Genomic DNA, 235000 nt, shown 5'->3' with positions numbered 1-235000 from the left:
AATGGCACCCTTAACTGCGCGCACTTTGCACGCGATATCTTCTCCGTCTTTGCTAGCCATTCACTAAGGATATTGCGCGGATGATATACTAGCGCAAACACGCCCATAGGTGTGCAATTTTCTCCTGATTTTCTCCAGCACAGTTGGCCCGCGGAGCAGTTTGCACCTTGCAGCGCTGTTGGCAGATATCAGGAAGGGGGGAAAATAAACCCCAAATGAGGGAGAGGGAAGCTCTTAAATCCAGGCGATTCTTGCCAGGCGACCAATAGAATGTTATTGCTTCCATTGTTATGAATGAGAGAACCCACACAGCAGGAGGTTTTTGAGCGACAATCGTGCAGCAAGTTCACAATGAGGAAATAACATGACTTCTACTGGTGTATGATTTGAAATATACATTTATTTATCAATACATTCATTGATCAATAACCTACGTATTATTACCATGCTATTTATGTTAGTTATTAATGAACTAAGTTAGTTCATCATTTATATGTGCTGCTTAATATAGCCTATAAACAAATTTGTCTATTTATCGATACTCCCATCAATCGACAATCATGACGTTGCGTTACTGTTGATCAGCACGCCTTTCAGGTTAACTGGTGAAAAAAAAAAAAGTTTAATTGGTAACGTTAGCAAGCTATAATCTCCACACATGTTTTGCCCATTCGAGACCGTTTTCAAATGTCCAATCTAACGAATTCCATTTTAAGCTCATAAAATGCTTAAAATGTTAAATGTGATTATAATAGACGGCTGTTAATGTATTGCGGCGAGCACAGGCTGCAGTGGCGGATGGTGAAAATTATTCATGGTGGGGACGCCATATTCAATCAGTTTCAGTTTCATAAATAAGATTGCATGGGATCTCTGGGTGGCTGGCTCAATATCATCCTTGATTTAATCAAGTAGATCAAGAATTGCTTGAGCTGGCAACCTGTGTCTCCGGATGATTTCGATCTCGCTTAAATCAAAAAGTGATATTCTCCTTAGAAATATTCTTTCACAAGCATGCGTGGCATTACGATGCCTTCTGCCATGACAGCGCTTTATAATGCACTTATAGTTACCACCAAATCTCTCAAGACGTAAATAGCGTCGCTTTAACTGCGCGGTGCAATTAGCGCCGACCTTTGTCAATTGGGAGTGTTTTTGGATGAGGCTCATTTGCATAGAAAGGGCACATGTTTCGCCCATATTACCTCATTTAAATCCCTACAAATACCACTGACGCACGAGACGCAATGCTGAGGGGCAACACCTAATTTCACCCGTTGCGCTTCCTTTGTAAATAGCAAACTGTGTTTCAGAGCTATTTGCACCGGCATAGTGTCAGAAAAATCCATGCAATCCCTTTGTGAATTCACCCCATTGAGTCCACTGGTGTTGGATCTGACCGCCTCTTCCTCCTGTCTCTCACAGGTCCTTAGGTGGAATGTGATGGTGGCCAGAACTGCATCAAATAGTATTTGTAATTATTAATTCTTAAGTATTTGTTTTAGCCTGCTTGGTGTGCCAGGCGGGTGGAGTGCACCGCGTTAGGATAAAATCAGATGGCATCAATCTTAGGCCTTATATAGACCTTATTGACTTTCAAATAGTCAGACAAATAGTCAGATGGACTATCGCGATCACACACACAAACACGAGAACAGTCAAACACACACACACACACACACGCGCACACACACACACACACACACACACACACACACACACACACACACACACACACACACACACACACACACACACACACACACACACACACACATCCACTGCACTTTACATACACTACACACACTATACCCACACCATATATTTTTGTATTATATTTATATAGTATTATACTGTATTGTATTTTCAATACTACTTTAATGTTGTTTTTATGCTGCTATTTTGTGTTGCTTCTAATTGTTTTATTCTATTAAACAAATAAAACAATATCATTCACTCACCTGTACTCTGTATATGATGATGTGACAATAAATATTCTATTCTATTCTATTTCTGGCACTCAGGGTATTGAGGCCTTGCATGGAATGTCTGTGTAGTGGTCTTTCTTCCAGCATGGCTGCCTGTAACCACTAGTAACCACTTTCAAAAAGAAATTGCTCAATTTCTGTGGTACAGTGGTAGAGTCGGTAAAACACTGGAAAAGCATGATATTATTACTGTTCCACTGAGACTTGTTTACAAGATCCAGTAATAAGACAAGAAATATATACATTTTTGTTGATGTAATTATCATATAACAACAAATAGCAACTGTTATTTGGCACATACTGTACGTAAACAAACAAATTGGCATTCTAAACATTCCATGATAGGCCTCCTCTATTGTGCTACAGGATGTGTCAGACTCCCAAGGGCCATTTATTACCAATATTTGACTCTGACCCCACCCATCTGGTACTCCAGGCAGGTTCAAATAAACACTAAAGATACACTATTTTGCACAGAAGTGGTGGTGGCAGGCCAGGAGGGCGGGCACAGAGTCAAGCAGCGGCACACACTATTTATAATGTTTTTCCTCCATACAGTTTCTTTCTTCTTTCCAGGAAAGTCCAACTTCCTCTTCCTGTTTACACATTTGCACACTTCTGAGGTGTAACTTTCAGCCAATCATTGACCTCCATTATACTTTGGCGCTGCCTTTCGAGCTGTCAATCACAACAGAGCCATGGGATCCGTTGAGCCTAATATTACGCTTGGGAGAAAAAAGTTCCTTATAAGTTCTGCATTTCAAACTCAGGTTTTAGTTTCAAGAGTTCGCTTTTAATGATACATGGAGTTTTAGCTAACGTTGACACACATTTTCAGGTACATTCTGTCATTTTAAGTTAATTGAATATGGACAAACCCCAAAAAATTAAATAGGGGAAATAGTCTAGGTTTATGTAAACTACAGTATGTGGTCAATGTTGACAATGGACAGTGACACTATAGTAACACTGGTATGGTCTTTTAATGGGATATTTCAGATTTTTGGAACCCTAGCCCTTACTTACCAGCACAAACATGTGGATAGTCCATGGGGTCAAGCTGACTGAGGCTCAGTGAGACTCCACAGAGCACACAGAGTAGATTTCAGTGAGCTCCAGTCAGCTTCTACAGAAAGGAGCATGACCCCACTGACTTTGCATTGGTTTGCTGGCTGGGTGGTCATTAAATAAATTGATTGATTGTTTGTGGCTAACTATAACTATCTGCATGAATTGTGCTGAGAAAGGACTCTACCGATCAACGTCATCATTAACCCTTTCACTACCACAGATACACTACGCGACCAAGGTACCCATGTACATGTCAAAATACTTCCCAAAGGTCAGTGAATACCACGATCACAACACCAGAGGGATCTCCACAAATCATGTTAAACCCAGATTCGGCTCAAACAAGGGACTAAACACGTTTCGCAATTATGCCATATCAATGTGGAACGCCCTACCCAAAGCTGTAAAGGAATGTGAATCACTACCCACTTTCAAAAACACTCTCAAAGAACACCTACGGAAGACTGCAATTCGAAACTGGCCCCTACAAATGTCTTAACCCAGTTGTACAATAAATTACCAAGTATGGCTTTGTCAGTATTCCAATGTACAGTGTACAGTGTCCCCCCCCCCCTACTTTTCAATCAATCAATCAATCACAATACGGAAGGTTAACCCAGTGTGGTAGTGAAAGGTTACGGTTAACCTTCTGTAGTGCGGTAGTGAACGCGTTAACCCTTTGTAGTGTGGTAGTGAAAGGGTTAAGACATATCCATTCATGTCGATGTCATGATGTTATTTTCCCAGTTTGGGAAATTTATCCGTAGCCTTCTGTCTTTCTGTTCATCTGACCACAGGGCTACTTTCTCAAAGATAGTCATGGCGATTACCCTGGTGACCACGGTGTCGTCGTTTGTCAGACCAACTGCCAACGCCTACGCTCTCAACTGCTTTGGTCTCCATCTACTCTACTCTCTGGGGGTTGAGATGAGATGGTATGGAGAGCTGTAAAATCATAGTATTGTGTCTGTACAATGCAAATTGACTAACGTTATTGTCATAACGACCTCTGTCCCTCCCTTTGTCCGTATGTCTTTCTATTCTCTCTCTCTCTCTCTCTCTCTCTCTCTCTCTCTCTCTCTCTCTCTCTCTCTCTCTCTCTCTCTCTCTTACTCTCCCTCTCTCTCTCAGCTGTACAGACCAGAGGGCTCTGAGGTTGGCCAGGTTGTCGGTTGGTCTGTGGGTTCTGGCCATAGCCTGTTGGATCAGTGACCGTTTTGGCTGCAGCTTCTGGCAGAGGCTCAACTTCTGTTATCTTCACGGTATCTGGTAAGTTCACTTGTCTGGTTTAGTTTAGTTTAGTTTAGTTTAGTTTAGCTACGTTATGTTATGTTACTTTACGTTACGTTACTTTACTATACTATACTATACTATACTATATACTATACTATACTATACTATACTATACTATTACTATACTATAACTATACTACTATACTATACTATACTATGCTATACTATACTATACTATAATTTACTATACTTTACTTTACTTTACTTTACTTTACTTTACTTTACTTTACTTTACTTTACTTTACTTTACTATACTTTACTTTACGTGTTCAAAAAGGAAGGTACTGGAGCACACAGAGCACACGAATCATCTTTCTAAAAATATTTAATAGGGTACTAAAATGTTTCAACACAAACATGTTTTCTCCAGTACCTTCCTTTTTGATGACTATATGGTCCTTATCTGAACAGGTTGAGTGCATGAACTCAAGTTTTTGTTTAGTTTAGTTTAGTTTAGTTTAGTTTAGTTTAGTTTAGTTTAGTGTAGTGTAGTGTAGTGTAGTTTAGTTTAGTTTAGTTTAGTTTAGTTTAGTTTAGTTTATTTTAGTTTAGTTTAGTTTAGTTTAGTTTTAGATACAGTGTGAAGAGAAATATTGTCTTGCTTTACTTGCATCAGTTATATTATCGTACTTGGCCATCGCGTCTTAAGCCATACCGAGATATACCTCATCTCATGTACCTACTGTACACCATCAACGAAAAACAAATACACCCATCACCTGCCGGGCCCCGCCCCTATATACTAGGCAAAATACTAGGCATGGTCACCACTCACTCTTCCTCTATTTCGTTTCCATCATAGCGGTCGCAAGACGCCCTATGTAACTAGTGCTATGAAAAGATTAGAGAAATTGCGTAATGTTGAATGCTTACCGGAGGTTTGCTTACCCCTGGAATCTTCGGGGCATGTTTCAGCGACACGTCGGGCCTATTCTGATGTTTCCTCGTCTGGTGGCAGCAGATCAAGGAGCAGCGTGCAAGGTTTGGCTATCGAGCCGGCTTGTACACAGGTAGGCCCTGTGTCATCAGGCATTGATGTTGGTGTTAGTAATGCTGTGGAGTGTGTGTCGGCGCCAGGGGCGGGATGGCTTGGTGAACGTTCCACTGCAGTGGACGATTTCCTGGCGATCCTGGAGCATGCTGCTAACACTAATGCTACTGCTAATGCTAATGCTGAAATGGGTCGTTGTTCTAATATTCCCCGCCGCGGGACGTTGCCGCTTTTCCCTCCTCTTGCCCGGTTCATTGATGAAGGTCAGTCGGTAGCTAATGTGGGGGGTTTCGCTGAGTCTTATTTACCTTTTTTACGGGTAAAAGGGCTGACAACAGGGTGCAGGCCGGGTGTACCGTGGCTAAGTAGCCAGGTAGCTTTGATCCTGTGCCCCGGCGGGGATGAACGATGTCCCACCCGGCCGATGCTTGAGAGCGAATCGGCTCGGAGGGTGGCAGTATAGACGGATGAGTGGTATACTGCTGCAGGATGGTTTTTAGCGGCGGCCAGTGTTATGGCTCAGCTGGCTATTTTCCTATCCACATTGGCGTCGGGTAGTGGGGCTATGGGTCCAGCCGACATTATAAACATGTTGCATGTTTGTGGTGTTATAGAGATCTTGACTCAGTCGCAAGCTATAACTGTGGGGAGGATTAGGATGCTATCAACGTTGTTAATAGGCATGTCTGGTTGGAGCACTCTCCTCTTGGGGAAGAGGATAGGTTTTCTCTCCTCACGACTCCTTTTTCCACGGAAGGACTTTTTGGTCGTTCTGTGGAAGCGCAGGCGGTTGTTGATCTGGGTCCCACACCGCCTCACGCTGTGCAGCCAGAGGTTGGAGCACGGCCTCGTCAACGACTGTGGCGAGGCCCTCGACAGGCGGCCATGTTTCCCCCGCCAGTGGTACTCGGCCATTTTGGGTGAATTCGGCTTGGATCAAACAAGCCGTCGTCATTCTGCCACGAGCAGCCCGCTCCCCGTTCAATCCTCTCTCCGTCACCAACGGAAGAGGGGCTCTGATCGTTTTACTTTGGCTGCGGGCCGCGAACCTTCTTTGAAGCGCATGCGGCCCCACTTTTCACTTCTCATGGGGACAGGGGCTGACACCCAGTTGATGGCTGAGCCTGGGTCTGTCCGTGAGAATGTTGTGCTGTCGCGTGGCTCCTGCACCACACGTTGTGTGATGGGTGAGCCTGGTGTTACGGCTGCCACTAGTTACAGTGGTCAGCAGGGGGACTCGAGGCCTCTTCAGTTGAATGCACAGCAAGGGTTACCCCGGCCTCGCCTTCACCAGGCGGTGTGTCACGCTGATGCCTCCCACTCCCGTGAGAGCGGCAGTGGTCTGCAAAGAAGAGGCGAGCGTGATTTGGGTGATAGCAATATCACTGCAGGGCTACGGCGTGTAGGAGCCCATGGGGTCCTCACGCCTTGCATGTCTAGCTGTAGAACAACTCCTCAGCATGCGCTAGAGGGGTGTTCAGGGGGGGGTGTGTGTCAACCAGTTTGATGGCAGCTTCTCCCGTATCAAACCGGCCCTTTCTGTCGGGGTCCCACCTTGGGTGCGTCGCACAGCGGGAGGGACTGGGCCAACTATCTACTGTTCCTTGCGGCCCAGCGTCAGTTGACAGCGGGTGCGCTGTGGGATTATTTTCACATATGGCGACAAGAATGCCGTTTGGAGGGGTGGATAGAGAGAACGTTGAGGGAGGGGCTTGTTTTGCAGTTCGCACAACCCCACCCTCCGTTCTCAGGTTTGGTGCCGACCCTATTGTCAGGGTCGGAAGCAGTGACAGCCCTGGCCGACGAGATCCAATCTCTGTTGGCGAAGCAGGCCGTAGTCGTGGTCCCGAGAGAGGACGCGATGTCAGGCGTCTACTCCCGTTATTTTCTGGTGCCCAAGAAAAAAGGGGGGGGTCAGACCTATACTGGATCTGTCCGCGTTCAATCGTATGATTGTAGCGAGACCGTTCAGGATGTTGACCGTCAAACTCCTGCTGCTTGCTGTCAGAAGGGGAGACTGGTTCACCTCCATAGACCTGAAGGATGCGTATTTTCACATCCCGATTATCCCTCCTCACAGGAAGTTCCTGCGGTTCCTGTTTCAGGGCGTAGCGTACGAGTACCAGAGGTTGCCGTTCGGCTATTCTCTGGCTCCCCGCACATTCACCAAGTGCATAGCGACTGCGCTGGAGCCTCTACGTCGTCGGGGAATATGGGTTCTATTCTATCTCGACGACATTCTACTCCTCAGCCGGTCGGAGGAGGTTGCCAGGTCTCATACCAGGCTGGTGGTGGAATTCCTCACCAGGCTGGGTTTTGCTGTGAACTGGAAGAAGAGTACACCTCTTCCCAGTCAACAGGTGGAGTACTTGGGCTTGACGCTGAGGTCAAGGCCCATGATTGTAACCCTCTCGGAGCAGCGGAGGGTGTCTATCCTACACGCGCTCGGGGGTTTCCGTCTGGGAGGGACGGTCACGGCGGATTTCCCTTGGGGAATCTTTTCCTGGAAACAGGTTTTTTACGAGGAAGAGTGAGTGGTGACCATGCCTAGTATTTTATAGAGTACGCCTCTATAGGGGCGGGGCCCGGCAGGTGATGGGTGTATTTGTTTTTCGTTGATGGTGTCGTTTGTACTAGGGGTGTAACGGTACACAAAAACCACGGTACGGTACGTGGTGTGTACCAATGTACAGTAAATGACCAAGTATGGTTTCGTCAATATTCCAATGTACAGTTTTGCTTGTACAGTGTCCCCCACCCACCCCTCCTACCCAACCCCCCCACCCCACCCACCCAACCACCTCCAATGTACAGGTTAGTTAGGGTTCGATTTTTTTTCTTTCTTTTTAATTCAGATAATGGTTGAAGAAGTGTGTCTTTAGTCGACGGCGAAAGATTGCAGTGCGTTGCAGTAGTCGAGGCGGGAGATGCCTGTTGATTGGACGAGGAGTTGGGTGGCTTCTTTTGTCAGGAAGGGGCGGATCCTTCTGACGTTGCTCAGGAGGAATCTGCAGGTTCTGGTTGTCGCTGCGATGTGAGCACACCAAGGTTATTGGCGGTCGGGGACGCGGTCACAGCTGCATTCTCGACTGTGATGAAAGGTCAGTCAGGGGGGAGGATTTGGCCGGCAGGTGGAGCAATTCTGTTTTGCTTAGGTTCAGTTTGAGGTGGTTGGTCGTCATCCAGGCGGAGATGTCGGACAGACAGGCCGAGATCCGCTCAGCGATGTGGATATCTGGATATCTGAGGGAGGGAAGGAGAGGAAGAGTTGAGTATCGTCGGCATAACAGTGATAGGAGAAGCCATGAGACGTGATAATGTTACCCAGTGATTAGTGTAGAGGGAGAAGAGAAGGGGTCCTAGAACCGAGCCCTGGGGGACACCCATCCGCAGTGGGCGGGTGGCCGACAGAGTCCCTCTCCATGACACTTGATAGGAGCGGTCATTGAGGTATGATGACAGCCATGTCAGCGCAGAGCCAGCCACTCCCATTTCTTATTGGATATCTGTAGACTAATACAGAGCGTTCATAGCCGTCTATTTCTCATGGTGAAGATATGCCTACATTTGCTCCTGGGACAAAGCTTTGTCCGTCTCGTTCAGTTCACATCTTTGCAGTGACTTTGTATGCTTTCATGCTGCCTCTAAATTTCGCCTCACGTTGTATTTGACCGCACTTTAAAAAGTAGAACTTCTTCCTAGAGCCAGAGCCCAAGAAAAGCCTGATGGGTAGGGTCAGGTTCAGGGCGACAACTTATGTTAATTGGCCAGGTAGGATAAGACTTGACAATTGTCAAGACTTTCTCAGCTTCTTAAAATGTGGCTAGTTATGCTCAATATTTTCCATTTACGTAGGGGATGGCTCAAATCACTGAGCAAGAGAGAGAGGGAGAGAAAAGCAATCATCTCCCTGGACAGAGCTGTCTCTCTCTCTCTCTCTCTCTCTCTCTCTCTCTCTCTCTCTCTCTCTCTCTCTCTCTCTCTCTCTCTCTCTCGGGTCAGGTAGGGCTCGGGTTTGAATTTCAGGCCCTTTGAGAACTACTTTTTCCACGTTGGGGCTGCATCACTTACCTCTTACCTTGCGATTATATAATGTGGCAGCTGGTCTCCACGAGAGCATGAGCACCAGGTCACACGAGAATCCATCTCGTCAGGCTTCAAGTTATGCGCTTATGGCCGAACCACAGTTTTATTCCAAAAGGTTTAAAAGGACGACTTCCCAGATGGTTCTGTGTAACCACCTGCCAGGTCAGGTTAATGCAACACATCCTCGTCATATATAGTACAGTTTAAAAAAAAAGTCTGTCTCTTTCTTTCTTTCTTTCTTTCTTTCTTTCTTTCTTTCTTTCTTTCTTTCTTTCTTTCTTTCTTTCTTTCTTTCTTTCTTTCTTTCTTTCTTTTCTTTCTTTTCTTTCTTTCTTTCTTTTCTTTTCATTGAGTCTCTATTCATGTAGCCTGAATGTGCAAACATCCTGTATGACTTAAACTCTGTTTGTATCTCCATTCTGTTCACCCTGCAGGCACATTCTGATTGTGATGGCCGTGGCCTACGGCAGCACCCTGATAGCCTACATAGACGCCATCTACGAGATCCCTTACTCCCTGCCCGGCCTGCAGTACTGGCCCTGCGACAAGTGGGCGGTGGGACTGCCTCAGATCGTCCTGAAAGGCACCACCATCAAGACACGCAAGCAATGTTAAACATGCTTAGCTGGTGCTTATTTAACCAGGCAGGTTGACTGAGAACACATTGTTATTATACACCAACAGCCTGGGGGAATAATAGGTGCAAGGGAGAGGAGAGAGGATTACGCACAGACGCTGAGCGTACAAAACATACTGTGAAGTAGACTGACCAGGTCAAAGCTGTGATCCGTTTATTGGCGATATGATAATGAGAATTCTTCACTGATGAGATCGATGCGAAAATTGAGAACCCTTCAACCTTTTCATTCAGAACATAGGCACACTGTCTGCGGTGAAACAATAAAAAAAAATTCAAATGTACCTGTTACAGTAAAGGAACACGTCAACTTTTGGGGAAATTATCTTATTTTCCGTCTTCCCCAGAATCAGGCAAGAAGAGAGGTGCTCTTCGCATCTCTGTACATTCAGTAGAGAGAGAGACCCGCTTCACACCTTCCAACAATGCCAATACTGTCTTATTTACATCCTGTGACCACGTATTTACCACTTGTAGAAATAACTGTTCCTCAGCCTCCCTTCTTGCCCGCTCCGCTTCCAGAACCTGTAGTTCCTCCTCTGTAAATTCCGGTTAAATTAGAACAGCCTGTGGTTGTTCGTCAAGAAATAGTCCGGACTATGTATCTGCTTCGAAAATGACAACGTCTCATTTTACATTGTTATTTCTACACGTGGTAAATTCAAGATTCAAGATTCAAGATTGTTTATTGTCATGTGCACAGTTAAACGGACAGTTTGCCATACAATGAAAATCTTACTTTGCTAGTCTGCCCTTCACACAAAATCACACAATACTTAACTAAAACATATTTAAATACAAGCGAGTGCTAGAAAATAAGGTAAAAATAGATAAATATAATATATACAAGAAACACACAAGTAAATACACAAGTAAATACAAAATACGTTTTGTTTGGAAAGTGTATTCCATTACTTTTGACGGTATGGCTAATGATCCGTATCGACTTCCAGTCATAACGTGTAAACTAGCGTGCTGCGGGTCTGTTTTTGATATGTTTTCATGCCGCACATATGACTGCTGCTACATTCCTCAGGTTTTACCCGCTGCTGTGCGTCAGTGAAGCGTGGAACTACATTGACTGCTATGTAAATAAATGTTCACAATAAAGAAATACATAATTATGTTAGATGATGTGATCTCTTCAATTTGGCCAACTGTGGCACGATTTCAGTTTTCCTGATTGAAGGTAATGATAGGCTAGAATGATTCATTTGAAAGAGCAGCTGTATGTATAGAACTGTGTATATTTTCCTCATAGGCTACAGGTCCTATTAGGCCTGATTCTCACTTAATTTCGAGATGCTACATAAATACATTGTTAAATCGATGTATAACCATGTATTAGACTATTTGTTCAAGTTATAATTTTTTCTGCTCCTTGTCATTTTAGTTGAGAGTAATTTTTACTGCTGTTTTAAACTACCAGGCAGCTGACAAGCCATTCTATCCATAAATGACTGCATGACTAGGCCATCTAGCTGGATTCTTCCTTATGACAATGGTTTGATTATGCTGCTATTAGACTATACATAGAAAGGAATTACATCTCCACCTAAGTAGCCTATTTCCATCCTGTCATTCAAACTCGTTTGGCCATTCCTCCTGTGTACTGCCCTGGTTTAACGCTGCTGAAAGTTGTATCGCTGCTCTATAAGCTAAGTTATTTTCATCGTGCTATATGTTGGAAAAAGCCTCCCGACTCAAAGTTACATTTCGGCATCCTGTCAGTCCTCTTCCAAGCTCTATGGGTAGGTAGGCTATGGGTCTCACTTCCCCAAGAGGTGAACATGCACTCGTTTTTGGATGCTGGTGCCATTGTGCAGACCGGGTTGCTGGGGAACATCGTGCCATGACGAAATAAGTTACATCTTTATTGGTTTTATGTCTCATCATATTTGGGAGGAGAGAAAGGCCACTGATTTAAACTGCAGGCAAGGAAAGAAAATGCTGCTTTATATCAATATGCTTCAATCCTGATGTCTACAGTAGTACCGGCCCATAGTATTCTCATGATGAGGAAGGGACGTGTTTTGTCATACAATAAGGTGCAATGCCACACATAATATATTCATAATTAATAAATATGTAAAGGCCTACTTAATGTTGGACTAAACAAAGTTGTTTTTTTATTGTGCCAAGCATCCCGATTGAAACCGGTGATAAAATGACAGAATTTGAACCACCAGTGATTATCTGCATTTATGCCCAGAGATCCCAATTTTCGGTAACACTTTATAATAACACTCAGTTATAAGACCTTTATAAGGTATTTGTAGATAATAAACGAATGAACAAATCATTTATATACATTCGTAAATTATTATTAAATCATGTATAACTATATTTCTATAACATTTACAAATTAGTTCTACATTATTTATAACTCATTATCAACATTGTTTGTACTTGATTTGTTCATCATTAGATAATGTTATTTAATGTGTAGTAACACATTTGTAGATGCTTTGAAAAATGGATATGAAAAAACAACTATACTGTACCTCCATTTATTTGTTCATGTTCAACAAATGATTTGTTAAGACATTCATAAAACATCTATAAATTATTTGCAGATGCTATTGTGTTCCCTAATCTAAAGTGAAGCCCATTGATCATTAACAAATGTCTAATACAGTTAATTATTTGTTTAAATGTTGTAGACAGCTTTCGGATACACCCTTTGTGACATCAAACTGTGACAGAATTAGGACTATATAAATGCAATTTTATTAACATAAAATACATGTGCATAACATATAGTGTAACATGGGGGCATTAGGACCCAGGAGTACCCTCACCAGGTATTGACAGAGTATGTAGAGGAAGTATCACGCGAGTGAGACTTGACTTAACATGTGTTGCCGTCTGTTGAATGGAGGCACGATACATTAGCAGAGCTAAGTTATTCGTGCTGCCCCACGCTTTTAAGGTATGTGCAGGCTAAACACCTTTTTTGTTGGTAAATCTATTCCATCATTTCCGACCTACAACTCTTATGTTGTAGACGTACTTGATGTGGTGGGCGCTAACGTTACATTTGAATTATGTGTTTGTTACTAATGTGTGCTCAGTATATTGCGGTATGTGATGATGACACAAGGGTAATAATTATTTGTATTTTCAGGCTGTATAGCCGCCGATACATGGCCAGGGTACTCCTGGGTCCTAGTGCCCCCCACGTTACACTATATCTTATGCACATGTATTTTATTTTGTTAATAAAATTGCATTTATCTATAGTCCTAATTCTGTCACTGTTTGATGTCACAAAGAAGGGTGTATCCGAAAGCTGTCTACAACATTTAAACAAATAATTAACTGTATTAGACATTTGTTAATGATGAATAGGCTTCACTTCAGATTAGGGCACACAATAGCATCTGCAAATGATTTATAGATGTTTTATGAATGTCTTAACAAATCATTTGTTGAACATGAACAAATAAATGGAGGTACAGTATAGTAGTGTTTTCATATCCATTATCCATTCAAAGCATCTGCAAATGTGTTACTACACATTAAACAACATTATTTAATGATGAACAAATCAAGTACAAACAATGTTGATAATGAGTTATAAATAATGTAGAACAAATTTTTTAAATGTTATACAAATATGGTTATAAATGATTTAATAATAATTTACAAAGGTGTATATAAAATATTTGTTCATGATTAGTTCATTATCTACAAATACCTTATAAAGGTCTTATAACTGAGTGTTATTATAAACTAAAGTGTTACCCAATTTTCCATTGCCAAATTCTGAAACTCGTCTTTGCTTTTCCTTTTTCCACATGAAACAAGACACAACACAATACAGTAATAATAATAATAATAATAATAATAATAATAATAATAATAATAATAATAATAATAATAATAATAATAATAATAATAATAATAATAATAATAATAATAATAATAATAATAATAATAATAATAATAATAATAATAATAATAATAATAATAATAATAATAATAATAATAATAATAATAATAATAATAATAATAATAATAATATAAACAGACAAAATAAGACATGACAATAAAATTTTATTATATTAAATCAATAAATTGTTAAATATATAATGGAGAATAGAAAAATAAACTATTTATATATTTACATATCTATAAAGTGAAATATCCCGAGCTCCCATCCGCCCCAGCCCCGACAGCCATGGCCCCCACCCCATGAGGCCCCCGAATCCGGCATCCCAGCGAATCAGAACATCACGCCTCAATAACATTCCAACTCCCCGAGACCCCGAACCAGGGGCCCCCACCAGCCCGAGGCTGCGACCACCAAACCCACAACATCAAGGGCCCAAATCACCCCACCCCGCATATACAAGTATATATAAATAAAAATAGAAACAAATAAAAAGTAAAATTATAAAAAATGTATTATATCGCTAAAGACATTTCTAAAAGACATTTCTTCCCCCACTCCCACCCCACCCCACCCCAGGACCTCTCAGGACCAACCATCCCGATCTTGCTCTGCTGCTAGATCATTGACTTTACTCTCTCAGCTGCCGATGCCCACAAATGAATGTTAGATTCTTTAACTCCAATTACCCAAGCTGTGGAGATCTCCAAATAAATTACATCTGAGAATGTTAAAGCCCAATTAATTATTGTAAGTTTGTCGGGTTGTTTCCATCTCATCATAGCTATAAATGTTTTGGCTTTTTTGCTGTATAGGAGCCGGCAGCTGGGAGATATCATTCAGGAGTAGTGTCATTGCGGATAGTGGTATTGTCAAAGCACATGTCCGAAAGCATAGCGGTTATGGTCTTCCAAAAATGTGTGACCGGTGGGCATTCCCAGAACATGTGCAGGAAAGTGCCAGCGGCCCCCAGGGCACATAGGGCGCATCGAGAGTCAGCCAAAATACCCATCATGCATAATTTCCTAGGGGTGACATATGTTCTATGAATATAGTTAAAGTGTATTTGTTGGTTACGGGAGGCCAGTGTAATATTAGTCCAGACATCTCCCCAATCAAACTCAGGATTGAAACTCATCTTTGCTGTAGTCGGTTGCAGGATAAACACTGCCGTGACCTTCTGAAGGTGGCGCTGTGCAGATTCCCAGTCAGGGTGGTGTTGCTAATGTTTCGTACAACTTTGAGTGTCCACCGCAAAATCCGGGAGCCGCTTAAGCACAACAACCAACCAGTCTTGTACCGCTGGTCACCACCACACAGCCTCACTGGTCACCACACAGCCTCACTGGTCACCACACAGCCTCACTGGTCACCACAGCCTCACTGGTCACCACACAGCCTCACTGGTCACCACACAGCCTCACTGGTCACCATGCAGCCTCACTGGTCACCATGCAGCCTCACTGGTCACCATGCAGCCTCACTGGTCACCACACAGCCTCACTGGTCACCACACAGCCTCACTGGTCACCACACAGCCTCACTGGTCACCATGCAGCCTCACTGGTCACCATGCAGCCTCACTGGTCACCACACAGCCTCACTGGTCACCATGCAGCCTCACTGGTCACCATGCAGCCTCACTGGTCACCATGCAGCCTCACTGGTCACCACACAGCCTCACTGGTCACCATGCAGCCTCACTGGTCACCACACAGCCTCACTGGTCACCACACAGCCTCACTGGTCACCACACAGCCTCACTGGTCACCATGCAGCCTTACTGGTCACCACACAGCCTCACTGGTCACCATGCAGCCTCACTGGTCACCATGCAGCCTCACTGGTCACCACACAGCCTCACTGGTCACCATGCAGCCTCACTGGTCACCACACAGCCTCACTGGTCAGCCTCATGGTCTCCAAGAGAATCTCCAAGTGATCTCCAAGAGAATGGATGTCTGTACTCTCAATAGTAATTGTTTGGTAATAATTAGTGCTGTCAATCGATTAAAATATTTAATCGCGATTAATCGCATGATTGTCCATAGTTAACTCGCGATTAATCGCAAATTAATCGCTTTTTTATTTTTTTATTTACCTTAAACGGATATTTTTCAAGTTCCAAGTTTTAATACTCTTATCAACATGAGAGTCAACAAATGCTTGCTTTATGCAGCCATTTAACACAAAAGGATCCTCATGCATTCAAAATTTGCATCAAATTCAAAACAGAGTGATGCACAAAATAACTTAAAAGGAACTTGTTACATTCACCGACACAAGGGCTGAGTAATCACACACCCCCCCTCTCTCACAAACTCCCAGTTCTCTTTCTCTCTTGCCCCTTCCTCATCTCTCACCCCCCTCTCTCTATATATATATCTCACACACACACACACACACACACACACACACACACACACACACTTCAGAAACAAACATAGTATCAATGAGAGCATCAATAATACACCTGAGTGAAGTCTAGTTAAAAAAATGTAAAAAGTTAAAAAAGAAATAATAATAATAATATATTTTCTTAAAAGTTAATCGCGAGTTAAAAAAAATAGTGGCGTTAATAGAATCGGGCGATAACGCGTTAATACCGCGTTAACTTTGACAGCCTTAGTAATAATATATTGTTGTAAGCAAATGAACAAGGTGCTCAACAAGAACACAATCTACAATCAAGAGACGAGTCTGTGTGCTTGGTGTCGGCTCCCACGTTGAATGTGTTTGTTGCGGAGGCAAGGGTTGAATATTCACAAAAATATGAAAAACGTGGTTGGTTGATGATTGATTGGTCTTCAATAAATAATCATGTCACACGAAGATTTGGGCCTGGGTGGGGGGTCTCCAAGAGATATACAAATAAATTATAATTTTTTTTTAATCTTTGGTACAGGTCCTTGTGAAATCAGGAATATTACTAAGTCGAAAGCCCTCTTCCCATCTTGAGAAGGAGAAATAAAGGATTGTCATTATTTTGTGTCAAAGTTCACCATTCTGTCTGCTTGACTATGTAGGGGGGGGTCAAAGTTCACCATTCTGTCTATGCTAGACTATGTATGGGGGGGGTCAAAGTTCACCATTCTGTCTATGCTAGACTATGCAGGGGGGGGGTCAAAGTTCAACATTCTGTCTATGCTTGACTATGCAGAGGGAGGTCATAAATGGGCATTCCTCTGTTTTTGGGGGTCACAATCAAAAAAGGTAGAGAACTGCTGTTTTAGATCAGCTGTTTTAGCCCAGAGGTTTTCAAACTTTTCTTCAGAGGACCCATGTTTTCAGTATCCTGTGATCAAAAACTAATTTGGCAGATTGTTGTCCAAGCTAATAGGACTAAATGTATCCTGCATTTATACTACTGGGCTACAGTGTTTTATTCAACATGTCTTTTAGACTGTTAAACTACTAGCCTACAGTGTTTTATTCAGCATGTAGTTTAGACTGTTAAACTACTAGCCTACAGTGTTTTATTCAGCATGTAGTTTAGACTGTTAAACTACTAGCCTACAGTGTTTTATTCAGCATGTAGTTTAGACTGTTAAACTACTAGCCCAGTGTTTTATTCAACATGTATTCTAGACTGTTAAACTACTAGCCTAGTGTTTTATTCAACATGTCTTTTAGACTGTTAAACTAGTGTTTTATTCAACATGTCTTTTAGACTGGCCTAGACCCGTCTTTTGTTATGTCTTTCACACTAGAACAAGAGTAAAGGCCATGTCATATCTCCTCAACCTTAGTCGTTGTTAAAGAGACAGTCAGACTGTCTCCTAGTGTAGCTGCTGTAGTCAGACTAGTTGATCATATTAAACTAGTTAAGCTGTACAGAGATTTAACACAGATGGACATAGATAACCTTTCCATTTAAACTACTAGCCTACAGTGTTTTATTCAACATGTATTTTAGACTGTTAAAGTACTAGCCTAGTGTTTTATTCAACATGTCTTTTAGACTACTAGTGTTTTATTCAACATGTATTTTAAACTGTTAAACTACTAGCCTACTAGTGTTTTGATTTTAATCAAGATGACTATTTTTCAGTCGACTTGAGAGGAGCTTAGGCTTCATGTGACGCTTCCAGAGAATCATTCTGGAACACATTTTAATCTTCCCAAGACCCACCTGTGGATTGCGACCCACACTGTGAAAAACACTGCTATAGACGACACCAGGGAGGTACACCAAACCTGTACGCTCAGCATCACAATCGTACCCCATGTGCTCAAGCCTGGAAACATGCAAACAAAAATGTGTGTGTGATGCTGAAGTAATCCCAACAGAGCAATTTGTCTTGGCTTGGTGTACTGTAGAAACACAGAAGTATGTAGAAAGAGTCAACACAGTTCTCAGTTTTATGATCCTCGTGATCCTATAAATCATTTTATTTTTCTTCCCCTATCTCTGGGATCTGTCATGTTCACTTGCGGGTGTAATTTTCATGTCTCCTAGATGGGACTTTTAAAGGAACACGCCAAAATATTATAGGAAATGTGCATACAGTTTTCTCCAGAGTCAGACAAGAAGATATATACCAATTTCCTGCACGTTCAGTAGAAAGCTATCTGGTTACAAGTTAGCCTAGCTTAGCACAAGTTAATGGAAGTGGATACGGATCAATTAGCCTAGCTGTAACAGTTCTAAGCTAGGTTAGTGGTCTGTATCTGCTTCCATTCATTTGTGCTAAACTAGGCAAATCTAGGCTAATTTGCAGCTGAATAGCTTTGCTACTGGACGCGTGAATATTTTAGGCAACCAACTTGTGTTCAGCGTTTCTCTGATTGGCCACTACGCCCATGTGACCGCGGCAGCGCGAGAGAGCTGCAGTGCGGAAATAGGCTGCATTCTATTGCCATTCTCTGCGACAAACTCTAACCTTAACCAACTCCGAGCTTAGGATGATTCCAAGGGCCCAGCACTGGCCCAGTCTTTTTACTAGACATCACTCAGGTGTATTATTGATGCTCTCATTGATACTATGTTTGTTTCTGAAGTGTGTGTGTGTGTGTGTGTGTGTGTGTGTGTGTGTGTGTGTGTGTGTGTGTGTGTGTGTGTGTGTGTGTGTGTGTGTGTGTGTGTGTGTGTGTGTGTGTGTGTGTGTGTGTGTGTGTGTGTGTGTGTGTGTGTGTGTGTGCGCGCGCGCGCGTGCGTGCGTGCGTGCGTGCGTGTGTGTGTGTGTGAGATATATAGAGAGAGAAGGGGGGCTTTGGTAGACTATTGCATTGGTCCATTCATTGAAGATGAACGCAATGCGACATCCTTTACTAGGCTCACCCACCAACAGTGCAGGTGCTGAACTGCTGATCCGAATGTATAAAAACCATATTATGCGTTTTCATCAATAAAAAAATGGCTTACGCGCGCTCGCATTCACTGGGGGCCTACAAATACATTCTTTCATGGGGCCCAGAATCTGGAGCTACACCCCTGTGTGTGTGTCTGACAGCTTGAAGTGTATCATGATGATATGATGATAACGCATAACATAATAAAGTTTTCAATCAATCAATCAATCAAACGTCTCATATCTCCCTGGCTGTCACGTGGCTGGTGACTGACAACTTTTCTGAGCCAATAGGCGCTTTGCGCGACCGTAGCAAGTCGCTTCCCAGCCGGGAGCAGCCGGCTGAGAGGTACTGTGGAGCCTCGCTCTGAAGGCATTCTAACCGTCATGCAACGCGCTTGGCGAGGCCATAGTAAAACCTGCGCAGATCTGCGTCCGCCTATCCCATCTCGAACACGCCTAATGCCTAAACTTACCAAAATGTAATGTAATCCTACAGTCCATTGTGTAAAATGATGTATGAAAATGGTGAATGGTACATTTATACAGTATAGCGCTTTTATCCAAGGTGTGTTACAATATTGTTCCTCACATTCACCCATTCATTCACACACCGACGGCGGAGGCAACCATGCAAGGTGCCAACTTGCTCAAGTACACATCAACACGCTGCCTGTGAGGAGCGGGAATCAAACCAGGAACCTTCTGATTACCAGACAACTGCTTTACCTCCTGAGCCACTGTCACTAATAATGTGCTAATCAGATGTTGATACAGATATTGTTTAATTGATATAAGGTCAGCACCTGCAAATCACTATACACTCTTAATCTCTACCAGGTATATATCTATAAAGTCATGGAGGTGGTCTGTGTCCAGGCTCTCTGTGTTTGAACAATCAAAAGACCTTTTTGTCCTCCCACTTCACATGTGTGTCTGATTAATCCGATGAAGACCCGGTTACATTGATCCATAAATAAATAAAAATAAATTATCCATCACCATCACAAACAGAGATGAAACAGACTGAAGGTAAAAAATAAAAGTTCATCCTCCGAACTTTTCTGTCTATCGAGACGGAGACAAATCTGGTGGAGATGAAAAACGTCATCAGCGCTGTCCAACAAACAGATAACTAACCATCTGTAGTGTGGTAGTGAAAGGGTTAACCTTCTGTAGTGTAGTAGTGAAAGGGTAACCTGTAATGTGGTAGTGAAAGGGTAACCATCTGTAGTGTGGTAGTGAAAGGGTTAACCATCTGTAGTGTGGTAGTGAAAGGTTAACCTTCTGTAATGTGGTAGTGAAAGGGTTAACCTTCTGTAGTGTGGTATTGAAAGGTTAACCTTCTGTAGTGTGGTAGTGAAAGGGTTAACCTTCTGTAGTGTGGTATTGAAAGGTTAACCTTCTGTAGTGTGGTAGTTAAAGGGTTAACCTTCTGTAGTGTAGTGAAAGGGTTAACCTTCTGTAGTGTGGTAGTGAAAGGTTAACCTTCTGTAGTGTGGTAGTGAAAGGTTAACCTTCTGTAGTGTGGTAGTGAAAGGGTTAACCTTATGTAGTGTGGTATTGAAAGGTTAACCTTCTGTAGTGTGGTAGTTAAAGGGTTAACCTTCTGTAGTGTAGTGAAAGGGTTAACCTTCTGTAGTGTGGTAGTGAAAGGTTAACCTTCTGTAGTGTGGTAGTGAAAGGTTAACCTTCTGTAGTGTGGTAGTGAAAGGGTTAACCTTATGTAGTGTGGTGGTAGTGAAAGGTTAACCTTCTGTAGTGTGGTAGTGAAAGGTTAACCTTCTGTAGTGTGGTAGTGAAAGGCTTTTCTTTATCATAAATCGATCAATAGAGACCGTATTAGACCGGGTATCATTGGAAAGCCACACTCATTGGCTACAACCCTGTGCAAAGATTTTCGAGATCGCCAAATGATTGATGGAGCTAGAGCCCCGGGAGTCGGGGGTGGTAATGTGTACTTTTGCGTACTTTGGGGCACGCCTCACATATCGGCATGTAACTCGAGAACCGCTGAACGGATTTTGTCACCTGAAAGGGCAATCGACAGGCAACAAATAGGGCTTTAATTATATCTATATATTGTATTAAAAGAAATGCACACCCGAGCCACTAGAGGTCGGCAAAGAATCGTCCACATGTGGGCCTTTGGATGTTAAGAGGTCAATGTTTTTAAATATTTTTTTTTGTAGCCAAGAGGAAAGACCATAAACCTATCAAAAACAGTAGTCAAAGTGTATATTTTCATTTTTACCGATGTTTTATGTGATTTATCGGAAATACAAATTTATCGGAAAATGCTAATTATCGTATAAACCGCAAGAAATGACTAAATCCAGATTCAACCCTGCCATTGGAAAGAGGAGCATTTTCCCTATTCATAGATGTATGATTTGGCCATAATAAGGTCAAGGTCAAGTTCAAGGTCAAATATGAATTTATAATTAAAGTCGATTATCATTAATTACTGTATCTACAAATCCTTCTGTTTAATCATCTTCCCACGGTTCATTTGCTTAGATTTTTTTTACACATGATCTCAATAAGGTGGTGAATGAGCTCAGTGAGCATTTTCTCCTACCCGTATCAATTTTTGATCATCATCATCAAAATCATAAATCATAATTAAGTAAGGGATAATGTATAGCTACGAGGTCATTGTCGCAAAATAATTGACCGACACAGAGTTTAAAATACCGAGCCGCCTCGGCGAGGTGTTTTAAACGTCAGTGAAGGTCAATTATTTTGCGACAATGATCGAGTATAGCTATACATTATCCCGCTTATTACATGGCTAACTTACTAACAATATACCTAATTCATTTTACATCGACTCGCAACACTGGTTCTGGCTCCGCTCGTTGCTCCGCCCTGTCATCGCTGGCAGCTTCCCCAGCAGCCGGCAGTGTCTGATTGCACTGATGTCAGTGGGCTTGATTGCGAACAGCTGCGCACAGCGGTCATTATTGTTCCACAGAGGTCCGTTATCGGGTAATATCGGACCTCTGACGCGCGCTATTGACCAATCACAAGCAAGCATTTCGGCGAATGTGAAAACGCCATGTAATAATCATAATTCATTCATTCGTTACAATTTAATAATTACTAGTAACAGACACAATATTTCTGACACTGGAAATACATACCCCCAGGTCCCCAGATGTTCCTAGATACCAAGAACATGCAAATTGACCTTGCAGAAGTGGAGCAATCTTCCATTTACTTAGGCATGTACCTTTAGGCGAAAACGGTCTACAGATGAACAGGTTAACACACCTGTACAAGAGTAATGGAGGTGCAAATGCTTCGCTATTATCATAAGATGAAACCCTGTTGTGTCATCTGTTACACTATCCATCCCGACCCTGGTTAACACCACATTGGCTACTACTAGGCTACTATGTGTGTGGGACCCTTCTCTGTCACGGTCACAGTCAAGTCTAGTAATATCTGTATTGATTATTGTGTTATTGAATCAAATTCAGTGAATTCTAAAGAACCTTTTTTTTTCTAAAGCAAAAAACATCTAGCTTCGAAATGAAGTTCTGAGAAAATGCACGTACGTTGTGACACCTTTTTAGATGCCTGCATTCACACAGTCCTTCCTGAAGGGTACAATAGGTGCCACAATGGATCCTTCACACAAAGACCTTCACATCTATTCTTTGTGGAATTGAAGCTACAATAGTGACCTCTAGTGGACATAAAGTGTAGTCAGAATTAGTGATGGGCAGTCCCCTCGCTTTGAAAACACTCAAGTTTGAATATGAACAGATGACTGACAGATAAGAATAGAATGGGATAGGAATGTGATAATGTTCTGATCTATTTTAGTTAGATTACTGAAGACAGATTCTGTGATGCTGTCGGTATAATCTGTTTTCTTTGTACTACCTCATCCAGACATGCTAAGAAACAAAAAAAGAAAATATTTTTGTGGGTCATCAGAACACACCAAGCCATTCATTCAAAAACATTTGTACGATTGCTTTTGCTCATCACTAGAAATAATGTTTATTTGGATTTATTACATCAAAGCAATGAGAGAATGAATCAAATGGATTTAGCAGGTTATTATGGAGGAAAATTTGTATTCTAGGTAGATATGATAAATATTGATGACTCATGACAATTTAACTGGCTGTTTGAAAAAGAGACATTTAGGCTTGCAAGTTATTTAGAGAAAGCATGGGACGTGAGGAAGGGAGCATTGTACCAGTAGAGGTGTAGTGTGTACTGTATACTCGGTATACTATACTGAAATTCTGATGTCTGACCAGCAATGCTGGAAGCTATTTTCATGTGATGGAAGATGTATGGTGGATTATTATTATTAATTTATTGTAAAGGTGTCCTATAATCCCACATAGGAGGGGCCACTAGGTGGCATGATACTTAAATAAAAGAAAATGCATTAATTCCTTCATCTATGTATTAATAAGCATTACAACCTGCATATAACCAGTGCACTTTAAGTTTCCCTTGAATAAAGTAGGTCCAATCACAACCCACACCCACCCTCCCACACAAGTCCCACATCTTTGCATACAGCACAGGTCCAATACATCACTACCAATAATGGAATTAAAATACATGTATTATTAATAGTGCTCTTGGTTTCCTGCGTGTAGTATCCTATAACATAGTGTTCCACTTTAGTACGCCTCCTTCCCCGGCCGTCGTGAAAAGGAGGATTTAAAGGTTGATGTCTCAATTGAGACGGGGCAGTCTTTAGGCCCGACAGCCAGGTGGGACCTCTTTAGCCTGATCCAGCTAGGGAGCAAAGGCAGGATCAGCGTGATTGACAGGGGTAGAGAGGCGGGAGGCCCCCGAAGGCAGTGAGAGAGTTGTGACCTCCTGTCCTACGGGCCGAGGCCTGATAATCTCACATCAAAGTCCCTGTATGGTTTGAGAATATAGACCGCGGAGGGCCCTCAGTCACATTATAATGGCCCCTACGTCTCGCTCGTACAATGTCTCTGTGTAAAGACTATGGATGTGTCTTATTAGGAGGCATGCTGCTTTCTCCTCAGATCGAGGCATTTGAAACGGAGCCAGTACACTATGTGTGCCACTTGAGACAGAGGCTGAGTAAGCTGATTTGTGTGTGTGTGTGTGTGTGTGTGTGTGTGTGTGTGTGTGTGTGTGTGTGTGTGTGTGTGTGTGTGTGTGTGTGTGTGTGTGCGTGCGTGTGTGCGTGTGCGTGTGTGTGTGCGTGTGTGTGTGTGTGTGTGTGTGTATGTGGGTGGGGGGGGGGGGGGGGGGGTGTTATAGGCTTTGTATTGAGCTGCAACTGAGAGAGAGAGTTTGTGTGTGTGGGTGTTGTTGTGCATGTCAATGTGTGTGTGAGTATGTAGGCCTATCTGTGTGTACGTGTGAGAGAGAGAGAGAGAGAGAGAGAGAGAGAGAGAGAGAGAGAGAGAGAGAGAGAGAGAGAGAGAGAGAGAGAGACACGCAAGGGGTGACCGTTTGGCCCTGAGAGTCTCTGCAGTGATACGATGGGAAATCAATCACACATCTGTTGTTGCGACTGCTCACAAACACAATGCGGTTGAATTAAGATAAAACAAGGCAGTGGTATATTTGATGAATTCAGGGGCTGTGAGTATTTTAGTATCACAAACAGTACTGTATTTGAAAATCTGGTATGTCATAAATGTATAGATGTAGCAGTACTGTCTATCTGTATGTCGTGTATGTCATATGATGAATTGAAAATGGGGGACCCTGATGGAAACAAGACGAAAGTCTTTCTCAGGTCTGCATCCTCTTAACAATTGTATGTATTGAGCTGTACTGTACTGTACCCATTCTGCAATCTGTTAATAAACTTTTCAATCAATCAATCAATGAGCAGTGCAGAGAGTGAGCGTGTTATTGGAGTTATCAAAGTGGGCGCCATCGCAGCAGATGTTTGTTGAGTTTCGACTCAAAAGTCTCAACGGTGAATTCCTGTGTGTCACTGCTACCAATCATACAACCCCTCCCCGCCAATAATACTACTTCAGAATTATACAAAGTCCAAACGAAGAGAATGTTGATTGATTATGAAATATGGATTTGAAATGGGATAATGGAATTAGTTAGACTACTTTACATTCTACTACTTTAGAGGTGGTTCGGGTGTATGAAATCACAAAATCATATAAGTTATAGTTGTGTGAGATAACTGTCAGAAAATGTGATCATCGCTTCCTGCTAGACAGCTACTGGTAGACTGATCAGAGCTATTTTCATTCAATGTGGTGCTCATTCAAAAGTGTTTATGAATCTGTTTACTCAATGCTTTATTAGAAATGGGCATGTAGTGATGAATCAATTTAGCATGCTTTATGTGCATTTTACAATTGGAACTAATCTTTAGCCATTGGGACAGCCTCACTGTCACTCCGAAACACTACCAGAAAACACTTGAATTTTATTTGCAGCTCGGGAATAAGCCCCGCCTCTTGAGGGTTACGGTTGGTTCTTCACAAGTGGCTTAAACTTCTCCCTACTTGATTGGGCGAGAAGGCTTTCTGTTTTGGTCGCATGCCAGCGGCCGTCTGGAAGGGGAGGGGTGCCCGTCTGGCTTCCGGTTTTAGGTTGAAATTGACACACAATGAGGAGCAGGGACAGGCAAGACGCTCGCCAAAAAACGCCGCTGTAAATAAATAGAACAACCACTGAAGCCGGAAAATCATGGAGAATCAGGTAAAGTGGGGCTTTGTGTCTCTTCCTCCTCCACTGTGAACTTTCCCCGGAGAGAACGCCAGAAGGCTGCGTCCGGGGGGACAGGAATGAATGCTGCTAGCCAGAGAAAAGCTGCTCCTGCTTCTATAATGGAACTCCGAGTCGGCTTGGCTCCGAGGCTACAGGCTAGTTGGCCCCTCAGACACTCGCATACATCGGTATGTTAGCCCGGTTGTGTTAGCCCGGGTGCACCCCTGCTAGCCCCGTTCAGCAGCAGCGCTGCATAGCTGTACAACCCGGGTCACACAAAGGGATGTTTCACCCGCTGGCTTATATTCCGACCCGTTATGTTAGCAAAGCACATGCACATCATGCATATCGCCAATCCGCTGAAGCATATTATTGACTCAAGCTTTTTTTGTTGTTGGGCTAAGCTAAGCTAACGTACCTGCTACTAGTAGGAGTGTATCGGCCCTGGTTGGCTATAAGCTAAAGCAGCGCTACAAGGCGCCGGTGGGGAGGGAGGCTCGGGGCGGAGAGAGGAGGCGGTGGGGGTCTGCTAGTAAACGGTACTCGCGGGTTATTATGGAATTGAGAATCATTTTTTTATTTTTTTTTATACAACTATTGAAACCCATACACTTATGCACAAAGTGTTAGTGCAATCTTCGCATAATCAAGTACATGTTTTAATTCCAGGCTAAGGCTTTAGAGAGGCTTTGCCAGCATGGTGGTGGGAGAGCTCCCACTTGATTTAAAAATGACATGATCCTTATTGTAGACTGTAATGGCAGCGGGTCAGAATGAGGAACTCTTGCGTTACGCATCGGGTTTTTTAAGGCTATGTTGTGTGGACGGTTAGGCCACCCACACAAAAGTCGTGCTAAGTGACTCAGGGACTTTCTTGGAACAGGTCCCTGTCCAACACCGGCGCTGCTGCCCCTCTTTGAAGTATCTGCCTGTGCGATGAGTGGAATTCCACAACGACGTCACGACGGGGAAGACTGGCGTCATCAATCGTCTTTTTGAAAAGTGGCCTTTTTGTTGTATGGGCGTGCGACATCTCTGTCAGATTGTCTTCAGACACTTCAGAGATTTTCCTGTCATTTTACCCTCTGTGATGTTTCAGTTCCATAGCATATCAAAAGAAACGACCTTCAAAGACTCTTACCAAGCAAGTTGTGTTGAAGACAGTCTGTCATTATGAGTTTAGATCATAGAAATATAATAATGATGCTATATCTAGCTCCAAATGGGGTTGGAAGAAAAGTCAGAGTTGGCTCGTACTGTGTTTTTGTGAGTTTAGCACACCAGATGAAAGCGCAATTAGCCCAATAATTGAATGTTCCAGAACCATGTCTAGAGATAAGTGAATCTCTGTTACTAAGAGATGCTAGTGTGTGAAGGGTGGGATTGAGCGCTTGTTTACCCGAACAACAATATCCTGCAAATTTGGAGTTGCTAAATAAAAAGTTCTCAATTATTCTGTTTTTAGTATCGACATGACTCCCTAATAAGCAATTTTTCTGAAAACGGCAAAACCCAAATATGACAGTCAGTGGGATACTGAGTAATTTATATCATAATTATGCTACATCTTAATACACTGTGGTCTGTGTAAATTCCGTTTCCATGGTAATATTTCGAATCCTCTCATGCAAGTGTATTTCTGAGCGAGACTGGGTGATGCTTGTGATGATAACTGCTCGTCTCCTGTAAGACCATATAACTGTTTGAGCTATTATCTGGAGTAGCCCACTACGTGCCTGTAAACGACGCACTACGGTCTGAATAATTGGTGGTCGGTCAGGCAGGCTGCTGACGACCCTCTCAACCAGCCAACGCGGTGCCGTGCCGTGGTTCACGGGTGTTTCTCTCTCACTCCCCTTTCATAGCCCACGGGAGATCCACTCCTTTACAAATGATTGATTCTCACAATGCGATACAATATTCTCTAATGTCCCAAAGGAAATTAATTTTGCACGACCGGCACGGTGAACATAGGGAACACACGGCAGTGGAAAAACAAATGCATAAGTCAAGATTCACATGTCAGACATTTCACCTTTTACACAGGGATGGGAAAATAATTGAAATGCAGTATATGGTCTGACAATGCTGCACACGCACGACACGTGGAGCAAAAAAGAAAAACAACATTTTCTCCTGTCCCTCTTTGACATAGTCTTGATCTTGATTTAGTCCATGTTGTCCTGATCGCGTCCATTCTCCACTACATCGCATAGTACCTGCAAAAAGAAAAATTTCTGTACGGTTTGATGTAGTAGTGAATTGATGCAAAATTATGAGTGACTACAATGGTGTTTCACTTTTCATACATTAATTTGTTACGCAGCCTCACCGCAAGAAGACATTACAAACGGATGTGGAGCGCGGGTTGTGTACACCGATTGTCCTGCCTGCCCAGGCTTGCTGCCACCACCACCACTAATACCCCAAGAGCCGATGGGAAACCCTGCTTACTATGAAGGATGCGCATGCAATGCACTGAATGGGTTCTAACGGCACACTGTACAATCAGTATGGTTAGAACTTCCTGTCCGGCACCGGTCCTGTTAATGGGACTATTGGACATGGGCATCGAAGCAGGGCCTAGTCTGCTAAAGCCTGCTGGTGCTCATACAGGAGAAAGGGAAATAATACGACCAGCGATCTGGAGACCAGAGAAATCCATAGTCCACTAATGGTCATAGTACTTTGTCGACTAGTAATCGATTAGTTGGTTGAATCAACAAATCTGTAAAATTGCATTGCCCACGTGGAAGTCGTGCAGAATAACCTCTAAATCCTCTACTGACCAGAGATGTTCTTATGATTTGTTTTTGAAGGAAATGACTCGTTCAGCATGGGAGAGAATAACATTAAGGCTAATCAAGTCTTGGCGGACTAGGACCAAATCGATGGATGAATTGAGTCAGCGGCTAAGAGGGGGGCAGCCCTGCCAGCTATAAAGGAGGGCCAGAGTGAAGTCCCATACACTTCATCATGGTTTGCTAGTCAAAATAGCTCAACATCGAATTGTTTTATTTGAACAATCTAATATTGATTCTTAAAAATCCAGAGATGGATCTTTTTAATCACCCTTTTTTCAGTAGGTGTGAAGATTTTCGCTAAACGTTAGCGTGCGTCTTCTGCAGGTATCTCTAGTTTGCCTTGCACCGTGTTCCTGCTGAACTAATATGGAAACTCAGTTCACCAAATATTTTTTTTGTCAACAATGGCAGGTGCCAACCCCCTCAAACCAGCGCCACTGAGTCGATATAGAATCGAGTCGGCATCAAATTGTCAATCGAAATCGAATCCACTAATCTGTGCTGATAACCAGCAACGGTACAGGACTGACCATGTACTGTAGTAGTAGTATACCAACTGTATACAGTAATGTCAGTAAGACGTACATATAACATGAAATAAGCACTAAATTTAATGGTTGAGCCAATGACCCCGCAAGGTAAATGTGGAAGTAGACATATACGGTATTTTTGGGTGCTGGTCTGAGGTCAGTTGAAGAAGGGAAAGTCCACGCCTCATATGCTTCCAATAGGGATGCCCCGATCACGTTTTTTGCCACCGATCGTCTTGAGCCATATCGGCCGATACCGATCGTTTTAGATTACATTTTTTTATTATTATTTTATATAAAAAAATTCAAATTTTTTATAAAATATATATATTATATAATTATACTTGTACTTGTATTATCTGCAAGACATCGCCACCACGCAACAAGTCAAAATGCTCGCTATCTGCAAACAGCTCCACTGTCTGTGTGTACTCGAGTAGCTTCCAGCTACGGCCAGGATTCTCCGGCGCTGCAGCTGGACCTAGTATTGGTATAAATCACATTCAGCAAGCCCTCAGCTCGAATACGCATCGAATCAATGTTATAAGACATTGATATCAGGAGCTATCTGTAGCTACTGCTAGCCGGCTAGATAACGTTAAGACAACGCCTCGGTGAACTATTTAGTTTAGAGCTAACGTGAGCTACCGAGTCAACGGAGGTAACTTATCATGCACTCGACTATTGCTGGAGCATTTGTTGATATCAGCAGCTATCAGTAGCTAGCCAGCTAGATAACGTTAGACAATGCCTCATGTAGTCACTGGGTCATTTAGTTTAAACAGTAACGTTAGGTAGGTAGCCAACGTTGGCTCACGTCGTATGCACTACTAGAGCAGACTGCGAGGCTCTTGTTTACATCAGTGCGGGAGGGGCTGGGGAGGAGGAGGCGCCGTATGCTGCGCGTGTCTGAGAGAGAAGTCAGCAGTGACTGTGAGATCTCCGCTAAGAATTGGATCATGTTTTTCGATCGGTTTTGACGATCGGCGAAAATAAAGCATTATCACCGATCACCGATCGCATATTTATACTGATTATCGGCCGATAACGATCGGTGGCCGATCGATCGGGGCATCCCTAGCTTCCAACACACCTACACTTTATTGGGGTGGTAATCGGCAGAGGCCCTACGATACAATATTGTCACAATATTGTAATATTGCGATTTATTACCCGTGTTAAATGTCCCCAATGGAAAACCTTGTTAACATACAAAAATATATACATCATCTGTTTTATCTAATAAGATAACATTAACAACATTTAGATCCTTGTGGATCTTTTATCTTGTATCTTTAGCAGATACACAGCTCCAGCCGCCATGAGAGCCAGAGACCGAATATCAACTGCATAGTAGGTTATCCATCATGGGTTCACTGATAGTAGAGCTGCCCCCTGACTAAAGACTTTCCTATGGCTGGGTATCGAAATTCAATACTTTTATGGTATCGATCGAATTGCTTCAATTACTATAGAGTATCAGAACATTTGAAATGTGGTATCGAATGACACAGTTGGACACCTAAGTAGTTAATCTCATTAGTGTCAGTGAGCCAATAAACACGTTTGTTCCAACATATAACATTTCTTCAACCACAATGTAATAAAGCCTCTGATTGGCACATAACTCGGCAAAGTAAGGTATATAAAAAAAGTAGGGATGTCCCGATCACGTCATCGGGATCGGCGCCGATCACGTGATTTTCCGAAGATTTTACTTTTTTTTTTGTATTCAACAAACATGACCATGTTCACGTCTTAAAATCATACTGAGGCCTTAGTTTTGGTTTTAAATTGCATATCATTCATTTATTTATTGTCACAAGGAGCAGAAGAATTTTGCCAAAACAAACGCATTTCCTTTGATTTAATTTAGGGATGCCCCGATCGATCGGCCAGCGATCGGTATCGGCCGATATTCAGTATAAATATGAGATCGGTGATCGGTGATAATGCTTTATTTTCGCCGATCGTCAAAACTGATCGAAAAACATGATCCAATTCTTAGATCTCACTGCTGACTTCTCTCTCAGATACACAAGCTGCCTGCAGCGTACGGCCCCTCCTTCTCCCCAGCCCCTCCCGCACTCGTGTAAACAAGAGGCTCCTATGCCTTGCAGTCTGCTATAGTCTGGTGCATGCGACGTGAGCTAACGTTGGCTACCTACCGAGCTAACGTTACTGTTTAAACTAAATGACCCAGTGACTACATGAGGCATTGTCTAACGTTATCTAGCTGGCTAGCTACTGATAGCTGCTGATATCAGCAATAGTCGAGTGCATGATAAGTTACCTCCGTTGACTTGGTAGCTCACGTTAGCTCACGTTAGCTCTAAACTAAATAGTTCACTGAGGCGTTGTCTTAACGTTATCTAGCCGGCTAGGCCTAAAAAAAATAATGGGTTGTTTCCGGTTGCCGACTGACCCTGCCGATTTAGGTGCGACCCAATATATTTTATGAGTTTACATTTTTTTATTATTATTTTTTTGGAATAAAGTTTCATAGAAATCTTAGTCAAACCTTTAGTATTATGGATATTAAACATGCTGGCAGAGTACATGCATCCATGTTGTTGTGAACATTTTAATTAAATAAAGAAATTCCCTATCCATAGTCGCCGTGGGAAAGAATAAAAAAATAAATAAAAAAAATCCCCACCTACCCATGGCCTTAACTGACAACCAACAGGAAACAAACAATATTTTTTGTTATGCCCTAGCAGTAGCTACAGATAGCTCCTGATATCAATGTCTTATAACATTGATTCGATGCGTATTCGAGCTGAGGGCATGCTGAATGTGATTTATGATGATAGAATCCTGGCCGTAGAGGCTACTCGAGTACACACAGACAGTGGAGCTGTTTGCAGATAGCGAGCATTTTGACTTGTTGCGTGGTGGCGATGTCTCGCAGATAATACAACTACAAGTATGATTATATATTTTTTTTATAAAAAAATATCGGATCGGTATCGGCCGATATGGCTCAAGACGATCGGTGATCGGTATCGGTGGCAAAAAACGTGATCGGGGCATCCCTAATTTAATTATACATCAAATGATTTATGTCAAGGATTGCAATGCCTCGCTTGAATGAAGTTAACTTTTCACCTGGATAACGTCAACATTCAGGGTGAATGTAATGTGAGAAAAAGGTGTAAAATTTTTTAATTTTTTTTGATCGAATCGGGAAAGATCGGTATCGGTAGATACTCAATCACATGATCGGGATCGGAAGCAAAAAAAACTTGATCGGGACATCCCTAAAAAAAAGTATTGTTTTGGTATCTGTATAGAATCCCAGGTACCGGTGGCAAATCTTTTTCAAACGATACCCAGCCCTAGATTTTCCTAGTCTACCAATAGTCGTTAGTTCAAGCCATTAGTCGAGTTTATAAAACAAATTAAGTTAAACCTGCAAGTAGGTACATTAGCTTCCCCAGTCACCGGGAACACTTGGATAAGCCTTATAGTGCATATGACAATATATCTAGGCTATCCAACGTTAGCAGTCATGCTAAGTGTCTAACGTTGGGTTACTTACATGTTTTATATAAGTCATGCTAAGTGGCTAACGTTGGGTTACTTACATGTTTTATATAAGTCATGCTAAGTGTCTAACGTTGGGTTACTTACATGTTTTATATAAGTCATGCTAAGTGGCTAACGTTAGGTTACTTACATGTTTTAGATGATTAGTTTCATACTTGGACTAAGTTTTAATCTGAATTTGACATGACGTAGCTCCAAAATGGAGTTTCTTCTCCCTTTGACCAATGAAAACTTGCTTGACTACCGGTAAGACCCTTCTCATCGACTTATAATAATAATTTCATTTATTTTATATAGCGTTTCTCAATGACCCGAAGTCGCTGAGGCAAAATAAAATTAATGAAACAAAGAAACAGAACCACAGGAAAACGGGGAACAATATGAATACACAAGAACATAGAGCCACGAGTAACGGACAACAAATACAGGAGCCAGTAGGGGAGGTAGTCGGGAAGTAAGGGAAACCGAGGGGGCCTAAGGTTTGGTCAACTATGGAGGGGCAAATACTAGGGTTTGGTACCTCACATTTTAACCGGTACACCTGTGAATCGATACCGGTACCCAACGGTACCTTTTTTCTGTACTTTAGTCTCTAAAAATTGTATCTACCTAACCCAGTCGTAAAAAAAAAAGAAGAAAAATCCAAACTTCAAATAATTTATTTAGAACAATTTGTTAATATGTATATAATATTGCAGCAAGCGTTGTCTGCATCTAGTTTTGTAAAGTGTAACAACACTTGCGACAGTTTCCGGCTTGCCATTGCCCCGACTGCTTTGTTGTTGAATCAAGTCAAATCCTAGGTAAGCGTGTATTGTGCGTGTGAACGTTGACGACTTGACGTGAACGTGCGGCACACTTCATAGGTTTCACTTCACGGTAAACTTAACGTTGACGTCATCGGACTTTAAAAAATTAACTCCGTAGTACCGAGTCCGACGTGATTCGGTCGGTAGGTACTAGGGCTGACCTTCGAAGCTTTTTTTGGCAATCGAAGCTTCGGGGCCGAGCTTCGATTTTAATTCGAAGCTTCAAGAGAAAAAAAATTTAAATTAATTATAATATATATATATTTTTTATATCTTATGTTGTGGGACTTGTACAGCACTTTGGTAAACTTTGTTGTTTTTAAATGTGCTCTATAAATAAAGTGGATTGGATTAATTAATTAAGTAGCCCCTTTCGTGACTGTGACGCAGCCAACAAGGTTTCACTCGGCAGCGCTGCCTGGGTGCAGTGGGGCTGCTCTCACAGCCAACGACATGACATTACATAATTATGTTGCAACCTTCGTCTATCAAGTAAACAATTATATTATATTTAATTTATAATTTATAATTATATCAGACAATGCACCTACAAAAGCAGATGATTACAATTAACAACTTGGTAACACATTAGTCATAGCAGCATAGGCATAGCCTTATCAATGTTTTGTGTGGCGGCGCCGTCGTGTACAACGATACTTACGTTTTTTAGGTGATTTGACAAAGTTGTTGTAGAGTTGTGATATGCCATTTTCTTCTGGCATATCAGGCACTCGGTTTTTTGGGCATTGTCTTTGCATATTTTAAAGTGTAACCACACGTCTGATGACTTCTTCGTCGACATGTCTGCTGCACATGTCCTTGTTGTTTTCAACACAGATAATCTCCACGTGCTTGTTGTAGAGAGGTGGAGTCGAGGCGCCGCTTACTTTCGTGACTAGCAAGGGGCTCTAGGGATGTCTGTCTGTCATTTGGTCGGTAGGGTCAACCACCTTGGTCCTGGTAGGGTGTAAGGTAGGGATGCACCGAAATTTCGGTGGCCGAAAACTTTCGGCCGAAAGAGTTTTTTCACCGAAAATATGTCACCGAAACAGAAACAACCTGTAACCTAACGTGTGTTGTTGTGATGATGCCGCGCTGTCGGGAGTCGCGCTGTTTCTATGTAAACTCTGTGCGCAACGCGTCCAATAAATGCGTCTTTAACATGCTTTTATATCCTTATTTACTATATGCCCGTTGCGGTTAATCACAGAGTGATCTAATATGCATATTATTCAGAGCGAGAGGGGGGATTGTGTTTCTCACATTGATGCTGTCTGTCTGTCGCGCGTCTACTGTGCCGAGTCAAGCGAGCACATTCAGCTGGGGACTAGAAAGGTGCGCTCAGTAGAGCACAGATGTCCGCTGCGCAGCCAGAGAAAAGATGGAATTAATGTACTGTATGCATTCAGAAGTGCTGAATAAATGTTTTATGGACCCATAATAGTGATTATTTATTATTTAAGTTAAGTTTAGCCATAATCATATATTTTTCCATAATCATAATGTTCCACAACATTGGTAAAAAAAATCTATTCTATGAATCATTTTCGGCCTTTCGGCTTTCGGTTTTCGGCCAACTGTTTTCTATTTTCGGTATCGGTTTCGGCCAAGAATTTCCCATTCGGTGCATCCCTAGTGTAAGGAGTAGCACAGCCTCTAGGGCCGCTAACATGGCTTTTAGACCCTTAGTCTTGTTACAAAAATATCATTCACACAATCACAAATCTATCATAGACTGCATAGTAGACTATACAGGGCTGTACGTTAACTTTTTTTGCACATAGCACTGGTGCTACAGAGGTTGATAGTTTTGTAGCACAGGCCAAAATCTTGTAGCACAAGTATAAAACGTGTTATATTTGTAACAGTCACAAATGTGCCTATTGTATTTGTGTTATTTAGTTGCAGTGCCATGTTTGGCTGTCATTTAGTATATCGCCATGTGTTATTATTACTATGATACTCTCATATGCTATTTTAAATTAATATCATAAACAACATAAGGAATATTAGCATAATTTTGAGTGGACTGAAGGAATGAGTCAGTGTTAATAGTTTTAAATGCAAATAATTTATTGAAACATAGAAGTGGGGTCGGTTGGGACACACACACACACACAATGGGGGACCCTGATGTAAACAAGACAAACGTCTTTCTCTGGTCTGCATCCCCTTAACAATTGTGTGTATTGAGCCGTACTGTACCCATTCTGCAATCTGTTAAATAAAGTTTTCATTCATTCACACACACTGTTTCAACTCACCACCCCCGCATCATATTGTAGTCTAGTCTGTCTTCAAACTTCCACTCCTCTCGAAACTTGTATTTGAATATCATCATTATCTGTCCATCCTCAGTTTACTATAATATACTCCTGTCCTGAGTCTTGACTAGTGACTTCATCGTCTTTCCAAACGCACGCACGCACACACACAGGGAAGGGGAGAGAGTGCCCCCCATTTCCCTTTCCACACTGTGTCTGCTGGCTCTGCGCCCTCTGAGTCTGATCAGGATTAGCTTGTTAGCTTGCTAACGTTGTAGTGATTGTAATGGTACATAAACGTTAATTTCGGGCGATGTGCGCATAAAGGAATGGCGACGGTGCAAAGCATGTAGATGCATTTGACCCGTTGCGAGAAAGAAAAAACACCACGGACTTATTTCGGGACGTGTAGGCGCACTGCTGTGTTAACGTGCACCAACCGACCAACGCGCTGCTCTTCTAGCAGAAGCACGGATAGGGCGGATACGACTCGTCGAGTTGTCACAAGAGTTTTTTCAAAATAAGAGTATCATATGCACCTGAACGTTGCTAGCTTTCGGAGCCTAGCTGGAGCTGCGCGTTGGCAGAAATGAGACCCGCTACAGGATTTTCAAAATAAGAGTATCTATATGAACCGAATCCCTATCGCACCAGTGCTACTGAAGTAAATCCATCCATCGCACAGACAGCTGTTGCTGTAGCACGTGCGAGATATATGTCGCACTGTACACCCCTGCTATATGGTGTACCGACAGACTCCTCTTCAGCTGAGCCTACAAGGTCCTTGTTGCCGGCCAGATGGAATGAGGACTGCTTAGACTCACTCCACCACTAAATGATGTGCTCATTTCAAAACATTAGGTAGCATATTAAGCCCTGAGTTAGTGTGTGAGTGAAGTTGCTGCTGGTGTACAACATTTGACCATTTGGAACTTTCTTTTAATCTGTCGTGGCCATCCTTTGAACAGAGAAGGTTGGTGTTACACTCGGTCTCCTTTTGTGTGTGTGTTAGGGGGGTAACGGTTAGGGATGGGTACCTTTCACATTTGAACCGATACCGGTACCGGTACCTGTGAATCGATACCGGTACCCAACGGTACGTTTTTTCTTTAATTTTTTTTTTTTTTTTTTTTCATGTCAACGTTCACACGCACAATATATGCTTACCTAGGATTTGACTTGATTCAACAACAAAGCAGTCGGAGCAATGACAAGCCGAAAACTGTCGAAATTTAATTTACCTACCTCAGTCGTAAAAAAAAATCAAAACTTCAAATAACTACAATTTCGACAGTTTTCGGCTTGTCATTGCTCCGACTGCTTTGTTGTTGAATCAAGTCAAATCCTAGGTAAGCATATATTGTGCGTGTGAACGTTGACATGAAAAGAAAAAAGTAAAAAAAAAAAAAAAAAAATCTTTCGGTTTCTCACTTGATTCGATACTCGGTAGTACCGACGTGTTTCGGTTCGGTACCTCAAAAGTACCGAATTCGGTACCCATCCCTAGTAACGGTACACAAAAACCACGGTATGGTACGTACCTCGGTTTTGAAGTCACGGTTCGGTACGGGTTTTCGGTACAGTGGGGGAAAGTTTGGCTTTCCATGTTCCACCCAGGGCTGATGTAGTGTGCAGTAACTAATTGTACTTGTAGGGCTGTCAACGAATATTCTATATTGAAATTAATAATCGATGTGTAAAATAAAAAATAATAATTATAATTAGATTGTGAAAAAAACAGCCCCTGGTGGGCGGTCATTAGTGGTTAACAAGGGTGTATTCGTTCGGTACACTACACAGCCGTTCGGTACGGTAACGGTACACACTGAAACAGTTCGGTTCGGTACGGATACGTGTACCTTTACACCCTTAGTGTGTGTGTGTGTGTGTCTGTCCTTCTGTTCAAAGGAGATTTGTTCCCCTCTGGCAGAGATGAACGTGGTCGTGTGGGCTGTTATTTACATGGTAGATGAACATGGTCGTGTGGGCTCTTATTTACATGGTAGCATGGTCATGTGGGCTGGTATTTACATGGTAGATGAACATGGTCATGTGGGCTGGTATTTACATTAGGGCTGAACGATTAATTGATTTTAAATTGCAATTATTATAATTTTTTTTTAACCAGGAAGTCCCATTGAGATACAAGATCTCCTTTGCAAGTTGTTGTTATTGTTGTAGGAACGGTTTTGGAGAGGGAGGTATGGGGTTTTAGATTGTGTGTTGTGAAGTTTAGACTTCAGAGAGGGAGAGTAAAGTACAGAAACAGACTCAACGCGTAGGCCAGATGCAAGCCGCATTTTACAATAAACCTCTGTGGGGCTGCTTAAAATAATTATAATTATAAACGCAAATTTAATCGCAATCGCAATATCTGTCAGAAATATCGCAATTAGATTATTTCCCAAAATCGTGCAGCCCTATGGTAGATGAACATGGTCAAGTCAAGATTTTTTTTTTTTTTTTTTTTTGGTATCTCACTTGAATCGATACTCGGTAGTACCGATTAGGGGTGGGAATCACCAGTTTCATCATGATACGATATGATATCGATTCTTTGGACAACGATACGATATTTGCCGATATCACAGTCTCTCACGATACAATACGATACGATTAGATTCAGGTGCCTGCGATCGATATGAGATGATATCATATGCCCATTTAACACAATCGGTAACATTTAGATCAACAAAAAAAAGGTAATGAAAATATCATTTGACATTTGTATTTTTGAGCTCTTCCAGACATTTAAAGGAAAATCAATCTATTGTTTTTAATACAAATAGACCTCCTGTTCACTGTAAAGTGCCACGTTTTTATATATTGAGCTTTAAACTTTAAGCTACATTTTTTGGAACTCAAAACTCACAACCTCCCTCTCCCAAACCGTTCCTACAACAATTTGTTGATGTTGCATGATCATGTATAGGCCTACATTTATTATGTATTATATTGTTTATGTTTAAATAACATTTAAACATCAAACTCCTCTGACCTCATCTTGTCTTTCCAAAGACGCGCGCACACACGCACACACACACAGAAAGGGAGAATGCTATGCTGTAACATCTACACACACGGAGCTACTGCTGTTGTTCTTGGGCAGATATGAGACTCGCCACAGGATTTTCAAAATAAGAGTATCGATATGAATCGATCTTATTACATCGCATCGATCCGATTCGATTGTTGATAATTACATCGATGTATCGATCTGGATCGATGTATCGTCCCACCCCTAGTACCGATGTGTTTCGGTTCGGTACCTCAAAAGAACCGAATTCGGTACCCATCCCTAATGGTAAGACATGCTAGGTCCTGCAATACACTGTTAGCTACGGATGAGGCACTGGGTCTTATGTACACTACTATACAATGCTATACTATACAAGGCCTAAACAAAATAATTGTTTGGTTCCGGTTGCCGACCGACCCTGCCGATTTAGCTGCGACCCAATTTATTTTATGAGTAAAAGAAAAATATAATTTTTATTTTTATTTTTTTCTTTTTTACAATAAAGTTTCATAAAAATCTTAGTCAAACCTTTAGTATTATGGATATTAAACATGCTGGCAGAGTACATTCATCCATGTTGTTGAACAGAATGGTTCTTAAACAAGACTCCAGATGCACCTTATGTACAAATGGGGATGAGGGTACATTTATCAAATCTCTTAACTCTGAATATACCTGTACACCCCTCTGTATTACTGTTGAATGATGTTTTTGAGTTTGCAGTCCCTATACAGCTAAAGAGATTGGTTTTATCTGGTATCACAGCGGCTAAAAAGCTGATGGCATCACGATGGTTTCAACCGGAAAAAATGTGCTGAAAGGTCTGGATTCTAGGGCTGACCTTCAAAGCTTTTTTTGGCAATCGAAGCTTCGGGGCCGAGCTTCGATTTTAATTCGAAGCTTCGATTTTTTTTTTTTTTTTGTATCTTATGTTGTGGGACTTGTACAGCACTTTCATAAACGTTGTTGTTTTTAAATGTGCTCTATAAATAAAGTGGGTTGGATTAATTAATTAAGTAGCCCCTTTCGTGACTGAGCCAACAAGGTTTCACTCGGCTGTGTGATTTAATTCAAGGTGGATCGCTGTTGTCGTTTGAACAACTTCAGATTTCATGGGAACTACCAATCCCCCAAATCAAGAATGTTTAAGATGAATGAAGTAAGATTTTGATTATTTGAAATATGGCCTGTGTAGACTAAACTATGCACAGAATTATGTCAGTCTACAAGGTCCGGATTCTACATGGTCCGGCAATGTAGACCTTGTAGACTCCACTACAGACCAATTATCAGTGAATGTTCATGCATTTTTAAGAAGGGCAACTTCCACAAAAAAACAAAGAACTCACCAAAACATCTCAGTAGCACCTTATCTAAATTTTATTTCCTATTTTGTTTATTCATCCCAGTATCTTTCTTTCTTATGTGTGGAATTCTACAAGGCATGTAGGTGTATATGTATTTGAGGATGATATCCTTCAAACAGGCAATAGTGATGATATAATTTGGGCAGTGCTGAGCTGGGTTACTTTCCTCCAGTGTATTTGTCCCCCGGCCCCACCCAATGGCCCCGCGCGCGCACACACACACACACGCACACGCACACGCACACACACTTACACACACTTACACACACACACACACACTTACATTTAGTCATTTACCTGACGCTTTTATCCAAAGCGACTTACAAGTTCTGTACGACAAGACAGCAAGAAGGGTACAACTCTATCAGCTGAGTAACAATGTTTATCAAAGTGTTGCGTGTTACAGTGTAGGTTAGTTTATTAGGAAAAGTGCATGACAGTAAGGTTAGTCACGGTTAGATTTTTTATTTTTTTTTTAATCATTTCAGATAATGGTTGAAGAAGTGAGTCTTTAGTCGACGGCGAAAGATTGGACGGGATTCGGCTGTCCTAACTGGGATGGGTAGTTCTCACACGCACGCACGCACACGCACACACACACACACAAATCGAAGTAAAAAAAAAAAGGAAAAAATATTTGTTGAATTTTTTTTTAATCTTCTTATCCTTTTTTTTTTTTTTACTTCGTTTTTTTTTTAATGTTCGAAGCTTGTGCCATCGAACGAAGCTTCGAAGTATTTAAGACAGCCCTACTGGATTCTTACATATCTCGATGTGATTTATCTAGAAATATCTACAGCAAGAATTTTGGGTCTCAGTGAATCCAAAATTACAATGTGGTTAGAAGTGGTAGAGAGAATAAAAGCTAGCATATGAATTGTAGTGCCTGGTTAGGAGCGAATGATAATGGATGGATTATCCAAGGGGGGGCCCGGGGGGGGGGGGGGGGAGCGAGCGAGAACATGTGTGTAGGGTATTAGATAGCAAGTATTAGGTGTATATCTTGTATAATACATTTATTTAAATGGTGATTTCATTGGATGTGCACTGTTAATTAATGCTTGTATATCTAATTTTATGTTATGTTTGTGTTTGTTTAAAAAATAAAATATAAAAAATAATAAAAAAAATGCATCCATGTTGTTGTGAACATTTTAATTAAATAAAGAAATTCCATATCCATAGTCGCTGTGGGAACGAATACAAAATTAAATAAAATAAATTCCCTACCTACCTGCCTTAACTGACAACCAACAGGAACCAAACAATATTTTCTTTTATGCCCAATCTACAGTTATACTATGTGTCCTTATGATAGCTTGCTATCCATCTATTTACTATACAAGAACCACTCCCGTTCTTGTTTTGACCTTTCATTGTGTAAAGTGACCATAGTGTGAGCGTGTGCAGCATATGTGTGTGTGTTCATGTTAAAGTGACTGCTAGTGTGTGAGTGTATACAGTGTGTGTGTTGTGTGTGTGCTCATGTGTGCTTATGTGTGGAGAGTTCAGTGTTCAAGACTCTGATGGCCTGGGGGAAGAAGCTGAGCCGAAGTCTCTCTGTCCTAGTTGCTGGTGTTCGCAGGCGTTTGCCTGACCGCAGCAGCTTGAACAGGCTGTTGTTGGGGTGGTGAGGGTCTTTCATTATTCTGCAGGATCTGGATTTGCACCTCTTGTTATATAAGACCTGCAGGGGTGGTAGTGTAATACCCGTAGTTAGAGCTGCCGCGGTTAGGTTACCACATTACCGCTGTATCGCTGTTGCATCACGCCCACCGCAGAGTTTAGCTGAATACCGCATCACCGCTGTTTTTTATAATAATATTCTCAACCAAAGCAATGCAACGGAACAATTTTGATTGACAGTCGATTCTGTCAATTACGTCACACCGCTTGCACCCGCCTCTGCTGTTACCACTAATCGGCAAGCGCGTATTCGTTTTTTACTTCCTGGATGTCAGCCATTGATCAGATCTCACAACAAGGCTAATAACGTTAGCTCCCCGCCGGAGTGGACTACCAGCGCTCCACAGGACTAAACGAGGCATAATGATTTTACTGCAATGAATGTTATAATAAAAGCCCTTCGTTCTATACACTTGTCTGATTGAAAACTTTATTAACAGACCGCAGAATGGGCACAACTCAGCACGCTCTGAGCAAAGGGAGGAACTGAGATATGAATTGAGTAATGCTTGCCTTGCTATGGTCCGGACTCCGGTAAATACGCTGATGTTATTGAACGTGTAACTATATAACGTTAATGCCACAAAACAAATGCCTTTGTTAATCATAAGTAGTAACTTTATTATAATAAGAAGAAGAAAGGGTCGGGGGGGGGGGGGGTAACCGCCGGGCGCTACCACCCCTGCCCGCGACACCGAGTGAACGGCGCACGACCAGAGGGGAGACTTCGAATCCGTGTTTCACTTTCAATAACGAATGCGTGCTTGCCCAATCCCAAACAATATTCATGCTGCAAAGTCATCCTCTAAAGATAGACATTTAGACTAGAGGCAGGCTATATGCTATAAAGAGTAGACTACAAAAAAAAAAAAAAAAAACATTAAAATTATTATTTTTTTTTGCGGTAACCGTGGTGGTAGGAAATATTTCGCAAATTTGTGCGGTAAGGAAAAAATCAATACCACGGCAGCCCTACCCGTAGTATGCTCAGCTGAGCGTACCACTCTGTAGGGCAGGGGTAGGCAACCCTAGGCACGCGGGGGCATTTTCATAGGCACAGGGTGCGGCATAAAAAAAAAAAAAATGATCATACTTTTTTTTCCTTTTTTTTTGCTGTGAAATATTTTGCACTGTTGTCGCATTTATCTTGTTGAAATCCTCCCACAGGTTATTTTTACTACCACATATTTAATTGAGACCCTTTATTTGTTTATTATTTCAATTTAGCTGGAAATACATTGCTACATCATTCAGTAACATTTGCAGAGCTTTATAACAAAAACATTATTATGTCACCATTGTGACCAGTGGGATTAATCAACACATTTTATTATTTATTTTTCTATTTCATTGAATATTGCACATGTTTGAGTATTACCAAGTCAACTTGTGTTCTTAAAACAATGACAATAAACATAGTTTTATTAGGTTGAAATAATGTGGTTGTGTACTTATTTTTCTTATTATGGAAACTGAAAACCTTAATGCACAGTAACTGAACTCAATATTTTTAAGTTCTGGTAACTTATTATTATAAAAAGATTTACAGTGTAATCAAAACTTATTTACACGATATACCTCACATTCACCCTCCATTCACATCCTGGTGTTCTCCATTAGGCCTGTAGGTGGAGCTATGACAGCACACGTACAGTACACATGATGTGTCCAAAAATTAATGGGCAAATGTGAGTGAAATGGTCGCACTGTATGCAGCTGTTTGTCTGCATTGCATCCCCCCCCCCAACTCAGATTTAGGGTTGATACAACCATCATAATAATATTGTTAATAATAACAATAATGATGTATTGTAAAAATTATCATTAAAAAGACCTGATTATGAGAAGAAAAAATTACGATGCATGCAATATTGTTGAGGCACACTAGTTACAACTATATTTCAAACAGGCACTCCATGTCAAAAAGGTTGCTGACCCCTGCTGTAGGGCCTTCTTGTCCTGTGCCGTGCTGTTTCCATACCAGGCAGTGATGTTTCCAGTCAAGATGCTCTCTACAGCTCCGGAGTAGAAGGACTGGAGTATCTTCCCAGATACTCTGAACTTCCTTAACTGTCTCAGGTGGTAGAGGCGCTGCTTCGCCTTCTTTACGACTGAGTATGTGTGTTGTCCATGTCAGGTCCTCTGAGATGTGGACCCCCAGGTACTTGAAGCTGCTCACCCTGTCCACGGTAGCCCCGTTTATCCTCAGTGGTGTGTGTCCCCTGCTGTGTTCTCCTAAAATCCACGATCAGCTCCTTGGTTTTACCAATGTTCAGGAGCAGGCTGTTGTCCTGGCACCAGCGTTCCAGTACCTCAACCGCCTCCCGGTAGGCCTTCTCGTCGTTGTCAGAGATCAGCTCCACCACCACTGTCGTCCGCAAACTTCACTATGGAGTTGGAGATGAACTTGGCCACACAATTATGTAGATTGAATACAGCAGGGGGCTCAGGACACAGCCCTGGGGGGACCCGATACTCAGGGTGATGGTGTTGGAGGTCTGACCCCCCACCCTGACCGCATGGGGCCTTTCACTCAAAGTCTAGTATCCAGGCGCTCAGAGCGGATCTCAGACCCAGCTCGATCAGCTTGTCCACCAGTCTGGTGGGGACTATGGTGTTGAACGCTGAGCTATAGTCAATGAACAACAGTCTCACATAGCCCCCCTTCTGGCAGTCTAGGTGAGAGAGGGTGCTGTTGCTGTGCAGTACTTGGGAGACCACATCGTCAGTGGACCTGTTTGGCCTGTATGCAAATTGCATAGGGTCCATATCGCTTGGGAGGGAGGCACAAATGTAATCCTTAACCAGCCTCTCAAAACATTTCATGGCCACAGAGGTGAGTGCCACCGGTCTGTAGTCATTAAGACCTGTTGGGTAGGATTTTTTTGGTACCGGGATTATAGTAGACACCTTGAAACAGGCAGGGACCACGGATTCCGCCAGGGATAGATTAAATATGGTGGTGAACACGGGGGCTAGCTGGTTAGCACAGGACTTAAGTATCCGTCCTGTTATCCAATCTGGGCCAGCTGCCTTTCTGGTGTTCACCCGCATAAATACTCTTCTCACACTGTGTTCCGTCAATGAGAGAGTGCCCCCGCCCCCCCGCAGATGCCTCCACGACGGCCGGCGCGTCAGTGATGTCGCTAGCCGGTGAGCTAGCGTCGCTACTGTCTGCGCCAAACCGAGCGTAATTTGGGCTGTTATTTTATTTACATGGTAGATGAACATGGTCATGTGGGCTGTTATTTACATGGTGGTAGATGAACATAGTCATGTGGGCAGCTGTTATTTATTTACATGGTAGATGAACATGGTCATGTGGGCAGCTGTTATTTACATGGTAGATGAACATGGTCATGTGAGCTGTTATTTACATGGTAGATGAACATGGTCATGTGGGCTGTTATTTACATGGTAGATGAACATGGTCATGTGGGCTGTTATTTACATGGTAGATGAACATGGTCATGTGGGCTGTTATTTATTTACATGGTAGATGAACATGGTCATTTGGGCTGTTATTTATTTACATGGTAGATGAACATGGTCATTTGGGCTGTTATTTATTTACATGGTAGATGAACATGGTCATGTGGGCTGTTATTTATTTACATGGTAGATGAACATGGTCATGCCGGCTGTTATTTACATGGTAGATGAACATGGTCATTTGGGCTGCTATTTACATGATGGTAGATGAATATGGTCATGTGGGCTGTTATTTATTTACATGATAGATGAACATGGTCATGTGGGCTGTTATTTATTTACATGGTAGATTAACATGGTCATTTGGGCTGTTATTTATTTACATGGTAGATGAACATGGTCATTTGGGCTGTTATTTATTTACATGGTAGATGAACATGGTCATGTGGGCTGTTATTTACATGGTAGATGAACATGGTCATTTGGGCTGTTATTTATTTACATGGTAGATGAACATGGTCATTTGGGCTGTTATTTATTTACATGGTAGATGAACATGGTCATGTGGGCTGTTATTTACATGGTAGATGAACATGGTCATTTGGGCTGTTATTTATTTACATGGTAGATGAACATGGTCATTTGGGCTGTTATTTATTTACATGGTAGATGAACATGGTCATGTGGGCTGTTATTTATTTACATGGTAGATAAACATGGTCATGTGGGCTGTTATTTATTTACATGGTAGATGAACATGGTCATGCCGACTGATGGCTGTTATTTACATGGTAGATGAACATGGTCATTTGGGCTGTTATTATTTTTTTTATACATGGTAATTTGGGCTGTTATTTACATGATGGTAGATGAACATGGTCATGCCGGCTGTTATTTACATGATGGTAGATGAACATGGTCATGCCGGCTGTTATTTACATGATGGTAGATGAACATGGTCATGCCGGCTGTTATTTACATGGTAGATGAACATGGTCATTTCGGCTGTTATTTACATGGTAGATGAACATAGTCATGCCGGCTGTTTATTTACATGGTAGATGGTCATGCCGGCTGTTATTTACATGGTAGATGAACATGTTCATGCCGGCTGTTATTTACATGGTAGATGAACATGGTCATGCTGGCTGTTATTTACATGGTAGATGAACATGGTCATGTCGGCTGTTATTTACATGGTAGATGACACTGTTATTTGACACGTGGGACTTCATTGTTTTCATGAGAGCCGGCATGTCTGCCAAAACCAGCATTTCCCTTCAGTTGAAGGATTCTGTTGTGATTGTGTGGGCCTGTGTGTGTGTGTGTGAGAGAGAGAGAGAGAGAGCGAGTGTGTGTTGATTTGTGTATGCATGTGCAGTAGGGATGCACGATAATTATCGGGTCGATAATTATCGGGCCGATATCAGCTATTATGACGTCATCCCGATAAACCCGATAAAATTATTCATAGCTCCGGAAAAAAAGATTTTTTTTACATTTTTTTTTTTTTACTTTTTTATTTTCATGTCAACGTTCACACGCACAATATATGCTTACTTATGATTTGACTTGATTCAACAACAAAGCAGTTGGGGCAATGGCAAGCCGAAAATGTGGAAAATTTGAAGTTTGGATATTTTTTTTTCACAACTGAGGTAGGTCGATTTTTTAGAGACTAAAGTACAGAAAAAAGGTACCGTTGGGTACCGGTATCGATTCACAGGTACCGGTACCAAAGCACAATACCTGTTGGTTTTTAGTTCACTCATTGTTCAGGGAAACACATTGTTAATGACATTGATGGATTGTGAATTTTGTGATTGACTCAAATTATATTTATTTGAAAATAAATAGTCACTTTATTTGAAGAGTCAAAACTGTTCTCTTGGCTTTGTTTTGTTCATAGTAGTAACGCTCATGTCATGATAAATCTGGTTAGGTCAAATCAAAACTACAGGAATATACATACAAAAAATATATTATAATACAATAAATATATATATATCGGTATCGACCTTGAGGAGCAGAAAGTTATCGATATCGGGGTAAAAAAAATCAATATCGTGCACCCCTAATCAGTGCACTTGTATGCATGTATATTATTTGTAGGGCTGACCTTCGAATTTCTTTTTGGCATTCGAAGCTTCGGGCCCGAGATTCGATTTTAATTTGAAGCTTCGAGATACATTTTCTTTTCTTTTTTTTATGTTGTGGGACTTGTACAGCACTTTGTTCAACTTTGTTGTTTTTAAATGTGCTCTATAAATAAAGTGGATTGGATTAATTAATTAAATTAATAATGAGTCGGGAGCTGCGCTGCCTGGGCGGCTGCTTTCCGTTACACAGCCAACAACATTACATTACATAATTATGTTGAAACCTTCGTCTATAAAGCAAACAATTATATGAATATTTATATGTAGTTAATAGAGACAAAGGCAGAATTCGACTTAATTTTTTATTAAGACATGTTTTTACATGGTTCGGGACACTATAAAAAATACTATAGAGAATTGTCAGTGCTGTAAAGTTTAAACCTTTTTAAATCGTAGACAAACTAAACACTTTGCTTTCATGAAATATTGTAAGCCGTCATTTGAGGCTTTATAAAAGCAGCACAATGAACACAAATCTGTCAGTGCCGAGTCCGACCTCATCTTAAATAACAAACGGCATTGCTTGTTGTAGTTAACAAAGAGAGGCAGAGTTGATTTTGCAGGTAAACAAAATATATAGATATTTTCTTTATATATTTTTTTATTCAAATTTTATTTTCCCATTCGAATCCCATGCCCATCGAACGAAGCTTCGAAGTATTTAAGACGGCCCTAATTATTTGTATATATTCGACCTCACAAGTCGATTACGATTCTTCAGGCAATCATTCGATGCATCATGAAATCTCTTCATTTGACCACGATTCGCTTCGGTTAATTCCCCAAAATTTTGTATACACAAATGTGGCTGGGGGAACTGATTCACTCAGCATGAATGGACTATATTATATAGGTCAATAAAAACAATACACACCAAAAAAAAACATAATTTTTTTTTATTTGTATTTTTTTATTTCGATTAATTTTGATTATAATCGATTCTAACATATTCAAATCGATGCATCGAATCGAACACATTAGAATCGATGCATTTTGATTAATCGATGCATCGTTACACCCCTAATATTATGTACATACTTTGTGCATGCTGCATTTGTGAGTATGTTTTGAGTGTGTGTACTACTTGCATGTGTGTGTGTGTGACTGTGGACATGCATGCATGCCTATGCGTTTGTGTGTGTGCATGATGACTGCTACTGACGGGCGACGGCCTGTTTTTATCTCCCCTGCGGTGGCCTTGATTGAGGTTGTCTGGATAAATGAGCCTGGCTAAACATCGTCATGCGACCATATTCTACCTTAGAAGAAGAAACACAGCGCCTGCTTTATCTCATCTGTTTTTATTTTTTATTTTTTTTATCTGTCCACATGATATCGCCAGATATAACCTTCAGAATACATTCTTCTCAGGGCCAGTAGGAATTCTTTTTAAGGCTTTTTGGAAACTGAAAGAGATTCTACTTCCATGTCTCTTTTCTAGGTTAATAATCGGATCACATTTCCGTGGATGGATTGTGAGTGAACGTAGCTTCCTTGTTTTTCCTGTTACCAGGACACTTGTCGGTATATGACTTTTTCTCTCTCTCTCCCCTCTCTCTCTCTCTCTCTCTCACTCTCTCTCACTCTCACTCTCACTCTCACTCTCACTCTCACTCTCACTCTCACTCTCACTCTCACTCTCAGACACACACAAGTATCATGATGAAATGCTGGTTATTTGTTATTGAAGTAGCCCCACTTTCTCTGCTGCGAAATATTGGCAATTTATCATGGACTGAGAATGGAGGGGTCGATCTCTGTCGCATACACACACACGGACAAATTTGATACAGTAGTACCAGTTTATTTCTAATTAAAGTGCCTCTTGATTTTCTCACCCATGGCTCCAGACTGTTTCCACTAGTTAGTAGCAGTCGTGCTGCCTACTAAGAAATGTAGTAGTAGTAGTAGTATAATAGTGTTGTCTAAATGGTAGCACTCTGGAGCCCCTGTCACCACTCCTGTCAGTCTAGACATCAGGCAGTCTCCCTCTCTACACCCCCCCCCCCCTCCACCCTTCTCTTTCTGTCTTTACCTCTAACTCTCTACAATATCTCTTCAAGTCTTACTGGACAAAATTAGGTTTGAGTTTTGAGCTTCCTAGTTGCCGTAGTTGATGATGTCACACTAGGATATCAACACACAGGTTTGGAAGCTAGAGGAGCTCGATGCATGAAGCAATATAAAGAAACGAATAGCCAATAAATGTGAAGTTATCTTTGAACCTCTGTTGTCAAGCCTCGTCAATATACACCCCCCCCCCCCCCCCCCCTTTCCTCACTAATGGAACTGGTGTTGTGGAGTCACTCCGCTGTCTGGGGTACGGCTAACGTCAGTTAGCTTAGCGGCGGCTGACGTTAGTTTGCTTGGTGGCTAACTTAGTTAGCGTAGCGGCTTGCGTCAATTCAATTGAAGGTCCGAGCTGGTCTGTGTCTAATGAAATGTGTTTTGATTACGTCATCACAACAACACGTTAGGTTACGAACGTAACCCTGTTCTTTGACATTCAGTGATATTTTTTTCTGTGCTATAATTGAAAGCCGAAAGGGCCTTTTTTAACCATTTTCGGCCGATATGTTTCGGTGGCCGAATATTCGGTGCATCCCTAATTGTAACAAAAAATACCCAATTTAGCAAACAATAACAAATGTATTTGTTTCCTCAATCAAAAGGTTTATTTCCACAGCAGTGGCATATTGCATTCTCACAACATTGCATGGCATATGAAACATAGAAATGTAGAGGCCTAGATATATTAAAACACATTTGTGTCGACGTGAAGCGGACAAGCTGCTATAATAATTTTTAAAACATCACTCGCCACTTAAAAAATCAATGTATTGTGTATGTATTTTAACCTCTTAACTCATTCAGCGCCAGGGGTCGCTGTCTACCTTCTGGGTAGAACCGAACGCCATCGCTGTAAGTCAATGGGGAGACTGCGAAACTTAACTTGCGAGTGCTTAAAATATATGAAATAGTATAGCTATGGATCTATTACACCCGTCGATTGTCAGTGAGTTGCCAATATTTATCCGATACCGGTGCATACATAAAAAAATTAAAATTTAAATATTATATAAATTATACTCCCTTTTTTATTTTTATTTTTTTTATTACAGATACTGTTATACTGTTTTTTAGTAATAACTAGAAAGTAATGGTATTTATTCAACAACAGGTGATTGTATAGATTTGTATTAGTATCATTAATCTATGAGTATGGGGCTGCAGCACTGCAGATATACCCTACTCCAATGATCCACACGGACATTAAACAGTGTTGCACTCGCTACCCAGTGGCTCTGCAGATATACCCTACTCAGTCTGTAAGCTAGTGGCAGATAGAACGTTCGAATGTTGTGATTTTCGATGCAAAATAAATATTCAACATTCTCTTTTGAAACTCCGCCTCAGACTCTTATCCTTTGGCACTTGGAACTTGCTGTACTTTGCTTGCAGGTCTGCAGCCATTATTGCTGGATTATGAATAGCACCAACTTTAGACACGGTAACGTTATCAAGCTAAGCTAGCTGACCTAGCTCGTGTTCCCGCATTCACATTTGATAACGTTAGTCAGCTAACGCTAGTCAGTAGCTACTTACGGTAACTTAAATACGATTCACCGTGGGTGCATTATTGTTGATAGACGGTCACGGACAGTGTCAGGTCCTGGAGAAAGGACAGGCGATCATCTGATTTGATGGAACGGGCGGATGTTGTTCCAACTAGCTAGCTTTTCAGCTAATGCTATCATAACACCAGCAAAACACATCCCGTCCGAGCTCCCCGTCACACGCTCTGTCGGGGACAATGGAATTTAAGAAAGTGTATCTGCTGTTAAAATGACACAGCATCACACTTTAAAACACGTTCATTTTATAATCCTCACTCTCCGCAGGACTCGGCAGGAGATAAATTACATCATGGGATCGGAGGCTACAATTCACGTGTATCGGCCGATACCGATACCAGCATTTTAGGCAGTATCTGCGGCATTTCCGATACTGGTATCGGTATCGGAACAACTCTATTCGTAACAGAGTCCTTACCTGGTCTTTGATGTCCTGCAGAACGATTAATCCAATTCCTGATCGTCATTCCAAATATTGATCGCGTTTATTGATCCAAAGGTTTATTGTCCGAAAGGCATAATCCACGCTGCTCTGTCTCCCCAGGGCTCTACAGTGCGGCCATTTTACTCTCATTTGCCCCTAAGAATGTGTGTGCGAACCGGAAAAATCAATTACTCGCACAGTGTGCGAGTGAAGATTACAAGCTCAGTCGTGCTTTTTTCTCTCCGCTGCGAATCGTTCAAAAACTACAAGTCCCACATTGCACTCAAGCCAGCGGTCCAATCACAGTAGAGTGACGTGACTGGTTTCAAGGGAAAGAAAGTAAATGACCAATCGGAAGCTCTCATTTGCTTTTTTACTTCCTGAAAGTCCGCCATTGCGCTATGCGAGAGTTTTCCGAGACAGTAACATTAAATTAATGTAACTTATTCTAGTCTTACCAATAGCAATAGATTTTAGAACACCTAGATTTATCGATAGCAATAGTAATATAACGTTAATGCAACAAAACGAATGCCTTGCTTTGTTAATCATAACGTTGATGCAGTAGTAGAGCTGCCGCGGTATTGATGTTTTCCTTACCGCACAAATTTGCAAAATATTTCCTACCACACAAAAAAAAACAAAAAAAAGTTTGAATGCATTTTTTTTAGTCTACTCTTCATAGCATATAGCCTGCCTCTAGTCTAAATGTCTATCTTTAGAGGATGACTTTGCAGCATGAATATTGTTTGGGATTCGGCAAGCACGTATTCGTTATTGAAAGTGAAACGCGGATTAGAAGTTTCCCCTCTGGTCGCGGGCAGGGGTGGTTACCCCCCCGACCCTTTCTTATTATTATTATTATAAAATTACTACTTTATAATAAAGGCATTTGTTTTGTGGCATTAACGTTATATAGTTACACGTTCAATAGGCATGGGCGGTATGACGGTATTAAGGTATACCGGGGTATTTAGAGATACCGAGGGTATTGAAAATCAATACCGTCAAAATCACAGATCCATTTCAGTTTATATTACAGTGAAACGTTGTTTTAACAGTGGTTGGTTGTAGTGCACTGCACACACGCGCCAGCAGAGGGCGAGACCAGTCCTCGAGTCACTAGTGGAGCGAGGCAGCTGGTTCTCTATACACAGGAGGAGTACACAGGAGGAGATGGGGAAACCCCGCTTCACTGGAAATTAAATGAGTCGAGACACGCTTACCGTTGCTGCGGGCTAACTGGCTGTTCTGAGAGCTAACTGTTGTGTATGTGTATCACAACGGTGGTCACGCTTTACGGTAATGTTGCGACAGTGCTGTGAAAATACCGTAAAACGTTGTGGTAACGAGTGTGTGTTGTTGTGGACTGGTGGAACAAGCAAATAAACGGTAAAACGTTACGTCGCAGTCCGGTGTGTTTTTGAATACACAATACTAACGTTACTAGTACTAGGGTGTTGCGGGGCTCCTGGCTACCATTCTGAGAGTTAACGTTAGTATTACTAGGATGCTGCGGGCTTCTGGCTAGTGGCTCCATTCTGAGAGCTAATGCTAGTAGCACTCGGATGCTGCGGGCTAACTGGCCATCTCCGCGACTTGTTTACTTGGTAACACGGGTTGCCACGGGTTGCCCCCCCCCCCCCCGCTGATGAAAATGAAAGTCATACCGTTCAATACCGTACACCGCGGTATTATATAATCAAGGTATAACTGTATGAAAAAAGTGATACCGCCCAAGCCTAACGTTCAATAACATCAGCGTATTTACCGGACCATAGCAAGGCAAGCAATACTCAATTCATATCTCAGTTCCTTTCTTTGCTCAGAGCGTGCTGAGTTGTCCCATTCTGCGGTCTGTTAATAAAGTTTTCAATCAGACAAGTGTATAGAACGAAGGGCTTTTATTATAACATTCGTTGCAGACAGTAAAATCATTGTCTCGTTTAGTACTCCTGAGGAGCGATGGTAGTCCACTCTGGCGGGGAGCTAAAGCTAACGTTATTAGCCGTGTTGTGATGAGCTCTGATCAATGGCTGACATTCAGGACGTAAAAAACTAATACGTGCTTGCCGATTGGTGGTAACACACTGCAGGACGCTCCAACGTGTGACGCGTCTCTCTTCTGACCAATCAGTGGTCTGCAATGTTTCACGTGACTTTTCTGGTACCCAATAGGGTCGCTTGGAACCTCGATAGAGGAGTAGGGTATATCTGCAGAGCCGCAAGCCCAACGAGAGGAGGGTACTTTATTATTATTATAAAAAAACAGCGGTGATGCGGTATTCAGCCTACTCTTGCGGTGGGCGTGATGTAACAGCGATACCACGGTAATGCGGTAATCGCGGCAGCTCTATGCAGTAGCGTACGTCGTTGTGTTGGCTGTAACGCACATGATAATAACATAACACTGTGTACACATTAAAATTGCGATAATCGATTCTAACATTTTTAAATCAATGCAGTTGAATTTTCCCCTTAGGATCGATGCATTGCGATCAGGGCACGAAATAAACTTTTGGACTCACCGGCCAGTGGCAGGTAGATGGGACAAATCTACCCGCCAAGCATATTTCTTACCAGCCAAATAATTTTTTTTAATAAAATATATATATTATATAATCATACTTGTAGTTGTATTATCTGCGAGACATCGCCACCACGCAACAAGTCAAAATGCTTGCTATCTGCAAACAGCTCCACTGTCTGTGTATACTCGAGTAGCCTCCAGCTCCAGCAAGGATTCTCCGGCGCTGCAGCTGCACCCTATACTCTACATTCAGCATGCAAGGATTCACCGGCGCTGCAGCTGGACCCTATTCAGCATGCCCTCATGCGATGGAAGCCAGGGGCTCGAATACGCATGTTATAAGTAGAGCCATATGAAATCCGTTTTATTATTTTCCAAATTCCATTTTATTTTTTCCCAAATTCCATTTTTTCCGTTTTAATATTTCAGAATTCTGTATTTTGCCTTTTATGCTCATTTTACCATCAGAAATAGTGTCTAATAAGTGGGAATGAATAAATGTCCACAATTGAATAAGATATAACAGTCCATTTAATGTTTTTAAGTGCTGCAACTCAGAAATACAGTTCAATTTTACACAATATTTTTCAATTAATATTGTGACAAAATAAAAATACATATTTCAAGTGTAAACAATAGATACAGCTAGCTACTACTGACATTATCACAATGACAATGTCAGTAACCTAGCTATATCTATTATATTGTGATGAAATATAGTAATGCATAATTTAGGCACCTTTAGTTTAGTTTATTTCGTTTATAAAGGACAGTGTATAATGGCAATCGTTTGCATTAAACAAATGGATGGGTGCACTAGATTTAGCAAGAAGCTATCATTTCCATCTATAGTCCTATGTACTGTAACGTTTCATAGCTATTTAAGTTTATTTAGATTATAAAGGGCAGTGTATAATGACAATCGTTTGCATTAAACAAATGGATGGGTGCACCAGATTTAGCTAGAACTTCTAGAAGCTATCATTTCCATAGATAGTCCTATAACGTTACATAGCTATTTAAGTGTATTTAGTTTATAAAGGGCAGTGTATAATGACCATCGTTTGCATTAAACAAATGGATGGGTGCACTAGATTTAGCTAGAAGCTAAACGTCCTAACGTTATAGCTATTTAATCACAATAGTGTCGCAAGTGTTTTTGCGGGTCCAGTCCACGGAACGTTGACAGAATTAGCAAAACACCTTATCACCGGAGGCATAAAAGTCATTAGGATACTGTTCTGCTCTGAATTGAGGGCTTATTGTGGAATTGTTTAGCTTCTTGACGATGTTAACACTGAAGCAGCCAGACGCTTGAGCACCGCGGCTGTGTTGTGTGTAACACAAGTCCCCGCCTCCCCGGTCGCGTGTGCACCAAACGTTCCACCCAAAAACGAAATTTCAGTCCAGATTAGGCCAAATTCTGCAATATTCCACGTTTTGCAGTTGATTCCATTTTTATTGGTTAATTCCGCGATTCCGTCCGCGATTCCGTGAACGCGGATTTCATATGGCTCTAGTTATATAAGACATTGATATCAGGAGCTATCTGTAGCTACTGCTAGATAACGTTAAGACAACGCCTCAGTGAACTATTTAGTTTACTGGGACATTTCGTAGTGACTAGTGAGCTAACGTCAGCTAACATGAGCTACCTAGCCAACGGAGGTATTATGCACTAGACTATTGCTGGAGCAGCATCCTGTTGATATCAGGAGCTATCAGTAGCTAGCCGGCTGGATAACGTTACACAATGCCTCATGTATTAAACTAAAAGTGAATAGTTGACTGGGTCATTTTGTAACGGTAGCTAACGTTAGCTCACGAAGGTCCCACTGACTAGACTAACGTCACGGTGACTGTCCGAGGCAATAGCCTCTGTTTACATACAGCATACAGAAATAGGTGCGGGAGGGGTAGGAGCAGCAGTGCATGTCTGTGCTGAGACAGCGAGTGAGAACTCCGCTAAGAATTGGATCATGTTTTTTCGATCGGTTTTCACATGACTATTTGATTGCCCGCCACATGGCGGACAGACCTCTCAGTCTCACTCGCCAAACGTAAAATCTGGTCGCCAATGGCGGGCTCCGGGCTCCAATTTCGGGCCCTGATTGCGATGCATTGTTACACCCCTACACCAAGGTCACTGACCCACTGTGCGTGTGTGTATGTGTCATAATGTGTGTGTGCTAACTTGGCTAGCGTTATCAATAGGGGTGGGACGATATATCGATCTATTATCAATTATCAAATAGGATCGATGCAACGTAAAAAGTTCATATTGCGATACTCTTATTTTGAAAACCCCCTTGTGAGCATATCCGCCCGGCTGCAACAACAGTAGCTCAGCGCAGCTCGGCGTGTGTTAACGTTAGACAGCAATTGCTTCAGAGTCCGCCTATTTTGCCCGAAATAAGTGCCTGTTGTTTTTTCCCCCACAAGGGGTCAAATGCATCTAACATGCTTTCCATCCTCGCCATTCCTTTATGCCCACGTCGCGTTAAATACCGAAATTAACATTGCGTTAGCCGCTAGCGTGAGCTAACTAAGCTAAGCTGATAGAGCCATATAGAGAGAACGACAGAAGTCCACTAGGGACTGGGAAGGAGGGGGGGTTACTGCATTCTCGAGATAGCCCCACAAAATACAGCGCTGTTATAGGATATTAATATCGGAAAAAATAACCAAAAACAGTGAACAGGAGGTCTATTTGTATTAAAAACAATAGATTGTTTTTCATTTAAATGTCTGGAAGAGATCAAAAATAAAAATGTCAAATGATATTTCCATTGCCTTTTTTTTTTGATTTAAATGTTACTGATTGTGTTAAATGGGCATATAATATCGTCTCATATCGATCGCAGGCACCTGAATCGAATCGTATCGTATCGCGGCAGACTTTGTGATATCGGAAAATATCGTATCGTTGTCCAAAGAATCTATCGTATCGTATCGTGATGAAACTGGTGATTCCCACCCCTAGTTATCAACAGCAGAGGTGGGTGAAAGCGGTGTGACGTAATTGGCAGAAGCGACTGTCAATCAATGGTCTACCTGACACGCAAACTCATAAACAATGTTTCTGTACTGGAGGTGTACAGTATTTCAATAGGCAACCCTGAAAGGATTCTTTTTGGGAATCACCAGTTTCATCACGATACGATATCTATTCTTTGGACAACGATACGATATTTTCCGATATCACAAAGTCTGCCAAGATACGATATGATTCGATTCAGGTGCCTGCGATCGATATGAGATGATATTATATGCCCATTTAACACAACCAGTAACATTTAAATCAACAAAAAAAAGGCAATGGAAATATCATTTGACATTTTTATTTTTGAGCTCTTCCAGACATTTAAATGAAAAACAATCTATTGTTTTTAATACAAATAGACCTCCTGTTCACTGTTTTTGGTTCGTTTTTCAATTTTATTTCTCTATTAATATCCTATTCACTGTCGGAGCTGTATTTTGGCTGGAAAAGGCATATTGGTAGTCCGAAGGTGCAGTACCGGCCAGTAGGGCTGCACGATTAATCGTTTTTTAATCGAAATCGCGATTTGGAATGATGCAATTATCAAATCGCCAAGCATGCAATTAAAAAAAAAAAAAAAAAAATTTAACCAGGAAGTCCCATTGAGATACAAGATCTCCTTTGCAAGGTAGACCTGGCCAAGATGACAGCAATAACATTTGCAATACATCACACAGCAATAAAATGTGCGATACATCACACAAGAACATAATAAATGTGCATGTATACAATACATCACATGTAAACACAAAGCAGAATAGTCTACATGATAGTAAAAGTGTATAATACAGGGTAATACAGTAATTTTGCAGTCGGGACCCGACTACAGAAAGCAGCAACATTCTTCTTGTAAAAAAAATCTAAAATATGTTATAATCGCATCGCAATCGCAATATCTGTCAGAATAATCGCAATTAGATTATTTCCCAAAATCGTGCAGCCCTACCGGCCAGATCCTGGTAGTGGGGCTTTCTCGAGAATGCAGTAACCCCCCTCCTTCCCAGTCCCTAGTGGACCTCTGCTATTCTCTCTATATGGCTCTGATCAGCTTAGCTTAGTTAGCTTACGCTAACGCAACGTTAATTTCGGTATTTATCGTGACGTGGGAATAAAGGAATGGCGAGGATGCAAAGCATGTTAGATGCATTTGACCCGTTGTGGGGGGAAAAAAACAACAGGCACTTATTTCGGGTCGCAAAATAGGCGGACTCTGAAGCAATGCTGTCTAACGTCGTTAACACACGCTGAGCTACTGTTGTGGCCGCCGGGCAGATATGCATTGCTCACCAGGGGATTTTCAAAATAAGAGTATCGCAATATGAATCGATCTTTTTATGTTGCATCGATCCTATTTGATAATTGATAATAGATTGATATATCGATCTGGATCGATGTATCGTCCCACCCCTAAGCAACACTAGCCAAAACATAGGCATTGTATGCATAAAAGGGGCAAAAGTTAAGTGACTGTTACTTTTGTAGCAGTAGTTTGATTTGATAGTTTATTTGATAGGGACCGCACATGTTAATGAACATCAAGTACAAAATGTAAACATGCAGGGTTGTAGCAAGAGCTAATTTACATCAGGAGACAGCAAAACTCTTTCAATAAATAAATAGCCTGCTTAGGGTAAAAGCTTTGTGACAATCAATGATAAAAACAACAATAAAAACAAGTTACATAAACTAAATCAGATTAAAAATGCAGTTTAAGATGGGTCTTGAACATGGAGTATGTGGGGCACTCTCTAATTACAACTGGTAGGCTGTTCCAGTTACCACCTTTAACAGAGAACAGTTTTAGCAAAGGTAGTATACCGAAAAGGCACCTTACAGTCCCCTCTACTGATGGCCCTGGTGGTAAAGCCAGTGTCTCCTTTTTGTTCAATGTCACTGGCTTTTTTATTAGGCCTAGTTGTTGGCTACAACTTTGCCACAGTAGGCATTAATCACTTAATAGTTCAAATGTCTGTCCCATTCCCGTTTGCACATGCAGATACACACACACGCACACAGTGGGCCACTGGGCCAGTGACTTTGGTGGTATGTGCTATTGCACAGATGTGTGTCCTGTTCCCGTTTGCACATGCACGCACAGTACAAATATACATTTATAAAAAAACTCTGTTACTTGAAATATTTTCACTGTGCTCCTAAATATTTTTGTGTGCTCCTAAATTTCTTTGTGTGCTACTAAATGTTTTCATTTAGGAGCACATGTGCTCCTTAGGAAAAAGGTTAGCGTAGAGCCCTGCTCCCCAGTCAATGTGTTATAACGAGACTGCATGCCTGAGAAGGAAAACCTGGACCGGACTTGTTAGATCAGCGTATAGCCCATGGGGCAGGCCTGTACGCTGCGACGAGATCGTCGCAAATTGCCCCCTAATTTGGCCGGTGCGAATGAAAAATTATATCTACTCGCAAGCTTGCGAATAGTGATTTCACCCCTTCATTCGCATTTCACTACACTAACATTAGCCTACAACCAGGGCTGTACAGGCGACATAATGTTGCGGTTGTAATTTCATTAGACAGACCAGCGCGGACATTTAATAACATGCAATTTAATTGACACGAGCAATGGGCTAACGTTAGCTGGTGGTCCCGAGTGAAGCAGGGACGGCGGAGCTATAGGCTAACGTTAGCTGGTGGTCCCGAGTGAAGCAGGGACGGTGGAAAAGTGAGGAAAGGGGGTGGGTTATATTGACAAGTGACAACGCTTGACAACAGAAGTTTAAACATAACTTCATATTTATTAGTTATTCGTTTCTGTATATCATCCACTGTGACTTTCCATCTCCGTGTTAGACTCTTCCTGTTTACATTCGAGTGTGACGTCATCACCTACGGCAGCTTAGACGATCAAAACGCGAACCTAGAACAAAACCCGGGGGGGGGGGGGGGGGGGCTGGCTCTCTTGTGCGTTCTCGCCCCCTCTCTCTCTCTCGCTCTCTCTCTACATTCAATGATTTAAAGTAGCCAAACGTTACAGACAGTATAAATACTAACTGGATAGTTGATGATAAACATTTAATTTCATTATCTGAAATATTCTAAAATCATTAAGTCTGCTATAAGCCATTATCCCTTTGTGTGTAATTATTATTTTCTCACAGTAGTATATATATATATATATATATATGTGTGTGTGTGTTTGGCTAAAGTGGATAGAAAACACAGTACTGTGCAAAAAAAGGGCACCCAAGAGTTTTTATATAAATAGTCTTAGATGTAAATAATTTTTTTTATTAGTGTGTCAGTAGACTACTCTTAGTACATTTTCATTAAATAATTTTTTAAAGCATCTTCATGGTTTAATAATGCAAACATATGTTGCAGGGACTTATTATAATCATCATATTGGCGTGACTGTATGCATCAAAGGGTTAAATCAAGCATTTTTAAGTGCTTTAGGAAATGTCAAAATATTGCGATATATATTGTGTATCGTGATATGGCCAAAAAATATCGCAATATCATTTAGAGGCCATATCGCCCAGCCCTACTATAATGGTAAAATAGTTATTTAAAAATTTGCCCCTAAAAAATATTCTTTGCCCCTAAATTTCTCATTTAGGGGCAAGTGTGCCCCTAGTGAAAAAGCTTAGCGTACAGCCCTGCCATGGGGGAGGGATTCCAATGATGTGCAATACCGGCTGAAAGGCGTAGAAGGCGGTATTTGCCCTTTGCGAGCTCAGACCCATTCCCAATGATCAGGCTGGATTAGGGCTGCACGATTAATCGTTTTTTAATCGAAATCGCGATTTGGAATGATGCAATTATCAAATCGCCAAGCCTGCAATTAAATTTTTTTTTTTTTTTTATTATTTAACCAGGAAGTCCCATTGAGATACAAGATCTCCTTTGCAAGGTAGACCTGGCCAAGATGACAGCAATAACATTTGCAATACATCACACAGCAATAAAATGTGCGATACATCACACAAGAACATAATAAATGTGCATGTATACAATACATCACATGTAAACACAAAGCAGAATAGTCTACATGATAGTAAAAGTGTATAATACAGGGTAATACAGTAATTTTGCAGTTGGGACCCGACTACAGAAAGCAGCAACATTCTTCTTGTACATTTTTTTTAAATATGTTATAATCGCATCGCAAATCGCAATCGCAATATCTGTCAGAATAATCGCAATTAGATTATTTCCCAAAATCGTGCAGCCCTAGGCTGGATGGATGAAAAATGAATGGATATAGCTAATAAAATAAATGACTATTAAAACCAGAGATTTCTCGTGATTGGCGCTCAACGTATGGTGAGTTAACCCGACTTTTTCCGTGATTGGCGCTGAATGAGTTAACACTTTCCACGCCAGACCCGATGATAGTCGGGTTAACTCGCTGAACGTTCAGCGCCAGACCTGAGTATAGTCGGGTTTTGGTCGTTAATTATTTTATTCGCTATTTCCATTCATATCCATCCAGGGAGCCTGGTGTTATCATTGGGAATGGGTCTGAGATCGCAGAAGTCCAATACCGCCACCTCATGGGTTGCCGCCTGTATTGCACATCCTTTGAAACTCTGTATTCGGGTGTGCGTCGATTAAATAGGTCCGGGCGGACTTTTCCTATCGGGCATGACGAGTACTTATAACGCATGGATTTATAAGAATCAAACACTCCCGATTCATGTTCTTTGGTGGATTATGTTATGGACACGATCGACATCAATACATGGAATGGCGATCAGATAATTGCAATATTCTTTTTGGGGTAAGGTAAGGGCTATAGAGCCATATGAAATCCGCGTTCACGGAATTGAGCAATAAAAACGGAATCGACTGTAAACGTGGAATATTGCAGAATTTGCCCTAATCTGGACTGAAATTCCGTGTTCGGTAGAAGATGGAACGTTTGGTGCAACGCGAACATGACAACACGCAGCAATTTCCAAGCGTCTAGCTGCTTCGGTGTTAACGGTAACGTCGGAAGAAATTCCACACTAAGCCCTAAATTCAGAGCAGCGCAGTATCCTAATGACTTGTATATGACCGGTGATAAGGTGTTTTGCAAATTCTGTCAACATGCCGTGGACTGGACTCGCAAAACACGTGCGAAGATCACTCTCCAAAAGCCATGTCAAGAACACGGAAAAACACTGTGCTTCAAAACAGAGTAGGATATATCTGCAGTGCCGCAGCCCCATACACACCAGCTCTCTAACGATGATCCCTGGTGATCACAATAGATACAGCTAGAGGGCGACGCTAATCACTGACACTATTGTGATGAAATAGCTATGTAACGTTGCAGTAGGGCTGGGCGATGTATCGTTTCAATATATTGTGGCGGAAGAGAGTATTTTAGTGTCATATTTATTGTCATGAGATACTCCGCTTGTCGGCTAACGTGCGCAGACTGATGACGACATCAACTCGACTTGAGACATTCGCAGCAGCATAAGAAGTTAATTAAACTTGACGGACATTATATCGACGATAATTATCGATATCGAATTATATGAAAATAATTTTATAATTTTATCGCGATAACGTTTTTGGTCATATCGCCCAGCCCTACTTTAAACGGTAAACGGCGCCCTCTGGCGCTGAATGAGTTAATGAGGCTATTATTACTATTATTTTTATTATTACTATTTTGCAACCAGTCTCAGACTGACTCACATGGTCCTGATTCCGATGGTCTGGTGTCAGACGGGAGCACATGCAACCTCGTATGAAAACAATACGAGGAAATGGGCGAGGACTTGCGTTGTGGAACTGAAAGCTAGGCGCAACGCGATTGGGCGCTGAGAGGCCAATCAGGGTGCGCAAACCGAACGTGGAAGGACAACTGCCTTGGGTAAAGTATTCACGCAGACGGGACAGTAATATATTTATATTTGTGGAAAAGGCTCCGTCTTGTCTAGTATATTGCACTCTTGTACTTTATACTAAACATGTAAAGGTGCCAACGTTTGGTACCGATTGATCTAGCGTGAATTGGTACCCTTAAAAGTACAGAGTTCGGTACCCAACCCTAGTATATGATAATAGGGCCTATTTAGTTTTATCGTAAATTACAATGTGATCAGATGTTCCTTTTTTTTCTTTATCTTGCAAATGCCACATTGTCATGGTGGTATTTAATTCAAACTAGTCTATTTTCTTTAACCTTTTTAATACTGCTGCACGAAAAAACAGTTTGATTAACTTAAAAATATACAGTATGTATGTATGTATGTATACATTTCTTTTAGGGGCGCGCAATGTGATTTAGATTCTTGAGATCTCGATTCAAAATCGATTCTAGATCTGTTTTGAGTTACTTTTCCCATTTGACTGTGGCAGACAGTTTTAATAATCCTCAAAGAAATACATTTGCACTGTATCAAATGTAAACCTTACCCACTGCCTCAGACGCGCTGTTCCATGTGTGTCCGCGTCGCTCTCCAGCCCCAGGAGGCTCCGCTTCTGCTCAGGGGCCTGATTTGTGATGCGACTGCGGTGGATGAATCTAGTGGTTTGCCTGATCCGCTCCAGCAGTCGTGGTACAGAGAGCGGCTTCAGAACTCTCTGCGAAGCAAGGTTTTTATTATACTTCCATGGGTGAGAATTTAAAGTTGCCCAGCTATGTAGCAGCTAACGTTATTGTTAGCATCTGTATTACCAGGTCATTCGCTGTGAGCTGCCATTCATGAGCTTACAGAATGAAACATCTCATTCACATTCACCGACAATGACTCGGTGGCAAAATTGTATTGAAAGCCTTCATTATCAACGTAGATCTTAGACTGAGGCTACGTTTAGACGGAGAGAGTCTGAACAGAAACCGCAAAAGTCGTCTTACGGTTTCACTTTTAATTTTGCGTTTAGACGAGCGTTTTGGGATGGAATTCTCCGTGCAGACGAGGCTGTAACAACTCGAGACAACGGAGCCCCGCTGTCACACGATTGGCGCATATGTCACATGACGTGCTGTGAAGACCCGCCCTACTCTGCCTCTGATTCGCAGACTGTGGGTGGGGAATGTGATTGGACCAAAGCAGAGTCACTCACAGACAGTGGGTCCAGTCACGCCGCGGGACAGATTCTTGTGTATTTAAAAGTACTGCCAATGTAGCCTTCAGGTGATCGCCATGGATAGAATCAGACATGCTTTATTTACGCTTCTAGGCTACTGGCGCATGCCTGTGATGTAAGCAGTACACGCGATGAGAGCCTTGACAACCCTTTCGTCATCGTTTTATGCGGTTTGACAGTTTAGATGAGAGCGCAAAGGTTTAGCGTTTCTAGGAGTTCCACCCTGGAAGGTGGTCTCACTTTTTTACGGTTTCACCCCGTAAAAACGCTGTTTCCGTATAAACGAAAGGCACATCCGAAAAAATATTTTTGCGGATTCACCTGCTAGCGTTTCCGTCTAAACTGGGCCTGAGTTATTTTCTTTGCCTGTTCAGAGTTGGCTTGGAAATTCAGAAAAGTGGTACAGGGTACGTTGTTGACCAGTGTGTTTGCTACTTGCCACACTTCCTTCGTCTCTGGATGATGGCCATGATGATGACAGCAGTCATGTCTCGCCTCGACTACTGCAATGCACTGCTCGCTGGTCTACCGACCACCGCTCATGATTACAATTACAAGACTGAAAAACAAGAATATTAATAAAAAATTTGGGATTGTGAATCATCATTTTCAACCTTATTTATTCTCAAAGACAATTGAGGTCACCCTCATTTTCAATGTCGTCGAGACTTTACAGACATTTCAATGCACACATTTCTATATAATTATATCGGTAGAGATAGAATCGCAATTCTTATGTGAATCGATTAAATTTTTGCACATCCCTAATATTTGTATGTTTATTGTGGGTGGCTGTATTTTAAACATCTATACCTTTTCCTGGATCTATGACATAATAATACCTTCATATTCGGTATACCTCCCAGCACTACCTGCTATGATAGCTGCCGCTGGGATTGTGGTAGGTGTCTTCATTCTAGATAGTGGGGGGGGGGTCGGGTCATATCGCAGCCTTTGCGATATGGATATTGCATTCTTTGATATTGTGATATTGATATAATTAAATGTAATGTTTTGTTCAGCACTAATAGGAATTGGTCACAGAGACCAAATCAATGTAGGAAATGGAAGTATCATCAACAAATGTTTATTGAAATCTCCCAGTGGCTTTGCTTCAGAGTATTGAGGATCTCTGTCTCTCTCTCTCTGTCTGTCTGTCTGGGAGGTGTAAGTGTCAGAAGCGTGACGGAGGAGGAGGAGGGTGGGAGCTCCAGTGACGAGGAGGAGGAGGAGGAGGAGGAGGAGGAGGAGGAGGAGGAGGAGGAGGAGGAGGAGGAGGAGGAGGAGGAGGAGGAGGAGGAGGAGGAGGAGGAGAGAGAATTTGTGTATGAGAGCATGCATGTGTATTGGGTGGAAGGAAGTATGTCTGTGTTTTAGAGGCCTGTGTATGGGAATGCACGTGCCTTTTGTGTGCGTCTGCCTGTCTAACTGTCTTTGTGTCTGATTTGTGGTTTGTGTCACGTGTACATGTCTGATTTGTGATGAGTGTGTGTCTGATTTGTGGTGAGTGTGTGTGTTGGTAATGAATGTGTGTGTGTGTGGGAGCCAGTTCATCTCAGGCCTGTCCCCTCTAATCTCCGCTCTCCATCCCAGCGCACTGAAGGGAACAAATCCCCACATTCCAGAAAGTGCCCTTTCTGTCCCCTCTCAGACCCCCCCCTTTAAAAAGTAGTGAAGTAGCCCAATAATATATCATATGTTTATGGACAAGTAGGGCTGACCTTCAAAGATTTTTTTGGCAATCGAAGCTTCGGGCCGAGCTTCGATTTGAATTCGAAGCTTTGGGGATTTTTTTTTTTTTTTTTTTTTTTATCTTATGTTGTGGGACTTGTACAGCACTTTGGTCAACTTTGTTGTTTTTAAATGTGCTCTATAAATAAAGTGGATTGGATTAATGAATTAAGTAGCCCCTTTCATGACTGTGACGCAGCCAACAAGGTTTCACTCGGCTGTGTGATTTAATTCAAGGTGGATCGCTGTTGTCGTTTGAACAACTTCAGATTTCATGGGAACTACCAATCCCCCAATCAAGAATGTTTAAGATGAATGAAGTAAGATTTTGATTATTTGAAATATGGCCTGTTAGGGGTGGGACGATACATCGATCCAGATCGATACATCGATGTAATTATCAACAATCGAATCGGATCGATGCGATGTAATAAGATCGATTCATATCGATACTCTTATTTTGAAAATCCTGTGGCGAGTCTCATATCCGCCCAAGAACAACAGCAGTAGCTCCGTGTGTGTAGATGTTACAGCATAGCATTCTCCCTTTCTGTGTGTGTGTGTGCGCGTGTCTTTGGAAAGACCAGATGAGGTCAGAGGAGTTTGATGTTTAAATGTTATTTAAACATAAACAATATAATACATAATAAATGTAGGCCTATACATGATCATGCAACATCAACAAATTGTTGTAGGAACGGTTTGGGAGAGGGAGGTTGTGAGTTTTGAGTTCCAAAAAATGTAGCTTAAAGTTTAAAGCTCAATATATAAAAACGTGGCACTTTACAGTGAACAGGAGGTCTATTTGTATTAAAAACAATAGATTGATTTTCCTTTAAATGTCTGGAAGAGCTCAAAAATACAAATGATATTTTCATTACCTTTTTTTTGTTGATCTAAATGTTACTGATTGTGTTAAATGGGCATATGATATCATCTCATATCGATCGCAGGCACCTGAATCTAATCGTATCGTATTGTATCGTGAGAGACTTTGTGATATTGGCAAATATCGTATCGTTGTCCAAAGAATCGATATCGTATCGTATCATGATGAAACTGGTGATTCCCACCCCTATGGCCTGTGTAGACTAAACTACGCACAGAATTATGTCAGTCTACAAGGTCCGGATTCTACATGGTCCGGCAATGTAGACCTTGTAGACTCCACTACAGACCAATTATCAGTGAATGTTCATGCATTTTTAAGAAGGGCTACTTCCACAAAAAAACAAAGAACTCACCAAAACATCTCAGTAGCACCTTATCTAAATGTTCTATTTCATATATGGAGATTCATATTTATTTATGTATTGCATGCATTTCTACATTTTATTTCCTATTTTGTTTATTCATCCCAGTATCTTTCTTTCTTATGTGTGGAATTCTACAGGGCTGTACGCTAAGCTTTTTCACTAGGGGCACACTTGCCCCTAAATGAGAAATTTAGAGGCAAAAAATATTTTTTAGCTGCACATTTTTTAATAACAATTTTACCATTATTAAAAAAATATGTTCCTCCTGCCTCATTACTGTGGTCCTTTTATTTAACATTTAAGTGCGTTTGTTTTCAGGTTTGTATCTTTTATAATGAACCAACTGAGAAAGTGTGTAAATCACTAATAGAACAAAAACAACAAACTGTGTGTGTGTGCGCGCGCTTGTGTAGTGCTCCTTGAATGAGATCACCACAACACACACACACCATTGCATTAATCAGGAGGACAAGAAACTCTGCATACATTTGTTTCACAATGAAAAGTGCTTTAGAAATCAAATGAATTATTATTGTAAATAACCCCATGAAAGGTTTATTATTTGTATGGGTAATTACCTGCTTCATATTTGTGATGTTACTGGTTTCAGTGTGTGCCTAAAGTGATCAATGTGTTGGGCCGTTCAATAAGAATTGAGAGGTATTTATGTGACCTTTATTTTGAAAACCGTGTTGCGACGCAACCTTATTTACATTTGCGCTTTTGACAGTGAAATGTTCAGTCCAACTTAGCTCGAAGGAAAGACTAATCAAAAAGGTTTAATTGACCCGTATGAGGCTCTTACGGTAGGACTTTGATTGTTTATAGAAGTGGAATGTAATACTATGCTAAACGAGAAATAAACAGTGATTTTACCAGCAGTAAAGTTGCAAGCCACTTTCATTTCATATACGGGGAACCGTGACAATTATTAGTATTATCTTATTTGCATATTGTCTCATTATTAGATAGATAGTGTAGTGGCCAAAATCCTAACAGGTTTGTCTTATAACCTATTTGAATCTTCCACTTGTAGGTTGGGAAGCAGTGTCAGACTCGCAGTCGCAGAACAGAAACCACTGCACGTTTTTGTTGTTCCTTTTGCTCTTTTAATGGTCCAGCAAGAACAAAACATGAAAACAATATCGCACATAAAAGTAAAACAGGAGATCCTAATAATCTTAGTAACAAAAAGGTTGCGTCTGCGCTGCGTGTCAATGACAGTATTGCTGCTGCCTGCTGCTCTGCCGTCACACGCCGCACCTGTGGCTTATAGCGTTAGCCCCGCCCCATTCACCTGAGCAAAGCGCCCCACTCACTGCAACAGAGAAATGTATTAATACAGATTCACAATTAATCAAAACAAATAAGCTTGAATGCGGCTCTTACAGATAGGTTGATATTTTATAAATTTAAGTAGACAGTATTTCACGTCCTAATAGTGGGCTACTACTACTCACCTAATGCATGGCTGAACCTGAACGTTAGAAGTGTCCGTGTCCCCGTCAATCAATCATCACATCATCACGTCAATCATCATCTTATCATCTCTCCACATCGGACGTGGTTGTCATAAGATGGACTGATATCCACTCCGTTGTTCTTGCAGAGCAAAATTAGCGTCTTAAATGTATTGAAAGGAGATGCTTCTTTGGCGATGCAATAGCTCATATTGAAAGGAAGAGAGGCCACATTCAGTTTCGTTTTGCTAGGAATTATGGGATTTGGTGTTGGATGTATAGACTCTACGCAGACAGGGACATGGTCTTTAATCGCACGATAGACTACAAGTACCAAGTATATAGCGTGACCCAGATTCACTCCACACGCAAATCTTTTTTTCCACTCAGTTCATCGGTGATCGCAGTAAGTTCATTCATTGCCGACAGATTATTTCATAGCACCACGACATTGTGTCGCACTGTACAGCCTTGGTTGTAGGCTAATGTTTTTTTTTTTTTAAATGTATCCAATTTGTATGGATTAATTTAGGAGTGAAATGCGAATGAAGGGTTGAAATCGCAACTCGCAACGTTGCTCCCAAATAATATTTCCAACTCGCAACGGCCAAATTAAGGGGCAATTTGCGACCATCTCGTTGCAGTGTACAGCCCTGATGTAGGTGTATATGTGTTTGAGGATGATATCCTTCAAACAGGCAATAGTGATGATATAATTTGGGCAGTGCTGAGCTGGGTTACTTTCCTCCAGTGTATTTGTCCCCCGGCCCCACCCAATGGCCCCATGCACACACACACACACACACACACACACACACACACACACACACACACACACACACACACACAAATTGAAGTAATTTTTTTTTTTTTTTTTACTTTGATTTTCTTTTTAATGTTCGAAGCTTGTGCCATCGAACGAAGCTTCGAAGTATTTAAGACAGCCCTATGGACAAGCCCTCAGAAATGTGTCAGTTCAGGTTCCCGTTCCTCTGGGAACTTCTTCCCAACTCCAGTCCAGCTTAGTGTTCATCTCTAGGCTAAGTGATGTCCCGCCCAGCAACACCTGTAGTTTTATTTTGTTAATTCGCTTCAGGCTATATTTTGTTCTGGCTCAAAGACATGCAGCAAAGCCCCACCCTTCACTTCATTATGGTAATATTAACTTAATAACTTGGTATTTAATGCATCACGCATCGCGTCCAATAGGCAGTTAAGGTGGATTGTGGGGTCCAATGAGGTTAAAGGTATGGGTGGGGTGTTTATACATGAGATACCAGGTTTTTAGGGAGTTCCCTTTATTATAATGGGCTTGTTTTGGTTTGTTTTAAAAAAATGCACGTTGGCTTGCCATGTTGCTGCTGTTCAAATTGCACTGTTATTGTAATTGATGTTTGATCATTCAGCCTTTGTTCCTCTCCTACGTACCTCACTCAGTAGCTGTCCCTCTCCTACCTTCTACGTACCTCACTCAGTAGCTGTTCCTCTCCTACGTACCTCACTCAGTAGCCCTGTCCCTCCCTCTCCTACGTACCTCACTCAGTAGCTGTTCCTCTCCTACGTACCTCACTCAGTAGCTGTTCCTCTCCTACGTACCTCACTCAGTAGCCCTGTCCCTCCCTCTCCTACGTACCTCACTCAGTAGCCCTGTCCCTCCCTCTCCTACGTACCTCACTCAGTAGCTGTTCCTCTCCTACGTACCTCACTCAGTAGCTGTTCCTCTCCTACGTACCTCACTCAGTAGCTGTTCCTCTCCTACGTACCTCACTCAGTAGCTGTTCCTCTCCTACGTACCTCACTCAGTAGCTGTTCCTCTCCTACGTACCTCACTCAGTAGCTGTTCCTCTCCTACGTACCTCACTCAGTAGCTGTTTCTCTCCTACGTACCTCACTCAGTAGCTGTTCCTCTCCTACGTACCTCACTCGGTAGCTCCTCTCCTACGTACCTCACTCAGTAGCTGTTCCTCTCCTACGTACCTCACTCAGTAGTAGGGTTGGGCATCGTTTGGATTTGAACGATTCCGGTTCCGATTCTCCATATCGATTCCTGTTCTGAACGATTCTCGATTCCGATTCTTTGATGTGCAGGTCACAGCTTATTTTTTGTTTTTTGTTGAAAATTTAATATTTTTTTCATACTATTTCAGTTGACTTGATAGTAGGGGTGGACGGTATAAACGGTATGAATTTGCTCTACGGCAGGGCTATTCAACTGGCCCGCGGGATGATTCTGACCGGCCCGCCAAAGATTACATGATAATAAAAAAAAATGTTTTTTTTTTTTAAATGTTTTTTTTTTTTTACTTTTTTCTTTTCATGTCAACGTTAACACGCACAATTGAGCCAAATGTCACTCAATTAATGACATATTTCATTGATAAATTGAGGGAAAACTTTGCAAGTCGATTTGATGAATTTGACATGTCCAGAGAATTGATGCATTTTGTGAGCAACCCATTTGCCAATGTAGCTGCTATTTCCACAAAAGGACAAGAGTTCCTTGCATCACTTCACATTGATGAAGGTCTCCTGCAACTTGAAATAATTGACATGCAAGCATCATCTGCTCTGAAGCAGGCACTTGAGAATGAATCCACCACAACATTTTGGATAAAGTGTATTCATGTCAAGACATTCCCCAAAATAAAAACGCTGGCAATATCTGTGCTAACAATGTTTGGCTCAACATACACCTGTGAATCCAGTTTCTCTCACATGAATGCCATTAAAACAAGCAACGTGCCTCCTTGACAAATGAGCATTTGCATCACTGTTTGCGGGTAGCCCTCACTTCCTATGAACCCTCTTTCTCTGCCATTGCCCAGTCAAATAAGTGCAATCGCTCTCATTAGATGTGTGTATGTAGGCTAGGCCTGTCTGCCCCCCACCCCCCTGATGTTTGAGAGTTAAGAGTGGACAATAAGTGCTAATAAGATGCTGTGATTTGCTGTTGTTGCACAGACATGAAGCACTTTTTCATAAGCTCAGCTGCACTATAAATGTGTTTTTTTGTTCAAGTGTTGATGTTAGAATGTTCAGATGCCCATCATGCACTTGTTTGTTTTTTATTTTATTTTTATATTGAAATGTTGAAGAGGAGATGTTGCACAGTCATAAATGAAGCACTTTCTGCAGGAGATGTTGCAGATGTGGCACATAAATGAAGCCCTTTTTTTGAAAAGTATACTACTTTTGCAATGTAGTTAAATAAAAGTTGTTAAAATGTGGTTGCGTGTTGTGTCAAGTGTACATATATTCATAGCACGGGGAGGCGCCGTGGCAGTCCGGCCCCTGGCGCCTTGGGTTTCTGACAATGTGGCCCCCTGAACAATTTAGTTGAATAGCCCTGCTCTACGGTATGGATTTTGACTATACCGTGTAACCGGTAGAGCAGCTCTAAAATAGCAATGACGTCATGTAACCACAGCGCGACTATTTCAATCGCATTTGCCCCTAAAAATAGATGGAATTAGTCATAGATAATAGATATGTGCAAACTGGAAAAAGTTATTTAGGAGGCTTCGCGCAGTGGGCGTGTCAACACGCAATTGTCATTTCATAATAAACACATATCACCGCGGCGCACAGCAAGTTTCAATTTCAGTTCCTGGCATTTTTAACCAGTGGAGAAAGGTAAGAGATGTCCCTATCGTTTTTCTTATATGAATTATTCTACGTTAATAAAACATACCTGGTGATCAACTACAGTTTGCTGTAAACAGTATGATATGTGTGTAGTGTTATGATAACGATGGCTGCAGCGGGAGGACGGCTGCAGCAGTGGATTTGCGAATAGCATGCAGCCGCAGAGCCAGGGGTGCTTTCAGGTCTGGTCACAGGCTCGCTCAACAGCGCCCCCCCACCCAACGGCTAAATTGCCAATGGCTGAATTGGAGTATTGCACAGTGCAATACTCCAATTCAGCCATTGGCAATTCAGCCGTTGGGTGGGGGGGGGGCGCTGTTGAGCGGGCCTGTGACCAGACCTGAAAGCGCCCCTGGCTCTGCGGCTCTGCAGCTACATATGCTTCTAGCAAAATCCAGCATCCAGCCCCGCTGTTTGCAATGGGAGCAGCACGGAGTCTCGACTCAGGACTTATTTTATTTGGAATATAATTACTATATACGCAAAAGTAGCCTAGTTTTAAGTTAAAATATTATAAATCTACATGCCTTGAGGATGTCATTCTTTATATAGCCTGCCTATCAGGCAAAAAAAAAAAATTCTAACGGAAACACTGATACCGTGATATATACCGTTACCGTCTATGCTTCAAATTATACCGTGATATAAATTTTAGACCATACCCCTACTTGATACAGTTTAATTTGGTTGCTGTACTGTAACTAGGGTATTAATTAACAAAGTAAAAAAAAAATGTAAGAATCGAAATGCAGATATGTTACTTCCGGTTCCAGAACCGGAAGTTAGGAACCGGTTCCTAATTAGAACCGGTTTTCGGTGCCCAACCCTACTCAGTAGCTGTCCCTCTCATACGTACCTCACTCAGTAGCTGTTCCTCTCCTACGTACAGGGCACAAAATTAACTTTTTGCCAGTGGCGGTTCTAAAAGTAGATAAAAAATATTATTCTAAAAGTATTGATACTGATACTAATAAAGAGTATTGAACCGTTTTTAACAGGTGGATATCGAGATACCTTTCTAGTATCTGTAGGGCTGACCTTCGATAAAAAAAATTTGGAATTCGAAGCTTCGGGGCCGAGATTCGATAAAAATATATATATATATTAGTGCTGTCAATCGATTAAAATATTTAACTCTATTAATCGCATGATTGTCCATAGTTAACTCGTGATTAATCGCAAATTAATCGCATTTTTTTTTTTTTTTTTTTTTTTAACAGATCTTTTTAATACTTTAACACTTTGATCGCCGGGGTTAAATTCATAATTTACCATCCCTCGCCAGCCCTATTTAACATGGAGAAGTTCCCCTTCTTTGCAGGGCTATAACTTTTTAAATTGTATTGCTAAATTGACATTACCATGGCCCATTCAAAGTATATCTATATATATCTATTGTTCAGGGTGTAGCAACGTTATACCTTTTCATTCACATATTCATACTATAATACGGTCTAAAGTATAAGTATGTTTTTATCGTTTTCTGCAGATTTCTCCAGAACGTGATTTATAGCCCTAAATGCATTATATGGATGATTGTATACAGTTTGATAGCAATCGGCGCGAGATAAAAAATGTCAACTGCACGTACTTCTAGAAGTTACTACGTATGATCTGATGTTGACCGGATGGGCGGGGGGTCGTTTATAATTCCGTGGGCAACGTTATATCATTCATCTAGTGTGGGTGATATGATCATTAGAGCAGTTAGTATAGAAGACATTAAAAAATAACGCTGAAACTCACCATAGCTTTCTCTCGCCGTTGGGAGATGAGCGTGGAACAGAATTTTTTCTATTATGGGATGTAGAAATACCCGATCCATTTCCAGGTTGTATAATAGTATATACGTCCAAATCATGTTGTTTATCGAGTTATTGGCAACGGATCGCTATCCATTGTGTCGAGCTAGAGTCCCGGGACCTATAGCGAGTGATCGGACCAAATTGAAATGAGCACCAGCTTCCACTTCCTGTTTCTTCCCTGGGCGATCAGGCCGATCGGCCACCAGATGGCGCTCTTGAACCGTTAGAGAGTTGACAGGGGCTCACCAGTACATATAATGTCTCCGGGGGAGAAATATGATTTCGATCACAGATTTTTGAAATATTGATATCAAAGACGCTGTCCAGCGTCATCGGCAGAATGAGCATGGCGGGGAATGACGTGTTTCAGCGTCAACGGCGATTAAAGTGTTAATACTCTTATCAACATGCGAGTCAACATGCTTGCTTTATGCAGCCATTTAACACAAAAGGATGACCCTCATGCATTGCAAATTTGCATCAAATTCAAAACAGTGATCGAATCGTGGACAGCTGAATCGTAATCTAATCGTGAGGCCAGTGAAGATTCACAGCTTTACTGTATATTACTATGCTCCGATCACGTTTTTTGCTACGGATCGTCTATGAGCCATATCAGCCGATACACTGCCGATACTAGGGATGTCCCGATCCGATCACGTGATTTTCTTAAACTCATACTGAGGTCTTAGTTTTGGTTTTAAATTGCATATCCATTTATTTATTGTCACACAGAGCAGAAGAATTTTGCCAAAACAAACCAATAGTATACAGCTGCAGAACGGCAGACCAGCCACACACTCAGACCCAAACGCATTTCCTTTGATGATTTATGTCAAGGATTGCAATGCCTCGCTTGAATGAAGTTAACTTTTCACCTGGATAACGTCAACATTCAGGGTGAATGTAATGTGAGAAATTGGGATTAAAAAATATATATATATTTAAAAAGAAAAAAAACAAATGTATCTGATCGGGAAAGATTGGTATCGGTAGATACTCAAAATCACATGATCGAGATCGGATCAGGAGCAAAGAAATTTGATCGGGACATCCCTAGCCGATACCGATCATTTTTGGTTTTGTTATAGCAGCTGGCAGTATTATACTGTAGGTCTAACACAGGCATTCTCAAAGTCCGGACTCCGGTCCAGATCCGGACCGAACCACAACTGTCTTTGGACTCTGAGCAAATTATACTTTTCGTGTTATCTGTATTATCTGGGAGACAATGCAACAAGTCTTAATTATCCGCTCTCTCTAATGCAAGCAGCCTCTTTGCATGTCCGACTGCTCCACTGTCTGTGTGTGTGTCTGTCTACTCTGCTTTGGTCCAATCACATTCCCCCACCCACAGTCTGCGAATCAGAGGCAGAGTAAGGCGTGTCTTCACGGCATGCTGGTTGTCTTTCAGCTATCTGGGAGAGTGTAGCGGGGCTCACTCGTCTCGACTCTCGACTACACTTAATGGCTGGTCGTCCAGCCCTATGAATTGCATGACTTTTCTTGTGATCGCCTTAGCCTTCTGACTATCACGGTTATACGCATGGGTGCTCTCTATAGTGGTTTGCGTTAGCGGCCGTTTTGGTTCTTTTTACCTTCCGCAGTAAGCTTAACAAACTCCATGCACCTCTGGGTGATGGGGCTTCAAGTGTCTTATTAAATTTCTTGTGTTGAAACTTTTTACATTGCTTCCCCCACAAGGTATTTTATCCTGGCATACATTGCAGATGGCATTTGTTGCATCCGTCTCAGACACTTTGTAATATTTCTACACTGCCGACATGTTTTAGGTTAGTTAACATGCGACAATGACACCAACTCTGCTGAGAATTGGCTCATGTTTTTCGCGTCATCGATCGGTTTTCGCAACCGGCGACTAGAAAGCATTATCGGAATTCCCCAATCTCATATTTATACTGAATATCGGCCGATACCGATCGCTGGCCGATCGATCGGGGCATCCCTACTTTACTGCTACATTTGCACTCTGTTTGAATGCCAAACCTTTTTTCGTTGTACTGTACTAACTATAATGACAATACATTTTAATCTGATCTAATATTTGTAGTATTAAAACGGAAACATTTTAATATTTTTTTGCGTTAATAATTACTGCGGTAATGATTGGAGCTTCGAAACATTCAGATCAGTCCAGTGAAGAACCATTGTTTTATTTGTAATGTGCAATCTCTTGTGTGTTGTCTGTTGCAGTGCACGGTGCAGGTAAAGCTGGAGCTCGGCCACAAAGCTCAGCCGAGGAAGAAGGTGACCTCGGAAGGTTTCACTCATGACTGGATGGTCTTCGTCAGAGGACCAGAGACTGGAGACATCCAGCACTTTATAGATAAGGTTGTGTTCCGCCTGCACGAGAGCTTCCCCAAGCCCAAGAGAGGTACGCACGCACACGCACACATATACATACACATGCATTGCATACAGTGTATATTGACATACAGTATGTGTGCACACATGCAAGGTAGTCGTCCACTTGCACTTTTCCAAGCTCAAGAGAGGTGCGCAGGAGAGAGAATACACACTAGGGATGGGTACCGAATTCGGTACTTTTGAGGTACCGAACCGAAACACGTCGGTACTACAGAGTATCGAATCAAGTGAGAAACCGTAAAAAAAATTGTATACTTTTTTTTTAATTTTTTTTAATTTTTTTTTACTTTTTTTTTTTCATGTCAACGTTCACACGCACAATATATGCTTACCTAGGATTTTACTTGATTCAACAACAAAGCAGTCGGAGCAATGACAAGCCGAAAACTGTCGAAATTGTAGTTATTTGAAGTTTGGATTTTTTTTTACGACTGAGGTAGGTAAATTAAATTTCTTGAGACTAAAGTACCGAAAAAAGGTACCGTTGGGTACCGGTATCGGTTCAAATGTGAAAGGTACCCATCCCTAATACACACACATACACTCTAGGGTTGCTTGATTATGTCAAAAATCACAATCACAATTATTTTGATTGATATTGAAATCACAATTATTAAACACGATTACTCAATCATCTGAGAACATCAAAGAACATAAACATGACAACGACTGAATTAGTTTTACCTTCTCCACCAAAGGCTGCCTTTCTGTCATATTCTACAAGTTACAAAAAACGATAAAAAATAACTGGAGAAACACGCCGTGGCTCCCTCCTCCCTCTCGACACCAGCTGAAGCTACTGTTTGACCCTGGAGGGGAGGAAGGGTGCGCTGCATTTACAACACATTAAAACATTTGAGCAAGGCGGCATGAGGCACAACAATCATTTAGTCTCGATTGTCTTTTCATGATAGAGGGAAGCCAAAATCCTAAGTAAAATTGAAACTGGATTAATCGCTCAGCCCTAACACACACTAGAGATGTCTTAGCCTCTCAAATTCCCATGATCTAAAAATGTTATTGGTACTCATTATTGGCAGAATAGACTTATAGAAGCATACTGTAGGGCTGTGTCCACACTGATTCCATTTCCATTCCGATAGAGAATCAATTAGGCTTGATGGTGGTTTCAGGGACCTCATCACCTGCAGTTATCAAAAGATGTAATTTGGTCGACTTGCTACTCTGTAGTACTTGCGCAAAAACTCGAGGCAGACGAGAGACATCTGCAGGACAGGGAAATAACATTTAGCAAAGATCTTCACACATCCTCTGAAAAAAGATTCGTTTTAACCGCTTAACGTTCGGCGTACCGTATACGGTACGTCACACCCGTGCGTGGGACACGCACACGTTGCGGCAATGCTCTCGTCTGTCGGCTCTGGGCTGCATTTTTGCCGTGCAACCAATACGTTGTTGGAAAGTTGAGTTTGCCACCTTTCGATCGTCACCACACTCAACCTATTGCGTGCTTCGGGTCTCGAGTTACAAGACGAAATATCCGGTGAGCGTCATTTGACAAGCCGTTCCGACGAGTGACCACGTCCGGTTGTAAACGGTCCTGAACTGACCAGTCACCGCTGATGGTGTAAATGATTGACCACAGTTGTAGCCAGGAGCGTCTTCTCTGAAAGCGATCCCAGACGAGTGCTGATTGCAACAAGAAGGGGGCAGAAGAAGACCAACAAGTTCTTTGTTTTGACTCGCACGTCCTGAATGTGCTATAAGTATAAAGTATAATAAATTGCAAATTATTTTCCAAACTATTGGATACCGTTCACCCACCTCCCCTTCTCCAGCTTGAGCATATTGGAGCAGAATTGTCCTCATGATCATGTTGGATCATATTTGTAACATGTCTAATCTTTTGAAGTGAACTTCTACATGGATCTTTGAGCCTCGCTTATTTGTTTCAAAGCTCAGATGGTCCATGCCAGTTCTAGGAGATGAACATTTCCCCCTTAGTGATTATTAGGGTTTCCTCTTGTTCGTTTTATTTTATCAAGAGTACCAAGTACTGAATTAAATCTTCTGTTTTATTAACCTGTTAATAGCCATATTTTCAGAAAATTCGCCTAAAAGTACATACCGTACCCAAGTAAATGGAAGATTGCTCCAATTTTACAAGGCCCATTTTCATGTTCAGGTATCTAGGGACATCTATGGACCTCAGGGAATGTATTCCCAGTGTCAGGAATATTGTGTCTGTTACTATGCTTGAGTAAATTGTAATGAACCAAAGGAGAATATACATTTTCTTATTTTATTTTTAATTTTCCATCTTTGACAGTGAATAACACCATGCTAACATTGACCAGACATGCACATTTTTGCCATCCGGACACATGCAATTTGAAATATGAATATAGAATATCAGGCCTATATATAAATTACCTTATTATGGCCAAGTCATACATCTATCGATCGGGCCAAATCTCAATCTGGATTTAGTACCACCAGGCTCCCCTGACAGGGCAGTAAAAGTACAGTTACTTTTTTTATAATGTAAATAGCACTGCCATTTTTCATCAGATTGAGACACGTTTTTTTTCTATAGGTTCACAGAAAGGTAAAGAAACAAACTAAGTTCTATTTTATGGCAATAGCATTCAGGTTTGTTCGACCTGTGAGATATAATGACAAAAATAACGTCTGAATTTTTCGCTAATAATATTTTCAACAGCTTTGACAGAGGCTGGTGTGAGCTGGGTAGTGTAGTTTTATGAAATTTCGATGTCCATCGAATGCCCTGGGTCTCTTCCCTCTTAGGACTACAACGTTTTCATGACAGCTTCCTTTATTTCCATCTAATTCATCCGTTTCTGCCTGGATGCACTGAGATATTTATAAACTCATATTTAGCTAATAACACTTAAAATCATTGGTAAACAAATGTAGTGCTGAAAATATACAATTAGATTCATGTTTTGATAGGGTTAGAGTCTTTACTCTTGGCTACATTTGAAAAAGAAACGCAACATTAATACGGACTGTATTGATCTATTTATGGCGTGAAAATAATCTCGTATTGGTACCGTACCGCTCTGGCATAAGGGGTTAAGAGTACAAAGTAATAATTGTGAAAACCGTGATATTTCCTCAAACAATAGTCATACAATCCGTCTCATATGGCGACATCTCTAGCACCGTCACACGCCACACCACCCACCACAAGTACATTCTCTCAACCTGTGGGAAACACTGATTATTAAACTGAATTTCTCCAGACTTATCTTGGCAGAGCCTGAGGTGTGGCCAGCAATAGCAACCGCTCTCCTATCCACACTCAAATCCAATGCACACATTAGACCAAAAAGAAAGGAAACAAAGTGCGATACCAAGAGGGGAACGCTTGTCGCGGTTTGGTGGCATTAATGATGCAATTATTACCAAAGAATTTTAATCCATGGAAATCTTAAAATGCCAATTTTGTGAATCTGAAAATGTCACGTTTTCCCATTCTGATCCTTCATCTTACTGAATGTGTCTGTCTGTCATGTCTACAGTATGCAAGGAGCCACCATACAAAGTGGAGGAGTCGGGCTACGCAGGCTTCCTCATGCCCATCGATGTGTACTTCAAGAACAGGGTGAGACGGGTGAGAAGAGGGCACACATACTGCAGGAAGAGATTTCACTTCCATTATGAGCCTTTGAGACATTCATAGCATCGTTTCCTGTTATTTATCATTTCTAATGTTTTGGTCTCTATTGTTTGATAGAAGAACCGAGCGGCAGCGTTGACCTGTAGTCTCAGTTCCTCTCATGAATATTCATGAAAATACCGGTAGACTTGAGGAGACTCATTATAATATCATGTAGGCCAGTGGTACACAAAACGTGGCTCGCGCACCACATGTGAAGTAGTGTACAATTTGTACTCTTTATTAACATCTTAAAACCTCTTAGCATGCGCCGACACGCATATGGGACGTTTTTAGGACGATTTGCCCACCGGCACTTTGGCGACCCCTAGTGGCTCGGGTGTGCATATTTTGTAATACAATATATATACCGAATTGAAGGTTTATTTGTTGCCTGTTGATACCGACAAAATCTGTTCAGTGGTTCTCGAGTTACATGCCGGTATTTGAGGCTTGTGCAAAGTACACTGTATTGCGCAAAATACCACTCCCGACTTTTGGTGCAGTAGTTCCGTCAATCTAGATCCGATCTCGAAAATTCTTGTGGATCGTTGTAGCCAATGAGTGTGGCTTACCAATGAAACGCCACGTGGGGATGTATGAATCTAAAAAAAAAAAAAAAAAAAAAAAACGGGAAGAGAAAAACAGCTGAATGAATTGAAGTCTATGAGAAAACTCCGTGTTTCTTTTGTACACAGTTTACCAAAATCACTCCTAATCGCTTCAGGCTATGGATTTGTAAGCCATACCACCTTCTGGGGAAATACTACCTCTGGACTAACTACTACAGAAAAACTTGAGTAACAAGTTTTTCTACAACTCAAGTTCAGACCTATGTTACTCTATTACGTTGATTGATTGAAAACTTTATTAACAGATTGCAGAATGGGTACAGTACAGCTCAATACATACAATTGTTAAGGGGATGCAGACCAGAGAAAGACTTTCGTTAGCACTAAAAGTGAAATTTTTTCAGAACTTCAGAATATCATCTTTCAAAAGAGACCAGGCTCATGCATGTGCTATAAGTATAAAGTATAGTATTCGAAGCTTCGGGGCCGAGATTCGATTTTAATTCGAAGCTTCGAGATAAAAAATAAAGTATAAATTATTATTATTATTTCTTTTATGTTGTGGGACTTGTACAGCACTTTTTTCAACTTTGTCAGTGCTGTAAAGTTTGTGTGATAGTAAAGGGTTAACCTTCTGTCGTGTGGCAGTGAAAGGGTTAAGAGGTTAAAGTATTACAATTATTCTTCTCACATTTTTAGTAGTGACTCATCAAATCCACTTAATTAATTAGTTACACAGTTAGAAAAAGAATTATGTAAGGGATAATGTATAGCTACGAGGTCATTGTCGCAAAATAATTGACCGACACGGAGTTTAAAATACCGAGCCGCTTCGGCGAGGTGTTTTAAACGTCAGTGAAGGTCAATTATTTTGCGACAATGACCGAGTATAGCTATACATTATCCCGCTTATTACATGGCTAACTTACTAACAATATACCTAATTCATTTTACATCGACTCGCAACACTGGTTCTGGCTGCGTTCTGGCTCCGCTCGTCGCTCCGCCCCCTGTCATCGCCGGCAGCAGAACACCGGCAGTGTCTAATTGCACTGAAACAGTGTGTGTCAGTGGGCTTGATTGCGAACAGCTGCGCACAGCGGTCATTATTGAAAAAACAGCGGTCATTATTGAAAAATAATGACCGCTGTCGGGGGGCTATTGACCAATCACAAGCAAGCATTTCGGCGAATGTGAAAACGCCATGTAATAAAGGCATATATACTGTATGTCCCCTCTGAACGACCAATGCATATGTATCTCCCGCTCTGTGCCTGTGCACCTCGCACTTGTGTCTGTGGAAAGCTAGCTAACATGTAACAAAAATGGCGAATGAAGTTTGCGGGGGAAAAGTATGAAGAGGGGTACAGGGCGTTAGTTTTTCTTTGTGTCCAGTGGTGAAAGAAAGTGCTTTTGTAATATGATTCATCGCCTCACAGTTCAAAAGGTCCAATTTGCAAAGGCATTGTGAAACAAAACACTAGAAGTTCAGTACAGACTTTCCTAAAGGAGGTTAAGGGCCCCAAAACTGAAAAGCACTCGACGGAACCGAGCTGCCCGGAAAAACGACTGTGATGATTGTCTGTATGAGTCAGAGGGCAACGGAGGCGTTGTTCAAAATCACACATGAATTGATGAAGATGAGGACATTTTACAGTGATGGAGAAATGGTGATGGACTGCATACTGTTACCCTGCTCCACGCCGTTTCCTGAGAGGTGAGAAAGCTCCACCTGTCGATTCCACTGTGGCTTGGAGAGCATCCGACACGTCAAAAAATTTTGGACATATCCTCAAGGATAAACTGTCATCTGCCAAGTTTGTCAGCCTCACAACGCACGAAGGCTTGGACATGAATGACACTCTGCGATTACTCATCTTTGTGAGAGCAGTTGGTTGGGGTTTTGACGTGACGGAACAACTGCTTGACACTGTTCCCCTCGACAACAGGAGGAGAGATCAAATAAAATGCAGGGATGGAAACCTTGATGAGGTTTGAAATCGGACCTGGAAAAGAAATCTCAACAAGACATTTTCTTGTACCACTGTATTGTGAGTCAATGAGCGCCGTTTGTCAAGTTCAAATGATGAACTACACAAGAGCCTGTGCAAGATACCACCAGAGTTTCAAACTACTATGTGAAGATTTGGACACTCACTATGGGGATTTGGTGTTGCCAATAATCTGATGGTTACCTAAAGGACGGATGCCTGCACATGTGCTTGAACCACTGAAAGCTTTCGTGATCATACGAGGGGAAACTTTAGATGACAAAGAATGGATGCTGTCTGTTGCGCTCCTTTGCGACGTTACTCAACGTTACTGAGATTGGTTACGACCTGAATCTCGAGATGCATGGAAGAAACAGGACGGTGTATGAGCTGTACACTAGGGGTGGGATAATGCGAATAACTCGCCTTACAGTATGATACTGATATTTGGCCCTCGATAATGATAATATCATAAGAAATGTATCAACAAATGTAATCTGCGCTACATCTGTGTAACTGTAACTGATTTATGAAGTTTATCAGATTATTTAGTGTGCATCTCTCTGCTGGCATACTCCCACCAGTTTTCTCTCTTGTCATCTGCTCTTGTTGTCATGCTGCTCAACAGCTGATGTTGGTTTGGTTGAGGAACGGGGGGCATTTTTCTAATATGGCCTGTTTCAAAACATATTTTAGTCAATGTGGCTGCTGAGCTGAAGTCTGAGGACCACTGATACAGGCTGAGGAGACTTGGCTTGTGTGACCTCCTCATGTAAGACGTCTACGCCGCTTGCCATCTTTTGACCAGGCTGAATTACCTGGTGAATGAACATGCATATGCTTGGATAGTACATAGAGCTCCATAAGTATTTGGACTGGAAAGTATTATATGATGATTTGGTTCCCGTTTGTTTATTGCATTTGACATGAAAATAATATAATAATGCAGGACCTCTTTAGAGATGTCTTTATTCGGCATGCAACGACACAACAACATGCAATGGGCGGCACACACACAGAGGAATACACACACACACACACACACATGTAATTGTCTTTCTCAGGGTCGCCGATGCGATTGAGCTCTGCTCTTAACCCATCCTGTCGTCCTTCCCCCCCCCAAGGGCTGCCGGGAGCAGACAGGGCGTCGGCAAGGGCCGCGCCCAAGGACCAATCCAAGTGCTCCTGCCCGTCTTCGTCAGGGACGCGACAGCAATCTGTTGTGCATGTTTTTCCCATTGGGTTTCTCTTATCGGGGGGGGGGGGGGGGGGGTGGCCTTGCGAGCACGGGGAGAACATGCAAACTCCACACAGAAAGGCCTGGGAGATCCCCCACCTGGGTACCTGGCATCGTGGAAACCTGGTCCCCAAGTGGGAATCGAACCCTAGACCTTCTTGCTGTGAGGCGACGGTGTTAACCACTACACCACCGTGCCGTAAAAAATACACAATGGACTATGAGGTGAAAACGCAGTTTGAATTTAACTATGTTTTCTGCCATATCTGATGGAACTACAGAGGACTACAGTCAATTTAGTACCTCATTCACCAACATTGTCTTAAGATTTCTCTTACGACAACCTCCTTGGAAGGTCATAAGAGAGCCCACAACAATTACCCCTGGATTCACCAACACTTGGAGAGGTTGTCTTAACTTGCCAAATGATCACGGCTGCGAACCCCTGAATGATCGTACGCCACTCATTCACAAACTGGAACGCGAGTTCTTGTATACTTAATTTGCATACAGACACGCCCCTCCAGCTCATTATAATGCGAGGGCCGTGCGCAAAACAAGGGTCAGCATTGCCCCGTATTCATCAGGTAGAGCTGAAGCACTTTGCGACGGATCAAAATGAGATTAGATTCAAAATGTATTGTCATCATACAGTAGCACACTGTAGTGGAATAGACTGTATTAATATTCCATATTTATACTGTCTTGTTGCCCGCTCCTGGCCACCTGCCGCTGTGCGCGCACACACACACGCGCATACTGTATAGTAGGGGTGGGAATCGCCAGAAACCTCACGATACGATACTATCGCGATACTTGCGTCACGATACGATAGTATCGCGATACTAAATATATTGCGGTACGCTGAGTATTGCGAGAAAAAAAATATATTTTTTTTGATCAAATTTTATTTATTACCCTTTCAACTGCAAAGTAAAACTTTGTCAACATGTTTTATCTAATAAAATAAAGTTCAGTCTGTTCATCTCACTTCAATAATTTTTATTGCAGAACATGGTATTTTCTCAAGCAGACAGATGTAAACACTGTAATCTGTGTTGCATGTACCTGACAAACTGAACTGTTTGTATTAGTCATATTCCAACTTAACTGAATGCACGTGCCACATGTGTGCATGTGTGTGGACTACTGTACTATTACAGGTATTGAAATGAACAATGCAACTTTCTTCTGTAGTGTGGCAGTGAAAGGGTTAACCTGCTGTTGTGTGGCAGTGAAAGGGCTATCCTGCTGTCGTGTGGCAGTGAAAGGGTTAACCTTCTGTATTGTGGCAGTGAAATGGTTAAGAACATGGCGGACACCAGTCTGTCCGACTTACGACTGCGCTCCAGCACTCCTAAATCCTGCTCTTAGTTAAGACCGAATCCAGGAGAAGGGGCCATTCAAGAATCTTCAAATTGACCTAAAATGTCTTAAAGGATAACTCCACTATTTTGGGAAATTAGCTTATTTAACATCTTCCCTGGAGTTAGACAAGAAGATGCATACCTTTTTTGTCTCTGTGCGTGCATTTTAGCTTTGGGAATAGATGCTCCGTTAGCATAGCTTAGCTTCATCACTGGAAGTGGGGGAGGACAGTAGCCTTACAGTGCCTTACAGTGTATTGCAAGGTCTGACATTGACCAAACTTGATATGCATGACCTTGGTGGGCTCTAGGTCAACTCCTGAAAAGGGGGTCAATGTCAGACCTTGCAATCAAAAGTTAGGGGCGCACTGAAATTATGGCAAGGGTTATTAGCCCCCTAACTTTTGATTGCAAAGTCTGACATTGACCCCCTTTTCAGGAGTTGACCTAGAGCCCACCAAGGTCATGCATATCAAGTTTGGTCAATGTCAGACCTTGCAATACACTGTAAGGCACTGTAAGGCTACTGTCCTCCCCCACTTCCAGTGATGAAGCTAAGCTATGCTAACGGAGCATCTATTCCCAAAGCTAAAATGCACGCACAGAGACAAAAAAGGTATGCATCTTCTTGTCTAACTCCAGGGAAGATGTTAAATAAGCTAATTTCCCAAAATAGTGGAGTTATCCTTTAAGAGGTGCTAGGAAAAAAAATTCCTGATCTTTTGTCTTAAGTCCGTTGGTGAATGAGACCCAATGTCCTCTTATTTCAAGGTGCCAAAAGTACTTGGAACAGAAATTATGCTCACTTGTTTCCCTTAACGGTACTCCCTTTCAGGAGTATGATCTCTCATAGAAGATTAGAAGATTGAGAGCTGAACATTCTAATGCAGATGTCACATTGGCTACTGGCCATGAGACATATTTTGGAGAAAATATTCTCAAAATCTTGCACCCAAAAGGGTTAACTTGCTAAATGTTTCTTAAAAAGTCATAAACATCACCAGACTCTTTTTTTTGTTATCTCACAGGCAGATTCTCCTCTCGTTTGATTTAATGTCATTGTATGTCGTTGACGATTCAGTTCTTCTTGTGCTTGGTTTGAAATTAGCCTTGAGGCTGTATGAATCACATGGCTGTGTGGGGAATTAGCGCAAGTAAACAAGAGATGGAGGGATCCCCACCACCGCCGGTCCAGGTTACTATCAAGCACCGGGAAACGCACTAGAGAGTCACCGCCGGCACAAGACCACCATTACCAACCAGTAACCATGAGCAGCGAGGCCGCCGAAACGCAACAACCACCGCAGCCCGCTGACTACGCAGAGAGCCCGTCCAGCCCGGCAGCCGAAGCTTCCGCGGCGGATAAGAAGGTCATCGCAACAAAAGTCTTGCGGGCATTCAAGTGGTTCAACGTCAGAAATGGATATGGTTTTATCAACAGGAATGACACGAAAGAGGACGTGTTTGTACACCAGACGGCCATAAAAAAGAACAACCCAAGGAAATACCTTCGCAGTGTTGGAGAAGGAGACACTGTGGAGTTTGATGTGGTTGTAGGGGAGAAGGGAGCAGAGGCGGCCAACGTCACCGGCCCAGCAGGCGTTCCAGTCCAGGGGAGCAAGTACGCCGCTGCGCTGACCGGAACCGCTACAGGCGCTACCCCCGCAGGAGGGGCCCACCCCGCAATGGAGAATACCCTGAGAACTACCAGAGCGATGGCGAGGGCGAGCCGCCGAGTAGCATAAGCCGTGAAGGCCGCGAGAAGAGCAGCCGCGAGGGGGCAGAGAGCGCCCCAGAGGGAGACATGCAGCCACAACAGCGCAGGCCCTCCTACCCAGGCAGACGGCGCTACCCGCCATACTTTGGAGGCGAAGGCGAAGCAAAGATCATCATCAGGATTGGGATCTGTGGTTGGGCGAGTTCCGCTTTGCCATCAACACCGCCTACCATGAGAGTACTAGGTTCACTCCCGCAGAGATTGCGCTGGGAAGAAAATTGAAAGGACCCCTGGAGCGACTTCTATATCAGCCTCCCAAGCCGGACCAAAAGGCCTACTCCATGTTAGAAAGGCAACAGCAAATCCTGCAACAAGTTCAGCAAAATGTGGCTCAGGCCCAGGAGCATCAAGCTCGAAGCTACAATAGAAGGAGGTCTCCTGTCACATACCAAGTAGGAGAGAAGGTATGGGTTAAGCTGCACCCACAGTCTGATGCCAAGGCCATGTTTATGGCAAAACTTGCTCCAAAGTGGAGAGGGCCAGCTACAGTTCTCAGACGTTTAGGGTCAGTGAACTACAGAGTAGCCATGGATAGCAGTCCTAACACTCATCAACCTTGCATGTTGAGAACATGAAGATGTTTTATGGCAGTGGTACTACGCTTGGTGGGGGGGATGTGTAACATGCGTTACTTTATGAAGAAGATGTCAATGTGTTGATAAATGAAGTGTGGGCCCAATATGTTAGGATATGCCAATGTCAGCATATTTGGGTCACTTGACCTTTAAGATTCCAGGTATGGGTGTGGTTAGGGGCGGTCCTAACCATCAGGGGGCCATCTTGGATTGGAATCATGCCTCATGGAGTTTTTGTTTGCTACTGCTATGGTGAGATGAAGGAGGGATTTTTCCAGGCATCCTAAAAGATTCTCCATTAACCAAGGACAGTTCAGCTGCAGTGGTGCTAATGGACTGTAAAGCTGACAGGACTGTTCTTATTAAGATGTGGATCAACCCAGGACTTATCACCTTTTGGACACTCAAAGGTTTGAGTGTTGTTGGACACTACTAGCTCTACCATGCAGGCTGCATGGTCTGGTAGGCCTGAACATTATACACGGTACATTAGACATGGTAACATTATACATGGTAACATACATGGTAACATTATACATGGTAACATTATACATGGTTACATTAGACATGGTTACATTAGACATGGTAACATTATACATGGTAACATTATACATGGTAACATACATGGTACATTATACATGGTAACATACATGGTACATTATACATGGTAACATTATACATGGTAACATTATACATGGTTACATTATACATGGTAACATTATACACGGTACATTATACATGGTAACATTATACATGGTAACATACATGGTAACATTAGACATGGTAACATTATACATGGTAACATACATGGTAACATACAGGGTAACATTATACATGGTACATTATACATCGTAACATTAGACATGGTAACATTAGACATGGTAACATTATACATGGTAACATACATGGTAACATACAGGGTAACATTATACACGGTACATTATACATGGTAACATTATACATGGTAACATACATGGTAACATACATGGTAACATGATACATGGTAACATTATACATGGTTACATTATACATGGTAACATTATATATGGTAACATTGTACACGGTAACATTATACATGGTAACATGTATGTTGGGGCTAATGGACTGTAAAGCTGACAGGACCGTTCTTATTGGTTTGAGATGATTTTTGTTGTACCATACGTTGCTATGGGGTGCCCCATTTATTTTGATCCTCCTTTTGTTTAATACAACACTTTGAATTTAACACTGTTCCAGTACTCTCATTCTTTATTGCTGAACAGGTTTGTTTATTATTTCAAGCTTGTTACAAGACCACCTTCAGATCATCGTTCTCCTCCCGTCCCAGAGCTTCAAGTTCCCTCCACTCCTCAGCCTCCCTCTGAAATCACATCAACATCCCAGCTGTTAATGCAGCGCCAGACGCTTCGCGCCAGATATTAGACTTGGGTTTCCATCACCACGTATGGTTAATAGGTGCGGTGGTGGCTCAGGAGGTAGAGCGGTCGTCTGGTTTTGATTGAATTGATTGAAAAGTTTATTAACAGATTGCAGAATGGGTACAGTACAGTACAGCTCAATACATACAATTGCTAAGAGGATGCAGACCTGAGAAAGACTTTCGTCTTGTTTCCATCAGGGTCCCCCATTTTCAATTCATCATATGACACACATGACATACAGATAGACAGTACTGCTACATCTATACATTTATGACATACCAGATTTTCAAATACAGTACTGTTTGTGATACTAAAAAAATCCACAAGAAGAGTATACATTTGACATAGCAACTGTGCATTGGGGGAGGTTGGGTAGGTGGGGTGGGGCTGTACATTGGAGGTGGGGGGGGGTTGGGTAGGGGGGGGGACACTGTACATTGGAATACTGACATACATTTGACATGGAAACTGTACATTGGAGGAGGTTGGGTAGGTGGGGTGGGGTTGGGTGGGGCTGTACATTGGAATACTGACAAAGCCATGCTTGGTCTTTATTGTACAACTGGATTAGGACATTTGTAGGGGCCAGTTTTGAATTGCAGTCTCCCGTAGGTGTTCTTTGAGTGTTTTTGAAGGTGGGTAGTGATTTACATTCCTTTACAGCTTTGGGTAGGGCGTTCCACATTGTTGTGGCATAATTGCGAAACGTGTTTAGTCCCTTGTTTGAGCCGAATCTGGGTTTTACATGATTTGTGGAGCTCCCTCTGGTGTTGTGATCGTGGTATTCACTGACCTTTGGGAAGTATTTTGACATGTACATGGGTACCTTGGTCGTGTAGTGTATCTTGTAGACCAGGCCCATTGCAAGTTGCTGTACTCTGTTGTCTACTCTAAGCCATCCTAGGTTGGCAAAGTGTGCAGGGGTGAGGTGGGTTCTAGGAGTCAGGTCAAGCAGTAGTCTGACCAGTTTGTTTTGAGATGTTTGTAATTTGGTTTTTAGTGCCTTTGAGGTGCTTTGGTACCATGAGGTGCAAGCATAGTCGTAGTACCCTTGAATGAGTGCTCCTGCCAGAGTCTTCAGGGTATTCTTGTTTACCAGGGAGGAGATCCGGTACAAGAATCGAGTTCGTTGATTGACTTTTTTTTATTACATTGGATGCCATTTTGTCACAGGAAAGATTAGCCTCTAGGATGGAACCCAGGTAGGTAATTTCATCTTTCCTTGTGACAATATTGTCACCCACTGTAACTGAGAAGCCGTCTGTTTTGCTGAGTTTGTTATTTGAACCGAAGAGAATGGACTCTGTTTTGCCCATGTGTAATGATAGTTTGTTGTCGGCGAGCCATATGCAGATTTTGCCTAGTTCCGAGCTGAGGGTTTTTTCAACCTGTAACTTGTTCTTGTCAGAGACCAGCAGGGCTGAGTCGTCCGCAAACAGGAACAAGTTGCAGTCACAAGCTGACGACATGTCATTTGCATAAATTAGGAACAGTAGTGATCCTAGTATGCTTCCTTGTGGAACACCACAGTTCACTGTGGGGGGGGGGGATAGGGTACCGTTTACCTCCACCATCTGTTCTCTCCCCTCCAGGTAGGATTGTATCCAGCTCACTGATAAACTATCAAAACCAATTGCTTTTAGCTTGTCAATCAGAATGGTGTGATTGACAGTGTCTAAAGGCCTTTTGTAGGTCTAGCATGACCATGCCGCAGTATTTGCCCGCGTCCACCTCTTGCTTGATGTGGTCGTTTAAATAGAGAAGGCATGTGTCAGTGGAGTGGGATGTTCTGAAGCCAGATTGGAATTCGTAGATTAGATTTTTATCCGTAAGGTACTTTCCGACCTGTTCGTATACTATTTTTTCCATGACTTTCGAGATGGTTGTAAGGATAGAAACAGGGCGGTAGTTGCCTGGGTCTAATTTGCTGCCCTTTTTGTGCAGGGGTGTTACTCTCGCTATTTTGAAGTCCTTGGGGACGTGTCCCTGTTTTATGGAGAGGTTTATTATGTGTGTGATGACTGGGGTGATGGCGGCTGCTGAGTCTCTGAGGAATTTGGAGGGGATGTTGTCATGGCCAGTGGCCTTGTTCGGTTGGAGGGCGCTCAGTTTATTGAGTACCTCATCTGTAGTTACCATTTCCAGTTTGAAATAGTCTTTGTGGACGCCTAGGTTCTTGTAGTATGCTACTATGTGTTCTACCCCATACTGCCCTGAGTGGGAGGGTAGTTTGTTTACCAGTGTTGTGGCTATGTTTGTGAAGAAAGTGTTTAAGTAATTGGCTACATCCAGTTTGTCTGTGATGAGCGTGTTGTCCGTCTTTATGTTTATGTTTCAGAACCTGGTTTTAAGTTTTTTACTGCAGCCTAGTTGATTATTGAGTAATTTCCAAAGTTCACGTGGTTTATTTTTGTTTTCCTCAGTTTTGTCATTGATGAAATTTTTTTTTGCAGTTTTTATCATGGAGTTTACGTCATTTCTTAGTCTGTTTCTTTCTAGTTTGAGTTCAGTCACGTGGGCTTGGAGTTAACTGCTCGTGCTTTTGGTAAGCTTTGACTGACTTTTATGAAATTCAGAGCATTTTTTGTCTCTGGCTTTCATAGCGGTCAGTATTTCAGTGTGCATCCACGGCTCAGCGCGATTTTTTACCCTGGTGGTTCTTAGGGGGGCCATGTTGTTTAGTATTGTTGAGAATTTGGTTTTGAAGCCAAGCCAGGTTTCTTCAACCAGTGTACCATTGAGTTCATCTGACCAGTCCAGGCTCTTCAGTTCAAGGTTAAAGGCCTCGCTAGAGTACGTTTTGAGGTCTCTAGATGTGACCATTTTGTGACAGCCAGCCTTTTGCTTTGGAACCTGAAGGTTCCCGGTTCGATTCCGGTTCCTCCCGGCAGAGACCCCGAACTGCTCCCAATGAGCAGGCTGGCACCTTGCATGGTTGCCGCTGTGAATGTGTGAATAAGTTGTAAAGCGCTTTGGATAAAATTGCTATATAAATGCAGTTTAAGTCTGTCCTCGACTAAAGAAATTCTTAGTGTTTATCCTGGACCTGGACTGGTTATTTAAAATGATATGGTGTATGTCTAAAAAGGTTAGAAAATGTCATGGCGGTTTGTTCATAATCTTCATTTCTCTTGGTAAAATGTGGAGCTTGGCTGGTGGTGGTAGGTCTAGTTATCTTTGGAGGAGTAATAATTACCCAAATAACATAGTTCTTGATTACTTAATAATAACCCAAATAACATAGTTCTTGATTACTTAAATCCGGAATGATTGGTGTAGCTGGTCAAATTAAATTCTGGGACGTTCAGATGAACAAACTGTTGAATAAAATGAACATAAACCGACAAATATAGGTAATGTAAATTGTGCTATTTGCCATGGACAAAGTTGTGAATTTCTTCAACAAAATGAAATATTTGTATTACATATTTTGTATTATTGATGGCAAACTGACATGGAACGCTAACACCACTGCTAACTTTGCAAAGTCTCTACTCTAAGGAAACTTGGAAGTTTTAATGTGGATAGAACTATGCTGTTTTACAAGACCTTCATTCAGAGTATGAACCTGTTGTCCTGGGGATCATTGTCTGTACAGTGTTGTTGAACTGGGTGGCAAGATGCAGTGTTACTTACATGACAGACCAGTGTACCATGAAGTTAGCTAACAACTAAACTAACCCGGTTTATTTTAGTTATTATTATATGATGATGGAGGACCTATGCTTATGCACTTGATGTGTTTTACATTTTGAGCTCCTTTTGTGCAAGACAAATTTCCTCCCAGGGCAATAAAGGTTTCATTCCTTCATTCTAGGGCTCTGCAATATGGACAAAATCTATCACAATATGGGACATTTCATATCTCAATAAATATATATATCACGATATAGTACGTTTCTGTAAATTCAATAAAACATTTGTCTACAAAATAACCACATTCATGACTACTTTTTGATAACCCGAGTGTAAACTAAATACAAATGAAAGACACACACACACGCAACACACAGAAAACATCCCTCACCTCATCTTCTCGTTCTACCACAGCTTTCACTTATCTTGCGCAAAACCAGTAATTTTGGATTAATGTAGAACCCTGAGCACAGAGTGTGAATCAGAATTGCTTTTATCCGTCAAGTACAGATCATGTACAATAGGGCTGCAACTAACGATTATTTTGGTAGTCTACTAATCCGTCTTATTTTTTCGATTAGATAATAATATAATAATTGTTAGACTAGAAGTCTTTATTTGTCATGCAGTTTAAACACACACACGCAAGATGGGAGACCCACAGGAACACACACACATGCACTGAGTCGCAGATGAAATGTCTCTCTGCACTTTTCCCATCCCGTTGTCCTTCCCCCCCCATGGGCAGCCGGGAGCAGATAGGGCGTCAACGTGAGCCGCGCCCCGGGGACCAATCCAAGTGCTCATGTCCGTCTTCATCAAGGACGCCACAGCGTTAGCGATCTGTTGTGCATGTTTTTCCATTGGGTTTCTTATCGGGGGGGTAAACCCTTGCGAGCACGGGGAGAACATATATATTGAAATTCTTTATTCGGAATAACCCCTTGAGATGTAGCATCTAGTTTTCGAGGGGATCCTAACACAATACAGCGTATGTACTTTTCAGAAAAAGAACAAAACACACAAAAAACATTGGACATCAAAACAGTCTACAACAACAAAATCAACTGAGAAATGAAATTACAAAATAAGTAAACTAACATACAAGATCACAAAATAAACAGGACAAACAAAACAAAACAAAACAAAAATCCAGCAAGGATAGGAATGGATCGTTACTTCGTACGAGATAAGTAATGAAAGTCATGATAGTATGCAATATATAAATGATAACTAAAAATGATAAACTAAAAATGATAAAAATGATAAACTAAAAACATGTACATAAAAAAAAAAAACGACCCATCGACGCAAAAATTCTGCATCGTCGAGTTTTTATGATCGACGTCGTCGATTATGTCAACTAATCGTTGCAGCCCTAATGTACAAGGAAGATGACTGGGTCATTTGGTGCCGATGAGTTGCACAGCAGTGTCTGGCATTACAGAATCTGATGCAGACCACACACACACACACACACAGTACAAGGTCGAACAGGACCTCACACATAGTTAGACCAAACATTACTCCACAGATTCATACACTCAATGTCACTGTAAATTCCAACTGATGACAGTATTTTATAACTAAATATTGTTATAAATATTCTGTATTCTTGTCTTTCCAGCTATCTTATTCCCAGAATCGGTTCTAATATGTTTATTAGGATACTCTGTATATAATTATGTACAAACGCTGCTGTAATTTCCCTTCATTTGTCCTGTAACGTTGGTTAACAATGGTGACGGATGATAAGTTGTTTATTTGATGTCCTTGCCCAGCAGCCGGCGTACCAACAGGGATGCTTAGGAACGAGTCACACGCCTGTAGAGTTGTCCCTAAGAGAGTTCCATTGCGGTCGTGGATTCGTGGCTGTGGCGACAGGTCGCCGGGGGGGGGGGTGTGTATTAGCCTGACTCGGCGGCTGGGCTCCGCGGCAGCTCTGTAACAATGGAGTAACTGTTGGTGGAGATGCACAAGACGGATGGCCTGGAGAAATGCACTGTGTGCTTTCCCCTGTGCTCGTCATATCCAGACTCATTCTGTCTGTGCTTTCCCCTGTGCTTGTCATACCCAGGCTCATTCGGTCTCTGCTTTCCTCTGTGCTCGTCATATCCAGGCTCATTCGGTCTCTGCTTTCCTCTGTGCTCGTCATATCCAGGCTCATTCTGTCTGCTTTCCCCTGTGCTCGTCATATCCAGGCTCATTCGGTCTCTGCTTTCCTCTGTGCTCGTCATATCCAGGCTCATTCTGTCTGTGCTTTCCCCTGTGCTCGTCATATCCAGGCTCATTCGGTCTCTGCTTTCCTCTGTGCTCGTCATATTCAGGTTCATTTTATGTCTGTGCTTTCCCCTGTGCTCGTCATATCCAGGCTCATTCGGTCTCTGCTTTCCCCTGTGCTCGTCATATCCAGGCTCATTCGGTCTCTGTGCTTTCCTCTGTGCTCGTCATATCCAGACTAATTCGGTCTCTGTGCTTTCCTCTGCGGTTCCTTGACTTGGCTACTTTTATAGCCTTGTGCCGTCATGTGAGCATGTGTGTGGTGGGTGGCTGTGAGTACTTTGCTTGCATACATCTGCATACTGTTTTTGTGTCCGTTAGTGTCATCACGATACTGGTATTTCTACCATACCTTGAAATATATATCCATATCTGTCTGAATATACATTTACATGTATATAATCCTTCTGCATATATGCATATAAGGGAAACACTATCATGATCGAAGCCAAAGTTCGAATTTGAAATTCTAACTCGATTAATCACCCAGCCTGTATGATAACCCCCCTCTCCTCTCCCTCTGAACAAACCACCAATTGATCTTGGGGCACCTGTGCACCTGCACCCATGGAAAGCTACATTAACGTGAAGCTAAAATAGCAGAAAGGAATTATAAAAGCGCACATAGAAATAAAAGGCTACATGACCTATATTTGTCTGTGAAAGCCCCCGTCGTTCGGTAACATGGCCTACCGAATTTCCTGAAGGAGACTAAATTATATCTCTTTCATTAACACAATGGGGACGAACAACGTATATATCCGCGTTTCGATTCCACTCATTGTGGACAGAAGCACGGATAAATCCGTGGCAAGTTGTTATTGCTTTTATTCCATTTGAATAACCTATTCAAGGTCGCCGAGCGGCACTGCAGATATACCCTACTCTTTGAATTTGAGAAGGTGCAATACCGGCCATATCCTCTTAGGGGCGCTATCGCGATAATGCAGTGTTCCCTGTGGCCGAACGGTGGATTTTTTATTATTTTTTTTACTTTCAATGGAGTTTTATGTTAGCTCGATTCTGGATCTGCAGCCTGTAGCTTGGATTACGTTTTGCATCGCAGATTTCACCATGCAATAAGGGGATTTATCATCAGCCAATGGACATATCGATCTACCAGATGGCGATCGATAACGGGGAAATGCTTGGGGGGATCCCACCGGACCACGGTAAGATCTTTTTCACGTAAAGTACATCCCGATCGGGCCTTGTTTTGATAGCCACCCAGGCGTTCGGCCTATGAGGCTAATGAGGCTAACGCGGTTATTGGTAATCAATAATCAGAAACGATGTCCCCCGCCCCCCCCCCCCCCCCCCCCCCCCTTTCATGCATACATGCGTGAGGATCGTGCCGATCATATTCAGTTTGAGTTTTAACTGGAGCGTATCTATAACCGAAATGCCATTGGATTTAACGTTATTAGCTATTAGCCCATTATCTCGGCTTCCAGGAAATATACTAGACCAAATCCGGTATAATGCTTTATATTCACGGCGCTATAAAATGAGAACGTATTGATGAGAAATTTTTTTTTTTGTTTGAAGGGACGGTTTATGGTCTCAATTCACAATGAGAATGGACAGATAGCAATACTATAAAGTATAGATTTAGCTCTACAAACAGCCCCACGTCTGTTTACATATCCCGGTCCTCTTGAGATTAATTAGACTCATCCCAGTGGCCGCGAAAGTGTTAATTACAGCTCAATGAAATGATGTAGATGAAAAAAATTGCAATACCTTGTCTTTTGGGACTGCTACCTTATCATTTCATTGAGCTGTAATTTGAATCGGAGTTTGTCACACCGCAGAGAAATGTGTTATTAACACTTTGAGTGCCAGCCTCGGGGAGCGCTAAAGGGCTCCGTATGCCAGCGTCCACTTCAATGATAGAGCTCTCATATTTGCAAACGCATAAACTGTCTTAAATTATGGCTGTGTCTAATCTGGCCGTCGCTTATCAATGACTTGTTTGCAGTCAACATTGTCGAAACGGATTATTTTTTAATCGGTTCATTTCCGTTTTATACCATTTTGAAAAACTCGTTTTTTGAAAGTTTTAGGAAAATGTAAAGATTCTGTGATAAACGCCCTTTACTGGAATATTCTGGAATACACATACAAATTTTTCGGCCTATTTATGAATAGTTTTCAAATAAACGCTAGATTATCGATAGTATATGTGTACTTATGCACGCTATATAAGCGGGCTGAAAAATCGAATCTCTTATTTCCTGATCGCACACACGCTGATATCTCTGTGAAAAAATTCTGATTATCCTAAGGTAAAATTAGATTCATTACCTCAGATCAGATGTTCTCCAAAAAGATTATTCCAATTCCTGATCGCCATTCCAAATATCGATCGCGTTTATTGATCCAACGTTGGATACTGGAAATATGTATTCCACGCTGTTTTGGGGCTCGCAAATGACTTGGATCCTCTCGGGTGGCTTGCCCGAGAAGTAAAATGAGGAATCTGGATCCCCCCCCATGTGTTTCATTCAGTCTAATCCAATGGGGTGCAGTACAACAGGGAGAGACGACAGGGGGCGGTATTTTCCCAATGGAGCTCAGAGAGAGTTTGCAGCACTAACGTGAGACTAGATTTATGAAATATGAATTCAAATCGCTAATAAATAAAAAATGCTAGATTTATCGCCGCTGGAACTCGACGGTTGGCATGAACTAACGATAAATCTCGTCGCTGGCACTCAGTGTTAATCACCCAGACAAATTTGTATAACCGTTATAAAACCCAGCTCAAAAACGGCTCTTCTGGCTGCTCAGACCATTTCTCAGGATTGTGGGGGCGCAGTCAGATCACACTTGATTGACGGCTCCCTTTCAGCTCAAGTGCCATCAATACTGTTTTGCTATAAACTAGCAAATCTTATCAAATGTACCATACTTGGTTAGAAAGCTTGATTAATTGACTAACTAGCAAACTAGGTTAGACCACTGTTTTTATTAACTTGAGTATGGCACTAATTATTTTAGAACTTTACATTCACAAAATATATGAAACTGTTAGCATTAGCTTTGCTATGCTACACTTTCAAGCACTTTCAACTCTGGGAGAAGGAGAACCGTGTTAATGTGCTCTACTTTTATATATATATAGTGTTTGGGGAGGGGTTATGTGAATGCGCTATATCTTTTATATAGTGTTAGGAGAGGGGTTATGCTAATGAGCTTTAGCTTTTATAGTGTTGGGGGAGGGGTTATACTACATTTACATTTTGTCATTTAGCTGACGCTTTTATCCAAAGCGACTTACAAGTTCTGTACGACAAGTCATCAGGAAGGGCACAACTCTATCAGCTGAGTAACAATGTTCATCAAAGTGTTGAGTGCTACAGTGTAGGTTAGTTTATTAGGACAAGTGCATGACAGTAAGGTTAGTTAGGGTCATCGAGTCGATTGCATACTGAAAGTAAATTGGATCGCTATTTGGGAACCATTTGTAGCAGATGCACAAGTCTGGCCTCTTTTGAAAGGAAACACAACAGGAAGAATCACTCTGATTTTTTCTCTTTTTGGTGAAGTGCCCCTTTAAGTAATTCTGTCACACAAAACCGTATGAGTGATGAATGTATGAGTGGATAAATGAATGAGTGAGTGGATGAATGAATGAATGAGTGAGTGGATGTTAAAGGAAAACTCCAACATTTTGGGAGATTAGCGTATTTGGCATCTACCCTGGAGTTGGACAAGAAGATGCATACCTTTTTTCTTCTGTGTGCATGCAGTAGGAGTAGGAAGACACGCACCATTAGCCTAGCTTAGCGTCAGTCACTGGAAGTAGGTTCCTCCATTAGCCTAGTTCCAAACGTCTTCCTACTCCTACTGCATGAACAGAGAAGAAAAAGGTATGTATCTTCTTGTCTAACTCCAGGGTAGATGGCAAATAAGCACATTTCCCAAAATGTTGGAGTTTTCCTTTAACTGGTTGTAAGAGATCCTAAACGTTGATGTGGGGCAAGAAGGCGAATCTGGGTCGAGTCTTTCCCACAGTATTTATTTTTTTAACCCAGGGTTGATTCACTGAGCATGTCTACTCTGTTTTCAGCAGTGCCCTGCTTCATAGTTACAGGTTACAGCTGCCTGTATAACTACAGTCTTCTACTGTTTTGCAGCTCCGCCGGAGAAGTTGGGGGCTAAGTGCCTTGCCCAAGGGCACGTCAACAGTGGGGGTGTTGCGGGAGGGCAGAGCGTTATTCATTCACTTTCCCTGGTCCAGGTTTCCCGGTGATATACCTCTGTGTACTCGGGGGAGCGCTTAGAACTGTGATTTGATTACATGTTTGACCCTGGCACTCACTTTGGTGTCTTTTAGTTGGGAGCGTTTCATATTGGCCCAAAGGAATTGCCTGCGTAGCATCACCCTAATGGAGATTAGTGGTAAATACTGTGTGTATGCAATGCAAGCGGTAACTGTTACACCGCTGAACGGCATGCCGGCGAGTACAGCTCTCTAACTAGGCAGGTAGCATAACAGTTTAATAGTCTGTTAACAGCTGGGAGAACAGAAAAGAAAGATGAAGAAAGAGACTGGAGATGTTACATGGTAGCAACGTTTTGTACGTTTGCCATGTTTCACTAAGTGCACACATTTCAAGTATCAGTGATGTAATGTTCAGAATTTAATTAATGCTTTTGTTCCCGGAAATATGCTAGCTTGGTCATTGACGTTAGCTGTTAGCAATGACAGCAGCCAGCTAGCTCGCTTGTTGGATTATCTCACGTTCACTATTAACACTTTGGATGCCACGCCTCCCCGTCTCAAAACATGGTTGAATGACGCCACCGACTTCAATGATGGCGCTCTCATATTTGTGAACACATAAACTATGTCTTAAATTATGGCTGTGTCTAATCTGGCCGTCGCTTATCAATGACTTGTTTGCAGTCAACATTGTCGAAACTGATTGTTTTTTAATCGGTTCATTTCCGTTTTATACCATTTTGAAAAACCCTTGTTTTCTTAAGTTTCAGGAAAATATAAAGATTCTGTGATAAACGCCCTTTACTGGAATATTCTGGAATACACAAAAAACGTTGTCATTTTTCGGCCTATTTATGAATCGTTTTCAAATAAACGCTAGATTATCGATAGTATATGTGTACTTATGCACGCTATATAAGCGGGCTGAAAAATCGATTCTCTCATTTCCTGATCAGCACATACACACATACGCTGCTTTGTGGCTCGGCAATGACTTGGATCCTCTCGGATGGCTTGCCGGAATGAGGAAGCTGGATTCCCCCCCCCCCCCCATGTGTTTCATTCAGTCTAATCCAATGGGGTGCAGTACAACAAGGAGAGACGATAGGGGGCGGTATTTTCCCAATGGAGCTCAGAGAGAGTTTGCAGCACTAACGTGGAACTAGATTGATGAAATATGAATTCAAATCGCTAATAAAAAGAAAAAACGATATTTAGCGTCGCTGACACTCAACGGTCGGCATGAACTAACGACATATATCGTCGCTGGCACTCAAAGTGTTAAGTAAAAACAAAACGTTAACGTGGAAGCCCAGGTATTTCAAGCCTCAACAATGTAACTTTCAGAATTAATTTTCAGAAATAACGCTAGCCTGCTGCGACTCTTCAATATCTAGCTGTTGGCAATGACAGCAGCTAGCTCGCTTGTTTGATTAACATTATGTCACGTTCGCTATTAAGTAAAAACAAAATCACATGTTGGGGGGGTTCTCCCAATAGTGACTATCGAATAGCAATTTTGTGTGTTTTGCCCATCTGTATTATAAAGATGATACTGTATCTTTATGCAATGGAAAAACTGTATCTCCTGTGTTTCCCCTACTCTGTCTCCCTCTCAGCCTTCCTACTGTCTCAATAAAGAACCTTCTCTCCTGTGTCTCCTCTACTCTGTCTCCCTCTCAGCCTTCATACTGTCTCAATAAAGAACCTTCTCTCCTGTCTCCTCTACTCTGTCTCCCTCTCAGCCTTCCTACTGTCTCAATAAAGAACCTTCTCTCCTGTGTCTCCTCTACTCTGTCTCCCTCTCAGCCTTCCTACTGTCTCAATAAAGAACCTTCTCTCCTGTGTCTCCCCTACTCTGTCTCCCTCTCAGCCTTCCTACTGTCTCAATAAAGAACCTTCTCTCCTGTGTCTCCCCTACTCTGTCTCCCTCTCAGCCTTCCTACTGTCTCAATAAAATACATGAATAAGGGGAGTGGACTGTATTCCACTCATTCCCTGGAATAGCCAGTGGTCTTCAGAAGTTTGATTTGTATGTGTAACACATCTAACCAAGTGATATTCTGTTCCATTCCACTCCTCCAGGAGGAACCAAAAAAGGTGACTTTCAACTACGATCTGTTTCTCAACCTGGAGGGGAACCCGCCCGTCAACCACCTGCGCTGTGAGAAGCTCACCTTCAACAACCCCACTAAAGAATTCAGGAGGAAGCTGGTCAAGGCTGGAGGGGTGAGGAACAGCTGGCTGACTGGCCGACCGACCGACTGACTGACTGACCAGGGAACAAACTTAACTTTTTGACTTACCAGCCATTTGGCTGGTAGATTTTAAAAACTACCAGCAATGCACATTTTTTTACCAGCCAAAAATTATAAATAGCTTTTTAGTATATCGCCATGTGTTATTATTACTATATAATACTCTCATATGCTATTTTAAATTAATATCAAACAACATAAGGAATATTAGCATAATTTTGAGTGGACTGAAGGAACGAGTCAGCATTAATAGTTTTAAATGCAAATAATTTATTGAAACATAGAAGTGGGGTCGGGACACACACACACACACACACACACTGTTTCAACTCACCACCCCTGCATCATATTGTAGTCTGTCTTCAAACTTCCACTCCTCTCGAAACTTTTTTATATTTGAATATCAACATTATCTGTCCATCCTCAGTAATCCTCAGTTTACTATAATATAATCCTGTCCTGACTAGTGACTTCATCGTCTTTCCAAACGCACGCACACACAGGGAAGGGGAGAGTGCCCCCCCATTTCCCTTTCCCCAGTCCACACTGTGTCTGCTGTTCTCTATGGCTCTGCGCCTCTGCCTCTGATCAGGATTAGCTTGTTAGCTAACGTTGTAGTGATTGTAATGGTACATAAACGTTAATTTCGGGCGATGTGGGCATAAAGGAATGGCGACGGTGCAAAGCATGTAGATGCATTTGACCCGTTGTGAGAAGAAAAAAAACACCACAGACTTATTTCGGGTCGTGTAGGCGCATTGCTGTGTAGCGCTGCTCTGCTTTCACAAGCACGGACTGGGCGGATATCATATAACTCGCGGAGTTGCTACACGGTTTTTCAAAATAAGAGTATCATATGAACCGAACGTTGCTAGCTGCCGGAGCGATAGATATTATGACTGGAGCTGCGCTTGGGGAGGAAATGAGACCCGCACAGGATTTTCAAAATAAGAGTATCGATATGAACTACACACCAGGTGGCGGGCAGACCTCTCATTTTTACTCGCCAAACCTTAAATCTACACGCATTTGGCGCTTGGCGGGTGCTTATTTTGTTCCCTGTGACTGACTGACTGATTTAACAGATGGATGGACTCACCTTCAACAACCCAACTAAAGAATTTAGGAAGGAGGAAGCTGGTCAAGGCTGGAGGGTTGAGGAACAGCTGACTGACTGACTCACAAGCTGGAGGATTGGATGTACGGATGGATAGCTGGCTGGCTGCATAGTTGACTGTGTGACTTGCAGGCTGGTGGGTTTCTTGGTAAGTCGTATTGGATGGAAATCTGGCTCAGATTGGCTCGCTGGGTAGATGCCTAGTTTGTCTGGGTAGATAAATAACTTGAGTGACTGACTCAGTGACTGGCTGGCTGACCAGTTGGCTTGATTGACTGATTGACTTTATTAGCCGGCTGAGTGGTTCACTTAAGGCTGAGTTAGACTTCCATGTCAGTTCTTTAGCTGCCGTGGTTGATGGGGTTCCAGAGAGCAAGATAAATGTGAAAATGTGCTGCGATTACCCTCAAGGCATGTGAGCCAATCACAGCACTTGGAGTGCTGTTACATTTTGGGAGAGGTACAGGCTTTGCCCCCCCCCCCCTCCCTGCAAAGCATCGGCAACATCTTGACCTCTGAATATAACTTTGGCTTTAGTCTGCTGACTTGAGAGTGAGACTGAGGATAATATCAATTCGATATTGTAGGATTAGTCTTGGAGAATACATGGTGGCAAATAATATACACATGACATAATAATGTAACATGCCAGGCTTATATCTGTGTTTATGTGATTAGATGTAACATGCCAGGCTTATATCTGTTTATGTGATTAGATGTAACATGCCAGGCTTATATCTGTGTTTATGTGGTTAGATGTAACATGCCAGGCTTATATGCGTTTATGTGGTTCGATGTAACATATGCTAGGCTTATATCTGTTCATGTGGTTAGATGTAACATGCCAGGCTTATATCTGCGTTTATATGGGCATAACTGTTATTTTGATAGCCGGCTATCTGCTCTAATTAACTGGATGAAAACCGGATAACCGTGCCTTTTTTTCTCTTTTACTTCACGTGGTTCCAAGTGGTCTGCCATGCCACAATCTGCTCACATTCAAACGATCTCTCTCTCAACACGACAATACAACGTCTATCTAACCAGACAATATCTGTACAACGTAACAACAATGCTTGCTAATGCATAATGTTGGCTAAAAAAAATACAGAGCGCCTGCATGATAACATGTCATTACTCATCATTAGTTGCAACACTTGAAACTGACTGAAACGCATGTCCACAGTACAGACTCTGCCCACAGTACATGTGAGACATATACCTGTGTTTGTGTAGTCAACTGTAACTCTCCCATCTCTCTTCTTCTCTCTATCCTCCAGGTGATGGTAGTCCCAGAAGGGGCAGAGGCTGTGTCCAGACCCAGTCCAGACTACCCCATACTCCCCACCATCCCCCTCTCTGCCTTCTCCGACCCCAAGAAAACCAAGACATCCCATGTATCAAAGGTTGGTACATTAAATAAAGCCTGTATACTTAACCGCTTCAGCACATTGTTTAATATTGATGTTTTGAGGCCAAGCGCTCTTCGTCAGGGGAGTGTTTATGCAGCAGGTCTCTGCCGTGAATCGTTTATCTTTGAGGAATTATCAACACCGGTGCGGTTGCCCGTTCGGACTGGGCCGATTGCTTGGGCCCCTGGTATTGCTGCTTCCAGCGTTCTCGGGAACCGCTCATCCAATCAACTTCACACTCTACACTGCACTTTCTGCCATCCTCTGCGATCCACCCGCTAAGTGTGGAGTCGATCGGATGAACAGTTCTCAAGAGAATCGAATGCCAGACATACAAGACCCAGCGTTTCCGTTAGCCGGTAATTACCGGTATTTGACCGGCAAAATCTGTTGAAGTCTGACATATTTAATCTCTCCGGTCATAATGTCCGGTGAAAATAATTCCCTCTAAGCACAATTAGATTATTTGAATTGTATTAAAATAGGCTAAAATTAAATAGCCTATGCGATGAACGAAACAATCATTACATTTGTTTCATCGTTGCTTCACCAAGCAGCCGGTCTAATAATGACATCGCTGTTGTCAGCGCGAGCTGGCTGCTGCTAGATTTGCGAGAAGCATCCATCTGCAGACCCACAGAACCCGCCAGCTTTGCCGGCAAGGTGCAGTACTCCAATTCAGCCATTGGCAATTCAGCTATTGGGTGGGGGGCGCTGCTGAGCGGTCCCCAGACCGGACCTAAAAACGCTGCTGCTCTGTGGGTCTGCAGCTCCATGCTTCACGTAAATCTAGCAGCAGCCAGCTCGCGCTGACAACAGCGATGTCATTATTAGACCGGCTGCTTGGTGAAGCAACAATGAAACATGTAATGATTGTTTCGTTCATCGCATAGGCTATTTAATTTTAGCCTATTTTAATACAATTCAAATAATCAAATTGTGCTTAGAGGGAATTATTTTCACAGGACATTATGACCAGCACCAAGTCGTTGGGAGGTGGAGTCATCAGGCAAACCCACGATTATGTTGCCTTCTCTCTCTGCCAAATTTCTCAGTTCTTCGCTTGATATAATTAATACAAATGTCCAATATAACTGAATTCGTTAGCTCATAAAAATGTGATTATAACTGACTGCTGTTTATTAATGTCAGGCAGACTGCCCACCGACACCTCAAGTCGGCAGCAGCACGAAGTCTCGAGGGACTTATTTTATTTGGAATATATTAATGACTGTATATATGCAAAAGTAGCCTAGTTTTAAGTTAAAATATTATAAATGCCTTGATGATGTCATTCTTTATAGGGGCCTATCAATTGTTTTTAAGCTCAATAAACTCTGACCGGAATTTATCCCATTTGTCCGGTAGATTGAAATCTACCGGACACTCAGACCTGCAAAAAAAAATTCTAACTGAAACCCTGACTAGACCGATAGACGGAAATGTTTTGTTGGATACAAGTCAGAACAGAAGTTCTGATGGTGTTGCTCAGAGGCGGCCAGCTGTTTAATGGCATTATATTTGCACTAGACTACTAGTACTATTATTATATGGGGGCCATGGTAATTGAAAATTACCTCCGTGGTTCACACTTGCAACACCCATGCTGTTGGGGTGCATGAGCGAACATTATTGTTTCAAATGGCAACTCAAGCCCATTTATAACAATGCCAAATGCACTGCCTGAAGCAGAAATTAAATGATGCATTGTACGTAAATATCTTTTCAATGATTAATGATGATAATAACCGTTACAGTATGTGCACCGTCCTACCAATGGAAATATATTTTTCAAGATGGAACGGTCTCCATGCTGAGTTGCAGCAGCTTGATTTGAAGTTGAAAATGCATTTAAAAGCTTTTACAATTATGACAACGAATTACTGAGATGGCAATTCACATGGGAAGAATGTTATCAATTGACCTCTGTTTGCAGAATTATTAGCGCTAGGATTTTTACTTTACAAATCGAGGGCTTGGAGCAAAAGGGGCGTAAGTGACACCTCTAGCGAAAATTAGTTTTCTATATAATTTTAAAGCTATTGATGAGCTCTATCAAATGGTAAAAAGATAAGTTCACTATAAATTTAACTTTTTCAAATAAAGGCTGAAAACATAAAGGCGTAAGTGGAAACCTTCAATTGAGTTTGGCGCAAAAAAGGCGTAAGTGCATTGAGCTTGGTGCACAAAAGGCGTAACTGCATATAATTGGAGAATTTGATATACCCACAGATGATGAAGTGAAAAACATTATTCTGATGGTGAGGAAATGGCTGTATAATGGCAACATTGAGTATTAAATGATAAATCTGAAAACAAATATTGACCAAATGCATAATTTTCTCATGCTGATTTTTTTTTATTTTTATTTTTTTTGTTATCTTTTTCGCCCCTCCTTTTTCCGATTTTTCTCCCATCCCACTGTTAGTCGTTATGCCAATTCCCAACCCCCTTCCTGGTTGTTGCGCACTCCCCCCTACTGTTGGTCCGGGAGGCCGGAGACTGTCACATGCTTTCCTCTGACACATGTGCAGCCAGCCGGCAGCCAGCCTGGCAGCGCAGATTCTCACCGGGAGAGTGTAACGACAACGTGTGGAAGGTCACACTACCTCCCTCCAGATCCTACCCTCGCTGTGCAGCCGCGCTGATTGTTATCTATCTAGATAGCACTAGCTTCTAACTAAACAGTTATCAATATTTTGTTTACCATACAAGCTAGCTGTCTAGTTAGCTTGCGCTAGCTCACTCTAATTAGCTCGCTAGCTAGATCGCTAGTTAGCTTGCTAGTAGGATAAGCAAAAGCTAGAAAAACACATATATTGACCAGATCATTGGCCCAAGTCATAACTGGTAGCTAGCTAATGCGATCTAGCTTGCTAGCATGAGCTATCTTACTAACTAGATAGCTAGCACGAGCTAGATTGCTAACTATTTCGCTTGAACTAGCGCAAACTAGCTTGCTAAACAGGAAGCTAACTTGCAAACTAGGTTGCAAGCTAGCGACCTAGCTATAGCTTGTATGGTAGTAATACTATGGTAGTAAGACTAGAATACAGTAATAGCTAGCTAGATATACTGTTCAAGGGCGGCTAGATGGCGCAGTGGCAAGGCGCTCGCCACCAATGCAGGAGATGCTGGGTTCGAGCCCAGCTCTTGGCGTTGCTACCAGCTTGGCTGGTCATTCATACTAATACAATTGGCAGTATTAGGGGGTGGGAAGCTGGTGGGTGGGGATCGGACGTTGTGGACAGCAACTCCTACAGGTCGGTTGTTGCGCCTGCGCAGCAGAATCAGGAAGCGACGAGGGCGGCGTGTCCCTCCCACGCAGACTCCGCCACTGAGAGATTGCGCTGTGCAAGTGAAAAGATGCGACGGCTGCCTCCTCGAGTACCGGAGGGGACACGTGATGTAAGGCTTCGTCCACATTGCAGCCGGCTTGTGGGAGGCATGGCCAACAACGTTTGAGACAGGGGAGGGTAGAATTGGACAAATACGAAATTGGGGACGGGAGAAAAATTGAAAAATGGGGAGAAAACGTAGATTAAAAAAAAGAGAAATTATATACTGTTCAGGCTAAACGATCATGATAATCTGGCCAAAGGAACTAGCTATTTGCTAGAATCTAGACATCATAACCATACTAACTATATACTAGCTCTATGTATAACTAACTCTATGAAATACATAATTTTATGTAGGCTATGAAACATATAAGATAGTATACAAATAATATCAAACATAATATATTTTTCTTTACGTTTTCTGAAAATGTAAAACATTTACATATAGTGTTTATTTTTTACATTTTAATTTCAGTATTTTTGAATCAGATAAGGCTCCATTTGAGGCACAAGTTGAGGCAGCGACACCTGCACTGCACTACTTGTCTTGATGAATTGAAAATGGAGGACCCTGATGTAAACAAGACGAAAGTATTTTTCTGGTCTGCATCCTCTTAGCAGTTGTTTTGTATTGAGCCATACTGTATTGTACCCATTCTGCAATCTGTTAATAAAGTTTGCAATCAATCAATGCAGATGAAGAACAGCTGAGGGAAGTGGAAGGGCCAGACAGCACTGTGACTGTGCATGAGGAGGCCAGGGAGGTGCTAGAGGCAGTGGAGGAAGCTGGAGAGGTGCTAGAGGCCGTGGAGGAAGCTGGAGAGGTGCTAGAGGCCGTGGAGGAAGCTGGAGAGGTGCTAGAGGCCGTGGAGGAAGCTGGAGAGGTGCTAGAGGCCGTGGAGGAAGCTGGAGAGGTGCCAGAGGCCGTGGAGGAAGCTGGAGAGGTGCTAGAGGCCGTGGAGGAAGCTGGAGAGCGTGGAGGAAGCTGGAGAGGTGCTAGAGGCCGTGGAGGAAGCTGGAGAGGTGCTAGAGGGCTGGAGAGGTGCTAGAGGCCGTGGAGGAAGCTGGAGAGGCGCTAGAGGCCGTGGAGGAAGCTGGAGAGGCGCTAGAGGCCGTGGAGGAAGCTGGAGAGGTGCCAGAGGCCGTGGAGGAAGCTGGAGAGGTGCTAGAGGCCGTGGAGGAAGCTGGAGAGATGCTAGAGGCCAGGGAGGTGCTAGAGGCCGTGGAGGAAGCTGGAGAGGCGCTAGAGGCCGTGGAGGAAGCTGGAGAGGTGCTAGAGGCCGTGGAGGAAGCTGGAGAGGTGCCAGAGGCCGTGGAGGAAGCTGGAGAGGTGCTGGAGGCCGTGGAGGAAGCTGGAGAGGTGCTAGAGGCCGTGGAGGAAGCTGGAGAGATGCTAGAGGCCGTGGAGGAAGCTGGAGAGGTGCTGGAGGCCGTGGAGGTGCTAGAGGCCGTGGAGGAAGCTGGAGAGGTGCTAGAGGCTGTGGAGGAAGCTGGAGAGGTGCTAGAGGCCGTGGAGGAAGCTGGAGAGGTGCTGGAGGCCGTGGAGGAAGCTGGAGAGGTGCTAGAGGCCAGGGAGGTGCTGGAGAGGTGCTAGATGCCGTGGAGGAAGCTGGAGAGATGCTAGATGCCGTGGAGGAAGCTGGAGAGATGCTAGAGGCCAGGGAGGTGCTAGAGGCCGTGGAGGAAGCTGGAGAGGTGCTGGAGGCCGTGGAGGAAGCTGGAGAGGTGCTAGAGGCCGTGGAGGAAGCTGGAGAGGTGCTAGATGCCGTGGAGGAAGCTGGAGAGATGCTAGATGCCGTGGAGGAAGCTGGAGAGATGCTAGAGGCCAGGGAGGTGCTAGAGGCCGTGGAGGAAGCTGGAGAGGTGCTGGAGGCTGTGGAGGAAGCTGGAGAGGTGCTGGAGGCCGTGGAGGAAGCTGGAGAGGTGCTAGAGGCCGTGGAGGAAGCTGGAGAGGTGCTAGAGGCCGTGGAGGAAGCTGGAGAGGTGCTAGAGGCCGTGGAGGAAGCTGGAGAGGTGCTGGAGGCCGTGGAGGAAGCTGGAGAGGTGCTAGAGGCCGTGGAGGAAGCTGGAGAGGTGCTAGAGGCCGTGGAGGAAGCTGGAGAGGTGCTGGAGGCCGTGGAGGAAGCTGGAGAGGTGCTAGAGGCCGTGGAGGAAGCTGGAGAGGTGCTGGAGGCCGTGGAGGAAGCTGGAGAGGTGCTAGAGGCCGTGGAGGAAGCTGGAGAGGTGCTACAGGCCGTGGAGGAAGCTGGAGAGGTGCTGGAGGCCGTGGAGGAAGCTGGAGAGGTGCTAGAGGCCGTGGAGGAAGCTGGAGAGGTGCTGGAGGCCGTGGAGGAAGCTGGAGAGGTGCTGGAGGCCGTGGAGGAAGCTGGAGAGGTGCTAGAGGCCGTGGAGGAAGCTGGAGAGGTGCTAGATGCCGTGGAGGAAGCTGGAGAGGTGCTGGAGGCTGTGGAGGAAGCTGGAGAGGTGCTAGAGGCCGTGGAGGAAGCTGGAGAGGTGCTAGAGGCCGTGGAGGAAGCTGGAGAGGTGCTAGAGGCCGTGGAGGAAGCTGGAGAGGTGCTAGAGGCCGTGGAGGAAGCTGGAGAGGTGCTAGAGGCCGTGGAGGAAGCTGGAGAGGTGCTAGAGGCCGTGGAGGAAGCTGGAGAGGTGCTAGATGCCGTGGAGGAAGCTGGATAGATGCTAGATGCCGTGGAGGAAGCTGGATAGATGCTAGATGCCGTGGAGGAAGCTGGAGAGGTGCTACAGGCCGTGGAGGAAGCTGGAGAGGTGCTAGAGGCCGTGGAGGAAGCTGGAGAGGTGCTGGAGGCCGTGGAGGTGCTAGAGGCCGTGGAGGAAGCTGGAGAGGTGCTAGAGGCTGTGGAGGAAGCTGGAGAGGTGCTAGAGGCCGTGGAGGAAGCTGGAGAGGTGCTAGAGGCCGTGGAGGAAGCTGGAGAGGTGCTAGAGGCCGTGGAGGAAGCTGGAGAGGTGCTAGAGGCCGTGGAGGAAGCTGGAGAGGTGCTAGATGCCGTGGAGGAAGCTGGATAGATGCTAGATGCCGTGGAGGAAGCTGGATAGATGCTAGATGCCGTGGAGGAAGCTGGAGAGGTGCTACAGGCCGTGGAGGAAGCTGGAGAGGTGCTAGAGGCCGTGGAGGAAGCTGGAGAGGTGCTGGAGGCCGTGGAGGTGCTAGAGGCCGTGGAGGAAGCTGGAGAGGTGCTAGAGGCTGTGGAGGAAGCTGGAGAGGTGCTAGAGGCCGTGGAGGAAGCTGGAGAGGTGCTGGAGGCCGTGGAGGAAGCTGGAGAGGTGCTAGAGGCCAGGGAGGTGCTGGAGAGGTGCTAGATGCCGTGGAGGAAGCTGGAGAGATGCTAGATGCCGTGGAGGAAGCTGGAGAGATGCTAGAGGCCAGGGAGGTGCTAGAGGCCGTGGAGGAAGCTGGAGAGGTGCTGGAGGCCGTGGAGGAAGCTGGAGAGGTGCTAGAGGCCGTGGAGGAAGCTGGAGAGGTGCTAGATGCCGTGGAGGAAGCTGGAGAGATGCTAGATGCCGTGGAGGAAGCTGGAGAGATGCTAGAGGCCAGGGAGGTGCTAGAGGCCGTGGAGGAAGCTGGAGAGGTGCTGGAGGCTGTGGAGGAAGCTGGAGAGGTGCTGGAGGCCGTGGAGGAAGCTGGAGAGGTGCTAGAGGCCGTGGAGGAAGCTGGAGAGGTGCTAGAGGCCGTGGAGGAAGCTGGAGAGGTGCTAGAGGCCGTGGAGGAAGCTGGAGAGGTGCTGGAGGCCGTGGAGGAAGCTGGAGAGGTGCTAGAGGCCGTGGAGGAAGCTGGAGAGGTGCTAGAGGCCGTGGAGGAAGCTGGAGAGGTGCTGGAGGCCGTGGAGGAAGCTGGAGAGGTGCTAGAGGCCGTGGAGGAAGCTGGAGAGGTGCTGGAGGCCGTGGAGGAAGCTGGAGAGGTGCTAGAGGCCGTGGAGGAAGCTGGAGAGACGGTAGTGTGATAGTAAATGAGGTCCCCAGGTAATACTAGTCCAGTATGAATTAGGCTTAAAGGTAGAATCTGTAATGCACTTTGTTTAAATTTTTTGTCTGTTGTGGTTGATGTTGCTGTTGCTGGCCACACCTCAGGCTCTGCCAAGAGAGGTCTGGAGAGATTCACTGTATAATAAGTTACTAAACTCCAGCCCACACGTCGGACCAAGCCAAAAAGAGTCAACAAAGCGGGGCTCTTTTGCCTAGAGGTCACTGTTTGACGGCATTACAGATTCTACCTTTTTTTTTTTAAACTTTGGCCATTCCCCTGGCTCTTTTATACGTTTATCGCATTTATTCTGGTCAAGGATGACCGACAGAAACAGGCTGAAAGGGTTCAGATGGGGGGGAAGACACTCTGGGAAAGGCACGGCTGCAGTCCGGGATTCGAACTCGCTAAACCCCAGATCCGTGACGAGCACGGTTGTCCCCGGCGCCGAAATAGCGGTCGAGGTACGTGGTGAGCTACTGGAGCTCCCCTAGATTCTACCTTTTTAAGTGGATGTCCTGAATGTTCTTTATGAATTTCCTTTTCATATGATGCAGAGTATGGGCGCCTCCCTAGTATGGGCTCATGATATGTTAAAAGCACAATGTATGTTCCTTTTTAAAGAATGTATTTCCTTAGGAAGAGATGCCCCTACCCTCATGTGCTCTCTCCTACCCTCATGTGCTCTCTCCTACCCTCATGTGCTCTCTCCTCCAAATGTAATGCATTCTTTACGGAGGAATATATAACCAGGCATGAAGAATAGGGTCTTGTTGAGCAGTCTGCACATTATAATTTTTTACATTATATGAAAGTACAGGTTCTTGCCTTCAAAATAAGCCATCACTTTTACAAATCAGGCGGATACATTTAAATGATGTCTTAGGGCTGGGCGATAAAACGATAACTATCGCGATAAATTATTTCCTCGAAATAAACATGAAACGTGGTCGCAAAGTTTCGATATATCGATTTTCCAAGCTTGGATATGAGCACACGCACTAACAACCAATCAGTGAAGGAGATGGCGACAGCGAAGGAGACCCGCGGTGCAGCTCTGGGTAGTAAACAAGGCTGGCTAGAATCATTAGCTTGCACGCCGCTATTTTATAGTTTACGTGCGGAGTGGGTGTGTGGCGTGAGTTCTGAGGCCACGGTTAGAGTAGTGTGGGGTATGCGGTGGACATCGTTGCAATGTATTGGGGCGGAACGGAGTATTTTAGGGTGATAGTTAGTACATTGTCATGGGATACACCGCTTGCTCTGGCTAACTGTTAGTTCCATTCTTATAATGCATAATGATCCAGTGGCGGTAGGTTGCCCCCTGGTGGAATATAATAATCTATGCACTGGTGCGTAGAAGAACTGCGCGGACTGATGACGACATCAACTCGAGACATTCGCAGCAGCAAAACAAGTCTATTAATAGCCCGTCCATCGGCGCCGGGCATAAGAAGTTAATTAAACTTGACAGAAATTATATCGATGATAATTATCGATATCGAGTTATATGAATATAATTTTATAATTTTATCGCGATAACGTTTTTGGCCATATCGCCCAGCCCTATGATGTCTTATTAACAAAGATGATAGGGGCGCTCTAGTAGCACACCATGTAACTCGCTGCGTCGCGAAACGTCCGACCCGGGTTCGACTCCCGGACCCGGCGTCCTTTGCCGAATGTCTTCCCCTGCACTGTCTCCCATTTCCTCCTCTCCCTCTCTCTCTACCGGACTGCCCGGTAGTACAAACCAATAAAAAAAATCTACAAAAATATATATATATATATATATATATAAAAGATGATAACACAATAGCCCGTTTTGGAGATACAGAGCTTCAAAGGGGCTGTTGGCTGTTCTCTTAAGATGCATGCAGAACAAGTACCCACTGGCCTTTCTAACCCCTCCCCCACCTAACACCTTTTCCAGGTGAGAGGCATTCACTGGTAGGGGGTACAGTAGGTAGGTGCACGAAAGTTACCATTATGTTTGCGGTCTCTACATGTTCGGGAGACTCGGGTGCATAAAAACCGACTATCTCGGGTTTCGCCTCCAGTGAGTTAATGTCTGAAGGAGTCGACGGAAGGCGACAGTGGCTCGGGAGGTAGAGCAGTCGTCTGGCAATCCGGAGGTTCCCGGTTCGATTCCCGCTCCTCCCGGGCAGCATGTCGATGTGTCCCTGAGCAAGACACTTAACCCCTAACTGCTCCCTATGAGCAGGTTGGCACCTTGCATGGTTGCCTCCGCCGTCGGCGTGTGAATGTGTGAATGGGTAAAATGTGAGTAACAAAATTGTAAAGCGCTTTGGATAAAAGCACTATATAAAAAAGCAGCCATTTACCATTTCTTGTCCTCTGCAAAAGCATGCAATTGGTCCACTGATGGATACATCTTGATATTTGTCTTGTACAGTTTGTACAGTTTTACGTCAAATGTATATACTCTTTTTTCTGGACTCTTTTTGTATCACAAACAGTACTGTATTTGCAAATCTGGTATGTCATAAATGTATAGATGTAGCAGTACTGTCTATCTGTATGTCATGTATGTCATATATTTTTCATTTCAACCTTTATTTAAAATCGTAAGCATCTGAGGTTTCCCTCATTTACAGAAACGACGATTGTACAGTACATAATAAAAACAATATTCACAGAAATTTAAACACCAGAGTAATTTTTTTTTTAACGTTTAAAAATAATTTTAAAATATCAACTAAAACAGTTACAGGTAGTCACACAATGGTCTGAAATCATACATTTAAACATTCCAAGGGAAGGGAGAACCTCCAATTTTAGCGTGAGTTGAAGGACATTCCATGAGTTAGAGGCATCAAAGGAAAAGGCTGACTTCCCTAGCTCAGAACAAATCTGAGGAACCCTAAGAACCATCCAGTCATTCGATCGAGTTGAATAGGTTCCAATATTCCAATCTAACAGTGAGGAGATATAAACAGGTTGTTTACCAATAAGGGCTTTAAAAATAAATAAATACCAGTGTTTGTTGCGCCTTTCTGCAAGAGAAGGCCAACCCACCCTATCATACAGGACACAATGGTGAGTATCATATCTGTCACCAGTTATAAATCTGAGAGCTGAGTGATATGCAGAATCCAGAGGTTTAAGAGTTGATGCCGCAGCATGCCTATAAATTACATCACCATAGTCCAAAACTGATAAGAAGACTGATTCCACAATTATTTTTCTACTAAATAGAGGAAAATCGGATCTGTTTCTGTACAGGAAACCAATTTTCTGTCGCAGTTTAGTGGCAAGATTTTCCACATGGAACTTAAATGTTAATTTCTCGTCGAGCCACAGGCCAAGATATTTATACTCAGTTTCTCTCTCTATACAAGAGCCACTGACAGTAGATATCCTCACATCATCAAAGTTAATATTCCTTGCTCTTGAAAACAACATAAACTTTGTCTTACTAGCATTAAGAACCCATTTAAGACTAGTAAGGGCATCCTGTAGAGCATAAAAGGAAAGTTGCAATTTCTCAAAGGCCAGCTGTACAGAGTCTGCAATACAGTACACAATTGTGTCATCACCATACAAATGGGCATGACATCCATACAAAGAAGAAACAATATCATTAATATAAATTGTAAAAAGGACAGGACCCAAAACTGAACCTTGTGGCACACCTTTAGTCATGGCCAATAATTCAGATTGTGCTTGACCTAACTTCACACACTGCCGCCTAGAAGATAGATAATCCTGAAACCAGACACAGGCATTATCATCCAACCCAATGTTAGATAGTTTCTTTAGAAGTAAGTAGTGATCAACTGTATCAAATGCTTTTGATAAATCAACAAAGAGGGCAGCACAATGTTTCTTCTTATCTAATGCTGAAATAATGTAATTTGTACCCAAAGTGATGGCTGATGTTGTACTATGTTTGGCTCTAAAACCAGATTGTTGAGAGCTAAGTATGGAGTTAGTTGAAAGGTAAAATTTAAGTTGTTTACTTACTAGTGTTTCCAGTACTTTAGCTAAGCAAGGTAGCCTGGACGATAATTATCTAAGTTATCCCTATCACCTCCGCAGCCAACTTAATAAAAAAATACTCAAGTCATCCTCACCTGTAGAACACTTTGCATCGATTGATTGCAAAGCATCAAATACAGCTGACTGTGTAAAAGGTTGAAAGGAGAAATGGGAAGTGGGTACAAACAATCAGAATCAAAACCACAGGGTACAAACAATCAGAATCAACAGGACAAGGTCCATTATAGTTCCTATTAAATAAATTACCAGCCTCTGCAAAATGCCTATTAAAGGCAACACAAATTTCACTCTGCTCAGAGATCACACAGTTTCAACTTTAATATGAGAGGGTAGAATTAGATGATTTTATTTTGTTCACATTCACCGCACTCCAAAATTTTGCCGGATTAGAGTATGAGTTTGTAACCAACTCCAGATAGTAGTTTTAGATTTTCTTACTACTGCAGTACATTTGTTCCATATGTCCTGATGAATTGAAAATGGGGGACCCTGATGTAAACAAGACTAAAGTCTTTCTCTGGTCTGCATCCCCTTAACAATTGTGTGCATTGAGCCGTACTGTATTGTACCCATTCTGCAATCTGTTAATAAAGTTTTCAATCAGTCTAGTCTAGTGTGTTCATTAAATGGGTGAAATCCTCTTTCTGTGCCTGTTTTCTTAGGTAGTTAGCCTCTGGTATGCGTGCCATTGGTGTTAGCCACGCTTCTAGCCTCTTTTCTTTTGGAAAGAATGATAAAAAAGATATCTATAAAAAAAATTAATATTATTATTTTTTGATTTTTTTTTTCATTCGACTAAGAGGTTGGCAGTCGACTACGGCTCCTTTCGATCGATTAGTCGACTATTCAACTAATAGGGGTCAGCCCTAGTGGACCCCAATGACTAACCCTTTAAAGGTAGTCAAAACTCTATATTCTAATTTCTATATAGATTCATGTAAACGCCCCTTCCCCAGGTTCCAGCGTAGTCGGTGTCTGAGGTTGTCCCTTGTCGGCTATTGTGGACGAAGCACCACACTTACTTGTCTGTTTGCCTGCCATGTTTTGTGATAAAAGTATTGCGGAAAACATTAAATAAAAGAAGGAAAAAAGACCAGTGAGGGCATTAAAAGTGATAACTTGTAAAAAGCTAGGGGAGCGGTTGTGAATGTGCGTCTTCATTCCATGACACCGGCCCCGCCCTCTTTTCCTATTTTATTTTATACACCAGTTCAGAACACAAGTGACCTTGTGTAAACCAGATTATTGCACCAGATCATTCGGTTCAGAACATAAACCATATGAATTCACCAAATTATTAATATCAATAGTGGTGAGGCAGATCTTGGCTCCTTAATATATTACAGGCAGATGAGTGTGTGTGTGTGTACATGTATGAGAGCATTTGTGTGTGTGGGGGGGGGGGGGGGGTGAGAGTGACTCTGTGACTTTGTGCAAACAGGTGTGTGTGAGAGAGGGATATAGAAAGAGATAGATATAGAGGGAGAGAGACTTTGTGCAAACATATGTAAATGTGTGTGAGAGAGAGAGAGGGAGACTTTGCAAACATAATGTGAATGTAAATGTGTGTTTGAGAGAGAGCGAGAGAGAGAACCTTTGTTCAAACATATGTGAATGTATACATGTACAGGTATATGGTATTACCTAACATAGCATAACATTCCTAACATTCCTTACTTACCAGTGATGTTGTCGATCGGTTGAGTCCTTTCTCAGCACAATCCATGTCGTTCTTCATGCTGGATACCCGCAGCTCAGCTTAGTTAGACACAAACTAATGCGGAGTCAACGTGAACGAGCTCCTGTCTGTACAAGCTGACTGAAACCTGCTCCACAGTGCACACACAGAAGATTTCAGTTAGTTTCAGCCAGTTTGTACAGACAGGAGCTCGTCTCCATTCAGCATTAGTCTGTGGCTAACTGAGCAGTGCTGAGGAAGGACTCTACCGGTCGACAACATCATTGGTGAGTAGGAAACAAAATAGTGAACTGTCCCTTTTTTAAAGAAAACGTGTGGTTCCACACGTTGTTTCTCAGAGAGGATGACTGCTACTTAGCTCTTAGACAGTTGCTGCCGTCTGGCGTTCGTGTGAACGTTTAGAAAGAAGCCAGGAACCCCTGTGGCTACTGACCATGTTGAAAATGATCTTCTGTACTTGAGGAAAGGATTGAAAGATTGTAATAATCTCCCGGAACAGAGATGTGGAGATGTGGTCTCCTCACCGGGCTTGTTTTACAATTTTACATTCAGCTTCCTTTTTTGGGGGGCCAACAGCTTGGTTAGCTGATCTGTATCTGCTTCCATTCATTTGTGCTAATTTCTCATAATGTTGGTGTGTTCCTTTTATAGGAACATCAAGGGATCAATGTCTCCTGCTTCACACTCTAGGTTACATGTAGAGCAGGGGTCTCAAACTCAATTTACCTGGGTCCGCTGGAGGTAGAGTCTGGGTGAGGCTGGGCCGCATCAAATATTCCACAAAAAAGGGGTTTCAAGTATTCAAAAAAAAAGTACAACTGATCCAATCTTCTCAATCTTTAGCAATAACATTTCAGAACATGAACAGTTCTTCATAACATGAACAGTTCTTCAGAACATAGGCTTCTCAGTGGTGTCAGTGGACTCATCCACATGCAGCTATGGAAATGCACTGTGCATTTTTTTATTCTATCACAAAGCTGTTTAATCAAATCACCAGCCAGTATTTCAGTTATTCTGGTTGCTGTGCGATCTGAGGGGGATTTGCTTTTGTTTGCCTTCAAACATGGTCTCCATCACTTCAGTCATACATTATTTTATTATGTATGCATCAGAGAGAGAGAATGGCTTCTTGTGTTTAGCCAACACCCATGCCACTGAGTGAGGACTTGGTTGCCTTTTTTCGTTGTGACATAGATTTAACAATAATTCTGCTTGCAGCTTGATATGATGATTTCATTCCATTTCTTTTTGTGGTTCTTAGCACTGAATTTTGAGGAAAGGTTGCATAAAAAAAAACAGTTTTGTTTCGTAGTGGCGTTTCAAATTGCCACTCTTCACGAGAGCTACCATTTCTTGGCATATTAGTCACATTGGTTTGGTGCTGGGACTCAGGATGAACGCACATTTTTCATTCCATTCACCTTTGAAATGCAGTCGACTTTTCTTTTACTGGCCATCTTTGAACATGCCATATTTTTCTGCTGCCTGCCTGCTGGCGAAACTAGGCTACTAGCTACATTTATCTCACGGAGATAAAACTGGGAACGAGGCTACTGTAGATGTGCTGTCAACTCTGCTCTGACTCGGACTGAAAGAGATGACACGCATTCTGTGAAGACCCGCCCTACTCTGAATCTGATTCGCAGACTGTGGGTGGGAGGAAAAACGCCCCGTCCTGCTCCACACACTACTGTTAGGGCTAGTGTTCACTATGCTGGTCCTGATGAGTAATCTTAAAGGTCCCATGTTTTGCTATTCCTTTCACTATTTGGGCAATGTTACACAATTTCTGTGAGTCTATGGAACACATCTGTAAGGTTTTTTAACTTTCTTAAAAAATGCATTTTTGTGTTTCTAATCAAGTACTCTAAAGCAGCATTTTTCCACTTCAAGATTTCAAGCTGTTTGGGCTGTACTCGCAAATCGCTTTGAGTGACAGTCACCCACAGTCTGCACTGGCAGACAGAGAGAGACATAGAGAGATTGAGGGGGATACTAATTGATTTCGCCACAGGAGGGCATAATCCCACGGGACAATGCATTGGTAACTTGTTTCAAATGACAATATATACCCCTGTGAATATTATTGCACGGATCGGAATACGGGCGCACGCAATGATATTTTGCAGCAGGTTGACCGTGATATGTGAGTGCTCCCGACTGCGCGTGTGTTTCCCCGCTTGCGCGGTCGGGAGTGTGTGGGGTGCTCCGTGTCCCTCTCTCTCTCTCGCTCGTTCTCTGCTCTCTCTGTCGGCACCTGCGCCACGTCAACCCGTTTGAGGAAGTGTCAGTATTTCCACTCGCTCTGTTGTTGAGCGAATTGTTGATTGTGGGCGGTGACTACAACCAGTGCCTTATTCACGTCAGCAAAACAGTCAAATCAGAATGGCTTAGTTCAGTGAGGGAGGATCTCGTGAACTCGAGACTGGACTGATGAGCCTAAATGAGAATTAGAGACACAGACCCCATTGATACAACCCCACATTGCTAGAAAACCATGCTAAACACGGGAAAAGGCCATTTATAAGACATGGGACCTTTAATAGTAATGCTAGTGTTCACTATGCTGGTCCTGATGAGTGTCTTAACCCTTTCACTGCCACACTACAGAAGGTTAAACCTTTACTATCACACCATTGGTAGTGTGATAGTAAAGGGTTAGCCTTCTGTATTGTGGCAATGAAAGGGTTAACCGTTTGGTAGTGCGGCAGTGAAAGGGTTAATAGTAATGCTAGTGTTCACTATGCTGCTCCTGATGAGTGTCTTAATAGTAATGCTAGTGTTCACTATGCTGCTCCTGATGAGTCTGTCTTAATAGTAATGCTAGTGTTCACTATTCTGCTCCTGATGAGTGTCTTAATAGTAATGCTAGTGTTCACTATTCTGCTCCTGATGAGTGTCTTAATAGTAATGCTAGTGTTCACTATGCTGCTCCTGATGAGAGTCTTAATAGTAATGCTAGTGTTCACTATTCTGCTCCTGATGAGTGTCTTAATAGTAATGCTAGTGTTCACTATTCTGCTCCTGATGAGTCTGTCTTAATAGTAATGCTAGTGTTCACTATTCTGCTCCTGATGTTTCAAGTTTCTTTAATAGTTGTCATACAGAAGTACAGAATACTTTTATACAAAATGCTTCTTTCTGTTACGCTCCAGAGACTGTGCTAGACAAAAGATAAGTATGAAATAAAATAAAATAGTATAGCATGTAAAAATAGAAGTCACGTACGTAGACAGTGTTCAGTATATACATATGTACAATGTTCGATGCAGAGTATAAGTAACTGAGTTACCATACAATATACTATGCAATATACTAATATACAATACTATATAGTGCAAAGCAGAAATGGGATGAGGTACAATTTAGGTACAATTTACAGTATGGTGTACTGAGGTATGGGTTGTAGTGCAAATCCTTTACCAATAAATATAAAGTGTGTTTAGGTGTTATAAAGTGTGGAGAGTGGGTGCTGCAGTGTGTTGTTTGTTTAAAGTGAGTGTGTGCGTGTGGATGTGTGTGTTATGAGTGCATTTGATGGTTGTTGCATAGTGTTATTGTTCGTTGAGCAACCTGATGGCCTGGGGATAGAAGCTTCTTCTGAGTCTTTCTGTGCTTGCCATGAGACTCCGGTATCGCTTGCCTGACCGCAGCAGTTCAAAGAGGCAGTTGTTTGGGTGGCTGGAGTCCTTAATAATTCTCTTAGCCTTACCCCTGCACCACTTGTTGTAAATGTTCTGGAGAGTGGGAAGCCCCCTCCAATTGTGCGTTCGGCTGAACGTGCCACTCTCTGTAGTCTGCTTCGGTCTTGTGCGGTGCTATTCCAAAACCAGGAGGTGATATTGCCAGTCAGGATGCTCTCTATTGTACATGAGTAGAAGTTCTTAAGGATCTTCTGACTGACATGGAACTTCCTTAGGCGCCTGAGGAAGTAGAGGCGTTGTCGTGCCTTCTTCACAACACTGTCGATGTGTGTGGTCCATGTCCAGTCCTCGGATATGTGGGCTCCGAGGTACTTAAAACTGTTCACTCTCTCAACCGGTGCCCCGTCGATGCTGAGGGGGCTGTAGTCCCTGACCCCGACCTCCTAAAGTCCACAATCATCTCCTTTGTTTTGCTGACGTTCAGAGAGAGGCTGTTCTCCTGGCACCATCCCGCCAGGACCTTGACCTCTTCCAGGTAGGCCCTCTCGTTGTTTGCAGAGATCAGGCCCACCACTACTGTGTTGTCAGCAAATTTGATGATTGTGTTGTTGTTCCGCTGAGCCACACAGTCATGTGTGTACAGGGAGTAGAGGAGGGGACTCAGAACACAGCCCTGGGGGGCTCCTATGTTGAGGGTGATGGATGAGGAGGTGCAGTTGCCTGCTCTCACCACCTGGGGTCTGCCCGTCAGGAAGTCTAAGACCCACTGGCAGAGGTAATTGGCTACGAGTTTGGAGGGGACTATGGTATTGAATGCTGAGCTGTAGTCGATGAATAGCATTCTCACATAGTTCCCCTGCCTCTTGTCCAGGTGTGATGCTGCTGTGTGCAGCACATGGGCTATGGCGTCCTCCGTGAGTGTCTTAATAGTAATGCTAGTGTAATTGTTCACTATTCTGCTCCTGATGAGCCTGTCTTAACTCATTCAGCGCCAGCGATTACCCTCATCCCTGTAGTCAATGGCCCACGCTTTAAAAGATTGCATCACAATGTTTGCAGAGCTATATCTATATTCTATATTATAGCTATGGAGACAATACAATACTATGGCTCATTTGACAGTCACTATCTCGTCCAACATGTAAAAAAGAATAAATGTTAAAAAAATGTCATGTATACGTCCGCGTGTTATCCCGTGGTGAATATTGTATAATTCCTGGAATTATTGTACGATCAAAGTAGGATTGATGTCATAGTCCTTACCTTTCCTAGGAGTTATTCCAAAATGAATATACTGCCACCTAGCAGGATTCGGCCGACATTGCACTCTCGTGGTCTCAGAACGAGTTTCAATGATAACGCAGAGTGTATAGAACAGGGGTGGCCAACCTTTTTTGAACCAAGATCTACTTTTTTATTTACCACCTAGCCCGAGAGCTACCAGCCAAAATTGTATATTGTAAGCCGTCATTTGAGGCTTTATAAAAGCAGCATAATGAACACAAATCTGTCAGTGCCGAGTCCGACCTCATCTTAAATAACAAACAGCATTGCTTGTTGTAGTTAACAAGGAGAGGAAGAGTTGATTTAGCAAAAAAATTATTTATTTATTAATCAAGATCTACTTGAAATCAGCCCGCGATCTACCTGTCGATCGCGATCGACTGGTTGGGCACCACTGGTATAGAATATTAAAAAATTATAAACCCGAGAAATCTCGGGTTTTGGCGCTCAACCGCTGGCGAGATAACCTGAGAAATCTCTGGGTTGGCGCAGAAAGTGTTAATTGTAATGCTAGTGTTCATTATGCTGCTCCTGATGAGCCTGTCTCTCCTTTCCAGGAGCCCAGTAAAGAAGGCAGCGGCAGCAGCAAGGGCCCTAAGCCCCACAAACTGACCAAGGAGCACCGCGAGAGGCCCCGCAAAGACTCTGAGAGCAAGGCCACGTCTAAAGGAGACAGCGACCGCGACGGGGGCAGCGCCGGCGGAAAGAGCGGCCGAGAGCCTTCGTCCTCCTCCTCCTCATCCACCTCTTCCAAGAAGCCAGCGGAGATCAAAGTGAAAGACGAGGGCAAGGTGCAGCCCAAGGCCGCCTTCAAGGAGCCCAAACTCACCCTGAAGGAGACCAAGGTGGAGGGCATGTCCCCCAAGGGCGGGGGGGCGGGGGCAGGAGGAGGCGGGGGGGGAGGGCCGGGTCCAGGGCCTGTGCCAGGGCCGGTACCGGGCCCGGGGCCAGGGCCGGTGGAGTCCAAGGCCCCGGGGAAGCGACCCTCCGCAGTGGAGTCCCCCAAACCCAGCACCAAGAAGCAGAAGAAGGGAAGCTCCGAGGGGCCCAAAGGGGCCCCCGGCGGAGGAGGTGGCTTCCCCGGAGCCTCCCCGCGCGTCTCCTCCTCCTCATCGTCCGCCGCCGGCCAGCCGTACTCGGAGAAGAAGCTTCCCAAGCCTGATAAAGGCCGCTGGGCCAAAAGCAAAACTGATACACAGGAGCTGAAGGAACCCAAGAAACTTCCGGAGTCGGACGAGGATTCGGAGGATGAAGCGTCGTCCAAGTCGGAGGTATTTACAGCTCTGTTTCCTTCACCAGCTGAGGTCAACCACAGAGTTTAGTCCTTTGCCATAATCTTATTATGTTTTTATTACTCTTATTTATTATTATTAATTAGTTGTAGTTAATAATATAATATAATAAAATAATAATAACAGTATTTATTTTTTTAAACATCTGCTTGTCATGTTTTACTTGCTGACGTTCTATAACTTATATCTTTGACATTAGGATGGAGTTTCCCCATGTGAGACTAAATCACACATGTGGTCCGGCAGTAACTCTCACTGACCTCTCTGTCTGTCTCTTTCTTGTCCTGCCAACTCCATGTCCCACTCTTTCTCTTTCACCCCCCTTCCTCTCTCTCTCTTTCTCTCTCTCTCTCTCGCTCTCTCTCTCTCTCTCTCTCGCTCTCTCTCTCTCTCTCTCTCGCTCTCTCTCTCTCTCACTCGCTCTCTCTCTCTCCTTCTCGCTCTCTCTCTCTACAGCAGTCACCACAGTCCAGTCCGTCTAACTCCAGTTCCAGTTCTGATTCCAGTTCAGACTCTGACTTTGAGCCAGGCCAAAAACAAGGACAAGGTAACATTAGGCCTGTTGACTCCTCTCCTCTCCTCTCCTCTCCTCGCCTCTCCTCTCCTCTCTTCTTTTCCCCCCTCCTTTGAAAATCTGTGGTATTTCAGGAACAGGAACATCAGGAACATGATGTCTGACCTGACTCCTCTCTTCTGCTCTCCTCTCCTCCTGTCCTGTCATCCTGTCCTCCCCTCTCCTCTGCTCTCTTCTGCTCTCCTCTCCTCCTGTCCTCTCCCCTCCACCTGTCCTCTCCTCTGCTCTCCTCTCCTCCTGTCCTCTCCTCCTCTCCTCTCTTCTGCTCTCCTCTCCTCCTGTCCTCTCCTCTGCTCTCCTCTCTTCTGCTCTCCTCTCTTCTGCTCTCCTCTCCTCCTGTCATCTCCTCTGCTCTCCTGTCCTCCCCTCTTTTCTGCTCTCCTCCTGTCCTCCCCTCTGCTCTCCTCTCCTGTCCTCCCCTCTCTTCTGCTCTCCTCCTGTCATCCCCTCTCCTCTGCTCTCCTGTCCTCTCCTCTGCTCTGCTCTCCTCTCCTGTCCTCCCCTCTCTTCTGCTCTCCTCCTGTCCTCCCCTTTCCTCTGCTCTCCTCTCCTGTCCTCCCCTCTTCTGCTCTCCTCCTGTCCTCTGCTCTCCTCATGTCCTCCCCTCTCTTCTGCTCTCCTCTCTTCTGCTCTCCTCTCCTCCTCTCCTCCCCTCTCTTCTGCTCTCCTGTCATGTCCTCTTGTCCTGTCCTCTCCTCTCTTCTGCTCTCCTCTCCTCCTGTCCTCTCCTCTCCTCAGTGGTATTTCAGTTTAGCATCAGGAACATTATGTCTGACCTGACTCCTTTCCTGTCCTCTCCGCTCTTCTCTTCTCCTCTTCTCCTGTCCTGTCCTCTCTTCTGCTCTCCTCTCCTCTGCTGTCCTCTTCTCCTGTCCTGTCCTCTCTTCTCCTCCTGTCCTCCCCTCTCTTCTGCTCTCCTCCTGTCCTCCCCTCTCTTCTGCTCTCCTCCTGTCCTCCCCTCTCTTCTGCTCTCCTCTCCTCCTGTCCTCTCCTCAGTGGTATTTCAGTTTAGCATCAGGAACATTATGTCTGACCTGACTCCTCCTCTCCTCCTCTCCTCCCCAGGCCCCCTGCGCTCCATGGTAGAGGAGATCCAGTCGGAGGAGTCAGACGATGATGACAGCAGTTCGGAGGAGGGGACGCCCGTCAAGACCAACCCACCCAACCGCGACTCCCGGTCAGTCTCTCTCCCTCCTTTACATCGCCATGGTGATGGTCCGAATTTATATTGAACACGCTAGACTGCCACCATTTAAATACAAGGGCACACAAGTCTGGGGTTACACAAGTAAGGTAGTCTGACTCAGGATACCCAACGTCTCTGAGAGGAACGATTCAATTGTTTTCCTTGGTCTGTTGTTGAGGTAAGTAAACGAAAGATCACAAGGAATTGGATTAGAAGAAGGAGAACATTTTCTAGATGCAATCAACAGGCATGTTATGTTGGGATGGGGCTTTCTGAGCCGAGAGTTCATGAGTCTTGGCTTGTGGATCAAACGTTCCTTCTCATTCCATTCTGCTCTCTTCTCTGAGCTCTACCTTCTCTCTCCATCAAAATCTCTTTCTCCCTCTCTCTCTATCCATTTCTCTCTTTCTCCTTCTCTATCCATCTCTTTCTCTCCATCTCATTCTCTCTATCTATCTCTTATCTATTTTTCTATCTCTCTCCTACCCTCTATCTCCCTTTCTCTACCCATCTCTTTCTCTCTCCATCTTCCTTTCTATCTCTCTCTACCTTTCTCTCTCTACTTCAATCTCTCCACTAACAGAAAGGTCAGTTTAAAGCTGGTTCCATCAGTAAGTAAATGTGCTGGTTGTGTGTTCAGCACAATGTAGCTGCATAGACTTACAGCACTGAGTGGGTAAATGATAGGGATGCCCCGATCACGTTTTTTGCCACCGATCGTCGTGAGCCATATTGGCCGATACCGTTCCGATACCGATCGTTTTTGATAAAAAATTATTAAAAATTATTTTATATAGTTTTCTTTTATTTATTTTTTTATAAAATATATAGATTATATAATTAGACTTGTACTTGTATTATCTGCGAGACATCGCCACCACGCAACAAGCTCCACTGTCTGTGTGTACTCTAGTAGCCTCCAGCTACGGCCAGGATTATCCGGAGCTGCAGCTGGACCCTACTCGAGTAGCCTGCAGCTACGGCCAGGATTCTCCGGAGCTGCAGCTGGACCCTATTGATCACATTCAACAACATGCCCTCAGCTCGAATACGCATCGAATGAGAGCTATAAAACATTTATATCAGGAGCTATCTGTGGCTACTGCTGGCCGGCTATATAACGTTGATACAGCGCCTCAGTGAACTATTTAGTTCAGTGGGACATTTCGTTTTGAACAGTGAGCTGGCGTCAGCTAACGTGAGCTAGCGGAGGTATCATACACGTCTCTACTAGACTTGCTGGAGCGTTTGTTGATGTCAGGAGCTATCAGTAGCTAGCCGGCTAGATACCGTTCGGTTAGACAATGCCTCATCATGTATTGGACTAGAAGTGAATGGTTGACTGGGTCATTTTGTAACGGTAGCTAACGTTAGCTCAGGGAGGTCCCTTCCCACTAGACTAGACTACTAGACCCGTGTTGTTTACATGCGTGCGGGAGGGGTTGGAGGGAGGAGCAGACGCCGCACCACTGTGTGGGAGTGTGTGCAGCTCCCGGTGTCTGAGACAGAACTCAGCGAGTGAGATCGGTTTTGACGATCGGCGAAAATAAAGCATTATCACCGATCACCGATCGCATATTTATACTGATTATTGGCCGATAACGATCGGTGGCCGATCAATCGGGGCATCCCTAGTAAATGAAGCCCTTAAAAGAAAATATTACTTTATTGATTATTATATTTTTTCTCCAACCCATTCCCCTCATCATAAATAACAATTTGTTTAACGTTCCTGGTTCAATATAGTATTAACTAATAAATCAATAACCAACCTATTGAGCAACAAACTCAGATTGGCAGGAGATGATCCTACGTCGATCACACATTGTGACCAGTGCTGAGCCCAATGACAATGTGCTCAGTCTGCTTTCTGATTGACCCTTGACCCCTGACCCTGGCCTATCCCCTGTCAGGTTGAGCCTTGACAGCGAGAGTGACAGCAGTGACGGCTCGCACCGCCCCAGTCGAGACCCCGCCCCTCCCCCACCGAAACACAACAGCTCAAATAACAAGGTGAGGCACACACACACACGCGCGCACACACGAACGCCCCTCCAATTCAGCCTCTTTATTGACATAGGCTGAGATCCTCAACTGCATCATTGAGACTTAAGAACCAGCCAACGTCCGCATAAGAAATGGTTTATACAAATAATAATCAAACATTCATCTTGTAAAAACAAGTTATTCTCCCGCTCTGCTTCACACGTGGGAAGAGCGAAGCTTTGATGATTACTTCTGAACATTTGGCTGATAATTACTACTGAAGCTTTGGTTATTCACTGATAATTACTACTGAAGCTTTGATTATTCCATGATAATTACTACTGAAGCTTTGGTTATTCACTGATAATTACTACTGAAGCTTTGGTTATTCACTGATAATTACTACTGAAGCTTTGGTTATTCACTGATCATTAATACTAAAGGTTTGATTATTCACTGATAATTACTACTGAAGCTTTGATTATTCACTGATAATTACTACTGAAGCTTTGGTTATTCACTGATAATTACTACTGAAGCTTTCATTATTCACTGATAATTACTACTGAAGCTTTGGTTATTCACTGATAATTACTACTGACGCTTGGATTATTCACTGATAATTAGTACTGAAGCTTGGATTATTCACTGATAATTACTACTGAAGCTTTGATTATTCACTGATAATTACTACTGAAGCTTTGGTTATTCACTGATAATTACTACTGACGCTTGGATTATTCACTGACAATTACTACTGAAGCTTGGATTATTCACTGACAATTACTACTGAAGCTTTCATTATTCACTGATAATTACTACTGAAGCTTTGGTTATTCACTACTGAAGCTGGTCAGTGTTGTAGCCAATGGGTCTAGCTTTCCAATGATACCCCACGTGGGGGGGGTGCGAATACGGAATCTAGCTGAAAGTTGACAAGTGAAAACCAGAAGTGATAAACATTTAGAATGAATGGCCGTGGATGAGGAAATGGAATTCTGGAGAGCTTTTTTTTTGGCACACAGTTTACCTGGATCTCAAGACCCAATTCTGAACGGATTTGTATCAAATTTGGACCTGTACTACATAAGACTTCACACTATGGATCCGCTCTGTTTTCCAGTTTATACCCATATATATATTTTTTTATATATATATATATATTGCAACCACTACAGAAAATACACTACACTACAGTACTTTTGAGGTACCGAACCGAAACACGTCGGTACTACAGAGTATCGATTCAAGTGAGAAACCGAAAAAAAGTACTTTTTTTTCCCTTTTTTCTTTTCATGTCAACGTTCACACGCACAATATATGCTTACCTAGGATTTGACTTGATTCAACAACAAAGCAGTCGGAGCAATGGCAAGCCGAAAACGGTCGAAATTGTAGTTATTTGAAGTTTGGATTATTTTTTTCACGACTGAGGTAGGTAAATAATTTTTTTTTAGACTAAAGTACCGAAAAAAGGTACCGGTACTGGTGCCGTATCGGTTCAAATGTGAAAGGTACCCATCCCTACTACATACGTTGATCGGCTGGATCGATATGAAATCATTGTAGGATCAAGGTGGAATTGACGTCAGATAGTCCTTACCTTTGATAGGGGTTATTCCAAAAAGAATATTCCAATTGTCTGATCGTGATTTCCAGTATTGATGTCCATCGGGTCCCCGACATAATCTGGCACAACACATGCATCGAGGGGCCATGGACGCGCTCCAATGTGCTCGGGTGAACCGCTAGACTTGCCTGGACCAAAATTCTCCGCCCGGAAGACATTAGATGTGACACAGTCTGGAACAGGGTTTCAAAGGGTGGGCGATACTGCCACCTAGCAGGATCTGGCCGGTATTGTACTCTCAAGATTTCAGTATGGCTTTTAACGGTAACATAGAGGTCTGTGACACTGAATAGAATATTAAAATCGATATATATATGGGGGGGCGGAGCTGAGCGATCATGGAGTAGACGTGTTTTCACATGAGCTCCCTTCTACCGTGCTGAATATACGTTTCTCCCCATTAGTCTTTATTTTATTTTTATTTGTTTTTTATCTGTTTGCTAGGTCGTCGTGTTTAGTATACATTCATCAACTTTTTTCGACTTTCTACGATGGCGGGGGTGGAAACCAGAGCCATGAAAGAATTAGGCACGACACCGACACCGCCGAGCATGGCCGTACCGTCTCCCGCTGTCGGGGAGTTAAGCGAAGCTGTGCTCTTGGTCATGACCAAGCTACACGCAGACTCTGAGACACGCATCGCTGAAGCACAGAAGAAAGTACACGCAGACTCTGAGGCACGCATCGCTGAAGCACAGAAGCAAGTGCTGGCGGATTTCTGTATCAGCCTCCGTCGTGAGATATCAGAAGAAATACGGCTGGCGGTAGTCCCGCTGACAGACAAGATGGAGACGATTCACGCTGCCTCATCGGCTAATGCTAACGAACTAGCCATGCTAACGACGGAGGTATCATCACAATGTGAGAAGATGGCGGGTCTTGAATCCGCCCTGCTGGCTAGGCAGGCTGAAGTCAACAAACTACAGTCGGCGATGGAGGAGATGCAGTCCCGGGATAGACGCCACAACGTCAGGATTGTTGGAGTACCGGAGACCAGCGGTGAAGGCCGTCTCTCTGAGACCATGCCCGAACTGCTGCAGAAGATACTAGGGACGGACGTCCTCCCCTCGCCTCCTATCTGTGAGTCGGCCTATAGAGCGGGCAGGTTTTCTCCCGGCGTGAACAAAGAACCGAGGCCCATCATAGTCAAGCTGAACAGACTCCAACAGAGAGAAATCATCATGCGGTCGGCTCGTACCAGAAGGGGTACTCTGAGGTTTGGCGATCACAAAGTGGCCATTTTCGAGGACTTTACACCGGAGGTTCAAGCTCAGAGAGCCGAGTACAAGGTGGTCCTGACTAAGCTATGGAGACTAGGCCTGAGGCCCACGTTATTCGCTCCCGCGAAACTATCTGTGTTGGAGAAGGTCGGTGGTCAGCGTTTGTTTTGGTCGTTGGCTAAAGCGAAGGAATATCTCGCGAAGACACCCGAGTCTGTTGCTTGATATCTATGGAGGGTGAGTGACTTGGCGGTTTGGGCCTATATACATTGATTAGGTCGACTATTCACAAACACTTGCTGTCATGCCCAGACATGCTAACTGTCCTCTGCCCATCCAACTAGCGGGGCTTCCCAATGACTTCTGTTACTTGCTAAAGCTGACCTCATGGTCGTACTTGTGTATCGCCTCTTTGGAAGCTAACGAGCTAGCTGAACAATGTACATAGTAGGCTAACGTGCTATCCGGATTCGTCACTAGCTTACGCGCTAGCCTCGGGCTAGCCAGCGGGCTTCGACTATGGTCTGCGCTGAGACATTCGTTAATGGTTACGTATTTTGGTTGCTGTTGCTGTTCAAAGGGACATTGGTTTGCACAGTTCAAGAGTGACCGAGTCCCTAACTAACTTCTGGTATGCTTTTTATTTTTATATCCAGGTTGTTTTGAGCTTTGGTGATCCAAAGTAGATGCCAAGGTCGGTTGAATATGCATAAACAATATTTGATAACAGGTTGGGTCGGGTATGGCTTGCACTTAATGGCTATATGGTTATATGGCTTGCACTCTAGCCATCACCCTCTCTTCCTTTTTTTTTCTTTCCTATTGTCGCTGTTTTTATGTCATCTATATGAGCGATTTAAATGTGATCCGGTTCTACCTTGGACTAACTACTGACTCGCCTTAATTTTGTTTTGAATTTTCCGTGAGGCACTTATGCTATAACGTTGATACATTAATATGCAGACTCCAGGGTAGATGGTTACAGGTTGATGCTGAGTAATTATATAATAATTAGTGTCGCTGTTTTAAGGGCAATTGAATGAGCAATTAACCTGTGACCCGAACCTGCCTTGGACTATCGGCTGGGATGCTTTAATTTAATTTTGTATTGAATTTTCCTATATGTTTTAATGGCATTTGAATGAGCAATTTAAATGTGATCCGGTTCTACCTTGGACTAACTACTGACTCGCCTTAATTTTGTTTTGAATTTTCCGTGAGGCACTTATGCTATAACGTTGATACATTAATATGCAGACTCCAGGGTAGATGGTTACAGGTTGATGCTGAGTAATTATATATTAATGGCTAATTTTTCCATTATAGCTGTCATGTTAGGGCCAAGGCTCACGTTGGCTCTCGACCGAATATACATAAAATATGTGATAACAGGCTGGCTTAGGTTTAGCTTTGCTTGCACTTTAGCCATAACCCTCTTTTTCCTTTTTCTATTATTGTCGCTGTTTTAATGGCATTTGAATGAGCAATCTAACTGTGATTCGATCCTACCTTAGACTAACTGCTGATATGCTTTGATTTTGTTTTGAATTTTCCTTTTTCCATTTATACTATAATGTTGCAACATTAATATGCAGACTACGAGGTAGTTGGTCACAGGGTTGATGCTGAGTAATTATATAATAATGGCTAATTTTTCCATTATAGCTGTCATGTTAGGGCCAAGGTTCATGTTGGCTCTCGAACGAATATACATAAATATGTGATAACAGGCTGGGTCAAGTTTAACTTTGCTTGCACTTTAGCCATAACCCTCTTTTTCCTTTTCCTATTATTGTCGATTCTTACATAGGTTATGTCATGTCAGCCGTTGTGCCTGATCAGAGGGACTGCTTCAGGGGTGCACTTTAACCATAACCCCTTTTTTCCCTTTCTTATTTTTGTCATTGTTTAATTGACATTGTTCACACAATTTTGCACAATTAACCTGTGACCCGATCCTGCCTTAGACTATCGGCTGGGATGCTTTAATTTAATTTTGTTTTGAATTTTCCTGTACCCATTTGGGCCATAACATTGCGACGTTGAAGCGCAGATTCGGAAATAGATGGTTGCAGGTTGATGTGGAGTTATTATTTAATAATGGCTATTTTTACCATTATGGTTGTCTTATGTTAGGGCCAGTGCTCAGGTGGTTTTCGACCGATATCTTTATTGAATTTAATTTTTATTATTATTTGTGTTTATTGGACTAGTGGGGGTTTACTCAGGGGTTTAACTAGAGGGGGGTGGGAGTGGGAAGCGTCTTATTGATCCATGTCTCTAGTGGGAAGTGATAGGAAGATGACCATCCTCAGTGGGTGGGGCATAGGGTGGGGATTGGAGAGTGGGTATAGAGGAACTTATAGTAGGACGGGTGGGTTAGGGTTTAGAGTAGAAGGGGGGGGGGCTGTAGCTGGGGTGGTATTTTTATGTGTTCTATGTACTGTTGTCTTATATATGTGTAAGTGTTCCTCCTCTGAACTCCTGGGATTGACCGTCCGGGCCCGCCGGGATCGGCACCTCTGTACTCAGCCTGGCTGCACGGGTATGTTCTCTACGCACTTATACAAGCTCGACCATGGCTAAATTGAATATTTTAATTTGGAACGCAGGAGGGCTTAACGCCCCACACAAGCGTGCCAGTGTCCTTTGGCTATTGAAGAGGAGAAATATTGACCTTGCTCTCCTTAGTGAGACGCATTTAATGGTAGGTGACGTGTCAAGACTGGCAAATCGGCAATATCACGTTATCTCCGCATCCTCAGCCGATGATAAGACGAAAGGAGTAGTCATAGTTACAAGACGTAACCTTGATATCAAAATCTTGGATGTATGGTCGGACACGGAGGGAAGGATTACTATAGCAAAAGTTGAATTCTTGCATAGGAAGATGGCTATAATAGCATTGTATGCTCCTAACACATTTGATTCAGCGTTCTATAATACAATCACGAAGAATATGTTGGAACTTAATGGATACGCTCTCATTGTGGGTGGCGATTTTAATGCGTGCTGGGATGCGGAGATGGATAGGTCTGGGCCCTCTGAAACGAGCGACCAGAAACGGGCCTCTAAGGCCCTCAGGATGTGGGCCAAAGACACGGGGCTCTCAGACCTCTGGCGCTTATGCAACCCCACCCTCAGAGATTACTCTCACCTGTCAGCCAGACACAAAAGCTTCTCTCGAATTGACTATGCATTCGCGTCCCCTAATATGTTTGATAGTTTCGATGTCTCATTGGTTCCCCTGGCTCTCTCAGACCACAAGGGGATTTTCCTTACGGCAACCTTTGGCAGGCTCTCCGCAAGAGCTCCCAGATGGCGTTTTAATTCGACCTTGCTAAAGAACGATGACTTCTGTTCTGAGTTCAGGAGTAAACTAGCAGAATTTTTGCAGATCAACGTTGGCACAGTAGAAGACCCTAGGGTCCTGTGGAACGCATTGAAAGGATTCATCAGGGGTCATGTCACACTATTTGCCTCCAATTTGCGAAAATCCCGGTCAAAAAAGCTAGAAGGACTGGAATCATTATATGCGGACCTATACGCATCCTTGCAAACTGACTATAATGAACGACTAAACACACAACGTAAGATAGTCAAAAAAGAAATAAACTCCATACTTAAACAACAGTCTGAGTTTTTGATACATAGGACAAGACAAAATTACTATTTTCACGGCTCCAGACCTAGCCATCTATTGGCAATGAAAATACGCTCAAATGATCATTTCTCAGATATCCCCTCGATTAGGACGAGCCAGGGTGCAGTCACTACTGATTCGAAAAAGATCAATGACACTTTTAAAGAGTTTTACTCACAGTTATATAGCTCAGAGGGTAATCTGGATGACTCTAGATTTGAATCGTTCATCGGCGGGCTTGAGATACCCCACATCTCTGAGGAAGAGGCCAAGGAACTGGGGAGACCGATTACTCTCGTAGAATTGAGGGAGACTATTGTTGAAATGCAGAGGGGTAAGGCGCCAGGCTGGGATGGTATTCCACCCGAAGTGTATTTAGCTTTCTGGGACCAACTGGGTCCATTGATGCTCGATATGATCAATTACGCTATCGAACAAGGGGAGTTCTCAAGAGATGTCAATATGGCGTTGATTTCTTTACTTCTCAAAAAGGACAAAGATCCCAATGATTGTGGTAGCTATAGACCCTTGAGTCTTCTCGGGGCCGATTTAAAGGTGTTTGCCAAGGTGCTGGCCCGTCGCCTGCAGAGATTTATGCCTGTATTGGTACACTGCGACCAAACTGGTTTTATCCCGGGGCGTCTGGCTGCAGATAATCTTAGGAGGCTGTTGCATGTAATCGATAACAGTAAAGACAATACAACTCCATCCACAGTTCTGTCTTTGGATGCCATGAAGGCGTTTGACAGACTTGAGTGGTCATACCTGTGGAAGGTACTTGAGGTCATGGGTCTTGGAAAGAGTTTTATTCATATGATTAAAGTCCTGTATGCCTCGCCGTCTGCGATGATACTGACAGGCAAAAACTGTTCCACACTCTTTCCAGTCTCCAGATCTTCTAGACAGGGTTGCCCTCTGAGCCCGGGACTGTTCGCGCTTTCCCTCGAACCTTTGGCCCAATTTATTAGGCAATCGGAGGACATCGTCCCCATAATGGTCAACAATACTCCACACAAAATTGCTCTCTATGCGGATGACCTGCTGATTTTCATGGACGACCCCTCCCGGTCGGCCACAAAATTATTGAGGATAATCGACGACTTTGGTAAATTGTCAGGTTTTAAGATTAACTGGAACAAATCAGCCTGCCTACCTCTTAATGAACTGGCCAAGGCGGTACGACTACCAGCTGATATCCCCATAGTAGAACATTTTAAATACCTGGGCATAGAGATATTCCCCACGCTGAACCAAACTACTAAGTACAACTTCACGGGTACTTATGATAAAATACGCCAGGATCTAGACAGGTGGTCGTCCCTTCCTAACTCCTTACAAGCCCGGGCTTCCATAATCAAAATGAACATCCTGCCTAGGATAAATTTTATTAGCTCAATGCTCCCCCTGCCCCCTCCAATAGACCACTGGCGCAAGGTACAATCGATGGTATCTAAGTTTGTCTGGAATAACAAACGCCCGAGAATCAAAAGGGCTACTACTCAACGTAGGAAACAAGATGGGGGCCTCGCAATCCCTGATTTTAAACTTTATTTCTGGTCCTTTTCACTGAGACCTCTGATGTGCTGGCTAGACCCTGTAGAGGCTGTATCGTGGCGCTCCTTAGAAGCGGCGGCGGTGTCTCCGCTAAGATTGCAGGATGTAGTGTACTCCACTGTCTCTATTGCGAAATGCCGGCTGAGGTATGGACCGATCATAACTCACGTGATCCAAACGTGGCGTAATGTACAGAGGTCGTGTGGGGTTAAATGCCCTTGGCACCTGGACTCTCCAATTTTTAATAACCAGCAATTACTTGTTGGACACAAGCCGGTTAATATTCCTCAATGGCAAAGGAGGGGAGTGCATACTCTGGAGGATATTTATGATAAGAACGGCCTCCGTGCGTTTCAGGACTTAAGAGAATTTTATGATCTTCCCGGCGAGTCCTTCTTTCTTTACCTTCAACTAAGGTCAGCACTGAGGGCGCATGGCGTACCGTGGGCTCAAGCTTTGCAACCACACCCCTTCCTCAGGCTCATAGTGGACAGAACGACATCCAGAGGGTTTGTCTCAGACTTTTATACGCTCTTAATTCAATCCACGTATAAAAATTTATCATTGGATACAATCTGGCGTGTGGATATCCCGGAGTTGGACCCCGAGTTTGACTGGGATGATGTTTGGGCAAATGTGGCATTATCTTCCCGCAACCCCAATCACCAGCAAATTAATTTTAATTATATTCATAGGACCTATCTTACACCTAGGAAGCTATTTGCTATGGGACTGATAACCGACTCTCTGTGCACTTTGTGCTCTCAAAAGGCCACTGGCACTTATATGCATATGTATTGGGATTGCCCACCAGTGGCCCGTTTCTGGAGGTCAATAACGGACAAACTTTCAGATCTGTGTGGCTTAACTATCCCATTCACAGCTGTTACGCTACTCCTGAACGACATAACGACACTACCCGCGTCCGTACAACTGAAAAGGGTTGTCCTAGCGGGCGTCACAGCAGCGAAGAAGCTTATAGCAATGAGATGGAAGGAGCCTGAGAAGCTGACAATGATCAACTGGTCCCTAACTCTATTGGATGTGATTTATCTTGAGATATCCACGGCTCGGGTGATTGGGGTAGGGCAGGCTGGCATTGACCTGTGGTTCGCAGCAGCTGAGAAGGTAAAGACCGCCGTGTGCGGCTGAGCGGGGTTGGGGCGCTTGATCGGGGGGGTCCGGCGGTCTCTGGGGAGGGGGAGGAGGAAATGTCTTGTCTGTCTTGGTTTTTGTCTTGTCCTTCTTAACTTTGGCTGGGGGGATTTTAGGGGGGGTTGGTATTTAGCTATTCTGCGCTATATGTCAATTCACATGCCATCTCCCCAAGGGACTAATATTGGCAGACTGATTGACCTGTCAACCAACTTGGAAGAGGAATTTCTTTCTTCTTACACTTTACCGTCTGCGAGTTTGGCAGTCTTGAACATGTGTAAGGGACCTAGGCTATCTACAGTAAATCTGTGACAACACTCTCATAAACAATCTTCTAAGTCACTCCACTTTGTAAAGGTGGGGAAAGGTTGCCATGTCTTGAAGACCCCTTTTTGTTATTGAAGTAGCCACCTATATTTGATAGGTTGGACGCTGTTTCTTTTTCTTTTTGTCTTATAATTTATTATTCTGTATTATTATTGTTTGTTATTCTCCTGTGAAGTTATGTTTTTTGTTACTGTGGTTATTGTGTTGTCCTGTTTCATGTAATTAATAATAAAAAAAATTTGATCAAAAAAAAAAAAATCGATATATATATATAAATATTGGCGTTCAATGGTTGGCGATCAAACACTTGAATGGCGCAGATTGAGTTAAGAGGTTGAGCGGAGTGTGCTAATTTATCCTAACGGGTGTCTGTGATCCTTGCTTTCACTAAAACATATAGCCTCATCATAATTGCAACTGTTTTCCATGTATTAGTCAAATAAATAGGGAAACAAAATCCAATTTGTTACATTTATTGAACATAGAAGGGGGGGGAAACCAATCGGTAGTTTGAATCAGTGCAGTTGGAATAAACAAAACCATGAGCTATAGTCTAGTGTTGTCACGATACCAAAATGTCGACTTCGATACCAATGCCAGCCTAAGTATCACGATACCGATTCTGAAACAATACCACGGCAAAAAACCTAAAATATCAGGAAAGGCAATGGAAAATATTATTAGATGACAGAACATCGGAAATTCTTTATAAAATGATTTACCGTTCATCACTGCATACAACTTGGTTTAATCCAAACGTCCATTCAGAAATGTTATATTATGAAATAAGACATTCGGGATGTCTTGACTATTTTCCCTATGCTCAGTCGACACTGTTGACATGCCCACTACGCAAAACGTGCACTCTCTCTCTCTCACACACACACACACACTGGTGCGGCGCAGGACACACATCCACTCATCTCGTAGAAAATACAGCATCAGGCTATTATTCAAAAAGTATCTATACTAATAAAATGGAGTATTGAACCGTTTTTAATAGCTGGGTATCGTGATACTTTTCTAGTATCTGTGTATCGTGCAACGCTACTATAGTCCAATACCTACGGAATTTAGAACAGTGGAATATTCAAATGACCGTGCCCCGTCCCTAGTTCTCAACCAGTTCTTGGTACAGTGGGAAAGATATCCTTCACCTACCAAGAACATGCACTTCCTGGATAGATGGAGGTGAAAGTGAGTTGAGCCCAGCTCGTGTGTCGTTGTCGACCACTGTGGAACAGAATGTAATCTCGCTGCCAACATCTCGGGGAAACCCAGCCTGTGAATCCAAACATTACGAAACGACGTACAACAATATGGTCCAAGTCAGACAGATGCACGTGACTCACGTTTCCTAATCGCTTCCAATGCTTTTATTGGCAGGAGTCCCGCTCAAACCAACATGAGTGTTTCTGACAACAATACAGGCACAGACATTCACTTTAGACTGGGGGTGTGCCGATGATACAGTGTCAGATGTGGGTCAGATACCAGGCTAAACAGGGTTTCTGTAGCAGAGAGTTTCCCCTGGTACTTAGTTCCAATATCAAGAGCCACGTGAAACCAAAGCGACTTCACTCCTAAAGTCTGTATAGGTGATACCTGTGATACACTATGATCCCTGTGATAAACTATGATCCATTCCCTGTGATACTGTGATCCCTGTGATACTGTGATCCCTGTGACACTGTGATCCCTGTGATCCTGTTATTACTGTGATACTGTGATCCACTGTGATACTATGATTGATCCCTGTGATACAAGAGTCAAGAGTCACTTTATTGTCCCATCAGCTGGGAAATTTGTCTTGGGCTTACACCCACTGCAGCCACAGACACATACATACACACACGACACAGCACAACTGACTCCAAACAATACACAATATAAAAGATACAGTAAAGTAACACAAAATTAGAATAGTATACACAAATAATATAATATTAATATTATAATATTATAGTATACATGATAATATAGCAACCAAATATCCGTTCGATAGTTGCTATGATACTGTGATCCCTGTGACACTGTGATCCACTGTGATACTATGATCCCTGTGATACTGTGATCCCTGTGACACTGTGATCCACTGTGATACTATGATCCCTGTGATACTGTGATCCCTGTGACACTGATACTGTCATCCCTGTGATACTGTGATCCACTGTGATACTATGATCCCTGTGATACTGTGATCCCTGTGACACTGATACTGTCATCCCTGTGATACACTGCCAGCTGAAGCTTTTCAGTTAAATTAAGTTGAACCTTTATTAATAATAATAATTCATTTTGATCAGGAACCCGAAGTCGCTGAATTAATCCCCTTGGGGTAATTTGTCCTCTGCATTTGACCCATCCATACTATTTAGGAGTAGTGGGGCAGTCGCATACTTAGCATGCATGCAGTGTTAATTTTGTCAGCTATTTTAGTTTTAGTCTTAGTCATGTGTCAAATGCTCCTTTTTCGTTTTTATCATATTTAGTCACCTTCATTTATTTTTTCGTTTAGTCAGTTTTAGTCAACTAAAGGTCTGAGCATTTAGTCTTCGTTTAGTCTCGATTTAGTCTTTTTGTAGTAATGCTTTACTGTGAAAGTAACTACGTAGTTACTTAAAAAAAGAAAATCAATTGCTCCCATTAACACTTTCAGAGCCTAAACTTAATCTTGATTTACCGCTTGAATGCCCACCATCCACTTCAATGTTAGCATTAATAATCTATGTTTTAAATTATGGCTATGTGTCTAATCTGCCCGTCGCTTATCAATGACTCGTTTTCCAGTCAACATTGTCGAAGCGGATTGTTTTTTTATCGGTTCATTTTCGTTTTATAGCATTTTGAAAAGCCCTCGTTTTCAAGGAAAATATAAATATTCCATGATAATCGCCCTTTACCGGAATATTCTAGAATACACAAAAACGTCATTTTTCGGCTTATTTATGAATCGTTTTCAAATAAACGCTAGATTATCGATAGTATGTGTACGTATGCATGCTATATAGGCGATCTGAAAAATCGATTCTCTGATTTCCTCAAAGCGATCGCCCACACACACACACACACACACACACACATAGGGCGAACGCTGAGATCTCAGCGAATACAACTCTGATTATCCCAAGACTTGTAAAATAGATTCCTTACCTCAGATCAGATGTTCTCCAAAAAGATCATTCCAATTCCTGATCGCCATTCCAAAAATCGATCGCTTTTATTGATCCAACGCTACATACTGTACATATGTATTCCACGCTGTTCTGAGGCTCCACAATGAATCAGATCGGCTCGGGTTACATGCCTGAGAAAATGTGGATTCCGGAATTTTCTTTTCTCATCCATTTTCATTGAGTCCATTCCAAAAGGGTGCATTACCATCTGGGAGACGATAGGGGCGGTTTTTTCACATCTGAGCTCCTACAGGGGCTGCATACCAACGGGAGACTCGGTTGATGAAATATGAATTCAGATCGCTAATAAAAATATAAAACGATAATTGTCGTCGTGGGCATTCAGGCATTGTGCTGATAAAACATCTTATCACGTTTTGGGCATTGAAAGTGTTAATGCCCTTACAGATTCTTACAGTCAAAATCTGTTGATCAGCTTGACAGTTTCCATTAATTTGCATTCACATCACTGAACTCTGCAAAGCAATGTGGTCTATACAAACACAAACCTGACACAAACACAAAGATATGTTGTCCCGACGTAATAAGAAATGTGGCGTGCCGAATCAGGTGGTTAGATTGTATTGCCGTGCGTGTAGCTCGGGGAGCGTGCACGTTTTAGGTTTGACCCGCGTGTACGTTTTGGGTTGAAGAGAAAAAGTGCACGCCTAGGTTGAAGGAACGGCCTTGATGTCGGAGCGTTTCATTATAAGCATCTTGCAACGTTGGTTAAGATATCAATCGTGCATTGCAACGTTAGTTAGGATATTAATTGTGCATGAAAGGACTATATCGTTTGATTTAGGAGTAAAGCAAAGTTAACGGCAACTGGTTTTGCAACTGGGAGCCAAGTCATGCTTTTAAATTAGTATTGATGAGATGCCCTTACAGATTCTTACAGTCAAAATCTGTTGATCAACTTGACAGTTTCCATTCATTTCTATTCACATCACTGAACTCACCCAATGTCTGCGGTGGTCGAGATGTAGTCCAGCCCCTCAAACCCTTCATTCTTTAGCTCATTTCCATTTTTGTATATTCTCTCTCCAAGTAGTTGGAAAAAGTTTTCTGTCCCATTTGCCGTGTGCCGCCTGGACATGGTATCATGCTAAGTGCTAACTAGATGCCTGAAAGCGAGTGGCTTCGGATGAGTCCGGTTGCTGTTTTGGGCCGTAGATGGGATCTTTGAGCCAAGACACAATTTACATTTAACTAAAACGTTCTTTTCTTTGTGCTCGACAAAAGAGAAATAGTGAGAATATCCATGTGTAAAAACTCGACCTATAGTCGGTGTGAGCACTATACATAACGCGAGTGGGGAAATGAATCAAATCGGCGCTTGCGCTACACAGGAAACAGAAATGCTTCACTAATAATAACATGAATTATTCTAAAAGTTATAATTATTTTGTCTCGTGGGGCGGCTATGTGGCGTAGTGGGCAAGGCGCTCGCCACGAAATGCTGGAGACGCTGGGCTCGTCAGTTCGAGCCCAGCGCTCCACATTTGCTTTCAGTTTAGCTGGTCGTCCGTACTAATACACATTGGCCGTATTAGGGGGTGGGAAACTGATGGGTGGGGATCGGGCGTTGTGGACAGCGACTCCTACAGGTCGGTTGGTGCGCCTGCGCAGTAGAATCAGGAAGTGTCGGGGGCAGCGTGAGCCTCCCACGCGTTACTCCTCGCCACTGAGAGATCGAGCTGCGCAGGTGAAAAGATGCGACTGCTGTTACCTCAAGTACCGGAGGGGACTTGTGCTATGTATGACTTAGTCCACATTGCAGCCGGCTTGTGGGAGGCAAGAAACGGCGTCCGTGACAGGGGAGGGTTGAATTGGATGATACGAAATTGGGATGGAAGAAAATATAGAAAATGGGAGAAAAAGTGGATAAAAAAAAAATTATTTTGTCTCGTCTTAAAATTAAGAGATTTCGGCTAGATTTAATTTTGTAAACTACATTTTGTGTCGTCGTTTGTAGTCAACGATATTGCATAAAGTATTTAGTCATGTTAGTGTCACAAGATCTACATTAACGTGACGTCACGTCTCATTTGTCGTCAAGGGGAAAAGCTTCGTTGACGACTATTTAGTCATCATTTTCGTTGACAAAATTAACACTGCATGCATGTCTTTTGGTGTTTGAGGTTTAACCTGCATATCAGCCGTCTTCATTCTTAGTGGTGTCCCAGATCCTTGCGTGCTTTTGCCCGACCATCAACAATGACCCATCAGTGACGACGACCGCTGTAGGAGAGAGTGGTAGGGTGTCCACTGCGTTCAGTAGAACTGGGTGTTGGCACTGATTATACCAGATTCTATTTGATTTAAATTCACAAGGTCCTGATTCAATTTAATTTCAATTGAATTAGATATTGATGCAATTCGCCTTGATGGAGCTGGTTACAGGTTCCAGCCCCTGCCATTGTTGTCAAGTTATTGTGGAGGAAATTAGCCGGAACCAAGGATATACTCAGTCAGATTTATTAACTCAAGTATCGGTGGGGGGGGGGGGGGGGGGGGGATTTGTTATGGCGGACGACCATACAGGCCTTGTATGCCCAATAGAGCTCCTGATAACCAGTGTTGGACACATTTTATACACATGATAGAAGGGGCGTGGTACGGTGCTGTAGGTACATACACTGTGAGGTGTGAAGACATCTGGCTTCGTGAGGGGGGAAATGTTTGGGGTCTAGGTGTTAGCTTTGGGGAATATGGAAGGAAGGATGGGGGTGATGAATACAATAGGGTTTATACATGAACTCAGGATATGTAATTACATCAAAGAGAGAGATCTCTTGGTTTTATCATCAAAGAGAGGGGATTTATCTCCCACAATATAATGTGATATTATTTTCCTCAGTAGTTGAATAGAACCTAGAGACACCTGCAGGATAGGAGGCGTGCTAGAAATAACATTTAGCCATTTTAACCATCGATTAAAATGATATTAAACCATTCAATATCTATTTTATTTTTTTATATATATTTTTCCCTGGCCCTAGCGTTCATAATCCAAATATTAGACTATATTCCTTGAAAATATGGGGGTATTGTTTACAGAATACTGTATTTATATTCTCATGATGGACAATAAGACAAAACATTTTGGGAGACACAGAATATATGACAAGTCATACATTTAGACTACCACACTGCCTCTCCGTTAGACTTCCTCTGTGTGCGTTTCTCTTGATTCCTCTTTGTTTATTTCTCTCTCTCTTCTCTTTTCTATGATCTGTCCATCTGTGTGCAGGTATCGGGCAGAAAGAGTCCCGATCCCTCGTTCCGTTCTGAGAAGGTGTTGAGGAAGGGATACGACAAGGTAGGAAGGGTAAATCAAACAACTTTTTTATCTTTTCACACAAACACAAACAATGTCAAATCCATTCAGTCTTCAGACCTGCCGGTGCCCCACCTGGACCCATTTTGCATAGCAGGCGTGCATCCTGACAAGTACACCAGGTATGAGTTGTTACTTAAATATGCAAAAGAAAAGCCAGTTGTCTTTTTTGAGGTTGTCATTTGAGGTACATTACATTAACCCTTTCACTACCACACTACAAAAGGGTTAACCGTCTGTAGTGTGGTAGTGAAAGGTTAACCTTTTGTAGTGTGGTAGTGAAAGGGTTAAGGGGTGATTATTTTATTTTATTTTTTGGCTATTAGCTCTGCCTAACCTTTTTACCTTTTAGGCGACGTATTGCTTTGAACTATTTATTCTGTAGGTTATAGCAATACAAATGATTTTAGTCTGACACGTTTATAACCTAAGCACTCATCTGTTACAGATATCCCGCTGTTACAGATTAACCATCTTTATAGCTTATCATGAATATACTGGGTAACATATGTAACTGGAGATCTTCATGCTATCTTACTGGCAAAGGGGGTAGATTTTGCTGCAAAGTTGAGATGTTTTGATAGGAGGAAAATACCATGGGCATGGGTGTTTGTCAAAGGGGTCCCTTGACTTCTCACCTCAAGATATCTGATTGAAAATGGGCTCAAAGGACCCACACAGGACTCGGGGGATCCGGGATGGTGTGAACCTTCATGTGCGTTACACCCTCCCAGTAAAACTCTCTGCCCAGAGAGAGATCTCGGTCTCATGGTGTTTACCTGTATAGATAAAGGAGCATGACTGTTTAAGACAGCTTAATCCATGTCCATGAAACCAATTTATAGAAAGAGTAGTATCGCTCCTGCATCATTAGTTAATCTATGATCCCAATCTCTAATCTGATGGGGATTAATATTAACCATAATCTCCTTTATTTTTTATTCACCCTCTGTTCCTCCTCGGCCACCTCTCTCTCTCTCTCCCTCCCCCTCTCTCTCCCCTCCCTCTCTCTCCCTCCTCTGTTACTGCTTTCTCTCCTGTTCCTCTCTGTCTCTCTCTCTCTCCCCCTGCTCTCTCTCCTGTCTCTCTCTGTCTCTCTCTCTCTCTCTCTCTCTCTCCCTGCTATCTCTCTATCTCTCTCTCTCTCTCTCTCTCTACCATCCAGGCCTACACAGAGGAACTGGTGGACCTCCATCGTAGACTGATGGCTTTGAGGGAACGCAACGTCCTACAACAGGTGTGTGTCCCTATTCACACTGTCTATCTACATTACAATATCTATAGTATTTATCTATCTACAGGGGTGGCCAACCCGCGGCTTGCAAGCCGCATGCAGCTATTTGCCCGCCAATGTGTGGCTCCTCCCTCCACTTAAAAAAGAAAAAGAAAGAAATGTTATTGTTTATTTTTATTTTTATTCTTTTTCATTCCATAAGACGTAGAATAAACATTTACAGACTTTTTTTTTTTAAATGGTTAATTTGCATGTTCTTGGTATCTGAGTCTAGGGACATCTATGGATCTTAAATTGTAATGAACCAAAGGAGAATATCAATTCAATTATATATATATATATATATTTTTTATCTTTGACTGTGAATAACACCATGCTCAAATTTACCAGACCTGAAAAATCTAAGCAAATTAATAAAGGGAAGATGATTAAACAGAAGGTTTTGTAGATACAGTACTGACTTCTGCCATCCGGACACATGCAATTTGAAATATGATTATAGAATATCAGGCCTGTAAATTACCTATTATGGCCAAGTCGCACATCTATGGATCAGGCCAAATCTCCCCTTTCCAATGGCAGAATTCAACCTGGATTTAGTATCACCAGGCGTGATTCACAAGTACAGTTCGTTTTTTATAATGTACATTTCTCCAACATTTTTCATCAGATTGCAACGTGTTTTTTTGCTAGACGTTCACAGAAAGGTAGAGAAACTAACTGTGTTCTGTATTATGGCAATAACGTTCAGGTTTGTGGGAGATAATCCAGAAAAATAAAAGAAATAAAAAAGTTAATCCAGAAGTCAAATGATTGACGGGGGCTGGTGTGAGCTGGGTAGGGTAGTTTTTCGAAATTCGAAAGTCCATCAAAAGCCCTGGGTCTCTTCCTTCAAAAGACTAGACTGACAAACTGGAGACACAAATGGCACAAAACGACACAAGAGGATTATGGCAGGGACTGAAGACAATAACTGACTACAAAGTCAGCGCCCCCTCAATGGGGAGCGACGACGCCTCCCTCGCGGACAAGCTCAACTCCTTCTACGCCCGGTTTGGTGTAGACAGTGGCGCTGCTGGCTCTCCGGCTAGTGACGTCACTGGCGCGCTGGCTGTTGTGGAGGGGGGGGGGCGGCAACCGCGGGGGGGCTCTCTCGTTGTCGGAACACAGTGTGAGAAGAGCATTTATGCAGGTGAACACCAGGAAGGCTGCTGGCCCAGATGGTATAACAGGACGCATACTTAAGTCCTGTGCCAACCAGCTGGCCCCGGTGTTCACCGCCATATTTAATCAATCCCTGGCGGAGTCAGTGGTCCCTGCCTGCTTCAAGATGTCTACCATCATCCCTGTACCGAAGAAACCCTCCCCAACATGTCCAAATGACTACAGACCGGTGGCACTCACCTCTGTGGTCATGAAATGTTTCGAGAGGCTGGTCAAGGACCACATTTGTGCCTCCCTCCCCAGTGATATGGACCCTATGCAATTTGCATACAGGACAAACGGGTCCACTGACGACGCGGTCTCCCAGGTACTGCACAGCACCCTCTCTCACCTTGACTGTCAGAAGGGGGGCTATGTGAGACTGTTGTTCATTGACTACAGCTCAGCGTTCAACACCATAGTCCCCACCAGACTGGTGGACAAGCTGATCGAGCTGGGTCTGAGCTCCGCCCTGAGCGCCTGGGTACTGGACTTTCTGAGTGAAAGACCCCAGGCGGTCAGGGTGGGGGGTCAGACCTCCAACACCATCACCCTGAGCATCGGGTCCCCCCAGGGCTGTGTTCTGAGCCCCCTGCTGTACTCACTCTACACACACGATTGTGTGGCCAAGTTCAGCTCCAACTCCATAGTGAAGTTCGCAGACGACACGGTGGTGGTGGGGCTGATCTCGGACAACGACGAGAAGGCCTACCGGGAGGAGGTTGAGGTACTGGAACGCTGGTGCCAGGACAACAGCCTGCTCCTGAACATTGGTAAAACCAAGGAGCTGATCGTGGATTATAGGAGAGGACAGCAGGAGACACACACACCACTGATGATTAACGGGGCTACCGTGGACAGTGTGAGCAGCTTTAAGTACCTGGGGGTCCACATCTCAGAGGATCTGACATGGTCAACACACATAGACACAGTAGTAAAGAAGGCGAAACAGCGCCTCTACCACCTGAGACAGTTAAGGAAGTTCAGAGTATCGGGGAAGATACTCCAGTCCTTCTACTCAGGAGCTGTAGAGAGCATCTTGACCGGAAACATCACTGCCTGGTATGGAAACAGCACGGCACAGGACAAGAAGGCCCTACAGAGAGTGGTGCGCTCAGCCGAGCGTACCACGGGTATTGCACTACCTCCCCTGCAGGTTCTATACAACAAGAGGTGCAAATCCAGAGCCTGCAGAATAATGAAAGACCCCCACCACCTCAATAACAGCCTGTTTCAGCTGCTGAGGTCAGGCAGACGCCTGCGAACCCCAGCTACTAGGACAGAGAGGCTTAGGCTCAGCTTCTTCCCCCAGGCCATCAGAGTCTTGAACAATGAACATTGAGTACCACAGAACACATAAGCACACATGAGCACACACACGACACGCACGATGTGCACGCTCACACACTAGCAGCCACTTTGACACTTTAACATGAGCGGGCACACACTCATGCCACACACACCCACACTTAGCATGTCCTATATACTCTGTAAATAACTATGTACAAATGCCGAGATGTCACACCATGTTGCCTGTTACCTGTTATTGCACAATGTTTTTTGTATTGGATTCTATTATATGTTGTACCACTGTATTGCACATCGTTGCGGGCAAGACCACCCGCATTTCATTGTATACTCCTATGCCGTGACAAATAAAACTCTTGACTTGACTTGACTTGACTTGACTTGACTTGACTTGACTTGACTTGACTTGACTTGACTTGACTTGACTTGACTTGACTTGACTTGACTTGACTTGACTTGACTTGACTTGACTAGACTCACTTTTGGCTGCGCCACTTCCTCCCGTCAATATGCGCCGGTTTCCGACTCACTAATAGCAGTTACAATCATTGGTAAACACACGTAATGCTGAAAATATACACTTTGACTGCTGTTTTGACAGGGTTAGGGTCTTTACTCTTGGCTACATTTGAAAAGAAAACGCAACATTAATTCATACATTCTGTAGAGATGGATTTATGGCCTGATGTCATTTGCGGTCCAGTACCGGACCGCTCGGGCTTAAGAGGTTAACCCTGTGAGGCCCAAATAAAAAAGACATTAGCAACATCAGAGGCCAGAGGGTGGGACCTATAAACGCATGAAGGGTGCTGTGACTGAAAAAAAGGTTGAGAAACGCTGGTATATATGGTGTGGCTCTTTGTGGTACCACAGTAATTTTTGTGGCTCTTAGTCTCTGACTGATCTACACTCTATCTACATTATATCTATCTATACTCTATATATCCACACTATATATACTCTATCCATCTACACCATCTATCTACATTTTATCTATCTATACTATATCTATCTACAGTACACTAGTATCTACACTCTTATCTGCTTATCTGTCTATACTCGATCTACACTCAACAGGATGTTTGATAGATTACATGGTTCAACCATTTCCAACCCTAATCAATTAGTATCATTTTCTGTAGACACCGTTAAAAAACACTGCATGAAAAACACAAGTTTCCAAGCTGTTTCACACCAGCCTGCTGTAAATATGCAGTGTGAAACATGCAACAAACCAAAGGTAATACCATCCTGTGGAATGAATATGTAACATTAAAAACCCCTATCCGATGACCCCAGCAGTCACACAGTTGTAGAAACATTGAGTTTTAATATTGCAGCATGTGTCTGTTCTCTCTCTCCTCTGTTCTCTCTCTCCTGATTGTGTCTTGTATATTTCCCTGTCTTTCTCCACTATGCGCTTTATAATGAAGCAGAAATGTATTTTTTTATACTATATTTATATATAAAGATAAAAGATTAAAAACAACCAGAGGTAGATTTGCTGAGCATGTGCTCTTCTTCAGCAACCAATCACAATCACACGGCTCCTGCTCACACTCACACCTGATACAGATACAAGAGACGCCTCTGGAGCCACAACCACCCCCGGTGGCCTGGGACCCTGTCTTTAAATAAATAAATACATAGAGAATAATGAATGAACAAGGATAATGAATCGCGTTCTCTCTCCTCCGCCCTCAGATCGTGAACCTGATCGAGGAGACGGGTCACTTCAACGTGACCAACACCACCTTCGACTTTGACCTCTTCTCCCTGGACGAGTCCACCGTCCGCAAACTACAGAGCTACCTGGAGGCCACTGCCACGTGACAGGAAGTCACGGCCTCCTCCCCGGCCCCCCTGGACCTCCATCAAATGGGGGAGGGGGAGGAGCTATGGCCATTGCGGCCGTATTGCAGAACTTGACTGAACCATAGAACAACTACAACAGCAACACGTACATACGTACACTGACTCATCACATCCACATAAAGACACACACACACACGCGCGCGCGCGCCTTCACCTGGAGGGGATTAGTGGAGGACTGAAGGAGGAGGGGAGGAGGTGCAGAAAGGAGCCACGGCAGCAGGAAGAGGAGAGGCGGGATGCATACCATTACTGTCTTCTTGATCTTGACTGGAGGATATGAACACCACCCGTCTGTCTGTCTGTAGGTCAGGGTCCCTCTGAGGAGTCTGTGGTGTGCAGCACTTTGGAATGCATTCGCTCTCCTCCTCCTCCTCCCATGCCCTCCTGCACTCTCCTCACAGCTCAAGCCCTTTGCTAACCCAATACTTCCCTCCGCCTCCTCCTCCCCACCCCACCCCCACTCTCACACTCCCTGAGTCGACAGAACACTCCACTTCCCCTCCCCCACCACCTCTTCCTCCTCCTCTTCTCAGCTGGAGCTCATTTCTCTGTCTGCGTATTCCTGAGCTCTGTGCACGTGTGCGAGAATGTGTGTGTGCGTGCGTGTCTTGTGTGTGTTTGAGCATTGTGGAGGCTTAACAGGAGATGATGTCTTTGTGGTTTGTGATTTATTTTTATTTTCTTTTTTTGGTCAGTGTTCCTGTAACCAGAGCACAAGCAGCAATCCTATAGTTTTAACCCTTAATACACTTTCACATAGACACACACGCAGAAACACACACACACCTCCTAGGTCCTTACAGTTGTGCTGTATGTGGAGGCGCTGAGACGTGTCTGGTGTGGTGTTTGTTGAACACATCCTCTGTTTAATTCCCCTCTCCTTCCTCGGCCCTCACAAAGCTGAGCCTTGCCCCCCCCACACTCCTATTGAACCCCTCTTCCTCCTCCTCCTCTTCCTCTCTTCTCATACCCTGCTTGCATGAAAGGGCTCAACTGCTCTGGGCCATAGCAGTGGAGGGTCACTCCTCAGTTGCCTTCTAGCAGTAGTGGGACACACACACACACAAAACAAAAAAAAGTGAAAAAGTAGCCATATTTGTTGTCTCCCAGAAATAACACAGAAAAAAATAGGGGCCACTTTTTTTTTCTTTTTTGTATGGATATATTTCGCCCCTGGTTTAGATAAACCTATACAAGCTATGAATGTATTTATTGCTTTTAATTTTTCTAGGGGCCAGTGGCGATGAACTCCTACGACCCTCTTAGTGCCTTTCTGCATCTTCGTGCAGAGTGAGAGGAGGGGGGAGGGGGCCATGCCCAATGAGGAGATCTGGAAATCCAGTTTTTGTCTCAAAAAGAAAAAAAGCCTCTTTCTTTTGAACGTCCCCGGCTGAACGTCTCTGCGGATCGCTGGCTCGAGTGACACCGTGACATTAATGTTCTTGCCGGCTGCAGTACTTTGTCACAGTGTCTGTTTCTGCGTTAGAATGCTACCTATCCGTTGTCAAGGTAACCCGAAGGATAAATGAAGACGCTGTTAACTGGAGTTGGGTTTGTTTCACTGTTGCATGTCTCTGGTGGCTTCGTAAGCCCACATTACAACGAGGTGGCGATAGAAGTCGGTGCCTTGTGAAATATAACCGTTTTAAAATTTGAAATGTCAAGTTGACCCTTGACCCTTACTGATCTTCCAGAGATCCTTGTGTGAATTTTTCTTATCCACAGTAATCATGTTGATGTTTGTTGATTTTTTTTAAATCAGGGTTTCCCAGAGTCACAGTTTTGGCAAAGCAATGTTTTTTAGACTGCCTTGTTGATTTTAAATTGACTACCGTTACCAGTCACCTGCTGTTCCAGAACTGAGTTGTGATATTTCTCAGTCTGTACTCTTTGGTCCGTGGACAGGCACAGGGTTGCCAGGTCAGGGCTCGCTCTTCCAGCCTTCCAGGTGGGCAAAAATACATTTGAAAGTGGTCTGAAATATTTGAACTAATGGACTGCTTGATACTATCTTCCTGGTCATCTGAACAGCCTCAGTATCAGAAATATACCGTATAGGAGAATTTACACAGGTGTGAAATGTGGGTTTTCACCATGGAAATTACACCTATGATGGCTGCCATAGAATCTGGCATAGCGTTGTCATGGAAATCGGGTGGGTTTCGTGCGTAAGGACTCAAGAAAGTTAACGCGTCACCATGGCAAAGGAAGGAACGTTATGATGAACGTTCTAATGCTAAGTCTCAAGGGCCGGCCACAGCGATCCATGGTGTGTCGGACAGGGGCTGTTGACGCATCCGTCTCTGCCTGATTTGTATCCATTTTGACTAACAGAAATGTTTGGAGAGGATGAGCTCCATGGACCGATACCTCGCCGTCCGCTTCATAAGCCGTCGTCTCTGCAAACACATTACGTTCGCTAGGTTCTGATTTATTAAGAACAAACCAATGGACCTGTGATCATTTATATAGTGCTTTTTACAATATAGGGTGGAAATTGCCTCCTTCACCACCACTATGTAGCACCCAACCTTGGGCCCAATGGCTGCCATACACTGGCACCAAGCATACATCACACTACTACACAATGGCTGAACAGGGATTGATACCAGCTGATTAGTTGGCCTTGATGTCAGAGACCTGATTGGGAATTTGGCCGGGAACCCTACTCTTTGCGATATACTGGGTTCTTAAGTCGGTTTAACGTCTCATCCGAAGGACGGCACTCGCAGCTGTACGGTAAGGACAGGACACCGTAACGGGCATTGTTACTGCCCAGTCCAGAGGGCAGATAGCATTATTATATTCCTGTGTAAACGCTGCCGTAGTATGAAGAACAAGCTTAGCACGGCCGCATTAAAGCTGCAGTATGGAACTTTTACACCCGTTACTTTTAAGCCCTCGCCAATCGATGCCGATTAATCACCTGCAGGGGACTGTATTTCTCAGTATACCGGAGTAGTGTCTGTGTAGACATTCCCGCGCTGGCGCACCGGTAGCGATGTTTCACGTCAACCAGCAACGATTGGTTAGTTTGCCAGAAGAGCGGAGGAGAAGAGGGGAACAACCGTAGCAATGAAGCGAAATGGTGGAAAAAATTTAAGAAGGGTCCAAGAACGGTTTCTAGAGTGGTTGCTCCAGATACAAAAAAAATAGAGACTTTTTTCAGAGGAAGGAATAAAGTAAAAAATTCAAAAGAAGGCGTCTGACAGCGGGGGACGACTGTTTGTGTAATTACTCTCACTGCCAGTAGTTGGGAGACAAACGGTTCTGCACTGTAGCTTTAAGTATGTCTGGCCCATTAATGATGCCACTCAGTTCTCCTAATCTACCCCACAATGCAAAGAATATAACTCAACCTATTTTGCTGTTAGCTAGGGTCAGTGCTAACATTAGCTTTCAAAAATGAGTGCTAATGTCCGCTACCAAATGTTGCGGCTAACGCTAGCTATCGTTAATCGAAGACCATCTTTCATGAACAGTTGACATAGCAGCTCTTGTGTTTAGTAGTAAATGTCTGTGCTAATGCTTGCTAACAGCCTAAGTGGATGCTAGACGCTTTGCATTGTGGGACAGATGGACCATTTTTGATTACTTCAAACACGGGTGGTAGCCATACTGAATATTAAGTTGAAACGGCCCTAAATGTTGGAAATGTAGTTTGCGAAATAAGCTAAAAACATGCACTCCTTGTGTTATTTGAGACTCTCCCAGGCAGGTGTGTTGGTTCCTGTGGCCCCTTTTTAGCCTTCAAACACATCCACCCACTGTGGTCCAATGTTCAGCCTTCGACGAGTGATTCCCTCCCTGCCTCGCCCGCCCCCACCCCCTCCTCTTCCTCCCTTAATTCTCTCCATCTTCTTCCTTGCCGACAGTGTATTTATTCTGATGTTTTGATAGCTTTAATACTTCAGTGTCTGTTCTGTTGCCTGTCTGACTCTATGTCCTTACACACACGCATACACATACACACCCTATCTGCCCTTAACTGTCAATCTTCTGTGAGCAAGCACACAGCATCAAGGACTCTGAATGAATGTGTGTTCCAGGTTTTCAAAGAATGATAAAAGAAAACGACCTGAACCTGCCGCCTTATAATGTCCCTCTCAGCGCCCACTCGCTCACCCCCCCCCACACCCCCCTCCCAGTTCATGTAGGTGTGCCTATGTCAATACAACAAGTCCCTGCCTGTGATAACCGAGAATGAACTTTGCAACTGTGCGAGCGTGTGTGCATCAAGGTTTGTGTGCGCGTTTGTGTGCGTGTCAGTGAGGGGGGGGTGGTCGAGGGACGTTTCTGTTCCTTCTGTGTGTGTGTGAACTTTTGACCTTCAAGTCCTAGTTCATGAACTGTGACCTTTGGCCAGGCACTTGGTTTGGTCTCTTGTGTGGTGGAGTTGGGTCACAGGGGGAGGGAGGGAGGGGGGGGGGGGGGGGGGTAGAAACCCCCACTGTCGAGCCACAGTCGATGTTTATTTATGGACTTCTGCACTTTTGGCTGTGGTGACTTATTCAGTACTTAAGTAATTATCTAAACTGTATTTTTAAGAATTTTATACAATATTTACATGCAATACGATATGAATTGATTTTAAAAATTTCTTTTGCCAATTCTTTTTTTCTTTTTTCTTATTTAATTGTTTTTATTTGTATTTTCGGCATGTCTTGTCATTATTATTGGTAACAAAAAACATGCCCGTTAAATCTGTTGATACTTTTTAGGCCTAGGGTTGTCTCACGGGGAGGAAGGTCCCTGAATGTTTGTTATTGTGTATCATAGTTGTGATGACAGTTGGACATCATGGAACAGCTGTGGGGTGGGGGGTGGGGGTTGTTTGAAAGAGCTAATCATGTTGATATCATCATTTGACCAGAATATGTACATTAGTGTTTTCCCTATCATGGAATTTCTGCCACTCCACCTAATTTGAATTTCCATATCTCTTGGTTTCAATTGACCATATTCAAAACGGCGGCCATTTCGCTCTTTCATGTCACGCTCAGGTTGGGATTCCTTTTCCACCCTGTCTCCCCCTCACCCCCCCCCCCCCCCCCCCCCCCCAGGATGACAGGAGAGTAAAACGGCCGCCCGTGTGGAGAGTTTGTTTCACGGGGTTTTAAAATGCTGTTTTTAAGAGGCCTTCTTAGCCGGCCAGGAAACACTGCAGGTGGACGTGGCATTGAACAGGCGGGACGGCTGCCACTCCTCCTCAACAGAACTCCGTCTCGGTCTGGCTCGGTGGAGTGTTAGTGTTGCATGTTTTAAATGCCCTCTTTTAAGAGGCCTGTCCATCCAAACAAGCAGGAATCAGGTCTGTGGCAGGACACCGGTGGCCTACAAAGTAATCACTCTCTGGTTCGGAGAAACATGTGAACCGTTGAACTGAAAATCAAGTATTTTTCGTGTATGTCCGGTTACAATTTGAATGTTGCTTTTCTACTAAAAAATAAGTATTAGGCGGCATAATTATCTGTGTCTGTACCGGCCACACGGGCCTGACACACAAACCACCACCGCAGTCAATTGCATTCAACTGTATTTTAAATATAATTTTTTAATACAATTATGATTCCAAATCATGACATTGTTGAAGAATAACGTATAGGAAACTAGGGGGGGGGGGGGGGGGGGGGGGGCAGGGCTGTCGTTCCAGGAAGGAGGTTTATCCGGTTGGCCAGATAACTGAAAGAAAAAAAAATATCTGATGGATGGTTTGAATTTGAATCTGTAAAACTAAACTTGAATATTAGGTGAAGGTATTTTGTCGGTTTGTCATACATATCCATGTTGGCTGATTAATTACAAACCAGGCTTGATAAGTTATTTTACACAAGTTGTTTTTCATGATCATTTTCAGTTGTATGGCCGTGTGTTTCTGCTTCATGTCATTCTACCCCCCTCCCCACCCCCAAGGGCTGCGTGTGGGAGAGGGGAAGCATTTCAACTGAGACTATATTATATATACATGTATAATAAAAAACAAAAGGGTAGATTATCTACTGTGTGGATTTTAAGGATGACTGAGGAGGAATAAGCGAATGGTTACTTACCTGCGAATAAGTGTTTCTTCTTCAGATGCTGTGAGTGAGGAATGTGGGGGGGGGGGGGGGAGGTCCTGTGTTCAGTAGTTGTCATAATGAGTGTGACAGGGCACAGGGTTGGCTGTATTTATCATAGGTTGATTTGGGGCTGGGGTTTGGAACTGACCTGGCTCAAATAGTGTTTGGAAAATAATTCTTAGCGTTTGGTTTAACCTGCTCGGAGTGTCAGTTGAGTGGGACTTTGCTACGCGGGAGGATCCAGTGAGTTCTAGGGAGTTGGGACTATTTGATGGTCAATTTAGTATACTTTTCTGTTTGAACAACTTACCTCACTCTTTAACTGAATTATCCCGATGCTGTAAACCCCCTCCTCTCTGGTACTCCAAGCGAGATAAAACAAACTCATAGGAAGTCTTTATCATCTGATTCGACCCAGGTCTGGTTGGGAGTGGGTGAGGGAGGGCGGGGCTAAAATGTGTTCCATATTATGTGGTTGATGAATTCTACCATGCTGATGATGGGCCGAACAAAATTAACTGGACGGCAAGAAGAACAATAATGCGATTTGGGTATTTTTTAAACGGGAAACGCTTGGCATTGCAACGCCACTATGTGGCCATAGGATGCAAGTTGTTGATGAGGATGACAAATGTTATTTTGATGTTATTTTTTATTTTGAAATCATATTAATAAAGTCATGAGTACTGTCTGCCATTGTCCCCCTCTCTCCGTTTGTGGTGCGTGTGTCTTCCTTGGCCCCTGGTTAACCCTGTGTTGCCTCTGAAGGTTCATGTAGGGTTCACATGAGGGTCACTGACACCAGCCACTAGTCAGATGCTGGTTCATTTTTACTGTGGCTTGTGGGCTTATATACTGTGCTCGATAACAACTATTGTTGAAAAGGGTTATGTGCGTCTACAGAATAATTTGGGACCGTCGGGCTTGAAATGCAGCGTATAATGGATATATGTATTGGTCCATAAATAAATTATTTCTATGATAGTTTTCTGATTTCTTATGATACTGTTTGGCTGTTTTTCTTTAAAAAAATGTACCTGCACATATAGATACGGTGACTTTGGTTGACCGAACGCCGAATTCAAGTGGGTAATCGAAAATCTGTAATGGATTACATTTTGAGAGTAATCTTTCCAGTTGGCAATCAAATTGGTAATTTGATTATATTTAGAAGATTTCAGCCCCAATGTCTGTCTTTATCAGCCAGTAATCGGCATTCATTTAATTACTGACTGCAGGTATACATTCCTGATTAGTAGCATGTACTCTGTAATCTGATCACAATTTGGAAGTAATCTTCCCAGTCCCATAGTGAGTTCAGGCAGGGTTCATTTTAGGGTCACTGGTGGTGTCCCTACAGATGGAAGAGACTTAAAGATTACTGTAATTTCATTACAAAAAATAATACATGTAAGAGATGTTACACCAACTGTAAAAACCGCAAATCAAATGATATATATATATTTATAAACAATTAGGTGCTGATTTGCCTTGAAAGCAGGTGTTGCCTGCAATCATATTGGTTTGGTCAAGACATGAAGCAACACAATGTGCTGTTTTAATTTTTTTGTTGCGAGAAAAGCTGCCTTTGTTTTTTTTTGGATCGTACTGCATTACTCTTATTTATAGACAAGTAATCTGTCATTTAAATGAAAAGGATTACATTTAGCAAAGTTACCTTCCCAACCCTGCAGAGGGTTGATTCACGGTTCATCTTGAGGTCAGCCATGTCCCTACAGACGGAGAGGTGAAAAGGACAGCCAGCAGGATAGACAATAATGGCCATGATACATGTCCAATCTATTGAGGAAATGTTGCTATTAGTGGAGACATATAGGCAGCTTGACCAGAATCATTGTGGGTGCAACAGTGCAGCGTGACACCGGTGGTATGTGTCGAGTGTCTTCAGTCTCACAACGCCCTCTGCTGATGAATGAATGAATGAATGAAAACTTTATTTAACAGATTGCAGAATGGGTACAATACAGTACGGCTCAATACATACAATTGTTAAGGGGATGCAGACCTGAGAAAGACGTTTGTCTTGTTTCCATCAGGGTCCCCCATTTTCAATTCATATAGACATATATGACATACATGACATACAGATAGTCAGTACTGCTACATCTATACATTTATGACATACCAGATTTGCAAATACAGTACTGTTTGTGATACAGAAGGAGTCAAGAAAAGGGAGTATATACATTTGACGTAGAAACTGTACATTGGAGGTTGGGTGGGGGGGGTTGGGTACATTGGGATATTGACAACCATACTGGGTAATTTACATTGGAGGTGGTTGGGGGGGGGCGGGGGGCACACTGTATAAACAAGTAACACTGTACATTGAAGGGGGGGGGGGAGGAGACACTGTACAAACAAACACAATTGTACATTGAACTATTGACAAAACCATACTAGGTAAATGACTGTACATTGGAGGGGGTTGGAATGATTGGGTTAGGATATTTACAGGGGCCAGTGTTGAATTGCAGTCTCCCGTAGGTGTCCCTTGAGAGAGGTTTTGAAAGTGGGTAGTGATCCACATTCCTTTACAGCTTTGGGTAGGGCGTTCCACATTGATGTGGCATAATTGCGAAACGTGTTTAGTCCCTTATTTGAGCCGAATCTGGGTTTGACATGATTTGTGGAGCTCCCTCTGGTGTTGTGATCGTGGTATTCACTGACCTTTGGGAAGTATTTTGACATGTACATGGGTACCTTGGTCGTGTAGTGTATCTTGTAGACCAGGCCCATTGCAAGTTGTTGTACTCTGTCGTCTACTCTAAGCCATCCTAGGTTGTCGAAGTGGGCAGGGGTGAGGTGGGTTCTAGGAGTAAGGTCAAGCAGTAGTCTGACCAGTTTGTTTTGAGATGTTTGTAATTTTGTTTTTAGCGCCTTTGAGGTGCTTTGGTACCATGAGGTGCAAGCATAGTCGTAGTACCCCTGAATGAGTGCTCCTGCCAGAGTCTTCAGGGTGTTCTTGTTTACCAGAGAGGAGATCCGGTACAAGAATCGAGTTCGTTGGTTGACTTTTTTTATTACATTGGATGCCATTTTGTCACAGGAGAGATTAGCCTCTAGGATGGACCCCAGGTAGGTAATTTCATCTTTCCTTGTGACAATATTGTCACCCACTGTAACTGAGAAGCCGTCGGTCTTGCTGAGTTTGTTATTTGAACCGAAGAGAATGGACTCTGTTTTGCCCATGTGTAATGATAGTTTGTTATCAGCGAGCCATATGCAGATTCTGCCTAGTTCCGAGCTGAGGGTTTTTTCAACCTGTAACTTGTTCTTGTCAGAGACCAGCAGGGCTGAGTCGTCCGCAAACAGGAACAAGTTGCAGTCACAAGCTGACGACATGTCATTTGCATAAATTAGGAACAGTAGCGGTCCTAGTATGCTTCCTTGTGGAACACCACAGCTCACTGTGAGGGGGGGGGATAGGGTACCGTTTACCTCCACCATCTGTTCCCTCCCCTCAAGGTAGGATTGCATCCAGCTCACTGATAGACTATCAAAACCAATTGCTTTTAGCTTGTCAATCAGAATGGAGTGATTGACCGTGTCAAAGGCCTTTTGTAGGTCCAGCATGACCATGCCGCAGTATTTGCCTGCGTCCACCTCTTGTTTGATGTGGTCATTCAAATAGATCAAAATCAAAATAACGTGTTATTGCTGGCCTGGCGTTTTATTTCCTGGATGAAGTATTGGGATGAAGAGGTGCCTTCAGACAGGTTACATTATGTAATTTAACCAAAACACACGCCAGAGGGACACTTCAGAAATAGTAAAAGGCACTCATAAGGAGCACACCCTGATTAGGGCGTGTCTATCAACTGTAATCTCTGAGGGAAGATGCTAGATGCCGCCTGCTCGGGGAAACGTTCTTCCCACCTGTGGTTAGGCTATGTCTGCTTCAATCTTGATGCATAAACCATTTTTCCTGTGTAACATAATTAAAAATATATATAACGGATGGTATCGTGAAGCGCAGTCACAAAGGGCTGGGGTGAGTAGCGGTGCTATGGGTTAAATTAACTCATCCTCAAAAGACACAGACACGTTACAAAGCAGTATATCGGTCTGTGCTGTTGCGCGCGGCATGGGAGACCTGTGTTCGCAACTCCCTCGGGGCATCGAAGTTTGAGGTGCCGTTGTCACAACCGTTACAATGGTGTCGTGACCCGGATGCCTTGGGTGGAGTGGACTGAGTTTAAGGAGGGTGAGTGTAGGGGCGGCTAGGTGGTGTAGTGGGCAAGGCACTCGCCACCAGTGTGGAGACGCTAGGATTCGCGTGTTCGAATCCAGCTCTCCACATTGTTTTCAGTTTAGCTGGTCGTCCGCAGTAATACACATTGGCCGTATTACGGGGAGGGAAACTGAAGGGTGGGGATCGGGCGTTGTGAACAAGCGACTCCTACAAGTCGGTTGGTGCGCCTGCGCAGTAGAATCAGGAAGTGTCGGGGGCAGCGTGAGCCTCCCACGCGTTACTCCTCGACACTGAGAGATCGAGCTGCGCAGGTGAAAAGATGCGACTGCTGTTACCTCAAGTACCGGAGGGGACTTGTGCTATGTATGACTTAGTCCACATTGCAGCCGGCTTGTGGGAGGCAAGAAACAGCGTTCGTGACAGGGGAGGGTTGAATTGGATGATACGAAATTGGGATGGGAGAAAAATATAGAAAAAAATGGGAGAAAAAGTGGATCAAAAAAAAAAGGAGGGTGAGTGTAACGGATGGTATCGTGAAGCGCAGTCACGAAGGGCTGGGGTGAGTAGCGGTGCTATGGGTTAAACTCACTCTCATCCTCAAAAGACACATAGACACGTTACAAAGCAGTGAGTTCACTTCTTGGTATAGCGGTCTGTGCTGTTGCACGCGGCGTGGGAGACCCGTGTTCGAAACTCCCTCAGGGCATCGAAGTTTGAGGTGACGTTGTCACAACCGTTACATATATATATAAGAATAATAATATTATATTATATAATAATTCCCACTGCCTATTTGAACTGGTTCTGAACTGTTCTGATTTAGGTTGGAATTCTCCTTTAACCTCTGTGTAGGCTCCAGGAGGTTTCCCTCAAAATAAAATAGTTACAGATCGATGATGATCATCTAATGGTAATGTGCAAATCACTGATGTGATTACTGTTACTATTCGCTTAATTTGCACCCAAACTCCATAGAAATTAAATATGCAATTATATAATACAACCGATTCACGTCAATTCAGATTGTAATTCCAACTGGATTATCAACATATCAACCAGTATTGTGTGAAATTAGTTATTTTTATGCTTATCTCAGTCAAAATCTCATTTCCCTCTCAAATGTGTCAGAGTAATCCACCATGTAGCTAATTCCCCCGCAATAAAGATGATGTAATCTGATTATTGCTTTTACACAAACAGATTACAAGTAATTAACATTTTGCAATCAGATTATTGGGATAATCTAATATCATTTATCACACTACATCCAAGCCTGGCAAGCAATGTCAATCTGCACTTCTGAATACATAGAGACTAGTCAATAACTGTTCAATGCACACACAGTATTAACCTTACATTTTAAAAGGGGACATATTAGTTTTGCCTATAGTCTTTGAAATACATGAAATATTATTTAGGCACTGGGGGAAATTACATAGGTACTCCTTGCCTTTTGTGCAGGGTTTGAGGTCTTCATAATTATCGCTTGTTGTGGGGACACAAGCAATAAATCAGCTGTGTTTTTTGTAGCCAGGAACACTGCCTGTCTAATGTACGGTTTGTATGTTTTTCTTTTTACTCTTGAGTGTGGGGTAGCCATATGCAGGCAGGGATGGAAATTATTAATAAAACATTTGCTGTGCCCTTACACCCATCAAAAATGTGGTCAATACAAAGGAATAAAAACTGGGAAATTAATTTCATTTGTATCATTATTTTCATTTCAATCATTTTAATTCAATTTAGCCTCTTAACTGGCGCCCCCAAAAGTGGCAATTTTTAAACTTTAACTTGAGGACTGCATACTTTTTTTGCAAACCAAAATACTATACTTTATTCGTATAGCACATGCATGCGCCTGGTCTCTTTGGAAAGATAACATTCCGCAGTTTCTAATACAATAAAGAAAGAAATTTTACTTTTAGTGCTAATGAAATAGAGTAACATAGGTCTGAACTTGAGTTGAACTTGAATTTGTGTACTCATGTTTTTCTGTAGTAGTTGCAATATCCAAACCTGGGTCCATAGCCTGAAGTCCTGTGTACATGTCCAACAAATTTAATAAAAACCTGTTCAGAAATGAGTGATTAGCAGCGATTTTGGTAAAAAGGGAGAATAAAAAAAGCTCTGCAGTAAACCATTTCCTCATTGACTTCAATGCATTCGGCGGAAATGTCTCAGCTGTTTTCGCTCGTGACCTTTCACCTAGATCCCTGATTCACTCATCCCCGCATGGGGTAGCATTGGAAAGTCACACTCATTGGTTACAACCCTTTCCAATCATTTTCGAGATCGCCAAATGATTGACGGAGGTAGAGCCTCGGGAGTGGTATTCGAAAAAATAAAAAGTCTGCTAAAGACTTTGGCGCACGCCTCACATATCGGCATCAAACTCGAGAACCGTTGAACGGATTTTGTCGCCTGTAACGGGAATCGACAGGCAACAAATAGGGCTTTAATTCTATATATATCTTGTATTAAAAAATATGCACACCTGAGCCGCTAGAGGTCGCCAAATTGGCGTGTGATGCCGGCGGGCAAATCGTCTTTAAAACGTCCTGGCCGCGTCAGTGCCAGTTAAGAGGTTTTAAAGGAGTTCAAAACACATTCCGCAGATTTAAGGAAGTTGTATAAAATATACAGAATATGTATATGAATCCACAGAGAGACAATAGAACGTCCAAGTATTAGAGTATAGACCTTTTATTTTATAGCCAGGTCACACACACACACACACACACACAAGGAACATTCCGCTTTCTGTAGACTTTGGGCAGGGCTGCAGTAGGAACAGCCAGTCTTTCTCCAGCAATGACATGCATATTTCCCCTCCGCCTTCACACCCAGTTACTCCTGGAAACAAAGGCTGTCCAAACTCAAGTGTATTCAGGGTCGGGTAAAACCAGTATTTCCTCTAGGGGTAGTGAACTCTCACGGTCTTGTATTCATCCGTTAAGACTGAATCGCCTCCATCCGCGTGTACAAACAGCCTTGGGACTGACAACATCGCAGGAACTCAAAGACCCCAAAGATTCGCCACCTAAGTTGTGGCCTCACAGCAGTTGGAGTAGTGAGTGACGAATACTTAAGACACCAGAGAACCCCCCCCCCCCCCCATAAATACTACCACCGTCATGTCCTGGTTAAAACATGTGTAGATGGATACCTAGGCTACATAATGTGCATTCCCTCTTGGCTTACAGTATTAAGTTTCCCCTTCTCCCTGACCGACGACTCTCTAGGTTCTCTGTGGGTTGGAGCGACCCATACCAGCATTCACTTTGCGATATAACGATGTTATCGTACATGAAATAATAATAAAAGACTTATGTACAATTAATACGGTATATACAGGATTCAGTTCTTTGGATTGCATTCACACGACGGGTGACACTTTCACCTGCACTTTTCCGTCCTTGAATTCAAGTATTTCAAGTATTATTACTCTTGATTAATCAGTGGGAGATTTCTTCAAGGAGGAACGGACCCACCCCAAGCCCTGCCCTCTTTTCCTCTATCCTCCAATCACAGCATTTTAAATGGGAAAATGTTGTTGCTCATAGTAAGCAAACCTAGGCCACTGCACCGAAACCTGTCAGTTATTTTTACTTTCCGATACAGTTTGCTCAAATTATTTCATGTCGATGATTTTGACACCATCACTCTTCTCTGAAATAACGTTCAAAACAATAATAAAAAAAAAATAACCAAAAAGGACGACAAGAGATATAGGCAAAAAACATATTTACAGTATTTCACAAGTTCACAGCAATTCTACACACAGAAGAATTGTTATAAAACATTCCAATAGGACCAGGCAATTTGTGTAGGGCTGTAGGCTGTACTATGTCATCACATATAACATCAGAATACATACATATTATTCATTGGTTACAAAAAGAGTACTGCAATATATATGGCTTGAATGACACAGTTTCACAGTTTTGAAAGGAAAAGAGATACGATTTAGATTCATTTCTAAAACTTGCATTGATCCCTGCCGTCTTAGAGATAATTATTGTCTGTTTAGAGGGAAGACCTAACTCACTTTCCTTCAAAGCTGTGAAACCTGACAACGACAAAAGAACAACAAAAACAAGAATACAATAATAATAAATAGGACAATGATATGTTTCCTCAGCGTGTTCTTTCCCTCCATCAATTCACTTAAAATTCCCCTTCCTCTGTCGACAACGGATGTGAAATCTAATCTTGATATCGAGTTTTTTTTAAGAGGAACAATAGCTTCACATCCAAACCGTATTAGGCCTCCCCAAGTAAAAATGAAATCGACTTTGGCAGAAATAATGAACAATAAATAAACCTGAAGAGTAAACATCTCCTGAAAATATTACCCCCAAAATTCTACCACGTCCTATAGACCTTTTTGGATTCTTCCTGAAGCCTCTCAAATTATCACAGTACAATTAACAAACGCCTCTTTCTTTTGACTCAAGGCTGTGGCTATGCTTCATCTATTGGATATTATTGTTCTTCACCACAATAATACAAATAAATAAATTCAGCTTATCAATAACTTCTTCAAAAATCATCAAGACAATATTTTATAATGGCTTCTTACGGGTTATTCCTTGCTTCATCTGTTTTCTTTCTATTTTGTTGTACAACACCCACAAATGTAAACAGAAACCCAACAACCAAAGCGGAAAGCTAGCAAACTCTTTTCTTTTCTCCTTTTTCCACAGGAGAAACAAAGCAACAGAAGTGGTTGAGAGATATATGAAGGGTGTCCAGAGAGTGTGTTTGAGAATGGGAGCGTGGGTGTGCGTGGGTGTGCGTGGGTGTGTATATGCGTGCATGTGTGTTTCCAGGTCTTCAGCAGTGGCTTTGAAGGGGTCCATTGTTGGGACGAATGAGCAACTCTTATTTGGGGGGCAGGGGGTTGTCAGGGGTGCTGGGGGTCACGACTTCTTTGTAGAAGTTCTCAATCTGCTCTTTATACATCTTCATCACCACCGGCCTCTTCAGCTTCATGGTGGGGCCTGGGTGAGAGCGGGACACACACACACACACACACACACAACAGGATCCAGTTAGATATCTGTAGGGCTACCCCCTTTTTAGAAAACCTCTCCTGTCCACACAAACTGACCGGAGCTCTCCGTGGTTCTGACTTACAAAGAAAATACTGCGTTTTCAGAAATATCCATATACAAGGACCATTGGTCATGATGTTAGCGTTTTCCTAAAAGCTCCATTTTAGCTCTGTGTCACCCATCCACAGGTATACAGACAAATCCACCCTGGAAGGCGTTTTCAAAAAGCTCTGTTTTCAGTGACTGGAGGCCAAAATGAAAATACTATGTTTTCAAAAATATCAAACATGTGGACCAAGACTTTTGTTGGCTAATTTGTTCTTTTTTATGCTTTCCCCATGCTGAATAAGTTACTAAATGGAAAATGATAAGAACGTCTCTGGTAAGCATGTGAATAAAAAAGAGGTATTTATGCGTGTTTACGTGTGTGAAACACAATTTTGCAGATTTTTAAATGTATTAGTTGACTAATTCTATGACCATTAGTGGACTAAGAATTTCTTTAGTGGAGGAAACAGCCCTAGATGAGGTCTGCTGCTTCAGTATAGAACAGAGGAAGGAGAGGTTCACTCCACGTTCTCTCCAAGTAGACAATGACCTTTTCTCCACTTCATGCCTCTGCCTGAGCTGACAAATTAAATATAAAAGAAAGAAAAATACATGCAATTTCTCAATATATCACTATGGCTAGTTTAACGATATGGCAGAATAAAAAAGCAGACACGTTCCACACTGAGTCGGAGAGATCAACACCGGACTCAACTAAATCCCTGGGGCTTGTTGTTTGGAAACACAAAACAAATAGCTTTTTTCCTTTAACTTTCAACCATTCCTCAGCTTCCATCTCCAATATTCAACTGTAACTATACACATCTCCAATGGACGCAGGATGCAACAACAAATGTCCAAGAAATGGCATGAAGAACGTCCATCAAAATAAAAGTGCAACGAATGATTTTCGATTAGTATTCGAATAGTTCCCAGTGACTATTCAATAGCAATTTTGCGCCTAGATTTGAGACAATATTGATGCCCACTCCCTCCTGTAACCAACCTTCCCCTCTCTCTCCCTCTCCCCCATCTCCCCCTCCCACTCACCCAGCTCTCCTCCGGTGATGGAGAAGTCCTGGTCCAGGACGATCCACTTCTGGATGCACTGGGCGTTGGAGTTGGCGTTCTCATTGACGCGGTTGATGCCCTCTTGGATGGCGGCATGCACGGTGCGGTCGCGGCCCCCGGCGATCTCAGAGACCCGCGTTGCTCCGCTTCCCATCTTCTTGCACAGATCCAGAGCCTCCGGCGTCAGCTCATCCTCCGCAGCTCCTGTCTCCCCGTTCACCTGGCACTGCGGAGAGAGACCGTGGAGGTTAGGAGTATATCCCGACTATCTGGTCCCTTTCCAAACAATATTTATTCATTAGATTGATGTATTAGATACATAGATAATTGTATTATCAGAATAATTCTGTTGCTAGTCGAACCCATTTCCTGTCAGCTATTGCAATATTATATACACACCCCCCCCCCCCCCTCTTGCATGGTATTGGACAAGGGGATAGGAAGAGAATCGACTTCAGTATATATTTTTAATTATGGTATTATATTCCCACTATTATTTATATTTTATTATTATTATTATTATTATTATTATTATTATTATTATTATTATTATTATTATTATTATTATTATTATTATTATTATTATTATTATTATTATTATTATTGCCTCTTCCAAGGCAGTACATCTCAGCCGTGCTATTATTTTGAAAATGAGAATGTAAAACACGTCTAGGAAAATGAACAAGAGTCTAGACTGTCTTGTAGTTTGATCAACAGTCCACCAGGTGGCTCTCTTTGACATGAAATTGCATGAAGAGCCAGTGGCACAACCCTCATTCTGCTATCATTAGTCAAGAGGGCTGTTCAGTCTCTTTCTGAGATGAGACCAAAAAGGGGACCAGAGATAAAATGTCGACTACAATGTTTACAAATAAAAAAGAGTAGGAGTTACATCTGATATATTATCACTAATGAGTTACATCTGACACATTATCACTTACGAGTTACATCGGACACATTATCACTTACGAGTTACATCTGATAACACAGTGTCAGATATTGCCCAAGTGTGCACGTGCGCGCGCGTGTGTGTGATAACAACCTTATCAGAGCATGTCATAACATACTCTTGTCTAAACCAAGGGCTTGCAAAGTGCATGTTGTTTTTGGAACAGTTTACGGCCAGGAAGAGATACAGAGACAGGGCATTTAAGAGCCATGAACGACAGGGGAGCCTGTATTCAATAACAACATTAAAATAACCAATTGAGAGTAATATATGGTGTACACAGTACATGTTAGTATTATAAACCCATGTTTTAACATGTTGTATCAGGAGGATCCTTTTGTGATGAATTTACGATATTGTGACATTGTTTCACATATTCTGTCATCTATATGAATGATAACTGCATACTCAGATTTCTCTCAAAATGAAATCTTAAAAATGTTCAAGGAGTTTTGGGTTTGATATCACACTTTACATTGTCATGCAGTTCAATGCGATGAACAGTAATTGTGCACGTTGTTGTGAACAGGTGTTGTGATATATATATATCCGGAGATTCCAGATCATTATCATGACATTCATTTCTTTCACACGGCCCCTCTGTAGTGGTGTCTCTCCAGGGAAGAGTTTACTGGGCCACGGGGCCTGGCATGGCTGCTTGGCTCAGCCTCATTAACATACTTTGAATACACACACACTCGGAGCCAGCAGACAGAAGCAGAGCAGACATGAGGAGAGGGGCAGGCTGAATGGATGCCATCCAAAAGGTGACAGTCCAGTTATGATATGAGGGAAATTATGTACCGGTATACAAAGTGTTAACTAATTATCCATTCTTTATTTTAGTCTTTTATCTTTATTTGTTTCAACTTTGTGCATCGCAAAGTCATTGTGAATGAGGACAACGTCAGTGATCCGTCTAGATTTAAATAAAAGGTGTATTTTCACAGTTGCTGCGGGCGTTGTTCTCTGCATGCAGAACTAGATCCTTCAGACCCAGGAGCAGCTGATGTTTCAAATGTCTTGGGAGTAAAAAACGAAACGTATAATAAACTGACGTGGAGAACACAGCGGTTTCTTCGTTCTAATTCTTTCTATGGCTGCACTTATCTCTGGCGTCTGGTAATTTAAACATATTTCTACACTTTGCGGTCCCTCTTTATCACGTCATTGATAACACAAGGAAGTTCAGAGCTAGCAGGGGGGTGGTTCTGGGACGCTGGAACTAACCACTGAGCCTTCCCAAGGTGAAGCTAAACCAGGTTCATATCCTATTCCCTACCCCTACACCCCTTACCCTAAACCCCTTAACCTAAACCAGGTTCATATCCTATTCCCTGCCCCTAAACCCCTTACCCTACTGCTGCATACTTCTTTTGCAAAGCTTAGCTTTATACTTATAGCACATGCATACGCCTGGTCTCTTTTGAAAGTTTACATTCTGAAGTTACTAATGCAAAAAAGGAAATTCACTTTTAGTGCTAATGAAATAGAGTAACAGAGGTCTGAACTTGAGTTGAACTTGTGTACTCACATTCTTCTGTAGCGATTACAATTATAAATTTTTTAAACAAACAAAAATTGGTATAAGCTGGAAAACACAGTGGTTCCATAGCCTGAAGTCTTATGTAGTACAGGTCCAAAGTGTGATTCCTTCTCGTTTTCGCTCGTCAACTTTCATCTACTACCTGTATCTGCACCCCCCCCCCCACCACGTGGGATATCGTTGGAAATCTACACTCATTGGCTACAAGCGGATGATTGGCAGTTCTGGAGCGTCTGGAGTCCGGGTTGGTCATCTGACACACGGCGTGTAAAAAGACGCTGGCCTGACATATCGTCATGTAACTCGAGAACTGGAGAATTATCCAACGTCATTCCTACAGAGATATTATTAGTATTGTTATTATTATAGAGACATTTATTATACAAGTATTATTTATCATCTGGTGCCACCTAGTGGGTGTTTACCGGAACGTGCGTCTGAGATTGTGGACAGGTGAGGCCTCAGCGTCAGCGCGACGCGCTATTTAAGCAACACTTATAGCCATAAATCTGACTGGCTAACGGTACGTTGCATTGTATGGGCCGATTATATACGCAATTCTCATTCATATGGATAGCACGTGCATGTGGCTAATAAATGCCGTTTTCTTTCCTTTGTATAGGTAAATTATCTGACAACTACTACTAATAACTAACTGACAACTACCGCTAATGACTAATTGACAACTGCTGACGCTAAATGCTACTAACTACTGACTAAAGCTACTAGCTAACTGCTGGCTAATTGACCACCTGGTGGCTGTTTGCAAATCAGAGTTGTTTGAGTGTTTGGACATGATGTCCGAATAATTACCATTCTAGCAAAGTCGGAATTGTTTCCTTTGGTCCCTACAGTTGATCGCCTGCACCCTTCCAAAGGGGAGGTCTAGTTGACACATTGATGGTGACTGCTAGATATTTGGACAATTATTTACCGGAGGCGCACCGCCAAAAGATGGAGGGAACGCAGAGAAAAGTACCCGCGTGGGATATTGAACCAACGTCGCGGTGGTGCCGAGACGGAGGGATACACGCGACGCTGTACATCAGGAGGACGCAGTCAACTCAAGGGAAGTGCAAACGCTGTGATGACTGTTTTCTGTGTGGAATCGCCGAATTGCTAACACTGCTAGCTGCTTGCTAACCAGGGGAGGAAGTGGGTGAGGTGGCGTTCGAGCGGCAACAAACAGATCTTTCGATAATATGTTCGGCAAAAAATGCAGCCCAAGCCACTAGACACTCGCAAAATGCCGTGACTTTGTTGCACAGGCATGACGGCCCGAGAATGGGCCATTGCAAGTTAAGAGGTTGGTCTCATGTGATCCTGCCTACCTTGACGGTGAGCAGCATGGACAGGAACTTCCTCTTGTCTCCGATCAGCATGGCGTTGCTGATGAGGGGCACGGCCTCCTTCACAGCGTCCTCGATGGGCACAGGAGGAATGTTCTCACCGCCAGCTGTGATGATGAGCTCTGGAACCAAAATACACACACAGGGTAAACGACAGAGGCACAGAACCTCACAAGAACTGTAGCGAGTTCCCTTGAGGTGCATCTTCTCTGGGAGAAATTACGTTTTTCTTTTGTGCGAGTTGTATTCAGATGTACTGTATATGCACATCTTGTAGACTGTGGGTTCTGTCTGTCTCTCTGTGTGTGTGTGTGTGTGTGTGTGTGTATGCGCATCAGACAATGCTCTTTGTGTCTCTTAATTGTTGTTAAACCCATGTTGTTTTTAACCATGTCATACCAGTATATGTATGTATAATTTACATACAATTTATCAATCTCATTTATGATTTATTTATTCCAAGAACCAACTCAGGGTAGTAGTGCCACATAGTGATTTCAGTCACTGACCTCTAGGAGGCACTGCAGGCTTCACTGAGCCTCAGCTAAAATGGTAATACATCAGACTATTGATCCTTTTTTCCATCCCAACATCATTTTGTAGGCAAAACCTCCGAGGCCAAGCCGTGTGTTTTGGGGAGATACTCCAGGGACGTTTACCAACAGAAGTGCTTGCTGGTCGTCAAGGCGGTCTCTCTCCAAAAGATGCAGAGTTTTGCAACAAACAATTAAAGAGTCCATTAAGTGTTCAGGCACAGCAGCCTACCTTTGATGCGTCCGGTGATGAAGAGGAAGCCGTTCTGGTCGTGCTTCCCCAGGTCTCCAGAGTGCAGCCAGCCGTCGGCGTCCAGAGCCTCCTCAGTCTTCTCGGCCATGTTCAGGTAGCCCATGAAGACGTGGCGCCCCCAGAAACAGATCTCTCCGATCCCCTCCCCGTCTTGGTTGTGGAGCTTCGTCTGGCAGCCTGGGATCTCCTTCCCACAGCTGGGGGGGGGGGGGGGGTCAAAACCATTATTAGCATTAACCTCTTAAGCCTGAGCGGACTGACAATGACATCACGCCATAAATCCATCTCTACAGAATGTATGAATTAATCTTGCGTTTATTTTTCAAATGTAGACAAGAGTAAAGACCCTAACCATGTCAAAACAGCAGTCATAGTGTATATTTTCAGCACTACGTTTGTTTACCAATGGTTTTAGTGTTATTAGTGAAATATGAGTTATAGAAATCTTAGGGCATCGAGTCGGAAAAAGGCGAGGATTGATGCAAGGATTTGGCGCAACCTAACTTGAGTGTAGTCTTTTGAGAGAAGAGACCCAGGGCTTTTGATGGGCTTTCGAAAAGAAAAGAAAAAACTACACTTTCCAGCTTATGCCAGCCCCTGTCAATCATCTGACTTCTTTTTCAGTTTATTTTTTCCTCTTTATTTTCGGGATCATATCTCACGGCGGGAACTAACCTGAACGTTATTGCCATAAATTAGAATGGAGTTGGTTTCTCTACCTTTCTGTGAACATCTAGCAAAAAACGGCGTTGCAATCTGATGCAAAATGGCGGAGAAATTTACATTATAAAAAAGTAACTGTACTTACAGTAGATTTCATTCACGGTTTTTGCTGCACGCCTGGTGATACTAAATCCAGATTGGCCCGATCCATAGATGTGCGACTTGGCCATAATAAGGTCATTTATAGGCCTGATATTCTATATTCTATAATCATATTTCAAATTGCATGTGTCCGGATGGCAGAATTCAGTACTGTATCTACAAAACATTCTGTTTAATCATCTTCCCTTTATTCATTTGCTTAGATTTCTTGTACACGTGATCTCAAGAAGGTGCTGAATGAGCTCAGTTTTCATGTCCAGTTTCATCATGATACGATACGATATCGATTCTTTGGACAACGATACGATATTTGCCGATATCACAAAGTCTCTCACGATACAATACGATACGATTAGATTCAGGTGCCTGCGATCGATATGAGATGATATCATATGCCCATTTAACACAATCAGTTATGAGACTCGCCACAGGATTTTCAAAATAAGAGTATCGATATGAATCGATCTTATTACATCGCATCGATCCGATTCGATCGTTGATAATTACATCGATGTATCGATCTGGATCGATGTATCGTCCCACCCCTAGTTAAGACGTGTTTTGAAGAAATAATAGGTTTTCTTCTAAATGGTGGTTCTTAACTTTTATTCAAAAAGGTCTATACAAATGTGAAGCAGGAAAATAAATAATTGTTGCTGTATGTAAAATTCTCATTTAACACTTTAAGTGCCGGAAACGTGTTTAGGCGTCTTTCCTAGCCATGCTCAAGTTGCCTAGGACGTAACTCGTCTTTGATATCAATATTTCAAAAATCTGTGATCGGAATCATATTTCCCCTCTGCAGCCTTCACACACAGTTCTGAGCTCCTCTCAATCCTCTAGCGGTTCAAGAGCGCCATCTGGTGGCCAATCGGCAGATCGCCCAACAGGAAGTCATGTGGATGAAGTGGTGATCACCCATATTACTTCCGGGCACTCGCTATAGGTCCCGGGACTCGAGCTCGACACAATACATAGCGATCCGTTGCCAATAACTCGATAAACAACATGATTTGGACGTATATACTATTATACAACCTGGAAATGGACCGGGTATTTCGACATCCCATAATGGAAAACTGTCTACCCCACGCTGATCGCCCAACGGCCCGAGGAGACTGGGGTGAGTTTTAGCGTGTAATATTACCGTGTTTGATACTAACTGATCTGATGAACATATGACCCACATTAGATGAATGGTATAACGCTGCCCATGGAATTATAAACGCCCCCTCGCCCATCCGGTCAACATCAGATGACGTGTAGTAACTTCCAGAAGTACATCCAGTTGGAATTTTTTATATCGTGCCGATTGCTATCAAACTGTATTTCATCATCAATATAATGCATTTGAGGGCTATAAATCACGTTCTGGAGAAAGCTGCAGAAAGAGATGAAAACATACTTATACTTTAGACCATATTTTAGTATGAATATGTGAATGAAAAAGTTTAACGTTGCTACACCATGAACAATACATATAGGACCTTGAATGGGCCCTAATACTGGCAATCTAGCAATAGAATTTAAAAAGTTATAGCCCTGCAAAGAAGGGGAACTTCTCCATGTTAAATAGAGCTGGCAACGGATGGTATATCATGAATTTAGCCTTAGGCAATCAAAGTGTTAAATTAAAACACTGAAATGGTCTATACAAGTATGTGATCTGTTCAAGTTCAAGTTTCTTTATTAGTTGTCATACAAAAATACAGAATACTTTTATAGCAAATGCTTTTTCCTGTTTTGCTCCTGAGAGTGTGCTAGATAAAAAATAGATAAAGTATAAAATAGAAAGTCAAAAGTACGTAAACAAAAGTGTTCAATATACATATATATACAATACAATCTGGACTAGGGATGTCCTGATACATATACCAGTATCTCATGCACTCTTAAAACTACTCCGATACAACTACTCAGTGCCATGTTTGTTCAGGAAAACACTAAATGAAATTATATAATATATTATATTAATATCATTATATTATAATAAAAAATAAATAAATAAATTTGGTATTGTGACATCCCTAAACAATATGAAATGAGTGTTATAAAAAACGGTCCCTGAGCAGGTGGTGTACCTGGTGAGTCTGAAGGCGTCGGGCAGAGAGATGGTGTGCGGTCCGGTACTTTCACTCATGCCGTACAGCTCGTAGACGGGGATGTCCAGGCTGAGGAAGAACTCCAGCGTGTCCTTGGTGATGGGGGCAGCGCCCGTGTAGCACTTGTTGCAGCGGTCCAGGCCCAGGGCCTTACGCACCTTCTTAAACACCAGCTTCTTGGCCACACGGTACTCCAGTGGTGTGCGTCCGACCGCTCCGTTCCTGGGGGGGGGGGGGGGTTAGGGTGAGTGACTGTATCTGGGCAGTACCTGACTTCCCTATGCTGAAGAATTATGAGTCTGCTTGACGGATAAAGGCCGACCCACAACGCAGAACAAAATATACAAAAAAAAAAGAAAACAATGTTGATCGGTACTCTAAAAGTCACAACAAAAATTACTGCACATGCACGGCAGAAACAAAGCAACGGGTGCACTTAAATCTCAAACAGCTTCAATTACCCCTTCTCTAAAACACAGATTTAACCCTTTCACTACCACACTACAAATGAATGAATGAATGAAAACTTTATTTAACAGATTGCAGTATGGGTACAATACAGTATGGCTCAATACACACAATTGTTAAGGGGATGCAGACCAAAAAAAGACGTTTGTCTTGTTTACATCAGGGTCCCCCATTTTCAATTCATAGTGACATTTATGACATACACAACATACATGACATCATGACATTTATGGCATAGGGACATACATGACATACAGGTATATAGTACTGTTACATTTGTGACATATACGATATGCAAATATACAGTACTGTTACCCATAGATCCTAACAGAGAATATATACATATGATGGGGAGGAGACTGTACATTAGGAGGGGGTGGGTGGGTGAGAGAAAAAATATACATACGGTGGGGAGAAGATATATACATACGGTGGGGAGGAGACTGTCTATTAGGAGGGGGTGGGGGGGGGGGGGGGTTTGGACATTTACGGTGGCCAGTTTCGAATTGCAGCCTCCCATATGTGCTCTTTAAGAGCGGTTTTGAATGTGGGTAGGGATTCACATCTTTTTACGGCTGTGGGTAGGGCGTTCCACATTGTTGTGGCATAATTGCTAAATGTGTTTAGTCCCTTGTTTGTGCCGAATCTGGGTTGCACATGATATGTGGAACTCCCTCTGGTGTTGTGGGCGTGGTATTCACTGACCTTTGGGAAGTATTTCGACATGTACATGGGTACCTGTGTGGTGTAGTGTATCTTGTAGACCAGGCCCATTGCAAGTTGCTGTACAATGTCGTCTACTCTAAGCCATTCTAGGTAGTCAAAGTGGGCAGGGGTGAGGTGGGTTCTAGGAGTAAGGTCAAGTAGTAGTCTGACCAGTTTGTTTTGTGATGTTTGTAATCTTGTTTTTAGCGCATTTGAAGTGCTTTGGTACCGTTTACCTCCACCATCTGTTCTCTCCCCTCCAGGTAGGATTGCATCCAACTCACTGATAGACTATCAAAACCAATTGCTTTTAGCTTGTCAATCACGGTAGTGCGGTAGTGAAAGGGTTAACCTTCTGTAGTGTAGTTGTGAAAGGGTTAACCCTTTGTCGTGTGGCAGTGAAAGGGTTAACCTTCTGTATTGTCTCAGTGAAAGGGTTAACCATTTGGTAGTGTGGTAGTGAAAGGGTTAAGGGAGGGGGCGGTGTAAACAAGGAAGGTGCTTCTACCAAATGTTGCTCACTATGGAGTCTCCTTCACGAGGCTAAGTGGAGCAGACAGCATTAGTCAGCTTCTCCTAACCCTCTCAGTCAACTCAATCAATACGGCAATATGTGTTGTGTACATTATACGTACATGAGTAGGGCCGTCACTTGGCCCCTTGCTAAATACTTCACCTATAAACATGACATGTTGCTCAGTCTGTCTGAGGCTCTAGTCTAGGCCATCCCCATCATGTGTGTTACTGGTATGTACTGGTTCATCATGTGTGTTACTGGTATGTACTGGTTCATCATGTGTGTTACTGGTATATGGTTCATCATGTGTGTTACTGGTATGTATTGGTTTATCATGTGTTACTGGTGTGTACTGGTTTATCATGTGTTACTGGTATGTACTGGTTCATCATGTGTGTTACTGGTATGTATTGGTTCATCATGTGTGTTACTGGTATGTACTGGTTCATCATGTGTGTTACTGGTATGTACTGGTTCATCATGTGTGTTACTGGTATATGTACTGGTTCATCATGTGTGTTACTGGTATATGTACTGGTTCATCATGTGTTACTGGTATATGTACTGGTTCATCATGTGTGTTACTGGTATATGGTTCATCATGTGTGTTACTGGTATGTACTGGTTTATCATGTGTGTTACTGGTATGTACTGGTTCATCATGTGTGTTACTGGTATGTACTGGTTCATCATGTGTGTTACTGGTATGTACTGGTTCATCATGTGTGTTACTGGTATGTACTGGTTCATCATGTGTTACTGGTATGTACTGGTTCATCATGTGTGTTACTGGTATGTACTGGTTCATCATGTGTTACTGGTGGTACATACTGGTTCATCTTGGTGAGGTTGGTCTGCAGCCCCACATCCTTCGCCCAGGCAGCCACCTTCCTGCGCACAGTGGAGGACTTGGCGCCGACGGACTTCATCTTCTCCTGCATCTTCTCCCAGACGCGGGGCACGCCCATGAAGGCCGTGGGACGCACCTCCCTCAAGGTGTTCACTAGAGAGCCCTGGGGACACAAGAGATGGAACATTTGGATACGTTTAGCCAAAACCGCCTCACAGCACTGTGAGATTTGCTAAATACTTAATAAAACATACAGGTAAATGCAATTTTTGGAAGACAATTTGTTACTTTCAGTGTGATTACTGGAGTGATTACTACTAGTAGTCGTTACTAGTTTAGTGTGATCTGGGACACTGGGAAGCAGATTGTGAAATTAATAGAAGGGCTAACTGCCCTCCCATTTAAAATTAGAATTTTTTTATTTAACATTTTACCAGGTTCCAATGATAAGTTTGATTTTCATACAAAATAAGTTTGCTTTTAGCAGAAGTGACCTAACCATGAGTGACAGCCCTAACCATGAGTGACAGCCCTAACCATGAGTGACAGCCCTAACCATGAGTGACAGCCCTAACCATGAGTGACAACCCTAACCATGAGTGTATCGTTCTTAGCATGGACCCTGATGTAAACAAGATGAAAGTCTTTCTCTGGTCTGCATCCCCTTAACAATTGTGTGTATTGAGCCGTACTGTATTGTACCCATTCTGCAATCTGTTAATAAAATGTTCAATCAATCAATCAATGAAGCGTAGGTAGCCCATGTGGGGAACAAAAACAAACCCCCAACCCTGGCAGTGTTGGCATCTTCTTGCTCTTCCCAACGAGCTAAAACCACACACTACAAATAACTACAAACTCCACATACAGTTTTGAGAATACCTCTGATGTAGTTCTGATTCTACACATCAGCGACTACAACGTGATGTGACCGGTTACACCAACACTACTGTCTGTTCACTGAAACAGTCTGGTTTCATAGAAAGGTCGTGCCTAATACATTTGAATCTAATCTAATCTCAAACACCGGACACCTAACCTTAGTAACAAAGATGCCTTTCTCTAGTTTGTGCCGATGTGCCCTCCCAGGGTATCGCTTTAATTCCTGCCAGGGGGATTCTCCTAATCTGCTTGCTTCTAAGTGGATTACACAGTTGGTTTGTGCTAATAACCAGATTAAGTTTCAAGTTTCAAGTTTCTTTAATAGTTGTCATACAGAAGTACAGAATACTTTTATACAAAATGCTTCTTACTGTTACGCTCCAGAGACTGTGCTAGACAAGATAAGTATGAAATAAAATAGTATAGCATGTAAAATAGAAGTAAAAATAGAGGTCCGTCACAGTGTTCAGTATAGACATATGTACAATGTTCGATGCAGAATAGAAGTAACTGAGTTACCATACAATATACAATATACTATGCAATGTACTAATATACAATACTATATAGTGCAAAGCAGAAATGGGATGAGGTACAATTTACAGTAAGGTGTACGAGTTGTAGTGCAAATCCTTTACCAATAAATATAAAGTGTGTTTAGGTGATCTAAAGTGTGGAGAGTGGGTGCTGCAGTGTGTTGTTTGTTTAAAGTGAGTGTGTGCGTGTGGATGTGTGTGCTGTGTGCATTTGATGGTTGTTGCATAGTGTTTATTGTTCGTTGAGCAGCCTGATGGCCTGGGGATAGAAGCTTCTTCTGAGTCTTTCTGTGCTCACCTTGAGATATTTTGCAAAACGGATATTTCCAGGCTCTGTTTAAAAAAATATCCTCATCCACACGGCAGGGTTTTCCAAAAAAACTCCATCCAGACGCAAATGCAGAAACACATATACATTGCTCCAACAAGCATACCGGGCCAGTAGGTGGCGATAACAGCGATATCTCAAATACCATAGAACAACAGTCTGAGCATGCGTAGTGAGCAGATTTTCATTGGTGGCAAAACATTTAAAGTAAAATAATGTCACAGAAAATCTGAACAAGAGCCAACATACTTTGTAAGATTTTACAGTTTGTTAAATACATGCTTTCAATTTTTGTGGCGAGTGATGTTTCTTTGTTGTTAGCTTATTCTCGCCACATCATTAGTAGTGGAAGCAAATTAATCTGTCCACACTGAATTAAACCCTCTACTTTTCTTTTTTATTTATTTATCCATGGTTAACTTAATGGGGGGTCCGAAGATTAGCCACCTGCAGATGGCAGGGAGAGGCGCCATCTGAGAGTCGTGTGACGTATATATATAAAAATTGCTGTTATTTATTTCCATATTATTATTAATTTTCAAACTTACAGAGCAACTGCAGAGTGGCTGAAGAGCTGCATGCGGCTCGCCGAGCCCTGCAGATATGCGTTTAACGTGGCTACACGGATCCACTGAAACGGATATTTTGAAAAATCTTCACTTTAAAATGTGTTTTCGAAAAAAAAATCTCCGTTTATGTTTCCGAAAATGTAATTTACGTGTGGATGAAAGGCCCAAATGTGGAAGAAAATGTGCGTTTGGCAAAATATCCGGATTTGTGTGGACATGCCCTTAGGGGAGGATACATGGGGATCCATGAGAACACATGACCACATAGGGACATCAAGGTAGCATCTCACTCACATTCTGTTCCCCTGGAAGGAGACTGTATACAGAGGATACAGAGCGTGTTGATTGGATTAGATTGGATAGATAGATGGATGACAAGCTTCCGTGATTTTATTTATATTTATAATATATTTTGATATTTTTTAGGGCATTTTGAGCTTTTATCGATAGACAGTTAGAGAGAGAAATCTGGTGAAGAGATGGGGGAGGACATGCAACACATGTCCTGGGCCGGATTCAAACCCAGGACGTTGCGATTACGCATCATGCGTCCAGTTACCTCAAGCTGTTGGCATTATGACACGTTGGGACCTATATATAACTGTAGATTTGTATATTATTGTATATATTACTCATTGATCTCCATTACATCAAGGGGGGCTGTTGTATATGAGCATTTAATTTATGTAAAGTTGTGGGGAAAAAAGTCAGCACACCGTCTGCACCGAAAGGGCTATCGACAGGCAACAAATGGGGCTTTAATTCGATATATATATTGTATTACAATATATATATATATGGGCCCTTGCAAGGACATAAATTAAATGTAGTAGAAAAGACTCACGCACATCCAAAGTATAGTCACGGGTGCTTGACTCAAATAGATATGTAAAGTTGTGGGAAAAAAGTCAGCACACCGTCTGCAGTGTTCCCAAGTTTAATATAATTTAACACAACGTTTCGGCCTGTGGCCTTTTTCAAGTTTTAACACAAGTTTCAAAAAGGCCACAGGCCGAAACGTTGTGTTAAATTATATTAAACTACTAACTACTACAGAAAAACTTGAGTAACAAGTTGTTCTACAACTCAAGTTCAGACCTATGTTACTCTATTTCATTACCACTAAAGTAAACTAAAATGGCCAATTTTGGGGGCGCCTGTTAAGAGGCTAAAACATGAGAAATTAACTTTATTGAAAGAGTGTGCCTTTGCATGTAAACAGTACTCTCCACTTTGTTTTAGTCTGTATCTTCCAGGCTTGCCAGCACTACACAGAACCAAAGGTTGTTCTGAATAGCAGCACTTGGAAGACAATGATCCACACTGCTCCTGACCTTGAGAAGAACACTACGTTATGAGGACAATGACCAACACTGCACCTCACCTTGAGGGCATCTGGCTGGGCAAAGAACGTGACTCCTCCCACTTTCATGGTGACCCAGATGTCGACCATCTGGGCAGCGATGTGGCTGAGCGGCAGGTAGCTGACCACCACCTCCTGGGACTTGGTGGCATCTGTCAGACGCACATGGCGGCCGGTGGCGAATGCTGTCCATGTCACCTACAGGGAGAGAGATAGAGATGGAGAGATAGAGAGAGAGAGTTGTGGTTAATGTCCAGTTGCATTAACGGTGTCCCACCCGGCCGATGCTTGAGAGCGAATCGACTCGGCGGGTGGCAGTATGGACGGATGAGAGCTATACTGCTGCAGGATGGTATTTAGTGGCGGCCAGTGTTATGGCTCAGCTGACTATTTTCCTGTCCACATTAGCGTCGGGTAGTGGGGCTACAGGACCAGCCGACGCTGAAAACATTTTGCATGTTTGTGGTGTTATAGAGATCTTGACTCAGTCGCAAGCTATAACTGCGGGGAGGATTAGGATGCTATCAACGTTTGTTAATAGGCATATCTGGTTGGAGCAATCTCCTCTTGGGGAAGAAGATTTTCTCTCCTCACGGCTCCTTTTTCCACAGAAGGACTTTTTGGTCGTTCTGTGGAGGCGCAGGCGGTTGTTGCGGTTGTTGATCTGGGTCCCACACCGCCTCACGCTATGCAGCCAGAGGTTGGAGCACGGCCTCGTCAGCGACTGTAGCGAGGCCCTCGACAGGCGGCCATGTTTCCCCCGCCAGTGGTACCCTGGGCGGAGAGTCAACAGGGGCCCACAAGGCCGACAGCCTTGGCGGCCGAGGGATCGGCCATTTTGGGTGTACTCGGCTTGGGAAATACAAGCCGTCGTCATTCTGCCGCGAACAGCCCGCTCCCCGTTCACTCCTCTCTCCGTTACCCACGGAAGCAGGGCTCTGATCGTTTTCCTTTGGCTGCGGGCCGCGAACCTTCTTTGAAGCGCATGCGGCCCCACTTTTCGCTTCTCATGGGGACAGGGGCTGACACCCAGTTGATGGCTGAGTGACGGGACTCCCCTCCCCCTTGATGTGGGCTTACGGGTCCTCAGGGGGTGCATCTGTCGGGCCTCGCGTCCGCTCTACCCCATATCTCGGTATGGCTTAAGAGCGGGACGCGATGCCAATACGAAATATAACGACAGGTTATGTATATAACCTAGTTATATGAGTACTGGCTAAGCGTCCCGCTCTTAGCGTGCCCTGAGTTCCCTTGGGGAATCTTTTCTTGGAAACGATTTTTTCCGAGGAAGAGTGAGTGGTGACCACGCCTAGTACTTTATAGTACGCCCTAAAGGGGCGGGGCCTGGCAGGTGGTGGGTGTATTTTGGTTTTATTCGTTGATGGAGTACAATAGGTACATGAGATGAGGTATATCTCGGTATGGCTTAAGAGCGGGACGCTTAGCCAGTACTCATATAACTAGGTTATATACATCGTTCTAAATAGCAGCACTTAAAGAGTATAGGGCTATAGAGCTCCCAAAGAGCTTTCCCTTCCGTGGCAGGAGGAAACCCCCACAAACACAGGGAGAACATGCGGACCCTACCCCCCAGAGAGTTCCACCCCAGGACCATCGTACTGTGCGTGAGGTAACAGTGTTAACGTTAGGTTATGACTATAACCAAGTTCTGTTAGTTAGGGGCGATGCTTGGCATCGCTACTGCACTATCTCGCGTACGTGCACGCGTACTGAATAAACCACAAATGTACCTCTAATACCAGTATTAGTCTGACCACACCCCTCATCAGCTTACCTTCATAAGCAGGTGTGTGGTCACCTGCTCTCCTCCTTCCCAAGCTTTCACCACAAGGTGAGGACAAGGGCTGCAGCGGCGTCCGATGCCAAGCATCGCCCCTAACTAACAGAACTTGGTTATAGTCATAACCTAACGTTCTGTATCGTTAGTGGCTTAGCTTGGCATCGCTACTGCACAAGGGAGGCCAAGCGGAGCCACTTGGCTGACAAATACACCCCGCTGACAGCCCCCCAAAACCATCAGAACAGGGAGGGCCGAGCCCCCCCGACCCCCCCTAATGGAGGGTAGCCCCCCTATTAGGGACGTCACGGGAGGGCGACGGACCCGACCGTGCGAAGAGGCACTCAAGCAACTCAACGCACAGGGTGAGCAGACCGTGGCTTGACCCCACGACTACACACACGCACAACCCGCATGCCACCCGGGAACGAACGGAGGAACAACCTCGTTACTGCCCCCAGAATCACGGGGTCAAGGGCAAACCCAACCCCGTGGCAAGGCCGTAGCAGCGGAGCACGAAGGAAGACCCAGACCCACCAAAAGGACTGGACTCCCTGGAATGGGGGCCCGGAGAAGTCCATGATGCCAGCATCAAGACCCCACCAGGTGGGCACGTAGTGCCCCGCCCCCCACATCGCCAGCGTATTCGGACAAAGGCCCCTCAGTTACTGCACCTGGTATTCCCAGGCGGAACCAACCAGGCCAGAACCTGCCCAGCTTCCGAGATCGGACGAGACCGGGCGTGTTCAGGTCGGTATGGCCGTAAGCCGAGCGGGCCCCGTCCCCCCAATAGTACACCGCCTGGCACACTGACCCTGCAGAATAGGCAGTCAGCATGGCCGTAAGCACACAAAAAAGGTTAACCAACGGAAGCAGGCAGCGCACCGGGGAAAAACCAGGCAACAGGCTGTTAACCCTAGCCTGGAGACTGCGGACGAGACAGGCGCCAGAGGGGACAGCTGAACACAGCCGCCCCGGCGGAAGGAGCGTAAGCTGGCGGTGTTGCATGACCAAGCCTCCATTTAACAACCCCCACCCAGAGGGGTCGAGGCAGAGAAGGCTGACACGATTGGCAGACGTCATGAACGTGCAGGGGCACCCTCAAACGGTGAACCCGGGAGTTGACACTGCTCCAACACACCAGGGAATCAACCACCTCGGTGTTACCCAATGCGGTGGTTGTTCCTATAACCCCTCAAGAAAAAACTCCAAAACACACCTGCGGGTATACACCGGCTATACCGCAGTACAAGTGTTTCAGTTTCCAAAAAGGGTTAACCCAGGCCTACGGGTCGCAAACATCACTTCGGACCGGGCCTGGCGGTACGGGAAGCACAGGGTCACCAGAGGAGGTCAAAAAACCACCCCCACAGGCCCCTCTTCGCCATGCGTGAGAGAGGAGCGAAAAATAATGGAGAACCAGCCCCTAAGCACATCGTACCTGGTATTCCCCGGCGGTCTCCCAACCAAGTACTAACCAGGACCAACCTGTGTAGCGGCCGAGATCCGACGAGATCGAGCGCGTACAGAATGGCATGGCTGTAAGCCATGACGACAGTGCTGAGTAAAAACATACCCAACCAGGGTCTCCATAGCGCTTAACCCTGTGACACCCAGACCGACCTGGCATTTTTCCCCCTGAAAAAAGCCCAAGTCCCTCAGGGTACCAGAACAGCAGATCTGCATCCCCGGCGGACAACGGGTTCAACTGATCTGGACCAGCGTGACCAGAACCAGTCCCGTGCCCTAACCACGCCGACATGCCTACTCCAGGAGAAGGGCAGATATGCGTGTTGATCTTAACATGAAAAGAAGGCGCCACCCAGACGTCGGGACGAACCGCGCCTGGTGGCCCACCCCAAGGGCGTGAGACCCCACTACATATGTTCAGATCCATCCCGTCATCATCCCCCAGACATGAACGAGAATCCGTCGACAACCCACCCAGGTCATGGGATGTGGTCGCCGGAAGAGGAAAAACCCCCATCTCAGTTGCTTTATAAAAACGCTGTTTCAACCACAAGCAACTAAGGCGTGCCAGTCAATCGCCTGTTTACAGCGAGCTAGCACTATACGTGCGTCGGGACACACCCCCATCAATGAACAGGCTATTTAGACCTGTCATTGAATCCCCAAGGCGCCCAGGGGAACGACAAGAGGGGTGTGACACTCCCTAACTCCAACACTTCTGGAATAGAAAGAAGGAAGCATCAACAGTATGTATCCCAGTCTACACAGCCGGGGTAAAAAATGTTCACATTTTTACATCCCACCACCCTCCCATAGGAAAGAGACGGGGATCCCCAGAGAGACTTCCCACGCGAGCTGTACAGATTGAAAAGAATATATTGCACCTTGAGCCATGTAAAAAACTGGTTTTAGGGCCTCCGGGGAAGAGGCACCGAACCCATACACACTCAATAAACGAATTGAATCGAATATACATACAATAGAAAAGGACCCTTCTAGAGGGTCCACTCACTTTGACAATCTGAGGAGGAAGGCTCTGTACTCTGATGGAGGCTTCCTCACATGGAAGAAGGAGTCCGAACTCACAGAAGGCCTGAGTAGGCGCTTGGTGAGGAGGAGCCCTGACCACCCCCCCTGAAAACAGATCCATCACATGGACCTGAACAGCACACGGAAGTCCTACCAACAGAGACGCGCACGGTGACGTACTCTATGGCGGGGGAATTCCTGCGGTGCACACGCCCAATATACCAGGCCGTGGGACCAGGAACTCCCTCCCCCCCCCCCCCCCCCCCCCCCCCGTAACGTGCCGAACCGCCACGTGACGGGAACCTTGAAGGACAGGGGGTGTACCCCTGACCGACAGAACAATGGGGAGAGGAAAGGTTACCAGTTCACCCCTTTACGACCCCACACCCATGATACGACGTAACGACAAAAAGAGAATATGACACAGTCATAGTCAGCTCTATGAAGCGTTTCACAGCTCCACACAGCGCACGAGCTAACCTGCTATCTGATTTTTACTAAGGAAAAACACAGAATAGAGAGGGCTCTAAGAACCCCGGTCCAACATACACATGTGCTTCTGTGGCCAGTACAACCCAGTTGTAGGTCACATGACACACACAACCCATCATCACCTACAAAAAATGGCAAAAACACTCAACAGAGGAACGCCGTTTTTTTCACAATGAGAGAATACATCATTCTTGATTAGTATCGACCACAGGCCTTGCTAAGCACACATGACAGCAACCAAACCAATTTCCCTATAGGAAATAAGTTTCTCCAGCAGATTTAGCACAACCTCAGCAATCAAGCTGAGAGTTACATCGTATCCCTACCACACAAAAGACACAATTAATGCACAACATGTCTGATAGGAGGTGATAAAGTCCCCAGGGAACCGGGGGGGGAAACACAATCCTCCTATTTTACCCTCAATACGGCCAGTTAAAACAGGAAAACCTGTTAATGTGTGAACTCACTGTTCATTGTCATTACAGTCTGAGAAAGAACATTCTTTTACTCACTCGTCACCAAGCATAGCTTCATAGGTTAGTTGCCTTAGTAGTGAGTACACGGTACACATAAACACCATGATGTTTCTCACACAACAACCAGATCAATACATCACGACCTGCACGGAGAAGCTAACTGCCAGTGACAAAAACAGCTCACACACAACCCGCAACGTATCTCAAATGCATTGCAACAACACACGTTTTGGGAAAAAACACCGTTATTCACAATACATTTAGCAAGGTAAAACCAGAAGACGTGTTATGAGGTCTGGCCAACCCCGTACCTGCCCGGAACGCAGATCAGCGAAGTGCAGTCACAAGCCACCGTAGAACACAGCCGTCCCGTGTTGTTCGATCCGGGCAGCGTCGCCGCTCCACCAGTCGCTACAGTCCTCTTTGTTGACGCAATCCCCGTCTAGGCTCAGGCAGGGTCGACGAACATCCCCTGTCAAGGATGACGTCGTGGTCAAGAGTGTAAAACATGTTAAAATCAAAGCACGTTCAACAGAATAGCATCAAGCTAACGGCTGCTCCAACCGTTCGGGTGCTATTGCTTCCGCTCGCGAGACGCCGATCTACGACGCACGCGATCAGGAGCGAGCTCCCGGCGGCGCGCGAGAAGCCAAGCTACCCCGCGCCAGGCCACCGACCGGCTAACCGTAAGCTATGAACATGTAAACAATGACATAACACTCACCCAGACAGGCCGCCGTTCTGAACCCTCCTCACTTTTTAAGAGAAAAGAGAAAACAAGACGTCAACACCGCTTCACAACGGTGACATTAACACGTCCGGCGGAATCAGCACAGTACCAACTGGCCTGTATAGCTGACTTTGAACATGAATCTGCCGCTATCGCACATTACATGCACATATCCCCTCGTGAAGGAATACTCTCATTTGGATATGAAAGATGGGGTCTTAACACGGTGACAGAGAGAATCCACTCGTCCAGAACACACAGGGATCACCAGTGTCAATGGTCGCGGCCCACTAGTTAAAACTATAATGGTCGCCAGACCAAGGCCTTCTGTCGCCTAGACGGCTAAACAAAGGACCCTAGCCTGGGGCCGGTTTCCATAAACTTTGTCTAGTAGCCCCCATAGCACTAACAGACAAGTGGAGCCCGCCAGCAAACACTACTCACCCAACCTGGAACGCACCGCTCCTCACAACAGCGGCATGTCCGACAGTTCAGCTGTGGCCTGACAGGTTTCACCCCAACAAACACAGCAAGGAACTGCAGTTGAGAAGCATGCAGCGGCGTGCTCCCAATACGAAAACCGGTGGAGGGTTTGTAGAATGATCATCATCTTCTAGACACTCCAGTACGAAGACAATATCGCCGTATTTTCTCGAAAATAGTGAGAGAGAAAATAAAGATATGATGTCAACGTATCCTTGTTTCCCAAGCTGTTCCTAATCCAATTTCTTCCATCATGGTGTCAAGTGTGGGGATCTACCGAGGCACCTCTTCCTTGTGGTGAAAGCGAGAAGGAGGAGAGCAGGTGACCACACACCTGCTTATGAAGGTAAGCTGATGAGGGGTGTGGTCAGACTAATACTGGTATTAGAGGTACATTTGTGGTTTATTCAGTACGCGTGCACGTACGCGAGATAGTGCAGTAGCGATGCCAAGCTAAGCCACTAACGATACAGAACCACTGCACCGCCATGCCGATAAGCAACCTTTGATTAGAGCGTAATTTACAAGATAAAGTGTGCCTGAGGGAATATTATATCACCAGGAGAAAACACACCTGTCAGGCAGGTAAACTAACAAGGTTCAAGCTTATATAGTGACTCCTTCTGGATCAGAGCACCCACCAAATACCTTGACAGTCTTTTGGCAGTGGTGGACAGTTCAGTTGCAGTTCATCTAATTCTAAATAGATGTTACAGCATAAACCAGAACTGTCTCGTGTAGATGTTACAACATAACAAGAACTGTCTTGTGTAGATGTTACAACATAACCAGAACTGTCTCGTGTAGATGTTACAACATAACCAGAACTGTCTCGTGTAGATGTTACAACATAACCAGAACTGTCTCGTGTAGATGTTACAACATAACCAGAACTGTCTCGTGTAGATGTTACAACATAACCAGAACTGTCTCATGTAGATGTTACAACATAACCAGAACTGTCTCGTGTAGATGTTACAGCATAACCAGAACTGTCTCGTGTAGATGTTACAACATAACCAGAACTGTCAAGTAATAAATGTAACCAGCATTGCAACACGCTGATCTGCGTGGCACAATCGAACCCATTTTATTTGACTGCATCTGTAGAAATCAGAAAGGTTACTATAATCCACCAGGAAGTGCCTCTTCTAGACATTCTAGTTTCCTAACTTTGTGTGATAAACTCTTAATCAAGCTAAAATAAAAAAAATTTGACTGCACAGAAACCACCGTAAACCCCACACTATGGGGTGGCCTGGTTGGAAACCTGACTGACTTGACTCACATTGTCGTGGCTGAGCATGACTCCTTTGGGCTGCCCTGTGGTGCCCGAGGTGTAGATGAGCGTGCAGCACTGGTTGGGTTTCTGACTGGCGATGATGTCATCCAGGGCAGCGTCCGGCTCATCGCGCCCAAGCTCCATAAACTCTGCCCACTGTGGATTACAAAGGGCATAAATGTATGAAATAAAATAACATTTTGGGAGGGAAAACTATAGTTCAGGAATCATAAAGGGGAACTATTTTACTATTTCTTTCACTATTTTGGCACCTTTACACAATTCCTGTGAGTCTATGGAACACCTCTGTAAGGTTTTTTATTTCTAATCAAGTACTCAAAAACAGCATTTTTCTACCTCAAGATCTTAAGGCCATTTATAAGATAGTTCCCCTTTAAAGAGAAATGTGTGTAGGCCTATGGCAGTACAACATGATGTGTGTGTAGGCCTATGGTAATACAATGTGATGTGTGTGTAGGCCTATGGTAATACAATGTGATGTGTGTGTAGGCCTATGGCAATACAACGTGATGTGTGTGTAGGCCTATGGTAATACAACGTGATGTGTGTAGGCCTATGGCAGTAAAACATGATGTGTGTAGGCCTATGGTAATACAACGTGATGTGTGTGTAGGCCTATGGCAGTAAAACATGATGTGTGTGTAGGCCTATGGTAGTACAACGTGATGTGATTAGTTAAGCTGGAATCGTCTATTCATTAAGTCTTGGTTTCATAAAGTGAGGCTGTATTCTCAAAGTCTCAACCCATAATTAGTAACAAAGAAGCCTCTTCTTGCTTATATAATGTGTTCATGTGAAGTTATTTGAAAACATGCCACACGTCAGCAGGAATGTATGGCATGACATTTAAATCTTTGTAAAATTCTCACCGTGTACAGATTTGGTCTCTTCTCTTTGAGTGCATCTTTGTACTGGATAATAGCTTTCAAGTGTGGCAACTTGTCTTGAACCTGTTGTGAAGACAAAACGCAGCATGTTCCCATGAGCAATGTCCATAAAACATCTGACAACAGTCCAGGAGAACATTTGCATCATTCCTTGGTTTAAGGAATGCCTATAATTACCAAGAACCCAATTACGACATCACATTTACCAGTGAGCCTGTAGCGAGATACGTCTCACACATGACACATGAGCACCGGCGAGACCAGTGTTGGGGATGCTACTCCGAAAGCATAGTCATCACACTGGACTTATCCCTGCACCTCACCTCTCCTCTCCTTCCCTTGGACAGTTTCCCTCACATCCCCCACTCATTCATGGTCCTCTTCCTCCACCTCCACCTTCCTCTGCTGGACAATTCCCATCATTACCTTTTGGTCTCAATATACTTGTATGTCTGGTCAAATTGTCCATGTTTCTGAATGTTCTCCCCATCTTGTTATCTCTCCCAGTGTACCTGTTACCCTTTGTTTTCCCTTGTCTGGTTTAGGTTCTTGTCTTTAGTGTTATATGTGTTTAGTCTTGTTTTGTGTTGTTATTTAGTCTTACTCTAGTCTTGTCGTTCTGTTCCCATCCCAGGTGTGTCTCGTTTCCAATCAACCCTGTCCCAATCCAATCAGTATGTGTATATATGTCTTGTCTGCCCTGCCTTCCTTGTCGGGTCATTACTCTGGTGGGGCGGCGTGGTTCAGTGGTAGAGCGGGTCATCCAATGATCGAAGGGTTGGTGGTTCGAATCCCGCTCAAGCCCATGTCCATCCCACTGCCGTTGTGTCCTTGGGCATGACACTTAACCTACTTGCCTCGTATGAATGTGTATGCATGTGAATGAATGTTGGTGGTGGTCGGAGGGGCCGTAGGTGATGATTATTCGCCACGCTTCCGTGAGTCTGCCTCAGGGAAGCTCTGGCTGCAATTGCAGCTTACCACCACCGGTATGACTGTGTATGAACGAATAATGGACTCTGTAAGCGCTCTGGGGTCACTGGGGTGTCATGAAGAGCGCTATATAAATCCAATCCATTATTATTATTATTAATGCTGTTCCTGTCGTGATTCGTGTTCGTTGGATGTTCCAGTGTTTTTGCTGTCATTGCTGTTTTTCCCGTCCTCCTTGTGTTGCTATTCGGATTGTCAGCTGTTCGCTGAACATTCCCGTGAGTAGTCTTGAGTAAACTTGCCAGAAGAAGCACTTATTGCTCCTGTCTTGGAGGATAAGCTTGTTGCCGTTATTAGTATTACCTCGCTTGCATTCTTGTTTGTATATACTGTTATTGTGCTTATGTAGCACCGTTGTCCGATGTCTTTTGTTTGTGCCTCGTTTTTGTGTTCTCCCCCTTACTTTCCCTGTTTTGTCGTTAGCTCAGTATAGCGTTCTCTTATTAACGTATTTTGGAGACAGTATTGTCTCTCTTTATTTTCCCTGTTTGTTAGAGATGAGAGTAGTCTCTCCTTTTCTTTATTCACCGTTGTCGCCTTATAGCTCCTTCACAAATAAACATTATTTTGTTTGAGAAGCAGCACCTGCCTCCTGTCTATCCACTGCCTGTCTGCGTTTGGGTTCTACCTCCTACCACACCACCATGCTGTCTAAACCCACCCACTCTAACAGGAAGAGGCTGACCTACAGCAAAGCTACCATCAAGAGAAATATAGTTTGTTTAACTGAAGCTACTGAAGGTAGTCCAAAGTACTTTTTTTTTTCTTTTTTTTTTGATCTTTTTCCCCCTCCATTTTCCTCCGATTTTCTTCCATCCCAATGTTAGTCGTTATGCCAATTCCCAATCCCTTCCTGGTCGCTGCGCACTTACCCCCCACAGTCAGATCATCTGGGAGAGTGGAGGCTACCACGTGCTTCCTCCGACACACGTCCAGCCAATCACCGCTTCTTTTCACCTGGCAGCGCGGATTCTCATTGAGAGGGCGTAGCGTGTGGGAGGATCACACTATCCCCCTCAGGTCCTATCCGCGCTTAGCAGGCGCCCCGACCGAACTGTAGGAGTCGCTGTTTACAACGACCCGGACCCACCCCGCCAGCTTCTCCCACCCTCTAATACAGCCAATTGTATTAGTGTGAACGGCCAGCCAAGCTGGTGACAACCCCGGAGCTGTGAGCTGGACTCGAACAGGCGAATCCAGCTCACAGCTCCGGGGTTGGTGACGGTCCAAAGTACTTTTGTAATAATAATAAAGATTTTATAAAATAAAATATCAAAGCCACATTACATTTTATACAAAATTATAATGAAGTATAGTAGTTACATGACTATAATAAGCCACTTGAGTTTATTTATCATTAATTGCATTTGCATCACCATATCACCATTGCATTCAAAACATAAAAAAATTACTTATCAACTAACAAATCAATGAATCCATTAATCGACTAAGACGGAGCAGCCCTGTAAATCTGAGCAAAGCGTGTAGCCCAGCCCATTCTACCTGCAGCGAGGTGTGTGTAGCCCAGCCCATTCTACCTGCAGCGAGGTGTGTGTACATTCTACAGGTAATTCTATAAATTCACCTGGAGGATCTTCTGCAGCTGTTTGTGGTTCTCCACGACGAGGATGTTGGCCTTGCAGTTCTCTGCTACGTACTGACAGGCCTCTGGAGAGTTGGTGGTGTAGATGCCCACAGCAAACCCACTAGGACAGACAGAAGAACACATGGTCAGAACACATGGTCAGAACACAGCCTCATCATCTTTAGTAGAGGTGGAACGATCTACATACAGATTGTAAAAAAAAAACAGTACATTCAATACAGTGTATTGAAATGTAAAACTGAATTGACGACTGTATTCCCTTGGTCTCTTGTTCTCCCCCATTTGTCCTCTAAACTGGGCATCCTGTCAGCGTAGTGGCCGGGTGGGAAGGATACAATATGCACACACACACAAATAGTTTGTTTGGCTATTTTTCTGAGCCAAACCAAGCTGTGTAGTATATGTATAATAGACCATTAAAACTCTGCAGTATAAATAAATTTTAACGCATAAAGAACAGAAAATCTAATTCTAATCAAATCTAATTTAAATCTAAATCTGTATCTGAAAATGTGTGTATTGTTTTTACACCCCTAAGCTTCATACCAGTGTTTCTTCAACCGAGTGTCTGGGGGCCAGGCTGAAAACAAGTGTCTGGGGGCCAGGCTGAAAACAAGTGTCTGGGGGCCAGGCTGAAAACAAGTCTCTGTGAGGGGCTGAAAACAAGTGTCTGGGGGCCAGGCTGAAAACAAGTGTCTGGGGGCCAGACTGAAAACAAGTGTCTGGGGGCCAGGCTGAAAACAAGTGTCTGGGGGCCAGGCTGAAAACAAGTCTCTGTGAGGGGCTGAAAACAAGTGTCTGGGGGCCAGGCTGAAAACAAGTGTCTGGGGGCCAGGCTGAAAACTATGGTTGGGTCCCTCTGTGACAAGGGTGTGCCTTCATTAGTATATTTACTCTATAGCTTCGTCATATATACTCCACATTAGGGCTGCACGATTAATAAAAAAAATATTACAAAAATATTTTTAATATTTAACTTTTTTAATTTTAATCTTATTTTTACTTTTTACTTAACTTTTTAAAATTATGACGATTCTGACTTGAGTTATTTTGTATGTTACAGGAGACTTAAGTTTAAGTCAAGCACTTTGATATTATGTTATGTTGTCTGTTTAAGAAAGAGTGCAATAAATGATTTTATTGAAAAAATAAGAATCGTGTGAGAGAATCGTGATCTCAATTCTTAGAGAGAAAAATCGTGATTCACATTTTAGCAAGAATCGTGCAGCACTACTCCACATCGACATGTTACACTGTATACTTACTTGTACATAATGCACTTTACTGCTACTTTGCACTCTGGTTATTTTGATGTACTCTGCACTTGTGCAATGACAATAAATTGAATCTGAATCTAATGTAATCCACAGGCTGTAGGGAAAATATAAAAACAGACTTCTAGCACGGTTGTCTGTCTCACAGGTTAAATTAGTGTGCAGTAGTATAAACTCCCTGACTCAGGAGAAGAGCAAAGTTATAGTACGCCAATTTGAGCATATAGATCCAGAATGATTCAGTAGATAAGCTGCAACCCAGTGGGGCAGTACGTGGAACCTGTGCTCAGTGTTTAACCGGTAGAACCAGAGGAGACGCATCATGACATAAGAAACCTGACTCTTGTTTTTCCAGAGCCGCAGGCAACTCGTCTCTCAACACTGGTTTGACAACTTGGACAAGTGTTTCAGGTTTCAATACATTCTTATTATTGTGCATCATCACCAAATGCCAGATCACAGGCGTGGGAGCCTGCACAGTGATCTCTAGATGACACCACGAGATTGTGTTGCGATTGCCAACACAGTGGGGGAGGGGCTCGGAAAGCATGACTAATCAGTTATAACCAAAGATAAAAAAATAAATAAAAATAAGTAAAAAGATTGTACAGTCTTTTACTCTCTGCTACTAAGGAATATACCTTGCCTATATTACTACCTACTATGCTAATATGCACTCAAGTCTGTAACACTCAAGTTCAACACTGTTTGACGAACAATGTTAATTACCCTTAGCTGCCAGAGTTGTACCCTTCCTGCTGACTTGTTGTAGAGAACTTGTAAGTCACTTTGAATAAAAGCGTCAGCTAAATTACTAAATGTAAATGTAAAATCAAGACTTTCAGACTAATCCTGTTCTTTGAAAGACCCCTCAGAGCTTCTTTCCCATGGTAGCATCGACCTGAACCCACACAGCGCTGCTGGGACGACCATTCTAACTTTCATTGGCGAGGTGTAACATGTGGGAGGCTCACACTACCCCCGCCATTTCCTGTCTCTGTTGTGCAGGCGTCCCCCAACCGACCTGTAGGAGTCGCTGTCCACAACGTCCAGATTACCACCCATCGACTTCCACCCGCTAACTCTGCCAATTGAGTTAGTATGACGGCCAGCCCAAGCCGGAGGCAACGCCGACAGCCGGATTCGAATCCGGTGTCTCTTGGGGGGGGGGGGGGTTATGGGTGGGGGGTTTGAAGGCTAGGCAGAACAGGTGGGTTTGTGCATGTGCAGTGCGTGAGAAGGCCCGATCACCAAAGTTTTTAAGTTTGGATGACTGGACAGTGAGGGAGGCAGTGGAGGAGGACCGGAGGGAACGGGTGGGGGGGTAGGGAAGAAGGAGATCAGTCAGGTAGGGGGGGGCCAGGCTATGGAGGGCTTTGAAGGTGAGGAGTAGTGTTTTGAAGTTGATGCGTTCTTTAATCGGGAGCCAGTGGAGAGAGTGGAGGACAGGAGTGATGTGTTCACAGGACCGGGTGTTTGTGAGGAGGCGGGCGGCTGAGTTCTGGACCATCTGCAGTTTATGGAGGGAGCGGGAGGTGATGCCAGTGAGGAGGGAGTTACAATAGTCAAGGCGGGAGGAGATGAAGGTGTGTATGAGGGATTCAGCAGCAGTGACGGATTTTGGCAATGTTGCCGAGGTGAAAGTATGATGTTTTAACAATGGAGCGGACATGGGGGTCAAACGAGAGGGTGGGGTCGAGGATGACACAGAGGTTGCGGACTAGGGGGGAAGGGGTGATGGTGGAGTCATTGATGGTAAGTGTGATGGGTCCGGATCTGCTGAGGGTGGTTTTTGTGCCGATAATGAAGAGTTCCGTCTTGTCGCTGTTTAGTCTTTAATTCTTTCTTTAATCTTGTATAAATGTAAGGATATGTTAAACTATAAAGCCTTGTACATCATTTACTGCTCACTTATACTTCCTTACATATCTTACTGTGTGGAAGTACGAGGGTCGACATTTAAAAAGACTAAATCCGATAGTCGTACTGCAAAAGCGGGCCATTCAGAGCCTTCATAAGGCTGGTTATTATGACCACACAAATCCACTGTTTATAAAGTCAGATGTTATGAAATTTTATGATTTGGTTTATTATAAAATTATGCAAATAATGTACAGAGCTAAAGCAAAGTTAGTCCCGGACGGTGTGCAAAGGTTTTTTTTTCAATACATGAAAGAAAATATGATTTGAGAGACATTTGTAAATTTACTGTTCAAAAAGCTAAGAAAGGAATTAAAAGGAGGTGTATTTCTATTGTTGGGGTTAACTTGTGGAACAATGCTGATATATATTTAAGAATGAGTACTTTACTTTTGGTTTTTAAGAAAATGGTTTGTATAGCTATTTTTGAAGATTACAAATGTGAATAATAATTTTGTTGTTATTTTCTTTTAGAATACTGTTTTGGAATCTTAATTTTGTTAAGAATATAGGACAGGCATATAAGCATTATGCTTCAGTCTGTACCTTTTCAGTCACTGCCTGAATCAAAGATTGTTAAATGATTGTGCATGTTGTATTGTGTGATGACTGAATATAACTACTACTACTATATCAGGGAGATTTCTGACTATTGCCACCAGTTACTGAGTTACATAACCGTGTCATTACTTTAGTAAGTACTTTAGCTGGCAACATCGGATGTAGTAGAACGCGAGCACTGTGTGCTAGGAATGTGTGTCGATACCGTGATGTGAGCAGAGCACAGTGAGGGGGGAGCTCTTTGTTTTCAGTCAGCCGTCGTTAAGCCAACAGTGCCGCGTGCAGAACCCTCCCAACCCAATATGGTCACATTTCACATGTTGGAGTTCAATGACAAACAATGGAAGAAATGTATCTATGCACGCAGACACACACACACACACACACATATACATATACACACACACACACACCTGGGAGGTTCAACAGAGAGCTAGGAACATTCCACTCATCACTGCATCATACATGTGAAACATACACACACACATACACACACACACACACATGTACCCAACCCCCCCCCCCTAACCCCCACCCTTCTCTATCCACTAGAGAGCTGGATCCCTAAGGTGGCCAATGGAAACACTCCTCTCAGCCAGCTCATGTAACCTACTGTACTTTGTACCAAGTGTTTCTCTAGTAAACCGATCACGATCACGATCGGTTTAATAGATCACGAAGATCCGTCTACGACATAATTGATCTGAGTCCGGTTCCACCACACTACTACTCACCCTGCCAAAATGGCGGCAATGTCGGAGATGAACCACTCGGCGGAGTTGAAGCCCAGAATGCCGACTCCATGGTAACGCTCCAGACCAAGCTGAGGGAGAGAACAAACACACTCTCAATATGAAGAACAAAAGACGAGGAACAGCAGATGAACAATGGGGGCAGTGTGGACGGGCCGGTCCCGCTCGAGGACGAACATTATGCTCACCTCACCTTGTCACCTTGTCGTGTAAGACATGTGTCTTTAAGGCAACAGTATACTTTGACCTTTGACCTTTTGGAATTTTGCAGAGAACATGAAGCCCCGGGGGCCACACATCGGCTCCCATGGCAACGTGTGGTAATCTAAGCTGCTGCCGCACAGCATATTGTATGTATATTGGCTGCAACGCATTCCACCGTGTTTATATTTCGTGGCAAGTAACCGTTCGTTTTTTTTATATACTGACCTGTGTTTCATTGCCTTTCATGAGACTTCTATGTTTACAATATTTCAGCAAATTACCTGTGTTTAACATATTCAAGCTGCTTCCCATCTTACATTTTTTTGTAGGGCAATTTGGAAAAATATATCTAATTGCAGATTTAGATATGCATTTTTGACACATGGATGGATCTCTCACTGGTGAAACATTTATCATATTACTATAGTTTTTTGTCCAGTGACCCCAAGCTAAGGATCAACGTTTATACTGTACTGGATTGGAACTTGACATTATACTTAAAGTTAGTAAAAGTATGGATTGGAACTTGACATTGTACTTAAAGTTAGTAAAAGTACTATATTGGAACGTGACATTTATTTAAAGGTTACTTGAGATTTAGGTTTTAGAATTCAATATCGTCAGTGAAAAGAGTGGTATCGGTGCATCCTTAGTATGAAGGCAGATATCATCTCTTCATTACTTAATGAGTCTTTCATTACAGCAGCAGGAAGAGAATATGAGGCGTGACATAGGAAACCTCAAGTCCTATGATTGGAAATCTGACACCATGCAGATTAGGATATAGGCTGCCAAACGATACTCACAACATACGTGTCATGTACCTAAAGCCTAGTCTCTCCAAGTGAAGGCCATCAGGTTCAAGCCAGTGTATTAATAATAATATAATATCAGAAACAGTGCAGCTTATCTGTGTGTGTGTGTGTGTGTGTGTGTGTTCTTTTCTGTGTGTTGGCCACAAGCAGTTTATGAATGAGTGTGTCTGACTACAAAAAGAAGTGTGCGAGTGTAGAAACACATCCCACACACTGGGCTTGAGTCAGCCTTGTGCCTCACAGTGTAGGGTTTCAATATAGACAATCCAACAGGCTTGTCCTGAGCTGCCCCCCTGTCTGTCTGTCCCATTCTGTTTGTCTTCCTCCCTGCCTTCCTCACTGCCTTCCTTCCTCCCTGCCTTCCTCACTGCCTTCCTTCCTCACTGCCTTCTTTCCTCACTGCCTTCCTTCCTCACTGCCTTCCTTCCTCACTGCCTTCCTTCCTCACTGCCTTCCTTCCTCACTGCCTTCTTTCCTCACTGCCTTCCTTCCTCACTGCCTTCCTTCCTCACTGCCTTCCTCACTGCCTTCTTTCCTCACTGCCTTCCTTCCTCACTGCCTTCCTTCCTTCCTCCCTGCCTTCCTCACTGCCTTCCTTCCTCACTGCCTTCCTCACTGCCTTCCTTCCTCACTGCCTTCCTCACTGCCTTCCTTCCTCCCTGCCTTCCTCACTGCCTTCCTTCCTCACTGCCTTCCTCACTGCCTTCCTTCCTCACTGCCTTCTTTCCTCACTGCCTTCCTTCCTTCCTCCCTGCCTTCCTCCCTCACTGCCTTCCTTCCTCACTGCCTTCCTCCCTGCCTTCCTCACTGCCTTCCTTCCTCACTGCCTTCCTCACTGCCTTCCTTCCTCCCTGCCTTCTTTCCTCACTGCCTTCCTTCCTCCCTACCTTCCTTCCTCACTGCCTTCCTCACTGCCTTCCTTCCTCACTGCCTTCCTTCCTCACTGCCTCCCTTCCTCACTGCCTTCCTTCCTCACTGCCTTCCTTCCTCACTGCCTTCCTCACTGCCTTCCTTCTCACCTAGGGCCAACTTTCTTTAGGCAACTAAACTGGCTTCCGGTCAATAAAAGGGTAATTCACATCAAATTAGGTCTCACACACAAGATAGTTCAAAATACAGGTCCGAAATATCTATCTAATTATTTTAATCGATTCCGTGACAATCATTCATACTCCACTAGAAGGAGCAGTACGGATTTTATTCTGCCAAGATTTAACTCCCTAATGGGCACAAATACATTTTTATATTCTGCAGCACTGGAGTGGAACAAGCTTCCAGTGGCCCTGAAAAACATCGAGGAGGGGGGAAGTTTTAGACGTGCCACAAAGAAATGGCTAGCCAGTGAAGTATAGAATAGCCATAGGAAGGAGAGGGTAGGAAGTGCTTTTTTGTATGGGGTTGCTATTATGTTTTATTCTGTTTTTTTATTATGATGATCTTTGTTTTATTATGATGCTCTATGTTTTATTATGATGCTCTATGTTTTATTATGATGCTCTATGTTTTTATTATGATGCTCTGTTTTAGTATGTTTTATTATGATGCTCTATGTTTTATGATGTCTGTCCATGTCCAAAATCAGGGACCATGATGGAAATAAGTGCTTGCACTTTCTCATGTTTTTATCCCTTGGATGCTGTCTTTTACTCCACAATAAAAATCAATCAATCAATCAATTCCTCACTGCCTTCCTTCCTCACTGCCTTCCTTCCTCACTGCCTTCTTTCCTCACTGCCTTCCTCCCTGCCTTCCTTCCTCCCTGCCTTCCTACCTGCCTGCCTTCCTCCCTGCCTGCCTGCTTACCCGTCTGCCTGTTTGCCTGTCTGTCTTTCTGTCTAGCTGTCTGTCTGGCCCTGCCGCCTGCACAGCTGACCTTTAGTCTGGCCCTGCTGTACATGTTGTGCTGGGGGCAACTGACCTGCCAAAAGGTTAAAATGACTGAGCCGGGGGCGAATGTAACGTAGTACAACAGAAACCTATTGTTTAACAGATGTGTTTGTACACACACCACTTGTTCGGTGGCTTGTGTGTATGTGCGTTTAGACACACCCACATACTGCTCTAAACCCAATGCCGGGTTCTCCAACTCCTCCACATACTCACTCACACACACACATGCTCACTTCATTGTGTAGCAGAAGCAGGGCATGTGTCGCGGAGGCAGCCCTGGCTCAGAGCAGCAGTAAACAAAGGCTCCCTTCTCCGTGCAGAACGTTCACATTTTCAACGTCTCGTTTGGTTTCCAGTGGTCTTCATACACACTGCTGTGATGTTGCGCTAAAGAGATGCTCGCCGAGTGACGTCTTACCACAGAACGTTTTACAGTCTTGAACTGTTTTTTATTACCGCCTATAATAATAAAGAATATCTTATCTACGGACTGATATGCTGCGTTTCTATCACTATAGATAACCTACGCTCCGGTTTCACACGGTGCCGTGTGTATAAATCCATCGCAGACACTCGTGTACGACCAATGTGCGACCAATGTGTATTCTGGGTTTATGTCCCGATAATACAACATTGACTGATCAGATGTAGTGTCCTGGCACTTGTTGTGCCGTGTTCTTAGTATTTCCTATAAGAGGGTTTTTATTTCTGCGAGTACAATATCCACAGACAGATTTCCAAAACTGCCACATTAAGTTACAGTATTTACAACGTTGCATGTACATGGTCTCTTCCGTACCCACTCCAGTCTAAGAACTAGGGTTTCACCAATTTTTTTTGGCCGATACCGACATCAGATTTTGCTCTACCCATGTTGACTGATACCAATGCTCGAAAACAATAGTTTGATACATGACTATCCTCAGATAATGAAGTGATATGATGAGTGATATGAAGGGGGTTACAACACTCATTCTAATAAAGATTTACCACCAAAATTGTCTCCGCTCTCACCTTCATGAAGCTCTTGGCGGCGGTGCGGCAGGTCTGGTAGTATTCTCTGTAGTTGAGGGACTTCTGCTGCTCCCCGTCCTTCCAGCTCAGCGCGGTGTAGCTGCCGAAACGCTCCACGGTCGACGTGAACATCTGGTTGACGGTGATTGGGGTCTCGGCGGCCAGGCCAGACTCCCCCATCCTCAGCTTCACCTCCCCGTCACCCTGGGGCGTCCACAGCCTCGCCTCCCCCGCTACTGGCACAGAGAGAGAGACTGGACGCTGGACAGCTACAGAGAGGGAGGGAGGGGAGGATGAAAAGATGAGAGAATTTAGGTTAAATGTATTTACTCTAGTCATTGCTGAAGGAAGTTTGCCCTCTTTTACATATCCGAGGGACTGTCTGCTTCAGGTGCTTCAAGTTAGACGATTACGCCTACAGCCTCGTTTAAACGGCAGCAACAGGTGTACACACAGGGCAGGCCTTAGCCTAGAGATACAGTAATTAGGATGGAATAGGAAGCTGAATAACCTTTTGTTTTTGGTCATATTAACTCTTTCTGCGCCATACCCGAGATTTCTCTGGTTTCAAATCCAACCGTTGAGCGCCAACCCCGAGATTTCTCAGGTTTAGATTGTTTTTTCTTTTTTTTCGATTTTCCCATTCTAAAAGCTCATGCGGACCTGCCTGTGTCTCCCTGGCACCGCTGCCTACGTTAAAATTGCAATGACTATCAAATCCCGACAGGTGGCAGTATCGCCTACCTTTTGAACTGGGTCTCTAAGGTATCTCTCTCGCTCTCTTTGTGCCTGGCTGCAGGAATTCCCTCCCCCTCAAATTGAATCAGAACACAGCCATCTGTCTGAGATTTGCTCGCCTGAAACCTATTGTTTCCCGTATTATAGCCAGGCCCAATGCACACCGGTAATGACGATCGCGATGGACCTACTGGGATTATTCATTTTGGAGTACCTTCTGACTAAGGTAAGGTCTATTTTAGGTCTATTTTACCGAACCTAAAACATGCTTTTGTATTGATCACAGCGTTGTATTTTACCGAACCTAAAACATGCTTTTGGTAACGATCGCAGGCCAGGGTTACACGACAGGAAAACGACGACCCCCCCCCCTCTTGATGATTTTGTGAAGAAACATCTATATATGGTATATACCATTGATTTGGAAATAATATAGGTTTCAGGCGAGCAACCCGAACGATTTGCGCATATGCATATAACACATCATATCTCACTATCTAGAAAACGAGACTGGATTATTTCGAAACGGGACGATGTTTAGCGTGGAATAGCGCACAAACGAAAGTATGTAGAAATGAACTCGTTTGTCAATGTTGGACTATAAACAGTGCCTGTCAAATGAGCCATACTATTGTCTCCATAGCTATAATACAGAACACACGATGGGTCCGCAAACATTGCAAAAATTGTCAATAACGCTGGCGCCAAAGATGGGAAAACAGCGTGGCGCTCAATGAGTTAAGACCAGAACTAGACTTATATGAGGCAATCAAAGAAACAGATATTACTGATGATCATGTTGCTTCAAAAAGGAGTATAGTCTCCAGCATCTATGTAAAACAACATACCCAGTGTGGGTGCAGGGTTGCTCAGTCCAGGAGCCCCAATTGCCTTTTCTGTTTTAATATAATATAATAAAATAATAAAATATTATTTCAACATATTTTAGGACATGTGTAGGATCCAGACCTAGGATGTTGGATCCTAGGCATGTGCCTTGAAGTGTTGAGCCATCACAAATAATGCACCCTCTGGTGGCTTTGTAATATACCCTCTGATGGCTTCAGAATATACCCTCTGATGGCTTCAGAATATACCCTCTGATGGCTTCAGAATGCACCATCTGATGGCTTCAGAATATACCCTCTGATGGCTTCAGAACATACCATCTGATTGCTTCAGAATATACCCTCTGGTGGCTTCAGAATATACCCTCTGATGGCTTCAGAATATACCCTCTGATGGCTTCAGAATACACCCTCTGGTGGCTTCAGAATATACCATCTGATGGCTTCAGAATACACCCTCTGATGGCTTCAGAATATACCCTCTGATGGCTTCAGAATATACCCTCTGGTGGCTTCAGAATATACCCTCTGATGGCTTCAGAATATACCCTCTGGTGGCTTCAGAATATACCATCTGATGGCTTCAGAATACACCCTCTGATGGCTTCAGAATATACCCCCTGATGGCTTCAGAATATACCCTCTGGTGGCTTCAGAATATACCCTCTGATGGCTTCAGAATACACCCTCTGGTGGCTTTGGAATACACGCCCCGATAGAGCTTCATAATAATTCACACATAACATAAACAGACACACTCTCTCACATTAAACTTGTTTTACAATGAAATTACCCTGTAATGACAGACATGGGCAGAAAAAGCCCCCATTGGGACCGATGCAAGCAAAGAAAATTGTCATTGTCTCCATCATAAGCCAAAGCAGACCAGTCTGAATGAACTCCTGCTAACAGTCTCTCATTAACCCAAACGAACTCTACTCTAAAATGGGTTTTTAAATCCGACAGCCTCTTTGTTTGATGTATAAGAAGGAGGCACCTTCACAGTGTCTATTTGCTTGTGTTGCTAAAACAAAGTCTTATAGTCGAATACCCAATGGTAAAGTTGACTAATCTCAATTTCACCTATGTATTTTGGCAATATCAACAGACATGTGGGCCTAGTGGCCTTCGTGCACCACTAAGCCAAAACATTAGCGTGCCCAAGTTGACACATCCAAACTAAATTGGTTAAACTGAGAAGAGTAATTTCCATCCCGAATATCTGTGTGTGTGCCAACTCTCCACCTTTGGGTATTTTGGAACTATAAGCCTCTTTGTTTATTCATATCTTCGGCTCATGTTCGGGGAGCTGGTGTGTTGCCATGGAGAGTGGGACACAGACACAGACACACCACTTTGTATGTGTTCCTCTGTCATTGGTATTTGACTTCCTAACAATGGGGACTGCCAATCACTCTAAAACACCACAAACGAGGGCGGCTGGGTGGCGCAGCGGACTAAGCACTCGTCACCAACGCGAGAGACACTGGTATCGAATCCGGCTGTCAGCGTTGCCTCCGGCTTGGCCGGCCGTCATACTGGCAGAGTCAGCGGGAGGGAAGCCGGTGGGGTGGTATTCTGGTCGTTGTAAACAGCGACTCCTACAGGTCGGTCAGGGCGCCTGCACAGCGAGGGAGGGAGATGGTGAGGGTAGTGTGACCTCCCACACGTTACACCTCACCAATGAGAGTCCCCGCTGCCAGGTGAAAAGATGCTGCTGGCTGTCTCCTATGTCTCGGAGGAAGCATCTGATAGACTTCAGGGCTCCCTAGACCGACCAGTGGGGGGCACATGCGAGCAACGACCAGGAAGGGGAGGGGGGGAATTGGCATAACGACTCAATTGGAATGGGAGAAAAACACAGAAAAACAGGAGAAAAAGTGGATCAAAAAAATAATAAAACACCACAAACGAACCGTAGTTTAATTAGTGATCCTAATTGACCTTCGAGTCAAGTCAAGTCAAGTGTTCCTTTATTAATCCCCTTGGGGAAATTCAGAAAAGGCTCATCATTCCACGGAGAACGTTGCTTAGCAGTCCACAGCTGAGCCTCGTCTGCTCGGGGAGAAGATAAGGAGGAGATGTTTTCGCCGTCCGTTGCACACGAGGAAAATAGAACGCAGTGTTATTACAGGGCGGGGGAAATCTAATTCTGCATGTTCTGTTCAGAGCGTAATTGTTTATCAAACTGCCAGGCTGATATCGGCTTGCTTTATCGTTACCATGCCGACCGCGAAATCATGCCATCGTCACAGAACAACGCGGCATTACGACGTGACACAAGGCGACATGACCGGACCACCAACTGCAAGTTGTCAGGCTGCTGTCAGTCTGTTCCCATTAAAGGTCCCCAGGTCATTGTGATTAGGGTCGCCGTGAGGACTACTATCACAACTCTGAAATACAACTTCATTCAATATCTGAACTACAGTGAAATAGTTATTTACAATAGGATCCAAGCATCTGCCTCTGCTCTGTGTATTTATTATGAGCCCTGTTAAAGTCCTATAATAAAAACAGACATACAATAGAGAATAGTGTGGTCATGTGACCTTATTGGCTCCCTTTACATACAACACTGTGTGTGTGTGCGTGCGTGCGTGCGTGTGTGTGTGTAATCTTCTGTCACCTCACAGTGACAGCTGTACAGGGAGGAACCTTCTGGCAGACTAGAGGCGTGTGTTTATGACCAGAAACACACCAACTGTCAACACCATATATAGGTCACAGGGATGGACAGTACCAGTGGGGATGTACTAGTGCAGGGATGGACAGTACCAGTGGGGATGTACTAGTGCAGGGATGGACAGTACCAGTGGGGATGTACTAGTGCAGGGATGGACAGTACCAGTGGGGATGTACTAGTGCAGGGATGACAGTACCAGTGGGGATGTACTAGTGCAGGGATGGACAGTACCAGTGGGGATGTACTAGTGCAGGGATGACAGTACCAGTGGGGATGTACTAGTGCAGGGATGGACAGTACCTGTGGGGATATACTAGTGCAGGGATGACAGTACCAGTGGGGATGTACTAGTGCAGGGATGGACAGTACCAGTGGGGATGTACTAGTGCAGGGATGGACAGTACCTGTGGGGATATACTAGTGCAGGGATGACAGTACCAGTGGGGATGTACTAGTGCAGGGATGACAGTACCAGTGGGGATGTACTAGTGCAGGGATGGACAGTACCTGTGGGGATGTACTAGTGCAGGGATGGACAGTACCAGTGGGGATGTACTAGTGCAGGGATGGACAGTACCTGTGGGGATGTACTAGTGCAGGGATGGACAGTACCAGTGGGGATGTACTAGTGCAGGGATGGACAGTACCAGTGGGGATGTACTAGTGCAGTGATGGACAGTACCTGTGGGGATGTACTAGTGCAGGGATGGACAGTACCTGTGGGGATGTACCAGGGGCGTTTTTAGGGTTAGAAAACATTGGGGGCTTTTTTTAATACGCAATTTTAGAGTAATTAGAGATGAATACTGAATAACTAGAATCATTAGAGGTTCTCAAAGTGAGGTCCAGGTCCATGAGAGGGATCTGGGCAGTCCCCATAGAAAATTCAAAGTTAACAGGACCAAATCATCAGTTTCTTATTTATTTATTTAACCTTTATTTAGCCAGATAAAACATTGATCTGGTCCAAGAAGCCCCAACAGGAGTACAAATATACACATATATATATCGTTTCCGTTAGCCGGTAATTACCGGTTTTTGACCGGCAAAATCTGTTGAAGTCCGACATATTTAATCTCTCCGGTCATAATGTCCGGTGAAAATAATTCCCTCTAAACACAATTAGATTATTTGAATTGTATTAAAATAGGCTAAAATTAAATAGCCTATGCGATGAACGAAACAAACAATCATTAAGCAGCCGGTCTAATAATGACATTGTCTTGTCAGCGCGAGCTGGCTGCTGATATATTTGCGAGAAGCATCCATCTGCCGGCCGGCAGGGTGCAGTACTCCAATTCAGCCATTGGCAATTCAGCTGTTGGGTGGGGGCGCTGCTGAGCGGTTTCCAGACCGGACCTAAAAACACTGCTGCTCCATGCTTCACGTAAATATATCAGCAGCCAGCTCGCGCTGACAACAGAATGTCATTATTAGACCGGCTGCTTGGTGAAGCAACGATGAAACAAATGATTGTTTTGTTCATCGCATAGGCTATTTAATTTTAGCCTATTTTAATACAATTCAAATAATCAAATTGTGTTTAGAGGGAATTATTTTCACCGGACATTATGACCAGCACCAAGTCGTTGGGAGGTGGAGATATAAATCACGCAAACCCACGATAATGTTCAGTTCTTCGCTTGATATAATTAATATAAATGTCCAATATAACGGAATTCGTTAGCTCATAAAAATGTGATTATAACAGACTGCTGTTTATTAAGGTCGGGCAGACTGCCCACCGACACCTCAAGTCGGCAGCAGCACGAAGTCTCGAGGGACTTATTTTATTTGGAATATATTAATGACTGTATATACGCAAAAGTAGCATAGTTTTAAGTTAAAATATTATAAATGCCTTGATGATGTCATTCTTTATATAGGCATATCAATTGTTTTTAAGCTCAATAAACTCTGACCGGAATTTATCCCATTTGTCCGGTAGATTGAAATCTACCGGACACTCAGACCTGCAAAAAAAAATTCTAACGGAAACCACATACACACATATACACCAATAACAAAATAAAAACACAGTTAAGAATCATACACATAAGCAAATAAACAAACAAACAAACATATGCACAGTGTTGTGAAGGATCAGATTAAACCGAATATGTATATTTATTTATATATATATATTTAATTGTATTTGTATATCGTTTGATATCCCCTGTATATTCCTTGTACAATATGCATTGAATATCCCCGTTTCTACTAAACAGCCCATAATAGTTTCATTCTACCATTGGACTAGAACCTGGCGCCAGGTTGCCATACCCCTAGGTTCAAGTTCAATCGTGCCGCCTAACATGTCGAGGCAGCCCCCGGTTCCGCGCAGTAATATGCCGGGCGAAATACGTGTGGTACTATTTGTTCATAGCGCATATATATATGACGCTCGTAAAGTAGAACTTTCTTTTAGTCCAGTTCTTTACCCTCCAACAGAGTGACAGACGCAAAAGCCTCCCCACGAAGCACGTGCGGTGTAGTAGGGCCTACTTGGCCCAGAATAGGCATTGAGATATCGTGTAGATTAATAGTTGAATGGTCATAGTTTGGCACCATACCGTCGAGTTGGACGTATTCTATTAAGCTAATAATAGTCTATTTATGTATGGTGCATCGTTCGGTTCGAGTTCTACAGTTATCAGTACCCCCATCGTTCCTGACGTTATCTGGACGCTTATCCAGGCTGGTCAGACCCCTAATGGTGATTGCATCCGAGGAGCTCCGGGTCAAGAGCGACTGGACCTGTATATTGGATTACTCTACCCGACGACGGCGAGCCTTCCACGGCTCTTGGATTATGCTTTATGTGCTTTGATTATTCCATGGATAAAGGCCAACACTGTCGAGTGTTGGAATTACCCCCCGGAGAGGACTACAGGTGAGGCGGCGCTCTACACGTGAGGTCGCACCACGTCTCTCCGTTGTGGACCGGCAGATACCGTTCCACAGAGGGTCCAGCTGTGTTCGTCTGCGGCCCGAGGTTCTGTGGGCACTGGGTCTAAGACTTTGGATTCTCCCAAGACACCGTCGGCCAGATGGGATACCGCCAGCGACTTCTCTAACCCCCCCCTCCTACTGTCTTACAACCAGCGGGACCCCCCCCCCCCTTAGTGTATCCAGCTATAATTATTTAAGTACTATCGCTATCGTTTCCTAAATATTCCAGGTTGTATACTTACTCCCTGCGCAACCAGAGATTGGACATTCAATGTTGATTTACCTACGAATACTCATTTGCCATAAAAGTGCATACTTAACATTTCAAATCATAAATGTAATTAAGTGAATATTGTGTACACCCTTTGCTGTATTAAATATTCGATTTGGTCCATTTGTGTTGGTTCGTTTCATCAGGTGGGAAAGTGTTCATCATACTTATATCTTGTACTGGGTGGCCAGAAGTTAAAGTACATGAGGTAGTGGTATTAAATATCATATCTAACAATACAGTCAGGGAATTGTACCCCTCAGCTACACACAGCCTATGTACAAAAGAAATAAACAGTTCATCTCTAGTCTTTACAGTTTTCTTCAATTGCATAAACACTCAAATCAAAAGTATTACACAATTATCAAAACCTTACACTCAAGGAGCAAAATATAGGCCCAGATTTGCACCCCTACAATGTCAGCCTCACACTTTTTGCAAAACAATACACACAGTGATTTGCAAAACACTAAACACACTTGCATTACATTAGACACAGAATGTCAAATTACGACACATATGAGCCAATTGGTTAAACACAGCCATCAGATGCACAAACACACCATTGCTTAATTGTAGATACACCAATCAGGTTTAAGCACTATAAAAATGCAGCAGGTGAGTTCACCTGTCTTCAACCAAAATGGAAGGAGAGTGAAGTACTGTACACAGAGAACGTGAAAATATACAATACATCCACCAAACACTACACAAGACAACCAATGATGCAGACTGATGAAAATATACATTTTCTCCCATTTTCCCGAATCAGTCAACATGGAGAATCACAACAAAAAATTATCTTGCCAGATCCAGCTAGGCAAAGAGATAATGTCTAGTATTTTCTGTTTACATTTTTTCAATTTTTGTTTTGTTTTACTGTAATTTTAACCTGTACAGTACAGTATTTTATGTTTGTCTGATATTTGCTGAGCTTACAGTGTTATGCACATAGTAGCATGAAAACTGGGACATGTATTGTTGTGATTCTCCATGTTGAAATGTTGACTGATTTGGTTATATGGAGAGAACATTTATATTTTCATCAGTCTGCATCATTGATTTGGGTATATGGAGAGAAAATGTAATTTTTTTCATCAGTCTGCATCATTGATTTGGGTATATGTAGATAAATAAATTATATTTTCATCACAGCATTGGTCTTGTGTAGTGTTTGGTGAATTTATTGTATATTTGCACATTCTCTTCGTACTTCACTTACAGTACTCTAATCACTGAGAAGTAGAATTGCTAAATGTGTTTTAGGTTAAGCACAGCAGTGTGTGTAACTGGTTCAAACAGAATTAAGTCATATGAAACAAAATGTAGTTTTTATAAATTAGTGTATGGTTTTGACAAGTGTTTAATTTAGCAAAGGATCTGATGTGTTCTGATAATTGTGTGTGTGGTTGTGCTAATTGTGTGTTTTGAAACACCGGGCCCCGTTTTCAAAATCATGCTTAGGCAATCGAAAAAAAACTGTATTGTGTGTTTCATTATATACATATGTTTCAGTCTTCTCATAAAAAAAAGATTCGATTTTTGGGTATTTTCCTGCCTTTGGTCCGCTTTGCATTCACATCTCAAATGAACCGCAGCAGGGTTCACTTGCAAGAGTGAATGAGCTTTCACACCACCCCAAACCAACCGGACTATCCGAGGAAATGAACCAGGGTTCGATTAAAGCTTATTATAGGACACTGGACATGGGTATGGATGGCTCCAGGTGCTGCTGCGTTAAAGTGCACATCTTCAATATCTGTACTATTTAAAAGCACAGTGCAGGACACACTCAAAGGTTATCGCACCTCAGAGATGGCAGTGGACATGTATGACAGGACAAAGGCCATAATGGCCTTTGGATTGAGGAACATACTACCAGCCAAAGGAGGAAGCAGAAAAGGATGACGAGTATGTAGTTGAGTCATCTTGTGGCACAAGCTCAGACCTCAGCTCAGAGACTGTTCTATCCAGTCGTCGACAGAATGCTGCAAGAGCTTGAGAGCAGGTTCTCATGAGTTGGATAACAACTTATGAGAGGCATACAGGCATGTTATCCAGCCTCAGACCAGTTTCTCTCAGTGGAATTGCTGCAACCCCTCGCCACACATTACAATATCCAACTATTGCCAGAGGAGATCACAGTTGCAAAGTGTTTCCTGGTCAGGACAGGCAGAGATGCAGTCCCTCCTATCCAAAGTGTCTTTTCCCTCCTGGATGATGATGATGATGATGATAATAATAATAATAATAATAATAATAATAATAATAATAATAATAATAATAATAATAATAATAATAATAATAATAATAATAATAATAATAATAATAATAATAATGCATTTGATTTATAAGGCGCCTTTCAGGACACTAAAAAAAAAGTCCACAAATCGGTGAATGAAAAAATTATAGGATCAAATGAAAACTACTTACTAAAAATGGATGTTTAAAAGTACTAAAAACCAACAAAAAATACCAAACACTAACAAACATTCAGCACAGACAATGGGAATGCTGACAAAAAAAAATTAAATTAAAAAAAGGTAAAGTAGATCCGGGGCTGGGAGAAAAACATCCGGGGCTAAAGCCCCGGAAGCCCATGGCTAACGACGCCACTGGGATGTACTAGTGCAGGGATGGACAGTACCAGTGGGGATGTACTAGTGCAGGGATGACAGTACCAGTGGGGATGTACTAGTGCAGGGATGGACAGTACCTGTGGGGATGTACTAGTGCAGGGATGGACAGTACCTGTGGGGATGTACTAGTGCAGGGATGGACAGTACCTGTGGGGATGTACTAGTGCAGGGATGGACAGTACCTGTGGGGATGTACTAGTGCAGGGATGGACAGTACCTGTGGGGATGTACTAGTGCAGGGATGGACAGTACCAGTGGGGATGTACTAGTGCAGGGATGGACAGTACCAGTGGGGCTGTACTAGTGCAGGGATGACAGTACCAGTGGGGATGTACTAGTGCAGGGATGGACAGTACCAGTGGGGATGTACTAGTGCAGGGATGGACAGTACCTGTGGGGATGTACTAACTAGTGCAAGATACTAGTATCAGATATCAACCCGATGCCGTGAGAAATAAAAGCAAAGAAACTTGACTTGCTACATTATTTTGTGGATTTTTTGTTCTCCTTCATACAACAAGAGTCACTTTAAGGGGCGGCTGGGTGGCGCAGCGGTCTAAGCGCTCGTCACCAACGCGTGAGACACCGATATCGAATCCGGCTGTCAGCGTTGCCTCCGGCTTGGGCCGGCCGTCATACTGACTTAATTGGCAGAGTCAGAGGGAGGGGAGTCGATGGGTGGTAATCTGGTCGTTGTAAACAGCGACTCCTACAGGTCGGTCAGGGCGCCTGCACAGCAAGGACAGGAGATGTCGAGGGTAGTGTGAGCCTCCCACACGTTACACCTCGCCAATGAGAGTCCGTGCTGGCAGGTGAAAAAAATAAGTGGCTGGCTGACTCTGCATGTATCGGAGGGGACATGCGATAGATTCTTCAACCCTCCCTACAACCGACCAGTGGGGGGCACATGCGAGCAACAATCAAGACAGGGGAGGGAGGAATTGGCACGACTGAATTGGGATGGGAGAAAAACAGAAAAAGAAGGAGAAAAAGTGGATAAAAAAAATAGTCACTTTAATAGCAACAAGGAATCCTTTGTGATTTCACCTCAAAGTTCTCAGTGTACGTGTGTGTGTGTGTGTGTGTGTGTGTGTGTGTGTGTGTGTGTGTGTGTGTGTGTGTGTGTGTGTGTGTGTGTGTGTGTGACTGTGTGTGTGTGTGTGTGTGTGTGTGTGCGTGTGTGTGTGTGTGTGTGTGTGTGTGTGTGTGTGTGTGTGTGTGTGTGTGTGTGTGACAGTGTGTGTGTGTGTGTGTGTGTGTGTGTGATGACGTTAATGAACACAATGGCATCAGGTACACCTTGAAATAGCTAGGTGATAAAGGTGCAGTTCACCAAAATTACCTGTTACCTGGAGTAACATCTATCCATCCCGATCATTTCGGTACGATTCACTACGAGATATCTGCCTTCACTCCAATACCATAGAGCAGAGTGTCACCTCGGCTTGTATGTGGGCACTGATATGCGAAAATTAACAAAATGGGTTTTATTTTTATATAAAAAATATATATTAATAACATAATAAAAAGCATACACCAATGGGCAAGTAATGCACTCGGTGGAGCCTGATCTAATCATGACCCGGCTACTCTACAGACCTGGTTGTGAGCAGTTTCACATAGGAGCTATTCTCTATTAGGGTGGCTGATTGGCGCAGTGGGCAAGGCGCTCGCCTCTAACGCAGGAGACGCTGGGTTCGAGCCCAGCTCTCGGCGTTGCTACCGGCTGGCCGGTCGTTCATACTAACACAATTGGCAGTATTAGGGGGTGGGAAAGCCGGTGGGTGGGGATTTGACGTTGTGGTCAGCGACTCCTACAGGTCGGTTTGGTGACGCCGGTGCGGCAGAATCAGGAAGCATCGGGGGCAGCGTGAGCCTCCCACGAGTTACTCCTCGCCACTGAGGGTTCGAGCTGCTGCGGTGAAAAGATGCGACAGGCTGCCTCCTCGTGTACCGGAGGGGACACGTGATGCAAGGCTTCTATCCTCACTACAACCGACCTGTGGGAGGCATAGTCTAGCAACGTTCAAGACAGGGGAGGGGAGAATTGGAAATACGAAATTGGGATGGGAGAAAAATAGAAAATGGGGAGAAAAGTGGATAAAAAATAAACGATTCTCTATTGAACTAGATAATAATGAATGGGGGTGTACTTCAGTAGAAAATCGATTTTTCACATTTATTTTTGGTGCCTTGAGCGCCACAAGCCGACGGCCATTCAGCTCCATCACACTGGAGTGACGGCAGACATCTCCAAAACGAAACAAACCAAAGCGATCTGGTTGGATAGTGCTCCGGGTAAGGGGGGAAAATGTCTTTCTTTTCTATTTTGGCTGAACTGCCCCATTAATACATTCTTCAGCGCTAACAGCCGATAGGGTTAGGACGCGGAACACACAGAATGTTCTTGGCCGGAGTCAAAGGAGATTGAAAGCAGGAAAAGGGAAGTTCACTCGTTACCGACACGGAGCGCTGTGGAGCTCAGTGACTTCCTGTTAGCCCACTTCCTCATGGAAAAACGCTCCAGAGGGAGTGGACAGATTAGGTATCGCTGACCTTGGCAAAAGGAAACCTGTGCTGCAAAGGGAGTGTGTTGAACCTGAGAGAAGGGCAGCGGGGGAAGCTGTATGATGTTTTATGTTAATGTGACCTGCCTGTACCGTCCCCCCCTCCCATTATGATACCTGCATTTCCCCAAGGAGATTAATAAAGGAACACTTGACGTGAATGTGTGGGTGTCCGCAAGGAGAATGGGGTGATATAGTATAGTATATAGTATAGAATATAGTATTCAACATATAGCTAACATAGCTGCAGAACTCGAGAACTATTAGGAATGTCTGGCCACCAATTGTCTGACCTGCCCCATGCTGCTATGATGCCTGAATTCCCCCAAGGGGATCAATAAAGGAATGTATTTTCTTATCTTATCTTAGCTTCCTTTGTGTTATGCTGTGTGCTGGTCTCCATAGTGATGTTAAAAGGGGAAGTTCACCCAAAATAGAAAGTGCCATCCATCTATCTATCCATCCAGATCAGGGAGGGGCAACTGGCGGCCCGCGGGCCGCATGCGGCCCTCACCGACGTTCCATGCGGCCCCAGGCAAATATAAAAAAAAAAAAAAAAAAAAAAATTATAATATTTTTTTATTTTTTTATATTGTATTCGACTAAGAAGAGTTGGCAGTCAACTATGGCTCCTTTCGATCGATTAGTCGACTATTTGACTAATAGGGGTCAGCCCTAGTGTGCACATATTCAACGCTGTTGAAAGTGCCGTGCAGCAATATGGGGGTTTTGATAAACTGTCGGCTGTTGTTACCGATGGATTCGCCGGGCTTCTAAGGCAGAGTGGCGTTGAGTGTCCAATGCTGCACTGCATTATACATCAGGTAAGTTCGCTAACATAATTTCCATCTATTGTGCGTCACTATAATGACCAATGCGAGTCGAGTGTAGTCAAATTATATGCGAGAGTTGTTAAATCGTTTTTTTTTTTTTTATCTGATATAGGAGGCTCTCTGTGCCAAGAAGCTTGAATACAGCCATGTTATGGATTTGGTTACCAAGGTTACCAATCTAATTCGTGGAGGCAACAGGTCACTAAACCATAGAAAGTTTGTCTCCTTTTTGGAAGAGATGGACACTGATTATGGCGACTTGCAGCTACACACAGAAATCCGATGGCTGAGCCGTCGGAAAGTACAGGAGCGACATTGAAACACTGCAAATGCAATTCAATGATCGGTTTGAAGATTTCAACGGCATGCAGTCACGGATAGCGCTGTTTGCCGGCCCCCTCACTGCTACGGTGTCAGAGCAGCCCCCACCGTTGCAGCTTGAACTGTGCGAGCTACAGTCAGATCCTTTTTTTCAAGCAAAGAGAAATGAGAGGGGAATTTCGTTTTGGAAACTGCTACCTGAGCCCCGCTTCCCACTCCTCAGGGACTTTGCCCTCTCTATGGCCAGTATGTTTGGGAGCACATACATACGTGAGAGCAATTTCTCAAACATGAAGCACATCAAGTCAAAGGAGAGAAACAGGCTGTCGGATGAAACATTATTTAATCTGATACAGATTGCATGCACAAACATTGAAGTTGACATTCCTGCTATTGTGCGCCAAATGGAGAGACCACAAGTGTCTCATTAAAGACAGGGGGGGGAGGAGATGATGAAGAGGTGTAGAGGGGGGGAAGGAGATGATGAAGAGGTGTAGAGAGGGGGGGAGAGCTGATGAAGTAGTGTAGAGAGGGGGGGGGGAGATGATGGAGAGGTGTAGAGAGGGGACCATTATTATTATTATTATTATAACCATTATTGACCCACTGTGGGGCGAGGGTGAATGTCATGCCAGTTTGATAAAGGGTCAATGGGAGGCATGTAGTATTGCACTTTACTTTACTTGCACTTTACTTGTTTACTTTTGTAGTGTTCAGATAACACTAATAACACAAACACAAAGCAGCATTCCTGCTGCATTTCACTACAACAGTAAATCAAAAGTGCAATAATAAATGATTTTGTTAAATGTTTAAACTCGTATCCTGCTACTAAACAAAACATTCCTGAGTGCTTCATATCCATAACATGCATTTCAGTGTTATAATGTTTTGTTTAGTAGCAGGATAAAAGTTTATACATTTAACAAAATCATTTATTATTGCACTTTTGATTTACTGTTGTAGTGAAATGCAGCAGGAATGCTGCTTTGTGTTTGTTGAGCAGTGGGCTTTAAGTTCATACATTTATTTTATTAGAAGCCTTAATTATAATTGATCATTTTTGTATATATTTGGGGTCACAGCAATACTTTTAAATTCAGCTGTTTATAAATTCATAAAGTTGAAATTGCATTACTAAATGCATTTGAAATGGAATAAAAACAAAGTTACAACAAATTATAATTGTTTATATACCTTATTTATCACATCTGTGACTATTATGGGCTATTTGAGTGATGGGGTACTACTGGCGGGACTGCCGATAAACAATGCGGCCCCCCAGATTGATTGTGGACATTTTGTGGCCCTCACCATATACAAAGTTGCCCACCCCTGATCCAGATGGTGTGGAACTTGAGACTGAAGTACAGCCCATCAGAATAGTTCTGTTTACACCAAGGTATGTCAATTATCGTTGAGTAACCATGTCATGATATCTGGAACGAGACATTGCTGTTGGGGTAATTTTTCGGCATTTTGAGCACCAACAAATAAATGCTATCGAGCTCTATTGTGTGAGGGCAGACATCTCTACAGCTAATATTTCAGAATCTTTGAAAATCACACCAAAACCAGATAGCTAGCACTCCTGATAACAGGAAAAACATGTCTTTATTTTTATTTTGGTGAACTTTCCCCTTTAAATGCCACCTTTGATTCATTCGCCAGTTATTCAAACTGAGGTCGCTTTCACACCAGAGCTGTTTGGTCCAGACCAGATGGACCAGAGTTCGTTTCCTCAGATAGTCCGCTTGGTTTGGCGTGGTGTGAATGCTCTGACAAACTCTGGTGCGGACCAAAAAAGCTAACTCTGGTCCGCCTGAAAACGTAGGTCTCGGTTAGCTTCCAAGTGAACCCTGGTGCGTACTTTTGTGGTGTGAATGCTCATCGGACCAAACGCAAGAGCAAATATAGGAAGTGACCCGATAAACTGTGCATCTTGGGGAGAAGGAAACTAAACAAACACTGTGGCGCTGTCCCGCCTGCTCTACTTCACTGTGAAACAGAGAGAGAGAGAGAGAGAGTCCCTGCTGTCAGCGGAGTGTGTATGTGTGTGCACTGGGCTGGGCTGCTTTGCAGAATAATGTGGTGTGTGTATGTGTGTGCGCTGGGCTGCTTCGCAGAATAATGTGGTGTATGTGTGTGCGCTGGGCTGCTTCGCAGAATAATGTGGTGTATGTGTGTGCGCTGGGCTGCTTCGCAGAATAATGTGGTGTATGTGTGTGTGCTGGGCAGGGCTGCTTCGCAGAATAATGTGGTGTGTGTGTATGTGTGCTGTAGAGCTGTCCCCGAAGCCTGTTTTTGGGATTCTATATATCCAATAGACGAGCGCCCTTTTCGATTGCGTGACATTGTTCAGAAAGTTTGGTGCACTTGACAAATTGCAGTGTGAAAGCAAACCGAACCAAATGAAGAATGCAACCAATGTCGCAACTTCACCCCCCGAATCGCACAGAGTCCACCAAACTATATGTGAAAGCGACCTAAGAGCCACATCCGTCACTGATGCCAGGAATCTTGATAAAAAACATAAAAGAAAATGTCATTTCTCGTGACACGTTGTGCTTTTTCTACCAACGTGGCACGATGCCATAAACACTGCTGACTGGCCACAGTCTTTTAATAATAATCACATGTTATTTGATTACAATCACCTGTTTGCCTGCCAAGATGCAATGAATGTGTTCAGGTGGTGTGTGTGTGTGGGGGGGGTTCTGTTTGGCAGTTCCGTCTTGGAACCAAAAAATACCCAGATTTGTTCAATTCGGAGTTAAATCGAATCTTCTTCTACAACTATTCTCAACCTCAATCTTTCGATATTAGGTTATTTATGATTCTGCCCAGTTACATTGTTCAAAGAATAATTTAATTAAAAAGCTATATACATTCTCTACCCAAGAAATCCTAAAAGAATTACCTTAAAACAGGATTTTAGAGGATTTGGATTCGATAGTGGATTCAGATTTGATAAAATGCTTTCAAACCTCAACCTTATGTATGTGTGTGTAAGTGAGTGTGTATCTCTCACCTGTGCGTGTGTGAGACAGCTGTTCAGTAGGGATGTCTGCTGGCTTGGTGACATCATTGTTAGCTCCGCCCTCCTCCTCTCTCTCCCCAGATGACGACTCCTCCTCCGAAGACTCACTACACGCACACACGCACACACACACACACACACACACACACACAGTACATACACATATTATTATACTTACGAGGACATTCCATTGACTAAATACATTTCACCACCCTAAATGCTGAAACCCTAACATATACACACACCTAAGTCACACACACACTTGAGTGGGTCCCCACGCCTGTTGTCCTTGCAAGTTATCCAGTGGGAATAACCCTGGACAGAAACCTTCCCTCTGACTGACTTTCTAGGAAAAGTAGACATCTAATTTCCTCAACGTCTCATTCTACTCACTAGAACTCACACTTTAACTGTCCTATTCACAAGGGGTGATCAAAATAGTAGAAAGACTTAATAATAATATAAGAATGAGATTATAATAAAGGAGAGGCCTTTCTCTTTTCACAGACAGGTTAAAAATCCTCATAAATAGGAGGGCGGCTAGGTGGTGTAGTGGGCAAGGCACTCGCCACCAGTGTGGAGACGCTAGGATTCGCGTGTTCGAATCCAGCTCTCCACATTGTTTTTCAGTTTGGCTGGTCGTCCGCAGTAATACACATTGGCCGTATTACGGGGAGGGAAAACTGAAGGGTGGGGATCGAACGTTGTGAACAAGCGACTCCTACAAGTCGGTTGGTGCGCCTGCGCAGTAGAATCAGGAAGTGTCGGGGGCAGCGTGAGCCTCCCACGCGTTACTCCTCGACACTGAGAGATCGAGCTGCGCAGGTGAAAAGATGCGACTGCTGTTACCTCAAGTACCGGAGGGGACTTGTGCTATGTATGACTTAGTCCACATTGCAGCCGGCTTGTGGGAGGCAAGAAACAGCGTTCGTGACAGGGGAGGGTTGAATTGGATGATACGAAATTGGGATGGGAGAAAATATGGAAAGATGGGAGAAAAAGTGGATCAAAAAAAAAAAATCCTCATAAATAGTAACTGTAATCACAAACACATGGGAGTCTATAAAAAGCATTTTGCATTTGGGTATGAGGCATAGGGGGAATATTTGGCCGACATCGGCATGCCTTTCCACATCAACCCTCATTTAAAACTATTACAGAGTGAGGAGGACACGATATTGTGTTAACTAGGCCAGACAAGCACCAACCACAGTCTACAGCAAAACTGACAAACGTACAGTCCACAATATTAGCAAACACAAGCCAGTGACTGTGAGATATGATATGAACACACTTCTGATATGAACCCCCCCCCCCCCCCCCCCCGGCATGCTTCTAGCGCTGCTTGAGCAACCGCCTCATTCGCCGTCCACCAGGGTCTCCTAGTACATACCCATTGAGCTTTCAACACAATGTTCACAGACCACAGGAATCCATCACTGCAGGTCTGACTCATTGCTAGAAACTTTGACAATTTGCCTACAGTACATCGTAACTAACCAGCACGTGAAGCATAAACGAGCCTGTATAGTTGGCCACAAGGGGTGGGTTTCTCAGAACACCTACGGTTCATGGGTAAAATTAGGCTACTGGAGCCCGTTCTAAAGCCCTAATTCAAAGATAATACACACCATCTGCACTCACTCACAATCCTGAATGAGAGAGTTAAATCTTTTCCGATAACAAGATATTAAGGACACTTGGTTTTGGTCTGTTGGTCACCTGGAACTCAAAGCATGCAGGGGAGAAGCGGTCAGATACGTACTTGGGGGTATCCACGGCAACGTCCTCCAGGGAGGCCACGCTGTCCCCCGTGCCGCAGGACGACTGCAGGAAGCCCCCGTCTCTGGGAGGATCCATCACCACAGCAGCAGACATGGAGGCGGGCTCACACACCGTCACTGAGGAGGGGAGAGAGAGAGGACAGGTGTGTGGTCAGTCCGTGTGTGTCTCAGGGAAGGTTTCCCCCAGAAATGTTTCATGAAAGAGTGGAAAGAGAGATTCAAAATAGCAATAGAAATACTTTTTGCAGGGTGGCTTAACAACTCAACACAAAAAGGGGAATTCAATAGTAAAACAATATGCATGCATGTATTTAAGCTGAATTTGACTTTTCATTAAAAAAAATCGGTTGTATGTGTGCCTTGTTATGTATGTATTGTCATTGAAAAAGAGACCTCGGTCTCAATGGGTTTCTATTTCTGGTTAAATAAAGGTTTGATGATTGATATATTGTATATGGATCAAACGATCGCAAATAGAATTGGCTATGAGGATGAGATGAAAGAGTAACAAGCCACAAAGTTACACCTGTGATACAGGTGTGTTTAAGTTACAGATGATCCAACAGTTACAAGCATACAGTCACGGGGCTGACGACTGACAGACAGACACACACACACACACACACACACACACACACACACACACACACACACACACACACACACACACACACACACACACACACACACACACACACACACACACACACACACACACACACACACACACACACACACACACACACACACACACACACACACACACACACACACACACACACACACACACACACACACACACACACACACACACACACACACACACACACACACACACACACACACACACACACACACACACACACACACACACACACACACACACACACACACACACACACACACACACACACACACACACACACACACACACACACACACACACACACACACACACACACACACACACACACACACACACACACACACACACACACACACACACACACACACACACACACACACACACACACACACACACACACACACACACACACACACACACACACACACACACACACACACACACACACACACACACACACACACACACACACACACACACACACACACACACACACACACACACACACACACACACACACACACACACACACACACACACACACACACACACACACACACACACACACACACACACACACACACACACACACACACACACACACACACACACACACACACACACACACACACACACACACACACACACACACACACACACACACACACACACACACACACACACACACACACACACACACACACACACACACACACACACACACACACACACACACACACACACACACACACACACACACACACACACACACACACACACACACACACACACACACACACACACACACACACACACACACACACACACACACACACACACACACACACACACACACACACACACACACACACACACACACACACACACACACACACAGGGTGTGTCACACACACAGGGTCCAACAGCTGACATTCAGTCACAGCTTCACACACACACGAGTGGCATGAGGTTTTGTCAGGCTAAAGAAGAGGTCTTGTGACTTAACTATAAAACAGCAGCAGTCATGACATCATCACAATGTGACCAATGACAGCGGCTCCCCCAGAGCAGAGTGTCAGGGGGGGGTATTTTACTACCGGTATATTCATTCAGCAATGATGCCCAACCATCCCAAGAACAATCCCAAATACATTTTAGCCCCATTTCCCTAAAACCACAAACAAGATGACCAAGATTCCTGGAATTCGGTATCGGTACCCAACAGTATCTTTTTTCTGTATTTAACTCTCTCTGTAATGTAACACTCCCCCCCCCCCCCCCCCCCCAGTTGTAAAAAATGTACTTCTCAATTTCAACATTGTTATTTACAGTTTTTCTCAATTGCTTTGGTGCATTTCTCTGATCAGAATTAAAGTTCTCATAACTGTTAGTGCATTTCTCAAAACAATTAGTACAAACTGCAAAACCTAGGTGATAACCTGCAGAAGCGTGTCACTTGCTCAAAATGGATAGTTCATTCCTCAAAAGCAAGTATTCATGTCAATGAAAGTGTCACTGTCATCAAAATGAAAAGTCCTGACACCATTGTTTATGAACAAGATAGTCAAATGGCTTTGCCATGTTTTCGTTATGACAGTTCACTCTGTAAGTGTTTTCCAATGCAAAAAAAGTCAGATCTTGGTGACACTTTCTGAAAATGCTCAAGACAGCACTATACACTATTTGCACAGCCATTTGAAATCTACAGTTACACATTGCTGTATTTAGTGAGGTAAATGAGTACAAGACACGTATGTTTCACATTTTTACTGCATATGCTCTTTGCAATTTTAATTAGTTCACAGCATTGTGCAAAAGAAAAATACAAACTAATTTACAACAAACATAAGAAACACCCTTTGGCCTTTGGGTAGAGCTGTGCACAACTGTAAACAATATTGCAGTACATATTGGAACTGAATTGGAACATACAACATACACAGTACTGTAAATCATTCATTCACATCCAGACGTTCCTGTCTGTCTGGCTATTGGATTCAGGAATGGGGAGTAGGGAGGGAGATATTCCACCAGCATCCTTTCATGTGCTGCAAACCACTGTGTGACCAGAATTACGTGGTGAAAACGCACATTATCCCATACAACAACGTACTTGGTCAGATGGTCACCATATAGACCCCTGTCATTCTCAGGGATTGTAAAGAGTGTCTAAAAAAGTCAGCAGATGTTGTGTGTTGTATGGACCAATGCGGGGCATATGGGTGAGGACGCCGTTTTCTGAGATGGCTGCACACATTGTAATATTCCCTCCTCGTTGGCCTGGGACATCAGTGGTTGCTCTCTGTCCAATGCGATTCCTTCCACGCCTTCTACCTTTTGCCAGATTGAAACCCGCCTCATCAACATATATGAATGTGTGCAGCGATTCCCTGGCATCCAGCTCCATTCAGGGGAAAAATTATAAAGAAATGTATAAAATTTGACTTACTTGACAGATTTTGACAACTAGTTCAACATATTTGTATGTAATGACTCAAGCAATGAAATGAGGACTATTAGTTTTATAGGGAATGACTATTCAGCAGTCATAAGTATAGTTAATTTTGACTGACATGACCTAAGCAAATGATAGTGTTATAAAACAGCAGAGAATTGTATGAAAGCAATTGATGCATGTCCAAAAGCATTTGCAATTTGTTCGGAGGAATGAGAAACTGCTACTATGATGTGCACAAATTACAAAATGTTGTGGAGGTTGAACTAACAGTTATGAGAACTTTAATTCTGATCAGAGAAATGCACCAAAGCAATTGAGAAAAACTGTATTTAGAACATTTAGTTATTTATTACCACACAAAATAAATCACATGATCATGTATTCTGTTTTTAAATGTTTTTAAATATCAACATTATCTGGCCTCGCCTGGTCTTTCCAAAGACCCAAGAGACGGGACAGTAATATATTATGTATTTGTGGAAAAGGCTCCCTCTTGTCTAGTATATTACACTCTTATACTAAACATGTAAAGGTACCCACATTTGGTACCAATTGATCTAGTGTGAAGCAGTGGTCAGCACCCTTAAAAGCACAGAGTTCGGTACCCAACCCTAATAGACTTGTGCCATCAGTTTGGGGTCATTCATTGGACAAAAATGATTGAGATATAATCCATACATCAGGCGAGATCTAACATGCATCCATGTGTTAAAAATTCAGCAAATTAAGTCACGTTGCTTCGTTTTTTACATCAGATTTTATCATAGGGATAATCTCCGATATCTTATTTTAGCCTGGTTATGAGACCGATATCCGATACCGCCATCTGTTTCCATCCCACTGAGGTCTATGTAGAAATCTGGAGTTGGCTCTGTAGAATCGGTGACCCCGAATGCGATTACAAAACCTATTTGAGATAAAAAGGCCAATGACCGAATGGGCAGCAGTGGCCTGATTCTAGCTCCCACGCCCTCATTCATCCTCTTCCTCCTCACTGAAGTGTGTGAAAGACAGTCGGGACCAGATAAACATGTTGATGAGCTGTAGGGTTCTATCCATAGTGTTTCAGAGAGAGAGAGAGAGAGAGAGAGAGAGAGAAATATTTAAATAATAGAGAGAGACAAGAAAGAAAGAAAGAAAGAAAGAAAGAAAGAAAGAAAGAAAGAAAGAAAGAAAGAAAGAAAGAAAGAAAGAAAGAAAGAAAGAAAGAAAGAAGAAAGAAAGAAAGAAAGAAAGAAAGAAAGAAAGAAAGAAAGAAAGAAAGAAAGAAAGAAAGAAAGAAAGAAAGAAAGAAAGAAAGAAAGAAAGAAAGAAAGAAAGAAAGAAAAAAAGAAAGAGGGTGAGAGAAAGAGGAAAGAGAGAGAGAAAGAGGAAAGAGAGAAACAAAGAGAGAGGAGTGAGAGAAAGAGGAAAGAGAGAGAGAAAAGAAAGAAAGAAAGAAAGAAAGAGGAAAGAGAGAGAAACAAAGAGAGGAGTGAGAAAAAGACACCAAACTAGGTATCTGTTAGACGAGACAGAGAAAGACAAAGAGAGACAAGACAGATGTTGTATGGAATATACTGATTATTCTCAGTCCACAATCACTCAATGTCACACACGCCTTCCCACGTATGCACACACAAACGTATCTTTCACATTCCATCTATGTCCCTTCTATCGCCACGGGCTCACTGCTAACGAATGAATTTCACGCGCGGCTCCCTCGCGGGATCGCGCGCCTGGTCAGGCACACTGGACCTACGACTTGAGCGTGCGGAAGCGCACCGAGGAAGGCACATTTACATTGGGACAGCTGTAAATGCCTAGTCTATATGCGAATTTGCGTCATTTTAGAATGATGATCAGTGTGACTGTACTCCTGAAAGAGCAGCGTGTAGCCCCAGCAGCAGCAAGAGCTTATTATTATTATTATTATTATTATTATTATTATTATTATTATTATTATTATTATTATTATTATTATTATTATGCAACATTGTAATAGTTATAGGTATAAACAAACATACAGACAAACATTCGAGGCGTTTATTTGCAGATACAGACACAGCTGGTTGAACAACATCTATAGCTGTGGTAAGAATGCAGATATTCAATTGTATTTCTGTGACAATGCGCGTGGCGCACGCCTCCCGCGCCGCCTCAAATAGGATGGAAGCGAAAAGATAGCTTGCCGCGCGGGAGCCGCTCGCGAGGCGCACTCCTGCTCGCGGCCAGTGTGCCTACTATCGTCCGTTAACATGGGAGCGGAAGTGAAGAGGCAGCCGCCCGTCCGTCCGTCCGTGTTCATTCGTCAGCAGTGAGCCCGTGGCGTATGCCTGCGAACGCAAGAGTATGCTGAGCTGGCAGCCGGCGCTGGACAACGTGGCTGGAAAGCTATGGTTTGTCCAGTTGAAGTCGATTACCAGGCTGCTTAAGGACACCCCGAGGCCACGCCCAACGTCAAGCCTTCAGAGCCCTCTCCAGTGCCAACGTCAAGCCTTCAGAGCCCTCTCCAGTGCCAACGTCAAGCCTTCAGAGCCCTCTCTCCAGTGCCAACGTCAAGCCTTCAGAGCCCTCTCCAGTGCCAACGTCAAGCCTTCAGAGCCCTCTCTCCAGTGCCAACGTCAAGCCTTCAGAGCCCTCTCTCCAGTGCCAACGTCAAGCCTTCAGAGCCCTCTCCAGTGCCAACGTCAAGCCTTCAGAGCCCTCTCCAGTGCCAACGTCAAGCCTTCAGAGCCCTCTCCAGTGCCAACGTCAAGCCTTCAGAGCCCTCTCCAGTGCCAACGTCAAGCCTTCTGAGCCCTCTCCAGTGCCAACGTCAAGCCTTCAGAGCCCTCTCCAGTGCCAACGTCAAGCCTTCAGAGCCCTCTCTCCAGTGCCAACGTCAAGCCTTCAGAGCCCTCTCCAGTGCCAACGTCAAGCCTTCAGAGCCCTCTCCAGTGCCAACGTCAAGCCTTCAGAGCCCTCTCCAGTGCCAACATCAAGCCTTCAGAGCCCTCTCCAGTGCCAACATCAAGCCTTCAGAGCCCTCTCCAGTGCCAACGTCAAGCCTTCAGAGCCCTCTCCAGTGCCAACGTCAAGCCTTCAGAGCCCTCTCCAGTGCCAACATCAAGCCTTCAGAGCCCTCTCCAGTGCCAACGTCAAGCCTTCAGAGCCCTCTCCAGTGCCAACGTCAAGCCTTCAGAGCCCTCTCCAGTGCCAACGTCAAGCCTTCAGAGCCCTCTCCAGTGCCAACGTCAAGCCTTCAGAGCCCTCTCCAGTGCCAACATCAAGCCTTCAGAGCCCTCTCCAGTGCCAACGTCAAGCCTTCAGAGCCCTCTGCAGTGCCAACGTCAAGCCTTCAGAGCCCTCTCCAGTGCGGCCCAACAGGCAGGTTGGTGGCTTTGTATTAGAGAGACATGGCCTGGGCCCCGAGATAACACCAACACACCTGGATGCCCTCTGGAGATGTTGAAACTTCCACCACTCTGAGACAGATGATACCTTTCTGTGCGTATTCATCCACAATCTGTATAGCTCAACATGAAACTATTCGCAATTATTCGTAAAGGTAGTGTAGCACCCTGAATATTCGACTATTATTCAGAAGTGCTGACTTGCCTTTTATCTCCCCTTTGTGCACAAAGACATATTAACTAGTTTCCATTGATATTCTTTCGAACAATGACGCGAGTTTCTCCTTCTCTCACCGGCTGGAATATGGATTATAAACAGTAAACTGAATCATATTCAATCCACCCAGTTCTTCCTGTGGGGCTAGTTGGCGGTACCAGCAGGGGGCGGCGGCGGCAGGCGGAGCGCACGAGAGAGGCATCGAGGAGAAGCAAGTCAACTGAAACGGAAGTGGAGAGAGCCAGCCTCTTCGACTTTGGACTTGGACCTGAGTGGTCGTGTCGTTGGAAGAGCCCCGTAGTGGACCACACGGGCGAACGTATTGAACTTGAATATATTACGGGTTATACTAGAAATATAAGCGTAGTAGCGTGTTGAACATCCCCACTGAATAACCCTAGTGATACAACGAGTTATTCTAGAAGAAAGCGGTATAGCCAAGTCTGGCTTAAGTTAACGTTATCCCCTCCAGCGAGGTGCCCGGCAAGCTTGCCTGAAGAGAACTGGGGCTTAGAGGCACCGTGCGTTGTTGCATGTTTCGGCTAGCAGGAGGGCTGTCTAGGACCCACAGAGTAGCTTCAGTTAAGGTAGCCTTCAGATTATTATTGCGCATCAAACCAGCACCGGCAGCCAGCAGCCTGTCTTCGCCGGCGGTCTACATCTGCTCTGCACCGGCGGTCGTCAGCCCAGCACGGGAGTTCGTCCCGTCCAGCAGAGGTCGCCATCACCCAGCACGCGCCTCCAGCCCGCTACTGCCCCCTCAGCCTAACACAGCTTGCTAGCTCCTGGGACGAGAGCGTTCGACGCCATCTTACCACCCGGACAGTGGTGGTGCGGCGAGGCCGCCATCTTGGTTGAGTACACTGGCGCTTCGGTGCTCAGGATCCTATTCCACAGTACACAGTGTGGCGTGGCCTACTGGCGAAGCTAATGTTGCTAACTACAGTTCATAGGGGTACCCCATAAACATTGCATGCCGGCATTAGTATAGGACTTTTGTTTGGTAAAGTGGGCCCACCTTTTTCATTTTCTTTGAGTGTAATAACGTGTTTGTTCTTTAATAATATTTTCCCATCTACTTAACCATTTCCCTCTTGGAGGTAACCGACCTGTTATTATATAAGTAAAACCTTAGAGAGGTATTATCACTACTATATAAGTAAAACCTGAGAGAGGTATTATCCCTGGTTAGGCCTGCCGCGATAAGCAATAAATCGATTAATTGCCGCGATAATTAAAATTAATGCAATGATTTTGACGGGCGCGATTAATTGCTATTTGCGCGTTTGTTTTAAGGAGGCGGAACCAGTGCCCCTTGTCAGTCACTGTCCGTGTTGGGAGGCGGGCCGCTGGCTTTACTACAGAGCACAGCACAGGAGCTCCGTGGGGCAACGCCACATAGCTTAACTACATTTCTCAATAGTGTTGCTCCTTTTAACCAAGTAGCGTTATTTATAGTGTAACGTTAGCTATTTTTAGACCCAAGTAGTTACTCGCTACTGCCCGGAGAAACTGGACTGCTAAATAAAGATGAAAGATCGAGTGTTGATTCTCATTCAATGCTAACAACATTAGTTAAATAGCTAACAAACGAAATACAACGTATAGCATAGCTACAACACAGAATAACGTTAATACAATTACATGCATCATTGTTTACAATGAACGGGTGGGGCTAGTCAAAGGACTGGACACGGGGACAAGTTAAACATGAATTCATTTATTATAACGTAGTAGGTAGTTTCGAGTCGTGCTGCAGTGCCTACGCACCACAGCTATTCTATTATATACTGCTTTGACGCTTCCTCCTCATCGTTGATTGCCTGTAGTAGCTGCATCTAACGTTAGTAGCTAACGTTAAAACTAACCTAAAGTTAGTTGTTCACCAACAATCTCAATATTTGTTTTATCATTAGCTCAAAAACACAGAACTGGACGAGACAAGTTGTCGGCTCATAGGTTCTGCTAGGATAATCACAACAATACTTCCGGTCCGGTCGGTGGGCTTCAAAATAAAAGTCTAAAACACCGGAAAAGACGGAGCGGTGGGCTTCAAAATAAAAGTTTTGGGAAATAAATTTCTCAAAAAAAAATTCTCTAACCGGTCGCAATAATATCGCTTATCGCGATATTTTCGGGGGCAATTAATCGCCCAGCAAAATGTGTTATCGTGGCAGGCCTATCCCTGGTACTAAGCCAGACGTGGGTGATGAGTCAAGCACATTGAAGTATATTGTATTTGGGTCGGCAATACCTGGTTCTATACAGTGTGGGTGTATTTTACAAGTGTTACAAGAGATGGAATTACAACTGAAGTAGACATAGAACCACCCTTTACTATTGACTATTTGTAACTGCACAGTACAAATAAGGATAAAGAACGTAGATGGGAGTCCTGTGTGCGTGTCCATTCCTGAGCCTATTATTAACCCTTTTGGTGTGGGTAACGTTAACACAATTAACCCCTTCCTACCCAACTTTCCCCCTTTCCACTATTAAGGTTTCTAATGTCCCCGAGGGAGGGTACTGCTTGCGGGAGGAACTAGGTTATTTATTTACAATTCAGTCACTAGGTGTGGGAGGGTTAAAGGAGGTATTGGGGGAAGTGAGAGCGAGTTGGGGAGTACTGCTGACCGCCCCGGAAAGGCGAGGAAGACCAGAGTACCAGACCAGGTTGGTAAATCCCGGGCCCCATCCACTCCCACTGCCGGCCTCCAGTTGACACTCCAGGCCCAAAGACGAAGGTGCAGTCAGACGGAGCTCTACTGTGTCTCGCTACCCAGTGGCTGTGCACACCCGTTCCCACGAAGCAGGGATAATCCACCCTGCTAGATTAGCAAAATAACAACGTTTATGTTTTCGTTCACTGGGAAACTACACTGCCATTTGGAGCTGCTGACTAACGTCACCACAGCGTAGACTCCTGGCTTTAGTCGTAGACCTAGGATCAGATTTCCCTTACATTCCATAAGCTTAACAATTCGTACAATGGGAAAATAACTGACCCTGAATCTGTGGCTAGTATTTGTTTCACCCAACACTAGTTTATCTCTAAAGCCAACCACAATTTTTTTTATATTTGTATTTATAATTTAAATCTTATGTTATTTCGCTGCATATTAAATCACTGTAAATACTAATGTAAATCATTGTTTCGTTGTACATATTGTGTATAGTTTAAAACTTTATTGTTTTTTTACGTAACGTTAGTAGCTAGCTAGCTTGCTAGCCGGCATGGTGCGTGCAGTGCTTTGCCCCAGAGTGTAACCACAGGTCTGAGAAGAGGACCTGCACATTTTACTCGTTCCCGAAACTCCTCTACATGCCCCAATTTAAAATGGTTCACGACAGTAGAGATTGCTAACGTCTAGTACGTTTAGCTAGGTAACGTTAACATTAGCTAGCTAGCTTGGTATCAGCTGGCCGTGACCTGGATTAGGCGACAGCACTGAACAACAGGTGTTCTACTGCCTACTTGGTAAGTGTAGTTATTTTTTTACGACAAATGTAAAACCTTATAACTACCTTTATTTCAACCAAGATTGCTTAAACAATAATGTTAGTGGTAGAAGGGAACTGATTTTGTGCAAAAATGGAAGCTTTTCAATTTCCATGCGGCAGAATTGTTACAATAGCCGATAATCCATTTTCCCAATGATGAATCCCTATACGGGTGGAACAACCAGTGACATCAGACTACACCTCCCTATACCCGTAGTACGCTCTGCTGAGCGCACCACTCTCTGGAGGGCCTTCCTGTCCTGTGCCGGGATGTTTCCAAACCAGGCAGTGATGTTTCCAGTCAGAATGCTCTCTACAGCCCCGGAATAGAAGGAGTGGAGTATCTTCCCCGATACTCTGAACTTCCTTAACTGTCTCAGGTGATAGAGGCGCTGTTTCGCCTTTTTTACCACAGAGTCTATGTGTGTTGACCATGTCAGGTCCTCTGTGATGTGGACTCCCAGGTACTTGAAACCCTGTCCACGATAGCCCCATTTATCCACAGTGGCTCGTGTGTCCTCTGCTGTATTCTCCTAAAATCAATACTACTCTTATAAAGAGTTGTTGAAACTTCCACCACTCTGAGGCAGATCATACTACTCTTATAAAGAGTTGTTGAAACTTCCACCACTCTGAGGCAGATCATACTACTCTTATAAAGAGTTGTTGAAACTTAGTTCCACCACTCTGAGGCAGATCATACTACTCTTATAAAGAGTTGTTGAAACTTCCACCACTCTGAGGCAGATCATACTACTCTTATAGAGTTGTTGAAACTTCCACCACTCTGAGGCAGATCATACTACTCTTATAAAGAGTTGTTGAAACTTCCACCACTCTGAGACAGATGATACTAGACTCTTATAGAGTTCAAACCTCCACCACTCAGACAGATCATACTACTCTTATAAAGAGTTAAATTAAGGTTGAATACAATAAAATGGAATATATAAACAACATTTTAATAAAAGTACAATAAAATAAAATAGAATAGAATAAAATAGGACAGGGTTGTTCAATTGTGCACGATGTAGAATTTAATTAGAATAAAAATTAAATATCCACCACTCTGAGACAGATCATACTAGATGATGTTCTGTATTTTCACTCTCCTATGAGCTCATAATACATTTTTATATAACCAGACTGACATATTTCTATTACATCACAGATGGAGGGAGAAAGAACCAAAGACAGTGACTAGTGTTTCCGACAGGTTCTTCTTAGATTAAGTCAAGTGGTGTGGCAGACAGGGCCGGGGGGGAGGGCGGGCACAGACACAATGCAGAAGTGCCGTTAATACGTTAGTTTGTCAGTCTATGGAATCCATTTTTGCAGTATCACAGTCAAGTCTATGGAATATTTTCTGCCATAACCATAAGTGTACGGGGACATCCAGAGACACAATCCTCTTCTTCCTCAGGTCGTCAACCCTGTACAGGAAGCGCGTCAGACGCTTTTCCAGAACAATGATGACCCCCATCACCGTATCTACGCCAACTCTTACATTCCTTCTCACTCCTCCTCAGCCTTGCTTAGGCCAGGGTTCTATGGTGCTACCGTTTTATATATGCTAAAAATGTATTCAAGTAAACAGGAAATATATGAAAATAACCCGTATTTTACATTAGATTCAAATTCATTGTCATTGTCAAGTACAGTACAGCGGAAAGGAGTTTGGCAGATCCAACCAGTGTAAATGTAGCAGTAAAGTGCAACAGCAATATACGATGTACAGGTGCAAACTTGGTACAAAATATACAAAATTAGTACTACTGAGTGTAGTGCTAATCAGATATATGTACAGAGTTGTAGTATAATATATGTACAGTGATACAGGTATGGTATGGTACGGTAGAGACGGTATGGTAGTAAGTAGGGATGGGTACCGAATTCGGTACTTTTAAAGGTACTTACCGAAACACGTCGGTACTACCGAGTATCGATTCACATGAGATACCGTAAAATAAAAAAAATAATAAAAATTAAAAAAAAATTGCACTTTTTTATTATTATTTTTAACCTTTTTTCTTTTCATGTCAACGTTCACACACAATATACGTATAAGGGCCGACGTTCCACTCTACTGGTTAAAGTTGCTTACTCGTGAGTAGTACGTTCGTTGATAAAGAAAAATAAGGTCCACAGCCGCTCCGGTGTAAAACAAAGATATCCAAATGGTTTATTTCTCTCCTACAGCGAAGTCTTTCTTTACAGAAGTGATCCTAAAGCTATTTTCTACTACATGGTAAGAAAACTATATTTTCCCAGTCTCCAAAATCACCGCCAACTCGACACATGAACATTCTTCCTCACCTGAAAGCCGTAAATCAACTTGCCGGCTCTTTCCACAGCAAAACGGTAGGCAAGGCACCCTGGTCTAGAAATGCAGGCTTCAATCTATGTTGTTTAGTCTATCTGTTCAGTACTGCTCAGCACGTTTCAAGATGCACAATGAGCTCTTCTGAGAGAATTGTTGAATATATATAAGTCATACTGTCCAGCAGCGTAAATAGTAATAGAGTAGGATATGTAGGCTATATATAGGCTAGTATCTACAGATATGTAAAAGGACTAAGTGCAGACAGATGTGGATAGGTATGTGGTGAGAATAAATATATATATGTATATACAGCATTTGTACATGCTATCATAAGAGCTATGGGTTATTATAGAGGGTTATATGCAGACTATTCAGACAAATATGACCATTTCAACAGCCCATGCTCCTAAATTCCTTTCTGAAGCTTGTGTATGTTTCATCATGTGCTCCTCGGTGTGGGAGGGCCCTTGCTCAGTGGCCCCCCATTAGAAAAGACAGCGACCTGGCCTGCTGTTGGCCTGTTTATCCAACCATACTGAAAACACATACCAGCAGCTCTGCCGGCCTATTGTGGTGTAGCCTATCATCGCACACCAGATCTGGACAATTGGGCAGCGGTAAGGGCAAAGAAAACAGGAGCCGCTGGGGTCACGTAACGCAAACAAAAATATTTTCGTCCCGAGCACGGGGTGTGACCGTTGTGAGGCATGCGGCCGTCTCCGAAAACTCTCGTCTCGTTACAACACATGGAGAGATCAAGGATTACGGCCCCTCGGATGGGAACAGGCCTTGACACGCGTGGAAGGAAGGAAAATAAATGTTCAACAGAAATGGATGGAAGCCGTGGGTACAAATGAAAGGCGGGGGGGGGGGGGGGGGGGGGGGGGGGGCTGATGACATCACCATTTCCCAGAACAAAGTTGAGGAATTTGCTGACTAAAAAAAAGGATAATTAATTGGGAGAAGTGTTTTGACTGAATGAGATTGGATTTGGTACCTGGAATTAAGAGCCATTTAGCTAAAGCATCATTGGTGCACATCTTTATCACTGTGGGGGGATCGATCCCATCCTCATCCTCACCTTGGCGTGTCAGACAGGCTTGGTTGACCATGACACACTGCAGCTCATTACAGATTCCTGCAGTCTTGCTGCTTTCTCAGCCAAGGAGGCAGATGCCATGGGGCGATCTGACTGCCCTCCCGCCTCTCTCTCCCCCTCACACACACTAAGGTATGGATCCATGCAAAGGTATGGATTTTTACTATACCATTGATGAACACTATACTATAATTGGGAAAAGCCAAATACAGTCAAATATTGTGATATATTTTTACCATATTGCCCAGCCCTGACTCTGTGACGCACACACACTTCATTTTCACCATCCTTCCAAACAGCTGCAGATTCCTCAAGGAGAATCCCCCCCCCCCCCCCCCCCCCCCGCCCACACACACACAAACGGCTGTGTCTAGGGCTAACTCACATAGCAGGAGTTTGTAGGGCTAACTCACATAGCTGGAGTTTGTAGGGCTAACTCACATAGCAAGAGCGTGTAGGGCTAACTCACATAGCAGGAGTTTGTAGGGCTAACTCAGATAGCAGGAGTTTGTAAGAAAGTGTGGTGGGTGTCTGGGTTAGATAGGTCCCTGGGGGATAGAGATGGTGGGAGAAGATGAGCGAGAATGGATACGAAAGGGACAGCCTGGACTGGAATAGGGTGGAGGGATTCTGGAGATGACCTTTCTGAAAAGGCCCCTGCGCTGCTGCGCAGTTGCATTGTTATGCCTTTTTGTTATCACATGCAGGGGTAAGGTGGACGGGGGGTTGGGGGTGGTTGATATGGATCAAGAAAAGGCTCAGTCACTCAAACGCCTCCAAGCTCAGATTCCTCCCCTTGCTATTTCAGAGGGGCTTTTTGTGCACGTCGTCAGGCTTTAAAACCACGTCCATTCCTCAGCCAGTCGCTCACTCATCACATCTCTCCATGCTTCATTACTAAAACGACCTCCTCCATCTGCGTATTCCCCTCCCCTCCATTCTCCTCCCTTCATCCATCCTTTTCCCGAATCCCTACCCCCCTCTCCTTCCCTCCCTCCCTCCATTCTCGTCTGATGAGCTGAGATCAAGAGATCACGTGAGCCCAATCAGGTGCCTGGTGAAAAAGGCTGAAGCTGTGCGTTTTCTTTTGATTTATTCAGAGGATGCGACGGCCCCCAGCGAACCACTCCTGTGTGATGTGACCAGGGAGGCTGTCGACAGAATGCCGTTATCGATCAGAGCATTAATCTAGTCGAGGAACTTTGTCATCACCAGACATCCAGTTTACTACAGGGTTGTCGGCGGGCAGACCCCCCACATACACATATCCTTCAGCAGGTAAATTCTTAATTTCCCCTCTGTTTGTCCAGACATCCAAAGGATACATTCAATAATTTATGCTAACAAGGGGAAACATGTCATTTTTCTTCACATTTACCATAGAAATCAATAGAGCCATTTCACTTTGTGCCCACTCAAATATCTTGTTGTTTAGCATCCTATACCTAACCATGGGGGGGGGGGGGGGTTGTGGGCCTTCCCTTCATATGAAAAGCAGGGGTTACCATCAAACAAAACCACACCAAAGTCTCCAAGGAGCCCTTCATTAATATTCCTTCCTCCACAAATCCAGAAGGAGGTTTGCACATCCCTGCATAGCATGAGTCGATTATTCAGCTTTTTTTTTTTTTAACTACCAGCACCAAACAACTGATTATTACTAATTATTACCATTTGTCAGCTGTCAGCGTTTTATCAGTCTGCTATGTATTACTGGCACAGGGAGAGCAGCATGTTTGGGAATTCAAACTTAAACCACTTTGCATATATAATTCTGAAACCAGGAATAGCTTTCTTTTACATTTCCAATAAAACTTGATTTAAAAGATTATGATCCGTCAAAATATCAATACCACACTGTGTCATATAAGGGCCAGACAGATAATACAGTGCGTCAATATTATCTGCCAACACCTGCCCAATATTTTGTATCGGTCTAGTATCAGCTCATATATACAGATAACGTGCTTGCTTGTAGATTATGATGAATAGATTACAAAAAGTATTATCTCTGTATATTTATAGGGGAACTATGTTTGTTCTTCTTGTGCAAATCCCACAGAGGTCCTTGTAATCAGCTGTTCAGAAAGAGATACGATGGAACACACAATAATACAGTAACTACTTTTTAACAAACACGGTCACTTATTGACACACACACCAGTACATTTGCTCCCCAAACATCGATATGGGATTAAAAACATCTAGTATCTGTCAGCTTGCCAGGGAGTTGCGTGCTGGTGCACTGGCGCCAAGCACGCACAGAGTTAGCATTGCACACACACACTGCCATCATGCTAGCAACAACTGGTCACTGCATTCATGCAATCATGAGAGGATTAACCGCTTCCCCCCCCCCCCCCCCACTCCTACCCCCCCCCCAACCACCTCCAATGTACAGTCCCACCCCCACCTACCCAATCCAATGTACAGTTTCTACGCCTAATGTATATACTCTTTTCTTTCTGGACTCTTTTTGTATCACAAATACAGTACTGTAATTGCAAATCTGGTATGTCATAAATGTATAGATGTAGCAGTACTGTCTATCTGTATGTCATGTATGTCATATATGTTACGATGAATTGGAAATGGGGGACCCTGGTGGAAACAAGACGAAAGTCTTTCTCTGGTCTGCATCCCCTTAACAATTGTATGTATTGAGCTGTACTGCACTGTACCCATTCTGCAATCTGTTAATAAAGTTTTCATTCATTCATTCATTCCTAATAGCATAGCAGTCATCTGTGCCACTCAGTGATGATAGTGATGCACGATATATCGGCCGCCGATATGGCAGTTTTTTTACACATCGGTATCGGTCTGATATCAAGATTGGACCGATATTTTAAAAAAAATTTATTTTTCTTTTTCTTTTTACATGTTTTGGCCTTAAATAGTTTCAAAATATCAGTCATTTCTGAAAATAAGTTACAAAGGTAAAAAGAAAAAAATGCGTTTTGGAAAATAGCTCTTTATTTGATTATCATAAAAAAAATCTATACAGAGATATCGACATCGGTAAATATCGGTATCGGCCAGAACAGCAATATTAATATTGGTTATCGGTATCTGCCACAATTTTCACATCGGTGCATCTGATGCCCATTAAAATAAAAGAAGGGAAAATGCAACAGTTGGGGAGATTGCAGTTGGATTAGGGTATTATCCAATGTGGGCAGAGGCCTTCTTGTTGTTAAACTGTTCCCTTCGTGTGTTTTGATTAAGAATCCGGCAACGCTCAATTACACCCCCCCCCCCCCCCCGGCCGTCCCTCATCCACAGACCGAAACAAATCAAAACAAGGGGCTTCTCTCCCTCTCCCCAGATTTAAATACCCCCAAGACTACAGTCTAATCCCTTGTCTAAGGGCCTAGTTGCATTCTATTCCCTCCCTCCTTTGCATATTTTCTCACTCTCCCCTTCTGTCATTTCTCTCTCTGAAATCAACGGGATGGGGAACAACCTCGCCCCACAATCTGCTGTCAAAAGCACCCAAGGAACCCTGGCTTTCCATCCATTCCATCCTCCTACCGAGTAGCTGCTGCATCCGACAAGCCCCCGCTGTAGGCGGGATACTGCGGGGGCATCAGCCTCTCTCCCTGTACTGTACACCGGTTACTATTACAGACAGTCTGGTGGGATTGTGTTCTACTGGTCGCTCAACAAACATTTGGATGATCAAATAGACCCCAGCAGGAAAGACTAGGCTTAAGCCACAGCCTCTTCGTCTCCGCGATATAATTATTAGCCGAAACATTTACATATCCTCCCCACGTCTACAGAGTGTAAACGCGGTCTGGTGTTAAATATTTCGCCCGTGTCAAAACATGACATGAGGAGGAAGGCATCATGAAGATAAGATAAGGCTTCGGACTCCACTTCTCTCCCCTTATTGTGGTGGGCTACTCTATTCCAAGCAGATGTAACGACGATCCGTTGACAAATATACACGTGTCAATAACGAGCTCATAAAAAGGTATAATTCTACTTTCTAGATGCAGTTTATTTGAGACTAGAGATGCCGAACGGTCAGTCTAT

General features: G+C 43.4%; 3 protein-coding genes and 1 pseudogene across 5 annotated transcripts in view; 3 read left to right on the top strand and 1 right to left on the bottom strand.

Moving 5' to 3' along the window:
* acer1 (alkaline ceramidase 1) overlaps positions 1 to 10880 on the top strand; it is a 33305-nt gene extending 22425 nt beyond the window's left edge. The window contains exons 5-7 of the mRNA XM_084309773.1: positions 3857 to 3994; positions 4191 to 4328; positions 9864 to 10880. Coding sequence (XP_084165899.1) covers positions 3857 to 3994; positions 4191 to 4328; positions 9864 to 10044 — 457 coding nt within the window. The 3' untranslated portion in view covers positions 10045 to 10880. The remainder of the gene's footprint in view (positions 1 to 3856; positions 3995 to 4190; positions 4329 to 9863) is intronic.
* Positions 10881 to 25857: 14977 nt separating this feature from the next.
* On the top strand, positions 25858 to 153087 carry mllt1a (MLLT1 super elongation complex subunit a). Of its 2 annotated transcripts, none has more exons than XM_084310524.1 (12): positions 25858 to 25945; positions 76370 to 76550; positions 80050 to 80132; positions 101359 to 101502; positions 103929 to 104054; positions 122588 to 123301; positions 123779 to 123869; positions 124962 to 125073; positions 126996 to 127095; positions 143030 to 143107; positions 144282 to 144353; positions 148566 to 153087. In XM_084310524.1, exons 1-12 carry the CDS (start codon positions 25934 to 25936, stop codon positions 148692 to 148694), a joined length of 1842 nt encoding a protein of 613 aa, XP_084166650.1. In that variant the 5' UTR covers positions 25858 to 25933; the 3' UTR covers positions 148695 to 153087. The 2 variants fall into 2 exon arrangements, with proteins under 2 accessions (XP_084166650.1, XP_084166649.1); XM_084310523.1 differs by having other exon boundaries at positions 80050 to 80141.
* On the top strand, positions 86622 to 87352 carry LOC311225060 (Y-box-binding protein 1-like; annotated as a pseudogene). The gene has a single exon. The product of its transcript is annotated as a Y-box-binding protein 1-like (transcript).
* An 8647-nt stretch (positions 153088 to 161734) lies between the features above and the next one.
* The window catches only part of acsbg2 (acyl-CoA synthetase bubblegum family member 2), a 74082-nt gene continuing 816 nt past the window's right edge, over positions 161735 to 235000 (bottom strand). Inside the window, exons 2-15 of the mRNA XM_084310519.1 lie at positions 217323 to 217458; positions 215549 to 215664; positions 198663 to 198931; positions 194722 to 194810; positions 190212 to 190332; positions 187616 to 187696; positions 186732 to 186881; positions 178984 to 179160; positions 175266 to 175447; positions 172724 to 172966; positions 169797 to 170014; positions 169014 to 169153; positions 165167 to 165413; positions 161735 to 164014 (exon numbers count right to left, since the gene is read on the bottom strand). Coding sequence (XP_084166645.1) covers positions 163896 to 164014; positions 165167 to 165413; positions 169014 to 169153; positions 169797 to 170014; positions 172724 to 172966; positions 175266 to 175447; positions 178984 to 179160; positions 186732 to 186881; positions 187616 to 187696; positions 190212 to 190332; positions 194722 to 194810; positions 198663 to 198931; positions 215549 to 215664; positions 217323 to 217458 — 2288 coding nt within the window. The 3' untranslated portion in view covers positions 161735 to 163895. The remainder of the gene's footprint in view (positions 164015 to 165166; positions 165414 to 169013; positions 169154 to 169796; positions 170015 to 172723; positions 172967 to 175265; positions 175448 to 178983; positions 179161 to 186731; positions 186882 to 187615; positions 187697 to 190211; positions 190333 to 194721; positions 194811 to 198662; positions 198932 to 215548; positions 215665 to 217322; positions 217459 to 235000) is intronic.

Source organism: Notolepis coatsorum (genome assembly GCF_963971535.1).
Source record: "Notolepis coatsorum genome assembly, chromosome: 3".
NCBI lineage: Eukaryota > Metazoa > Chordata > Actinopteri > Aulopiformes > Paralepididae > Notolepis > Notolepis coatsorum.
The sequence above is the reverse complement of the archived record's forward strand: the minus strand, read 5'-3'. Positions and strand labels throughout refer to the sequence as shown.

Coding starts and splice junctions, on each gene's coding strand:
- mllt1a (XM_084310523.1), top strand. Junction 76,551..80,049: donor CTTCCCCAAGCCCAAGAGAG/GTACGCACGCAC, acceptor TCATGTCTACAG/TATGCAAGGAGCCACCATAC. Junction 144,354..148,565: donor AACGCAACGTCCTACAACAG/GTGTGTGTCCCT, acceptor CTCCGCCCTCAG/ATCGTGAACCTGATCGAGGA.